At 39.2% G+C, this 250146-nt stretch overlaps 2 protein-coding genes and 2 long non-coding RNA genes across 10 annotated transcripts; 2 read left to right on the forward strand and 2 right to left on the reverse strand.

Annotated features, from left to right (window-relative positions):
* Positions 1–16657: 16657 nt before the first annotated feature.
* Positions 16658–109340, reverse strand: LOC120300442 (CD2 associated protein). Of its 2 annotated transcripts, none has more exons than XM_039326454.1 (18): positions 109077–109340; positions 89869–90029; positions 66617–66764; positions 56808–56908; positions 54634–54754; positions 49104–49285; positions 47256–47364; positions 46230–46324; positions 43617–43721; positions 41462–41498; positions 40358–40420; positions 39278–39437; positions 38655–38797; positions 25116–25231; positions 23594–23683; positions 22209–22390; positions 21498–21561; positions 16658–19855 (listed from the first exon to the last, which is right to left on the reverse strand). In XM_039326454.1, exons 1-18 carry the CDS (start codon positions 109078–109080, stop codon positions 19814–19816), a joined length of 1923 nt encoding a protein of 640 aa, XP_039182388.1. In that variant the 5' UTR covers positions 109081–109340; the 3' UTR covers positions 16658–19813. The 2 variants fall into 2 exon arrangements, with proteins under 2 accessions (XP_039182388.1, XP_039182387.1); XM_039326453.1 differs by lacking the exon at positions 109077–109340 and adding an exon at positions 108613–108931.
* On the reverse strand, positions 30069–34933 carry LOC120300444. Its single transcript, XR_005554662.1, has 2 exons — positions 33024–34933; positions 30069–31340 (listed from the first exon to the last, which is right to left on the reverse strand). It is a non-coding gene; the product is annotated as an uncharacterized LOC120300444 (long non-coding RNA).
* A 152-nt stretch (positions 109341–109492) lies between the features above and the next one.
* Positions 109493–139245, forward strand: LOC120300443. Of its 3 annotated transcripts, XR_005554661.1 has the most exons (7): positions 109493–109899; positions 115299–116146; positions 119205–119313; positions 125807–125863; positions 135128–135290; positions 135873–136296; positions 137171–137977. It is a non-coding gene; the product is annotated as an uncharacterized LOC120300443 (long non-coding RNA). The 3 variants fall into 3 exon arrangements; XR_005554659.1 differs by having other exon boundaries at positions 135873–137977; XR_005554660.1 differs by lacking the exon at positions 115299–116146 and having other exon boundaries at positions 135873–139245.
* A 3210-nt stretch (positions 139246–142455) lies between these two features.
* Positions 142456–190080, forward strand: TNFRSF21 (TNF receptor superfamily member 21). 4 transcript variants are annotated; one of them, XM_039326334.1, is made up of 6 exons: positions 142459–143006; positions 150400–151042; positions 152554–153048; positions 160005–160270; positions 186351–186570; positions 188723–190080. In XM_039326334.1, the coding sequence occupies exons 1-6, from the start codon at positions 142932–142934 to the stop codon at positions 188950–188952; spliced, it is 1929 nt and encodes a 642-aa protein (XP_039182268.1). In that variant the 5' UTR covers positions 142459–142931; the 3' UTR covers positions 188953–190080. The 4 variants fall into 4 exon arrangements, with proteins under 4 accessions (XP_039182270.1, XP_039182268.1, XP_039182271.1 ...); XM_039326337.1 differs by having other exon boundaries at positions 142950–143077; XM_039326335.1 differs by lacking the exon at positions 142459–143006 and adding an exon at positions 149945–150090.
* Positions 190081–250146: the final 60066 nt, after the last annotated feature.

The following is a 250146-nucleotide window of genomic DNA, read 5'->3' on the forward strand; positions in this document are numbered from 1 at the left end:
ATTGATTAATTGCATAAATACTGCGGGGCTCCCTTGTAATCCAAATGGCAAGACTTTGAATTGGCAGCACCCCATGGGGCAGTTAAATGCGGTCTTCCATTCATCCCCTTCCTTAATTCTCACACGATAGTAAGGTTCCCTTAGGCCTAGTTTAGAAAATATTTTCCCTTTTGAGAGGTGTGACAGCATGTCTTTCATGAGGGGTAGAGGGTATAGGTTGCTTTCACTGATTGTATTCAGGGCCCTATAATCCACACATAAGCGTAACGAGCCGTCCTTCTTCTCTCTAAAGAGGACTGGGGCAGCCACTTTAGGCTTGGCTGGCTCAATGAAACCTCTCTCTAGGGTTTTTCTTTATGAATCGTTCCATTTCCTCCTTCTCCTTTGGGCTCATGGAATATAATCTGGGCTTCGGGAGTTTTGCCCCAGGCTTGAATTCAATGGCACAGTCTGTGGGTCGGTGGGGGGGGGGAGCTCATCCACCCTCTCCTCACTGAAAACCTCAGCAAGGTCTCTGTATTCCTCTGGTATTTCTGGTAGTCCCTTTTCCTTTCCCATGGATGCTTTTTCTGTTCTTGATTCTGGTAGCCCCCTTGGGATTTTAAGTCCATAGGGTCCCCCTTCAGGAATTTGATTTCTGCCATCCTCCAATTCACCCAGGGGTTCCATTTTTTTTAACCATTCCATCCCTAGGATCATTGGGCATTCCATGCTTGGGGTCACCACAAATGTTATGTCTTCCTCATGTTTGCCCAGGGAGAGGTGTATTGGTAAAGTGGCTAGGGTAGCTAGCACCCCCCCCCCTGCATGGACCCATGTAACTGGCCAAATGAGATTGGTTGTTCCAGTCTCAACGGAATGCTCAGATTCCCCACTAGCATCGGGCTAATGAGGCAGCGGGTGCAGCCAGAGTCTATTAAGGCTTTCACCTTCACAGCTTCGGGCATGGGGGGAATTAATATAGTCACTGTCTTGAGGATGGGTGCGATGCATCCACTTACCAGGGGTTCGCCCTCTGAACTGTCGTCTGAGGCATCCACCGGCTCTGCAGTGTAGGCTGGAGTTCTTTCCCCCTGATGAGCAGAGGTGGGGGATTCCACAGTCTCCATCATTCTCATGGCAGGTTCTTTTGGCTTAGCTGGAGACTTTCCGATTTGCTGGCCGGTGATCTGTCTGCGTTGTGCTGGGGGGTTTTGAGCAGCATTCTACAGCCCGATGCCCTTCTCTCCCACACTTGAAACACCCCATTTGCTTCTTGGCCATAGCCTATGGTTTCACTGGTTCGTGTGTCAACTCAGGCGGTGAGCGGCTCCATTGTTTTTCTCGGTAGTGCCTCTTCAATATGTCAATCTCTGCTTCCTCTGCCAAGATGTACCATTCCTCAAGTTGGTGTGGGTCCCAAGTGTCATATAGTTCATAATTTAGTCTGTCTTTGAAATGGCTAAGGAGGATGTCTTCCGGCCAGTTCAGTTTGCTGGCAATAGCCCGGAATTCTTGAGTATATTCGGCTACCAGGTGTCTGCCTTGCCTCATCGTTTTTATCCTTTCACGGGCTTTGCGATCATCCAGGGGGTCCTCAAATCGCCTTCTCAGAGAGGACATGAAATGGTTGAAGTTGTTGAGCTCTGGGGCATTGGAGTCGTGCAAGTTCACCACCCAATCTGCGGCTGGCCCATCCAGGGCAGATTGCATGATCCGGATATGGGCTTTGTTGCTGGGGATGTCCCGTCCGTATTCCTCCATGTAGCTGAGGACTTGGGTTAGGAAAAACTCCAAGCGTATTGGCTCCCCCTTGAATTTCACATCCAGTGGCGGGAGTCTTTGAATGGAACGGTGCTTTCGTTGTCGGTGGTAGTGTCTTCCATCCAGATCGCCATCTGTGGGTTGGTGGGGAATGCGGACTACTGGATCAGCAGATGTCCCCGGGGCTGCAGGTTCCATTTCCCCCTCAGTGTCTCTCCCTTTGCAGCTCCAGGAGCTGGGGCGGCCATAGGGCTCAGAATTCTCCTCTCCTAGGGAGCTGAGAGTTCTCTTCATCAGGTCGATAGCTTTCTCTAGGATCCAGCCCGAGTATGGTGCCCAGCTCCCTTCCTCTTCACTTGCGTGCAGGGATTTCTCCATCTCCTGCTTCCATTCTGGTTGGTTGCCCCCCCCTGTCTCAGGGTCACCTTTCTTGATTTCTTTTCCCACTCGCCTTTCTTTCCAATGCCCATTGACCACTGAGGTTTGTGGTCCCGTGTCTCCACCATCTCTTCTCCTGAGGAATCTGACCTCTCAGATCTCGACATCTGGCAGGGTTTCAGTTAGGGCAGCGGCTCCCCTTCTGGGGAGTTTTCTCCCTTCCTTGCTCCACCGTCTGACATGGTAATTTTTGCAAAGTCCCCCGGCAAGATTCTCCCTTCCAGGTGGACTAATTCTGCAGGTCCTGTCTAATGTAAGGACCCACCCCACTTTGCATCTTAAGAAGATAGAACTCTTGGAATATTTCTTCCAACAGGCATCCTTTATTAAGAGAAAATGGTTGCAGGCATTCTAGACAGGACCTGGGGCCCAAGCCTACAGTTCAAGGTTTTAAGGGGTCCCCAGAAGCCCCACCCCACCACACCATCTTTCCAGCGACAATCCCAGGCATTACATTTTCACCCCCTTTTCACTCACTGCTGGTGGAAGGGAGACTTCAGAGAGGAGTAGATGAAAGCTGATGGCCCCATTGTTATGATTTAGTCCTTTTGATGGTATCCACATTCAATCCCTTTGAAGTTGTACTGAAGGAAGTGAGGGCCATAAAACCCCTTTGTTCACCCCCCTTCCCCTTCATCGTATGACAGAATCCAGAGAGGGCAGAAATGGGATTTTCCATTATATTTCATCTCTAGTTATTTTCGATAACTAGAGATGAAATATAATTGGATTCTGACAGAAACACTTGTTCATATTTTTAGCTTTAAGAGAATTGTCTTTGTATACTGAGACACTTCACATTTTAACACCTATTACTTGCATTGGTAAAGTGCAAACTAAATTTACACAAGAAGAAATCTGTGAAGAATTATATTAATCATTTAACCTTCTCTCTAAATAGCCCATCTCTCCTTTGCTTCTGTAATTCTGATTCTTGTTGCTTAATTCTCAAAAGCTGCTAACATGTAACAGCTTAGATAATGTATTTGATTATTAAAACTGCTGACTGGGAATATAGACCCATAAAATTGAATCCCTAACAGATAAATGTGCTCCTTTAACATACAGAGAAATCTGGAAGTACATCATAAGCCATATGCTGTATTTGCAGGAGACAATTGTTCCTGAGTCATCACTAAAGCAGATGGATGGGACTGCTTTAGTTTGCAGAATGAAACACTGTTTAAAAAGAGCAGCTATTGAAACATTGCTTTATTGTGGAAAGGAAAAAAATCTTTGGAACCTATGCATTAAATTTTGCTTCTTCAAGTTTAAATTCTTTACTGTTAGAAAGGCTAATTTTATTTACTTATTTCTAATAATTTCTGCACTGTTCAATTGTAGACTAGTTCTGAGAAGCATAGTAGCAGCTACTCTCTGCTTCTCCTACCCCATTATAGACCATCGGTCTCTCCCCCAAGGAAGGCAACTTCTCTTTTTTTCCCCTAACTTTTTCCTCCTCATCTCATTCTTGCTTCATTCCTCTCTTCTGTTTAGGTTAACCCGCCCCCTTCTTTTTTCTTCTTTTGCAGTTTCTGCGGGAAGGAGATGAGGGAGGGGGTGAGTCCTCCTGTAACTCGTGCAACCCCTTGCTTTGAGGGGAGAAGGAAAAGGCCACTGTGGCAAAGGCATGCTGGATAAATGCCCAGGTCTACAGCTGCAGCATCCTCGTAAGCAAGCAGAGGTGCAGACCTTGGAGAGAGAAAAAGACAAGATTTCCTGCAAAAGGTGGCTGCTGGGTTAAGGTTAATTAACTCCCATAGGCCAGGCAATGGGATAGATGGTGGAAGGAGAACCACTTTGGAAGAAAGCAGAGAGAGCACGCCCTATCTTGGAAACGTGTAAAAGAACCTGATTCTGGGTGGGGCAGAGTCCAGAGACAGAGTTGAGATAGGAGAGAAAGAAGAGTGCTTGCAACTAAGCTGCCCTTCCTGCACTGCGCAGCATAAAAGGTGCTCTGGGGCAGCCATGAAGGAGGCCCGGTGGGAAGTGTTGGCTGAGGAAAAGCAGGGCGAGGATAGGCAGTTGCTTCCTCTTGGTGGGAAGGGCTAGGATACAGGTCGGCAACCTGCGGCTCTGGAGCCGCATGCGGCTCTTTGAGCCTTCCCCTGTGACTCCCAGCCTCCTCTGCCTTTGCAGAGAGAGACAGAGACAGAGAGAGGCAATTGCGCTTCCCTGCTTCTCCCGCCCTCCCTCTCTCTCTCTTTGTGTTTGTGTGTGTGTGTGTGTGTGTGTGTGTGTGTTTGTGTAAAAGAGAGTGCACTCACAGTGTTCTCCGAGGAGCTGAAAAGCTTATTGGGCGGAGCTCCTCCCTTTGCTGTGTCTCTGCAGGAAGCAGGAAGGGCAGGAGAGAGCTAGCTAGCCCAGCTAGGCTGACTCAGGAATTCTGGGAGTTGAAGTCCATGAGTCATAAAAGAGACAAGGTTGCTTGAAGCTTGCCAGGTGAGCAGCAGATAGGAGGGGGGGGAGAAAGAGGGAGAGAGAAAGAGAGAGAGGGGGGAGGGAGGGAGGGAGAGAGAGAGAGAGAGAGAGAGAGAGGAAAGAGAGAGAGAAAGAAAGAGAGTGGGGGAAGAGGAGTGGCAGACCAAGGGCAGATAGAGAGGGAGGGAGAGAGAGAGAGACAGAGAGAGAGAGAGAGACCCTTTTGACATCTAAAATGAAGATAACACTGCACATATATATGTTTTCTGAGGTTTTCGCGGGTGTTTGTATGTAGGTCTTTGGTTGTTCGGGTTTTCTCCCGTGTAAAATTGGAAGTGTCTTGGCGACGTGTCGACGAAGTCCCATTCGTCATCTTCAGGCTGATGTTTTCAACTTCGTGCTTCAAGGAGCAAGCATTGCTCCTAGAAGCACGAAGCCGAAAACACCAGCCTGAAGATGACGAATGGGACTTTGTCGAAACGTCGCCAAGACACTTCCAATTTTACACGGGAGAAAACTCGAACAACCAAAGATATATATATATATATATATATATATATATATATATATATATATATATGTGTGTGTGTGTGTGTGTGTGTGTGTGTGTGTGTGTGTGTGTGTGTAGGTGTTTGGTTATTCGGGTTTTCTCCCACGTAAAATTGGAAGTGTCTTGGCGATGTTTCGACGAAGTCTCATTCGTCATCTTCAGGCTGGTATTTCGGCTTCGTGTTTCTAGGAGCAATGCTCCTAGAAGCACGAAGCCGAAAGCACCACCCTGAAGATGATGAATGAGACTTCGTCGAAACGTCACCAAGACACTTCCAATTTTACGTGGGAGAAAACCCGAATAACCAAAGACCTACATACAAACACCCACGAAAACCTCAGAATATATATATATACATACATACACACACACACACACACACATACATACACACACAAACACACACACACACAAACACACACACACACCTATAATAAAGGTAAAAAAGGATATATGCAGCGTTATCTTCATTTTAGATATCAAAAGGGTTTTGCGGCTCCCGGTGTTTTGTTTTTGGTGGGAAACGGGTCCAAGGGGCTCTTTGAGTGTTTTGGGTTGCCTACCCCTGGGCTAGGAGGAGACGCTGGGCAGCAGTTTGGAGAGGAAGCTTTTGGAACCAGAGACAGAAGCTGACAGAAGCCCTGCAGCCAAGGAGCAGCTACAGGAAGCTATAGCAGAAGCCAGGAGAGCCCATTTGGAGAGTGGACCGGAAAGTTGAGTGTTCCCCAGGCTGCCCCTCGAATACCTTACCATATAGTTCCTGCTGTACCTCTTGTGGTACCTGCACGTCCTGTCTAAGGAGAAAAATAAACACTGTAATAAATCCACAATTAGGGATGAGATATTCCTTTTCTTACTAGATGGCCCACGGGAAAGAGAAATCACCTGGAAGAGAGGCAGGATTCATGAGAATAAGGCCATTAGTCCCAAAGGTCTGTTAAATCTAAATATGTTAATATGCATGCATAAAATGTCAACGTGCCTGTGTATTTTATACATTTTATATAACAGTCTCCAAGATGATACAACATTGCTGCAGAAAGCAAGGATGGCTAATCCCAAGAGTCAAAGATGAAAGTGAAAAAATTGGACTTGCACCTTAACATCAAGAAAACAAAGATAATGACTGCTGCAGAGAAGATACAGGGCAGAGTGCAGCTGGACAATAAGAAATAGTAAAGGACTTCATCTTCCTGGGCTCTAAAATTGATGGACGTGGTAACTGCATCCCTGAGATGAGAAAGTGTATGGCACTCGGAAGAATTCTAACGTCTGCATGAATAACATCAGGAAGATAAAGAACAAGTGTATTATTTTGCTGCCTCCTTAAAACTCTAAGAGGAAGGCTTCCACGAACCTCAATTTCTTATTCCCCCCCCCCAACTTGATCCCTTTGGGGCAGGGATGATATCCACTTCAAGCTTCTGAGGAAGACAGGAAATTATGGGGGACTCCAAATGGGAAAAGGTAATTTTTCAACCATCCTAGCTGCAGATGGTTTGGAATTTTATAATTAAAATGTGTGGTCTTTAAGAGACATCACAAACCACAGCTTGTAGCTTTTCAGGAGTAATTTGACCATTTTACTCAACCCAGCTGATTCCCCGTATGCAGAGAAGTACCGTATGTAGTTGGCCAATTTGGGAAGTGGTAAAGGCCCTTTACGTTAGGGCAGAGGTGTCAAACTGGCGGCCCACGGGCCGGATGCGTCATGTGCAGGCCATGCCCACCCCCAGCTCTGCAATGGCAAAAAGCATTGCGATGTCATGATACGTCATGTGACATGATCGAATTTGACACCCATGTGCTAGGGGAACCTCCGTAGTCACTAGGATCCTCTTCAAAAGAGTGGTCATTGGGCCTGACTACATTGCCTGTAGTCAGACTTTTTAACTTTTAACAGAAGTACTTGAACTGGGATAGGATCTTTAGGGCCTGTCCTGGGTGGTAATGCAGCAATTTGCAATTGCTTGCTTGTAAGCTGGGAATTCAGTTAAGGACTCCTGTTGCTGAGATAACTGTGCAAAACAGCATTCCCTCTCTCTTTGTATGGATAGTGTTAATGATATTATTCAAGACTGAGGAAAGTGGTAATTGGGTCAAGCATTTTCAAAATCCCTGCTTTAACCTATCTTCTCACCCAGAAACAGTTATACAACTAATCAGTGTCACCATTTTTCCTAGTTTGGTATTTACTCTCTAAGAATAAGATATGGAAGTAATCCATCTCTAGCTACACTCTTTTTGATAATCAGCAGGAAGAGCATTAAAAAAATTCTTTCCTTCCCACTCAATAGAGGATTTGAAAGTATTTTTTTCTCCTTCAAAGTGAGTAAGAAAAATTGTAAAAATGGTAATTGAGCACAAATGGGTTGGATCAAACCCTGAAATCCCATTTCACTACAAATACACTGTAGGGAAATGCCATTCAATACTGTACAGAGTTTGCATCTAAAAGGTGCTCCAGACAAGTTCTTAGTCTATAGATAAGGTGAATCACTAGAATTCTACTTGATATAAAAATAGGATTGCTGGTGTCTGGTAGGAATTTTTTTGATACCTGAATAGTTTTATATTTGAAATAGCTTTTTAATGTGGCTTAGTTGATTTTGGAGTTTTGCCCTTATCAAAATGCTTCCACTCCTACATAGCAGTTAAACCATTCTTGCAAAACTACAAATGTTCTCTGGGAATCTATGCTTATTTTTCTGAGAAGTTGACTTTCCATAACTGGACTGCTAATGCAGAATTCCAATCCATATATTTACATTCTGATATCTCAATAGGAAAAGGAAAGATTAAAATTTGGCAGGGGTTCAAGTTTAAGTTGGGACTATGAGAGGAGAAGGTAAGGGCAAAAGTGTAAAAAATAGACTATAAAGCCACTAAGGGCAAAAATATATAAAAAAATCTTCTATATAGGAAGAGGAGATAGGAGGCCAAACTGAGAGGAGAGTTTTAACAGCTCTGAAAATACAGTAGGTTGGAGAAGGTAGGGTTTGGGGGCTAAAATGTGAAGTAATGTGTCTTCAGATTTGATCCAATATTGGAGTTTAACTTCCTGATTCCAGTTGAATTGTCGGCTCACTAAAAATGGTAACAGACACAGCTGTTACATTTTAAGGCTCTGTTCCTAGTATCTATCAGAGAAAAGGCCTGTATAAAAGGTTAAATGGAGACATACTATAATGTAGGAAGTGTTGTTCATCCATCGATTTCGATGAAGACCTTGACATCTTGTGGGTTATGGGCCATCAACGATGTGTCCGTAGGTGGCTAATAAGACCGATGTTAGCACTGAATGTTCTGCCACATACTGAACAAAGAAATGTAGACACTGTTACTTCTGCATTTACAGCTCTGGGTTTGCGGAGTGCTCACTTCTCTTGTGCCAAGATTGTCCTTCTGTGTTCATATGTCTGGCAACCCTGGTACACCAAGGTGCGCCATGTCAGTCGATCATGCGCCAGAAGTTCCCAAGAGATGGTGTTAATATCCAGGGACTTAAGAGAGGCTTTCAACATGTCTTTGTATCGCTTCTTTTGTCCCCCGTGCTATCACTTTCCTTGAGACAGCTCACTATAGAAGAGCTGTTTAGGGATACAATGATCTGACATCCTTACAACATGGCCTGCCCATCGCATCTGGGCTTTCATCAACAGAGTGTAATCTGATGATAGGCCTGCTCTGGAGAGGACATCTGTGTCTGGTATCTTATCCTGCCACCAGATCCTCAGAATTCTATGAAGGCAAGTCATATGGAAGTAGTTCAGTTGCCTAACGTGCCTCCTGTACACTGTCCAGGTCTCACTAGCATACAATAGGGTAGTTAGCACTGCTGCCTGGTAAACTTTAAGCTTGGTAGCAAGGCTTATTCCATGGCGGTCCCATACGTTAGTCCGCAATCTGCCAAATTCAGAACTTGCCTTGGCAATTCTACAGTTGACCTCGATGTCAATTGTCACTGCACAGGAGAGGGTACTACCTAGATATAGGAAGTACACAATTTTAGAATCCCTAATATAAGAAGAGGAAAGATATTTGTAACTGGAAACTGTTACAATGTTTCAATATATTGGTATGATTTAATAGCAAGTTTTGGTTTGAGCAAATGTATGAAAACAACAATGTACTGTGGCGTTTATTGCATTGGTAACCTCCAGATTAAATGGAAAGGGACGCAAGGACAACGTTTCTGGGTGTTGTTAGGGAATATGACAGACTAAAAAGCATTCATAATGCATTAATAATGTTTTGAGCATTTTACAATTTACAACCCATTCTTTTTGTTAAAATTATCTCCAGCTTCCTGACTGATGGGATCTTGAGATTTGTGTGATGCTGCGTAACATGTTCCTAATATTGCCTGGAAAGTGATATACAGTATATATAGACATTTAGAATAGAATAGAATAGAATAGAATAGAATAGAATAGAATAGAATAGAATAGAATAGAATAGAATAGAAGCTGGAAGGGACCTTGGAGGCCTTCTAGTCCAGCCCCCTGCTCAAACATCGATACCATCTCAGACAAGTGAATGTTTAGCCTCTTTTTAAAAATCTCCAGTGATGGAGCGCCCACAGTTTCTAGAGGCAAGCTATTCCACTGGTTAATTGTCCTCACTGTCAGGAAGTTTCTTCTTAATTCCAGGTTTCTTCTCTCTTTGATCAGTTTCCAACCACTGTTTCTTGTCCTGTCCTCTGGTGCTTTGGTGAATAATGTGACCCCCCTCTTCTTTGTGGCAGCCCTTCAAATATTGGAATACTGCTATCATGTCTCCCTTATCTCTTCTTTCCTTTAGACTAGCCAAACTCAAGTCCTGCAGTCATTCTTTGTATGTTTTAGTCTCCAGGCCTTTGATCATCTTAGTTGCTCTTCTCTGAATTTTTTCCAGACTCTCAACATCTTTTTTGTGATATGGTGACCAAAATTGGCTGCAGTATTCCAGGTGTGGTCTTACTAGTGGGATTTTATAAAACAGTACTAATACTTTGTGTGATCTTGATTTTATGCCTCTATTTATACAACCCAGGATTATATTAGCTTTTTTGGCTGCTGCTGCATGCTGCTGGCTCATGGTTAAATGATCGTCCATTAGGACTCCAAGATCCCTCTCACAGTTACTGTTTTTGATCCAGGTCTTGCCCAATCTGTACTTGTACCTTTAATTTTTCCTGCCTAAATGACATATGTGATCATTTTACTAGACTTTCTTCCCCATGTATAACTGTTAGGTTTTGTTGCAGGGAAGAAAAAAAATAATTCTTTTTTAGCTGAATCCGAGAAGACCATTGCAACAGTCACATTTTAAATGATATCTTGAGACCAGTTTGTCCCTCTAAGTATCTCACTATAGGTAATCCTCAACTTAACAACCATACATTTAGTGACCATTCAAAGTTAAATTGGCCTTGAAAAAAGTGACTTATGACCAGTCCTCGCACTTATAACCATCGCAGCAGCTCCATGCTCATGTGATCAGAAGTTGGGAGCTCGGCAGCCAGCATTTACAATGGTTGCAGCATCCCTGGGTCACATGAAACCATTTGCAACCTTCCCAGTCAGTTTCTGCCAAGCAAAGTCAATGGGGAAGCTGAATTTGTTTAGCAATTGTGTGATTCATTTAACATCTGCAGTAATTCGCTTAACAACTGTGGCAAAGTTGAAGAGTACCTGTAGTGAAAAATCACAAAACATATCTGGAATTAAGTAGCAGTGGTTTTGCCAAAGTTGGCCAAGGATAAAGTCTAGATCATGAACATAGGTGGTATGTTCCGGCCTCCATGAGGTCAGATCTGTCCCTGGATTCTGCCCCATAGTTGCTAAGGCTGATGTATATCACAGATTGCTCTATTTCAGGAATTTCCAACTATTTTGCTGGGGAGACATATCTCAAAGCAAAATATCAAATGGGGTATAGCAGTTGGAGGGTGCCAAGGGATAGATTGGTCCCAGTAAGATCACACTGTGGACTCCAGCATTAAGCACTATTGAAATTTGTTTGATTTAGCTTACCGTATATGCTGGCGTATAAGGCGACTTCCGCAAGCGTTAAAATCGGCGCCAAAGACAGGGGTCGTCTTATATGCCGAGTCGTCTTATACGCCGGAAATACTGGTAGTTTCCGGCGTATAAGACGACGTTCTAGGCATGCAACTCAGCGCCAAAGACGGGGGTCATCTTATACGCCGGGTCACCTTAAACGCCGGCATATACGGTATACTATTATGTGGACTCAGCAACTATAGACTGTAAACCTGGTTTATGATTCAAAATTATTGTAAAACACAACCATTTTAGTTTATTCAACAGAACCTAGATAAAACAAACCATGGCTTCATGCAGTGCATGAATTACTGTCAGATGGAGTGGCATAGCATCAGAATAATGAAGTTGGAAAGGACCTTGGAGATCTTCTAGTCCTCCATTATAATGACCTGCTATTCTGCTAATTAATTTGCAATAATCCTAGAAAATTTTACACTTGCAATTAGATGCAGCAAAAGGTAGAAGATGTAGGCATAACACCAGAATGCCTTCTGCCACTCCTTTAGCTCCTCTTCTGCCCCTGTAGGATGCTTCCTACTACCCCTACTTACCTTTGTTCATTTTCTGGGCAAATAAACCCCATGTCCAGGACTAGGCTACAGCACCTCATCATTATTTTCTGTGGGCACCATTTGGGACTCAGAGGCATTCTTGAAAATGCCTACCATCAACATTTAACAGACAAGGAATGGAAATGATGGTGGTGGCCAGTATATTCTCTGCCCCAGTATTTGATATATTGGGAACTCTATATCCAGTGAGATGTGATTCTTAATTGAGCATGTTTTAAATGTAATGTGTATTTGCACTTGAAAAGCATTCCAGTGATTTAGGGAAAATTATCGTTAACACCCTGGCATTCTGGCTTTCAACCAGATTTGACATGATTAGACACTCATAACGTGTACTTTTTCTGCAAAGCTAGAAGTTAAATAGACAAAATTAGAAAAGTTATGTTTATGCCTTAAGCACAGCATTTTGGAAGTGCTAAGAAAATTGCAGAATATTTTTTTCTTATCAGCACTCTTCATAGTTAAGTTAGGCTCTTGCTTTATGGTGTGCTTATTCAATTGGATGTATTGATGCCTGAGGATCTTCACAGCCAGCTGAAACTATGGTAACTTTTTATGGAAGAGATAACATCCTTTGTGCTTTTGTCCTCAGAGAGCCAATCTTAATCAACCTCAAATGATAAAGGAGGATTGCAAAGAGGAATTATGTGAAAGTTGCTATTTCCAAAAATAGATAACTGACAGATTTATTTAAGATTATAATTTGGGGTAAGTTTCCAGTGCTTGACTAAAGAACATCAGAATGAGGCTGAAGATTGATTTCAATTTCCTCAAAACAGATAAAGGAAAGATGTAATTGGTCTGTTCCAAGTAAGTAATACTGAGATGCCATTCATCCACAGTTTGTACCACAGGACCCAATTTCCCATTGATTATCATTGATTTGTAGAAAACATTGTCACAAACAATTTTATTTGCATTGCACTACTTAATATCCATATAGAAATAGGATTATTGTATTCACATGTAAGATTACATTATGAAGTTAACTGAACTGGGTAAAAAATAAATCTAGAAATCTTTTTTTTTAATGTTCTATACATTAAAGTTCCATACAGCTACACAGATTGGTTTTTGATGCTCTGAAGAAGAAATGTGGGACAGTGATAGAATCTAGATTAAAGTCTAGATCAAATGAACCAAAGAAGCTCCAGTGTGCTATGAAAGGAGGATCAGATATAATAGAAGATGAAAACCAGAATCAAATTAAGCCTGAATTCTCTAAATTTAAATCTAGGCAAGACTGCTTAGAGACATAGTTTGTATAAAATATTATTTAAATAAGCCTGAAAGTCTTGCTTGGAGGAAATATGATCTGGTAGATCATAGGATGTAATCAACAGTTAATGAAAATCCAAAGAAATTGTGTCTTGTGAAATTTGGGTGTGACATCAGAAACATAGTGGCTAGATGACTTCTGAAGAATGGAGGACTGAAGACAGATCCATGTAAGTGGAATTGACAATTGCAACTAAAAACAGGCAGGTGAATGAACAGATCGCGTTCTTCGACCCACTCTGGGTGAAGAGAGGATGCAGGTTCACACAAGCTGTGTTCCCCATAGTGGCTTTTCATGAAACTTCAAGGCAGCAGACCAGGAACCAAGGGAATATAAATTGACACTTCCTCTGCCTATTAAAAATTGGTTATTAGCTACTTTAAAAAGATTAAAGACCTTCAAAATAACAAGGCTGGAAAGACCAAACGAGTGCTTTCATTCCTTAATTTTTCTTAAATTACTTCAAAAGCTTTAAGAATATAAACAGCAAAAAACAAGATGTTTAGAAAGTTTTAAACATATTAAGAGTTCTGAAAAGTTGGAATATTTGATTTTGAATATTAATATTTTGAAATAAATTCTAAAGAATAATTGTATTTTTGTGGGAAAGGGAAGCTATTTTCAATATTGGAGACACTACAAGAGAAATAACAAGATAAGCAACTTGGTGTTCAGAGACATTTTTGAGGAATTGCACTGGGACCCTGAATCATTGATGTCAGCTATGTTGTTTGTTCTTAGCAATATTCTATTCCCAGATGAAACTGTTACAGAAAAGGAGTTGCAACAAAATCTATCTGAGAATGTGAACAAGAATTTGTCATTAGACATAAAAAAATATCAGATGAGGCTTAAAAAAAGGAAATAAGAATGCCAATCTGAGAGAGTAATTGGTATATTTTTTTGCTGAACTTAGAAAAGAGGCTTTTTAAATTTTTGAAGAAAGTTGAGATAAGAAACAACAATAATCTGAATGGATTAAAGAGCAAGATTGTTTTATGCAAAAAGTAAGAACACAAAGTTAGTTTATTCAATCAGGGTTAAATTAATTGGGGCATATTATTTTGGGTGGTTCTTTTGGGACTTGCTGACATCTGAACTGGAAACATGTTGGGTATTGGATTTGCTTATGGTTAATATGGTACTTGGAGAGCCAGTTTTGTGTAGTGGTTAAGGCATTAGGCTAGAAACAGGGAGGTCATGAGCTAAAGTCCTGCACAAAGCCAACTGGGCAATTGTGAAATTCTGAAAAACTGCCCCTAAAATTGCAGTTAACTTGTTCAAGCAGACCCTGAGAATTAGGCACAATTGAATGGAAGCAAAAAAAAATGTTTTAAGCCTTTAAACATGTTCATGTTATGTATCCTAACTTGACAGCATCTAAATTGGCTTGTTTTTTTCATTTAAATTAAGAAACTTTTATGAGGTTGCTCTCTTTAAAGGAGATATTGTCCCCCTTGTCACGTTCAATTTCAGCATTCGGTTTACACTAGGACAGTGATGGCAAACCTTTTAGAGACCGAGTGCCCAAACTGCAATCCAAAACCCACTTATTTATCGCTGGGTGCTGGGTGGGTGTGGCCCACTGGATGGGCGTGGCTGTGATCATGGCAGATTGGGTGGGTGTGGACAAGGTGGGCGTGATCACCTCAATGTTGCTCATGGGGAGGGACGCCTGTGGGGGCCAGGCAGGGTTGGGGGAGATCCAGGGGGTCTCTGGCAGGTGAGCAGGAGGTTCGTCCTGCAGGGTGAGGCGAAGCAAGGCAAGGCAGGGCGGGGGTGCCATTGTCACAGGGCAAGGTGAGGCAGGGGCTGGGGCAGCTGCTGCCTGACACCATCGGCCCCTGCACACAGAGGCCAGCGAGCGAAGGGTGCTGGGATGCATCCAGCCATGTGGGACCTCAGCGAGTTAGTGGGCGGCTGGTTGAAGAGGGATGGTTGCCATCTCCGGGGCATGGTGAGCGTGCCCACAGAGATGGCTCTGAGTGCCGCCTCTGGCACGTGTGCCATAGGTTCGCCACCACTGTACTGAGATTGGGACTACTTTATACCTTTTAAATGTGGATATTCTTAGTTAAGTGTTGAGATATAAAATTATGATTATTTTAGGTTTGTTAGGTAATGTTATTATTTTAGAGCTCTGTTTGGATTTTTTGCTGACAGCTGGATTGGAAAAGATATTTCCTGAATTATAGTTGAATTATGGGATGAAGAGTTTTGTATGTGTTAATTAAGAGGTGAAAAGAGAGAGTAATTGTTTACACTTATGAGAATGGAAAGTTGCTTTCTTACAAGAGTTTTTTCTTTCTTTTGCATCTTTTATTTGCTCTATTTTTTCTTTTCTTTTTTAGTTTGTATTACCTTTTACTATTGTAGTACTATTTCTTCATTTACTATTTTCATTCAGAAAAAGGTTTAGGAAGTAATGGAAGTAATGGAATATTTTTCCTTGCAAAAAGCAGCCTCTAAAGGAAAACTAAGAAATTGTATTTGGCTAAATTGGGATTGGGGATATACTAACCACAAATTTGCTTTTTCAACTGTGATCAATAACCAGCCCATAAAATATATTACATGCGTGTAGTTAATGCTAATTAGTTCACTAGGTAGAGTGCCAACCAGACTGCTGGCATCTTACATGGTGAAATTTAGCCACACTTAAGGATACAGAATTGTTTGAATATCAAAAAATGTTTTAAATAAAACTGATCAGAGTAACCAGGATATTTAACTTGGTGTAGAGTTAACAGAACTGAAAATGAATGTAATTGCTAATTTTGATGGCTCCTTCGGATTGATGTTATCTTTTAAGTGAAAATAAGGGCAACGAGAAAGGCATTGTGAACATTGTGAATTATTAGCAATTCTGAAACTTTTTTGTCATAACTTTTAATTATTCCTAATTGGATTTTAAGCTTGATCAGAGAGACAGACTTAGCCAAACTCTCAAGGCTAAGAGAATTACAGTTTGTTTAGTACCTCATTATATGTTGATCAGGCTAAACTGATTTAGAGTATCAGTTAATATACTTTCTGTATCACCCTTCTACTTATTTACTATAATTAATGAAGTTTTCTCTTAAAACTTTACATATTCCATTGAAGAAAAAAAAAAAGGCCCAAACACTGTTTTGGGCACAGGCTGCCAACTCCTATGCCACTTGGTTCTAGAGAGGAAGTGCTTTCATTAACTGGATCATTTAGTGTTTTGGAAGGAAATAATTCTATCTTCCAAGTTGTCTAATTCCTATTTTGTTTCACAATGAACAAGAACATCCAAGTATTCACCTTTTGTCTCATCAATTTTATATGAATCAGATTTCCAGATTTCACTAATATTTCCATTCATCTCCCCAAAGATGGTTTTGAATTGAAGAACATGTTATCATTAAATAATGTTATCTTAATCCACCCAATTAAAAATTGATTGTGCTATATTGTATTGGCATCTTAAAAATACTGAAAATCAGTGGTGACAATAGACATTTTTTCTCACCTCTCACATGTAAGTTGAATTATTTTTTGTAATCACACGAAAGTCCTTTTCTCTTTACACAAATAACAAATGAATCACATAAAATGAATGCTTTTGAACAAAAATACGTTTCATATTAACAGCATATAATTTTATTTGTGGCATTTTGATAGCATATATAATTTTGCAGCACCTGTAAACAAGTCAGTAAATATACCTGCTTGAAATAAATTTTATTCTTTGGAATGTCTGTATCCAGTCCCATTTCCCATTACAGAGCGTAAAGAAGACATTAGAAAAAATAGCCATCATTTAAAAAAAAAAACCCTTCATAGTGGCAATCTCTAGGATTTGTTATTACATTAGTCATTGCACTTGTTTCTTTATTGCTACAGGAAAAAAGACAATTTAATAATTAACACTTCTGAGTTCCATGATTGTCCTATTTATCTGCTATAAGCTTCAAGGTAGAAAAAAACTGTTTTACAGCGATCTATTCTGCCTCACATTCAGGATCTCAGTAAGGAGCATATAAATGACTTTTCTTTAATTAAAATCAATTCTTGTTTGCATAATCACTGTAGAGTGTAAAAGAATTGGATTCAGCAAAAAAATAAAAAAAATAAAACCCCTCTCGAATTTCAACACTCAAAGCCATTGTTTAATTTGGGATGGATCTGATCAATTAAGAGATGTCAGTACGTACATCTGTCTCCTCTTATTGAGTGTGCCGTTCCACTCTGTCCAGTTCTGGTACTGCACCAAAACCTCGACTTGTGGAACAATACAATACAGCTCTAGGGAGGAATGGAAATGTATTTTGACTAGTGCAAGTAAGGCTTTTCTTTTTAAGGCACCATTTCTACTTATTATTTTTGCTTCTGCAAAAATATGAAGGGAAGAGGAAACCCATTCCCTTTCCTTTCCTAGGAAGAATAAAGAAGTAATTTCCCCTTCAAGTTCAGTTACCAGAAGGAAGAGGTGGATCTTTGGTGAAAAAAATCCTTGCAGCTTTTAAAAAAAAATCCCCTTGCAAGAGGAAAAAAAATATTTTCCTTCTGTGGAGGTATGGAATAAAGAAAAGATGGCTTTGCTCTATGCTGGAATGTTCCCAAGAAAGTATGAACTCTCTCTCATTGCTGGTGCTTGTTTGTTGTTGTTTTTTGGGGGAGGGAGGGAAACCCAAAGTCACATTTTAAAATTCCCCATGCTTTCTCAATTTTGTAATGTGAAGTGAGGGGTGGAGGTTAAAGATAATAGAAAGTCAGGGCTGTAGCTGCTTTCAAAAAGCTATCGTGTACTGAAAAAAAGAATACTTTAATGAGCATTGGGAGAGAAAAGGCAGATGGCTTCTAAGCTTCTATTCTGCAAAATTATGGTTTTGAAAGGACACCTAGAATTTGTAACTGCTGCTATTCAAGGAAATAAAAAAGCTTGTTTTTCCTATGACAAAGAAAAAGGGTGGAAGCTTTTCTGACTACTTTTTAGATAGGACAGTAGCAACAAAATAAAATGGTACTTTAGGTACCTTGGAGGATGGGCAAATTTTTTGTCTGTCAGTCCACCATGCTTGTTGAAGAAGGTGGCTAGTTTCTCTTTCTCCCAACTGAGTTTTGCAGGGGATTACTTGCAAAAGATCTGTTCAAGACAAAACATCCCTCCCAGCTTTGAATTCTCTGCAAAATGAGGAGCCCAATAAACACACAAATGAATATTTTATCTATTAAGCCAAGAATTATTAAATCTCTTTATAAATTAGTATAAAACAAATCTTGAGCTAGAAGTTAATAATCTGAGAACATTATTTATTACTATGATTATTAAGGAAAACTGGCAACAGAGGATGATCATTAAGTGATATATTAGATATGTTATTAGCTCTGTATCCATATAGTAAGCAAACAGTCATCATGATTTTATATACCTATGTTTTCATTTCCAATTTTCATCCACTGATTTATATTTGGAATTAGAAATCTTATTCTTTTATGTTAAGAACACCAACATGGTTTGCTCACATCCAAATAAGATGAAATATTAATGCCATATAAAACAGGACATAGGCATTAAAACTTTCCACTCTCTTAAAACAAAGCTAAAATCATTCACTAAACAGTTCCCCCTTTCTATAAAATTTTAGGATAGCAATGCTAGAAGAAAAAAGGGCTGAATTATATTTTTATCTTTGGCTTGAACAGAGCACTGAAGAAGTTCACTTTTTCTTTACAGAAAAAAACCTGGATTTTAGGCTGTAGAAATAACTTAAAACAAGATGACTCAAAGAAATATTGTTCAACATATACAATAATTCAATTTGAATTCTAAAGCATAAGCCAAATATTGATTTAAAAATTCATTATTGATTTACTGAATACTTTAACAAATATGTAGATGATATACCCTTATTTTAAGACTGCATTTAGAAAACTGGCAGCTTTAAACATTTTGTTATAAGTTTTAGGTTATAGATTTTTAATATGTTACAATTATTAGTGCAAAGCATTTTAAAGCTGATAAAATTGTAGTGTTAAGATTATAATTTGTAAAAAGAAATGAAACACTCAAGAGAATATTTAACATGTCACATTCCGTAATTAGAAAAAATGTCATACTATAGGATTGTCTCAATTTTATGCCTTGATTTTTTTATTTTAAGTATCCATGTGTTTGTATGTGTCCATGTGTCCTAATTATAGATCCCTTCCACAAATTCTATAGTGCAAGAATCACAGTACTGTACTCTGAATTCTCAGGTAAGGAAATATTACAATATCATAGTGCTAGGGTTTGGTAATCCTTCTGCTTCATAGTGAGAACAAACTCAAAAGACCTGAACAATAAAACAGCATATGATTAACATCATAGTCCCTTTAGCATGGTGAAAAGAGTAGTAACTGTACAAAACTATACCATTTTCCTCTCTCCTATACTATATATTTTACAGTTTATTTTCAAAGTTATATTGCCTTATTTATAATACAGATCTCTTAAAATTAGGGTATATTCAATAAAAATATACTAAGAACCCCTCTTTTATACAGATTCAGTAGTATTCTCAAGCAAACCCTGCCATACTGCACAGTAAGAAATAAGGCCTCTCCTATATTGGCAAGAAACAAATGAAAAAGCTATCCATTTTTTTCTCATAGCTCACAAAATATAAATAAGATTATATTCAGATTTTTTTAATGGAATGCTATCATCCGTTGGCTTGAGGTTTAAAAAAGTCAATTTCATTTCTGATTCTGAAATCCTGGCACATTAAGGATCCACAGTATGCGTCTTTCATGTAGTCATGACAACTTTCTTGAGCTTTTCTATTTCCATCTGTGAATGATATAACAGTAAACATTAATCAAATAAGGAATGTTTCATATTTCATACACATTTACAACCCATCAAATATATTTTAAATTTAGGACTACTCTTCCTTCTATTATATTCTAGAAATCTATCACTGGGATAAGTCATTTTCTGCCATGACAGTCTCATGCCACAACAGCTTCTACCATTTAACTTATTTATGGCTGCCCATCTCACATAAAACAACTCTGGCCAGTTAATGCAATAAAAGCATAAATACAATATAAGGATGAAATAAATAAAACACAACAGAAAACAAGCAAAAATGGATACCAAGAACAAATACATTCAAGGAATTTCAAGAAACTGAATCCCAGTTTGTATGGTTATGAAGTGATTCAAGGCTTTGCTGCTAATCTCACCGGCTCAAGGTTGACTCAGCCTTCCATCCTTCCGAGGTAGGTAAAATGAGGATCCAGATTGTTGGGGGCAATGTAATATATATATATATATATATATATATATATATATATATATATATATATATATATATATATATATACACACACACACACACACACACACACACACACACACACACACACACACACACATTGCTTACTGGTGTACACCGCTTAGAAAGTGCTTGCACTTAAAGCAGTATATAAGTCTCATAAATAAATAAATAAATGAGTGTTTTGCAAAGTGTCTCATGACTCTACTCTCTCCCTCCCCCTTTTAATATCTACATGATTATACATTGGTACAGAATAAAGTATCAATAAGTGATAATACTCAGGTGTATATTCTTGTATACTCAACTGCATAACGTGCACCAGTTGTACCTGTTCCTACATCAACAGGCTTTGCTTATAGTCACTGATGCCTTACTAATCTCTTAACTGCAACGAGAATGCCTCTGAAGACTATCTGAAGTCTTAATTAAGTCCAAATAGTACAGCCCAGAAAGTTAGGGTGGAGCTCATTATGCCCATGTGATACCACCACATTGTTAGCTCTGATATGCAGGTTCTGAGGTTTTGCTGGTTAAAGAAATACAAGAAACCAGAAAGTGCCTTTTAAGTTTTACATGTTTATTCAGCTGAACAGAGATGGACTCCTCTAAATGAGGGGAGCAACAAATGACAAGAAATCCTTGTATTTATTCTGTATAATTACATAAGCAACCCATCCAGAAAAGTTGACACACATAAGATAAAGATTGCACCCAGTAAGTCTGGCATACTGTCAACTGTCAACTTTTCCTAATAAAAGTTCCTTTTGGAATGAAGCTGTTCCAGGAGTTCTGCTTTCTTGGGAAGAGGGATTGAGGCACGTCCTTACACTACCTGTAGATCATTGTTTCACAGAGCCACTCAGTTCAGTTCACTGTGCCTCTGATTTTGTGTTTACCAGCTACTTTTCATAATACTTCAGAGGAGCTCCCATCCCATGGCTGAAATCTCCCCAGAAAATCTCAGGGAATAGGAGGAAAATTAGCAAAAATACATCCTTTCCCTGAAATTAGAAGCTTAAAGAAGTCAAAATGCAGTACTTGACTATGGCTGTTTTGTTATGTTCTTGCTAAGAATTTGCATCACTTTATTGAAAGTAATGGGGACTATAGAAAATAAAGTTTCCTTGGGCTTCTATTTAAATATTTTACCTCTAGGTTGCTTCGCATCTGCTTTTCTTCTTCCAAGTCTTTTTTCAGTTTTTCCAGTTGTTTCCTTTAAAATTTGCACACACAAAAAATTGCAGTGAAAAAACATCCTTGCATAGCTAGCTAGGTTTTGATTTAAAGGATAAGCAGCTTCCAAATAGAATAGGTATGATCTATACTGAGAGCAGAAGTATGAGCGAGTGTTAACCACCTTAAACTTCCTCTATGAACCAAAAGGACCATATTTATCTGAGTGCAGAATCTCCTCATCCAATGAGGAGATTGAAATGAGTATCTGAGTATCTTATCAAATTCTGGCATATACTCATATATTACCAATAAAACATGAAACTAGCAATCAAAAATAAAGTCTCAGCTATTCCTGTTGCAGTACTTATATATATAGTTTTCAGCTAGTTGTTTCAGCTAGCCCTTTATCAAGAAACATATTATAAAGTACTTCGGAACTAATCCTGGAAATGTATAAAAACATTGAATTAATATGACAACTATAGTAGGTTTTTTTCTATCCATCTATATAGTAGGAATTGAAATACATGATTCTCCAGCTATTGAATTCCTGTCAACCCTAGCCAACAAGACCAGTGGTATGTGATGATGGGAACTATAGTACAACAATACCAGAAGAACTTCATGGTGCCTACATCACTTTAAAAAGCTGTTGTGAAAAAAAAAAAAATGAAAAGCTCTTACCCATGTTCTTTTCTCAAGTTTTCTACAGCCAACAAGAGATCAAAGATCTGAGACCTTAGCTCTTCCAGTGAATGTTTTTCCCGTTCATCTGTTTCCTGGCTGAGCTTCACTTCTCCAGCATTTATTACAATAGAACCTGGTCGTGGTAATGAAGTCAGAACTGGCGAAATAAGTTTTGATGGCTGAAACAGAAGAACAGTGGTCTAAATGAGGATGGCGAGAATACAGTCAAATCTATTCACTGAAGCAACAGTAATAGCACATTTAAAATCGCTTCACAGTGCTTTACAGCCCTCTCTAAGTGGTTTACAAGTCAGCATATTGTCCCCTGGGTCCTCATTTCACCAATCTCAGAAGAATGGAAGGCTGAGTCAACCTTGAACCAGTCAGGATCAAACTCCTGGCTGTGAACAGAGTCAATCTGCTATAATGCATTCTAACCACTGTGCCACCACAGCTATTTACTGAAGAACAAGCAAAGTCTATATTCTTAGAATAATGGCTTAAAACATTGGCTGGTGATACTTGACTGATACTTTGATGATTAATAAAACTAGGGATAGACTATCAGAGGAAGCCAAAATTATTTTGCAATATGCTGCATGAATAAAGGATTCTAATAAAAATGTGGCCTCTTTTATTCTAGAAAAAGTGATATATTATAATCAGAAGAGAGGCATATGGCAATCTGTGGGCTGTGTATCTCAAGGAGTACCCAAGTACCTCATTTATACTGCCCAGCATCCTGAGACCATATCCCGAAATTCAGCAGCAAAATTTGTGCAGTGTATTTTTCATAACTTTGATAAAGATGTGAAATTTGAAGAAAGATGTTCTCGTTTTCTTCTTTCATTTCTTTCCCTTCAAATGGCATGAAACTGTACTGCAGTTTTGCATCATTTACTCCTAAATTTTAGTAATATCATCATCACATAATCAAAAAGTGGTTGTTCCAACATTACTCACAACTGAACTAGATAATAGGTAATATTTTATTTATTCAATAACAAAATTTGTGCATTTTTGTTTCATCAGGCTGACATAAAAATATCTAACTTTAATCTCCCATCCCATAATTACTCAAGCTAAATCTGTACCAATGCATTAGAACAGTGGTTCTCAACCTGTGTCTGCAGACCCCTGGGGGAGCCTGATGTCATCAAAGGGGGTCCGCAAAAGTTTGAAGAAATGTTATGATTTAAACCTTGAGCTAAGTCTTGGTGATCTGTGGTCCTGTTCGGTGGCCACCCAAGGTATTTAAAGGGGGTCCAGGGTGAAGAAAAAGTTGAGAACTACTGCATTAGTATATTATTTTTCTAAATGATTAGGATACTCTAATCATTTTGATTTCTTAGTACATATAAACACAAGCAATGTCAACATACCTTTTTACCCTCAGATAATTTTAATTTGGCACTTTCTTCTTCCTCTTTATGCACCTTCACATTTTTTTCTATGTTTTGAGTCTGAGCAGGCTTCAACCAAGAAAGGAAATATAAAATAGAAATCAGCCTTTTTTGTGTATTTACTCTAAAAGCTTTTTAGTATATCCATTTATAAAATCATCTAGTAGATTTTATTTTATTCCTAAATAAAATTCAGGATGCTAGTTAGCAATTGTTTCTTTACAAAATGGCTAGCTATGCTTTAGTAACCATCTTTTTCATTTTGGGATTCATGATCTGAGATCAAATGAGGGTTGCTGCTTCAGGGAACTTACAATCTGCGATGATCACTAAAATTTATGCTATTACTGTTTTACCCAAGTGAAAACTACTAGGCATTGTGTCCTGGAATGTGGTGAGTGAAGTCCCCAGCCCATTAGTGTTTTGGAAGGCAGAAGACACTATCTTATTTCAGCAGGCATTTGGTGGATAATATTCTCTTTTCACTGGATTTGATTTGATGCAATGATTAGGAGAGGGAGGATTTTCATGTGGGAGTTCTTTAATATGTTTTGGCTATTTATTGCAAACTGACTTAAGTTTCACAAGCAAAACTTGTATATAGATGACTGTTTCTCTGCCTATCTATTTATATGACTTCTAAACACGTTACTTATGGAGTTTTTATTTCTTAATGTCTTAAGTAGCTATTGAATAATTTAAATCATTTTAGTATAAATTGCATATCTGTCAACTGGTTTAGCAATTGAAGGTTGCAACTTGTATTTTTTATTCCATTAGGGGGTGCCATTCCTTAGATACAGACCAAAAGATGCATTCAGAAGCAAACCTATCACTATTATTAGGTCTCTTAGGGACACTTTTATAACAACATCTTCAAACAGGAACAAATATGTAAGCAATAAGTGGCAAAGGTCTTTATTTAGGATTACCCATGGCCCATGATTTGATTTTTCTGCACTGTGCAGAAAATAAATTAATTGAAACTGATGAAACAACTGAACAGTGCAACATTAAAACCAGCTGAACTGTGAAAAATCAATATATATTTTTTAAAAAGATAATGAATTGACAGTACATGAATATCAAACAACCTGCCAGAGTTCTAAGGCATTATATTTTAAATTGCCACTGGTAAATATGTTTGGTCTTTACAAGAAAATGATATTCAGTGCAAACAGAAATACCACTCTGGATATTTTTTATTTTACAGTTGCCAGCCCAATCGCCAGCCTTCTGTGCCAAAAGGTTCTTACCTGTCCAATCCAGTCAGGCAGAATGGGGCCTGTCAACTAAGGAATGCCAATTGGTGGGGCCTAGAGGACACGCCTTTTCTGCCATAGCACTCACCTTCTAGAACATTCTCTCTTTGGAGATCAGAATGGTCCCAATGCTGCTAGCTTTGGGCTGGGCTTGGGCTCCAAAGTGTGCAGAGACCTGTTTTGTGGTTAGTTCAATCATTATGATGGGTAATTCACATATAAGTGATTCATGTACTCACAGGATTCTTGCCATTGAAGCGAGTAGGAAGTCTTCTGCCGGGCATCTTTGGTCTATTTGCAGTGGGATGTGATAAATTATCTGAGGTAGGTGTTAGATCATCAAAACTTAAAAGTTCTAGAAAAAATTAAAAGCAGAGAACATAATGAAAAGTTAGGAGATTTCAACATCTCATATCTATTTTGAGATGTTGCTACAAAGAATACTCCACACTCTAGCATGGAAAAGAAATGGAGAGAGTATTAAATGGGTTAAAAAATATTCCATCTTTAAAATGTTGAAGAGGCAAGGCACAGGAGAGAAACTCACAAATTTGTATTGCAAGGATAGATCTTTCTTAAAATGCTAAAACAGCATGCCATTCAAATGGAGAAGTTACTGAACCAGCTTCCATGCTCCAGGTTTGTGACATGTCTCCCACAGGACATGACCCTGAAATATCTTTTTTATGCCAATTGATCTCATGCACATACCCTGCTTATACATCTCTATCAAGCATATCAAAATTACGCCCACCCAAGTCAATTATACACATTCTTTATTTCACATTACAGGTAGTCTTTGGCTTATGACAGCAATTGGGCCAAAAGTGCCATTGCTAAGGAATGCAGTTGTATTGCAAAGTGTGATGTCACATGACTGTGTCACTTCACAGTGGCATTTCCAGCAATCTTGGTTGGTCTAATTAAGTGAAGATCTCACATGATTGCTATTTCTGACTTTCTGCTGGCTTCTCCTCTGAATTTGTTTGTGGGCAGCTGGCAGAGAACTTCGGAAATTGTGATCATGTGACTGCAGCTTGCTTCAACAATCACGAGGCAGGTGGAGCACCCAGATCACAATCATGTGACCATGTGAACTCTTGTTGAATGAATGGATGTAACCTAAGTACCACCTACAATATCTCCTCTTACTCTCAGATAAAGAGTATACATTCATACAGAATTTATAGATAGTTTTCCATCTAACAGATTTTTCATAGTACTACTTCCCTCATACATTCTTTCCTAGCAGCAGCAAGAAAACAGTAGAGATATCCTAGAGTACAGATAATCCTCATTTAGCAACTGGGATAAATAACTCAGTTGTTAAGCAAAGTGGTTCCTAAGTGAAAAATCATGTGACCACAACTGTACTTACAATTTTGTACAGGACAATGCATACTAACTGAATGGCAAACAGATGATGGAAAGAGAGGAAGTTGTAACGGTTAGAAATGCAGGTATTGATTGCTAATTATTTCCTTAGTACCAGTGTAACTGTGAACAGTCACTGTCCAGGGCAGGCACTAGTGTACTTCCTGTACTGATTATTTCTTTAAATGTCTATTTCACGGTTGTACAAATGGCTAACAGGGCTCAAGCTAAATTCTCATTTCGTGATACTTGATTTATCAAAAGTGGTTTTCATTAATTGAAATGAGGATACTCATAATTATGGAAAAGGAAATGAAACACCTACTAAAAGATCATCTTTCTTTGCACAAATACAATGAAGGCTATTTACTAAGATCATTAACCATATAAAACAAAATCCCATGAGAGATTAATATAGATCTCATATCAAGACTACCAGAACAAAGCAGGAAATGAGTTCTAGAATCTTAAAAGAGCCAGAAAAAAGTATCTAACAAGGCAGATCATTAGGATGCTCCAATAAGGAAATTCCAATAAGGAAATTCCACAAGAAAAGCATCAGCACCTCCTCCTTAAATAACATTCATCAGAAATCTTCATGCACAGGAATGTTTGAAGGAAGGCTTAAAACAAAGAGTTTATAGTTCAAGTAAATTCAGTCTACTGCAGGCACAGAAATAAACCGGCAGCCAGCCACAATATTCTTTTAAATACAGGAGAGATATTCCCAGAAAACTACTCAGGTTAATTTTGCATTTGTATTCTACAATAATTTCAAGAATATTTTTAAATGGAGCCCCATGTTCAACATTCTGCAAAAATCTAAACAAAAGGTTACAAAAGTGTGGATAATTAAGGCAGGGCTAGAGTTGGAAGATTATGTTTAGCTGATAAACAGTCCTGATATCTAACGGTCTTCAGTTAATGTACCCATCAACAGCAGTAGAAAAGGGAGGCAAGGACCACAGTAATCAGCAATAATCTATCTTCAAGACTGGTTGTGATTCAAGGCACCAAATCAAGTTCCATTGCTACTTAATTTATTGAGGATATGGAGATGCTGAGAGGATATTAAGTACTCTATGTCAGGAAGTGAAACCCTTTGGAGTACTAGGTAAAAACCCTTACTCTTGCTGTTTGGAGTACTAGGCAGTCTAAGCCAGAGGTAGAAGGATCTGGCTATGGTTGCCTGGGAACATCTGTTGAGATGGTATTCAGGAGGACAATTAATATTCAACAGCCGATCACATATTGGCACCAAAATTGGTTCAGGAATTACTCTTAAAATTATTTTTTTTAAACTGGACATGTAAGACAATATTTTGTGCAGACTGTGATTGGCACTGAGCATGCTTCAACTTCATTCAACTTTCTTAATTTGGATATAATGTTTAACCTAATTAAGCAGTTTTATGCCAATGTTATTCTTTCTGGCCAGTTCAATACTTTCTGCCCTCTGAATATGAACTCAAAGTTCAACAGTATAGTTTTTTTCTGTGTTATTTTTGCTTGGAGCATGTTTTAATCACCATACTGAGTAAATAGGCATAAAACTAAGAACAGAGCTGGCCCTGACTTTAAGAACAGCAAGGCTAACAGTTTAACAAATGTTAATAAACATTTATTGTCTTTAAGTTAAGAAAGCGCTTTAGCTTATAAATTTTAGAGGTCTGCCACCCAGATGAGTTTTACTTACTATCTAATAATGCATATGCATGGATCATTTACAGTTCCTCCTTTGCATGTCAGTCTACTGTACAACTGCTTCACTTGAACAGTTCTATAATAATATAAGCCTGCTATCAAACCAATTTTCTCTGCCTGGTTTAATCACTTAACTGGGATTACTACAGCAGGGCTTTTCAACCAGTGGTACGGGTACCACCTGTGGTACATTGGCACCTGGCAGGTGGTACATGACCATCCTAGAAAAGTGGTAGCAGGGGAGGGGAATGAGCTGAACCAGTGGCAGCACCGCAAAAGCCTGAGCGAGAGATGGCTGCAGCTGCAAGGCTGTCAGGGCTCAGCAGAAGCACCAGGATCAGTGCCGCTTTTCAACTGATCGGTGCTTTTTCGGGGCTGTTAGGGCTCAGTGGAAGCGCCAGGATTAGAAACAGGCTGAAGCTGGAAAGCAGCACTGATCCTGATGCTTCTGCTGAGCCCAGAAGAAGCACCGATCAGCTGGAATGTTGCAGCATCTCCAGGGTCTTGTGATTTACATTCAGATGCTTGGCAACTGATTCATATTTATGACAGTCACAGTGTCCCAGGGTCATGTGAAGTGACCAAAACCTGCTGCAACCACCCAGCAGATGGGAGGAATAAAAACCAAACACCCCCCACCCCACCTCCACTGCCAATCCTCAACAGAAATGCTCACAACAATGAAAACCTCAGACAGGAGGAAGAGTGCCGCCGGGTGGGCAGGCAGGTGTCTTGCTCGGCTGTGCCTTGGGGGGCACTTTTTTCAGTGCCATTGTAACTTCGAACAGTCACTAAGCAAACTGTTGTAAGTCAAATACTATCTGTACTTTACCACTTTTTTCCTTTTTGGGGGGAGGGGTCATCAAATTTTTGACACCTGGCTAGGCGACTGGTGGTATCAGATGTTGCCATATCCTAAAAGTGGTACAATGGGTGAAAAGGTTGAAAAGCCCTGTACTACAGGACTACACCTGCTAGCCTACCATCACCGGCATCTGCTTCTTCTACTAAAACAGCCATTTAACTTTGAGAGCCCCATTTTTCCTGATGCCAGCCTGCTTCTGTGCTACTCTAGTGCCAAGGCCTGCCACTCTGACACCGAATAATGCACTACTTGGGCTTCCTTTATACTTCTTTGTACTCAGCAGTCTTTTTTATATTTCAGATGACCCAACTACACTACCTACAATGGTGCAATAAAAGGCTGAGTGTTTTGCTCCTGGGTATACCAGCCTGCTCTTCCAAAGCCTGCCTCCTCCATCTGTTGCAGTCACTCAACTCTGAGAGCTTCTGAAATCACACACTAACCATTTTGTTAGCAATTCTGATCTCGTGCTATAATAAAGTTAGGTAGGATTAAGCCATCTCCAAAAGGCAATCCATCTCATCCAGTGATAGTAAACCTGTGATATGCCACAACATTTTGAGTGACATGCCACTTTTCATCAACGCCTGAAAACAACAATTCTCAAAAGCACGCCCCATTTCTGCACAATTTTTGGAGGTTGCACGAGATTAGAATGTGCTTTTGCTTAGCCTCCAGAAATCACATGGCCTCTGGAGCCTCTGAACGTTGTGCAAGAATGGGGTGTGCTTTCACACGGTTTCAGAGATTGCATGGAAGAGCATTCTTCAAAGCCACTTCAAGAACAAACAGTTTGTATGACCTGAGCTATCTCGGGTAGCCTGCAGGGGCCTGTCAAGAGAAAATTAACATTGCCTCAAGGTAAGTCATGTGTGGCAGATACTGTGAATCACACACATGACTGGACTGTATTTTTTTAAAAAAATAAATGAATGTGGAAAGAATTATTTCTCTTTTGTTTCGATGTGTGTGTGCATGATACACCAGCAGTCAAGTTAGGCATTTTTAGAATTTTTGACAAGCCAAGCCCAAAAGGTTCACCATCACTGGTCTAATCTCTAGCATAGCGTACTGACAGAAAGTTACAGCTGGAATTTGTGCCACACTAAGATTATTGACCTTCCTACATCATTCCTCAAAATTAGTATACTTGCCAAGTCAAAAGAAGGCACCCCATGCCTGATGGTAAAGGAAACCTGGAAGTTACAACATGCACAAACTTGCAAAATACTATTTATCAAGATAATGAATTCTGCTAAAAAAAAAAAAAAAAAGCATGTCCCATCTGCTAGTCCAGAAAGTTTGTATTTTTAAAATAGAATTTTTTTTCAGTACAATCTTGTACAAGCTTACGACCACAAAGACTCGAGGCCGCTGAGCTGTCCTTTCCATATCTTCACTACCTGTGTCTTAAAGCAAACACAAGAAGAACATTAAAAATATATATTGCAGTGAAACTCTTGAGTCAGAGTGAGCTGTCATTTTAAGAATATTATCTCTGCTAGTTTCATCTCATTCTGCCATTTTAATATTTTCCAAATATAGCCTAATAAAAAATGTCTTTAAAACAGAATCTAGAATTAGGTTGAATTCAATTGTCCTTGAATCTGGAAGCCAGAAAATCAAATCAGATTGTGACAAAAGCTGAATTTCCAACCTGGGGTAGACTGGTGGGGTTTAAATTGTGGATTTTACAACTGTTATTTTTAATGATTTATGCCACCCGGAGTCACTGTGTGAGCTGGGCAGCTATATACATTTGTTTAATAAAATAAATAAATACATTCAAATCAACTCAAGTGCCAGGTTTCAAACCAGCGTTCAGTAGTATATTTCAGCTTTCCAGTCATTTTAGTCCCTTATTAGAAAACCCATGTTCCCTTGGATGATCCTTTTAGAGAATTTTTTTTATCAGATTCCTTAATGCTTTTAACAATGACAGAACTCCTAATGTACTGCCTTCCAAGATACATGCTTTCAGAGATGCATCTGCCTTGAACATCGCCCATTGTCAAACATCACACAGGAAATGTTTCTGACATTTTATATTATGTCATAAACTGTTTTATGATAGTTTTTATGTCATAAGTTGTTTTATAAAATTTTCTGAATATCAATTCCATGGGAGTTATGGGTCCAGGAATTTGGACACATTCTGTAAGTTAACTCATTTGAGGTATCTTGGTTCAAACAAACACACCATTTTGCTTAGTGAAAGGTTACGGGAACAAGATTTGGCATTAACTGATTGAAGATTGTCAAATACGATTAGATTATACTATTACCTCATCTATACTATTAAAATATATTATTAGTATTAGAGAAAGATAAAATAATACAATAGTTTATTTGTCTACTATAGAGTAAAACCATCAAAGCCTTTACCTGTGTCTACGTTCCATAATTTAAACTCTAGGCCTTTTTCTTGTTGCTTTTCCAAATTAATGGATCTTGATGGCCTTGGGAAGCAACTGAATCATATATTATTTTCTTTAGCTTGGGCTTCACTGGTTTCTGCCATCTAGTCACAAACACATCCTTTATGTATTTTTTCTTTATCACACAACCAAATGAATAGTTGCACAATAAATTCTATATAGCTAGTCCTCCACTTACAACCTCAGCTGAAATCTTGGTCATTGAGCGAAGTAGTTAACTGAACTACCACAATCCCAGCTCTCCCAGTTGTGGTAGTTAAGTGACCAAATGGGTTGTTAAATGGAGTGCCCGGGCAGAGGGCATAGGCCTTCCACCATGTCCTGGAGGCCCAGGCTCTCTCCCTGGCCTATCAGGGAGATAAATAACAAAAAAGCTGGCATTTGCTAGCACTTTTGCCAGATTAAATTGTGATCCATTCTTCCAGCATGCCAAGGGATTTCCTCTCTAGAAGGGAAATTCCTCAGCATGCTAGAAGAATGGAACTCAAATCTGGTAAAACACTAGAAAATGTCAGCATTCTGAAAGGCTCAGAATAGTATTTGTCTGATAGTACTTCCCTTCTCTAAGGGCGGAAACATTGGCATTCACTAGCATTTTCCCTTCCAGAGGTGAAAAACACTAGCAAAAGCTGACATACTCACTTGTATTTTCCCCTCCAGAGGGGTGGAAACACTGGTGTTTTCTAGCTTTTTCCCCTCTGGAGGAGCAGAAATAATGATGTCCCTTCCAGAGGAGAAAACGCAAGTGAAAGCAAGCATTCTGAGAGGCTCAGAATGCTTGCGATCATAGTTTTTCACCAGATTTGAGGTCTGTTCCTCTACCGCATGGAAGGATTTCCTCTTCCTGTGTGAAGGGGAGGGGAAATACCTCAGCATTCTGGGGGAATAGATCTCAAATCCAAAGTCCCTTCTGTTTGCACTGATTTTCTGGACTTTCTTCCCCAATGACTTTCTGAGTAAACTGGCAGAGAAGGTTTCAAATGGCGATCACATGATCACCGGGCATTTGGTAACTGGCCATAAATGCAACAGGCTGCAAACACCCAAAATGCGGTCATGTGACTGTGAGGGGCGCACATGGCAGGATATTTTACAACAGTCAAAAAATGCTTTGTGTCTGTAAAGCATTTGCTCCAAGGCCATCGTGAGTGTGAACAGTCATTGAACAGCTAGTTATAAGTCAACAACTACCTTTATCTTACCTTGACACAATACAAATTTATTTAATGGGGCAAGTTATATTACGAAATAACAGATGCAAAAAACTGAACCATTAATAGCAATTACACAGTAGGCAGATGTTCACAAACTTACTGTATGAATTTGCCCCAATAACAGTATAACTTATCTCCTCTTCCTGCTAGAACTTGTGGTCCTTTGCCAGTTACCCATTTTCAAAATCAGAGCACTTACATATCTTATTTTGCACTTTCATGAAGTAATTGCCTAGCAACTATACCAAGTAACCATATGCTGGAGAGCTAAAGAATGCCTTACTCACAATGGCCCTCTTTGGCTCTTAACCATGCAAAGAAACTCAAAACAGGAAAAGAGAGGGATTCTACTATTACCAAAATTTATTTTTTATATAGTAATGTTACAAAACCATCAAAATATAACATTTTTCACTTGATATAGTTCAGCGTAAATTTTTGAAAACATAAACACATTTTTAATTTTTTTTAATAATATCCAAGAATAGAAATTTTGGTTCAAGAATTGATATGGAACAAAAGATGTGGATTGCTATATAGAAAGTTTCTTACCAAAATGAAGAAGGGGAGGGTAATTTCCTGACACGTAAGAAGGGAAACATGGCAAACAGGATAGGAAACAAAATCTGGAAAGAAAAGTCAAGGAGACGAATAGCTAGAAAAGATTTTGAACAAAAAAAAGTATTTTGCAGGAAAAATATGGCAGCATTATCTTCAATACATAATCAGGACATTTTTATTTTAGCCACATCCATTCAATTTCATTCAGGGGAAGAATCTATGCTATCTTTTAAAATATGCAAAATTGGTTCTGGGTGCATTTCTAACCACAATAGCTGTCTGGATCCATGACACTCTTTTTTCAGAAGTATTGAAATTCAGTTATCTCTGAATAAAGAGGTAGATGACAGGGATTCTTGATTTCTACTTATTAAAGTATTACATATATCTTCTAAAAACATATCAAAGCTTTTCTGCTAGCATATGGATCCTTGATTCCTCACAAATAGAAAATTTCATTATGCAAATTGAAGTCCTGTCCCATAGTGCTGAACAAATCTCCATGCATATACACAACATCAAAAGTTTACAGAAATAAAGAACTAAAGTATAAGTATTTTTTACATTTATCTCAACTCAAAGTTGGAGTTAACTAAAATGAATGCAACAGTACTCTAGCATGGCTCATTTATAATTTATTAATTGGAATGCCTTGAAGACTGAATTAGTAGGGGTTAAAAACAGTTAAAATGTTAACAATACCAACAAAATGTTTACAAAAGTTACAAAGATATATTGTAGACTACAGAGCAAGATTATATAACAGTTTAAGAATGAAAAGGAAATAGCATATTGTAATACACAATGGGAAAATAGCAGGAAAGAAACTACTGAATGACGTTTGATAGCAATCCATTATTAAAAACTATTCTATTGCATGACCCAAGTACTGATACCTCTACCCTGAGAATAATTAAAGTATTTAAATGTGGTATCTATATACTACTAATATTCTCATGTCTGTTTGCAACTTTGTAACCTTCAATTGGACAAAATTGGAGAATATACGGCAACAATTATTGAACCAAGGAACTGACATGGTATAACTTACAGAATGCTGAGAGCCATAACTCCTATGGAAATGAAATCTGGGAAAGTTGGGGCCGCTTCAGTGCCACAATATCAACGACAGTTCCCCAGAAACCCATAGGTTGTGTGGCACAAGGAAAGATTGTATTCCAACCCTTTTTCCTGTGTTCCTCTGGCCCCTATGCCCAATTGGCTGGTAGGAAGGCCCAATGAGTAAGTGGCTATTTGGCTATGTTAAAAGTAAGCCCAAAATCTGAAATCTCTTAACAGCGGTGGCAGAAAGGGAAGAATGAAGGATTGACTCTTGAATGGCTGCTGACAAGGTAGGACCGGCTGGAGATTTCCCCAAGCCTATATTCTGGAAAGAGGAAGGACGAGGGAGGGACTGATGTGCCTGCTGGTAAGGTAGGACTGGCTGGGGGGGGGGCACTGGCATTGATGTATGAGCCCTCTTCCTCCCTGTAGGGAGGGGATCCTTGGGCACGCACCAGAATGGGGAGCAGGGGTTCAGTTTACCTTGTGGTCTGCAACTTTCTTGGTTTCCCCTTCCCTCAGCAGTGGCAAGCAATTCATTGGATCAGCTGAGGAGGAGGAGGCGGCTTAACCGGAGCTCTCCTAAGGGTTGTGAGATGAAGGGAAACTGTGCAAGCCTATATTATACTGTGTGTGGAAAGACTGACCCAATGGATCATGGGTTGTCTAGTATTCTTTACATATAGATGTTGTATGGGAATGAGGCCTGTTGCTGTATTCCTCTGAAGGAGGAATCTCTCTCCAAAAAACATGCCCACTACAGGTGCCGTGGCACATCTACAGGTAGTCCTCGACTTATGACCATGATTGAGCCCCAAATTTATGTTGCTAAGCATCTTTGTCCCATTTTACAACCCTTCTTTCCACTTGTTAAGTGAATCACTGCAGTTGTTAACTTAGTAACATGGTTGTTAAGTGAATCTGGTTTCCCCATTGACTTTGCTTGTCAGAAAGTCACAAAAGATGATCACGTGACCCCGGGACGCTGCAACCATCATAAATACGAGTCAGTTGCCAAGCATTTTAATTCTGATTGTGTGACTATGAAGATGCTGCAATGGTCATAAGTTTGAAAAATGGTTATAAGTCACTTCTTTCAGTGCTACTGTAACTTTGAATGGTCACTAAATCAACTGTTATAAGTTGAGGACTACCTGTACATTTCACCTTAAGATCAGTTGGAAAGGACATTATTGGGGTTCAGAATGGAAGAGAACAATCCAGTCGGGTGTAGAGAAAGTCAGAAACCAGAAATATTTAGTGGAAAAAATTAATAAATATTTACACTACCGCTCTATCATGTCCTTTGTACATATTCAAATTCAATTAATAAATGCATATATCAATATAAATATACCATATAAAATATAATATAAAAATGGGTATATATACCAAAATTATTTATTTTTTCCAAATATTAAATCAGATTAAAAATATACTGCAAATATGTACAAATCAAAAGGTATCAGCTCTATTGCTAAAGTAGTAAAGGATGTGTGCCACTGACACCACAGAATGCATGCACATAATCTAAGTTAAATGGCAGTTTTATAGGATTGTCTTGTAGAAAAATTGTTTCACTAGGATAAACTATATATGCAGTACATGGGAGAGGGGGAAAGGAGGTTAAAAAGGCAAATCAATGTCGGTTTATAAACTGAGCAAAAAAATTTATATCCCTATATCCCATTTAGAAATATAAATGCAGAGATATATAGAGAGATATATTATGTACCACATCTCTTTAAGATAACAGATGATTTATGGCCCTGTAATTACTGGAAGCTCTGTCTCATGAAGTGATGAAAGAAGTTGTTCGCATGATTCTCTACAAACCCTTTTTATGCTTGCCTAGGCGAATAGGGTTTTTTGAATCCAACGATATACAGAGACAAAACTGTTGCTTACATCTCCCTGGATCGCTCTGGGAGATTCAGGTGACCTCTCTAAACAAGCATCCCCAACCAGGCTGACAGTCACTTGAACTGCAATGGTCAGAAATATCCCATAATTTCAACCCTGAATGAAATCCTCTATGCTCTGGAAGTTCGGAGATTTTCAGTCCCTGTTCTTTACCCAACCAAGCATAAAAGGGATAGCTTAGCTTTGATACATCAAGAACATTTGCATGCCCAAATAACAAATTTATCTTTTTTATACTGGACAGTTCCCTTTTGTAATTTTAAAATTTCAACTATTAAAATACCACAATCTTAGAGTTGTATAAAAAACACCTTTTCATTGCTTTCGGCTCAGTGCTACAAAATATTTTTATTTTTATCTGGTATTAAAATTTACTGCACTTTTAGTAATAGTATCCTATATCCAAAAAGAAGAGTAATTATGCTTTTCTATTTGATTAAGTTGCTATAAATACTTACATTTTTCTTTATTTGGTTTAAGGCATAAACTCTGATGGAATTTACGACTGATGGCTAGCTGTGAATGTCCCTCCAACCTTTAGAGTCATTTGTTATGTTCAAATAAGTAAAGGCCTCTAAAAGAGCTCATTTCTTCCTGTTCTATTTTCTGAATGTACAGATAGTCCTCAACTTATACTAGTCACTTAGTGACCTTTCAAAGTTCTAATGTCCCTATCGGGGGGGGGGGTACTCATGGCCCAGATTTGAAATTCTGACAGTTGGGGCCCCTTCACAGTCATAGCTAAAACCTGGTGTTTACTTCCAGTTTTCAGCAAAACTGTGCCCAAAGCAAACCACTGGTTCATTTAATGACATTATTTGCTTAACAACTGCAGCATTCACTTTACAACTGCCACAAAAAAGGTCATAAAATTGGGTTGATTATATGACCAATTTGCTTTACAACCACCCCAAAGTTACAACCATGATGGGCAGGTTCAAAGACTAACTGTAACTCAAAGGCTAACTATTGAACATGAAATATGGACCTCTACATTAAAGTGGATTATGCCATTTCTGACTGTTTGAAGGGAGAACATCTGAAACCGAAAACCCTTTTCTACTGGCCCATGGTAAAGCAAGAGTCTCCAGAATTTGAAAGGAAATTGTATACGGTCTTTCCAGTTGTGCATGCCAGAATTCTAAAAGCTCTTCCTATTAATATGCAAGAATATAAATAAAAAAGGGAGAAGAGTATATTTGTGTGTGATGTACTTGTATGACCTCCTTGACCAAATTTGGGTGCATTCTGTTCTTGCAAAAAAATCAGTATGTTGCTTGTTTAATGATTTTAGAGACCTGCCTGATTTACAATTACAAATAAAATGCTGAAGTATAACAGAAATTATCTTTAAAAATAAGACATGTTAATTGTAATTGAAGAACATACATGCCTCATCTTGATCACTAAGGCTCAAAAGCTATTTCCTCAGATATCATAGACAAATGAAAATATCAAAAGGCCCTAAGGGAAAAAGAACTTACAACAGTGATGATAAAGAAATCAGGCTTACACTAGTATATAGTAACTATGAAAGAAGCTTTGTGATTTGCTTCGGTATTCTGATTTTGCTGTCCTAATACGAATGAGACCTCAGTTTGCTTCTCAGATACCAATTTATTCTGCTCATTTCTGCAGACCCTGATACTAGCACAAATTATTGTAATACAAAACCTTTGAATTATTTAAAAAAAACCATAAGATATTGTAAATTGATACATTTTATATGTACTGAACTTTAACAAAATAGATGCTTGAGACCTTCTTTTGAAGCATAATAAAATAACAGGAGAATGAGTTCTATACTGTGAAAGAGCTTATGTTAAGGATTCTCTCTTTTTAAAAAAATGCATTATAAGTAAACATTATTTTTCCCATTATCAGTTTGAAACTTGTAATGGGCATAAGCATTCTCAACAGTATACAGTGCACCTCATTTCAGCTTTCCAAGTATTGGAATAATTCCAAAATAAATTAATAAACAAACAAACAAATTCCAGAAACCTGTAGAATCTAGCTGAATAATTATTTTTAAATAGTTCCAGAAGTCTGAGATAGGGAAAATCTTCCAGTATTTAAAAAAATGAATATTTATTATGCCGTAAGCAAGACACAGACTACATTTGGAGATGGTGGACATATCTAGAATTTTGAATGGTCAGAAATATCTGCATCGAGAACGGAAGGAATGGTGGATAGAAGATACCATTTATCAGAAGGCAAACTTCAGGGTACTCTCTTCAAAGCAAGAGAGCATGTCTCCAAGTAGTATGTCTTCCATTTTCTAACAATGCCTAAAGGATCCTAAAAGGTACTCACAAGCATTCTTAGGATTAAAGAATAATGCTAAAGGTAAGTACTCTGCTTTGCTGCAAGACAGCTTTCTCTTTGAATTTCCCACTAAAAGTAGAGGAAAAAAGTATGAAGGGATTCTGAGGGCCATCAAGGACAGTAGTTTCAGATAACTGATACCTATAGGTCCTCTGCTACCAACCCTTACCACAGAGCTTTCCTACCACAGAATCCACTGATAATAAAGTATTCCCTGCTGAAGATGTTGTTTATTCTTTGTTGTGGCTTATTCTAATACTGTGGAGCGGAAAATTGAGATTCATTATGTACACTTTTCAAACTTACCTGTTTCTTTCAAGTTCCGTAGTGCGGCTGAGTCTACCTCTACTGATTTTGATTTCAATGGTAACTGTTCAGAGTCTGTCTTTGGTTTCACTGCTGGCTCAATTTCAGACTTTGGCCTCCAGGATGCAATTTCCCCATTTATCCTATGTTCAAAAGTTAAGTGATTTTATCAGCAATTAAGGTAAAATGAAACATGTAACAAAAACTTTATATATACTTTTACAAAAATTACAAGCGTTCTTCAAGAATCCAATTCCTCAAATTGTGGGTTAGAAGCTGAGATATAGGCAGAGATGCACAGAATTTTTGCTCCCTTCTTCAATGCAGGTTGCCTCCTTCAGTTCTCTTTTATCTGTTACTACAACTCATGACTTGCATAGTTTCAACATAAACTTGGGAAGCGAAGTAAGGACATTATCTGTCACTGCTCTGCGTGTCTGAGCAAATAATAAGGAAAACAAATTGAGATGGGAGAAACATGTGTGAATGTAAAAACCTACAGCATGTTCTCCCAATTTCAAAAGCATCCTTTGGAAGGACGGGGTTATAAAAGGTAAATAAGGATGTAATAATACTTTGCAATATAGTTACAAAGAATTTCAAGCACAAAATAAGATACTTACTTAGAAACGGGTGGTTGCAAAACTGTCTTATCTGGCCATTTTGAAAGCAATATCCCGGCTTTTAATAGGCTGTTAGTCTTGTTTGGAGGGACAGGCTTTTTTGGTGGTACTCGGGGAGCCACTGGTTTAGATGTCTTCTGATCCAACACTGGTTTTTCATCTGGCAACAGAGTGAGTAAATAACATTTACCATAAAAATAATGCAGAAATAATTTATGAAAGTTTCTTGCATGGACATAGGCAGTTCTGGACAAATACCCCAATTTGCATTTTGGAAGCAATTTCAAATAAAACTAAGACAAAAACAGTGCATAGTTGAATCAAAACCAAGAAATCTTCCTTCCTTCCTTCCTTCCTTCCTTTACTTTAGTTTCTCAGGTTCCGACATTTGCAACGGACTCTTTTTAAATGGATACAAGTGGAATCCAGCATATTATTCATAAATTCTGTAAAATGTTGAATTCCCTGGGCCACAGGATTCATTAGCAAAGTTTTTTGCAGAAAACATGAATTTTGTATTCTTTAAAATGTATGAGAGCCAGTCTGATCTAATGGTTAAGGCACCAGGAAACTGTGAGTTCTAATCCTATCTTTGGCATGAAAGCTGGCTGAGTGGCTCTGGGCCAGTCACTTTCTCCCAGCTCAACCAACATCATAGGCTTGTTATGGGGGACAATAGGAGGAACAGGGAATATTAGGTATATTCACCATCTTCAGTTATTTATAATAATAATAAAAATAGGGAAAAAAACCTAACAAGTCTATTTTGGATGGAGTTTAATTTTTTTTACCGCCAACAAAATAAATTTTACATAGCATCTATATCTCTTGTCTGCTTTAAAAAACTAGTTATTTTTAATCTACATATGCCTGTAATATTACACTGAATGATATTTATAGTTAGTGCTTGCTACTTCAGGGATACACACTGTAGAATTTGTAAAAATCCAAAAAATATTATTTAGCTCTTTTCTAATCACCTGAATCATATGCGTATATTCATACTAAAGCTGCTCTGTTTTAAACTACAGTCCTGAAAATTTATGTTTTTAGTATCATTTTACCTTTTTCTGATCTTACCTTTTTCTTCGTTCCTGAGATGAGGAAACTTCTTCTCCACAGGTAGAAGATCAGCCTTAGAACCTGCAGATAGAGCCAAAATTTAAAAATCACACTGCTTTAGTAGAGAAATTACTGTATGATAATTAATAACTAAAATGTATTTTACATCTATCAAATATGTGGCAGAAATAGAAATCTATTTAGAAGTGCTGACCAGCATAAGAATTTTAAAAACAAGAATTGTTTCATGGCGTAGCTTTTTAAAACTTGTACAACTGAATATATCGTTAAAAAGATATAGAAAAAAAAATAGTTACACACTATTACATGGAAGTATGCTTAGGATTATCTCATCTGTATTCGTAGAAGTCATGAATTTATAAATAAATAATATAAATAAATAATAAAAACAATAAATAAATAATTATAAATAAATAAATAAATAATAGGTCATAATTAATACGAGTCTGAATACTGCACAATTTGATTGTGATTCATAAAATACTAGGCTACATTTAGTGTGAACCAAATTTAGCTAGTATAAGGCTAGCGCACATACAGTTGTGACTGGCATGTGAGCAGTTACCATCGAGATTATAGGTGTGAATCTTTGTGTGTGAAAAACAGAGAAAAGAAAATGCTCATTGTGAAGAACTACAGCAGAATACAACAGATACCATATATACTTTGGGTATGGGTTTATCCTCTTTTAGTGTTATATGGTTTTTCATTAATAAACATATAAAAATATATTTAGAATTTTTAATTGTCAATTTCTGTTGAACTGGAACCAACTATCTTATTTTCCATGCAACTATTACTTTGAATACTATAGTGGAATCCCATTTCATGGGCTTTGTTAAGTGCACTAATCGAGACCTAAGTATCTATATGTATAGCAGAAAGTGATGGCTCACAAGATGCCACATCATTGTTTCCAATAATAAAAACTGTCCATATTTCAAGACACTTTGCGTACGAATGGATTTCATCTCATAGGCAACATGTTAAAAAGGAATAATTCTGATTGAGATTTTTTTTTCACTCAGAATATATTAATAATTTCCAATCAACTACACTCTCTTTTGCAATTATGGTCTAATAAAAGCCTATCAGACATACCTTGACCTTTTGCAGGAGGTGGTGGTTTCTTTGGCTTCTGCAAAGAGGACAAAATATAAATGAATAATATTCATGCCAAGTATTTTCCTGAATTAAGACCCAGAAGACCACAGGTATTCTCAATAGCTCCATTGTACTGTCTATAGCAGTGGTTCTCAACCTGTGGGTCGGGACCCCATTTGGGGTCGAACGACGATTTCACGGGGGTCGCCAAACAAGGCTGTCCGCCATTTTTTCCCCCTTTTCTTTGGCCACGCCCCTGGCACCCAGTGATGTATAAGTGGTTGGGGGTCACCACAACATGGGGAACTGTATTATGGGGTCGCGGCATTAGAAAGGTTGAAAACCACTGGTCTATAGGGTTACTGGTGCAAGGATTACAAATAGCTCCTTAGGCAGAACCAAGGTTTTTGAAAATGATCAGGAAAATGATTGCCGAGAAAGCAGAGGAGGCAGAGAATAAACAACTAGTTCTCTTTCTCCTCTATTTTATTTGCTTATCTATCAAAATTGTGTGCTATCCATCTTGCCAAAGGAGACTCTTCTTTCTCAGAAATCTCTCATTCTCCATAAGCAGAAGTTTTATTACTAACCACTTAGAAATAAGAGAGCAGGGCTTTTTTTGTCACAGAATGCCGAGAATGGAGTTCCGGCACCTTTTTTGGATGGAACCTTGTAGGGTAGGCAAGTCCGGGTTGTATGATGTGTGTGAGTTCGGGCACCTTTTTTTTTTTTAACAAAAAAAGCACTGTAAGAGAGTATCTGTGAAGGTAAGATTAACGTACAGGTGACTATTGTTAGCTACACTTCTTCAGAAAAAGGTGCAACTGACATAGAAAGTTAATTGAAAAAATTTGTAGCCATCCAGGAACAAAACAACAATGAACCCAATTTTTCAGGTTCATTGAATTGTATCTACAATAACAACTAGAGACCTGACTGAATTTAAAAAAACAAAACTTGTAATACAACATTCAGAACATTTCCTGGGCCTTGTCTACAATTTGCTGGTGAAATACAATTAAGAAATTAAGTAAATTAGACTGATCAAAAGAGCAAGAATTTGAAGACAACATTTTGCCCTTAGCAATTTTTTTTTACTACCATTCGATATTATTAAGGCCATTTCACCTCTAACTTCAAATTGCTTTTAAACCCTTAATTAGTATTATTCTTGATACCAGATCCTGGACGAGATTACCCTGAACTTCTCTGATTTAATTATTTTTCATTTATTTTTTTATTCCTACTCTACCACCTGTCTCTGGGGTACCTGTCAAAATTTGCTCAGGAATCTGTTCTGTAAGTTTGTTAAAGTCATTTATAGAATTCCAAGTATACAATGTGTTTTGTAACACCTTTCTCAAATGCTCCTTGTCACTACTGCAAGTTGCATTTACTTATTCTTTACATATATACATTATTCTGTATGCTTTAGAAAGATTTCCGTAATCCCCAGTCACCACACCTTCTGATAACCCAAACACACAGTTCAAGAGTAACTCATGGTCAGGAAGAAAAATTAGATTATTATGAGTTTAATTTTGCTGAGGGTTTTAAGGATTTTAAAGATCCAAGCCAGGATCTTTTTTTGAATTAAAAATATTTCAGAGCCAAAAACGAAAGTGCTAACATTATTATAGGCACGCATCACTTTGGGTTCACATTTCCAAAAGAAGCTTCAGAGTGATGGCGGTGCAAATGAGGCATTTGTCTGCATGACCTTAAAGCAGTGCAGAGCATTTGTTTTAAGATGCTGAAGACAGGGGTTGCATCCATGGCCCTGCATATTTTGAAGCACTTTTTGGAGACTGAACTTGGAAGTGCTGAACAGGGCTAGTGTTTGTCTCAATCCCATCTTCCAAGATCACTTCATTGCTCTTCATAGCAGATCTATGAGAAAGGTTAGGTCACATGATAATGACTGGACCAATGTCACCCAGATAAGATTTCTCCAAAAAGCTCATTTTTATGGCAATGTTATATTAACAGAACAATTGCAAGGCCCAAAAAATTAAATGAGGAAAATGGAATTGAATTATGAAAAAAAAATCTGAACAGCATATTTATGGATCTACAAAACACACCACTTGGTTATTAAATCAGCTTTTTAAAGAAGAGCTATAACTTTTTAAAAACTGCAATAAGTACTTACAGGGAAATCTTTATCAGATTCATGAATCTGAACTGCAAAGTTATCTGGAAAAACTCCTTCTTTACCATTAAGAAAGCCTCTCCACCATCCTTCCTCCCCAGTGTCCTAAAAAAAAATTACTAAATGTATATTCGTTTTACACCACACATAAATTTTCAGACTTCATCATCTAACCACCCAGCTTACATTAAATTGCAGTTTTTTAGAAATTGAGCCACATATTGCACTAAGCCATTACATATGTGCTAGTTTTTAAGACTTAATATGGGGCATGCACATGATCACTGAATAAACAAGAATTTACTCTTGGACCATAAACCAGCTTGGAACACGGTTTGATGTCAACTTATTGGCTGCAAATGTTACTTTGCAAGAAGTACAAATGATTATGCAAACTTTGTACTTCCTGGTTTCATTTTTTTCCCATGAGTATATCCTTGCAGAAATTCATCTAAAACATATGCATAGAATGAAGGGATAAACAAGGAATAGGTGAAATATACAATGAATACTTTTGCCTGCCTACAAATCTAAGGCCTGATATGTGTTGGTTTCTTTGCTTTTGACTTGAGTGATGTGTGAATCAGCCCATCATGGCTTGATCAAAAACCATGATTTAAAACTATCCCCTTTGTATTGGTATGTTTAGCTATAAAATGTTCATCACCGATGTGGCAAATATTATGTCGGAAGGCATCCCATGATAATTAATGCCAAGCCAATGCTTTACTTCCTTGTTACTTGATCCTTTCCTTCTCAAATGTTAAAATGAAACAGCTGACCAAAAGTTTCCTTTGATAACCATTTCTAATTCAATAAAGTATTGTGCTGGAACTCTTTCACTACGTGTGGAATCATAAGTTAGAAGAGATCTCAAAGGTCATGTAGTCAAATCTCCTGCTCAGCATAGAACTGCTAAAACAATTTGTTTTAGCCTGTATGAAGACTCCATTGAACATATCATACCACTTCATGAGGTAATGATATGTGTACACATGCTGAATAACTACATAAGTTTATTTGCACATATAGATAGCCCTTGTTTAAGAACTGTTCACAGTTATGACAACAATGAAAAGGTATTAATGTTCACATTTATGACCTCTGTAAAGCAAAGGAAAGTGCACTTGCACTTAGTGACTGCTTTGATTAACTGCCTTGTCAGTCCCAGTTGTGATCACTAAACAAGGACTACCTGTAATGCCCTAGCTCACTGATGGCAAACCTTTTAGAGACTGAGTGCCCAAAAATCACCCCGTCCGCCCCTGCCTGCTCCGCCCCTGCCCTGCCCACTCTGCCCCTGCTCCACCCACCCCTTGCCCACCCACAGGGCCACCCACCGCCTCCACGGCCTGCCGCAAATCGCCCAGGTGGCCCAGCAGCCCCATGGTAGCCACGCCCTCTGCCCGTGCCCCGCAGCATCAACTGAGTGCGACAGGGCATAAGGGTGAAATCTTGTCCTGGCTGCCATGTCCTTGGCTGCACTACTCTGCATGGGTCACGCTCCGGGGTGACTCTCCTCTGGAGGGGTTGCTGGTGAGGAGGGGGCTGCGGTGGGAGGTGGGGTTGGAGTGACAGCATGCGTGCCCACAGAGAGGGCTCTGAGTGCCGCCTGTGGCACGCCTGCCATAGGTTCGCCACCACTGCCCTAGCTTTTTAAACATTTTTTCAACTCAACTCTTGTTATTGAGAGTATAACTATATTACCAGTGTGGGATATAATGGAAACTTTCTAGAGAAGCTGACATATGAGAAGGAATGAAATGTGTATAAGTAATAAACAATATTGGTGTGAGGATTGAGCCTTGCTTTGCTCCTTATTTTGTTGATATTGCTTAAGAGAGCAATCTACATAAATCTATTTCATTCTGGTAAATATAATCGAAGAGAACTGCTGCAAAAGATTCAGTAGATTGTTATCTGTGCTAGTGTTAACTAATTTCATCAATAACCTACTTCTATTGAGTCAAAGTATGCAGACAAATTTGTAGTTGCTACATTCAAATGTTTTGTAGTACTGCTCTCATATGTAGAAGATAAAAAGAAAACCTGACAATTGTCAAACATGCTCTGACCCTTCCTGAAATCTACTTGTTCATTATAAATAATTTTGTTAGTCTCCATTCCGTCTTCCAGTCTGTCTAATACTATCTTGACATAAAATTTAACAGGAATATTTAAAAGGCTGATTGGTCACTAATTCTTGGGATTTTCCTTGCCTCTTTTTTATGATATAGGTATTAATATATCTAGGCTACAGTCCTCTAGATAGGTTCTGGCCACAGAAAACGTGCTTCATGACCTGTACTTGAAATTACGACCCTTGCACTACTTCTATGGTCACGTGATCACAATGCTGGCACTTACCACCAGTTGCAACATCATGCAGTCATGTGATTATGATCTGTGACCTTTTTTGCTAGTTTCTGGCAAAAAACAGCAAAAATCCATTAGGGAAGCTGGATTCACTTAATGACCATAGTAAACATGGACATAAAATTGGATCCAATCATGCCATAACTCATTTTTATGACCACCATGACTTACAAGAGAAATTCTGGACCCAACTGTGGTTGTAGGTCGAGGACTGATATTTAAATATAAATAACTTACCTTATTTATTATTTGGATAATATCCCCTTCTTTAAAATTAAGTTCATCCTCATGGGTACCTTCATAGGGAAACAAGGCTTTGCAGTATTCTTTAGCTTAAAGGAAGGAATGAAAGTTGTGAACACTGAGCACATTCCAATGGTTGTTGTTTGAATACAAATATTTAAATTTTATAATAAGTAATTAATGGGGAGATCAGATGTCACTTAAAGTGGAATGTTTATTAAATCTGAATGGGATCTTGCACATGCATATGGGAATTGAATGTTGTGCATATGTATTTTATGCATGCATATTTTACACATGCACAAAATCACTGATAGAATTATGGTAATACATATACAGATATGAATCACAGAAAGATTCTGCTCATTGTATTCACAGTCCACTAAACCAATATTACTTCAGTCCAAGGTTTACTATATTTTATGTATTTAATCTGTATTGGTTTACCATGAAGTATGGCACATTGCTATTAATAATTTAAAAGCTATGCTAGTAAAGGATACAAAATCACTCCACAAAATCATTAGGATGGAATAGGAGGATATTTGACCTTCCCCTTGTTTATGAGCAATTGAAATAAGACAAGGAATCGGCTGAGAAATAATAGCAACTAAGTTATTGAAATTATTTACTGAAGTCCTCAGTTCAGAAAAGATAAAGGAGAGCAAAGTCAAGGGAAAATCTAACATTCTACTAGATAAACCAAGATTTATAATGGAAAATTATGATCACGTTTTTGCTACACAAACTATCTGACAAGTTGCTTTGATGCCTTGTCATGCTTAAGATATTCTAGCTGTGAAGGTAAGATTCTAGCTGTGTGGCAGGATTACACTACTCAAACACACTGAACTCAAATGAAAATTACTATTAGGATATATATTCCTCGCCCAGGTTGTGAGAATATTTTCTTCAAAAAGCCAGGAATAAATTATCTGCCTTTTGACAAATAGTTTTTTTTATCATACAGTTTATATTTAAAGATTTTAAAATTAAAATAAAGTAGATATAAAACCATACGTTTTTGTTTGCTTTCCATTTCTACTTTTGCTATTTCTGTTGCCATTTCTGATTTTGTTGTGCCAGGGAGTGAGGTTACTTTTGGTCCAGATGGAAGATTAGGTAATGGCTACACAAGAACATGGAGATAAAAACAAGAATTAGGCAATTGCCAAATGTATTTTAATATGTGATCTCTGAATCAGCTCAGAAGAATAAACTGTAAGTTATAAATCTTACAGAACAAGAAGTTAATAGAAGATTTTTTTCAATGCATTTAAATGCAATGAAATAAATACTGCTTCTAAATGAAAATATTATCAATCTATTAGAAAGACTAATAATAGGCTGCAAGTCAAAGCATATTTTATTAAGATATAATCTATTTTCTGAGCCAGCCTTCTGATTTCTGTCGATATCAGCTCATCTTCTCCAAATTTAGCACTTTGACGTGTTTCATCTTTATTAGCATTCCATGTTTTGTCATTAGAAGTTATTAATGGCTATTAAAGTTTCAACACTACTGGAATAACAACAGCTTCATCTAATGACAGATGGCAACATTAAATATAAGAAATCATATAAAATACACAAGGCAGGACAAACCTTTGAATAACTGGAAGGAAATTACACACGACAATAAAACAAAGCTCTACTACCTGCAAAAGACTTCTAAAGTCTGTTTTGCAAATGTTTTTATATTAGAAACTACAATTACTCCTGCCAAAATATATATACACAAACATGTAGGTGTAAAGTGTTTATATATAATAAATCCCAATAATACACATGAAGACTTAACATATTTTTTAAAAATAAAGAGATTGCATAAAAGAAGAAAGTATAGATCAAATGTCTATACATGGTTGGCCATAAAGTTTAAAAAGGTCAAGTATCCTTTAAAAATTTGCTTGGCTTGTGGTAAAAGGTACAACTACAACATAAACTATAACTTTTTCCCAAATGGATTTTGAGCAATGGAAGCACAACTACACAAGGGTTATTTTTCCTGGGACTTAAAAGCAAAAAGCCTTGACATACTTTTATCATCAGCTGACCCAATGATGCAATTAAGTCCATCATTTACAGAACAGCAATCTGCACTGCTTGATGTACCCAACAAATAGTCAGACTAAGTGAGTGTTTTCATATTTTTCCTTCAAATTTTCAAAAATCTAGTCATCCTATGGAAGATTCCCACCCATCCCCTGCCATTTCTACTGACATCTCATGTACTATTTTACTGGTATAAACATGAAAAGGCATTTGGAAGCTTTTGTTTCCTTTTAGTGACTTATCCATTCAATTTGCCTGACTCCCAATGAGTTCTTTGCTGCAGTTTGCCCTACTCCTGAAACCCCATAATCTCTTTTCAAGTATGATAGTTTTCAAATGATAGTTTATGCAGGATTTTTTTTACTGTAGCCCACCTTTAACTCAGGGGGAAAAGTAGGCATCCACAGCGATCTCTCACTTTATTCCATAACAACTTGAAAGGCGGTTTGGGCTAAGAGTGATTGTGACAAAATTAGTGAGCTTTTGTGGCTAAGGATGGACTAGAACATACATTTTCCAACTCCTTGTCAAACAGACCATACTGGCTTTCAAAGTTTCCCAAATTATACCTAAGAATAGAATTTTAAACATCTGGAGAATACAATAAACTGCTTAAGGTAAAAAGGTATCAATGAGATGGTGCATTGCACCCATTACTGAAGAATAATGTTACTGTGAAACTTAAGAAGAGGCAGAATAACCTTCGTCAAAAAGTAAACAACTTTGTTTTTACAAGTGCACAAGGTACCAAGCTTTTTATCACAACATATACAATTGCTCCATTTTGAAATGTGTATCATTTAGGCCCATTACCTTATCTTGTTTTTTTTCTTCTGAATCATTACTAGACAATCTCGGCTTAAGTTTTACTGAGCCTTCTTTGAAAATATCTCCAAACCCAACTCCTCTGATTTTCTTTGGTTGTGCTATTTGTGGAGACTCACTACCATTCCCTGGTGAGGTTGCAGGAGACTGTGGTCCATGAAAAACAGATTCTAAAAATGGAAAAACTAGGTTAGCACTTAATTTAAACTGGACCCCCCTAAGTATGTGTTAACATTGGGATTTTCAATGCAGGATCTCTTGAACTGTAAATTCTATAGGAATATTAGGTCCACTTACACTCTGTCCTTAATAATATGTACATTCCAAAAAGAGTCAGAGGATTTAATAATAATAATAAAGTTGGAAGGGACCTTGGAGGTCATCTAGTCCAGTGGTTCTTAACCTTTTTGAATGAATCGCCCCCTCGAGCCAATGAGGAAGTTGTCATCACCCCCCTCCCCCAACATAAGCTCTCAATCACAACATGGGAAATAATTTTTCGATTTATGCAAACATTTTGTTTTGTTTTCTTTAAAATTGTCATCAGGACATATCGATGCAAATAATTTATTTCCAGTCTTTTCCCCATATCTCCCATATTCTGGCTAATAGTGCGCCACTGTATGAGTAGAGGCTGCTGCGCAACGTGCATGAAGATAAGCGATGCGTATTCACATTTCAGAAGGGTTTGCCATTGTCTCTTTCCTAGGGCTCAAAGTTAGTGACTGGCCCACGGTCATCCAGATTGCTTCATGCCTAAAACAGGACTAGAACTCACAGTCTCCCAGTTTCTAGCCCACCGCATTAACCACTGTGGGTCTCATTTTGGTAGTTTATGTTATACTTTTTATTATAGAGACTCTTTGTTATGTTGATGTTTTAGCTCAACCATTTGTGTTGTATATAGTAGTCACGTTACGATGGCAATACGGACTGGGATTTTGTTAAATGATGTGGTTGTAAAGCACCTCAGGTGACAGCATCACTTAGTAGCAATCCTGGCAGTGCCAATTGTCATTGTAAGCCCAAGAAGTGCAGGTTGTTAAATGGGGAGCAGGTATGGAGGCAAGGAAGACCCAGTGCAGGCCATGCACAACCACAAGGAGGCAAGAAAGTGCAGCACTGTGCGAATGCAGGGTGGCCAAAGAAAGCAGGGTGTGCCACCATTCGAGTGTAAGGAGGCTGAGAGAAATGCAGGGAGGCTGGGGGAATGATTGGTGAGGATGATTGGTGAGGGCACAGAGGCCAGGGGAATCTAGCAGAATGACATGTGACCTTCTCTACCAGCTGTTCCATTGACTTTGCTTGTGGGAAGCGAGTTGGTAGGTGGTGTAATGGCCGGAAGGTGGTACAATGGCTAGAACTTCAAGGACCAGTTGTAGGTAGCACTCATTCAGCTTCATTGCAATTTCAAATGGTCACTGATGTGATCAGCAAGTGAGGACTGCCTGGATTTTTAAATTTGGCTGGGTCACTGACCCAAATAAACATTGGGTCATGTGGATAAAATGTGCTTTAGGAAACATCTCTTGTTTTCTGCCAGGGTCCCAGATTATTGTAACATTATTGAACCTCGCAGGGGAACCAGCCTCCAGAAGTTTGAAGCCAAAGCTTCCACAAGGCATAAATATGAAAAATCATCTATTCTGAGACAATCAAGGGTGTTTTCACAAGGATGCCCTTGATTTCAACTCTGTCTCAGATCTAATGATCAGGTTCCATTACATGGTGATTTTATGTTACCCCAGTGCAAGGGAGGGAGGGAGGGAGGGAGGAAGGAAGGAATCGAGAAAACTTAAAAATTAAGTTTTTAATTTATTTTAAAAATCACAGTATAAAGCCATAACATTGTTATCAACAGGAACCATTCTCCCTATTACTTGTGAACAGATAAAGAGGACAGGAAGAGAAAACTTCACCATAACTTATATTTTTCTACTCTTTGGTTGAAGATACTTTCAATCTGAGTATTAATAGTTTACATCTATTAAGACAAATTTAGGGATACAATTCAAATATCATAAGATTACAGATGTGGAAGCACTAAAATTGTTTCTATAAATGTATAAGTAAATTCTTAACATTCAAAATTTTACAAGACACAAAAATACTTATTTGACAATAACTGTAATACATCATGCGTGTACTTTTCATTAGGGCCACTTAATCAGAGATATATAATTTAATTAAAATTTCATTATCATGGTTAAATCTGATGGCAGACCATATTTTTATATGTGGGTACAGCGCCCAAAGTGAATGAAGTGATAGCCCTAACTTCAATGTGATTCTCTTCTCCAAGTGTGATTCTCCTCCCTTCTCAAGGCTGTACGTGATATGAAAGAAGCAAGTATTAATAACTGGAATTAACCTATTCAGGAATATGGCTTGAAGACAATTCAGGTATAGGCTAACCACAGATGAGTCTATCCTTGGCATATGCAATCAAATGTAGCAATACTTAATGACAATCACACTGTCATGACTGGGCTGCTGGTCAAAACAAATTTGGATCTCACTAAAACTATACAGTAACATGTAATGAGGAACCTCATATCAATTCGAATTCTTCAAATACTTCCACACTTTTAGCTTTGAGCAAACAGTATCTCTAAATAGACTTATAAGAGTGCTTGAGGTTAAGCATTGCATACAATTAACTAAAATTAATCTTCAATTGCACTCCATAGAAATGATACTATTACTAATTTAGAGTAATAGCAATTTAGAACTGCCAATTCCAGAATGATTGTGAAGCATACACTTAAAAATAGAAAACAATTTTTAAAATTATATGCTTCTGAACAAGCCATATTCTATATCTATAACTATGAAATACAACTAGCAGGAGCTCCACAAACACCCTGCTCCAAGGCCATGCTTTTAAAGACATCCAGAACATCATCCAAATGGAAACTATGTGGATCACTGGGGGAACAGTATTTCAGAAGGCAGGTGTTGCAACAAAGAAGGTCTGAGTCCTAATAGATGGAGTTGAGTGAGGAGATCAATCCAACCAGGCAGAGAAAACAAGGGAAGATAGGTAGCCTCTCAAATAACTTGGTCCTATGCCATGGAGATATAGGTGATCACTAGCCTCTTGGCTCTTTGAGCAAAAGATGTGAGTCCAAGACGACCCCAAGTTGTTCACTAGTGCAAGTCTATTTAAGACTAAGGAGGAAAGTCTCCAGGTTTGGGAAAATAAAAAAATCCACAACTACTCAGTCTTGAGATGAGTGAGCCTGGATATCTTCCTCCCCATCCAGACCTGCATAAGGAATTCAGACACAGACACGGGGACAGGACACTGAAGCCAAGCATCACTTGGCTGGCTAGAAATGTACACCTGAATATCATTCACATATTGATGATGGGTGTGATTGCGGTAAATTGTAGGGGTGCACAGAAAAATGCAGCTCATAAAGCAATAAAACCCCATAATCATAAAATATAACCATAAGTCCAAAAAATAGTCAAACAAAAATAACAACCTTAAGCAGGCTTCTGGTTTTGCGCAGTAGTGCAGCAGCCAATGGATCTACACCCTATGGCTTCGCACCCTACGGCTGATTTTCTGCCTGTTAGGGGACGCTAAATGAGCCAGAAGTCGCCCCGAAGAGGCGGCAAAGAAGGAAGTCCTGTGGACCATGGAGAGACGCATTCGACCCGATCATAAAATGAACAGAAAAACTTTGGAGATAAATGTATATTAGTTTAAGAGGGATATGTATTTTAAGTAGTATATTATTTTCTTATTCTTTTCTCTATTTTTTTCTCTCTTTTTTGTCTTTTTTTTTTTTTTTTTACTTTTTAAGACATGAGAAATGTAAAAGTGTGGAATGGCCTGTACGAGGAAAATAGATTTAAATACTTAGATGTAATTAACCTTGAGAAAATCTTAACCAGTAAGAATGTTTGAACATTGTAGGGAAAACAAATTTAAATAAGAATTGTAAGCAGGATTTATGACGAAGCAACCAAGATGACCAGATAAAAAAGAAGCATGATATTGATGCGATTATTATTTGTAGAAATTTTAGAAAAATCTTTATTTAATTGTTACCTATCAAACTAATAAGGATTGTATCAATTCAACGTTGGCAAAGAGAATACTACTGGAAGAAGAGAAAATCAAGCAAAGCTATTATGTGGACTCTGGAATATAGAAACTGATTGTTAGTGATTACTTTGCAAATATAAGCCCAGACAACACACTGTCTACCAAATATTAAGGTTTATGTTAAAACATCAGTAAAATATTTTTTTTTAAAAAATAACAACCTTAACCTAACAATCCCTTAGGATGCTCTGCAGCCAGTTCCAATTACTCTTATTCTATTCTATGTACTCCATTCCAAGGGTCCCCACCTCCCGGTCCGTGGACTAGTACTGGGCTGCAGCATGCCAGCAACCGGTCCGCACAAACAAGGAAAGCCCCATCCACAGAATGCAGGCAGCACACAAAACCACACCCCCTCCACTCTGCGGAAAAATCTCTCTCCACGTAACCGGTTCCTGGTGCCCAAAAGGTTGGGGGCCTCTGCTCTATTCTATTCTAATTTAGCACCTGGGTAAAAGGCCATATTTTGATAAGTCTTCCAAAAATTTAAAAGGGTGGGGGCTGTCAAATCATCAGGGGAGAGTGTTCCATAAGGTCAGGGCAGCCATGGAAAAGGCACATTTCTGAGAAACCACTAAGTGGCAGGATTTCAGAGAAGGAATCTGGAGCGTACCTATCCTACCTAATCTGGAGATATAGGCAGATATTCTTAAGGGGAGACTGTCCTGCAAACAATCAGATCCCATGCCATTTAAAAGTGAAATCCAACATGCTGAATTGAAATGCAATACAGATGCAATGTGGGCAAATCTACCAACACCCAATTCTATGTGCACCTCTGCATTTGGGACCAATTGTAATTTTTGAGTGATCTTCAAGGGCAGAAACACATTGCAGTACTTATGTCTTTTATTCTATTTTTTAAACACATGATCTTATTACTATTCTGTATCTTGTATTGCCTAATGGCCTATTGGCTAACCAGTAAAGTATTACACATACCAGACTCCAAAACTGATGGATGACGTCTCCCTGCAGCTTCATATAAATGGTAAACAAAAGGAGAAAGCATCGATTCTTAAGGTATCCCACAGTTAAGGGGCAGAGGGCACAATCTTGGTTGGACTAGAAAGCCACCAAGGTCCCTTTCAGCCCTATGATTCTATGATTCCAGTCAATGCCACCTGGAACTGACTGCTGAGAAAAGGTGGAGAATCACCACATTACAGAGCCTTCACCTTTTAAGCCCTACAGTTGGTCCAGAAGGACACCATGATCAACAGAATCAAAAGATACTAATAGACCAGGGAGAGCAAAGATGCATACAGCACTCCATCCTGGCTCCACCAAATCATCAGCAAGCATGACCAAAGCTGTCCTTGTTTTGAATCCCAGCCTGAAACCGACAGAAAGAAATCCAGATAATTAGTCTATCTTCTGATTGCCTGCCTTTATTACCTGTGTCTTCTAAGCTTTCTTGTATTTCTCCATCATCTGTTATCTCTAGTTCTTTTACAAAGTTAGAAGGAAAAAGGCCTGTCTTGCCATTTAAAGTCCCACTCCACCAGCCTTCTTCCACCTGTGGAGAAAAATGTGGTTGGATTACCTCTAACCTGAAAAGAAAAGATGCTCACTGTTCTTACCATTGGAGCAAAAATACTATCAGAGATATACAGGAATTCAGGAGTACATTAAATATGCAGGACTAGTACATATACTTAAACGGTTAGAGCAGGGGTGTCAAACTGGCAGCCCAAGGGCCGGTTGCATCATGCAGAGGCCGTGCCTATCCCTGCTCCAGCAATGTGAAAAAAAGTCATAATAGGTTGCAACACATCACGTGACAGTGAGTTGGACACCCATGGGTTAGAGCATGTGAGGCAAGGAATAGTGATGTTGGACAAGGGATAAGTCACTCACAAATGGATAGAAATTGCTCTACATAACCGTATCTTAGTATCATAAAGAAAACAGAGCAGTGGGTAATACCACTCTATTCAACTTTATACTGAACATAAAGTATAACCAAACTCCTTTTTTACAAATAACAAAGCAAAGACATTCTGGACCAATGTCTTGCAATCAGTTTTTTATGAAGAGAGAAAATACGATGGCAGCATAAATTGGAGGAAAAAAGAACAACCTTTAGGTTTCTTTTCCCTTAGTCACTGACTGTTAAGTTCTAAGGAGTCTGAAAACTACTGTAAGCAGGCAGTTTAGAAGGTAAGCTTGATGAAAATTCTAAGAAGGCTGAGAAAAGAACTGTTTCAATGGCTTGTAAGATCTGTAGCATATTTCTTTTTCCTGAGGATGTACAAGTGGAGTTTTTGAAAAATCTGCAATACAAGTACTCCTCATTTAGTGAACATAATTGGCACTGACAACTCAGTGGCTAAGTAATGCGGTCACTAAGAAGAAAATTACATGACTGCTTTTATGCTTACAATTTTACTTCAGTGTGCCTTTAGCATTACTTCCCTGCCTTCGGAATGTTCAAACCAGCACTGGGATAATTACCAAGATGAGATTTAATGTTGGTATTTACATTCACTGGAGAGGAAGGGATTACAAGAGAGTAAACAGGCACACAATGGGGAATACACATGGAAAGGAATGTGCTAGCAGCAGCTGTCTGCCTAATGCATCTGTGACTCTAAGTACCCATGGTTAGGAGGCAAACAAAAGCCCAAGGTGTGAAAATGTATTGTCAGTTGTAGGCAGCAGCTGGGAGCAAGATAATTAAGATAACAAAACTGAGCTTGTTAACTTGCAGTTAGCATCTTTTCGGGAAGCACTGCAGAGAAAAACAGCTCAGGAAGAGATCACTTGTTTAAGCAATCTCTTCACTCTGTCAGAGGGGAAAAAAGAAAAAAAAATGGGTCAGGCACAGGACAATGTGTACCAATTATAATAGCAAACATGTGACCAAGACAAACACATTGAAGATCGTCAGTGCATGCCTTGGTCACAGAGTTATTTTTTCAGCACCATTGTAACTTTGAAGTCACACAAGGCAGTTGGTAAACAAGATATTTATAGAGTCAATTGTAGTCTTTATCTTTTTCACAGTGAAAACAATACAGAAATGAAAATATCTAAAATAATTTTCTATTCCATTTATACTAATGCATGAACTAGAATTGGTTTATATGGTTCTTATTTGCCCTCAGTTTTATTCTTAGAACAAACCTGCAAGGTTAATTAAATTGGAGATACTTCTAGATCAGAATAGATTTTTGGGTCTCCCTAGTCTTAACAGACATTGTAGAAGGAGAACTATATTAGTCAACGGCAGACAAAAATCAGAAGCGTGATTAGCATCTTTTGAGACTAACATATTTTTATTAAAATTTTTTAATGAGCTTCTCATTTCTACTATTTTAATTACTACAGTAAATCTCTATATAATAACATTATCAGACCTAACTTTCCTATTTCAATTTTTCAGTCCTTCAAGCATATATCATAAATAAGAACTATAATAACTGTCTAGTTAATTGTAAGATAGAAATCTTCAGTCATTGTCTTTTTGATAGTTTGGAATTATAATAGCAAAACAGAAGTTTCTAGAGTTCAATTCAATTATGACTTTCAGATTTAATTTTTCACAAAAAATATTTAAAAAACCTTACCTCTTCATTCATGTCTATAATGTCGCCTACTTTCAGTTCTAATTCATCCTCATTCTGAGGAGTATATTCAAATAGAACTTTACATGGACGCTTTTTTGACCCTGTTGATAATAAGAAAACTTATTCAAAATAAAGTTTCATTAAAGCATGAAGATTATATCGGTATGAAAGATATTTAATGATAAGAGTAAATGTAGAACGTTCATTGCTCTATAAGAGAAATAAACTGATTTGTAATTCCTTTAAAATTATACATTTATTTTGGCATAAAATTTGTAGCACACTATCCTTCCAAATTGAACACAGGAATTTAGAATCTTTGGCAGAAAGCTGGATATGAAGTACTGTAAAAAGGCTTCTGCTCCTGGCCTAAAGAAGTATCACTCTCTCTCCTGTGGAAGAATATTTTGGGAAATATTAAAAAGGCAGAATATATTTCCACAAAGAGATAATGGAGACGATCTTAAAAAAAGACAGAAAACAGCTCTCAGAAATCAGCCCAGCCCCTAGGCAGAAGCCAGCTTTTAGAAATGCAAATTCAATAATCCTTTCAGCAAGGTTGGAGCCTTCAGGATAGAAACTGAAGAAATTAGGAAGACAAAGACCCTTAAAATCTACATACCCCACCCAAACTCTAAAATAGGACTTAATAGGATTAACCCACCAATACCAAAAGGGCACACTCAGACTCAGGTCAAAGTACATGACACAGGAAATGCAACGCCTCAAACAGGAACAGGAAACAATCTCAAGAGCTCCAGAACGTATAAAAGCCCACCGCTCTGTTCCACGTGGTCAGTTTTTTCCAGAGCCATCTTTCTGTCTGGCTCTCCTCTTCAATAAACTACAACCTTCTTTCTGAAGCAATCTCCATTTTGATTATTCCCGCCTTGGACTGGACCCTGATGAAGAGTTTTCTTTCAACACTCCCCAACACCATGCTCTGTGTTTGTTGACAGAATTGTGGGTGATTATTTCCTTTTCCTTCAGAGAAGTAACTCCATGCATGATATATTCAGGAGCTTATCACTCCCAAATATTCAGTTATGAAGAAAGGCGCAATATACAGAATGAAGGGAGGAACAACCTCATGCACATGGAAAGAATTCCTTTTTCATTCTGCAAGGAAAAAAGACTGAAGTAGAGTAGTACTTTAGGGAATCGCTTTCCCTTTTTGAAATCCCATCAGAGATATCAGCTAGTTAATCGGAAATGAATGGAGAGAATTTGGACTCTGGATCATATTCAATTTACCTCAGCAGCATTGAATCAGCTGGAAGGATGACCAACTTGCTGCAAGTCACCGCTTTCTTATTTTTCATCTGTAAACAACCTCACACAAAAGGTCTGTATGCATTCAAAAATACTTAACACTGTATCATGCAAAGATTGTGTTAGCATCATTTCACTTAGGGGATTCATCGAAATCTACAATTTGAAGGCCAAATACCTAAAGTTTTACATGCTGGAAAATAAACTCTGGGAAATGGGGTTTCCTTCTTTAAAAAAAAAATGTTAGGACATGAACACAAATTTTGAAAAGGGTCATGATTAATTAATTTGAATTATTAAAGCTAATTTTCTTTCATATCTTAAAGAGAGCTGCCAATTGCCACTCAGGGAATGAATTTTGGAATGTTTTTCCTCTTATATATGTGTTCCTTTCTCAGAAAGTAGCCTAAGAAGAAAAACCAGGAATCATCTACAACATACAGTGGAAGGATTGTAGGAGCTACTATAATTAGTCCTTACATAGTTCAGAGTTATAACAGCTTTTGGAAAAAGTGACTTGCAACCCATCCTCAAAGCTACAATTCTTACATCATCCCTGAGATGATGTGATTGCAATTTGGGTGCACGGCAACCAGTGTGCATTTCTGACACTTGCAGTGTCTGGAGGGGTATCACGTGACTGGAATTTGCAACCTGCCCAGCCGACTTCCAACAAGACAAGTCAAATGAGAAGGGGCGTTGTCTTACCTGAACGCCTTTTCTCAGCAGGATGATGTAGAGTCCAAATGGATGGGTTCTATGACGGCCTTCCTGCCTGGCAGACTGGGTAAAAACTTCGGCCACACCCCTTCCTTTGGGCGTGACCCCAGTTTTGACTTAGGCGAGAAACTTTGTTGGAATTAACATTGCAGCTCTTTATTATATCATTATTATCTCCCTGCCTAGACCTATCCTCTGGGTGGGCTTGGACTCTACATCATCCTGCTGAGAAAAGGCGTTCAGGTAAGACAACGCCCCTTCTCCAGCAGGATGGCTGTAGAGTCCAAATGGATGGGACATACCAAAGCCCTCATGTCCCCCTGGGAGGGAATGTCTAGGCTACCGAACTCTGAGCAGATACGACTTGTTGAAGAACTCTTCTGCCAAAAGCCGCGTCTGCTGCTGCTAGGGAGTCTAAACGGTAATGTCGAATGAAAACCGAAGGTGAGGACCAGGTTGCGGCCCTGCAAATCTCTTCCACCGGAGCTTGCGTTAGCCACGCCGCAGATGTGGCTGCGCTCCGAGTTGAGTGGGCAGTCACCTGAGTGGGTGCTGGCAAATCCTGTGAGACGTATGCCTGTGCTATGCAGGCTCTGATCCACCTGCCTATGGTGGAAGGAGATACCTTCTTTCCCATAGTTGATGGTTGAAAGGACACAAATAATGCTTCAGTCTTTCGGAACGCCGAGGTGCGTTTCACGTAGAAACACAGCGCTCTCCGCACGTCTAGCTTGTGCCATCTGTGTTCTAGCCTATGTTTGGGTCTTGGACAGAAATCAGGAAGCGTAAGTTCCTGAGATCTGTGAAAGATGCTATTTACCTTCGGGATGAAGGTCGGGTCTGGTCTAAGAACGACCCTGTCTTTGAAAAAGGTACACAGATCCTTCCTTACTGACAGTGCTGCTAGTTCTGAGATTCTCCTTGCTGAAGTAATTGCCACAAGGAAAGCTACCTTCAGTGATAGGTGATGGAGTGAGCATGTTTCAAGAGGTTCGAAGGGTGCTGATGTCAAGGCTAGAAGGACCTTAGGCAGGTTCCAGGACGGGTACCTGTGTATGACTGGGGGCTTTGTGTTAGATGCCCCTTTTAAAAAGGCACTAATCGCTGGATGTTGTGCTAGGGAAGTTAAGTTGTCGCAGGAGAGTACAGTTGAGAGGGCCGATATCTGTCTGCGGATAGTATTGACTGACAGGCCCTTATTAAGACCCTCCAATAGGTAATCTAGGATGTTAGGGATAGATACTGCGGTCGGGTCTAGGTGAAGCGAAGCGCACCACCTACAAAATCCCTTCCATGTAGCATCGTAAATTCTATTAGTGGACGCTCTTCGTGATGCCTGTATGATCGATATCACCCCTGCCGAATAAGATTGTTTAGTTAAGCTTTGCCGCTCAAATGCCAAGCGGCTAGATGTAGCCACTGGGGATCTGGGTGTACAAGCTTGCCCTGACTGAGTTTTACTCTGTCCGGGGGGATCCTCCACGGAGGTGATATCGACAGGTCCATGAGGTCGGCAAACCACGGGCGCCGTGGCCAGTGAGGGGCAATGCAGACCATCTCTGCGCCCTCCAGGATCATCTTGCGTATGGTCGCCGGTATTAATGGCAGCGGTGGGAAGGCGTACAGGAGTTGCGCCGGCCACCGGCACCTGAGAGCATCCGTTCCCTCCGATCCCGGGGACGGGAATCTGGAGAAGAACCTGGGGAGTTGTGTGTTCTTGTGGTTGGCAAACAGATCTAGTTGCGGTTGTCCGAAACTCCGGGAGATCTCCTCGAAGAGAACCGGGTCCAGACGCCGATCCGACTGGTCCACCTTGGCTCTGCTCAGGGAGTCTGCCTGGGTGTTTGTCTCCCCTGAGATGTGTTCCGCTCTGATGGAACTCACATTGGTTTCTGCCCACCGAGCCAGAGCCAATGCTTCCTTCATTAGTTCCACTGATCTCGTTCCTCCCTCCTTGTTTACATGTGCCTTGGCTGCTACATTGTCTGTTAGCACGAGGACGTGCCTCCTCGTTACTAGGTGAGAGAAATGACGGAGGGCCAGGTGTATGGCCCGGAGCTCTAGCCAGTTGATGCTGTGTGACAGGTCCTCCTGTCCCCACTGGCCCTGTGCTATCTGGGTTCCCAGGTGGGCTCCCCATCCGAACAGGCTCGCGTCTGTCGTGAGTGTGACCCTGTTCGGTTCCCTGAATATGCTCCCCTTGAGTGTCGTGGGGGATAGCCACCATTTTAGTGATTTCATCACCTGTGCTGGTACCAGCACACTCCTGTTGGAGGTGCTGAGGTTCCTCCTCTGGTAGGGTAGGAGGAACCACTGCAACTCCCTCGAGTGGAGCCTTGCCCATGGGATGATGCCCATGCAAGATATCATCTTCCCCAGGAGCTTCGAGAGTTGTAGCAAGGGCACTCTCCTGATCTTTGAATTTGGTGAATTAGCTTGGATATGCTGATCAGTCGCTCCTGGGAAAGGTATACCCTGCACTGTGACGTGTCTATCACCGCGCCCAGGTGTTGCAGTCTCCTTGAGGGAATGAGGTGGCTCTTGTTTAGATTGACCGAGAATCTGTGCCCCTGTAGGGTTCGGATTGTGGTTTCGAGATCTGCCCTTGCTTGTTCCCAAGATCTGGACTGAATCAAGATGTCGTCCAGATAAAACTGAACGCGCACCGGGATCAACCTGAGATGGGCCGCTATTACAGCTAGGATCTTGGTGAATACCCTTGGTGCTGATGATAGTCCGAAGGGTAATGCCCTGTATTGGTAATGCCGACCCGCGTAGGTAAATCTGAGGAATTTCCGGTAGCTGGGATGTATGGGGATGTGTAGGTACGCCTCTGTGAGATCTATTGAGGATAATAGATCGTCTTCCCTGACGCTGGCTAGGATGGATTTCAAGGAGTGCATCTTGAACCTCCTGTACTTTATGAAATAGTTCAGGCCCTTCAGGTCCAAGATTGCTCTCCACCCTCCTGATGTCTTTGGGATAACGAAGAGGATAGAATAAAATCCTCTTCCCTCCTCTTCCTTTGGTACCCTCTCTATGGCCTGAATTGACAGGAGGTGGGCTATGGCCGAAGTTATCAGCCTTGTCTTGTGTACTCTTCTGGAGATGGGACATCTGATTAACCGGTTTGGTGGGGGAGAACAGAAGTCTAAGGTCAGGCCATGCCTGATCGTTTCCAGAACCCAGGCGTCGGTCATGGTCTGCTCCCAGACCTCGATGAAATCTCCTAACCGACCCCCAATGGGAGTATCCTGTTTGGCGTCACTTGGTACGCTTAAAGGATCTGCCTCCCGCTCCCCTATATGGGCGTCTGGACTGGAACTGGCCCCTGGCTCCCGGGCTTTGGCGATCCTGGGTTCGATCCTGTCTCGGGTAGAAGGATCGTGAGCCTCTGGGCCAGTCCCAGGACTGCCCTGATCGAAAGGGCTGTCTCCATTCCCAGGGGCTCCCTGGGCGGGAGCCCTGTCTCCGGAAGTCCTGACTGCCTCTCCTGTCTAACTTCTTTGATGGATGTACTAGGATTTTTTTCTTGTCTCTGCCTTCGCTGACATGTGGGTCCAGAATGGGACCAAATAGGGCTACTCCACTGTATTTGGACGTCGAAAGACGCCATTTAGACCTCAGATCTGTCTTCCAATTTTTGAGCCACAGTAGCCTACGCGAGGCCACTGTGGCCGCAATGGATTTTGCCGCATACTTTGTTGCGTACAGTGAAGCGTCAGACACGAATTGAGAGGCCGCGAGGAGCTTGGCCAATGTTTGGTGTACTCTGACCTGGTCTGGAGGCACCGTGCCTTGCAGTTCCCTCAGCCACATGATACTGGCCCTCGCGAAGAATGATGATGAAGTGGCTGCTCTGGCCGCCCAGGCTGCAGCCATATGGGAACGCCGGAGGGAGTGTTCAAATTTCTTCTCCTCAGGTCTCAAGACCTCCGCCATGTCTCCTGGAATCGCGGAGGTAGAAAATAATGAAATCAAGGGGTTATCTACAGTAGGAACCTCTAACATGTTAGAGAAGGAGGGAGATAGGTTGAAAAGCTTTCTTTCCGCGCTGTTAGGTGCCGGTGGGCTTGCAAGTGAGGACCATTGTTCCTCCAGCGTGGTCATAAAGACCTCCGCACATGGAATGTACTTATCTTGTGGAACCTTTTTGGCAAATAGAGGATTGGCCTCCTTGCTTGTTGAGGGCTTCTCATCCTGTACTGATGTTAGGTTGACTGTGGAAACTGCCTTTATCAGGAGTGATTTTAGGAGCGCTGGGTTAAAGAGGCCAGAGCTCATCGCCTGCTCAGGTGCAGTCTCCTCGTCCTCCGAGAGGGGCATGTCTGACATGTCAAGGTCTACTGAGTCACCCTCTCCCAGTTGAGAGGAAGTTTCAGAGATGCTGGTAGGGGGTGGCCTAGCCCATCCCTTACGGAGTGTGTGAAAGGCCACTTGCCCCTTAGAAGCCATGAACTGGGAGAATGCATCCTGCATGAATGCATGAAATTGTGCCGACCATATGTTCTCCTGCGCCTTGTCGTTGGGGTGAGGCGCTGGAGTGTGGTCAGGTGAAGAAGCTGGTGAGGAGGGATTGGAGGAATCTAACTGTTCTGTTTCCCCAGGAGGAGACCAAGTCTTGAGCACTTCCTCGGCAGTAGGTTCTGTGCTGGGTGCCACCACTGGGACAGGGGAAACCAAATTTGTCCCATTGGCATTGGTTCTCTGTGCCCTGCTAATTTGCCTTTCTAAAGCCAAATGTCTCCTCAAAGCCTCTCGCTCAGCCGTTTTAGACTGTCCCTTCTGAGAAAGGTGCTTTGTTTTAGCTTTCTTCTTCCCCCCCACCTCTGATTCAGAAGATCTGCGTTTTTGTTGTTGCTGTGGGGGGGACAGTTGAGGGACCTGTGTGACTGAATACGAGACATTGTCTGCCATTGTGCCAGACACCCCGAGTAGGCAATGCCTGGAATGGGGGAATGAGATACGCAGATCAGATGCAGATGCTTGGGGCTGAGCCCTCCTCTGCCTATACAAACAATGGCCGGACAGACAGGAGTCTTTGGACAGAAGATCCTGCAAGGCAGTGACTAAAGGCCACTATAGGAACAGTCAGGGAAAAATGCTCTTCCTCACCTCCTCACCTAGTCCAGACAAAGTGCAGTTTATATCTCTCTCTCCCCCAGTCTGTGGCTGTGGCAACAGACCACGATCAGAACGGTTCTCTTTCTTTTCCCTCTTCCTTCCTCCTGTCTCAATTTCTTGAGATAACCTCAGATCATAGCATAAGGGGTCCCCCTTTGTCTGCAGGGAAATGGAATCCGGGTGGTGGCCCCACCCCCAAGGGAAGAAACGGCGGGTAGATCCGCTCGTTCAAAATGGCGAATGGGGAAGAAGCCACGCCTCCCAATGGTAGCCCGGGAATCCACGAGGTTCAAAACAATGGCGGATCTTTGAATTTAGCAATCAGTAAGACTCCTTTAGTCTTAAGGGCGCTGCACCTCTCCTCTGAGGAGAAAGAAATTTTAGCGCTAGTTCTGCTCTTGTCGGGCTGCTTCTCGCGCCGCTCAGCTGATCTATGCCGAGCGGCGCCGCGGTTTGCCGCTTCCCGCGCGGCTCAGCTGTTTCGCGCTGAGCGGCGCCTCGTTCTGTCGGCCAAACCACTCAGCTGTTGGGCGGACCCGGAGGGCGACGAGCAACCCGGTGTGAGGTCCCCGCGCCAAACAGCTGCTCGGCGGGCCGGAAATCGGCGAGCGATCCGTTCCCGCTCCAAGCCTCCCGTTAGTCCCTGACGCCCCACTCACGAGTCCGCCGATCCTGGCTGCATCTCTCAAGTCTTATCAGCTGCCAGGAAACTTTTCTTTCAACTGGAGGAAGAGGGGATTCCTTTTCTCTCTCTTTTTTTTTTTTTTGAGTTAAATTAGTTTTGTTCTGAGAGCTGCCTCTCGCACTTCTACCAGGCTTCGAGACTGAGTCAAAACTGGGGTCACGCCCAAAGGAAGGGGTGTGGCCGAAGTTTTTACCCAGTCTGCCAGGCAGGAAGGCCGTCATAGAACCCATCCATTTGGACTCTACAGCCATCCTGCTGGAGAAAGCCGGAATCACATAACTATGTGATTTATTTAAAGACCACATAATTCATGTAATGACCATAGTGTTTTGCTTAACAACTGTAGTAAAAATTGGTCATAAAATCGGGTTTTGTCATGTAATGATTATATTGTTTAGTGACCAAAATTCTGATCCCAACTGTAATAGTAAATCAAGGACTGTGTGTAGAACAGATAGGCAGAGTGCTTCCATGAATACAAAGTAGCAAAAAGAAGACACAATGAAAACTCCTGAATCTCACAACACATAGACAGGCACAACCACAATTTAGTAACTACAGGCATCTTAGACCAAGCCAAATCTCCAAATGCTACGGAATTACTGGAAGCTTGGCATTCAGACAAATGAGCCATCAATAGACATCTACTACTGTAGAGATAAACCATATTTATACACTATTCAAAAGAGCAATTAAAAAAATCAAAAAGAAAACAAACAAAAAAACAGAACATATCCTCTCGAGCAGCCAACACCCAGATAAACAAGCAGGGATTAACAACAGACAAGCAATACTTGAAGAAAGGAATTACCAAGAAGAAAGGCATACTCCCACCAAAACTGGCAAGGTGTGATGGAGAGAATCAGTAGATAAGAGTTTTAGTAAACAAAGCCTTCCCAGGGAGAGGCCCAGATTACAAGAGTGCTGGATGAGGTGGGGGTGGGGGAGGGAATAGGGTACCCATATCTTAGAACAGTGGTTCTCAACCTGTGGGTCGGAACCCCATTTGGGGTCGAACGACTATTTCACGGGGGTCGCCAAACAATGCAGTCCACCATTTTTTCCCCCTTTGCCTTAGCTGTGCTACTCCCTTTTATTCGATTGGCTTTTGAAAGCCAATAGAATAGACTCTCTTGAATAAAGTCTAATTGTATTGGCTTTCAAAAGCCAATAGGAATTCTCCAGGCTGTCTCTGCCCTGCTGAGCCCGCCAAAAGTCCCATTCTGCAAACGGTGCTGCACCAGTTGAGTAGTCCTCGACTTACGACCGGTTGAGTAGTCCTCAACTTATGACCGGTTGGGGGTCGCGGCATTAAAAAGGTTGAGAACCACTGTCTTAGAATCTCTCTCAAGATATGTCTATATTAAAAGATTGTAGTTTTAGTTTAGCAAGATTCTGCCCATTAGATCTAAGCAAATAAAGGTTTAGACTCAACTAGATCTCACTGCATAATCTTTGGGCTTGGGCTTTAGGCAAGTTACTGTAGTTAACAGGGGAGCAAACTCCACACTCACTCGTACTGATGATGTTACCTAGCTGGATAATAAAAATTCTGCAAGCAAACAACTGCACATTTCTTAGAATAATCTGAAAAATCATTTCAATGGATTGGCAGACACACAGACTGACTGGAATGTTTAATATTACACTGCTATAGCTACCTCAGAACCCTTAACAAAGGATAGTGCAAGTTCAGAATACTATGAAAGAAGGGACATCCCTTTTTGTTTTGGTTAGAAGGCTTGAAAGAAACAGATAGGTCACTCTGGCTTGTTTATTTTTCAACTTCTGGATACTTAAAGGGTTTCTGTAAATAGAGCTTTCAAATTTCCTACTTTATGAATAAAGAGATCAATTCAAAAATACTATAGTACTTTCTCTAACCTAATAAAGATCAAAGTCCTTTGTGTCTTCAGGAATGTGTGTGTGTGTGTGTGTATGTGTACACATACATATATACATACATATATAAAAGTACCATATGGCAGAAATCAAATACCATACATACGTCTTCTGAAGCCTTTGCCCTGAGGCTGGAATGCTCCAGTTGGAAAACCATAAGTACTCATACGCTGAACAAGGTTGGCCACATTTCCATGCCTTTCTCTTTTGACTGGCAAACCATCTTCTTTAGATTCAGTTTCTCTCTTAACTTCCTGGTAAATACAAAATGGGAAATGAATTGCCCATGTTAACAACCATTGGGTTCACAGTAAAATATATGTAATATGGTTAGTGGCTAGGCACAACTTTCCTGCCATGCAAATATAAATTGCAAAAATGAGCCCATTTAATAGACACAGATCTAGAAAGCAGGTTGAGCAGAAGCAACTTAGCCAAGGATTTTAAGTTCACATGCCTCTACTCTCCAAAATCAGTTTCAGATTCCTTTATATAATACTTATACATAATACAGACAATCCCCTTTGAAAGGAGTATTTTTGCATGACATACTTTAGAATATTATTTCCCCCCAAAAAGATATTAATATTTTGTTTATGGATATATTTTATTTTATTTGTTTAAAACACTATTATAGCTTAACTTTTATACAACAATGCCGGGCAATTCACAACAACAATAAAGCAGAAAAAGAGGCAATATGTTTTTTCTTTTTATGACTCTATAATCCTTTTTATCAGGGTGGAGTCAGGACAACTGAATGAAGCTGAGCATTTACTGGCCAGATGCCCTTCCTGACGCCTACACGGAGTCCATAGTAGATATTTTCTCTTTGCGCCCCGATAGGGAAACATCTGTTGCTGCCTAGGATTGAATTTGCAACCTTCCGGGTGGGACAGAAATGTCTTCACCTCTAGGCCACCACACCACTCAAAAAAAGGGGCAATAATATTAGCAGCAAAAAAACAACACCTTGCCTTCCCCAAAGCATTCTGCCATATATTTGCTGGGCTCCAACTTTACCTTAGCAAATAGTGTTGCTGAGAGATCCAACAAGGCCAGGATGGATGTACCAGCCCTAGTCTGAGCTTTCCAGAAGTCATCTACAAACACCAACAATACTATCTCAACTTGGCCTGAATTGTGATTACAGATAGTCCTCAACTTAAGACATTGGCACTGGAATTTCCATCATTAAGTGATGCAATCATAAAGTGTGACCACATCGCTTAGTGATGGCAATCCCTGCCATCATTAATTGAATCCCAGTTGTTAGGCAAGGAAACTTCCTGCTGGTTTCCCAGAAAATAGAACACTGGAGACTTGACAAAGATTTCTATTGATCTAGGTTCTAGGATGGTGTCTTAAGAAAGGGGTGCACCATTACCCTTATCCAAATATGAGGCATTAACTACTTCCTGGACCCATTCCCATGCCATCTCCTTGGAATCCTTAACCAGCCAGGAGGAGCATGGATCTAGAACACAGCTGGCAGAGCAAGGACCCTGTCTACTTCCTCAGGATTCCCTGGCTCAAACTCTTTCCAAATAATCAAAATAAGATATATCCCTATCACTTCCACAAGATATGTTATCTGGAGCGAGTTTGAGCCTGTGACCCCTGATGAAGTGGACAAGGCCGTGAGGGCAATGAATGCTGCCACCTGTTTATTGGACCCGTGCCCCTCCTGGCTGGTTTCTGCCAGTAGGGAGGTGACACGAGGCTGGCTCCAGGCGATAATCAACGCCTCCTTGATGGTGGGGTCTTTCCCGCAACTTTTGAAGGAAGCGGTGGTGAGGCCCCTCCTCAAGAAGCCTTCCCTGGACCAGCTGTTTTGAAGAACTTTCATCCGGTCTCCAACCTCCCCTTTGTGGGGAAGGTTGTAGAGAAGGTGGTGGTGTCCCAACTCTTGCGATCCTTGGATGAAACTAATTATCTGGACCCTTTTCAATCTGGTTTCAGGCCCGGCTACAGCACTGAGACTGCTTTGGTCACACTGACCGATGACCTCTGGCGAGCCCGGGATAGGGGTCATTCCTCTATCCTGGTGCTTCTTGACCTCTCAGCGGCTTTCAATACCATCGACCATGGTATCCTTCTGCGTCATCTCGGAGAGGTAGGGGTGGGCGGCACCGTATTGTGGTGGTTCTCCTCCTACCTCTCTGACAGGTCGCAGTCGGTGTTGGCGGGCGGACAGAGATCGACCCCTAGGCGCCTCGATCATGGGGTGCCTCAGGGCTCGGTCCTGTCCCCCCTCCTTTTTAATATCTACATGAAACCGCTGGGTGAGATCATTCGGCGACACGGGGTGAGGTAACATCAGTACGCGGATGATACCCAATTATATATCTCCACCCCGTGTCCTTTCAGTGAAGCAGTCGATGTGATGTGCCAGTGCCTGGAAGATGTGAGGGTCTGGATGGGGGTGAGCAGGCTTAGACTCAACCCTGACAAGACCGAGTGGCTCTGGGTCTTGCCTCCCAAAGGCCAACTGGATGGTCCATCTTTAGTCCTGGGGGGGCAAATTTACCTCCCTCAGTGCAGGCACGCAACTTGGGTGTCCTCCTGGACTCACAGCTAAATCTGGAACAACATCTATCAGCTGTGGCCAGGGGGACCTTTGCACAGGTTCGCCTAGTGCACCAGTTGCGGCCTTATTTGGACCGAGAGGCTTTACTCACAGTCACTCATGCCGTTGTCACCTCAAGACTGGATTACTGCAATGCACTCTACATGGGGCTACCCTTGAAGAGCGTTCGGAGGCTGCAGTTGGTTCAGAACGCAGCCGCGAGAGCGATTGTGGGCGTGCCAAGGTACGCCACATGTCACCTATCCTCCGCGAGCTGCACTGGCTTCCTGTGGGTCTCCGGACGCAATTCAAGGTGTTGGTTATCACCTTTAAAGCCCTTCATGGCATAGGGCCAGGTTACTTACAGGACCGCATACTGCCGCACAGTTCTCAGAGACCGGTGAGGTCCCATAGATTGGGCCTCCTTCAGGTCCCGTCGGCCAGACAATGTCGGCTGGCGGGCCCTCGGGGAAGAGCCTTTTCTGTGGTGGCTCCGACCTGGTGGAATCAACTTCCCCCCGAGGTTCGAACTACTCCCACCCTGCCGGCCTTTAAGAAAGCCGTTAAAACTCTCCTGTTCCGGCAGGCCTGGGGCTGATGTCCCCGGGGGGGGGGCGGGATATGATCACTCGCGGTATGATTGTATTATTTTATTGTTTTATTGTTGATGATTGTTTTAATTTTGTACGCCGCCCTGAGTCCTTTGGGATTGGGCAGCATATAAATAAAATTAAATAAATAAATAAGCCTATCATGGCCCATGACTCACTCTGCTCTAGCTAAATCCTTGAAATGTCAGCCTTAGGAGATTCCAAGCCAGAATTAAGACTGATCAAATACAGGCACCATCAGAACAGCTGGATCAGATGATAATGTACAGTCTCCAAGTTCTCAGATTTGCAAAGTAAAGTAGAAGCAGAGCAAAGATGCTCAATGAGACTCCTTGCCAAGCAAGGAAGTAACTGTCTTGACCAAAAATAGGTGATTACATCCTAATTTATGAGGCAGCTTTGACCTATATTATTTGTTGGAAAAAACTGTCTGATTTCCTGCTTTGGCATGTTATTCTTGTGAATCTTGCTCATGAAACTCTGACCTTGCATTGTCTGACAAACCTGCATGATTCTGAACTTTAGAATGGATTTTGACTATTCTTCTGCATGTTCCTGTTGTGAAATCACTCAGGCAAGCTTTCTTTTCCAGAAACTATGTTTTGATTTATATTCCTTTTCTTGACTGTTATTATCTATTCAGTCTCGAGTAAATTGCTATTTTCACCTGTAACTGAGCATTTGTGAGTTTAAAACCTGAAACTCCTAGGACACTGCCTAACTACAGTCCAATCCAGAGTAAAGTCAAGCGATTTTATCCACCAGATGATAAGAATTGTCCTTACAGCGAACCTACAAGGACTCCTCCTGTCCCACTTTACCCAGAAAGGACCAGATCGCCCAAAACAGGGCAACTGGGTGACCTATATTAACATCTCTCAACTCAGATCATAATGCTGTTGCTCCAAGACAAAAAGCAGACCTAATGTGTGACCTCTATTGTGAGTTGTGAGCAATAGTTTCAAATAATTTCTAAGGCCAATTTCACAAACAGAATCTCACATCCAATTATGGCTGAAGCAGTGCTCCTAAAAGCCACTCTTGGATGACAATAGCCACACCTTTATCTCTGCCCTGGAATTATAGGTAGTGCCACACACCGAAAGAGCACATTTCTAGGGGAGATCTCCTCCCTCTGTGCCCAATCAGGCTTCAGGAATATATGCCATACGACTCAGTGTACCTTTAAAAATGGGAATATAATATTCTGATGAATTCTTTAAAATAATTTTAAAAATTGAGCTATATTGCAGTGCTTTTAGGAAGCAGTGCAATACTTTGATTATTCTGACTGAGAAATACAATATTAGCACATGATTTGTTGAATTATATTCTGATAAATTTGATTTATTTGGGAAAACCTCAGGAGACAGTGGAGAGCAACTGAACCAAAAAAAATATGGTTTCATTTCCATTTTTCATTCTTTAGGGCTGTCTTGTTTGCTTTCACTGTGCTATGGCAGGATATAACGGGTGTTGAAAATATGCTAAGGGGATCAACAGTCACCTTTGCTACATCTTTGGGAGGACAGAACTGATAGGAGCAGATGGTAGCAGAGTTTGGGAGGACAACCAGAGCTTCTTCAATCCCAATATTCTGGTAAAAACTGCAGTAGTATGGTATGCCACAATTTATACAGAGCTCCTTTTTCCGTTTTTATGCTACAAGCCTGTGAGATGGCCTGGGCTAATGTAAATCAGTGTGATTGAAGGTAGACTAGAATTGTAAGTATCCCAATATCAATCGTTTGTCTTCATCACAATACCCTTCTGCATGATGTAGAATGGGTAAATTGCAAGGCATTAAAAAAAAAACTCTTCAATAGTCCCAGGAAAGAGTAGAACTCAGAGAAATAATTTCCAGGTGAATGTTGGTTTCAGCTCTCTATATAAAGAAAAGGTGGGGGGGGGGTTGATACTCATGCAACTATAGTAGCTTATGTGCTTTTCTGCAGTATACTTTTTTGCATTAGTTGACATAATCATCATAGTTTACTTAAAAAGTAGGTAAAATATTAATTAAGCTCTTAAAAATTAATTAATTTTATATTAACTATATTTAAGCATATTAAGAAAATAATCCAGAGTTCTTGATTTCTATTTGACCAAAACTTTTACTCTGCCCCCAAATATGGAAACCTTGCAGCAGGCTGAATAACATTTGACCTCTGGAGGAAAGTAATTTCTATGCCAGCAGGAAAAAAAATATGATTCCTAGAATTTCTCTCATTTCCATTCTCCAACAAATGTAGGTAAGGAATCCTTGTGGTTTTATTTCAAAGACTGTCTTGAAATACCTTTCAATACATATAACTATACCAGGGGTAGGCAACCCAAAACACTCAACGAGCCACTTGGACCCGTTTCCCACCAAAAACAAAACACCGGGAGCCACAAAACCCTTTTGATATATAAAATGAAGATAACACTGCATATATCCTTTTTTACCTTTATTATAGGTGTGTGTGTGTGTGTGTGTGTGTGTGTGTGTGTACACACACACACACACACACACACATTAAAAATAAAAGTAAAAATATGACTCTTGGGAATATCCATACTATTAAAACAATGATCACCAAAAGAATGCTTTAAGAGAATAAAATTACATACACACATAGGTAAAAAAAGGATATATGCAGTGTTATCTTCATTTTAGATGTCAAAAGGGTCTCTCTCTCTCTGTCTCTCTCCCTCCCTCCTTCTCTATCTGCCCTTGGTCTACCACTCCTCTTCCCCCCCCCCACACACACTCTCTCTCTCTCCCTCCCTCCCTCTCTCTCTCCCTCCCTCTCTCTTTCTCTCTCTTTCTCCCCCCTCTCCTATCTGCTGCTCACCTGGCAAGCTTCAAGCTGTTGTCCAACAAGCTCAGGGGTAGAAAACCTTGTCTCTTTTATGACTCATGGACTTCAACTCCCAGAATTCCTGAGTCAGCCTAGCTGGGCTAGCTAGCTCTCTCCTGCCCCTTCCTGCCTCCTGCTTCCTGCAGAGAGGCAGCAAAGGGAGGAGCTCCGCCCAGTAAGCTTTTCAGCTCCTCATAGAACACTGTGAGTGCACTCTCTTTCACACACACACAGAGAGAGAGAGAGAGAGAGAGAGAGAGAGAGAGAGAGAGAGAGAGAGAGAGAGAGAGAGAAGCAGGGAAATTGCCTCTCTCTGTCTCTGTCTCTCTCTGCAAAGGCAGAGGAGGCTGGGAACCACAGGGGAAGGCTCAAAGAGCCGCATGCGGCTCCGGAGCCGCAGGTTGCCGACCTGTGAACTATACCATCAGGAGTTGCCAATTCTTGCCACATAAAAAGAATACCACACATGTATATATAAAGCTACGCAATAACAGCCTACTACAATAAATATGTTGAAATACTGTCAAAGCACAAATCACAATGCACTCTTTTAATTTCTTTATGCTATTGTCTCTTAGCAAGAGTAAGGCCAAGTTATCTCCCATCGCTAAGTGGAGAGAGGTGACTTGAGCCAGGGAAGGGGCGTTGGTCTTACCTGAACGCCTTTTCTCAGTACGGAGATGGATAATCCACGGATGGGTTTTCTCTGTCTGCCTGCTCTTGAGACCAAGTAGCCAAAGCTTGACACGCCCCCACTTCCTGTGGAGTCCATTCTTAACGAGGGCGAATTGGCTGATGATTGACGAGGTATTGGCTCTCAGCTCCCTACTAGCGGCCTGCTGGCCTTGGGGTGGGTGTGGATTATCCATCTCCGTACTGAGAAAAGGCGTTCAGGTAAGACCAACGCCCCTTCTCCAGTACAGGAGATGGATAATCCACGGATGGGACGTACCAAAGCCTCACTGTCCCAAGGGGTGGGAAACAGATAAGGCCGGTAGATTGATCTCTGAGACAACTTGCTGGAGGACCCTCCTACCAAAGGAGGCGTCCGCCGATGCAAAGCGGTCTATCTTGTAGTGTCGTATAAACGGGGAAGGCGAGGACCATGTCGCGGCCCTGCAAACTTCGATTGACGCCTGGGTAGCCCATGCTGCCGAAGTTGCAGCGCTTCGGGTGGAATGGGCTGTGAGATGACTTGGGGGCGGCAGGGATGATACATTGTAAGCTTCTGCGATACAGCTTCGGATCCACCTTCCAATGGTGCCCGCGGAAACTTTCCGCCCCAAGGTGCCCGCTTGGAAGGACACAAATAGGGCCTCCGATTTGCGGAAGGGTTCTGTACGCTTTATATAACGCCGCAAGGCTCTGCGGACGTCCAATGTATGCCACTGCCGCTCCCGGTCATGTGTTGGATTTGGACAGAAGTTTGGGAGAATTACTTCCTGTGTCCTGTGAAAGAGTGAATTCACCTTCGGTATGAAGGCAGGATCTAACCTAAGGACCACCCTGTCCTTGTGGAAAATGCATAGGTCGTTTCTGACTGACAGTGCGGCCAGTTCCGAAATTCGTCTGGCCGATGTGATGGCAATCAGGAACGCCACCTTTAGCGACAGGTGTCGCAAGGAAACGGTCGCCAATGGTTCAAATGGTGACCGAGTGAGTGCGTGAAGGACTCGCGGTAGTTCCCAGGACGGGTACCTGTGAATTACTGGAGGTCTGGTGTTATAGGCGCCCTTGATAAAGGCGCGGATCCTGGGGTGGTGAGCTAAGGGAACCGAATCCGTGCAGGTGAGGAGGGTGGACAAGGCCGCCACTTGCCTGCGGATGGTCGCGGGGGCGAGGCCTCTGTCTAGTCCCTCCAAGAGGTAATCTACTATCTGAGGGATGTAGAGTTTGTGTAAGTCAAACTGCCGTTCCCTGCACCAAAGGCAAAAATTTTTCCAAGTGGAGTCATAAATGCGGTTTGTTGCCGGACGGCGTGAAGCTTGAATTATGGTAATGGCCCCGGGAGAGAATAGTTCCTGTGCCATTATCTGGCGCTCAAGTGCCAGGCGGTCAGTTGTAACCATTGGGGTTCCGGGTGACTGATGGTTCCCTGGTGTAGGGACACTTGATGAGGGGGAATGTTCCATGGGGGCGACTGAGACAGGTTCATCAGGTCGGCGAACCACGGTCTCTGTGGCCAATATGGTGCTACTAGGATCACTTCTGCCCGCTCCTGAATCAGCTTTCGGATGACCGCCGGTATGAGTGGTAGTGGGGGAAAGGCATAAAGCAGACCCTGAGGCCACTGAGTTCTCAGAGCGTCCGTCCCCTCTGCTCGCGGGTTGAAGTAACGAGAGTAAAATCTGGGGAGCTGGGCATTGTCTGATGATGCGAACAGATCGAGGATCGGGTACCCGAACTTGCGGGAGATGTCTAGGAACAAGTTCGGGTGTAGCCCCCACTCCGAAGGGTCCACTGTGGTGTGGCTTAGGAAGTCCGCTTGCTGGTTGTTGACCCCCGATATGTGTTCCGCTTTTAGTGACTTCAGATTGGGCTCTACCCAGCTGAATAGGAGTCGTGACTCTGTCATCAGGGTTTTTGATCTGGTCCCCCCCTGCCGATTGATGTGCGCCTTGGCTGCTACGTTGTCTGTTAGGACTAGAACGTGGTGGCCTCTGATTCTGTCTTTGAATTGTTGCAAGGCTAGGTGGATAGCCCTGAGTTCTAGCCAGTTGATGTTGTTTCTCAGATCCGTGGCGGACCAACGTCCCTGTACAAACCGGGAGTCCAGATGGGCTCCCCAACCATACAGACTGGCGTCTGTAGTGATGGTAACTCTGACTGGTTCCTTGAAGGGTGACCCCTTGGTCACGGCCCGAGAGCACCACCAGCGTAGCGCCCTGCGGATTTGTGCCGTGACCCTGACTAGGTGGTTGGATGCGCTGGTGTTCTGCCGTTGGTACGGGAGCAGAAACCACTGTAGTTCCCGTAGGTGGAGCCTGGCCCAGGGTACAATGGCTATGGCCGATACCATCTTGCCCAATAATTGGGAAAGTGTTAGTATCGGAACTGAACGTTGCCTGTGAACCCAGCGAGCCAGTTCCCTGATGCCGGCCACCCGGTCTTGGGAGAGATAGACCATACAGTTGGTTGTGTCTATCATGGCCCCCAGATGCAGCAGCCTGGACGAGGGAACTGTCTGGCTCTTCTGAAAGTTTACTGAGAATCCGTGTAATTGGAGGACGCGAATGACGGTCCTTACGTCCGCCTGAGCTGTCTGTAGGGATGTTGCTTGGATTAGTATGTCGTCTAGGTAACATTGGACGCGTATTGGGATTTTTCTCAGTTTGGCGGCTACCGCTGCTAGTATCTTGGTAAATACCCTGGGTGCCGAAGATAGACCGAAGGGGAGAGCTCTGTATTGGAAGTGTTTTCCCCCGTAACAGAAACGTAGGAACCGGCGGTGGTTTGGGTGGATGGGGATGTGAAGGTAGGCTTCCGTGAGGTCTATCGATGCCAGGAAGTCTCCTTCTCTGATGCTTCCCAGGATGGACTGAAGGGATTGCATCTTGAATTTTTTGTATGTGATGTAGCGGTTGAGGTTTTTTAGGTCCAGGATTGCCCTCCATCCTCCTGAAGTCTTTGGAACCACGAAGAGGATGGAGTAAAATCCTCTGCCTCTGTATTCCGCTGGGACCGGTTCTATTGCTTGAATGTCCAACAGGTGTTGGATGGCCTCCTGCATGAGTTTGCATTTGGTGGGGTTCCTGGAGACCGAGCAGTTGATGAGTCGGTCTGGGGGTGTGACCAGGAACTCCAGGGACAGCCCGGACTGGATGGTTTGTAGTACCCAGTTGTCCGTGGAGGTCTGCTCCCACTGGTGGAAGAAGTGAGCTAGTCTTCCTCCAATGGGTAGGTCTATGTAGGAGTCATTTTGTCTTCCGGTACGGACGACCCGTTCCACGAAAGGGTCGTCTCGACTGGTTTTGTTGTCTGGGCTGGAACCCCGGTCTGTCGTAGGGGCGGCCGTACGGTTTGTTCTGCCTGGGAGTGAATGGCTTGGGTGCCTGACTGATAGGCGTGGTTGTCGGTTGACGAAAGGACTGCCTACGAAAGTAAGGTGTGGTACGTTTGTCTGACCTTTTGTTCAAGTGTGCCATGACCTTCCGCTTGTCTTTGTTCTCTACAAGATAGGGGTCCAAGGCCTCCCCAAACAGACCGTTGCTTGAGTAAGGGGCGGTCGCTAGCCGCCACTTAGCCTTGGTGTCAGCTTGCCAGTGTTTTAGCCATAGCATTCTCCTGGCAATTATGTTGGATGCTATGGATCTGGATGAAAAAATGGCCGATTGGAACGTTGCGTCTGCAGCGTATTCCGTGGCTGCTACCATCTTAGCCAGGTCCTGGTGTGTTCGTATGTCCTCCATAGGAACTATGGTTTGTAGTTGTTGCAACCAGATGAGGGTGGCCCGGACAAAAAAGGAGGCCGAGGTGGCTGCTTTGATGGCCCATGCCGCTGTCTGGTGGGTTTTGCGAAAGGCTTGTTCCCACTTTTTGTCATCTGCCTTAAGGGCCTCCACTAGGTCCCCAGCCATGGCTGTCTGGGAGACCAAGGGGGTCCAGGCTTCATCTACTTTAGGAATTTCTAAGGCCTCATTGAGGTCTGTGGCAGTGCTGTATAATTTTTTGTCCGTACCACTCACTGATGGGAAGGAAGCGGGAGAGTCCCATGGCTTCTTGATCCCTTTCAGGAAAATGGCGGGGCAAGGTATATGGTGTTGCGTTGTCACCTTTTCTACGAATACGGGTCTGGATGTGGTGGCCGGTGTCGCTTGCGGCTGAGAAAACTGATCCGTCCCCATGTCCGCAATGGCTGTGGCCTTGCGTAGTATCGTGAGGAAGCGGTTGGGATTAAATAATCCCCCTGAGGGGGGCTCAGGGGGAAGTTCCTCATCCTCTGACATAGAGATCCCAGGTTGATCCTCCTCTTGTGGTGAAGAATAACCACTCATGGAGGACTGGGCCGGGGAGACGGGTTCCTGAATGCCTGAGGACTCTGAGGGGAGTTCCGAGTGTGGCATGGCTGAGATGGAGGGCCCCTGGTCGTGGTGGGCGGAGCGCTGTGCTAGGGCTCGGTCCACCACTTTGGTTAATAGGGCCTCTAGCCGTCCATCTGCCCAGATGTCCCCTATGTCATTACCTTTGGGTGTGGTGACCGCAGGTGGAGAGTTGGACTCAGTGGTTGTGCCTGCCGCCGTGGTTGTTTGTTGGGCTGATGTAGATGGCGGATCCAGTGGTTGCGGTGTTCCTGGAATGGACCACGCGCTCTGGGTTGATGTGGATGGACCCAATGGTAATTCCATCTCGGTGGCCGCTATTTGAACCAATTCCAATTGGGCCTGCCTCTGCGCTCTGGAGAACTCCTTCTCCAGGGCCTGGTGCCTACGGCTGGCTTGCTTTTCCGCCAACTTGGAGGGCCTCTTGAGCGAGTGTTTTGTCTTCGCTTTGCACTTGCCTGCCGCCTTCTGGTCAGAAGGTGTGTTGCAGCCGTAATTGGGAGGTGGAGGGGTCGTGCTCATGGATTGAGGCAACGAGGGTCCCTCCATTCCGCTTGAGCAGTCCCAGAAAAACTGAGAAGACGCTCAGGCAGGCAAGTATTGGCGGGAGCGAAATTGGAACAAGTACCAGGACTGTTCCCCTGATCACCCGACCACAACAAAAATATTCTCTCTGGGCTAAGGTCACGGTAGCTGAGGGAGGTACCGAAGGCACGTTTGGAACCACTCTTTGGGTTCCGCCCGGAGGCCTTAGGTGACCAGGCAACGTGCACCAGTAGAAAAAGGAAAAGGGAGGCAAAAAATATCAGTGGCGACCTCAAAAGGGTCTGTAGGCCTGACTTAATACACAGCAGGTATCAAATGGTGGTCACCTAGAGCGGAATTTATTCTTATTAATACTATTACTATTATACTAATAATAGGAACAACAATAATAATAAAATAATAATAATAATAACAACAACAATAATGGTGATGATGATAATATTGTGTGTTCTGTCTTTAGGCCTGTTGGCCCTGCAGTCGCTTAATTTTTAGCTTTAAAAAAAAATTTTTTTTTAATTATTATTATTATTATTATTTTTAAAATTTATGTATCTATTTTTATTATTATTATATTTTGTCCTATTATTATATGTGTGTATCGGGGGTGGAGCGCTGGTTGTGTGCTCCTATTCCGCCTCTATCAGTGATTCCAGATATGATGTAGAGCTTCCTTAAGCTCGGTTTGCCTTTCTCTGGCAAGAGATGGCAGCCACAGCTCGTTTCTCCCTGAAAAAGGGCTTTGCAGATCCCAGGAGGGTTCTCTAGCCTCCGTTTCTTGGTTGGGGCTTACTCCCTTCCTGTGCTTCGTTTCCCTCTGAAGATAAGCTCCGCAGCCTCCCAGAAGCTGCTTGTGCCCGGGGATTTAAATTTGGCGCGCTGTGACGTTTTAAGGGAATCCCAGCCAGGGATTGCCTTTGTTGTCTGAAAACGGCAACTAAAATGGCACCCGCGGTTGCCCTGGGCTGCTAGGGAATCTCCGGACCTGGAGATTGTTATTTTTTCCCCCAATTTGAGGAAAAAATCCCTTGGAAGGTTGGGGAGAAAAGCTCAGCAAGTGGTCTCTGCTGATGCCTTTGTTCCCCCCCCCTTTTTCACCTCCAGAGCCCTGGGGCTGACTGGGATCCGTGGGGAGTTTTCCCCCCCCCACACCCTCTTTTTCAATTTTAATATAGGATCAGGGATGATCCCAAGGAAAACTTAGTGGCTGGGGAAAAGGTTCAGCAAGTAGTCTCTGCTGATGCCTTCTTCCCCCCCTTTTCACCCCCCAGAGCCCTGGGGCTGGCTGATATCTGTGGGGAAATTTCCCTCCCCACCAATCCCCTTTTTAATTTTAGGTTTGAGATCAGGACTGATCCCCAGAAAATTTTGTGGTTAAATTCCTATAGGTGGAAATTTTTTGGGAAGGGGAAGCCAATTATCAAGGGATAATCAATCAATGGATTTCTTGTCTAACCTGATAAGCTGAGAGCCACGCCAAAACGAGTCTTCTCCGAGCAGAGACCAAGTTAAGAATGGACTCCACAGGAAGTGGGGGCGTGTCAAGCTTTGGCTACTTGGTCTCAAGAGCAGGCAGACAGAGAAAACCCATCCGTGGATTATCCATCTCCTATACTGGAGAAGCCCAAGCTCTCACCCACAATGTGTAGATAACAAATAAAAGACTAACAGAATTGCAAGGGATCTTGAAGGTCTTCTAGTCCAACCCTCTGCTCAAGCCGGGGACCCTGTACCATTCTGGACAACGGCTGTCCAATCTCTTCTTAGAAACCTCCAGTGATGGAGCACTCACAACTTCTGAAGACAAGCAGTTCCACTGGTAAATTGTTCTCACTGTTAGGAAATTTCTCTTTAGTTCTAGGTGGCTTCTCTCCTTGGTTATTTTCCATTTTTCTTGTCCTGCCTTCTGGTGCTTTGGAAAATAAGCTGACACCCTCTTCTTTGTGGCAGCCTTTCAACTACTACAACACTCCTATCATGTCACCCCTACTACTCCTTTTCATTAGACTACACATATCCAATTCCTGCAACCATCTTCATATGTTGTAGCCTCCAGCCCCTAATCATCTTTGTTGCTCTTCTCTGCACTCTTTCTAAAGTCTCAACATCTTTTTTATATTGTGACCAAAACTGGATGCAGTATTCCAGGTGTGGTCTTATCATGGCAATTATGAAGTGATTCTAACACTTCATATGATCTTGATTCTATCCATCTGTTAATGTATTGTAGCATTGGCTTTTTTGGCAGCTGTAGCATACTACTGGCTCATATTTAAGTGGCTGTCTCCTAGGACTCCTAGATCCCTCTCACAAATGATGCTATTAAGCCAGGTTCCACCGAATCTATACCTGTACATTTGGTTTTTCTTGCCTAAGTGTAAAACCTTATTTTTCTCACCACAGAATTTCATTTTGCTAGATAAGGCCCAGTATTCAAATCTGTCAAGATCCTTCTGGATCTTGAGTCTATCTTCTGGGGTGTTGGCCATTCCTGTCAGCTTGGTTTCATCTGCAAATTTGATGAGCTCCCCATCTATCCCCTCATCCAAATCATTTATGAAGATTTTTTTTTTCATGTCAATCCTTTTTATTAGTTTAGAATATAAAGTACAAAAAACCAAAAACAAAGAATAAAAATATGGGAGGGAAAAGAGAAGAGAAAAGTATAGAAATAAGAGAAAAAGAAAGAAAAGGCATCAACTTCCAACTCCCTTTGGTGCAGTAGAATACGAAGTAACATTGAACCTCAACTTTTTACTTTTATATAATAGTATAAACTAGCCTTTTTTTTTAACAACAGATCTATTTAATCCGTAAAACCCAAAATCAAAGTTTCATTTTTTTTCACCTCAAGCACAAACTCCAGAAGCGATTTCCAAGTAGAAACAAAAGTACTTGTATTTTTTTTCTTTTATCAAAGCAGCCAATTTAGTCATCTCTGCTAACTCCATCAACTTTTGCAACCATTCATTGAAATGTTCTTCCATTTTTGTGTATAAAGTAATCTTGCTGCTGTCAACCTATACAACATCAAAGTTCCAATTTTTTCCCCCAAGTCTTTTCCCATTAAACCCAAAAGAAAAGTTTCTGGTTTTATCTTTATATTCGCTTTAAGAATCTTCTGTATTAGAATATGAATTCTGTTCCAATATTTCTTTGCTTTATCAAATGTCCACCATAAAAGTTAAAAAGTCCCTTCTTTACATTTGGATTTCCAACATTCATTTGAAATACCTTTATACTTTCTTGATAACTTATCTGGTGTTAAATACCAACAATACATCATCTTATAAATTTTTTCTTTTAAACTGTAATTTAATGTAAATTTTAAACCTTTTCTCTACATATTCTCCCATTGTTCAAGCTTCACATTATATCCAAAGTTCCTTGCCCACTGAATATACAATGCTTTACATATTCACTTTCCAAATTCAAATTCTATGTTTTATAGACCTTAGCAATGATATGTTCATCACTACCACGCAGTAGGATTTCCAATTCATTTTTAACAGAGTCAAACCTATGGCTCTTTTTGTCTAATTTAAACTTTCTTTCAGCTGAAAGCATGTAAACCAGCGGCAAACATGTCCTTCTGATTCTAGTTCTTCCTTAAGACTTGAGGATAGGATCACCAAAATTAAAAGATATTATTTTACCATAAGTCCACCAGTCTGGCTTCACCACCATTTATTTTCTAAAGAAAGCTTCCTGGGGGGGACACCTAAGAGGCATCCTTGTAGAAAATCTTATTTTATATTCCAAACTCTAATCTGTTTATGAAGATATTGATGAGTACTGAGCCTAAGACAAAACCTTGGGGAACCACACTGCTTATTTCCCTCCATGTAGATGTAGTTCTATTAAGGACTACATGTTGCGTGCGGTTTGTCAGCCAGTCACGAATCCATCTGGTGGTAATGTCTGTGTATTTTATGGCAACCTCAAAGGCCTATTCAGAGAGTACAGGTAGTCCTCGACTTACAACCACAATTGAGTCCAAAATTTCAGCTGCTAGGCAAGAACGTTGTTCAGTAACTTTTGCCCCATTTTATGACCTGTCTTGTCACAATTGTTAAGTGAATCACTGAGGGTGTTAAGTTAATAACACGGTTCTTAAGTGATTATGGATTCCCCGTTGACTTGCTTGTCAGAAGGTTGCAAAAATCACATGACTCCAGGATACTGCAGCCATCATAAATATGAACCAGTTGCCAAGCAGCTGAATTTTGATCATGCTGACCATGATCAATAGTCATAAGTTGAAAAACGGTCATAAGTCACTTTTTTCAAATACAAATAACTTCATTAGTTTTTAAAAGTTCAGAACTTTCAGTAATAAATAAGAAGGAGTGATCGGTTCTCATCTTTTTGGCTCAGATCAAGTTAGCATCACTTTTTTCAGTACTGTTGTGACACTGAATGGTCACTAAACAAATGGTTGTAAGTTGAGGATTACCTGTAAAATCAGAGGGGGGGGGAACCCTCTCCTCTTTTCATTTCTTTTTTTACAGTATTATTTTTTTTCAGATCAATAACAACCTAACTCCAGCAAAACAACACAATCCCTGTTTGAACACAAAGTTAAATCTGCAGCCTCTGGAGTGCTTCTTCTTAGAATTCCAGGTACTATATTCCAATCTACTCCATTCCTTTCCATTGCATTCTGTTCTACTTCCTACTAATTTACCATTTTTTTGCCCCATCATTCAATATTCCTTAGTCACTGAACATGCTCAGTTCTGATTGTAGCATTTGCAGGTACTTTCCGAAATGTTTTTGCATTATTCTTTTGGCTGCATAAACAATCTGGGTTTCCTGATAGGAAATGCTTCCTCCCATTTCAAGTTATACTCTATGCACAATTATTAGGCAACTGAGTATTTTGACCATATCATCATTTTTATGTATATTTTCTACCTCCAAGCTGTAGAAACTTGAATGCTTAGTGGATATAAGCATATCAGGTGATGTGTATTTGTGTAATGAGGGAGGGTGTGGCCTAAGTAGATCAACACCCTATATCAAGGTATGCATAATTATTAAGCAGCTTCTTTTCCTCAGGCAAAATGGGCCAAAAAGAGATTTACTGACTCTGAAAAGTCAAAAATTGCAAAAGTCTTTCAGAGGGATGCAGCACTCTTGAAATTGCTAAGATATTGGGGCGTCATCATAGAACCATCAAACATTTTGTTGCAAATAGTCAAAAGGGTCACAAGAAACATGTTGAGAAAAAAAGATGCACATTAACTGCCAGTGATTTGAGAAGAATCAGACATGAAGCTATCAGGAACCCATTATCCTCCAGTGTTGTTACAGTATATTCCAGAACTGCACCTCCCTGGAGTGCCCAGAAGAACAAGGTGTTCAGTGCTCAGAGACATGGCAAAGGTAAGGAAGGCTGAAACCCGACCATCACTGAACAAGACTCATAAGTTGAAATGGCAAGACTGGGCCAATAAAGGCCTTAAAGATGAAACAATAAATGACATGGCCCCCTTCCTCACCTGACCTAAACCCTATTGAGAACTTGTAGGTCCTTCTTAAAATGGAGATTTCCAATGAAGGAAAACAGTACACCTCTCTGAACAGTGTCTGGGATGCTGTGGTTGTTGCTGTACAAAACCTTGATCGTCAACAAATCAAGAAACTGACAGACTCCATGAATAGAAGGCTTATAAGTGTTATTGAAAAGAAGGATAGCTATATTGGTCATTGATTTTTTTTGGGGGGAGGGAAATATCAGAAATGTTTATTAGTACATTTTGAGTTGTTTATTATTTTCATTTTAACAGATGCAAATAAATGAGTGAGGTGGGCAAATTTTCATTTTTCATTTAGTTGCATGATAATTCTGCACACTAATAGTTTCCCCTATAATTGTGCACACATATTCTCCTAATAAAGCCAAAATCTCACTTTTACTTTCCTAAATATTCAGGTTTGAGGTTTATTAGCATTTTGGATTGACCGAGAACACTATAGTTGTTCAGTAAGAAAATTAATCCTCCAATATACAACTTACCTAATAATTGTGCCCAGTGTACACATTTCTGTGTATTATTTATATTGTTACATGACATCTAAGTCAGATTATAAAAATTAGCAATGTAACAAATAACAAACAGCAGGTTATCCTGTGCAAGCATGTAAGCAGAGAACGTTTGAGCTCTTCCTCTGTATTATTTAAAGTAATATTGGTACCTACAGACTGCATCACACTTGCCAGTATCACCTACATAAAATGCTGATTCACAGTATGGATTCTATTACTTTGTGTATTAGATACCAGCAAACCCATCATCAATGCCTTTATCCATTAGAACTCAGGAGGAGATAAAAAAAATCTCTAATATAAGAATAAAAATAATTTAGAAATTCCAACATTAATTATTGTTTGAGTTACCAACAATACAATTATAAATTCCTTACCAAAAATAACAGTTTCCCAGCATACCGCAAGGAAGCTGATTTAAATAACTGGATGCAAAAGAAAATAAAGCATTCCAAGTTCAACAACAGTTAGAACTGGTCAGGTTTTTTTTCAAAAGAGCTTTTATTTGAAAACATTTTAAAAATTGCCTTTGCGTTTAATTCAAACCAAATTTAAAAATTTTAAATGGGTGGGAGGATTACTCCGTATACAATACAGTAAGTACAGTTCTGTAGGGGCACAAGAGCTGAGAAAACTACAAATAGGCATGCTCTATTTTGTTTTCTCCTTTCAGCAAGGCTAAAAAAGAAGTAAATACACAGTATAATCAATAAGTCAATTCTGCAGCTTAATTTTACCTTGCCAAATTCATTAAAGCCCATAAAAAATGAAGCAATATCTAAATCCATATCCCAATTGAAATATTATCTAAATCCAAATAAATAAAGTTTATGAAAAATAAACAGCTGTCTGAGCCTGAAAAAATATATTATTTGCAAATGGTCTTTCAGACAATGCCATGATACATAATTACCTAAATTATTTTAAAAATCAAAACATCATGATTTAATTATTTAACTCAGTTTAGGTAGTAACTTCTAAGCAAGGAAATTTTTTAAAAGAACTTACTGGCTCTAAAGACATATTTGCTTCAACACACCCAGGTGTATGTGTTGCAGAAATTTTTACCTACTTGTTGCAGTGGCCAAAGTTCAACTATTAACTAGAGCAAACGTTTCCTGGTTTGCCTAGGCTTGTAGCAATACCTACTTATATCTGTGAAGGCAGATCAACAATTCTCCACCCCACATGTTATTACCCCTTTGTACTCAGTGGTACAGTTCTCCTAAGAGAGGATCAGTCTGCAGCTTTATGGTACTGGCCATTACTCTTTTCCCAAAATATTTTTTTACATAATTTCTTTTACAGAAGTTGGAACGCCATATAAGAACTTTAACAACGAAATAAAAATTTTATTTATCCAGTAAAGCCTTAAGTCAAAATTAATAACGTCGATCATCAGGGAGGAACCTCTATTTATATTTCTCAGATCTTTTCCCATCTCTTTTCATGTAATGCAAAGATATGCTTTGTATTTCTTGCTTTTTATGTCTGTGAATTTAGGATCTGTGAATATAAAAGGATTATTAAAAATATTTTTTTTAAAAAAAAAGTTAATTTAAACAAAACGCTTGCCTAGTTTTTTTTGGTCCTGCTATTTAACCTGTACTAGTATAAAAGGAATTATATATGCTGTCCTTCCTATGGGTGCTGTGTGAGCCAGTCACTGCAGTTGCTAAATCATGGCTCCTCTTATATGCAAACACAGGCAAAGTTGTGGCCTGCAGAGTATGCTAAAGGCACCTTCCTATACAGCACGATCAAGTGCTCCAGAGTTTTGCCATGTGCTACAAATGCACTCTATTGCCTCAAGGGTGGAAAAGGACAAAAAACAGTTTCTGTGCAGCCCTGAGGATTTGCCTCCACAGTTAATAGAGGTTGCACTGCAATAACATAAATACAGATTCACAAATGCATGCTAACTTCAAATTGGACAGATAGAAATTTGGAAGGAGTTGCAATGCTCTATTTTGGTTAAATTACTTGGTTTCATCAAGGATGTATTAGGTACAAAACGGCGACAAGGCTCATGCTTTGTCCAAAGCATCTTTCAAAACCCAATAGAGACTGCAGACATCATCTGCTAAAGACTTTATGTCCTGGCCATGAATATCATTTGATCTAACAATGGAATATTTCATGGGGAAAATACTGGAATACTGAATTATTCACCTGTTTTATATTGCTGCTAACCACCCAGAGTCATTGGGAGTTGGATGGCATATACATTTAATAAATTATTATTTTTAATAATGTGCTCTTGATTCCCCCAAGTTTCCCTCATCTAATTAAATCCAGATTAGAATAGTCTGAGGATTTTTTGGGGAAAAAAGATATAATTACTATTAATTTAGTAATTAATAGTAATTAATTTTATTTTAAAACCAGTAATAAAAGCAGAATGTTGAATTTAAATGCAGTTTTATTTTATGGTTCTTCCTGTTAGAATTTGGAAGATAGGGAGGATTCTTTGGCTAGATAAGATTGATAAATTCTGGACTGTACAGGGAAGAAGCATAGTTTTGCTTGTGAAACTTAATATTGTAATATGAAGAATTTATTTGATGTGAATTAACACCTCTAACTCAAAAGCTGCACTATTATTGGTTGGTTTCTGGGTATATTAAATGTATTGTTTATCACTTTTAAAGCTACCTGGACATTTTTGGGTTGACCTGATCTTAGTGGTGTCTGCCCATCTAATAAGTGTCAATGCTGCTAACGTTGGATGTTCTTGCTTTGACAAAATATGCAGACCTGTGTGGTATTTTTAGAGTTAACTTAGATGATGCTGGGAGGGGAGGAGAAAGAATGTGTGGGGATTAGTTAAGATAAGAAACCCCTGCTACAGAAATGGAAGGGAACCTTCTCGACTGGAGAACGTGATTTATGACAGCAAATTAAGGGAGGGAAAAATGCTGGCAAAATATGTGCTCAGGGGAGGGGAATTCAGATCTTGGCATCCTTCAGTGCCATGCTGACACTTTGTTACATGATTAAAGAGTTTTTAGGATAAACAATGCCTGGAAGTTCTTTGAAGTGTTCCATTAGTCGGAACCATGACAATAAGATTAGGAACTGAGGGCTCAGTTTTGGTCCCCCCACTCTGGAAAAAGGGCCTTTTCTGCTTCCACTTTTCTACTATGGAACAGCATTCCTCCTGGAATCAGGTCAGTGCCAAAACTGTTGGCAGTTAGAAAGGATATTACGACATGGTTTTCTTCAAAAGCTGTAAATGATCATTATTTTGCATGAGTTTTCCTTGCTGTGATATTACTGATTTTTAAATTATACATTACATTACTTTTAGGTAATGTAATGAATAATTACATTGTTACGCAGTAGGTTGCTCCTGGTTTCTCTTATTTCAATATTTTCAATATTTATGTGAACAGGGTAACTGTATCCATATTTTGAATGCTGTATATGCATCTAAGCCTGAATCATAAGCCACGTTTCCTAGCTTAAAACTGTGGAAGCACTAGACTTTTGAATGTTTATGAAAAGATAAATAACATTTGGAGTTATATTTCCAGTTATATTTCTGGAACTGCATCTACGTGGAGGGAAGTGTATAGTGGGGTGCCCCTGGGCTCGGTTCTGGGCCCAATGCTCTTCAACATCTTCAACAATGATTTGGATGAGGGGATAGATGGGGAACTCATCAAATTTGCAGATGACACCAAGCTGGCAGGAATAGCCAAGACACCAGAAGATAGGCTTAAGATACAGAAGGATCTTGACAGACTTGAACATTGGGCGCTATCTAACAAAATGAAATTCAATGGTGAAAAAAGTAAGGTTCTACATTTAGGCAAGAAAACTCAAATGCACAGGTATGGTATAGATGGTACCTTGCTCAATAGTAGCACCTGTGAGAGGGATCTTGTAGTCCTAGTGGACAATCACTCAACTATGAGCCAGCAATATGCTGCAGCTGCCAAAAAAGCCAACTCAGTGCTAGGCTGCATTAACAGAGGGACAGAATCAAGATCATGTGAAGTGTTAATACCACTTTACAATGCCTTAGTAAGGCCACACTTGGAATATCTGCATCCAGTTTTGGTCACCATGATGTAAAAAAGATGTTGAGACTCTAGAAAGAGTACAAAGAAGAGCAAAAAAGATGATTATACCCTGGAATTGGGTATGTCTAGTTTAATGAAAAGAAGGACGAGGGGTGACATGATAGCAGTGTTCCAATATCTCAGGGGCTGCCACAGAGAAGACGGAGTCAAGCTATTCTCCAAAGCACCTGAAGGCAGGACAAAAAGCAATGGATGGAAACTAACCAAAGAATGAAGCAACCTAGAACTAAGGAGAAATTTCCTGACAGTTAGAACAATTAAAATCAGTGGAACAACCTCCAGAAGCTGTGAATGCTCCAACACTGGAAGCTTTTAAGAAGAGTCTGGACAGCCATTTTCTGAAATGATATAGGGCAGTGATGGAGAACCTTTTAGAGACCGAGTGCCCAAACTGCAACCCAAAACCCACTTATTTATTGCCAGGTGCCAGGTGGGCGTGGCTGTGGTGGTCATGGCAGACTGGGTGGGTGTGGCCAAGGTGAGCGTGGACACCTCGATGTTGCTCATGGGGAGGGACGCCTGTGGGGGCTGGGCAGGGGGAGATCCAGGGGGTCTCTGGCAGGTGGAGTGGTGGGTAGGAGGCTCATCCTGTGGGGTGAGGCAAGGCAGGGTGGGGGTGCCATTATCTCAGGGCTAGGCAAGGCAGAGGCCGGGGCAGCTGCTGCCTGACATCATTGGCCCCCGCACACAGAGGCCAGCAAATGCATGGGGGCTGACAGTGTCCGTCAGCAGCCACAGCCTGCCGGCCCATCGACCGGTGCACTCTGGGGCTCCGCAGACTGCCACCAGCAATTCAGAGAAGTGCCCACAGAGAGGGCTCTGAGTGCCACCTCTGGCACACGTGCCATAGGTTCGCCACTACTGATATAGTTTCCTGCCTGAGCAGATGACCTCCAAGGTCCCTTCCAACTTTTTTACTACTACTACTACTACTACTACTACTACTACTACTACTACTACTATTCCAGAAAATCAATTTTAAAAAAGATGTTTGCCTATCAGTGAACTAATATCTACTAGTAAAACATATTACTTTTTTTTAATACCTATCAGGGCATACTGATGTCACAAATTCCTGTTAACTCTATTATACTCTATTGTTTGCAATAGGAAGGACATGACTAGACGTGTAAGACCACTGAAGGCAAGCACATATTTTTATCATGACCAAGCTGGCATGAATTGAATAACTATTATTCTACTTGTAGTTCAACACAACACACAACTAGCATCTACATATAGAAGGGATGAAGTCATTATTCACTAAAGAAACATTAACAAAAGGAAATGCCACCAGTCCCACATTAGGCATGAAAGCCGGCTAGGTGACTTTGAGTTCGTTACTCAGTCTCAGTCCAGCCTACCTGACAAGGCTTTGCTCCAGGAAAAATAGGAGGAGAAAGGAATATTAGTTATGTTCAGCATTGAGTTATTTATAAAAATAATAAAGGCAGGATAAAAAGTACACTGAAATATCTTATGTAAATATGCTATGTCACATCACTCTTCAAATACAGTTTTTTGATTCTTTCTGATCTCTAAGCTAAATTCCCACCAATATAGATATAATAAATAAAGGTATTCAACAGCTTTAATGAAAAATGAATGCTTACCTTAACAAAGTTATCAGGGAACATGCCCCTTTTTCCATTTAGTTCTCCTTCTAGCCATCCTTCTTCTTCAAGCTTTTTCACATTCCTTATGATTTCACCAACTCGAATGGTTAGCTCATCATCATGTACAGCATCATAATTATATTCCACAACATATTCAACTGGGATAAGAAAAGAAAAAGAATCAGTTTAGTTCAATAAAACCTATAAAAATGATTTTTTAAAAAATGTAAGCTATAAAGTGAAAATGAACACAGGGCTTTTACATAGAGCATTCAATAAGGTTGCTTTGCAAAGCATATTAGCACAAGCAAAACACTCCTTGAAGTTAAAGCAACCTTATCTTCTGGGAGTCAACTGACTGCTTCAAAAACTGAATATGCATATACAGGCACCAGATATAAAGATCATCCATAAAATGAAGTGGCTGTGTGTACACACAGAGCAACCTGGGGAAAGCTGCAAACTTCCCAAAGAACTTGGTTACCCTAACATTTCAAGATGGGACTGTTTAAGTTATGCTACTGTACTTTGTGAAATCCCTCTTACAAATTACCCTGCTCTTAGATTATGGTTGCAACTGTAAATTTAGTTCTTAAGAAACAAATAAAAGTATGATTTCCTGGTTAGAATCAGACTACAACTTATTTCTAAATAAATTACCCAACACAACACACATTCAGTTGCATCTTTTTGGAACTTCAATCTATTCAAGAGGGAAAGGCCACATACTCATCTTTTCTGTTCTAAGGGATTTACTCCACAATCATAAAACTAAATCACAATGAAGGCAGTAATTCTTCTCTTCTCGGATATCTCAAATTTTAAAAGAGCATCAGGAGACAACATAACCACTGTTGCAAAGATTGCAATGAAGCATATATAAGCAAAAGAAGTTTTCCAAATCCTTTCAATTTTGGGGGGGATGACTGAAAATTTTCATCTCAGCCCTATCATAGCTTTTTAAAATTAAAAATATAAAAAGAAATGTTACTGTATTAATTCCTTAATGTATCCCCATATAAACTGCTTGTTAATTTGCTGGCAAACCAACTGAAGTTAGGTACAATCTGAAAATATTTTCTGGCTGTCTTGAACAAGTTACTATTATTGTTATGGTTTGTCACGCAGTCAGTCAGGTGGATTTGGCATTTTTATCCCACCTATCAAGTCTTTCCCAAGGACCTAAGGTAGATAGATGTTGTTGCCTGATGGTGTTAAAGGTATTATTGCAGGATGGAAGTTGTTCCAAGTAAAGCTACTTTTTACAATTAAGTGATCGTGGTTTTGCTAATACCGCAACAGTGTTTATATGGTGCTCCAGTTATTTTGGAACCGGACACTACTTATATGGACAAGCTTGGATCAAGTATGTAATTGGAAGTAAAAGATGGAAAAATGTGATCAAGTCAGCCAGGGTGTTGTCCAGTGTAGATTGCAGAACAGACCACAAATTATTGGTGTCAGATAACTTAGAAAATTGAAAAAGTAGATATGCCAGGAAGATTTGACTTAGAAGGGTCAGACCATAAGATCAACACAAGGAACAGATTTGGTACTTTTAATTTACATGAAAGAGAACATGAGGAAGAAGGGAAGACACAAGAAACACTATGAAGGCTGGAGACAAAAAAAAAAAAATCCCAAAATCGAAAAAAGATTAATGTGTTTTTTATACCAAGTTATTATAACAGCACAGGAAAGATGGAGGATAAATGATTTCAACAGCAAAATGGATGTACAATGATGGAACATAATTTTCAAAATTATGTAAGAAATAGGGAAAACTATCTCAATCAAGAATGTACTGTACTTATACTGTAACACCTTATAATGTAAATAACAGACCATTTATCAAATATCAAAGCACCAGGTGCAGATAAAATGTCCCTTCATCAACTTAAATCTGCAGAAGGGAATACAGATATTAACAGTTCTGGGCAAACAAATATGGAACAAAACTATGAGATCTAGAGATTGAGAACGAGGCAAAAATGAATATTGTCCTTATATTATGTAGCAAATATAAATTATGTAGCAAATATAAAAATTGCAGGATTGAATAATAAACAAAACTGGAGGTTGAAAATTTTATAGACAACTCTTTGTTAGCTAAAATAGAAAAGTCTTAGAAGAGTTCATTATGGAAATAAAAATAAAAGTGAAAAAACAAAGTTAATATTTCAATTAAAAATTAAAATGAACATTTAACATTATTAAAATTAACACTGGTATATTAAAATTAATGTGTTAAATATTAAGTTGAAGATGAAGAAATGAATATAGTTTTGTTTTCTTAGACTCAAGTATAAAAATGGGCAATATGCTGTTACAGGAATATAAAAGAGATTGAAATGGAATTATAGAAATACAGAAATACTTCTCTTTCATTGAAAGGATACTTCAATAACAACAAAGTTCAGGATAATTAATGCAATGGTTTACCTGTGCTAAGGTACATCTGTGAAAAGTAGCATTGAAAAAAAAAATGAGAGAAAGGATATAGAAGACTAATAGATTTGCTGAAACCATCAGTCCTTGACCAAGGTTGACTATGCCACTTGAGTGATGAGCAGAAACCCATATAATTTTACAAAGTGCTGAGAAAATATGACAGATTGAAAAAAATGACTATGATTGTCAATGTTGTTGGGAGTAAGGGAAGGGGAAGACAATAAATATGCTTTTGGCCACGAATATTCTTGGAAGAGCTATAAACTGACAGTGGAATTTTCTTATATAATCATCAGGGATCACAAGCAACTCAACAGCCCCAACTATTCACCAAATTTTCATACTGAATATATTAAAAAGGGGAGTTTTTCTGTCATCTATTTTAAGAAATTTTAATTTTAGGGAAAGGTATATATTTTAAAGTAAATATTGGCTTATCTTCTTTTAAGCATTTGTTTATCAAGATAGCCACTGCCAAAACCCAACACACCTTTCCAAGATGCTTCATCAGAAAACACTTGTATTAAGGAGCATCTAATGTTGCTATTTCTGGGTGAAAAAACACCAATCATGATGTTTACAGTGTAGGCATGTCTTCCTGATACGAATGAATGAGGTAATAACTCATTAAACCTTCTTTGAGCCTATTAATTACATTTCTAACAGAATAATTCAAGTTCAAACCAAGGGAGATTACAGGAAACCAAACTGATCACTTTACAAAAGAATGAATACTGTAAGATAGCTTTATAAGGATACCCTCAAGACAGACTATATAAAAGGCAAATCTTGACTTTCTTAAAGAATATATCCTGGCAACTTTGAAAGGAAAACCAGAATCACGTTATGTGAGATGGGGGCCCTATAAATTTACTAAATAAATAAATTCAATTTCAGTTTTAACTATTTAAGACTTCTAAACTTATTGAGAAGGTTTACACATCAGAAATGAGAGATTAGGAAAACAATTCAGCAATGTTTGTATTACTTTCCTCAATTATTTGGATAATCTAAAGTCGTGGTAGCGAACCTATGGCACGTGTGCCACAGGCGTCATGCGGAGCTGTATCTGCTGGCACGTGAGCCATTGCTGGGCTGAGCTGTTCCCTCCTCCTCTCCGTGCATGCGCAGTCTGGGAATAGGTGAGAGGCTATAAAAGGAGCAACTTTCTGTGGAAGCAGCATTTGCTGCAGACAGCTTGAGAGTGAGCACGAGTCAAGTGGACAGCGAGCGAGTGAGCGAGCAGGAGCCGACAGCTTGGTGGCCACACCCAGCCGGCACCCGGCGATGCATAAGTGGGTTTTGAGTTGCAGTTTGGGCACTCGGTCTCTAAAAGGTTCGCCACCACTGCTCTAAAGGATGAATTATAACTGTTTAAATAGAGCTAATTTGGTGTTGTAGTTAAAGCATCAAACTAAAAACCCAGAGACCATCAGTTCTAATCTCATTTTGGGCACATCAAAGTGACATCAGACCCAGTCACTCTCTCTCTCATCCCTAGGACAGAGGCAATGGCAAACTCCTTCCAAAAACTTTGCCAAGAAAACTGCAGGGACTTCTCCAGGCAGTTTCCAGGAGCCAACAAAGACTCGAAGGTGCACACTCACAGATACATACCAGCAAAACTCCTCTGCAACAGTATTTATATTTCAATTTAAAACATAAAATTCCTATTTCAAATAGCTGAATAAATTTAATGTATCTCATAGATTAAAGCTAATCACTGAATTGAGTGAAGTTTCCTCCTTGGGGTTGTATGCATAGAATTGCACTATTAGAATAATTGAAATCAGAAATAATTAACAGTAAGAAAAGAAACAGTCTTTTATAATTAGAACATAGATAGCAACTGTTTGAAGTTATGACAATACTGATAGGGGAGACTTACAACCAGTCCTCAAATCTGCGGTCATTGCAGCATCCTTGTGGTCACATCCCTGCAATTTAGGTACTCTGCATCCAGAGTACATTTACAATTATAAATATCTAGTGATTGGCTATTGTAACCTTCAGAGCCTGCTTCCAACAAGCATAGTCAATAGGGAAGTTGGCAGGAAGTTTTAGTCACATCATTTAATCCTTAACACCATGGGCAATTGGCTTCATGACTGCAGCTGGAACTGATGGAATACCTTAGGTGTGCTCAGGTGATTTTTACTTTATGGCTGCATTGCCTAGGAATTGCTGTTGTGATTGGTAAGTCGAAAACTACCTGTATATGGTACAGATAGTGCTCAACTTACAGCAGTTTATTTAGTGACTGTTCAAAATTACAGCGGCAAAAAAAGTGACTTATGACCATTTTTCACACTTAACGACCATTGTAACATCCCCATGATCACACAATTAAAATTCAGATGTTTGTCAACTGACTCATGTTTATGCCAGTTGCAGTGTTCTGGGGTCGTGTCAGTGGTGGGATTCAAATATGTGAACAACCGGTTCTCTGTGTGGATGCCGCTTCCGGAAGTCCATTCTGGGCCTGGGCAACAAAAAATGAGCTACCGGTTCTGCTGAAGTGGTGCGAACCGGCTGAATCCCACCAATGGGTCATGTGATTCCCTTTTGTGACTTTCAGAAAAGCAAAGTCAATAAGGAAGCCAGATTCGCTTAACAACCGGGTTACTAACAACTGTGGCAAGAAAGGTCATAAAAAATGGAGCAAAACTCACTTTAAAAATGTCTCACTTGGCAACATAAATTTTGGGCTCAATTGTGGTGATAAGTTGAGGACTACCTATATAGTGAAATGGACTGAAAATGAAAGAAAAATATCTAAAGTCCTGATTTATCATAAGAATTTAAATAGGCAATTTTTAAATTGATAAATGCATATAACAATGTAGCACAATCATGGTGGGTTTCAATGATATCACTAGCAAAAATAATCACTTTGCTATCAAATTGAATTATAACTTGTAGATCCCTGATTATAGTAATGGTGGAGACCTAGTTAAGCTTGTTATTTTCACCAATGGAATCTTTCATACAAATCAACTTTTTTTCATTGTGAATATGCCAAGCTAAATTGTGGGGCAATTCTCTTCAAGAACTTATATCACAGGTCTAAACTCTTTGGGCCAAGCTGGAAGCTGAGATTCTACTTTTTGGAATGCATCTCTGACAGCATGCATTTTTTTTCTTGATAATTAAGATCCCAGCACTGCAATAGCATTGTCCTGCAAATATCCAGAGAAAATAATTTCTTGTTAAATGAAGATAAACAGGGGAATAGGAAAAAAATATTTCTCCTATACAACGGAAGATGCCACTTTGAATAATAACTTAATTGTATCTTTTCTCCCAACTTTCTTTCCAAAATTCTCCTGTCAGTGGAAAAAGTCCAAATGTTCTCTTTTGAGTTGGGCATCCCTAATAGCAATTATATTTCAATTGCTTCAAGTTTATCAACAAACCAATATCAGCTAGAATTTACAAATTCTATGAGCAAATTTTGTAACTCTATTTCTACAGCCATAAACATTCACCAGAAATACCACTAGATGGCACTAAGTACTTGTGGGAAGTCATCCCCCCCACACAAACAGAAGGAAATATTAAAAGGGCAGAATATATTTTCTCATAGGATCTTAAAGAGGCAGAAAAGCATGCCCAGTTTTTCTTAATAGCCCCAAATCTCCCTCCCCCAAGCAGAAACCAGCTCTGTAGAAATGCAGATGTAATAATCTATTCAGAAAGGTTGGAGCCCTCCAGCTAGAAGCTTAGAAAGACAAAGACACCTAAAATCTACATACACCCAAACTCTAGGACAGGACATAATAGGATTAACCCACAGATGCCAAAGGGGCACACTCAGACTCAGGTCAAAGTACATGACACAGGAAATACAAAGCCTCAAACACGAACAGGAGCCTCAAACAGGAACAAAAGCCCAAGAGGATATAAAACCCACTCCCTACTACATGTACACTCTCTTTTCTTCCAGAGCCATCTTTCTGTCTGGCTCTTCTCTTCAATAAACTACAACCTTCTTTCTAAAGCAGTCTCCATGTTGTTTATTCCCGGCTTGGACTGGACCTTGATGAAGACTTTTCCTTCAACATTCTCATTTACCTAATTTTTGAAAACAGATTTTTAAGTACCAAATTTTTGCAATATTTCTGTTGTGTGAATTCTTGTAAGATTTCAGCCAAATTAATTCTTTGTCTAAAATAATATTTTTTAAAAAAATAGTATTTCAGACGAAAGTATTTTGGGCTATTTCTCCTATTCAAAATTATCAAAGGTACCTGTTTGAAAAGCTTGCTAATCCCTGCTAAAAATCCCTCAAATATTAACAAGTACTTGAAAAGTCAAGCCTCTCTCTCCACTCTTCACTCACTATCTGCTATTGAAGAAGACATGCAAAGAAGAATTAGTTGTTAATAATTTTTGCACATTCCTACCTTTATGGAAATCTGTTAAGTGTAAATTATTGTACAAAACTGATCCCTTCTTCTCCTTCATAGGCAAAGGCTTCTTATTTCTGAACTGCTCTGGGAAACTATTTTAAACTGAAAAACTGAGGAAAAAGGTGTACTATTGTAATATATTTAATTGCATTAAAATATATCTAGAGGGAATTTACCAAAATATTTTAAAAGACATATTTGAATGTTGGAAAGGTTCTGAGAGTCACGATATGACTACTTCCTTTATATGATACTGGTGCTGAATATCACATCACAAAGTATCTTTTAGGTTAACTCCTGTGCTGTTAACACATCCAAATGATCTTAAAGTTATCTATTCTAGCTGCTGATCTCTGTGTTTCTAGTACTGCTTTTCTACTGTGCTCAAAATTGATCAGTGCATAGAAAAACTGCTATTTTTTTCAGTTATGAGATATACTGGATATAATTTCTTAGGAAAGGAAGAAACCACAGCACTGGTATAAGCTTATTGACTGATATAACTTTTGCCACTAGGAAAATATTGCCCTGTGGAAGTTTGTAGCCCAACACTGTGCTTGCAGAGAGAGCCTAAGACGAAAGCTACAACTCTTATCATATAAACATGAGATTTCACTTCTCAATTCTATAGATTGGTAGATCAGTAAAATAAAAGTTATCATTGGTAGCTACTTCTGTTCCAAATCATATTCTTAGAACTATCCTGTTTATGTCCCAAAGGTGCTTTTTCAAGAGGCAACTAGACTTTCTTGTTTTTCTTTGAAGATGTTTTGCATCAGAGCTGAAGAAGCTGAAGAAGCTTCTTGAATGAGAAGCAAAACATCTTTAAAGAAAAACAAGAAAGTCCAGTTGCCTCTTGAAAAATCATCTTTGGGACACCATGGCCTGGATGACTGATGACTGCGAATATTCCTAGACATTTCCTGTCTATGGAAGTCAATAATCAAAGAGTTAATTTTAGTTGTCTTTGAGCATCTGCTATTTTTTCTACCACATAAAAGGCCACAAACATTTATGCATAGGCCACTGTTTCCTGTTCAAGTAACAAGCAATGTTTAAAAAGAAAAAAGGAGGTGTCCAAGAATTTTATATAAATATGGATTTTTCCTACTTAAAAGACAGAAACACAATTTTTAAAAAAGCAACCAAAGTTTATTCCTAAAACGTGCATGGTAATACAGAACACTAATCCTATCGTAGTCAACATCTGGCATAAGGATGATCAAGCAGAAATACTGGTATTCAAGTGTTCTTATTTATTTAATATGCACTATGTTATACTATTTTGCAAAATGTTGTCAGAATAAAACTAACTCTACTTGAGTTATCTAATAGAAAAGCCATCAATAGAGCTAAAATCCCTCTACACTGAATTTGAATTATTCATAAAAGTATGCCATTGGAACAATCTAGAATAAACCAAAGTTTGGGATATCATGGATAGGAAGCAGCAGCAAATAATCATTTAAAAGGGGCGTTGTCTTACCTGAACGCCTTTTCTCAGCATGATGATGGAGAATCCACGAATGGGTTTAGACTGTCTTCCTGCCCAATTAGACTAAGTCTGACAAAGTAGCCATGCCTCCTACTTGGCCCTGGTGCCCCCCAGACACAACAAAGGCGAAGCTATTGACGATAGTCTGATGTGTTGGCTCCCCTACCCCTAACACAGGCCTGACAGACCAAAAGGGATGGGTGTGGATTCTCCATCATCGTGCTGAGAAAAGGCATTCAGGTAAGACAACGCCCCTTCTCTAGCATGAGGATGGAGAATCCACGAATGGGACATACCAAAGTTACCCTGTCCCTATGGGAGGGATTCGGTCTGGGCCTGTGTCCCACTTGATGGCACCACCTGCTGGAGTACTCTCCGGCCAAATGAAGCATCCGCAGAGGCAAATCTATCCATCCTGTAATGCCTCACGAATGGGGAAGGCGAGGACCAGGTCACTGCCCTACAGATATCCCCAATGAATGCTTGTGATGCCCATGCTGCTGATGTTGCAGCGCTGCGGGTGGAGTGAGCAGTGATATGGCTTGGAACTGACAGGAATGCGACTGGTATGCTCTTGCGATGCACGCCTTGATCCACCTGCCAATTATTGAAGACAAGACCTTCTGTCCCATGGAAGAAGGTTGAAAGAAAATTAAGAGTGCTTGCAACTTGTGAAAGGCTGAAGTTCGCTTGAGTAATGGCGCAACACCCTTCGAACGTCCAAGGTGTGCCATTGGCGCTCTAACGCGTGAGATGGTCGAGGGCAAAAATTTGGGAGAATCACCTCCTGTGATCTGTGGAACAAAGAATTTACTTTCAGTATTAAGGATGGATCCAGTCTGAGGACCACCCTATCATTGTGAAAAACGGCACATGCGCCCCTTTGTTAGTGGCAGCAAATCACCCTAGTGATAAGTGCCTGCATACTTTGATGTTGTGAAGTTTAGCTATGGCTAAAGGCCTAACTGCAGTGATCTGTGGGATCACTGGCTAAGATCCTCTTGATCCCCTGATAGCTATCTCAAAGGAAGATAAATAGGAAGATTCAGGGATAGATACTACCTGCAGGAACTCTGCACTGATTAAGCTTTTATTGCTAGTGGAGGAGGGCCCCTGGCCTAATTCATGGCCAGGCCAGCCTGAGGCTGATCAAAAAATGGCGGCCACCGGGAAGGGAGCTCCCTGAGTCTGCTGGGTTTGAGCACCAGATCAGGGCCGAACTTAATATTCCCACTGCCTGGAGTCTCGCCGATCAGCTGGCCTCCAGCTGAAGCAACAATTTTTTAAAAGGCAAGGTTGTGCTGGCCACGTGGTCCCCAAAATGGCGGACACGCGCCAAAGGCGAGAGCGCAGAGGAAGCCTTGGGACCGAGGCTCAGCTGGTTGGCCCTCTGCTGGCCTAGCAATGTTGCCGCTTCTCCTCGCTGATCCCCTGCGCGTTGGGCGCGAAGGAGGCTGACCGCGCGGTCCAAAAATGGTAGCCGCAATTGGCGCGCCAAAAAGGGGACCGCAGTGGCGGCTTGAGGCCGGCATTCAGCTGACCGACTCTCAGCTGGCTTGAGACCGGCATTCAGCTGTCCGGCCCTCAGCTGGCCTAGTGAAGGCCCTCCATTCCCTGCTGGGAACACTGAGCCCACCGCTTTAATTTAAATTTAAAATTAAATCAGATGGGAAGGAATAAGGTCGCTGGGCATTTGGGGCAGTGCTGATCCCAGCGCTGTAAATTAAGGAAGAGAATCCATAAAGGGGGAAAAGGAAAATTATAACCTGTCCAGAAGTCTGATAAGGGAGCCAACCACAATTGTGTCCTGCAGGGCTGAAGACTAAGTCGTGTCTGGGAGGCACCAGGGCCCAGCAGGAGGCGTGGCTACTTTGTCAGACTTATCTAATTGGGCAGGAAGACAGTCTAAACCCATTCGTGGATTCTCCATCATCATACTGGAGAACCAAGAGCCAGAATGAATCCATGATCCTTGAAAGAGAGAAAAATATACAAATAAAAGTTTGATGGATGAAAATTCCTCCCACTTACATTAATTGAAGTAATTATTTATTCACTGGCAGTAGTACAACAGTGTAAGGTATTTCTGCCATGGAGTTAGTGCCACATCTTGAGATTACATGAAATAATATTGCCCAAGAAACTTGACAAAGTGCCTGACAATCTGTAGATCTCTTTTTCAAGCTCCACTCTACTCTATTCCAAAATTACTGTTAATACTGCAATGCATGCTATTTGTATTTACTCAGAAGCAATTTCCACTGTTCCCTATGTGAACTGCCCTGTAGATAATATGTGAGCCTTTTACATTTCTAATGTGTATCCCAAGGCTGAAATGTTTATTTAATTGTGAATTAGCTAGTAAATTTCCACAATATGAATTGAAGTGTATAATTTGCTTGTTGAAAGTATTACCGATAATAGCCTGAAATATGCATTGTAAGATAGCCAAGTAACATTCCTGGTTGGAATGTGCTTACCTACTACTCCCAAAAGGATTCCAGACTCCCTGCTACTTCAACACATCAACATTTATAGCACCCAGACAGACAATAACACAATTTGGCTATCTTTGGCCAGAGAGACTGGCCCTGCTTAGAATGACAACAGCATTCATTATAAGGAGAATTATCATCAATTTTTCAAAACCTTACCTACAATATAGCATGTCAGATTTCTCCAGAAAAAGAATTAAGACATGAATTCAAATATCAATATTAGGAGGACGAGGAAATGGCTTTTGCTACATCCAGTGTACAAACTGTACTTAGTTTTTCTGCAGTAAATTAGTAATTTCAAAAAACACAGCTTCAAATTTTTCATTTTTAAGATTTATCACTGTACAAAAACATCAATATTATAAATAAGAGATTTAGTAATATATAAGACGTAGCAGTGTATTGGAAAAGCAGATATAGTTTATAGTTTGAAACAACGGTCAATCAGTTGACCGCAGACAGGACTGTATATGATTTGTTCTGTTGGGTATAAAATTTATGTGAGAACTGTAACATTCTACCTCTTGAGGAAGCAAAAGATGTGCTTGAAAATGTGCAGCCAATGCTTCAAATACAACAGAATCTAGCAGGACTTCAATGCATCATAATCACTCTTCTTCGATATCCAAATAAATAATAAAATGAAATAGCATGAGATCTTGCGCAAGAGTATGAAAATATTATGGTTTCTTCATCCTTATATATAAACTATAGACTTCTTCTGAGATTTCTGCCATTAAAAAATTTAATGTTCATATATTTAATGTTGGAATGCCATGGATACCATCTAGGATTTTATATTGCTGACCCTTGCAGTAACATAAATGTCAAGTAAGTTGTTATATTCTATTCATTCAGTAATTGAAGCCATACATTTTCTATTTTGAAGAATTAGTTTCATAACAATAAGAAGAGAACACAGAACCCATTTCCATTGTCCAGTCATGTAACAGGTACATAGTTAAAAAAAATCTGTACATCTGTAAGTATTTAACCTTGTCAATATCATATATTATTGTGCATATATATCCTTAGAACAAAATTCCTTAGGACACAGCAAGAACTTATGCTTTAATAAAGCATTATTCTCATTGTATCTCCAAAGACATGATTTATTCTTCTTTTATATAAATATAATGGCCCAATAAATGTGAAATTTTTGTTATGATATTAAGTTTCCTACTATGTAAAATAAATGGCATCTCCTGTTCTATTCCATTCTTTAAAATTTGCTTATCAAATTTATGTAAATTGCCTGTCAGTCAGTCAAAAAATTATTTTGGGCAGTGTACAACAATAAATAAAAACAAGAAATATAAACTCTGCTCTTTTTTATCTCAAGAGAATCTAGTGATCACTTCTAATAAATTAGGTGTCTTTAAAATTTAAAATGCTACTGGTCCAAACTGTAACGTTACAGTACAATGTTAAAATGCAGTAGAGTATTATCATTGGGTTGTAACAAAAGTTATTTTTTCATTAACACAGAAAATGGTACCATTAGCATCCAACAGTTCTCCTAAAGTAAAACCCACATCTACATTTGAACAAAAATGCTATCTATTTTATGCTACATCACATAAAGAGACAGGAATAATTGTGGTAGTAATTACTGGACAATTTAAACCTAACATTCTATTGATTTGTTTGAAAGTATCAAGGACTAAGACTGATACAGCCCATATTAATGTTTCCAGAAACCAATTGTCCAGACTTTATTACATCCAATTTATGGATTTTTTATACCTTTATATAGGTAGTCCTTGACTTAGAATAGTTCATTTAGAGATCGTTCAAAGTTACAACAGCACTGAAAAAAGTGACTTATGACCATTTTTCAAAGTTACGACCTTAGCAGCATCCCCATGAATATGGGATCAAAATTCAGATGCTTGGTAGCTGGTTCATATTTATGACCGTTGCTGTACTCTAAGGTCATGTGACCTCCTTTTGCAACCTTCTGACAAGCAAAGTCAATGAGGAAGCCAGATTCACTTAACAACCGGGTTACTAACTTACCAACTATAGTGATTCACTTAACAACTATGGCAAGAAAGGTTGTAAAATGGGGCAAAACTCATAACAAATGTCTCACTTAACAACAGAAATTTTGGGCTCAATTGTGGCCATAAGTTGAGAACTACCTGTATAATAAACATCTAAGCGTCTATTAAGAAAGGTTCTGGTTTCAAGTCAATAATTTTCCATTTGGATATCTCCTGGATAAGCCTGATTTAATACTAAATATGGCCAAATCCAACTCACACACCTTCCTCTTTCCTCTGTTCTCCTACTGAAATCAATGAATCCATTCATTTTTATACTAATTTCCTCCACACAAAATACAGTTATTAAGTACTTGCAAATGTATTTCTATTAAAACCAGTTAATATTACCAACCCACCCAAAGGTTTTGTATCAACTATCTAGAAACTCCAGAAACTAAATAAAGAGTAATTTTTGATATTATTTTTGTGATGCTATTTAATTTTTTTTAAAAATTCAAACCTTCAATCTTTGAAAGAGAATATTCAAAATAAGGTTCTAAAATTCTGGCATCTCACTATTCTATTCTTATTTTCATTATTACTAATGTATATTATTATATTTTGCATTTCCTGATGAAAATAGCACACCACTGAATGTTTAACTCAGTAGCTTTAAAAGGGAGCTTAACCCTGATAAAGAAACAAGGGAACGTAGATAAAAGCATGCACAGAAACAGGAAAAGCAGGAAATGAACGTAGATAGGGAAGAGATGTAAAAAGGTTTTTAAAACTTCCCTCTAAACTATAAGATGGCAGGGGAAAATGTGACAAGATTGCAACAAGTCTAGACTATAGGAAAAATCCTGATATCTGATTATTGGCCAAATATTGAAGCTCTTACATTTACTTCTGATCCTTTTGCTGTTTCTGAGCTGCAATATAGTTCACCCTCTTGATTCAGGCAGTGGAAACTGGATCTCACTTATGCCCAACACCAAATATTGTCCAGACGGGGAAGGAAAATAACTGCACAGTAGCAATATGAATTTTATATTCCTCTAGTACAGACTTTTTATTATTCTGGTTTTTAGTATCTATTATGGCTATAGTCTTGATTCCTCCCTCTTCATTATGTGAAGTTTTTTAAAATACGTTCTATGCTATATTTGGATATAATAAAGTTAAGTTTCAAATTTCACTGCCAATGAATATGAAACGGGTGACTGATGTTATCCAATATAAGCGCATCTCTGAAATCTAAAACTGGCATGGCCTTATACCTTTTGTTTCTATACTGTGTTCTATGAAATACTAAGAATCCATGAAAACTTGAAAGATTAGGGACAAAATAAATAATTAAAATGTAAACAATTTTCTATCATCAGAACTTTATAATATTGTATAAACATGGTCAACATGGTTGCAGAACTTGCTAGATTAAAAAAATCTCAGAACTCTTGATGATTACTCATATTTGAGGACTGGAATTGTTCAATGCTAATGATGATATAAGTAGTCCTCGACTTACAACAGTTCATTCAGTGACCAAAGTGACAACAGCACTGAAAAAAGTGACGTATGATCATTTTTCACACTTATGACTATTGCAGCATCCCCATGGTCACATGATCAAAATTCAAATGCCTGGCAACTGATTCATATTTATGACAGTTGCAATGTCCTAGGGTCATGTGATCACCTTCTGCAACCTTCTTACAAGCAAAATAAATGGGAAAAGCAGATTCACTGAACAACTAGGCTATTAATTGAACAACTGTAATGATTCACTTAACAACTGTGGCAAAAAAAGTAGTAGAATGGGGCAAAAGTCACCTAACAACTATCTCGCTTAACAATAGAAATTTGGAGTTCAATTGTGATTGTAAGTCAAGGACTATCTGTACATGAAACTGATTATAAAAATAATTCAGGAACTGCAGTTAACATTTTAGTGACCTACACTGCATTGGGACTGCCTATAATGTCCTATTAAGCCAATGTCTATATACACTTGTCTGTATTTTGGGGATTAGAAACCCATTCTGATATTCTCTGTATAGATAGCAAAAAACAAGTCTAAACACTGGTGGTGATACAACAGTTCTTGAACATTCTCCTGTATACCTTTCTTCAGGCATTCCTTTTGGCATATTTATAGAGGAGGTTAACCTATTTTGCAAATCCAGTGTTTTCTCTCTTAATGTTCTAAATCTAAACTTTAAAAATTTTATTTCATTATCACTGTATCTTCTGTTTATTCTAAATATATATCCCTTGATTTATTAGCTGCTTTTAGCTTATTACTGTATTTGTACAGTAGAAAACTTTACTGTAAACCAACCTGAAACCTTGACTGAACTTTGGTATACATGTTAATAAAGATAGTTATTAGCATTGATAATGTAGACTGCTAGCCAGACTCTCATGACTGGATTCCCAATCCATATCCCCACAAGGGAGGGATACTATTGGTCATTTACAACAGTAAAATATTTAAGTCCGTCCTTCTGACAGAAATAAAACAAGGTTTGATCCCTTTCAAATATGAAAGGCATAGGACTACTATTGCTTCCCATATCCTCTAATTAAAGTTCAGAATTTCAAGGAATCTGGAGGACATCCAGGTAAATAAAGGAGAGGAACGTTTTCTTCAGAAAATCACTAGCTGCTACCACAAAGAAGGTGTTGGCTACAATGTGAAAGGCCCAAAAGCTTCTGGAAGAGAATGTTTGAGACCTCCATCCTTCTACCTTGTGGGCAAAACCATTTGGAACAATGGGGGACCAATTTCTTTTGTAACTGAAAGTTTCCCACAGAAACTCATTTATCAAATGTCAATGGTTTTATTAAAAAGTAAAAATCAGCATTATTACTTAGCATAGATTTAGAGGTCTGAATTAATATCAATGCATTAAAAAAGCCCAACACATTCATTAAAAATTCTAAAAAATTAACATGCTTTTAAACTACTCCCAAACAAAAACTGGCAGGGGGGAGGGGCTAATACCTTAGAGAAGAGAGAAAAAACATCCAAAAAGATTTAAACAGGCTTAAGTAGTAGGTTGGATTCAGTAGAATGGAATTTATCATTATTTGATCGACATTAAGGATAAGCAAGGGGGTTTTAGCAGTGGAAGAAAGAGTGAACTGAATGGCCATCTGAAAGGTTCCAGTTAAAATTCATGAAAATAGTAGACATGTATCCCACTAGGGTTAATTTTCTAGGAGTGGTTTTGCATAAGAACTGTGACATAGAGCAATCTTATGGTAGTAAACATATCTTGCTTCCTTAAAATCAGTAACAGAGAATTGTAAAAATGTATATACACATAACACTTGAAAGAAGAAAGATCACCACTATCCCTCACTACCTATCCTATCCTTTGTCCCAGAAGGCAAAGGATTTACCTTGTTATTTCCTCAACTTTTACGTTAAGTGTACTGATAACTTTCTTATCAAATTTATCAATTCATGCTGCTAAGAGTAAGCAGGAGCCCTTTCAAGATATTATAGTCTATGTAAAGTGAACAGTGTTTTTCATTTTATGTTCTATCAAAATAATGATCATGTTCAAGATACTGAAGAAGGTGTAATAGCAAGTTGTTACTCAGTTTCAATTAAGACAGGATAAGTTAATTTTCAGACCCAATAAGCTTACATGCATTTTGAAAGCACTTCCACATCAGTATATATTTACAGAATGTTTTCCTTTGGATGTACGCAAGCATATGTATTGAATTCCATCTAATTATATAGAATATTATCACAAGAATGATCTCAATGGAGGATTTGGCTTGTCTGAACCAGGTTTCTTAGCTATAAATGGATTGTAATGCCAGACAGTCCTACAGTAGTGGCCAAAATTGTGGAAACCTCTTGGGAAAAGTGTACAGTAGAAATGCCACTTTTGGTTAAATTTCCACCAATTTTTCTTCTAATTTCTTTATAACTGTAGCCTTGTTCACTTAATAATACTATTTTACATCGCTTTCTGGGCAACCAGTCAACTCTTGCACCATTACTTTAATTTTATTACGTTTTACAAGTCCACTAAATGAAAGAGAAAAAAAACCCAACCAACTTGATAGCAATCACATAACACATTGACAAATGTCCTCCTCTCAGCTTCAATACATGACATCAATAACTGAATCCTACTGTGATCTGGCTGGCTCATTGCCAAAACAAGATGACATCTGATTGGCTCTCCAAACACTCATGCTCATTGGCTACAATCAGATGAAGGAAAGCTACGTGATATCAACCTAAGCAAGCTGTGCTTCCTTTTTCTGGTTATTTGGCTATAACTTTTCATAGAATACAGTACAGATAATTGAACAAACTATGTTGCATTACATTCTTGATAAAATTATATATCAATGGAAAGATAATTTAATAGTACTACTTCAAAAAAGTGGTGTTATTAGCCATCAAACCTCAAAAATACACTTTTCCCAAAAGGTTTCCATAATTTTGGCCACTACTGTATGTATGAATACTTTTGGATTAGAACTTCTCTGTCTTTGCAAGCAATGCATACAATAGGCATCAAGAAGTACACTGAATATTTATATGAGAAACTAGCTAAAATATATGTGTGCACTATTAAATAGAGAATATATCTGCATGCAAAGAAAAAACTTCAAGAAACAGCATATACACATTTAACAGTACATTTGTTGCACCAAACAAATATCTATAGCATTTATAATAAAAAAATTGGTTTTGCTTCACCAATAACAATTTATAAGCAGTCACATTTAAAGTAAAATCTATAGGAAACCTCATGTCATTCCTAACTGGGAATTAAAAAAAGCCTTATTAAAAAAAAAAAAAAAAAAAGAAATATTATCAAGCAACATTACATAATTTTTCCAGAGAAAACTTTTGAAGTAGACCTGAAGCAATTACTAATTAATAACCAAAGCAGGATTTAGGTTTTAGCAGCCACTACCACTTCCTCCAATTATAACACTGTCAGTTTTTGTTATATAGCAATAAACCAAGTACTTTGTTTTCAAAAAATATTCAGATTCTCCTTTAAATGTACTGTATCTTCCATTCTTCATTAAGTAAAAATATCTACATAGAATTTTATTTGCTACAAATAAAAATCAAGTTACAAATCCATTTGGTCCGATACAGATCTACCTAGAGATCCAACATTCTTGTTTCAGACGTGTATCCTTTTTGTTTTTATCAACTTTGAAATGCATGCACTACGGTACTTAGCAACTATAGTGTATATTCCTCACCATGGAGAGGGGAGGTGCTATATTTCTTGCAATGGATTTATTTATTTCCACAACTAATACACCAAATACTCAGGAATAGTCACACTGGATAAATTAGATTTATTGTAGAGTATTTCTGAAGAAGCATATATATTTTCAGGCTTTATATGCCTTGCAGAAAAAAATTAGCAATCTCTTTTCACTTTATTTTAAAGAAACTGACACAAAAAAAACCAATACATAAAAGCATTATCAGACTTTTAATATACTCAGCCATACAACCTATCATAACACTTACCTGCGTAGCACAGAAGTAAGGCAAATGTACATAATGTCTCAACTGTAATCCAACAAAAATCTACAGCGACTCTCAATCATAGTGCCTTGCAAACAGCAACAGATTTTCACTAGTCCAAACATGCTTCCACATGAAACAAAAAGCAGGCCATAATATTACAGCACGTTCATCTGAATAAATGAGAGTTCCTTCCTCATCACTTTCCAAGGTAAAAAAAAAAAAGTCAATAGCAATCAGTAGGATACAAAAGTTCCTACTTATTTTCTAAATATAGGACAAAGTTTAGAAGAACCAGTAAGTCAACTACATTTTCAAGCCTTAAATTGGGAGGAAGCCCATTCAAGCTTCCTGTCCGGTATCCTACCTGTTCGCGTAATCATGACTAATTGGATACTCTGGAGTCTTCTAGGATGAAAAATATGCGACTGAGCCAGCCTTAGCGCCCAAGGACTAGTTGCAACCTTTGATGCCGGAGAAGGGGTGAACCGCAAAAAAATCTACTTTCCCCCATCCTATTTGGGTCTGGCTCGGGGGAAGAGAGCGAAACCAGCCAAGAATGCCCAACCGAGAGAGGGAGGGGGGAGACCACCCTAAGATTTTACGGAGCGCCGGGAGGGGTTCCTGCCCCCCCCCCCTCCGCCGCCAGTCCTGAGTGAGGGCTGCGGAGATAGAGGAGCGGAGGGACGAACCGTCTTGCGAGACGTTTGTTCTCCGCTCCCAGCAGGAAACGAGGCAGAGTTCTGGGGCGGCCCCCGCCCCAAAGGCCAGGAAGGAAAGGTCATTCCATCGGAGTAATTCGGGTGAAGGCTCCCTCCTCTCCCGCCTTACCCATGCTGTGCGAGCCCGGCTGGGCTGCAGCCCCGCCACCGCCGCCGCTCCTTCCTCAGCCTCCCGGGCCTCACGCTCTAGCAGCCGCCACGCTCAGGCCGGACTCGGCAGCTCCCCATCGGCGCTCGCACGACGCGACTTGGGCAGGAGGAGTCGGGCTCGCTCCGTGGTGGTGGCGGCGGCAGCAGCAGTAGCCCGCCAAATCTGCGCCGTCCTCAGAGCTCACTGGCGGTCTGGTCCGGGTCTGCTCGTGCTTCCTCTTCCTTGCGTCCCGCCCGCCAGACACGGGAATGGGGGCCGGCCTGGGGGCGACAAATCCCGCGAGACCTCGGCTGGCCCGCTCCCCGTCCCTCCCGTAGCGCCGGGCAGCGCTGCCAGCCGCCTGCGGTTGCCAGGTGCGGGCGGTTCCGGCTGTTCCTCCAGCTCTGGTGAAGCCGTGCCGCCTCCGCGAGGAGGGACCAGGAGGCAGTTCTTGGCGCACTTCGTGTGTCCCGGCCTTTCCATTGGAATCTATTCAGTATTAAATGGAAAACAACACGAGGAAGCGGACGCGCAAGGGTGAATCGCCGCTAATCCTGGGCCCGGGGTCAACTTTGTACCCAGACTTTCAGCACATTAAGCTCAACATAACTTTATAAAGAGTAGCCCTGACAGGCAGAAGGAGTCTGGTGTGAGGAATGTTTTTGAGAGGCTACAGACATCCTCCGGTGAAACGGTCAGCGTGGAAAAAAACGTGGAGCTCCCATACGGGTTTTATGAGACAGCCCCATGTGCGTGGGAGGATTCCTGTTAAAAGGAAGATGTAGCCCACGATGGAAAAAAAGTGAGTCTCTGGAGACCATGGTGGGTTGGGTTGGAACTAAAACTCCGACCTGTTACCAGCCGTTTCCTACTTGCTTAGAAAACAGCACTTAAGCTTGCTTAGTAGACAAAATGGAACAACCCTTTTATGAGGTCCTTTAGTGTGGATTGATAGATAGAGGAAGTTAATGTTTTGGGCAGGCATGATAAATAACAGGATCCCTGCCTACTCTGTCATTCTTCACTTTGTGATTTTCGAGGCCATCCATTTTAAGACTTAACAAGGAGGGTAGGTAGGGCCTATCATTACACAAAGTAAGGCAGGAGCAAGCTTAGAGCAGGAAGTGACAGACAGCCATTCAAGAAGAAAACATATACTGCACACCAGATCCTCTATTCTAAACCCTTCAAGATAGCTAAGAGGAATAAAGAAGCTCAACCTACTGCTAAGGCGTTGAACTGAAATGCATCTGCCAATCCACGTACCTTTTCTAAATTGAATATAAGGAAGCCTTTGTCCTTTGCTGTAGGGACCAAAACGTCCTGGGACTGTGACTCCCCCCATTTGCCCCCAAATGAAAATTTTGAACAGAAATATTTACTAAATCCAAACTATAACTTGATAGGGCAATTTCATTCATTTTGCTCAGGAGATCCAATTATTTTCTAATAGTCTTATAGAACCAAGCATTAGGCCAGTCTTTTCTGTAATTTTAAAAACAACCTATAGAGGAACTGAGACTGAAAGCAGACAGTGAACCGCCTTTACAGCAAATATTATGAGGTTAATGGTTTAAAAAAGGAGATGCAGAACCAGAAACTATTGGAATATTAAAATTGCCAATCCTCAGACTGTTTGAGCTATATGATTACATACGTACGGTTTATATTATAGAATTGCCATCAAATGTTGGTGACTTCTTTACAAGGAAACACAAGCTCAATAATTTCTGATGCCCCTCACATTTTCACTTAATAAAAGTTGGATTTGCATATAATATTTATTTGGATGAAAGTGAGAGATCAGAATTTTTTCTGTAAGTTTTCAAAATATAAAATTTAACTGTTTTATGCTCCAATATATACTACATGCAGAGCCCTGGTTCATGCCATAAAGAGATATTTTGTGACAGTCATTTTGGACTGTAAACTATGATTTATAGTTTAGTGTGAAAATCTGATCCATAAATCATCTTTAGCATGGTGTACAAACCATGGCACTGACCAAATAAACAATATGTAAAATAATGGGGATGGTGGTTAAACCAAATCCCTGGAGTGCCTTTAGCAAAGTTATTTTCTTTTAATCAGCAAAAGGTGTCTTTGTTCTAATCCTTGATTGATGAGCATCACTGATCCCACTATTTCTCTCTACAGTTAAACTGGCAATTATTTAGTTATTTAAATATGCATAAATGAGCTTGGTCATTGTACTCTTCCCCCAAGTGGTGAACTCTCCAATTTGCAAAGGATCAAGAGGGCTGTGGAGAGGGCAGAGAGAGGGCAGCCATGCTCTCTTCATCACTAATTCACTCTCTTAGCCTTATCCGCCCACCCTTCCACCCATATTTGTAACTATGGAACTGCTCTCTCTCCCACATACATCTCAAGGAATAAGCAGAGAAACACTAGGTCCAGCTCATGGCTCTCCAGGTGTTTTTCTTCACAGTCTTCAGGTGGTCATGAAATTGCAGATGCAGAGCAATTCGTGGGGCCTGGAGCAAGATCTTACCAGCAACATGACATGGTTCACTAGCTCTTTCAGTGAAGGAAAAACAACCATCATGAGAACAGTAGAGGAGCCATGCCAGCATGAGGATACAACCATAGGAAAAGCAATCAGTAAATCAAATGACTTGATTTGCAGATAAAGCCTGCAAAAACCAGTTTCACTAGTTCTAAGGCAGTCCTAGTTTTTTCTGAGGGCTCCCCAAACCAACTGAATGAGGCATGTTTGGTTTTGAATCAGGAGAGGATAAGGTGTTTATTCTCCTCCAGAGAGTTTATATCAAATACAAATTAAGAACCATTTATTTTCCCAAAATGAATAGATAACAAGCTGGCTTTTTGTAAATCCCTAAGCTTTGCTTGCTCAGCCAATCTCTCCCTTGCTCACTTTTCAAGCTAAATGAAAAGGCTGGAGCTCAGGTACAAAGGAAACAGTAAGGACATGCCCAGCTTTGTCTGTGTTGTCCTGCCATTGTCAGATATGTACCTGACCAAAAATAGGTCCTTCCGAGAAGCAGCAATTGAGATGTTCCCTTTCTCTGGGAACCTTTATAGATCCATGCTGTAGGTCTTTCTTGATTAATAAGCTTAATTAGTTGGCCCTTGCTTTAATGTTATTAATACTTTCCCTCATTACTGTATTGTACATATTTTTAAAAAAATGCTCATTAGACTTTAAAAATGTGTACTATATTATATGTGGATGGATGGATGGATGGATGGATAGATACTCTGAAGACTTTTCTGGGGGAAAAGTCCTCATGGCTAAATATTTAAATATAAAGTATAAAGCCTGGGGTTTTTTGTACTATATTTGATATTTTGGGAGTACAATCATTATTTATAATAGTTTCTTAGAATATTGGAGTGTATGGTGTATCCAGGGAAAGATAGTGCCTCTGGTGGAGTGGGCCTGCCATCTCCATCTGCTATCTTTAGTGTTGCTTGTTCAACTTTGGTCCCCCATCTGCCGTTCAGCTCTCACCTGTGGCCACACCCCAGTAAACCATCTCACAGACAGGCCAAACCAGGTGAGGACAGTTGACAGGACTTTGACCCTTAGTGAGGTACGGGACTTGTCTATCCCAGAATGTGTAATTTATCCTAATAGATTGAGCAGAAGAGACCAATCAACAGTCCAATGATCAAGAAGGCAAGCTGAGCAGATGTAAAGTGCTAAAAACACAAGATGGTTAGACATCCTGGTCACCTACTCTAAGAGAAGAGGTCTCTAGCCATAACATCTTTTCATGCCACTGAAGTAAGGTCTCTTCTGCCAAGAGAGTGGGATTATGCAATGGCTATTCCACTTAAAACTCCATTACTCAACGGTTTTTGTTGTGTGATTCATCTCAGCTCAAACTTAATTCAACAGGTGCAGATGACCACTGGCAGTTGTAATAACAAACTTTCAGGCAGGTGGTTTTTTGACCAAAGGTCATTTACTGTATCTCTGTACCTAGGGTCAATAGAGATGTCTATCTCCAGGGAGATTGGGCAGTTCTTTGTAGGATGGTACTGCCGACGTATGAGAGAGCAGGTTAGAAAGGTACATTAAACATTTCCTGTCCGACATCATCTGGCTAACTACCAAATGGCGGATCATCTTCCTAGAATACTACCAACCAAGCCATACAGGTAATTTTTGACATATGACCATAATGGAGCCTGACCATTACGGTCACGTGTCATGACAGCTGTTAAATGAAATGGCCTAGCTTAACTATCTCTACTTTTTGCTCTCACTGATGTGGCCATTAAATGAATGTGTGGGCCATTAAGTGGAACAAGGGATGCCTTGGATGGGAGAGGCCCTGGGAGGCCTAGTGTATGCCCGCTCTTCAAAAGGTGAGGAAGGTATGGGCCCTGGTGGGGTGGGAATCAGGCCTAAGGCCTGTGTGGGCATAGTGGGGGGTGGGGAAGAAGGGTCTATTGGGACTCAGTGTGAAGGGGAAACACCTGTGGGGAACCCAATGAAGGAGTGAAAGGCCTGCAGGAACCTAGTGGGGGGAGATGGGGGGGAGATAGACTAGTGTCCCTGCAATCATTCATAATGTGCTGCACTGGTTGTACCTTCGATATTATGTCATTAGTAGTTTTTGGAGGGAGATATACCATAACTTTGAATGATGTTAAGAAACTGGTCATAAGTTGAGGAATACCGATATTGTGGAAGACACTGGAATTCTTTTTGTGAAATTTGATGATAACACTGCACTCTTATCTCAAGAGATGCTCATTTAGAGAATTCTAGTCACAAAAATGAAAGAGAAGGAAATTCTGGCGCATTACTTAGTGCACCAGTTATGTTATGTTATAGTGCCATGAGGGAATTGCTCAAAAGTCACAGATCAGGCAAATTTTCAATGTAGTTATTACTTCTGAAATATTTCCAGCCCACATTTGTGATGTCATTTTTTTTTTTTTACTAAAGTTTCAAGTCTCCTGAAACTTATTATCTAGTAGACAATCCGTGACCCCCTTGGGTCATCCTCTATCAATTCCTCAGTGCCTTCAACAGTGTCAGAGTTTCTAATATACTGCTTCACAGGAAAAACTGGGATACTTTCAGAGATGTATCTGTTTTGAAAAACTATAGCACAGTTGAACGTCTGCATGGGAAATATTTTTATCACATTTTGGATTATGTGATTCACTATTTTATAATAATTTGATGTCATAAAATATTTTATAAAATTTGCCAAATTTCAAGTCCATGGGAATCATGGGTCCTGGATTTTGGATACATTTATTGTTTCTCTAATTTTGTTATTCTTTATAAATTATTGTTGATTATTATTATTTAGTTAATCTGTAATTAAATTACTATTTGTTAGCTGCCCCATCAAATATTTATGATAAAAGAATAAAGAATAAAAAGTTAGTGGTTGTGGGAAATAACTATATATAGCCATAAATCTCAGAAAATAGGGGCATAACTTTCAGATCAGAAAGTTTAGCATAATTTATTCTTAAAATTAAATTCCACTGTTATACAAAACCTATGGTAGCTATGAGAACTGTTTACCAGCTTGAATTAAAATAGTGATAAATAAATCTTCATTAAAAGTTATTTTTCTTCTAAATGAAGAAAAATATTCTAAATGAATATTTTCATTTTAAATGTAATAATTCAAAACAGCTGGATATTTTGTGTGCAAACAAAAGGCACATTCAAGTACAGGTTTATAGAATAAAATTCTGAAGCTTCTGTGATGCAAGGCATTTCAATTAACAGAGTGTTTTTCTAGACTTTAAAAATAAATCGTTTGTGAGTTTACAGTGAAACATTTCCAAACTGTAATTATAGAATCTTTTATTAGAAGGGAGAAAAATGTGACTGTCCCAACAGGAAGACAAGAGAAGGCAAAGTCTTACTCTGTAATTATGCTTCAGGAATGCCAAGTATCTACCTTTCTTTCTCTGTTTTAATATTGACATCAACCAGCACTAGGCTTTGCTAAATACATTCAAAAGCATGAGCAGATTTTCTGAAAGATGAATTTCTGATAGCAAAAATAGGTACTGTTTTACTACAAACATTCTGGCTATTACTGCTGATAACAAGTAACCACAAAGATAGTGACTGGATTGTTTGTTTAATTTTTTGTGCCATGTTTAGTGCACATGGGATTCAGTCAAGCTTTGGTTATAGATTCTTGCAACATTCAATGTTCTCTACTTTGTGTCCAGGAAAAAAAAATACTACAGAAAATGTATTTCAAACTTATTGGAGAGGATTTTTTAAGATGACTGGAAGATTTCCAGGAACTTATTAAGAATGACCACTGCCTCTGATGAGCAAATCTTTTCCCCCTTCAGACTGGTCATCCATTTTGAACAAACAGGTTTTTCAGAGAAATCTACCAGTTCAAAAGCTTGTGAAACTGCTTTGATCAAACTATAGTTGAAGAAAAGATGCCTGCATATCAAAAGCTCTTATATAGCTGCTATGATGTATTCAATTACCTTTTGTTTTTGCATCTGATATATTATGCATTATATAATGCATAGATTCCCAGAGAGAGAATGAAGACAATGTCTTACATTGAAATACAACTCAGCATTATTTCCATTAAAAATATTGTTCAACACAACGATTCATCTATTTCTTACTAAAATATTTGTATTGCAAGCAGTACTCCAGCATAAAACTTATTCTAGATATCAAGCAAGAAGAGCATCAGATAAAATGCTTTTGACAGCAGAAAGATAATTGAGAGCTGACCATAAGGCATTCCAGGGCCCGAGACCTGTGCCGGGAAAGCCTCTCTTGCATTTCCTCTGAAGGTGTGACAAGACAAGAAGGGATTTTCCCAAGATCTTAAAACGAATGGGAGAACAGACATTTACAAATTGCCTAGTTCCAAACCACATGGAATTTGAAAAGCCATAGCTACAACTTTACATTATTTCCAGATACTGAGTGATAACAGTGAAGTGGCTATAACGAGAGAGAAGAAGGCTGTTGGAAGATTCAAGCTTGTATTCACAGATTCATGAGCCATCTAGGTCAATTGATGGAGAGATTATTAGAAAAGGTAATCTGCTCTTTGTCTAGGAATGCTTACTTTACATGTTTTTATATAATATGTCTCCAATTGATGTCTCACGTTCTCACCAATTACAGTCCCTGGTTCTTCTTGATACACTCTGCCCACTTTCTTTGCAGATACTCCTTGCTACTTTTAACCGAGTACTTTTTTTGTAAAAAAAAAAAAAAAAAAAAGCTGCTGGAACTCATATGTTATACAACCCGCCTTGCCTACCCTACAAGGTTCCAGCCAAAAAAGGTGCCAGAACTCTGTTCTGGGCGTTCTATGACAAAAAAAGCCCTGCTTTAACCTATAGGTAGGCTAGGTAACTTAGGCTTTCTTATCCCAATGTTACTTTCAGAACTTTTTTGTCCAGAGGTTTCTACAAATATAATACTCATAACTTTGTTTCTATACATTTTTCTTATTGTACAAAGCTATCTGCCCCAACAATTAAATGTTTCTTGTGATACCTGAATAGTAACTGGAATAGTATTGCCCCCTAGTGGTGCAGTGGGGAATAAAACAAGAATTCCAAAATTTAGCCTTGAGTGAATTTCCACATACAGTATCATTTTCCCTAGTGACAACTATATTAACCTTTTTAGTATGATTTGTGTGTTTAAATTGCTTACAAAAATACACAAAAATATTTAAAAATCTAAACTTCCTAAAAACACTATCAAATTAAAAACTAGGGTCACACTAAACAAGGTATTTGCAGGATGTTTGCTACACTTTTCAGGGGTACTGCCTGTGTGATCAACAAGAAAATGCAGGAATCTGATTATAACTGATTTCGGTAGAAAATAATACAATACTTTTCTGAAGCTTTACAAAGAAAAATCATAAAAATCAGATCCACATGAATTTTTACTGAGTAAACAAGCTCATCCTCAGGAAGGCAAAAAAGCTGAAACAGCTGTCTATTCAGCCACCAAGAAGTCCCTTGTTTTTAAAATAAAACAAAATGTAGAATTAGCTATCCTGTGTCTTTTTCTTAGATTTTTTTTTAAAGACAGATTCCAGATTAAGTTGTAACCTATAATCTTTTATTACATAAAATGTTTCATGCTGTTCTCTATTTTCTCCATCTCTCAACCTTCATCTTGCTTTTTCTCTGTGCTGCAATGGCTCCTGGAACTTAAAACACTATGCTGCATGATTATCATCAGGTTTCAGGGTGTTTCAGCTGAACATGCTAAACTAAAGGTGGGGCTTTCTGCAAGTGATGTCAATACTTTCCCACTAAGCTACCAGCTATCTTTGACAGTTGTGAGATGGCCTGATTTAGATACCACCAATGATCCCTGTTCCTAATCAAATAAAAGGCTGGTTCATAATGGGGAAATGGCCATAGATGTGTCCCAAAATGTTATCTGAATGAACAGATATTTTTGTCAGGAACGGAGAAACTAGACTCTGCAAAACAATTTATAACCCAAATGGTACTACATCCCCACTAAAGCTAAAACAGGAACAGATATGTTAAGCATGCAAAATGCAAAGTATAATACAAAGTGTACAAGTTTGGGTATGTTGCTGAAAGCTATGTAGTCTTATCTTTTCCAAAACAAAATGTTACAATTGAATTTCTTCCTCACAAACTTCCAGAAGTATGCTGCCAAGATGACTTCTTGTCAATGAAAGGATATTGACTTAAGAAATTTAAATGTGGTTTACTTCAGACAAGTGCTAAGGATATTATTTAGATGTTTGACCAGCACTGTAAACTAGTTTCTTTATGCTCTTTTTTTTCCTTCAGGGGATGCCATATGTGTGTTGTCCAGCTAAACATAATAGATGGGAAGCAATAAATGGACAGCTTCGTATTAAAAACACTGTCTCTGTTTTTGTTCCCATGAGGACCAGTATTCTATTCATAAATCTATTTGTCAACTTCTTAGTTTTCTCATTACTGCTCACTCAGTAATAATCCTCCACATTCAGGAGAACCCCAGATCATCACTATGCAGGGCAACACTACCACGAGGAAATTATGACTCTGGTCTATCCTTTGCTGTGTTGGAAGAAAAATCTTCATCGTGGTTCAGTCCAAGCCAGGGATAAACAATATGGCAACTGCTTTAGAAAGATGGTTGCAGTTTATTGAAGACAAGAGCCAGACAGAAAGATGGTTCTGGCAGAAAAGAGGAAAAAAGGGCCCAGCACATGTGGGGAGTGGGTTTTTATACCCTCTGGAGCCCTTTGTTTGAAGGTTATTTCCTGTTTCTGTTTGAGGCTTTGTATTTCCTGTGTCATGTATTCTGACCTGTGTCCCTTTGTCATCTGTGAGTTAATCGTATTATGTCCTGTCTTAGACTTTGGGTGGGCTATGTAGACTTCAGGTGTCTTTGTCTTCCTAAACTTTTAGCTACACTTTCCTGGATGGTCTGCTTCTACATTTCTAGAGCTGGTTTCTGCTTGGGGGAGGCAGACTTTGGGCTATTAAGTAAAACTGGGCATACTTTCCTGCCTTTCAGGAAATATATTTTCCTGTCCTTTTAATATTTCCTTCTCTGGGGGGGTTGACTTCCCACAGCTGCAAGCTTAAGCTGCTGGAGTGTCAGGTATAAACCAGTTAAGAAATTCTTTTCTGCATATCATCCCCTTTGTCTGCTTTTCAAACAAATGTGTAGACCTCTGTCTTCAAAGTGGAGCAGTTTGAAACATATCTAGCAAAGTACATTGTGTAACTATAAAATTATGAACATGGGAAATCTTGAAATATTAAATATGTAAGACTTCTTATGGATTCTATAGATTAATATTCTAAAATCCTGGACATCAAGTTTTAATTATCAGCTACTTGGCAGGGTAGTTTATAAGTATATTCTTTCATTAGTAAAAACAGCAGTAACAACTCCAGTGAAAATGCATTGTTAATAAATACTTAAGAATAATTTATGACTATGAAGAAGAAATATGAACAATTACAATTACAAGGAGACTGCATCTAGGTATAATTTTACAAATCAACAGCTTTCATGTGAAGAGTACATCTTGTGAATCTTTGCTAATTGCAGAAAATAATTATGCTGATAGCTGATGATTCCATTTTTAGGCATATCGTTGGTTAATGGTGTATGACGATTGCTGCTTTTTCCTAAATGGTACCAACTGTAAGGAGACCCATTAGTGCTTTGAAAGCCAGCCATCAGAGTTTGGAGAAGGTAAGACAGCTCCAGCTGATTGGAGGAAACTATATAACCTTAGGAGTCTATAGACGATACAGAAGTGGCATCATAATTTTGGTAATAATTTTAACCCTTTCCCTCCATGTTTTTTTTTCAATTCCTTGCTTCAAAGACCACGTTGACCAAAGCCTGTATGTGTTAATGCAAGGGACCAAATAGCTGCTCCAGGAGAGTGGTGTGCCATGGTTGGCTTTGGGACAACATGGTAGGCAGACACATTAGTTTAAGATGTGTATGTCAAATGTTCTTTGCTGCTGCCGACAAACTCCAGACACAAAAGGAACAGGTGACTAGCAAACTTTAATGCAAAGAAAAAGTCAGCACTGAGAGTGAACTGCTCTCAGTGCTTTACATTGACGTGCCCCTCCGACCAACCCCACCCCAATCAGCAAGCCAGCATCCGGTTCGTACAGATAAAAGACGCAGTTCAATGTCCGCATTCCCCCCCCCTCCAGATGCACCCATGGAGCCTCTGCCATTCCAGCTGCTCTCTCAGGCAACAAAGCAGCGCTCTGCCTCCTCCCCCCACATCCAGCTGGAGGGGAAGGCAGCCAAGTCCATATGTCCAGCCAGCGGTGGGAATGCCTCTTGTGTCCAGCTCATTGGAGGGAGGCACCTTCATCGTCAAGTGGCCAAGCCGACTCCCAGTTGCTGGCAGGGAGCCAGGCCGACTCCCAGCTGTCTCCCAGGAGCCAAGCCAACACATGGAAGCTGGGCCGGCTCCCAGCTGTTCTTCCAGAGTCGGGCGGCGTGCGGCGCGTCCACTGACCCCCAGCTGACACGCGCATGCAGGCCTGACTCTCAGCTGGTTGCCGGGGACCGGGCGGTGCATAGCAGTCCCGCCGGTTCCGTGCCAACCTCCGGAGGCTGGCCTGACTCCCAACTGACTGTCGGGAGTCAGGCAGTGCTCACTGGCCTCATATGGATGCCATTCAGTTGCTGGCTGCGTGCTCCCCATCACCCGGTTCATGTCAAGCCCAGGGGCTTGACAGTGTAATTAAGATGATCAACAGCCTGGAGACTAAAACATACGAAAAACAGCTGCAGGTCTTGGGTTTGGCTAGCCTAAAGAAAATAAGAAATAGGGGTGACATGATAGCAGTATTCCAGTATTTGAGGGGCTGCCACAAAGAAGAGGGGGTCAAATTATTCTCCAAAGCACCAGAGGGCAGGACAAGAAACAATGGTTGGAAACTGATCAAAGGAGCAACCTGGAATTAAAGAGAAACTTCCTAACAGCAAGGACAATTAACCAATGGAACAGCTTGCCTTCAGAAATCATGGGTGCTCCATCACTGGAGGTTTTTAAGAAGAGATTGCATAGTCATTTATCTGAGATAATAGGTTCACTGCTTGAGCAGAGGGCTCGACTAAAAGACCTCCAAAGTCCCTTCCTGCTCTATTCTATTCAAGCATTTGGACTGAGTTAGCAAGCTAAGATTAAGTTAACTATGGAGGAGTATGTTGTGGGAACATAGCCTGTGGGAAGAAAAAAGGTAATGTAGTGGGGTTTGGCTGAAAGGCTTTGCAAGAGCCTGCCCAGGGAGAGGGAAGCTCAGACAGCTGATGCCGGTTTTGGGTGCAGTGGGCATGGATCAGGCGGAAGGAAAGAAAAAGAGGAAAGAAAGGGGGTGGGGGTGGTTGGTGTTGTTGGAGAGAGACCAGGTGAAGTCAAAGAGGGATTTGAGGTTTTAGCTGATCCCTTTCTGTGAAGGAGAGGGAAGGAGAGAGTGAGAAGGTGGAATTTTACTGCTTTCTTTCGCAGGGGGGATATCCTGAGCGGAGACAAGAGAGAGAGTGAGGAGAGAGAAAATTGCTGGGGTTGCTAAATTCAGATTTTAACAATAAAGAAAAGGGGGGAAGGGTTTTGACACTGACGAGACCTGAGACTGCAAGCAACGGCAGAAGAGAAGGAGAGGCTGGTTGTTACTGCTTCGGAGACTAATGGCCATCCAAACTTTGATCATTGTTACTTGTACAAGTTATAGACATTGTGGGGAGTTGCCCTTGTGGGGCAAGCTGTTGTTGCAGAATGCTGACTACCTTCGTTCGTGTTCCTATCGCTGCCTGGAGCTGGGGGTTTTCCCCACCCCACTTGTTTCCAAACGGTCGCTGTGAAATTGACTATTGCTGCTATGATTGCCTGGGACTGTTAAACGCCATCACACATTGACTATCAGGGCTAGGGACTGGTTATCTTTGTTCCTGAAAGCCCCCCTTTGATGACAAGAGTCTGCCATTTCCTCACTTTGCATGAACTTCTGCTAGAAAAGACACTTTACTAACACCTTGAGAGTGCAGATGCAGAGCGCAACGGAGGGGAGCGGGGCTGGGAGGCCTGGGCTTTGGTGGCCTCTGAGGGGGTAATACTACGGGAAGAAAAGAGACTGCTATCAGAAAAATTGCATTACATAAAAAGTTTGATAGTCCATTCTATACTGACATGAACTAAACTGTCACTGCTGTTGTATTTACTCTTTGAAAAACACAAAGCAAAAATAAAAGGGGCAGATTTTGTAATGGTGAATCCAACTCCGGACATCTCTTCAGGATGCAGAATATTTTTCTGCAGAAAGATTTGAGAGAGTAGTCGTGTTTCATTACCTAACAGAAGGATTTGCTGTTTATTTCTATTTAGTCCATTTGATAGATATAAGAAATCTGAACTCAAAAGAGTTTTAAATGATTATGAATTGAAGCTCCCAAAGCATTTCTAGTTTCCCATCCTTCTTCAGTGTGATGACCTATAGAAGTCTTGAATGGTGTCTCCCAACTGGGCATTCATAAAGTTATAGTTTCAACTCATCCCTATGCACTAAGCATCCATCTTCTAAATTCTGTAAATCATAAAACAATTAAAACGCAGACAGAAACATTTATCCAACAATAATATAGAACCAGAGGATTATAAGGGACCTCTAGTTCAAACCACTTGCACAAGATAGGAGATCTCATACCATCTTGGACAAATCTCCTATGATGGAGCACTCACAACTTCGGGAAGCAAGCTGTTCTATTGCTTGATAATTCTCGGTGTCAGGAATTTTTTCTTATTTACAGATTGGATCTCCCTTTGACAAGCTTCCTCCCATTTCCTCTTGTCCTACTGTACGGATCTACCTCAGTTAGGTCTCCCAAGAAAGCAGAACTCTTGAAACAGGCATTGTTTCAAAAGGAACTTTGATTGAGAATTAGTGATAGCAGTAGAGCAAAGATTTCATGCGTGAAAGGTTACATCATAATGCCCATTCAAAACTCCTCCCCCCAATGTCCAACAGTCAGTTTGAATTCCAGCCAATCCATAGGTGCTAAGATGTTTTGAGAACCTGGCAATTTAATGAACATCTCAAGGTCTCTCTCAGTTTCGTTTCCCAACGGTCCCAGGCTCCGCTATCTGGAAATAAGGCAGTTGTCTTTAGGCCACATTCCTTTCTCATGGAGAGAGGGTGACTCAAAAAGTAATCAAAGTGAATACATCCCCCAGCAAGCAGCCCCCCTCCCACCAGAATGGCAAACCTCAAAAATGATTAAACAAGAAAATGATTAAACAAGCAATCAAAGCAGTAATAAAATGCCAGCAGGTAAAATAGAGAGGTCTGACACCTACTCTCAGGTATGATGGTGAATAAATCAATGTATCTTCCTTGTGTCAGCCATTCAAGTATTGGAAGACTGCTATCAAAGCTCCCCTGAGTCTTCTGTTCATTAACCTAAACATACCCGATTGCTTTAGTTGTTCATCGTATGATTTAGTCTCCAGTCCCCCAATCATCTTTTTTGCTCTTCTCTGCACTCTTTCTAGAGCAGTGGTTCTCAACCTTTTTAATGCCGTGACCCCCAACCAGTCATAAGTCGAGGACTACTCAACCGGTCGTAAGTCGAGGACTACTCAACTGGTGCAGCACCGTTTGCAGAATGGGACTTTTGGCGGGCAGAGACAGCCTGGACAATTCCTATTGGCTTTTGAAAGCCAATAGAATTAGACTCTATTCAACAGCTAAGGAAAAGGGGGAAAAAATGGCGAACTGCATTGTTTGGCGACCCCTGTGAAATGGTCGTTCAACCCCAAATGGAGTCCTGACCCACAGGTTGAGAACCACTGTTCTAGAGCTTCAGCATCATGTTTGTATTATGGTGATCAGAACTGGATGCTGTATTCCAAATGTGGTCTCACCAGTGTGGTATAGAACAGTACTCTATCATTTCTCTTGGTCTTGATGCTGTCCTTTTGTTGATATAGCCTGGGACTGCATTGGCTTTTTTGGCACCTGCAGCACACTGCTGACTTATTGCTGGTCCACTGGGATATCTAGATCCCACTCAGAAGCAATACTATTGAATTAGTTATTGCCTATCAGATCCCCGTGTAGCTGATTTTCCTGCCTAAGTATAGGACCTTACTTTTCTTTCCATTGAACTCCATCTTGTTGGATAGGGCCCAATGCTCAAGTTTGTCAAGCCCTCTGAATCTTGAGTCTGTTTTCCAAAGTGGACTATACCAAAGTGGACTAGTCCTCTTATAATCTTGGAGGTAACTGGCACTGATTGGATACAGAGGCAACAAAATAAGGGCAAGAAATAGAATACATAATTTTCTAGCATTCACACATACATTTTTAGTTCATATTTTATGAAGATGTGTCTAGTCCAATGTTTCTCAACCTTGGTAATTTTAAGAAAAATGGACTAAAATTCTCAGAATTCCCCAGCCAGCATGGGAATTGAAGTTCACACATCTTAAAGTTGCTAAAGTTGACAAACGTTAGCAAACATAGTCACTATGTTGACAAACATAGTCACTTTCCCAAACCCATTGTGTTTTCAATGTCTTATATATCTTAATTTTTACATTAAATTCATTTTCACTAGTAGTTTTATTCCCATCTCCGCTTACTAGGTGCTCCACTCCATTAAAGTAGTGTAGCCACTAGAGGTCACTATGCTGATAGTCATATTTTGAAAAAGCAAATTGGATGCTGTAATATATTTTTATGTTGCAATATTTTATTATTAAGGTATAAACAGATTAAAAATGAAAGATGAGATATGGGGGAAGTTGAAAGGTCTGTTTCTTCAAAAGAACAAATTCATGGCATGTGGTAATTAATTAATTGGGGCAGTCAGCTATTAAAACTTTAAATAATACATTTTAAAAGGGCAATATTCTCAAATATTGTTAAGGAAAAAGAAAAAAAGCAACTAGCAGTAATTTTAATACTTTCTTGTTTTTTAACAATATGAGAAAGATATTTTGTATCTAAATGGCAGTTTGGGAAATAAGTGCTTATAAATTACCCCTGAGGCCTTTATATTAAAATGATTTGATTTGAATTGGTATTATTTCACATAATGATTAACAAAATGTTCCCATGGAATGTTTCATTGAAAAGTTCAGTTCTTGAAGAACTTGGAAAAGAAATTACTTCAGAAAAATTTAGAGAATTTATTTTAATATAACATTAAATAGCACAATTTTTAAAAAGTTACTTTTTGACTTAATCATTACATTATGCATATTAAATAAAAATTGGGATTTTATAGTTTCTTAAATTTACTGTATTCACGAAGAACTGAATTTCCCTGGCACTTTCATAGAATTCACTCCTGAAAATGGGGAAAGTGGAAGTATAGATATATCAAGGTGAGACCTTAAAAAGTGACACATATAATGAAATAATTTAAACTGCTTTAACACAATTATCCTTTATATTTATAAAATCTAGATAATTTAAACAGGCCACTGAAATGTTTTTCTTGGTCACATTTCTGTTAAAAATGATAGGTAGATAATTAGAAAAGCTGTAATATTCTAATCACTATGTAAAATATTTTCTTCTCTCCTTTGATTTACAAATATTTATAGTAGAACTTTCATTTAGCCAACATAGATAATAGGAAATATTGAAGATATCAGCTATCAGTAAATATGCAATGATCTTATTTTGGTACTTATTACACATTAATAAAGAATGGAATTGCTCCCTCTTTCATTCATTCATCCTATGTTTCAACACTGGCCTCCACTCCCTTCCCCACTTTCCTCTTTTTGCTATTGCCTTTCTTCTGATTCCCTACTGCACACATCTCACAATAGCTTGAAAGAGAGTTTTGCACACCTTGTGAAATGAGAAGGAACAACTGATTACATGGAGGAATGCTAATTTCTAACAGAACCAGATCTACATTTCTTAAAGAGAACTCTTCACTATTGATGTTTCTTAGCCTTTTGTATTCATTTTCTCCTATGCATCTGTAGCTGGCCTCCATCTTTTATGAGAACTAATCAGATAGAGAAGCCAGTTGTTTTTTAGGCTTTGATAATCTGAGATGGCATATTATGAGCATAAATATTCCACAGTTAAAATCCAGCTTTCGTCATTAAAAATTCTGTTTAATTATGAGAACCTGAATAGAACTGAGAAAAATATGTTCATATAACACTAATTAGTTTTTTTTTTCTCCCCCCAAGGTGGATCTTTTCAAGACCAGAGCTCCTACCACAGGAAACTACCATCTTAAAGCTGAGGTAAACATGGATTTTTTAACAGTATCTCCACTGTTTCAGGAACCCAGTTAAAGACTGGTTTTCATCATACATCCTCTAACAGGTTTTTGGATTGAGATTTGCATCTTATCAAATTATTTATTCATTACGTTTCAATACTAAGTAAGAGGATGGAATGGAATAAACAAGCAGCAAATAACTATTTGTTATGTGTAGCAGAAATTATTGTTTGTCTTCATATATAAAGCACAGTGAATTTTGTCACTAGTATCAGTTCATACTCCTACAGACCTTCTGAAACACAAACATTTCTTTCTATCTACTTTTTTCTTCTTTTCATGACCCTGTAATCGCTTAACTGGGGTAGAGTCAGGGGATCTGAATGGAGCTGTTTACTGCCTATATGGAATTTACAGCAGATATTTTCTCTTTGTGCCCTGAGGATTAAACTCTCAATCTTCTGTGTGGGAGGCGGGCATCTATACCTCTAAGCCACCACACCTTCTGAAACACAAACATTTGTTTCTATCTACTATAGTGCCAAAACAATGAGATGTGTGTTGTAATGTCATGAAAGAAACTCCAGCTTTTTAAAACTTATTTTATGATGTCACTTACAGTAATGTAGAAAACAGAGACTGTGTCACGATGTTGAAAATGCACATTTTGTTAGGTTCCCCCCTTTTCCTGTAGGCCAAAGAGAAAAAAAAAACCTTAAAAAAAAATCCTTAGATATTTGTGAGGTATCTAAAACAATGACACATTTTCCTTGCAGTCACCTTCTGGAAGGTTATTCTGAAATGGTGCTAATTCTTAGGGATGTGCACAATGTGTAGGGATGTGTATTCCGTTTCTACCTCAAAATAGATCAACTCCATTTAGAATGTTGTACTAGGGACACATAGAGATAGACTACAGAACAAACCTCACATTAGCTCTGCCTTCTGTTGGAACAGGGGAGGGGGCAGGTCACAAACTCTGTCTTTATCCTGAAGCACTGAACCCAATACGTAATGCATTTACCCAACAGGATTCCTAGAACCAATGCCCTAAGTACCAATCAATAGCCAAACCAATGCATATAATCATTTGTAGTTTCTAAAATGTACCTTGAGCTGAACATCAACATGGCAAAAAAAAAAAAAAATGCATTCATACCAACAATTTGCCAATCAACATAACCAAAAGTTTACTTTGTATTTTAAAGCCCAGTCTGAAAACTTTGCACCAGCAGGCAAAGAACCAAAGCTTGACCAATCAACATAAAATAATACAGAAAAGTTTGTTTAAAAAATGATTTTGCTTTTTTGAGCTAATGTAGAGGTCTGCTGTTCATGCTCTTTTGTCCTCCTATGGAGCTTTCAAGATGCTTTAAAAATGAAAGGAAATTTTGAACATTGAATGTTCCTTGGCCTCTGATTTTGAGCTTTAATTGTATTTTGGTTATAACAAATCATTTTTATGAAAAAATATATCTATTGAAAAAATATATCTAGTTTTATCATTTTGAATTCTTGATTATGCTATTAAACCAGTTTTCCCAAACTTTTTGGCTTTGTAGTCGGGGGATGGAGGGGATGGTTCCACACGAGTGGTGGGCAAGCATGTACATGCATGCAGCTCTATTTGTACAAGTGGTGAGCACATGCACTCACTGCTCACACAGATGGAGCTTCGTGTGCATGAGTGCTTGTTCCCTGCTCACGCAAGTGCTCATGAAAGTGCAGCTCTGCGCCCATGCTCCCCCACTGTTTCTGTAGCCTGGTTCTGAATGGGTTGGGGAATCCTGTATTAAACAACTCAAAAATCATATATATATATATAATGGATCTTATGGATTCTATTTAAGAAAATAGCTTAGGATTTATTCCTGTTATATCTAATTGAAAAACAAAACAGGTGTATTAATTACATGAATAAAACAAATATGCATATTTGTGTCATGTAAATCAAAAATTACAGGGAAGCGGGCACTTCTGAACCAGAAAGAGGGAATTTTGAGAAATGGGTAGGATTAATGGGCACATTTGGAATTTTGAGAACACACTGAGGGCTTCCTTACAAAAAGTATGCCATGGGGCACAGCATTCACACAACACCATTTTCTGTATGATAAATTGGTGAGGTTGCAGCTCAGATCCTTGCTATCCCTTTATCGGTCTTCTTTGGGAACAGATGGGACTGTTCCAAATCAAGCTTAGAGGCAGAGGCATACGTCATTTTTATTCTCTTAAATATCAATGGAACATATTCAGTTATATGTATTTTTGATAGGCTGCTTTACAAATGCCAGATTCCAATGTGTTTCTTTTAAAAACAATATTAATATAATGTGGGATGGAGCCTCCTAAACAGCAAAGGTAAGGGAGGTGTGAACAAATATATAGTATCTTATACTTTAAGTTATACGATGGATGTTTATGTTTTATATTACCCTGTGAATACTTTAATGGTTATTCTATAAGGTGCCATTGGTCTATTTGGATCTGGCAGCATTCCTATCCAATAAATAAAGAGGCCTAATACAAGTATTGAGAATCAGGTTGGTGTAGTGGTTAAAGTAGCAGGCTAGAAACTGTAAGACTGTGAGTTACAGCCCTGCCTGCTGGGTGACCTTGGACCAGTCACTTTCTCTCAGTTCTAGGAAGCAGATAATGGCAACATTTCCCAAAAGCCTTGCCAAAAAACCTGCAAGGATATGTTCTGGCAGTTGCCAGGAGTCAACACTGAGTTGAAGGCAGAAAAACAAAAATAAAACAAAAGATTGTATTATCTTAATGTGGATTTCTGATTTTCCCTTCCCTTCTATGGTTATCATGGCTGCTTCTGTTCTTTAAGTTTAAATAAAAATAAAATAAAAAATAAAAAAAACTTTCTTACAACTGTAATGAACCTGGGACAAACTCTTTTCATTTTATGGTATGGTCTTCTGGATAAGAATCTCCAGTATCTAACTAAAACATAAACCTTAGAGTCATAGGGCTGGGACCTTGGAGGTCTTCTAGTCCATCCCACTGTCCAAGGCAGGAGTCTTATACCATTCTGGACAAATGGCTACTCAACCTTTTCTTGAACCTCCAGCAATGGAGCACCCATAACTCTGGAAGGCAAGCTGTTCCATTGATAAATTGTTCTCACTGTCAGAAAGTTTCTCCTTAGTTCTGGGCTGGATCTCTCTTTGATGGATTGCCACCCATTGCTTTTAGTCCTGCCCTCAGGTACTATGGTGAATAAATTGCCTCTCTCTTGTCTGTGACAGCCCTTAAACAATTACATCTTACACAATGAAAAGGTACTAGTTTGATGTGAAATTTCAAGAAGCTTTTAGAAGCAAAACAGAAATGTCTGGCCCAGTAAATCATATCAAGATAATAAACTGATCCTTACTCCTCAATTTCTTTGTAGGCTATATTCTTACAACATGTCAAGCCATAGTTTAAAAACATGAGTTACTGTTGTAACCCAATTGATTTTGTTTGCACTACACACAGAACCATACATTAACCGTAAAGGCTCAGTTTACACAGCAGTATACATCTTCTACTGTCACCTTCCATCATCCAGTATTTATAGCACACTGCCTATGATTCAGGAAGCAGAAAACTGACTTCAGAATTAGGAATTATTAATGATTTATTCTAAATATCCCATTATCTTGCTTATTATCTGACTGCCCTATAAAACACTAGACTCAAATATTGTTGTAATGATTAACTGATAATTGATGATTATTTGTCATCAAGTCAGTATCAATTCTTAGTGAATGCACAGTTAAGGTTTTCTTCATAACAATCAATTGTTAATTCAATCAATAGAATTAATAACTAATACAATTTAAAGGTTTAATAGAACTGACACAGAAAAGACATGATCGAGGTATATAAAATCACATGTGATGTAATGCAGAAAAACAGTGTTCAAATATTGATGTCTGTTTTAATTAAATGCAGGCAGAATCAGAACCAACAGAAGGAAACATTTTTTAAAAGGATGGACAGTTAAACTGGAATTTGCTACTGGTAGTTGCAGTAAGGGGAGCCAATGTGGATTTTTAAAAAGGAAACTAGACAGACTGACCAGAGGGTCACACTGGTTGGGTTTGAGCAGTGCATGAAGGGGGAGGGGGGAATCTTGGAGCTCAAATCGATCATAGAAGTTTTTCTCTGGCCAAAGCAAAATGTTAGGAAATAGTAAGGAAGGTCAGCATGAGGTACTGATGATAATCTTTTCAAGTTATTTTGACTATCAGAAGGAATTCCCCTGGAAAAAGCTAGCTAGGTTTAAAGTTGCAGAGTATAAGGACTTTTATTATAAGAACAAATGGTACAAAAATCTCTTGCAATTAACTTATATGATTGAAACTACACCATCTATCTGGCCAGAAAGGTTGAAAATAGTGATCATGTGATCAGAAGACACTACAGCCATCATAAGTATGAGCCAATTGCCAAGCACTCAAAATATGACTCAGGGGTATTGTGTTAATCGTAACTTTGAGGATGGGCCATAAATCACACTTTTGAGGTTGTCATAGCTTCAAGCCATCATTAAATGAACAGTGGCACGTAGATTATGGGCCCTCTATTTCTTTTTCATACAGACTTTAGGAGAGGATCCCTAAGCGAGATGGTCTCCTGAAGATAGATAATAGCAGAGAAAATACCACGCTGGTACACCAAGGCCAAAAGTGGTGCAAAGTTGCATAAATTCTGAGGGCTTTGGGGAGACCTTCTGCCTTTCACTCACAGCCACATTGGTCTGGTTATTCTGCTTTGCTGTCTAAATGGGGCTGTATGTAGAAGTGGTAGTCTTAAAAAGTTACCTTTATGACTCTAGATTTTAACCTCCTACGCCACACGTAAAATTTGGTTTCTGGGGCCACTACTACTTTCCTTCCTTCATTTATGCTGGCTCTTCCCAAACACTACTTAACAGTCTGTCTACCTGGAGCATTAAGTCTCCAACCTTCACATAGAGGGCAACTCATTGTCTGATTGGTATGCCAAGAGGTGAGGGTAGGAGTCCTTATTTGTTTGTTTATTTATTGGATTTCTTTTTTTAAAAAATATTTTTTTGGTTTTTTAATTTTTAAGAAAAAGTACTCAGGACACACCGTAGTGTTTGGGTAATCAGAAATTCAAAAGTAAAAACATAAATAAACAACTCAACTTAATACATTCACTGTCCCCTCTCTTAATACATTCACTGTCCCTCTAATAACATGCTACGTTTAAAATATTCCATTTCTAAATTAGATTTCTATTACTACTAAACCTGTTAAAAAACTTTATCAGTTTACAATTACCATAATCAAATTTAACTTTAAATCAAGAAGTGATCAATTCAGGTATCCCTTCCAGATGTACTCTAGTTCTTAGTCTCTCTCATCCCTCCTTTTATCACCAATCTCATTTATTTCTTCTTCCACTACACAATAACTATCTTAGTTAAAAAAAAAGTTAAACCTTAATTCATTTCAATTCATTACACAGACTTCAAATTTCATCCAGTTGATTATCATACCTTATCACATCTATGTTATTATATAAAAAGATAATCTAACTAATTTAACCCCTTTATGGATTACTGCCTTGTCGTGGCGAAGGGGCTTGCGTAACTCAATGAAGCTATAAGCTATGCCGTGCAGGGCCACCCAAGATGGACAGGTTATAGCAGAGAGTTGTGACAAAATGTGATCCACTGGAGAAGGAAATGGCAAACCACTCCAGTATCTTTGCCATGAAAACCCCATGGACAGTACTAAAAGGCAAAAAGATATGACGCTGGAAGATGAGCCCCTCAGGTCGGAAGGTGTCCAATATGCTACTGGGGAAGAGCAGCGGGCTAGTACTAGTAGCGCCAGAAAGAATGAAGTGACTGGGCCAAAGCCGAAAGGACGCTCAGCTGTGGATATATCTGGTGGTGAAAGGAAAGTCCGATGCTGTAAAGATTTTTTCTCCATAGGAACCTGGAATGTAAGATCCATGAATCAAGGCAAGCTAGACATAGTCAGAAAAGAGATGACAAGACTGAACATCGACATTTTAGGAATCAGTGAACTAAAATGGACAGGAATGGGTGAATTTAACTCAGATGACCATCAGATATACTACTGTGGGCAAGAATCCCTCAGAAGAAATGGAGTAGCCTTCATAGTCAATAAAAGAATAGGAAAAGCAATACTGGGATACAATCCCCAAAATGACAGAATGATCTCAATTTGAATCCAAGGCAAACCATTCAATATTACAATAATCCAAATCTATGCCCCAACCACTGGTGCTAAAGAGGATGAAATTGACCGGTTCTATGAAGCCCTACAGCACCTTATAGAATTAACACCAAAAAATGATGTCCTTATCATCATGGGGGATTGGAATGCTAAGGTAGGAAGCCAAAAGATAACCGGAATAACAGGCAAGTTTGGCCTTGGAGTACAAAATGACGCAGGGCACAGGCTAATAGAATTTTGTCAAGAGAATACGATGGTCATAACAAACACTCTTTTCCAACAACCCAAGAGACGGCTCTACACATGGACATCACCAGACGGTCAACATAGAAATCAGATTGACTATGTGCTCTGCAGCCAAAGATGTAGAAGCTCTATACAGTCAGTAAAAACAAGACCAGGAGCTGACTGTGGCTCAGATCATGAGCTTCTCGTTGCAAAATTTAGGCTTAAATTAAAAAAAGTAGGGAAAAGCACTAGGCCACTCAGGTATGAACTAAATCATAGTCCTAATGAATATACAGTAGAGGTGACAAATAGATTTAAGGAATTAGATCTGATAGACAGAGTGCCTGAAGAACTATGGATGGAAGTTCGCAACATTGTACAAGAGGTAGCAACTAAACCATCCCAAAGAAAAAGAAATGCAAGAAAGCAAAATGGCTGTCTGAGGAAGCTTTGCAAATAGCTGAGGAAAGAAGGAAGCGAAAGGCAAAGGAGAAAGAGAAAGATACACCCAATTGAATACAGAATTCCAGAGAATAGCTAGAAGAGATAAGAATACCTTCTTAAATGAACAGTGCAAAGAAATAGAAGAAAACAACAGAATAGAGAGGACCAGAGATCTCTTCAAGAAAATTGGAGATATGAAGGGAACGTTTCATGCAAAGATGGGCATGATAAAGGACCAAAATGGCAGAGACCTAACAGAGGCAGAAGAGATTAAGAAGAGATGGCAAAACTACACAGAAGAACTATACAAGAATGAGCTTAACATCCCAGATAACAACAATGAGATGGTCATTGACCTCGAACCAGACATCCTAGAATGTGAAGTGAAATGGGCCTTAGAAAATCTGAGCAACAACAAAGCTAGTGGAAGTGACAGTATTCCAGCTGAGCTATTCAAAATCTTAAAAGACGATGCAGTAAAAGTGCTACATTCAATTTGCCAGCAAATTTGGAAAACTCACCAGTGGCCACAGGATTGGAAAAGGTCAGTTTACATTCCAATTCCAAAGAAAGGCAATGCCAAAGAATGTTCAAACTATCGCACCATTGCACTCATTTCACATGCTAGTAAAGTTATGCTTAACATCCTACAAGCTAGACTCCAGCAGTATGTGGATCGAGAACTACCAGAAGTACAGGCAGGATTTCGAAGAGGCAGAGGAACTAGAGATCAAATTGCCAACATACGCTGGATCATGGAGAAAGCTAGGGAGTTCCAGAAAAATATCGACTTCTGCTTCATTGACTATGCAAAAGCCTTTGATTGTGTGGATCACAACAAATTGTGGCAAGTTCTTAAAGAGATGGGAGTACCAGACCATCTCATTTGTCTCTTGAGAAACTTATATGCGGGTCAAGAAGAAACAGTGAGAACTGGACACGGAACCACTGATTGGTTCAAAATTGGAAAAGGAGTCCGGCAAGGCTGTATACTGTCGCCCTGCCTATTTAACTTATATGCAGAGCACATCATGAGAAAAGCAGGGCTAGATGAATCAAAAGTTGGAATTAAGATTGCCGGGAGAAATATCAACAACCTAATATATGCAGATGATACCACTCTAATGGCAGAAAGTGAAGAGGAACTAAAGAGCCTCTTGATGCGGGTGAAGAAGGAGAGTGCAAAAGTTGGCTTGAAACTCAACATTAAGAAAACCAAAATCATGGCATCCGGCCCTCTCAATTCCTGGCAAATAGATGGGGAATAAATGGAGGTAGTGACAGATTTTATTTTTCTGGGCTCCAAGATCACCTCAGATGGGTACTGCAGCCAAGAAATTAAAAGATGCTTGCTCCTGGGGAGGAAAGCTATGGCAAATCTAGACAGCATACTAAAAAGCAGAGACATCACCCTGCCAACAAAAGTGCGTATAGTCCAGGCCATGGTTTTCCCAGTTGCAAGGTATGGCTGTGAAAGTTGGACCATAAGAAAGGCTGAGCGCCAAAGAATTGAGGCCTTTGAACTATGGTGCTGGAGAAGACTCCTGCGAGTCCCTTGGACTGCAAGGCGTTCAAACCGGTCAGTCCTAGAAGAGATCAACCCCGACTTCTCTTTAGAAGGCCAGATCCTGAAGTTGAAACTCAAATACTTTGGCCACCTAATGAGAAGGAAGGACTCACTGGAAAAGGGCCTAATGCTGGGAAAGATTGAGGGCAATAGAAGAAGGAGACGACAGAGAATGAGATGGCTGGATGGAGTCACTGAAGCAGTAGGTGAGAACTTAAATGGACTCCAGAAGATGGTAGAGGACAGGAAGACCTGGAGGAACGTTGTCCATGGGGTCGCGATGGGTCGGACACGACTTCGCAATTAACAACAACAACAACAAACTAATTTAAAACACTCCATTAATTATTAAAACCATCCCAATCTAAAAAATCAACATTTTTTCAATTCCAATACATAATTTTCATCAAAATAAATCTATTATTCCAAAAAGTACATTCTTAATCTATTTAAAATATCTGTTCTAAAAATCACCCTCATATATATATATATATTTATATTTTTTCTTGCTTCTAACTCTAAATCATAATCCTTAAAACAATCCATAAATCCAACATTGCCTTTTAATCCATTACACAATTTTAAATTTCTCTTTTCAGTCTAATTCTGGCTTTTTTTCCTGTGCCAGGCAGGTTTCCATATTTATTGGATTTCTATACTGCTAGAATCATAATAGTTTTTTTTGGTGGGGGTGCAATACTGTGATCATCCATAAAAAAAATCAATTAAAACAGTATAATGCCTAAATACACAACTTTATTAACCTCAAGTGCCAAAGGTCACGTAGAACAGCTTTGTTTTTACTGTTTTGCAGAATGATTTTAAAGTGCATCAGTTGAACCCCGACGAAAAAGCTATTCAATGAAGTGGAGGTCATAATCAAGAAGATCTTTCTGAGGCCCCACTGATCTAACTTCTCTCATCTTGAGTATGTTTCCTATGCTGAATGTCTCTATCTGGAGCCGGTGGTCCTAAAGGTACTTGGAATTCAAATCATATAAGATTTTTTAGCCATGTAGGTCATAAACAATTCTTTGAATTCTACTTGGAAATTTAGTGATAACTGGTGCAGAGCAACACCACTTTAGTATGGCTGAACCAAATCTCCCCAGTCAGTTGCATTTTGCATCAAAATCTTCAAAGCTGGCCCCATGAATTTATTTATTTATGCAGTACTGACACTGACCAGCAAAAATGTAGGCTATTGTATTCTGGACCAGCTGAAGTTTCTGGGTTATCTTGAAGAAAGTATTTGGTTGAGTGATTTACAGTAATCTAATTAAAAGATCACAAGGGCATGAGCAAGCACCATCTGTGCATTATGATTCAGATAAAACCACAATTTGGGTAGAAGTTCTCCCAGCAACAGTTTTTACACAGTTCTCAAGCTCAAGTTGGTAAAACCAGGAGGATGCCCAGATTGTGGCCTGCTCTTTTTTTGGGGGGGGGGGAAACACAACCAGTGTCATAGAAATTGCAATCTTGAAGTAAGTAGGTTTCTGAATTAACAGACATCCCATCTTATTTAGGTTGACATTAAGCTTTTTTTCCTCATCTAGGTTGCGATAGTTCCCAGACACTGTTGGACTTCTGCTGCATCTCCCATTCAGCCTGAGTTGTGTGAGTGCAGGTAACAGAACTCATGCTGGAGAGTTCACAAATCAAAAGGAATCCCAGATGACATACTGCCCCAGTCTTCTCTTCAGAACCTGTCCACAAGGCATCTAAATCTCATGAATTTGAGAAGCAAAGTATTACACAAAAACATTATAGAGGCCAGGGTTGTAGCTGATTCTGCTTGTCCTTCTCAGGAAGAGTCTGAGTAATCTTAAACAGGACATCTGGATGACGATGGCTGATAGAAAAGCATAAGCACTTCTTAATCTAATAATGCTATCATTGTTGCTGTGGTGCAGGTTCATATAAGAACTCTTCCTTTGCTTTGGCAAGTTCATTTTTTTGTGATTTTTAGATATATTCCAGGTTGGTTTTTCTTCATCATTTCCAGACACTTTTCAATAATATCAGCAATAAAGAAGTATTAAATAGTTATATACAAGATAGGAAATTAAAGAAGAATTGGCAGCTTTTTAGAGTAATTATATTCCACCAATAATGTTGATGAAAAGGTCACAAATAAAAATACTGAAAAGTCTGTCCTTAAGGAATGATCAGCTTAGACAAATATTATGTAAACCTATAATTACATAAAAAACAAAAAAGGCAATAAACCAAAGTTGGAAGCCACAGGCCCAGGTGTTCTGACAGTTCAATATTAAAAGAGCTTGAGGGGGAATAGTTGGAGCGATTGGCAAATACAATAAATGCTATTAAAGAACCAATCTATGGAAATACAACCAACATGGAAAGAAGCCTAGATAACTTTAATTTACAAAGAAAGTAATGATCTGGAGAAGCCAATCATGCAGACCAATTTCTTACAGCAATATTAGTTGAATGACTAACAAAATGTGTTTTAGATATAATACATATCAATCAAAAAGGTTATGTTCTGAAGAGAAATATCAAGAACATCAGGTTTATAATCAATACAATAGAAAAGGAAGAAGCACTCATCTATCATGGTTCCGATAGATGAAACCTTTTAAAAGAACTTTAAGGCAAAGATTTATTCCTCAAAGAACATTTTATTCAGAAACAAAATATCGGCACTTACATAGTTGAACCCAAGACTAAAGTTTCCTTCCCCCCCCCCGATACAAAGTAACAAGTTGCAATGCCCACCCCAGGAAGGCTGTCATAAATCACATTCACCAATTATTCTAAAATGTGGGCTCTCTTCCCAACTTTTCAACCTGCCAAAACTTTATCTAACAAATTTTTAGATATATTCCAGGTTGGTTTTTCTTCATCATTTCCAGACACTTTTCAATAATATCAGCAATAAAGAAGTATTAAATAGTTATATACAAGATAGGAAATTAAAGAAGAATTGGCAGCTTTTTAGAGTAATTATATTCCACCAATAATGTTGATGAAAAGGTCACAAATAAAAATACTGAAAAGTCTGTCCTTAAGGAATGATCAGCTTAGACAAATATTATGTAAACCTATAATTACATAAAAAACAAAAAAGGCAATAAACCAAAGTTGGAAGCCACAGGCCCAGGTGTTCTGACAGTTCAATATTAAAAGAGCTTGAGGGGGAATAGTTGGAGCGATTGGCAAATACAATAAATGCTATTAAAGAACCAATCTATGGAAATACAACCAACATGGGAAGAAGCCTAGATAACTTTAATTTACAAAGAAAGTAATGATCTGGAGAAGCCAATCATGCAGACCAATTTCTTACAGCAATATTAGTTGAATGACTAACAAAATGTGTTTTAGATATAATACATATCAATCAAAAAGGTTATGTTCTGAAGAGAAATATCAAGAACATCAGGTTTATAATCAATACAATAGAAAAGGAAGAAGCACTCATCTATCATGGTTCCGATAGATGAAACCTTTTAAAAGAACTTTAAGGCAAAGATTTATTCCTCAAAGAACATTTTATTCAGAAACAAAATATCGGCACTTACATAGTTGAACCCAAGACTAAAGTTTCCTTCCCCCCCCCCGATACAAAGTAACAAGTTGCAATGCCCACCCCAGGAAGGCTGTCATAAATCACATTCACCAATTATTCTAAAATGCGGGCTCTCTTCCCAACTTTTCAACCTGCCAAAACTTTATCTAACAAATGTTATGGCTAACAGAAACCGCTCAAGCATTCCCCCTTTTCCCTCTTCTACATCTGAGAATCCCAAATAACAGAAAAAAGCACAAGGAAAGCAAAAGGTAAAATGGCTATAATTTCTCAACTGTCGCAGCGCTGCCTATGACAACTTGAAGTTTGTTGAAATGAAGTGGTGTGAAGATTTTAACGGATAACTAGACAACTTGTGACCTGTTGGGCCATCCTTTCTGGGATATTTCCTTACCTAAGCAGAGAAACAGAAAGACCGTTGGTTGATAGTTATTGTTTTGATTTTAAAATTAAAGAAAAAACATTTTATTAAAAAAGGTTTGTATCAAGACAAATATAAATGCTTTTTGTTTAATAAAAATGCTTCTGATAGCAACATTTGTGGTGACATTCTTTAAGAAAACTTTTCACTTCTTTTTCCTCAATTTAAAGCAACATGCAGCTGATCATGCTGGATTATCAGTTTCTTCAGATAAATCAGCACAATCTCCATGGTTTATCTTTTCATTGTGAGAGCAAAGCATGACTATATTGGGAACTGTGCCCACTGAAGAGAGGTACCTTCATCTTCTGATAAATTGAGCTTAATTCTTGGAATCATGACAATGTCGTTTTTGAGTGTATCAGTTTTTATCTTTGTTACAATAAGATTCTTGTGGAGTTTTTCCACTATCATCTGTGTTCCATTGCAAGCCTTGGAAGATTCAAGTTCCTCATTCAAATAATGGGAGAGCCTATCTTCAATTCAGTTTATGTGATGGTGATGCAGAGAGTTCAGTTAAGTAATTGTGTTGGGAAATGAATAGTGTTAACTCTTTCACTGACAGCATTGAAGGAACAATATTCTTTCATCATCCCAGTGAAGTATCTAAACCACTTGGAATTGATGAGAGAGAAGTTCCCTGAAGATGGGCTCCAGCAAGAATCTGAAAGCTTGGAAGACTTAAACTCTGGTCCTGGTGACCAATCCAGATTGGATCTTACAACATTATCCTGGGACACGTATATTTGCCTTCATTCGTGAGTACTGGAACAGCACAACTTCTCCAAATTTCATTCCCCCAGGAGTCATTGGTCTTGGGTTTCAGACACATTTTGTAAGTTAGGTCGTTTGGTTCAAAAATTGTTGTTATCCAGATAACAACATTATATTATATAGATGGAAATCAGTTTCACTGCCTGGGTATACAGTTTTGGTTTCTTCTGAGTGGTCACAGAAGGATGATTAGAGAATAAGCTCTGAATGGTTCTCCATCTGTGGGTGGATATGAAATTATTAGTTTATTTTACTCTTATAATTTTGATGATGATGAAAATACTAAGGAATTAAATTCTGATTTTCCAATCCAGTGGTTCTCAAACATTGTGGTCTGAGGACCCTTTTACATTCTTAAAAATGATTGAGGACCACAAAGCTCTTTGCTGTATGCAGTATGTGTTTATTTTTTATTAAAAAGTTTTTATTTTCCATTTATTCATACAAAATACAATTCAATTAAAATAAATTCCTAACCATTGGTACCGCCTGCCCATTCCCCCCAGGCTGAGTCCACCCTCTCTAATCCTTCCCTACTTCCCTCCTCTTTCTCTCCTCCCCTCCTACTCTCTTCCCCTCCCCTTCTCCTCTAACCATCCTACTTCCTCCCTGCTCCTTCCTCCCCTCTCATCCCTCTCACACACATGAACGCAGCATAGGGGAAATGCCCAAACATTTACCATGACTATATTATCATTACCCACCCACTCACCCACCCACCCACCCTCAACCCTCCCCCCTCGCTTCCCAGAGCAGAGTACAGGGTTATTAATAAGAAAGTTAACAATAATAAAAAAAAGAAAAGAAGAAAGAAAAAAGAAAAAAAAAAGAAAAAAATCATACTTAACCTTTAACTCCCCTTAAATTAAGTCATATAAACAAATCTCTACAACAGTTACTATAAAATTTACTCATAAAATAAATAAAACTTTATAGTCCCATATTTTTCTGAATATAATCTATCAATCTTCTCCATATAATAATATATCTTTCTTGTGTATGATCCTTCAAATAAGCAGAAATTTTTGCCATTTCTGCAAAGTTAGAAACTTTAAATATCCATTCTTCTAAAGTAGGCAACGAGTCCTTCTTCCAATACGAGCCTACTAATAACCTTGCTGCAGTTAATAAATTCAACATTAAAGTAGTTTCTTTGTCATTTAAATCCACAAGGATACCCAATAGGAATAATTGAGGGGTGAACTTTATCTTCTTTTTAAAAATCTTTTGAATGTTCCACCAAATCATAATCCAAAAAGCCTTTACCTTTTTACAATTCCACCAAACATGAAAATATGTCGCATCCATATTACCACATCTCCAACATTTGGGTTGTAAATTTGGATACATACAAGATAATTTTTTAGGATCTAAATGCCATCTGTAAAACATTTTATAAAAATTTTCCCTCAAATTTTGAGCTTGTGTAAATCTAACATTTCTAATCCAAATTGTCTCCCATAAGTCCAATGGGATCGGATCCTGGATATTCTGAGCCCATTTAATCATACAGTCTTTAACCAATTCTGTTTCAGAGTCTAATTCTATTAAAGCATTGTAAATTCTTTTTATATGGGCCTGACTCTGATCTTTAATCTGAATAACCAGATTTCCATCTTCTAGTGTTATTCCTTCTTTCTTATCTACAGTCCACCTGTCCACTATTTGTAAATATTGAAACCATGACTGTAGAATATTTTCTTGCCTTAATACATCTAGAGATTTTAAATGCCAATCCGAACCTGACCAAGTTAATAATTCTTTATACGAAATTTTATCAAAGTTCATCCCCTTAGAAATCCCCTCAGCATGTCTAGGAATCCCCCAGATAGGTATTTTATAGTTTAACCTATAATAATACTTTTTCCAAACTCGAAGTAAGGCACTCCTCAAAATATGTGATTTGAAAGCCCGGTCCACTTTCTTATTAAAAATTAAATATGCATGCCAACCATACATTCAAGAACAAGAATATCCTTATTTGTTAAATTAAGCCAATCACTTATCCAAGTTAAGGCGGCTGCATCATAGTATAATTTCAAGTTAGATGCTTTAAGTCCTCCTCTTTCTCAGGCATCTTGCAAAATCTTAAACTTAACCCTTGGTTTTTTCCCAGTTTATTGATATTCACTGCATTAGAAATTAAAATTGCAAAAATAATTTTAAAATACTAAAATATTTGACATTGCTGACCTGCTGAAAGGATTTGGAGAATCCCAGACCACATTTTGAAAACCACTAGTAAAAGCTCCCATTTTATGATCCAGTAATTCCTTAATTCAGGGTAAAGTTGGAGCTATTGGATGATGGAGCTAAGCACTTACTGGTTGGATGTCCTTCCTGATGCCATGCAAAGTTCATAGATATTTTTTTGTTGCAACCTAGGAGATAAACCTCTGCCACTTTTAGGATTGAACTCTCAAGCTTCCAAGTGTTTTCACCACTAGCCACCACACCGTTCACACTTTGAAAACCACTACTTTAATCTATATATTGCTGAAAGAGCCATAATTGGCTGAGCCACACAATATCAAAAGCCAAATGGGCCACCATACAGATCAGTGAAATAGATCTTTTAAGTAAATTTTTTATTTGGTTCCTGAAGATGTGTTTTTATTAATCACAGAAAGGAGTACACATGGATTAAGTGGATGGGTTTATATCTTGACATTCACATTGGGAGTGCCTGATGTTGATACAATGGTGGATGAAACCTATTAATATAGCTTCTGTGAGTAGTGGCAGTTCAGCTACAATGCCTATATACACCTTTGCACAAATAAGATATAGATGCTAATGCAAAGTGGCAATTTTAATTATAATTATAAGAACAGAATTCAAGGAAACAAAAACTTATTGGAGTGGATAACATATAATCTGATTCTCTCTCTCTCTCTCTGAGAAAGAGAGAAAGATGGGACTGTCCATGGTTCTGGAACAGTCGTGGGTTCTCTCTAGAGATTGTTCAGTTGTGATCAACTCCAGCCAGTTTAGATCACTATCAAGGAAGATGGAAACGGTAGTCTAACATATAGCCTGTTTTGCTGCCAAAAATTAAGATGATGCCCCTCCTTACCACATAAGGCTGATTTATAGGGTCTCCCCCAAATCTAATGCACCAGGGAGAGCCCGGGTGCCCGATTCTTGTTCCTGTAGAATCGAGTTAATCGCATCTGACCCAACGGCCCTTTGGGAATGAGCTCAGGCACTTACAAGACTCTAGTTTCGGAAAGGAGATGAAGTACATTGCTCTTCTTACAGGAGTTTCGAGTCCGACGAAAGATTTCTCGGCTGGACTGGGCTGGGCGGGACGGGGCGGGGCTGTCTTTCTGAAAAGATGATGTAACAAAAGAAAGCCCCGCCTCTCCTTCTCGGCCCATGTGCGCTCTCGCCGCCTCTCTTCCCGCCCACCGGCTGCCTTGGGCACAGACATTTCCCCGCCCTTCTAGTCATTTGAAACAGGCTGGGGAGCGAGGTAGGTGGGAGTGGAGTCTCCCGCCACCCCCAGTCGCTATGGGAAGCCGGCCGCTTCTCCTGCTGAGCGCAGTCCTCCTTCTGTGTCGTTTGGCTCCTAACGCTGAATTGCCGCACGGCTGGCCCCGGAGCCCGGTGCGGCCAGCGGTCCCTGGTGCCCGGGGGACTGCCCTTTGCTAAACCCCCGCCAGCCCCCTTTCCTTCCCCGGCCTGCCCTTTCCCGACTCGTCCCTTGCCCATCCCCTGCCCGGCACTGGGGCAGCGGGGCTGCTAGATGGACAGCTCTTCCGGCGGTGGGCAAGGCGCGCCCTTCTCAGCTCTCGGCCTCCATGGCTTCGTAACGGCCTCCGCCCGCTCAGAAAGCATCTTCCCCCGTACCCAGCGCCGGCCATGGGGGCTTCCGCCGCCGCCGCCGCCTTCCGCAAGGCCACGCGAGGAGCCGCGTTGGTCTCCAGCCTTCTCCTGGTGAGTCACCGTGTCAAGGATGCGGGCGAGAGAAAGGGAGAACCGAGCGCCTCGGGAGCTTCCCTATTGCGGTAGAGGGGTAGAGGATTTGGGGGGGGGGGGGCGGGAAGGAGCCGGGGAACGAGTCCCTCCGCAGTGCTGCTGCTCGGGAAGCTGCGCCCGGAGCCACCGAACCATCTCTGACTCGTGCTCCGAAGAAGAAACGCGCCGGCTCTCCCTGGTACGGAGAAGCGAGCCCCCTTTGCTTCGGAAGCCTTGAGCCTTCTATCCAGACCTGAGGCGAATCAAGTCACAACCTGCCTATGAGAGAGGCGTTTTTGCCGGTTAACCTCAAGTGGCCTTCAAAAGAGAGTGATCGTTTATCCAAGGTGAAGGCTCGCGTGGGGCAGCCTCACAAAGCCGGTGCTCATCCCACATGTTCAGAAGCTAGGAAAAGGCAGTGGGTTAGCCCGGGCTGGGCTTCCTTCCAAAGTTCGTGGGCGAAGATATCTCCAGGATCTAATTTCTTCCTCTGCCAAAGGATTCCTGCAACCAGAATAGTAGGGAGAGATGTTTCAATTTGCTAAGTCATGGACCAGTGCCACTGCAGCAGGAAAACCTATGAATCACCCTTTTCCCAACTAGGAACTGCTCATCTCCTCCCTCAGGCTGTGTGTGTGTGGGGGGGGGGGGGATCCAGGAGCCTAGGATAGACAGTGTCTCCCTATCCTGGCTGATAGGGAGAAGTTTCCATAGGCTGCCTTTACACCTTTATGGAAAACATCCCCATTCTTGGATTAGAGAGAGGTAGTTAATGGGAGAACTGGAGAAGAGGAAGATTGCCACGGAAGAGTTCTGGTGTCAAACGTAGGATGCCCCTATGTATCTTTGACCCAAACTGTAGTCCTAAATCAGAGATTAGTTAATGCTTTCCACATAACATGGATTATAACAGTGGCTTTGTAAAATGTGCTCTTCAGGTATGCCTTGGGGCATACACCCAGAGAAAAAGAGTGAAAATCTGAGGTTATGAAAGGAATGGTTCTGCCACAGCCACTTTGCTTTGTTGCCACCAGGAGACCAGAGGTGGACAAGCATATTGTTCAGTTTTTGGCCTATTTTTTTTTTGGGGGGGGGGGAGATATTAAGGGACTGAACTTCTGTTCTTTAGTTTCTCTTTGGTTCCAATGCTGCTTTTCATTAAAAATAAATTATTAGCAGGGTTCTAGATCATACCATCAAATACATGATAATCAAAGCATTGAAAATTTGAATGTATTCTTGCTACACCAATACATTGCTTTTCTTGAATTTATTTATTACATTTATATTTGCTGTCTTCAAGGGAGGCAAAAGTGTAATTTGCCTGTTCCTCACTTTTATTCTTGAGTAATCCTCTGAAATGGGGTATAGTAAGGCACTTAATGACCTTCATGGCTGTGAGGATTTGCTGTCATGCTGAGGAATATTAAGTGGGGGTGCCAATACAAAAGTGCCATATAAGAGTCACACAGATATTTACCTGCAATTTTCTATCCATCATCTTTAAGTCATTGTGTCGGTATGCAAATAATCTTCCTCAGATCTCTCAGTAGATTCCCTGATGCAAGATATACTATGTTGCCTTCAGTTTTTCATCTTGCATGTCATAATAACATTGGGTTAATTTAAATTGAAGTATTTGGAAGAGGGTTACAAAACATTTGTTGAAGTCTTACTTAGCCCTTTTTATCAGCATTGATTCTGTTGCAACATCTGGAACGTAGGAAATTGTCTTTTTATTTACTAGGCTTGTTAGAGGCCATTTAGAATCTGGGCATTTTGTTGTTTGCAAGATGCAGGAATGTTCTCCCAATACTGGTCTAAAATGCCAAAACTTATTTCAAACATAATGCAAAGCCGTAATGAGTTCTTTAGGAAGATAAGGATTAATTTAGCAAATTCATTTATTTTTTTTTGTAAACCACCGTTTGATTTCTTGATATGATTCTTATATAACACTTGAGGCTGGAGGGAGACAATTTTTGAATAACTGGCAGAAAAACCCACTTCAAAATATGGGAAAGGCCTGGGCAGATTTATGTATATCAGTGAAATATAATCGTTCAAGAGCCAGATAATTTGATTGCTTAATATTGTATTAGTTTCATCTTTCTCTCATATTCAATATCACAGTTTAGTAGCAAATCCAAACGAGGATCTGAAACTATAGCCAAGGCTGGGACCAGATGTGTACTGGGACCAGAGGTTTTGCATTTGGAAGCTGAAATAAAAGTGGACAAACCAGATTATAGATTAACAAAATGTTTCGGTCTGGTCCATGCCTGCACAAGGATTGTTTAGAGTTAACAATGACATAATGGGAGAAAAGAGTAGGATTCTTTGGCTCATTTCTTATCTCTGAACAATGGTAAAGTGATCATCATATTGCCTGTAGGAAAACTATATGATTAAGGTGATAATGACATGTTTCTCCTCTTCTATGTTGTCAAAGTGGGAATTTTTCTACTGGACCTCAGGAGTCCACAGAGATTGGTATAGTTGCATAGCTACTTGGATGCGAACTGTACTGTTGCTATGGTGCTGTACATTCAGCATTTTTCAAGGACAACATGAAGTTTGTTTTTCATTTGGAGGCCTTGTGAATTTGATTCCCTTTATAACAGCTGAATTTGGCTAATATTTGGAGTTTGGTGCAGTGTTAATCCTTTGAGATTATTTTTATAGCCAACGGTACTTCAAGAACCTCAATTGAAAGCTTAATTCTTTGCTTCTTCAAGGAGTGTTTAGTGCTTTGAGAATAATGATTTTTTTAAAAAATGATAGCAATTCAGTTAAAGGGAGCCACTTTCTTTTGTAGACATAATTCCTGTGGGTTCCAGCAGAAAGACTTCCAGGAAGGCCCATCAGATTGGGCCTATTTTGACCCAGATTAGATTATTACATTCTCAAATTAGGTTTAGGATTCACTTATTGCCTTTTATAAATAATAATTTTTTACATACTAATACATCCTTCTCCAACCTTTACTGCCTGTAGTCAGAATTACATTTGCATTTTCTGTTACATCTTGCAGGTGTTTTTATAATACAGATAACATTCATTTAGTGACCATAATTAGAGCTGGCCACTTGGTTATTAAATGTAGTGCTCACTAAATGAAATCATGACTGTACTTATGATCATACTTTAACTTTCCTTTGCTGTACAGATCTTAAGATTGTAAATGTGAGGATTGGTCATAGTTATTTTTTCATTACCGTCATAATTGCCAACAGTCACAAAATTTGGCAGTTACTAAACAAGGCCTACCTATACTTCAGTGCTTCCTTCAATCTGTATATGTGTCAGATTAGAAGGAGAGGTTTTTAAGGCCTGCATCACTTGAAACAGTTCCAGTTTAGAGAATATAGAATAACAGAGTTGGAAGGGACCTAGGTCATCTAGTCCAACTCCTTGCTCAAGCAGGAGACCCTATACTATTTTTGGCAAGTGGCTATCTTCTTGAAAGCCTCCAGTGCTGAAGCCCCCACAACGTCCGAAGGCAAGCCTTTCCACTGGTTGATTGTTCTCATTGTCAGAAAATCTCTCACAAATGAAGGTGAAAATAAGGAAAATCTCTCCTTATTTCTAGGTCGAATCTCTTCTTAATAAGTTTCCATCCATTATTCCTTGTCTGGCCTTCTGGTGTTTTGGAAAATAGGTTGTCCCCCTCCTCTCTGTGACAGCCCTTCAAATACTGGAACATTGCTATCGTGTCACCCCTGGTCCTTCTCTTCACTAGACTAGCCATGCCCAGTTCTTGCAACCGTTCTTCAGGTTTTAGCCTCCCTACCCCTAATCATCTTCGTTGCTCTTCTTTGCACTTTTTCCTAGAGTCTCAACATCTTTTTTATAGTATGGTGACCAAAACTGGATGCAGTATTTTAGATGTGGCCTTACTAAGGCTTTATAGAGTAGTACTAGTACCTCATAGGATCTTGATTCAACCCCTCTGTTAATGCAATTTAGGATTGCATTGACTTTTTTGGCTGCTGCTACACACTGTGGCTCATATTTAATTGATTAGGACTCCAGGATTCCTCTCACAGTTACTGCTATTAAGCCAGGTTTCCCTTAATCTGTATATGTACTTTTGGTACACATGTGTGTGTACAGTTGATGGAAGAGGGTCAATAGAATATTCTACTTAGTTTTTGAAGATAAAACCTCTAATCAGATAAGTGGAAAAGCAACTAATTATTAGCTTGAAAAATGTAACTTCCCCGTTTATAATAACCAGAATCTACAGCCTAGAAATCTGATCTGCAAGCATCTCCATGAAAAAGCAGGAAGGAGAAGGCCCATGACATCTGCTAATTCTCTACTTGTTTACTACCTCAGCTTCATTTTTTTATAAAATCTGGATGGTGTAGCTATTTGACATCATAACATAAAAAGGCAACCCCAAGGGAGTAAATAAATAACAAAACAAATTTTAAGAAAAATAGTACTGTAATTTATGTGGCTGTTATATATTTAGATGCATACATAATATTAAACAGCATAAACCATTAATACTTCTAATGGAAGTTATATTCCTCGCTTCCCAGTAAGTGGATGAACTAGTTAAGAGAGTGTTAAATATTTGAAGAGACCAGACCTAGTACTCAGTAGAATCCATTGGTCCCATTTGTAATTCCACTGATCCCTGTGAATCGAAGTGTCCTGCAAGTACTTGTTGCCTCAGTGTTAAACACAAGAATGTTAAACTATCATTTCTGAATATAATACACCTTCTGTGCTTTTTATACTAACACAAAGCTAATAGTTTCATTCAGATCTGAACTGAATTAATTTAATTAATTTACTGCCCCAGTAATAAAGGGTGCCAGCTGCCCTTAATTTTCATTCCTATGTGTTGACCGGTTGACCTAGTTATTGGTTAGCAACTCATCTACCCAACCAGCTTCCCCCCTTTTGTCTTTAATGTCTTTACCTTCCTGATTTAATAACTCACCACTGATACATTACTTTTTTTTATTAACATAGTAGTTTATTTTGAGCTATTTCAAGGGCTTTCTTAAAAATCTAAGCAATGGAAAGGAAAGGAGCATTCAATCCTTTGAATCATATGTAAGCAGTCCAGCTAGTATTAGCAAATATAAAGCTTCCTTAAAACTTAAGCAGCACTAATAGGTGTTCACTGATTTTAAAGCTTATTTTTCAAGACAATTTCAAGTATCAAAAATGTTTAAATGTTAAGAAATTAACAATTGGAAAATACTGGCATTTTCAGTTTTTTGCATGTTTCTCACTAGCCCTGAGCATAATATAAAAATTATTCTATTAAAAATTAAGTTATTACCCATTGTTTATTTGGTATGTGTACTTGCTCTATCTTTTTATATTGCCAATGATGGCATGGATTTTTAGGAATCTTGTGACCTTGTGATCTACCCAGTCAAGGTCCTTGTTCTTATAGTGAAGAGTTGATTTGCACTGGCTTGGTTCATGCTTTACATTTCATCCAAATTATGATTTATTTTAACCTGATGTGCAAATTCATTCCATGAAAAAACTTAATTTACCTTTTGCCAACAAATGTAATGTGAAGTTATGATTTGTTGGTTATAAATCCTATCTTGTTATGCCTGAAACATGATAAACTGATTTGCTCAACAGATACTTGTCAGAGCAGTTCTTGGCATTGCATAGTGTGCAAATACTGCCATTGTATGCTAAGCCATTGTTTTAATTATGCTTTGATGAACATGCCAGAGTCCTACAGATACACAGATTAATGATTGCCTGGTTGTATAATTCCTGCTTTGTTTTTCCTCTGTCTTAACCAGTTGTTTGTCTTTAGGTTGCTGTAGATTAGAAAGTTTAAGTAGGGTACAGAGGAAACCAGGACTACACCAGAAAATGATGGCTGTTCACACATCATGCTCATCCTTGCAATAAATAAGCCAGCAACCAATCAATTATTAAAAAGAAATAAACCATAATGTGTTCATATTTACATATCATGCTCTCACTACAAGTAAACTGTTTTGGGCTTAACACAATGCAGAGTGTCCTCATTTAGCAACTGCCTCAGATAGTGACCATTTATGGTTACAATGGTAATGAAACAGTAACTTTGAGACCAATCCTTGCATTTCAGCAAAGATGAAGTTAGATCCTAAGCACAGTTGTGGTTTGATTTAGCAATAGCTTTACTTAATGAGGGAATTGACACCAGCTATGGTTGCTAAATGATGTTTATGTGTGTGTAAATCCAGTAGGTTTTTGTTGTTGTTCCTTAAGGTTCTTGATAAAACCAGTAAAACTATTGTGTGCATGTGATATTTACTTCTGCAAGAGAAGAAAGAAAAGACAGGTTGAGGGAAATACATAGTTTGCAACTTTGAACATGTCAATTTCTGACATACCAACTAGTGGGAATATCTCACTGGGAATAGAAGAAACGGACTGAGGAGGTAATAGAAGCACCCATGAGTAGGTTGTGACCAAACATTTGTTCTCTTACAAAGTTTGTAGCTGAGCCAAAGTTTTTGGGTGGACTTAGTATTTGGGATTAGAAAGGATTCTTATTAAACAGCAGTTTGGTTGACACTATGAGAAGTAGTTCTAATACAGTCAGAAAAACAACAACATGCTAGCAGATCTTACTGTTGCAAAAAGTAACAGTAACAGTTTCTGTATAGGATGAGAAAGAGAATTTGAATACTGATCAAATTGATTTGAAAACAGGCAGAGCTGCCCGAGAGCTAGATTAAACCATCTCTCATGTCAATCATAGTCTTCTGTTGCAACAGAAAATTCCTTTCTTAAAAAGTCAAATGGGTGAATTGAGAACTTAAAAAGAGAAATAAATTGGTCATCCACGCTACATCAAGCTTTCTTGTTTTTTTTTACTGAAATGTGCTCTTCTGTTGTCAGTACTGGATGGTAACTTTGTAAAGGTGTCAAGTGGAAAAGAGCTATCTGGACTGCAAGTTAGATTCTGAATCTCCTCCAACAATGCCAATTTTGAAACCTGGATTCTTAAGAAATGTCCCTTCCTATATTATCCTGCTTTGTGAGAAGAGGAGTGGCTTGAGGTTCTGTCATCTGAAATGTATGTTTATCTCTCATAACTAGTAAATCTGTAAACTGTTATGTTATTTTATAAACATGAATATATGTGTCAGATTTCAGCACTGAAATCCATTCTGTATGCCACATTTTAATTTGGTTTACCATCACTTGGTGAGATCAAGAGAAAGGCAAAAAGATTTCCAAGAATCCAAGAGATAAGTGTTCAAATAGCCTCTGCAAAACCACGAGTATGTACAGTATTTGGATTATACTTACAGTAAAGCTGATAACATTTGCTGTAATTTGCCTTGCAAGTTGTATTTGACTTCCATTTATGTATATGTTTCAGGGATTTATGTTCCTGGGCACTGTGGATGCTCAGTCCGAGTTGTCATCTGAACAGAATACCATCAGTACATACACCCATCATGATCGTGCCACTAACACACATCTGACTTGCCACAAGTGTCCTGCAGGAACTTACGTATCTAAGCACTGTACCAAGACGACCTTAAGAGAATGCAGCTCTTGTCCTAATGGGACCTTCACAAAGCACGAAAATGGTATAGAAGAATGCCATTCATGTAGAAAGTCCTGCGAGCGATCAATGATTGAGAAGACACCTTGCACTGCTCAGACTGACCGTGAATGCTCCTGCCCACCTGGTAAATTTTTACATGGAGACACTTGTATCCCTTATAAAGTATGCCCCATTGGATGGGGATTAAAGAAAAAAGGAACTGAAACTGAAGACATCAGGTGCAAACCATGCCCTCGTGACACTTTCTCTGCTGTGCCTTCTAGTGTGCTGAAATGCAAATCCTTTACTAACTGTTCACAACTAAACATGGTGGTGATAAAACCAGGGACAAAAATGACAGACAACATCTGTGGATTTCAATCAATTTCCCAGAATGCAGCTGGGCTTTTGTCAAGTCCAGAAGAAGATGAAAAGCACTACAAAGTTCCTTCTGCTACTTTTCTTACCAAAGGTAGGTGCAAAGCACTGAGAAGCATTTTCTGCTGGAACATGGGAAACAATGATGAATATGAAACTTTCTTTTGAAATAATAAGCTGGTAATGCTCCATTTTGGAGTTCCCTTCCTGTCTGTAAAATATCTGTTGGGCTTCTACTTTATATTATGTTAGATCCCTTTTCTACAGCTCTGTAATAGTTAGCCTGATTCAGCCTCAGCATAATTCCTCTGCAAGTACAGTACATTATGACAGCAATTATTTGACCAGCATGTGGTTAATGGGGACATGGGGGGGGCAACTATGCTGTAGGGAGAGAGAGATATAAAAGAGTTTTAAGTTGTATCACTTTATTGACCTGATACAAAATTATATTTTTTAATCCTGATAGATCTTAAGTAGATATGTATAAGAATGCACAGTAAGATACCAAGCGAGTTCTTCTTCCAACAATTAAACTGATTAATTTGTATAGTGTTTTGTCCTTCTTTTGCTTATTTAAAATGTGTAATAAATAGTAACAATTGCATCCTAGCCCTCTAGCTTTACTAAATCATTGTTAGTATTTTTTCATTTGAAACTGTAGTATTAAACTTGGTTTAAAATGAGCATCTATTACAAAATGTTTTTCATCAATTGAGAATTTGCAGCTTAAGAACTATGCTCAGCAACTATGTGTCATGGTTCTGATAGATGAAACCCTTCAAAAGAACTTTGAGGCATTGTTTTCCTTAAAGAATCTTTTTATTCAGGAAACACAGTATCGACACTACATAGTTGAATCTAAAAACTAAATTCCCTTCCCCCATACAAAGTAACAAAGTGCAATTCCCACCCCCAATAAACTGTCATAAATCACATTCCCCAAAAAGCACGGACTTTCTCCTTAACTCCACAGCCCACCAAAAACTTGTTATCAGCTTGTCCTTGGGTTCCCACCACAGTGTTATGTTATGGCTAGCTGAGCTTACATTCCACCACCCCCCTCTGCTGCACCTGATTTCTAAAGTAAGAAAAAGCATATTAAAGGAATAGAGAAAATGTCTGCATTTTCATTAGTTGTCAAAGCAGGAACATCCAATGTTAGCAGCGTTGACACTATGTTTTGCAAGAACTGCATGTACACTTCATGACTACTTCACAGCATGAGCTACATTGTGGTAAACAATCTGGTGCCTTCTAGATGTTTGGAATTTCATCAGCTATCAGCATTTTTTTCGTCATGGGATTATGGGATGTGGAGTCCCCACCAAATAGGGAGGTCACTTCATTGTATACTGTTGAGCCAGTTACTTCTTTCTAAATTAAGTGCTCTTAGAGGTCATTCTCAGTCAGAGCTGTATTAATAGCTCCTAGCAGACTTTCCCAACAAGGGCTTTCCAGACAGGTTGGATTTCAGCTCTTATAATTCCCAGTCTTTTAGATCACTTCGACTTCTAAACTTAACTGGTAGCACCAGTCATGAAAAGACTGGCTGATAGGTTCTATCCTTGCTGATTAATTTTTAATATTGTATGTCTTTTTCAGGTGTGAACGCTTCCTCTTCCAACTTCACAACCACTCCTCCCCCAAGCACATATGCTGACATGATGGAGCCAACAGACATTTACAATGAAACCTCGAAGAATGAGACTTCGACAGCTTTGAACTATTCTAAATCTATAAATCACCAGCAGCTATATTATCACAAACAAACCCCTTCCAACCTTAACTTACAGCCAGCACTGGAAATGAGTGGCAGTGTGAAATCCAGCATTCCAAATAAACCCCCTAAAAGAGGACCCCCGAGACAGGCTATGCATAAGCATTTTGATATCAATGAACATTTGCCATGGATGATTGTCCTGCTCTTGCTGCTTGTGCTTGTGGTTATTGTTGTTTGCAGTGTCCGCAAAAGTTCACGAACTCTAAAAAAAGGACCAAGGCAAGATCCCAGTGCAATTGTGGAAAAGTCTATTTTGAAGAAATCTTCTACCCCAACCCAACATCGGGAGAAATGGATCTACTATTGTAATGGGCATGGTGAGTAGTTGTAATTCTATAAACAGAAGTACCGTACATTCACAGGTAAAATAGATTTCCATTCCACTTTAAAACACTCAAATCTCATAGCTTCTTAAAAATAACTATTCTGACATAAAAGCTTATATCTCAGGAGCCACAGGTCTTCTTTTTCATATTTATTTATTTATTATATTTATATGCTGCCCATCTCACTCACAAAGCAACTCTGGTTAGCTTACAAAATAGTGATATAGACTAACATAGAATGTATTATTTTATATTTACGCTAGAGATCATAACAGATATTCCATATTCTGCACAAAACTGTTAGAAATTACCTCCTCAAAGTGTCCCAAACTGTGTAACTTGGCAATTAGGCAGATTGTAGCAATCATTTAGGGAGATGTATGCTGCATAGGAATTGTGTTGGTATGTACCTATTTATTTATTTATCAATTTCTATGATGCTCAATGAGTACAGTAATTCTAGGTGGCTTATGTATTAGGGTTAAAATAAAAATGATTAATAGCAAAAGAAAGACAAAATGAGGTCAAAATGAGTGCAACTCTTGAAAAGTTTGACTATCTTAGACCTATAGTATTGGACTTCCTCAGAGCTATGTATTGTGGGCCTGCCTATATACTAGTCTCCATAGGTGTCTGTCCAGAGGGTGAATAGCATCACTAAGAAGGGACATATAGAAGATGTCCTTGGGTCTTCCTCCTGTCTCAGGTAGCAGATCCTCTTATGCTGCCTTAATAACAGATCAGTTTCCCAAAGAACTTACTACAGCACTGAAGTTGTTTCTCTCAATAGGTTTTCCTGTCTGTCTGATACAGAGAGGAATTATTTAAAGAAAAGTGGTCCTCTTAAATCAGTACCTCTGAATGTGCCTCCCGCTATGTGTTTTTGCCTGTTTTAATGATCAGAATTTGCATTCTGATTGACACTTGCTCTCTCTCTTCAGAAAATGCAACCATGGGGATCCTCAACATTGTGCTATGGATAAACTAAAACCTTTCTACAGGGGGCAGGATTTTTTTACTATATGCATTTCCCCCCCCCTAAAACTATTCCCCCTAACTTTATTTGATTTTCAATAAACAATTTAGAATAACACCAGGCAACTTTTTCCAATTAGCAAAATAAAGTTAAGCAGAAATCCACCTTCCAAAGATGAAGTGTTATTTTTGGTGAAAGTATTTTTGCTTAGAAGACAAAAATCGAGCACAAATTGGATTGCTGACAATGTGATCAGAAGTGCTTTGCAAGCTGGTGGACTCCATGCAGCTGATGGGTTTTTCCATCTGAAAATAAGGCATTTGAAAGCACATCTGGGTCATTCCTAGAGAGCCTAAGAATTGGTTCCCTTAGACTATTGTTTAGTGAAAAGTTTGTCAGAATGGAAGTTGTGAATGTAAGTTCTGTTTTTCAATTTAAGCCTCTTCTATGCTGATGCTTTTCATGATCTCATAGAATCTTGGATCAATTACAAACTAAATCTGTTCTGCCCTCATGTCGACAATTCATGATCTCAAGGACACTGGAATCTTTTATGACCTCATATGTACTTGGATCAATTCAAGCGTCAGTCTGTTCCATTCTGCTATCATTTCATAGGCTTTTTAAAGCATATTATTAAAAAAGAAGAAATCTTTTAGATTCAGTTTTTTGAACTTGGGTTCAGCTCAGTTCATAATTCAGTTCAAGTATTTTATTTGCTTCATTTTTCCTATATTCTCTTTTTTTCTTTTTCTTTCTTTCTTTCCAGTTCATCTTTTATGCTACCCTGAGCTATTTTCCTTGACATTCCCTTTCCATATTTCCATAGCACATGTTTGATATGATCATGTTTATTTAAATTGTATCTGTTTTCACTGTTGTTTTTATCAATAAAATCATTTCAAGTCTGGGGAGATCTGATTGTAGCCGGTGTTCTTGAACAGACTTTTCTTGGCTTATTGAAAGGAACTTTGTGATCTTTCACATAGACTATCATGCCTTGATCCTCCTATTTTAAGAAATGTAAATGTACATTTAGAAAAATGGACGTCACAAAGATACTCATGACATGTATAGTAAACCTTCACACAGTGGACTTCCTTTGTATTTATGGTCTGTCTAGATTCTGTATACCTTGAGGTTTACATGTTGGGTAACTGCAAGTGACCCCAAGGCCTATACTTTACTATATAAGATCTGAACAACAGGAGGGTTCAATTTTCAATTTAGTTAAATGCTGTATTGTACATCAGCCTCATACCTTTGAAGTTGAACACTTGCTGTCTTGTTTAGGGAAATGGAGGCTGTATGAAGTGAGAAAATAAGTCCTCGGATATCCCCCAAAGTCTGCTACTTTAAAGTGTTTTTTAATATAGCCTTCCTGGCATTTATTTCTAGCTATCTCAATCCTGCCTGTAAGCGTCTGGCTCAGGCTGTGTTTACCAGACGTGGCTCTTGGCATCAGAGCCCTGATAGATCACAGGGAGAAACTTACTTCTTTCCTCTACCTTAGCAAGTAGCTTCTTGGGGTCTATGCTGACCATACTCTTGATATTGGTTGTGTAAATGTATTAATGTGTAATCATTATTCTGTCACTGTATTTTAATAATCAAAGTTTTGATAGTATTCTGATCTACGAGAATGGAAAGAAAACACAACCAAGTTCTCACTTTGCACTTGGGAGATTGTTGATGAGGAGGTGTGAAGAAAGGGAGAAACCTGTTTTTCTTCCTGAGCTGAGGGGAAGCAGCAGCAGAAAGAAATTCTTTAGCATAATTAGTTTCTGTCAGTGATGGGCAGGATTTCGTGATGACTAAGAGCTTCAGGAAAGAAAACAGATAAATGTAAACGTTAGGATTATGGATTACTTGTGTTTCTGGAGATTCATTCTATTTCTTTCATATCCAGTTATTGGGAAAAAAGAAAGAAAAAAACTGTTCCTGTATACTTTTATTTTCTTCCATGAAATCATGTCCAGTTCTTGGAGACTGCCTGGATCAGTCCTGCAGTTTTTTTGACAATTTTTCCCCCAAAAGTGGTTTGCCATTGTCTCCTCCCGAGGGCTGAGAAAAAGTAACTGACCCAAGGTCACCTAGCTGGCTCTGTGCCTATGGAAAGACTAGAACTCCCAGTCTCCAGTTTTTAGTCTGATGCCTTAACCGCTATACTAAAATGCCGACCTTAAACATGCACATATAAAGAGTAAAACCTATAATCTACCTTTCCTTTTGGCTTGAGGAATAATATCCTAGATATTATTTTAGTGACTACTTCTATGGCTTGCTTTTAGGCAATATCAGTGGAAAATAATCTTTCAACTGCAAGCTATTTTTTAATAAAATATGTGAAGCTTTCTAACATTCTGTAAGTATAGCAGAAAGAACAATAATCAGCAGCCTTTACCAATATGAGTATTTTTCTTTGGAGTCAGTTTAGGGTGGCACAAATTGAAAAAATATATATTCACAACATTTTTAAAGGTTGATTTCTCACTTCATATAATTTCTTTATATACGCATACTGGTTAGATGCAAGAGCACCTCAAATGATTTATATTTTTAGTCCTGAATTGTTAAGGAACAAAATCCAAAGTTGTGGCATCTCCAGCACTGCCTTTTGCATTCTGATTTACATCTGGAACATGTAACAGGACAGCAAACTTACTTGACTGAAATTAAGTAAGCTGAAGAACTTATCAAGAAAGAGCTGATAAAGCTTTGGGCTTTAATGCACTAGAATTTCTGCATGGGGCCAAAAGTAAATATCAAGATTGTTCACTCCTCATTATTCACTCCTTGAAATTATTGCAAAAATCAGGAACAAAACTGAACTTTAAGATCACCTTACAGAAACCGAGGCAATCTGTACTTCATAAGTAATAAGCAGGTTCTGTATGAGAGAAGGATTGCTGAATGGAAGGGATATACCATCCGTGTTGCAAGAGGCTGCTGAGAAGGGCTTAGGTATATATTCACAAAAGTATGATCCAAAGGAGAGTTTGGAAGGATTGAGCTAGTAGCTGTCACAACATTTTGGAAAACCACAGGGGCAGCCAAAACTTGTGGATTCTTAGTGTACATAGAATATTGTTTTAGAAATGAATGGAAATCTCATTTTCAGTTTGATCCTGCATCTTCAGCGCTTCATTGAAATGTAATAAACCTTGTACATTGACTATTATATCATAGGAGTGAACACACCACATACTATTCATCCTGCTTAATATGAACAACATAGATTCATGGCAATTTTATCAAACTCATCTTGGATGAGAGAGATACAAAAATTATCTGTTCAGAGCACTAAAGTTTCCTTGTGCTCTCCTATTGAATTCCAAGTACTGCTCCACTCTGGCTACCACTTCAGAAAATGCCCTTCTTTTTCTCCAAAGAATTTTAGTCCTTTCTGATAGTTTGGCTGCAATTCCAAATGAATGGCATTCTGCTGGTTTAATTCTGGGTAATTTTACTAACGATGAGATAAGCCTGCTTGATTTAAATCTGCCCTTAGTTGGGTAAGTTTCATTGAAAACTAAAGATGTAAACAAGGAAAAAATAAACCTCACTGAATAAGATAATCTGACAGCTTTTTAGAGAGATGTTGGCTACCAAATCTAGGCTAGGATAGTCCAAATAATTGCTGGATGACAACAACATAGAGTGAGATTTTTCTAACTCTTTTCGCTGCCATGTAGTGGTTATCTGGATATCTGTAACCCAGATAAAGTTCCCCTAGGTCGACTCACACAACAGTGGTCTTCAACTGAGTACAGGGGTTAATGGATTTTATTTTGTTTCATGTTTGCCTTTGAGTCAGTGTAGATTCTTGGCAACTGCCGGTATAAGTGTCTGCAGTTTTCCTGGCAAGATTTCAGAAGTTGTTTGCCATTGCCTCCTTCCTAGGGCTGAGAGAGAAAATGACTGGCCCAAGGTCACCCAGCTGGATCTGAGCATAAGGTGCAACTAGATCTCACAGTTAAACTTTTCTAGATTTGCACCCTAACCACTACAACAAACTAGTTCTTTAATAGGGGAATGAAAAATAGAAATAAGAAATGCAATTCTTATTTTCATAGAAATTGCAAGATATGATTTCAAAATCTTTTCTGTAGAATAGTCATTATGTAACTCTAATGGCAGGTGATGAATGTAGTTTTCTTTAATGATAAAGGGAATTAAAAGTTTAATTTTTTTTTTATCATCTTGCCTAGAATTGAGGGTTTACTCAATTCAGTCTTAGAGTCTTATGGACATACAGTATTTAAGATTCCTTTCTGCGAATGAAACAAAAAGAGGTATAAATAGTACCATTGCCTGTACCAAAGTCCACGTGGAAGTAACATCTAATACTATACAAGTGGAATTTTTACTCATTTCTCCCCAATCTTAGACAGCTCCAGTGGTCTAAAGCAAAATTTGGGCCAGAGAACACAATGCTATAAAGTAGACTGAGAAGTAAAGAAAAATAAATCCCCAAAGAAGGAAATGGCAAACCATTTCCATATTGCTGGCAAGAAAACTTCATTTACATGTCTATTAAGTAATTAGGTTTTGAGTTCAACTTGGGTGAGGCTTGACTTTATGTTGAGAAGAAATCTGTTGCACTGATGCCAATCATTTAGTGGAAAAACTTCACTTGGATACAACACTGTTATTATCCATTGCTTCCACCATTGTTTTTTTATTTGGTATCATAAGCAGTTTCTTCTTGGCACAATGAAGCATTATATACTGCTTGCTTTGCATGATAAAACACAATAATGGAGCAGATCATTTTAATCTGCTTTTTATTAAGGGAGATAATGTGCAAAATCCATGAAATTTGTTCAGCACAAGTCATATTAAACCTCTTGAAACTAGAATGCTGCAAATTTGACTTGCACATTGTTATAATTTAAAATAAATCTGCAAGAATTTTGAACATTGGTTGCTGAACCACACTGTGCCATTTTAATTTTATTACAACAATTTTATCTCAGTTTTAAATGTTGCACGATATGAATAGCCTCCTTCTAAAATAAATTAGTTGAATTTTTTACAATCTAAATAACAATCCTGTAAATTAGGTTGGGCTAAGACATGAGTGATTGAGATTTGTTATCTAACCACTTAGGAATTTGAATATCTTTGTCTTACTCCATCATATTCAATTCCATTGTTTTTATTTCTCTTATCGTTAGATTCCAGGATGGAACTTAATTATTTTGTTTTTAGATCTCATTGGCTTGTTGAGAGTTCAGCTTTTCTGTATGCTAGCATTACCAGACAATTATCCAAAGAACACAAAAACTGTTTCTTGAAAATGCTCTGGAATCTTTAAGTAACATAAAATTCATGCAGTTTATTACATCACTTCTTAACTTGCATGAAATAAGCTGTTTTTATGTATACAGACATTTTAATTTTTTTTTCAAAAATCTGTTCTTTGATATAGTTTAAGTCTCTCAATTTTGCTATTTTATTATATTTTATATTTACTTACATTGCTCTTTTCAAGGTACTAGACTAAATAATTATATAAATTTATTTACAAATAAATGAAAACATGGGCATCTCTTTCTTCTCAACTAGCACGTATTTTATGGGTATATATAATTCAGATGTAACCTTCAAAATCACGATAGTTGAATGAGGATTTCCAGAGAAGGGAAACCACAATGGAAATTGCTTTGGAAAAAGCAACTTCCAAGTTCCATTTTTACAAATTGCCTTTGAAAATTATCATCTGTATTCAATGTAGCAAGACTACCAATAAGATCCAGAACATTGCATGCATTTTTAGATGAGTAACTATCCTGGGGAGGGGGGTTTGGATAAGAAATGAAAAGTGTCAGTGAATCTTCTAATTCAGAGCAGGGTTAGTGTGTAATTTGCAACATTTTCTTTGAACAAGCATTCTTACCCTAAGGTAAAGATAACTTGTTGATAAGCTTGTATTCAGTATTTTACCCGAAGTTCTTCTCTTAAACAGGCATTGATATTCTGAAATTGGTAGCTGCCCAACTTGGAAGTCAGTGGAAGGATATCTACCAGTTCCTGTGCAATGCCAGTGAGCGGGAGGTGGCAGCTTTTGCCAATGGATACTCCGCAGATCATGAAAGGGCTTATGCCGCTTTACAGCACTGGACTATCAGGGGCTCTGAGGCTAGCCTTGCCCAGCTGATCAGCGCTCTCCGCCAGCACAGACGCACAGATGTGGTGGAGAAGATCAGGGGTTTGATGGAAGATGCAACGCAGGTAATACCTATATTACTAGCTACATACATTAAAATTCAATGCTAACCTGGAGGCCGGGGTACAGAACAGCCTTTTGTAACACAATTGTAGTTCCTTTTTCTGGTGTGTATCCCCTCTCTCTTATTAAAGAATAAATGGGGGGGGGGACAGCAATACAGCTACTTGCTGGCAATTTTGTTTTTCTTGAAATAACTTTGTTATTCTTGAAATTAAGCAACTTCTCCAAACGTCTTAGTACTGATTCCAGGTGTCAGCCAAAGTGCAAGGAATCTGAAGAAGTGAAAAGGCAACACTGTAGGCTATTTTTTTTAAGCAGCAAGGCTTCCTTCTCCCACCTTTCCATCTCTGGTGTTGCTTCACCATGCTATGTATACGGTATGTGAAATGGGAAGAGCTGAAATAATGCCAGCAGTCATCAGTGGAACCTTAATGCACTTAAGCAGCAGGTTAATTGCTCGGAAATCACTGGCAAGTCAATGGTTAAGTGGAGCTTCTTCATGTTTATTGTTCTTCCCCAAATTATGAAGGTATGCTTTATAGCATATCCTGGTTATTTTTCTGCAGTTCCGGAGGAGAGTAAGATATTGCCTAACCTAATGCCTTCGACAAGTCCTTTCCAGCACTGCACTACCTGATTTATACCCTTATTTGCTGATACATAAAGTGAGCTTTTTTATGTTTTAAAACTCATTCTATTCAAGACAGTTTCTGTTTACTGAAAATTTGTTGTTACCAAGAAGAAGTTGGCTAATATGGAAATGTTCTATCATTTGTCCAAATGACAGAGGCGTCAACACTTTTTCAATACTGTGGCAGAGTTTTAATTTCTCTTCCGCTTTCCTTTTTCTTCCTCTTTCCTCTTCTCTATATCAAAGAAGTTTGATGTTTTGTTTTATCATTGTCTGTTATCTGGAATTTGTTTTAGAAGAGCTTGAAAGTGCACAATTTTCAGCTGTAACCTTATCATCATCTACACACTAAGAATGGTTTCTGGTTTCTTGTTTTAAATAATGAATGGCTTTGCCTCACCATGTTATGCCCTGTAAACATATTTCTAGGCTCATGCAAATCATGCAAAATACTGTGGACTCTGTACATAAAAGTAGCTAAACTGCGTGCTCTGTTGGAGAGGCTAGCCTTAACTGAGGGCTACAACAGGTCCTATCACAAGCATTGCATTCATAAAATAGTCACCACTGATAATTATACTACCAGTAATAGTAATAATTATATCATATTATATACCCGTGTAGACATTGGCCCTCTCCAGAATGTAGCAGCTTATAATCACAATTTGTACATTAAGAATCTCCCATTTCATTACCCAAAAGTTGCAAATTCCTAATTGTTCTGCTTAAATGATGTACTATCAGTTTGCCAGCAACATGAACTTTGTAGAAGTCAGAGGACTAAAATAAGACAAATGCTCAGCCGCCTATATAAAACACCTTTGTAACCAGCAAAAGTAGAATATTCTGCAAAATAATAGGACAAATCTATGTAATTACATTGATAGCAGAATTCAAGTGATTTTAATACAAAGCTAAAAGGAGAATGCAAGATTTGACAGAGATACAACATTAACTCTTCTACTGATTATATAAAAGGAGCATTTTTTTTCTTCCATAAGAAATAATACTGACTATGGATGTTTTGACAGGAACCTATCTGCACTAATGGGACTGTACTGGTGAGAATAGTACCCCAGCAAACACACCTTGGTTGCTAACATTTCAATTCTCATAGTTTGATTTAAAAATGAGTGCGCTTTAAGCTTCTTTTACAGTAGGAATGGATTTATCAGAGTCTTTGCCAAAGGCGTTAGCAGTTGAAAGTCAGCTGTTTTTCATCACTGGACTCTAATGTTTTGCTTTCAGCAGCTGTACAGTCAGGTGTATAAGTGACTGGTTTTGATGTTACTGAGCTTCTGAAAACTCATGCTGCACATAAGCAATAATGAAGGAAGGCATGTGGCTGTCTGATATTTTGCAGAGTTACAGAAGGTTATTCCCTTCTTGGCAAGAAATAAGATATCCAAGATGAAAACAATTCACTTTCATCTCTAAAATAAACACTTTTATCAGGACAGTTTACAAATACTTCAGTTAAAATGAAGTAGTTTGATATCCTTGCTTGTAAAATAGTAACATGAACAATAATTTTAGTGAAAGCACAAACCTTTACATAAAACGAATGAAAGAACAATCTGTAACAGTTACGGTGCCAAAAATGTTATCAGAATGCCCAGCCAATTCAACTGTCTTTCAAAATGAGGCACTTTAATCATATTCTTAATAGCCAAAAAGAGGGATAGTTCACTGTTTTGTACAAAATACAAGTGGGTTATAAGTTTCAGACAATATATTCCATTATATCCCATCATGTGTTGTTGGGCTATTCTGTTCATGTTACAACCAGTTAGAAAAAGGAGCTGGGCATTTTTGAGCACTAACCCAAAATGTAGAGAAACACATACTTTTGATCATAATCCTGATATCCAAACTCTGCAAACTAATAGGGAATCATGCAGCCTTGTATATTTATCCATGTCAATGGAAACATTCAATATTCTTAGCTCAGTGCTGTTACCTATGATTTTCATAATATATTTTTGCTTTGTTTGATTTAAGTACTCATCAATGTGTCATTTCAACTGAATTTTTTAAAGAAATTCTCAGAGCAGAAAGAAATGAAATAGCAGAAATAAAAAAAGATAGAAATTCAAGATGATAGATTCAGCCCAGTTTCTTGCCTTAAAAAAAATAGAACTTTATTGAAAGGATGTATTAATGAAAACACAAGTCACTGTTGAAATCATGAGTGAGTCAATAATGGCTTGTGTTCAACTGTATCCCTTCCTGTTGAATTACTGCAGTTCAGTAGTATATCGCTGCCACCACCTCTGCAGCCCTCAAACACCAGAACTAGAAGAGAAATTGAATGTCACCTTGCATGCAAAAGAATTGTCTCATATTTTCCTCAAATTTATGAAGAACCAAAACTTGGCAAAGAAATTTTCAGAAAAGTAGTTCTTAGTTGAGATAATTTTGTAATCTCATAGTTTATTTTTAAATCAAAATGAGGAACTGGACTAACCCAGAAGGCCATTAAATATCCATATAAATCAAATGTAATCTTAATTATATCCATATAATTATATAATAGGTACTAGTTGGCCTGAAAACAATATTGTTCCTTTTAAAAAGAGAGATATTTAAGAGGTTAATGAGCAAGCTTTTTCTACTGCATTGCTTAGAAATTCTACTTCCCTGTTTATCCAAGAAGAATGAAATCAAGTTTTAAGTCTGTCCCCCCTGTAGAATATTTATCCAATAGTTTCATATTTGGTTAATCTTGAAGAGAACAGAAGTCCTAGCAGTTCTTATATTTCCATTAGATTGAGGTGGGAGTGAATGAGCACCATATAGGATACACCCACACTCATACTACTTGTCAAGGACTTCTATTTACATCAGAGGTAGTTAAATTAAAATAAAAGACAAAAATGTTAATAGAACATTTGGAAATAATAAGAACAATCTAAAGACTGACTGATTCATGGGAACTGGGAGCAACTTTTGGTATGACTGGGCTTTACTGAAATTATTGCAAAGAACAAGTAATTTTATTAAAGTCAAAGACTAAAATATAGGATTGTCATATATGGTGCATTGTCATCAGTAGTGTACTTCTTCCAAAAGTATGTGCAAAAAAGGCTGAAGAAATTCTGACAAATACCATTTTTGTCTGTATGGTAAAATGAAGGTACATTTCTTGTACATGCAAAGAAGTATTTTATAGCTTAATCTTCCTTAATCTCCCTTGCAGTTGATTTGAGATCTGTAATAAAAATTGGTAGATCTAATGATAACAATTATCATTCTCAAGTGTTTGTCAGGGCACCAGCATTGCACATTTTGTGTCCCTCAGATAATACTGTTTGTTTTTGGTTATGCTTAGCACCTAAATAGCAAGCATTTTAGTGTTTCACAATAGAACAATGGTTCCCCACAGTCTTCTGATGCTTACATAGCCTCTTTGCTAGGTTAAACTAATTGTGGAATAAAAAAGGAAGTGACTCACAAATAGTATGATCAGGATTTGCTGAAGCTGCAGCTGGGTCTTGAAGTCTAGCCATAGTGAACCAAAACATTTATCTGTGTGTTTGCTCTATTTTACTTCCTTGGAGCTGTTCGTATGATACAGTATGGTGTCTTATTCTGAAAATGAATTATTAATTAATTATTCCAGTGATCCTAGTTATATTAGCTAATATTTGTTCATGTATATACTTGGAATACATGCCCATTGCTCTCAGTGCAGAGATATGTCCTTAAATCTCCCCATTTATATTTCCTGAAAAGAGTATTAAATCTAGTCAGTTTTGGCTGGATTATGCTCTTAATTCCTTTTTTTGTTGTTGTTTATATTCTATCACAACATTCTGGAATACTGTGTAGCATACTTTCTACTGTGTAGAAAGAAGTTTGGACAGCATACTGCTTGCTTAACAAAAGAGTGTAAGGAAATATAAATTATTTTGTGGGATAGCATAATTTCATCATAATCATTTAAGCTCCCCTCCTTTTGAGAGGCGTTTTCATTTATCAGTTAGAAAATTGTACAGTTTTTACAGAACTACACTTGCCTCTTCCCAGCAAAGCTAATTGGGTATTATGCTAGAAAATAGAGGAACTAGGTCACTAATCTCTACAGTACTGTCTTTAAAGTCTCACCAACCTCTTCCCCCCCCCCATCATAATAATTTCAGTAGAATACAGACAGTTCTGTTCCATGATTTCATTGTCTTCTAGTTCCCCAGGAAATGCCACCCTTGGTTGGAACCTGCTTCATCTACCCATTGTCTAAGATGTTCAGAATTCAGTGCAAATATTTCTTTACCAATATTTCTCAAGGATAAATGACATGCAATGCATATTGTCCTCATCATGCAAATGCTTTTTGGAACAAGTATAAGGTGTGGTCCCCAGCTATGTCTTTTGAAGTTATTAAAAGCCCTTTATGATCGCAGCTGCCAGAATGCTCACATAGTTTTCAAACATTTTAAGGGGAAATAAACAAGAACAGTGGGCTTGGCAAAGTTTTAAAACACATTCATAGCATGACACAAACCAGAAAGAACCCTGCCACAAAGCTCTGCCTATTTTGTATTTTGGCCAATGTAGTGTAGCCTTGCCTCTCCGAAGAAATATTAAGTGCAGACCCCTGGCCACAAAAGGTCTGCGGATCCCTGTCTTACCCCTTGTTCTGAAATGTTCATTTTGGGGGATTAATTTCAGTAAATTAATCTACTTTTAAATTAATTGAATTAAAATTTACAAGAGCCAGTTTGGTCTATAGTTTGGAATATATATATATATATATATATATATATATATATATATATATATATATATATATATATCCCGGAGAGCGGCGTTACGGAAGACTGAAAGAGAGGCAACCGGATTGAGAGTTGCACCGGATGGCACGAAGGAGGAGCACGGAGGATGCGATATGCTGGGAACAGTGGGGGGAAATAAAAGTGTGGATGAGATTGGTGGCAAGGATTGTGGGGGGATTGAAGGAGTGACAGGATTGAAGAATGCAAATGAGTGTGATGCGTGCTGGAGGAGTGGAGGAGAGAAACGTCCTGAGGAACACAGGAAGAAGAATCAACTCAATAGTGCAGAGGACCCTTTAATTTTGAGAAACACACGTTGCCTATATGACTCAGGAACTAAAGGGAGGGAGGAAGTGGGTGGTTGTGTGGATGTAAGTAAGAGCTATAAGAAAGAATCACTGAAGGCTGTAAGTGAAGCAAGGATTAGTCTGCTTGGATCTGTTACAAGGTCCATGCGTCGAGTTTAGGCGTGGCTATGCTTATAAGCAGGTTTCCTCACTAGCTAGCTTGTATTCTGACAATGATGGCAGGTACTAGCCATTGAAAGCTAGGTGGATGTAATTAAGAGGTATAAGAAAGAATCACTGAAGACTGTAAGTGAAGCAAGGATTAGTCGGCTTGGACCTGTTACAAGGTCCATGCGTAGAGTTTAGGTGTGGCTATGCTTATAAACAGGTTTCCTCACTAGCTGGCTTGTATCCTGATGATGATGGCAGATGTTAGCCATCGAAAGCTTGATTTTATTTATTAAAACCTTGGTGTTTTATTTCCTGGTGATCGCTTCCTTTTTTACTGATATATATATATATATATATATATATATATATATATATATATATATATATATATATATATATTTTCTGAGGTTTTCGCGGGTATGGTTTGTATGGACACAAAATGGTTTCCAGCCATTTGGAAACCCGCCCTTATTGACAAACGACTCCCTAACACAAAAAATGATACCAGACCCACACTCACAAAAACCACACAGGATGTCACCACCACACATCCACGCAAAAAACAAACCCAAAGCCACACCGATGACGAGACACAACCACAAACCAGAAGCCAGACCACAGCTGCATCATTAGCCACTTTAAACCCCTCCAATCCATTCATGAAGCAAACTGACACCCCCCATGAAGAGGAGACACGACCACGAACGCGAAGCCAAAAAATAGCAAGGCAGCCCAAATCTTAAACCCCTCTGCAACTCAGACTAACCTGAGCACAACCAAACAGAACACTCCCCCAGCCAATCAGAGCACAGCCAAGCCCCTAACCATTCAGAACACACCTCCACCCAATCAGAACACAGCCAAGCTCCCACCCAATCAGTTCATACCCCACTGGCAGTTAAAAGGAATAAACAGCTAAGACCACACATTGCTGCTCAAGCACGAAGCTGAAAGCACCAGCCTGAAGATGACGAATGGGACTTCGTCGAAACGTCGCCAAGACACTTCCAATTTTACGCGGGAGAAAACCCGAACAACCAAAGACCTATATATATATATGTGTGTGTGTGTGTGTGTGTGTGTGTGTGTGTGTGTGTGTGTGTTTGGTTATTCAGGTTTTCTCCCACATAAAATTGGAAGTGTCTTGGCGACGTTTCGACGAAGTCTCATTCGTCATATATATGTATGTATGTATGCATGTATGTATGTATATATTCCTGCTTTCTAGCCTGGCGTCTTAACCAATATATAACAGGAATCTTGAAAGGAAGCTGATAAAAGTGAATAAAATTCTTTGAAATCTTAGTTTGTGGACTCTGTGATGTGTATGTGTGTGAGTCATTCATATTCACAGAGGAAAGCTTGTTACAACTTCTGTAAATAAGTCTGCTCCGGTTGAGAAAAACAACTATTATACTTATTCCAAAAGTTCAAGTAACAGCATCTTGACCTTATTTTATTTTCCATCTAGCAGTTTCCCACATCTTGCTCATCATCTGAATTTAAAATTTTTACTGTCTAAGTGGCTGAGATAGGAAGCTGACAGGACCACACATTGCCTTTTTGCCCTGCTTCAGAGCCTGAAGAGACATGACCAATGATTTACAAGAATGGGCTGGGCTGAATTTTGGGGGAAATTAAGTGATGAAAATTGATAGTTTGCCCCTTAACCTTTCCAAAGTGGGAATGATTGACTGGTGGGAGAGAGTTTAGGAAATGAAATAGTGCTTAAGCCTCTGTCAAAAACAAAAAAATATTACCACAATGTTTAAATTGGTCTACTCAGTGGCGGCAATGGGATACTGAAGAATACTGGAGCTGAATATGGTGGCAGGTGGTTCCCCTTATGCCACCATTTTTTAAATTTAGTTCAGAATACCAAATTGGCTATTATTGTTACTTGCATTTTCCCAGTGATAATTTTCTCTCACTTCTCCCCCAATTTTATTTTTATATTTTAGAACACAGGTAATACACTATAAAATGTGGGATTGGGTCCAAGGAATCCTGTAGGAAAGAAGATTATAGGAACTGAATTTCCCTTTCTTCCTGCTTTATCTACCAAATTCAAGCAAGGGTCCTAAAATCTTTGCCCTGTAATCAGGGAACCCAGATGAATGAGTGGGCTGTAACACAGCAGGGGAAAGCAAGAAATTCCAAATATGGTTTGTGATACTTAGTTTTTGCCTTATTTGGAATCTATCTGAGACTTTGAGGGAATGACAGGGAAAGAGAACTGGATATCAAAGTCATTTTTAAGGTCTGTATTGCCATGTTTTTCTAGACCCAGCTTCATCATTATCCAATGTCTACAGGTACAAATGAAGCAAATACATCCTGAAGTTGATTTCAATTCCTGGTGACTAAATTCCTTGGTCCAGCTCAGTGCTTTTTTTGTAAAAAAAAAAAAAAGGTGCCAGAACTCACACATGTCATACAACCTGCCTTGCCTACCCTACAAGGTTCCATCCAAAAAAGGTGCTGGAACTCCGTTCTGGGCATTCTATGACAAGCCCTGGTACAGCTGCAGAATAATTTGCTTTTATGAAATATGATTTTGGTTTCTCAATTTTTGCCAACAGTCCTAGAATTCCCAGGTAGTTGACCACCCCAAACCTATCAGAAGTAACCTCACACAAGGTCAGCTAACTGACTTTGGCTGAAATTTAATCCAAATAAAGCAGTATATATGACATAGACATGGAAAAATCCATCTGCTTCTTGGACCATGCATTCTTAGGTTTTACTGTTGATATGATTTTGTGCTGATTTTCAAATGTACCCTTTCTGCAATATAGGTTGAAGCAGAATTAGTCTTCTAAAAAACTTTATCACGAGAGCTGTATCATTGACAGTAGTCCAAGTGTAAGTGAGGAGATAGCAGTTGTTAATTTTTTTTGTCTTATGGGTAAAAAAAGGCATAAACTATTTAAATTCAGTAATATTTTCTCCAAATATATTTGTAAGTGAGGATAAGAAATAAAAGGTATAATCCAAAACAGAGCAAATGGACTTTGCAACCTTATCTGGTAAAAGATCCATTAGTTGTGCAGGTAAGCAGTTCAGAAGAAAGAACTTCAGACAATTCATAAAGACCCAGTCTTAATGATTTCACTAATAAAGGAAGCTGAATGTTTGCTTATTTTGCTTGCAGAATTCTGTATCCTCACCTCCATTTTTCTGGCTTAAACTTGATTAATGAAATTGTAGATAAATATTGCTTCCTTGGTTCAAAGTTGCTTTTTAAATTTACAGTTGACTTTTTTCTTTAAAAAATTAACTATGCAAGATTAAAAAGTACATATATGCTACTGAGTTACATATATATATTTAAAAATAGTTTGAGTTTGTAGTAGGTCAGATTTGAATGGAAATGGGTATTTCAGAATTTATGTTAGCAATAGCATATCCTGCTCTATGGAGTAGACAGTTGGTCTCTGACAGAAGGTCACCTGAAGAGTCTAGAAGCATTTGAAATGTGGATTTACAGGCGGCTGTTACGTATAAACTGGGTTGACAAGATCAGAAATGAGGTGATAAGCTGTTTGGGAAAGCCAAGGGAAATCATCAAAACAATTAAAAACTGTAAATTAGAATATTTTGGACATGTGATGTGACACCCAGAAAAATACGGCATACTCCATTTAATCCTCCAGGGAAAGATTGAAGGCAAACGAGGTCCAGGCAGAAGAAGAACATTGTGGCTTCAAAATCAAAGGGATTGGTTTGGACAAAACTCAGCAGCACTTTTTCGTGCGGCTGCTGATAAAAACAGGATCGCCAACATGATCGCCAACGTCTGATAACGGATATGGCACAAGAAGAAGAAGTTAGCAATCCTTAAAACAAATCATATCTTCTTGGGAATTACTGCGCAACTGTGGAAGACAGCTGCAGAATTCTAGAAAAAGACACTTTTGCCTTAAGAAGATGCTGAGAGGGTCCCTGTGATAATTTCAGTAAAAAAAATTTTTTTTAAGTAAATGTGTTTATTCTTAACTGTAATCAAAGCTTTATTATTCAACTGAGTTATTTCAGAATATCCATTTTTTTCCTTAAGTCTGAATAAAGCTAGATCAGATTTCTTTCAATCAAAAGAACTGCAATATTTATTGCAAAATCTGTATCACTGACCTTAGGATTCCCCAGTTTTACAATTTTTTCTGTATTATTTCATAGAAGTGGCAGAATAAGAATTTCAAAAATATGTCAACCTGCTCACTTTATTTGAACAAAATATTCTGCCACAAGAGGTAGCTTTTATGAGGACTTCAGAGTATTTGTGTTCATAAAGTTATGACTTTGTGCATTCTTTTATACAGAAAGAGATCTTGTTCAGAGTTTCTGGAAATCTTCATTGCTTTCTTTCTGTCTCAGGGCTACTGGATCCTATCTTCTTCTTAGCTCACAGTTCTTAACCTCATTTTCCTCTGTCATTGCTCTTTGTGCCAAAATATATTGAATAGTTATTATAGGTAATTTTGTAGAATCCTCTCTTTGGGAAAAACATGTTCAAATGAAGACAAAATTCTAGACTATATTTGTAATTCTCATTCTGGTTATTGTAAATTTAAAGACTAGTTATTTCTCCAGCAGGATGACTGTAGAGTCCAAATGGATGGGTTCTATGACGGCCTTCCTGCCTGGCAGACTGGGTAAAAACTTCGGCCACACCCCTTCCTTTGGGCGTGACCCCAGTTTTGACTCAGTCTCGAAGCCTGGTACAAGTGCGAGAGGCAGCTCTCAGAAACAAACGAATTTAAACTCAAAAAAAAAAAAAAAAAAAAAAAGGAATCCCCTCTTCTTCCCTTGACAAGAGAAACTTCCCGGCAGCGATTAGAACAGGATCGGCGGACTCGTGAGTGGGGCTAGCCGGGGAGGCTCGGAACGGGCCGGATCGCTCGCTTTCTTCCGGCCCGCCGGGCAGCTGTTCGGCGCGGGGGGGGGTTTTCACCGGGTTGCGCGTAGCCCTCCGGGCCCTCCCAACAGCTGAGCAGCCTGGCCGAGGGAGCTGAGCGCCACGGCGCGAAACAGCTGAGCCGCGCGGGAAGCGGCAAACCAGGTCGCCGCTCGGCTGCGATCAGCTGAGCGGCGCGATAAACAGCGCGGCAAGAGCAAAGCCGGCGCTGAATTCCCCTATACCCAGAGGAAAGGCGCAGCCCCTCATGACTAGAGGAGTCTTCCTGATTGCAAAAATCAGGATCCGCCATTACTCTTGAACCTCGTGGATTCCCGGGCTTCCATTGGGAGGCGTGGCTTCTTCCCCATTCACCATTTTGGAACTTGATCTTCCCGCCGTTTCCCCTTGGGGGCGGGGCCTTCACCCGGACTCCATTTTCCGGCAAACAAAGGGCTTTTTCCCTTGCAAGGATCTGAGGTTACCCAAGGAAACTGAGACAGAGGAAGGAAGAGGGAAAGTAAAATAACCGTTTTCCTATCGTGGTCTGTTGCCACAGCCACAGACTGGGGGAGAGAGAGAGACATATGAACTGCACCTTGTCTGGACTAGGTGAGGAGGTGAGGAGGAACATTCTTCCCTAACTGTTCCCATAGTGGCCTTTAGTCACTGCCTTGCAGGATCTTCGGTCCAAAGAATCCTGTCTGTCCGGCCATTGTTTGTATAGGCAGAGGAGGGCACAGTCCCAAGCATCTGCCTCTGATCTGCGTACCTCATTCCCCCATCCCAGGCATTTCCTACTCGGGGTGTCTGGCACAATGGCAGACAATGTCTCGTATTCAGTCACACAGGTCCCTCAATTGTCCCCCCCACAACAGCAGCGAAAACGCAGATCCTCTGAATCAGAGGTGGGGGGGAAGAAGAAAGCTAAAACAAAGCACCTTACTCAGAAGGGACAGTCTAAAACGGCTGAGCGAGAGGCTCTGAGGAGACATTTGGCTTTAGAAAGACAAATTAGCAGGGCACAGAGATCCAATGCCAATGGGACAAATTTGGTTTCCCCTGTCCCAGTGGCGACCAGCACAGAACCTACTGCCGAGGAAGTGCTCAAGACTTGGTCTCCTCCTGGGGAAACTGAACAGTTAGATTCCTCCAATCCCTCCTCACCAGCTTCTTCTCCCTCACCCGACCACACTCCAGCGCCTCACCCCAGCGACAAAGCGCAGGAGAACATATGGTCGGCACGATTTCAGGCATTCATGCAGGATGCATTCTCCCAATTCATGGCCTCCAAAGGGCAAGTGGCCTTTCACACACCCCGTAAGGGACGAGCTAGGCCACCCCCTACCAACATCTCTGAATCTTCCTCTCAACTAGGAGAGGGTGACTCAGTAGATCTTGACATGTCAGACATGCCCCTATCGGAGGACGAGGAAACCGCACCTGAGCAGGAGACGAGCTCTGGCCTCTTTAACCCAGCGCTCCTAAAATCACTCCTGATTAAGGCAGTTTCCACAGTCAGCCTAACATCAGTACAGGATGAGAGGCCATCGACTAGCAAGGAGGCCAACCCTCTGTTTGCCAAAAAGGTCCCACAGGACAAGTACATTCCATGTGCGGAGGTCTTCATGACCACGCTGGAGGAACAATGGTCCTCACTTGCAAGCCCACCGGCTCCTAACAGCGCGGAAAGAAAGCTTTTCAACCTATCTCCCTCCTTCTCTAACATGTTAGAGGTTCCCACTGTAGATAACCCCTTGATCTCATTATTCTCTACCTCCGCGATTCCAGGAGACATGGCGGAGGTCTTGAAACCTGAGGAGAAGAAATTTGAACACTCCTTCCGGCGTTCCCACATGGCTGCAGCCTGGGCGGCCAGAGCAGCCACCTCATCATCATTCTTCGCGAGGGCCTGCATCATGTGGCTGAGGGAACTGCAGGGCACGGTCCCTCCAGACCAGGTCAGAGTACACCAGACATTGGCCAAACTCCTCGCGGCCTCTCAGTTCATGTCTGACGCTTCACTGTACGCAACAAAGTATGCGGCAAGATCCATTGCGGCCACAGTGGCCTCGCGTAGGCTACTGTGGCTCAAAAACTGGAAGACAGACCTGAGGTCCAAATGGCGTCTCTCGACGTCCAAATACAGTGGAGAGGCCCTATTTGGTTCCATTCTGGATCCACATGTCAGCGAAGGCAGAGACAAGAAAAAAATCCTAGTACATCCATCAAAGAAGTTAGACAGGAGAGGCAGTCAGGACTTCCGGAGGCAGGGCTCCCGCCCAGGAAGCCCCTGGGACTGGAGGCAGCCCTTTCGATCAGGGCAATCCTGGGACTGGCCCAGAGGCTCACGATCCTTCTACCCGAGACAGGATCGAACCCAGGATCGCCAAAGCCCGGGAGCCAGGGGCCAGTTCCAGTCCAGACGCCCATATAGAGGAGCGGGAGGCAGATCCTTTAAGCGTACCAAGTGACGCCAAACAGGATACACCCATCGGGGGTCGGTTAGGAAATTTCACCGAGGTCTGGGAACAGACCACTACCGACGCCGGGGTCCTGGAAACGATCAGGCATGGCCTGACCTTAGACTTCTGTTCTCCCCCTCCAAACCGGTTCATCAGATGTCCCATCTCCAGAAGAGCACACAAGACAAGGCTGATAACTTCGGCCATAGATCACCTCCTGTCAATTCAAGCAATAGAGAAGGTACCAAAGGAAGAGGAAGGAAGAGGATTTTATTCTATCCTCTTCGTTATCCCAAAGACATCAGGAGGGTGGAGAGCAATCTTGGACCTGAAGGGCCTGAACTATTTCATAAAGTACAGGAGGTTCAAGATGCACTCCTTAAAGTCCATACTAGCCAGCGTCAGGGAAGACGATCTACTATCCTCAATAGACCTCACAGAGGCGTACCTACACATTGCCATCCACTCCAGCTACCGGAAATTCCTCAGATTTACCTACGCGGGGCGACATTACCAATACAGGGCATTACCCTTCGGACTGTCGTCAGCACCAAGGGTATTCACAAAGATCTTAGCTGTACTAGCGGCCCATCTCAGGTTGATTCCGGTTCGCGTCCAGTTTTATCTGGACGACATCTTGATTCAGTCCAGATCTCGGGAACAAGCAAGGACAGACCTCAGGACCACAATCCGAACCCTACAGGGGCACGGATTCTCGGTCAATCTAAACAAGAGCCACCTCATTCCCTCAAGGAGACTGCAACACCTGGGCGCGGTGATAGACACGTCACAGTGCAGGGTATTCCTTTCCCAGGAGCGACTGATCAACATATCCAAGCTAATCCACCAAATTCAAGAGATCAGGAGAGTGCCCTTGCTACAACTCTCGAAGCTCCTGGGAAAGATGATATCTTGCATGGGCATCATCCCATGGGCAAGGCTCCACTCGAGGGAGTTGCAGTGGTTCCTCCTACCCTACCAGAGGAGGAACCTCAGCACCTCCAACAGGAGTGTGCTGGTACCAGCACAGGTGATGAAATCACTAAAATGGTGGCTATCCCCCATGACACTCAAGGGGAGCATATTCAGGGAACCGAACAGGGTCACGCTCACGACAGATGCGAGCCTGTTCGGATGGGGAGCCCATCTGGGGACCCAGATAGCACAGGGCCAGTGGGGTCAGAAGGACCTGTCACACAGCATCAACTGGCTAGAGCTCCGGGCCATACACCTGGCCCTCCGTCATTTCTCACACCTAGTAACGAGGAGGCACGTCCTCGTGCTTACAGACAATGTAGCAGCCAAGGCACATGTAAACAAGGAGGGAGGAACGAGATCAGTGGAACTAATGAAAGAAGCATTGGCTCTGGCTCGGTGGGCAGAAGCCAATGTGAGTTCCATCAGAGCGGAACACATCTCAGGGGAAACAAACACCCAGGCAGACTCCCTGAGCAGAGCCAAGGTGGACCAGTCGGAATGGCGTCTGGACCCGGCTCTCTTCGAGGAGATCTCCCGGAGGTTCGGACAACCGCACCTAGATCTATTTGCCAACCACAAGAATACACAACTCCCCAGGTTCTTCTCCAGATTCCCGTCCCCGGGATCGGAGGGAACGGATGCTCTCAGGTGCCGGTGGCCGGCGCAACTCCTGTACGCCTTCCCACCGCTGCCATAATACCGGCAACCATACGCAAGATGATCCTGGAGGGCGCAGAAATGGTCTGCATTGCCCCTCACTGGCCACGGCGCCCGTGGTTTGCCGACCTCGTGGACCTCTCGATATCACCTCCGTGGAGGATTCCCCCGGACAGGGTAAAACTCAGTCAGGGCAAGCTTGTACACCCAGATCCCCAGTGGCTACAACTAGCCGCTTGGCATTTGAGCGGCAAAGCTTAACTAAACAATCTTATTCTGCAGGGGTGATATCGATCATACAGGCATCACGAAGGGCGTCCACCAATAGGATTTACGACGCTACATGGAAGGGATTCTGTAGGTGGTGCGCTTCGCTTCACCTAGACCCGACCGCAGTATCTATCCCCAATATCCTAGACTACCTATTGGAGGGTCTTAATAGGGGCCTATCAGTCAATACCATCCGCAGACAGATATCGGCCCTCTCAACCGTACTCTCCTGCGACAACTTAACTTCCCTAGCACAACATCCAGCGATTAATGCCTTTTTAAAAGGGGCGTCTAACACAAAGCCCCCAGTCATACACAGGTACCCGTCCTGGAACCTGCCTAGGGTCCTTCTAGCCTTGACATCTGCACCCTTCGAACCTCTTGAAACATGCTCACTCCATCACCTATCACTGAAGGTAGCTTTCCTTGTGGCAATTACTTCGGCAAGGAGAATTTCAGAACTAGCAGCTCTGTCAGTAAGGAAGGATCTGTGTACCTTTTTCAAAGACAGGGTCGTTCTTAGACCAGACCCGACCTTCATCCCGAAGGTAAATAGCACCTTTCACAGATCTCAGGAACTTACGCTTCCTGATTTCTGTCCAAGACCCAAACATAAGCTAGAACACAGATGGCACAAGCTAGACGTACGGAGAGCACTGTGTTTCTACGTGAAACGCACCTCGGCTTTCCGAAAGACTGAAGCATTATTTGTGTCCTTTCAACCATCAACTATGGGAAAGAAGGTATCTTCTTCCACCATAGGCAGGTGGATCAGAGCCTGCATAGCGCAGGCCTACGTCTCACAGGATTTGCCAGCACCCAATCAGGTGACTGCCCACTCAACTCGGAGCGCAGCCACATCTGCGGCGTGGCTAACGCAAGCTCCGGTGGAGGAGATTTGCAGGGCCGCAACCTGGTCCTCACCTTCGGTTTTCATTCGACATTACCGTTTAGACTCCCTAGCAGCAGCAGACGCGGCTTTTGGCAGAAGAGTTCTTCAACAGGTCGTATCTGCTCAGAGTTCGGTAGCCTAGACATTCCCTCCCAGGGGGACATGAGGGCTTTGGTATGTCCCATCCATTTGGACTCTACAGTCATCCTGCTGGAGAAGGGGCGTTGTCTTACCTGAACGCCTTTTCTCAGCAGGATGATGTAGAGTCCAAGCCCACCCAGAGGATAGGTCTAGGCAGGGATATAATAAAGATATAATAAAGAGCTGCAAGGTTAATTCCAACAAAGTTTCTCGCCTAAGTCAAAACTGGGGTCACGCCCAAAGGAAGGGGTGTGGCCGAAGTTTTTACCCAGTCTGCCAGGCAGGAAGGCCGTCATAGAACCCATCCATTTGGACTCTACATCATCCTGCTGAGAAAAGGCGTTCAGGTAAGACAACGCCCCTTTTACCCATATTGGAGATATTTTCAAATGTTAGGAAACATTTTTTCAGATTTTAGGTTTCATTGGATACTTAAAGATCATGCCATTAAGTCCATTCCCTTTTTCATTGTTTTTTCAAAAACAACCCTCGAAGTGGATTAGAATTGGATATGGTAGGATTAGTTTTTGCATAAATGTTAATTGATTGGGTAATTAATTAATAAATTTGGAATTAAACTGAGATTTTGATTCTGAATTCAGTGGACATTAGAAAGTAGCAAACTAGGTCTGTTTGAGAATTAATTAAGACCTTCTGTATTCTTAGTACAGAACGAAGTAGTAGAAAAACTGTTAAGGGACCACATCTGTGACCTTTTATATGCAAAATAGGTACTGTCCTGATAAGCCTAATTTTTTTGTTTAAAACCTGGGGGAATGGGTTGAATTAGCATCACATTTTCCTGCTGAATCCAGATTTCTGCACAATCCTAATATTTATATATTTTGCTATCTACTGTGTCCCACAGTGTAGACATAAATATTAGCAGGCCCTATTTTATTGCTTTAAAGCAGCCAAATATGCTGCATGACCAACCTCCTACCTTCAGTGTGCAGTGAAATCCATTGCATCTCCATTAGACTGACATAGTCCTCTGTAAACAAAAACTGCCATTTGTTCAACTATTCATTTTAAAAATGGATTAAATCATATTTTGATATTCTTATTTTTTTAATAAGTCACAATTTATACATGATAGGACCAAAGACCTATCAGATCCATAGTGGTCAGCCTGAAATAAAATGAATCCCACTGAAACTGAAAGGCATTAATGGTTTGAGAGATCAACTTGATACCAGCTTTTTAGAACATAAAAGTATCTTCCCAGGTCTGCTTACATTTCCTGAGTTATCACTCTCATGACACACATTTTCAAGATTCAGGTACAGGAAAGCTGTTACTGTAATATCAATTTGGGATACTGGATAGGCTCTATCATTTAAGTAGTTGGTCTGTGCCTTCTATCTGTCTCCCTCCCCTTCATTCAAGAGCAGATATTTAGGCTCCATGTCCAGTACTGTATGTCTGGGGAAAAATATAACCACTGAGGCACCAAAATAAGGTTTCATGTTGGAGTATCATGAAAGGTAGAGGTGCGGGCAGGATCCAGTGCGCTCATCGAAAGTTGCATCACAGTGCAAGATCCACCCCTTTTGTATGTGCATACTAATGTCACAACACCTACAGAAAATTGGCAAAGCTTATGTTGCCTTAATATGACACTACTTTTGTCATTTGCCCCTCCTGATCTGCATCCCATAAGTGCCACTGAATACCGGTAGTAGTGTTTTCGAGAACATTGTATTCATTGCAATGTTTCAATTTCCCAAGCCATCACTACTGACTGTGTTTTTTCTTCTGGTGAGTACTGTATATGTGGTAACCTTGAATTATGCACATTCCAAACATAATCTTTTTAAATTGGCTAAAAGATTAAGTTAGAACTAGTTCTTATTGTACACATACTGTTTCAAGTTGGTTATAAATTAGTGATGATGACATTTGATGGAAGAGTTGGAATATTTGTTGCTGCCATTAGTAGTTTAATGTACTTTGGAAATATTGTACTTAGTATTATTTCTCCTATGTTATTTAATCAACTTTCAACTTTCAGAGTGACCAGTAGGGTCAGCATTGAGGGCCTTGGAAATTATAATCTAAAGCAGCTAGCAGTTGCTAGGTTGCCTACCCCTACATTAGTGTTTTAGGGAGACAAAAAATTGTCTTATGTAGAAATAATTAAATTGCAAGATCATTTTTATTTTTGATAATGCTACTTTGGGAACCTTTGCTTGAAACTAATGTAATGATAACCACATCAAATGCATGTATGATCACTCGATTGTCTTCTGTTGCAACTTCTTGTATCTTATTGGAGGCAGCTGTATATTAGCTCTGGTATTCAGAATTAGGCATTTTTTATGGTTGTTTCAAGGAAAGAACCACCAGTGTGCTTCTATGGGTCCTGGGAAAGTGTCTTTTTATAAAGAGCTGGCAATGACTTAGCATAAATTACTGTCTAGAAGAGACAACAACAATTAGATGAGGTAGTTTGTGTGGGTTCAGGGAAAGGTTTTATTAGTACTAATGTAAGTAATTGCTTTGAGTGTCTCTAAGTAATACTATCTGTTATCCTTTCTGTCCCTGCCCTTCCTCTTCTGGCCTCCCATGACCTCATCTAGCTTTCCCCCAACCCCCACCCTTGTCCTGCTTCAATCTCCACCTTCATCTAACACCCATCTTCGGTCTTCCTGTACAGAATGCTTGTTGTTTTCTCAGTAGAGGAAAATTTTGATACTTCAGAATTGCTGCAACTATGTTTCTCTGCACAGAGAAAAAAGGGACTGACTTTTGAATCAAATAGCTCTTCTTTAAAAAAAAAAAAAGATGCAACCCAGCCTTGCTTATGGTAGCAGGAATTATTTTTCTTTATCAGTAAGAATTGTTGCTGATTAAGAAACCTTTATTGCTTTTGGATTTATCTCTGTGTTTTCAGTTTAGGTTTAGAATTTTGATTTATATTGTCATGTGACAAGGGATTTTCTGCACGTTTATGGTACGCAAAAGATCCTGAGCTTAAATGTCTTTTTTGCCTTCACTTATCAGGAATGCTGCAATGCTGCAGCTAAGAATGTTGTACTGATCAAGAGCATGAAGCCTTTCCTGAATTTTGGCAAACAGGATGGAAAGAAGCAAGAGCTGGATTAGCCTTGATTCTGTTCATGCCAGTATTGCCTCCTTACTCTAGAGTCTAGACTAAAACTCATATTGCATAATAATAATAATAATAATAATAATAATAATAATAATAATAATAATAAAACAGTGGACCACCTGGTAAGCTGTTGCAAGAAGATTGCACAGACTGACTACAAGCAGCAGCATGACAAAGTAGCCACAATGGTGCATTGGAAGATCTGCAAAAAATATCATTTGCCTGTAAGCAAAAACTGGTGGGATCATAAAATAGAGAAAGTCATAGAAAATGATAAAATTAAACTGCTCTGGGACTTCAGAATTCAAACAGACAAGCACCTGCAACATAACACCCCAGACTTAACAATTGTCGATAAGAAAGACAAAAAAGTCTGGATAGTGGATGTGGCAGTGCCTGGAGACAGAAGAATAGAAGAGAAAGAACTGGAGAAGATAACAAAATACAAAGACCTACAAATAGAAATAGAAAGACTGTGGCAAAAGCAAGCAAGGGTAGTACCAATAGTCATAGGCTCCTTGGGTGCAATCCCAAAACAACTGGAGCACCACTTGAACACCATTGGCATTGACAAATTCGCTATTAGTCAATTGCAAAAGGCGGTCTTATTAGGAACTGCTTCCATCCTGCGACGATACCTGTAATACCATCAAACATTCACATCTGCCTATCCCAGGTCCTGGGTAAGGACTCAATAGGTAGACAAAATGCCAAATCCAGTTTGAACATCTGGCTGACTGTGCGATGATCCATAATAATAATAATAATAATAATAATAATATCCTTCAAGCTGACAACATCAAGCACACTGAAGTCAAGAAAAAGATTAGAGGTGAATACATCAAGAGAGTGAAGAAGATCTTAAAATCCAAACTCAATGGAGGAAATACCATAAAGGCAATCAACACCTGGGCAATCCCAGTCATTAGGTACACAGCTGGAATAGTGGACTGGACTCAAGCAGAACTAAAAGCAATGGATAGGCAGACCAGAAAAATAATGACAATGAATCATGCCCTTCATCCACGCAGTGACATTGATAGACTTTATCTACCAAGGCAAATAGGTGGGCGTGGAATGCTACAAGTACATCAGATGGTTGAAGAAGAAAAAATGGCTTTGGAAGAATATCTGAAGAACAATGATGAAGATGCACTGAAATTAGTATATCAGGAAGGCTTACTAACTACTGGAGAGACCAAACTGGCCTACAAGAAAGACCAAATGAAGAACAGAATAGAGGCATGGGAAGACAAAGCACTACATGGCCAATACATGAAAAAAATAGCTGGGAAAGCAGATAATAATAAAACCTGGCAATGGCTAAGAGCAGGAAAATTGAAGAAAGAGACCGAGGGACTAATTCTGGCTGCACAAGACCAAGCCTTAAGGACAAATGCATACAAAGTCAAAATTGAGAAGACAGCAACAGACAGTAAGTGCCGCCTATGCAAAGAAGCTGAAGAAACAGTGGACCACTTGGTAAGCTGTTGCAAGAAGATTGCACAAACTGATTACAAGCAGCGGCATGACAAAGTAGCAACAGTGGTGCATTGGAAGATCTGCAAAAAATATCATTTGCCTGTAAGCAAAAACTGGTGGGATCATAAAATAGAGAAAGTCATAGAAAATGATAAAATTAAACTGCTCTGGGACTTCAGAATTCAAACAGACAAGCACCTGCAACATAACACCCCAGACTTAACAATTGTCGATAAGAAAGACAAAAAAGTCTGGATAGTGGACGTGGCAGTGCCTGGAGATAGCAGAATAGAAGAGAAAGAACTGGAGAAGATAACAAAATACAAAGACCTACAAATAGAAATAGAAAGACTGTGGCAAAAGCAAGCAAGGGTAGTACCAATAGTCATAGGCTCCTTGGGTGCAATCCCAAAACAACTGGAGCACCACTTGAACACCATTGGCATTGACAAATTCGCTATTAGTCAATTGCAAAAGGCGGCCTTACTAGGAACTGCTTCCATCCTGCGACGATATCTGTAATACCATCAAACATCCACATCTGCCTATCCCAGGTCCTGGGTAAGGACTCGATAGGTAGACAAAATGCCAAATCCAGTCTGAACATCTGGCTGACTGTGCGATGATTGATGATGATAATAATAATAATAATAATATATAATAATAATAATGGATGTGGCAGTGCCTGGAGATAGCAGAATAGAAGAGAAAGAACTGGAGAAGATAACAAAATACAAAGACCTACAAATAGAAATAGAAAGACTGTGGCAAAAGCAAGCAAGGGTAGTACCAATAGTCATAGGCTCCTTGGGTGCAATCCCAAAACAACTGGAGCACCACTTGAACACCATTGGCATTGACAAATTCGCTATTAGTCAATTGCAAAAGGCGGCCTTATTAGGAACTGCTTCCATCCTGCGACGATATCTGTAATACCATCAAACATCCACATCTGCCTATCCCAGGTCCTGGGTAAGGACTCGATAGGTAGACAAAATGCCAAATCCAGTCTGAACATCTGGCTGACTGTGCGATGATCCATAATAATAATAATAATACAAAAAAGCTGGGGAACTCTAGGGCCTGAAAAGAAGTTTCTCCTTGAAGCTGGGTAGGGTAGTATGTCCTTCCAATGCTTTTTGTTGCATTCATTTTCATCTGAGGAGGTTCAGAAACAGGCCCACCCTAGGAAGAAAAAGTGCCATCACAGATATGGGGAATGCCTACTATTGGCAATAGAAGACCTAAATTTGCATATGGAGCATTCCTGAGAAAAGGTTACTCCCTATTTAGTGGTATTATAGATCTAAGAATCTTCCCCCAGACCCTCTGAGTATCTGTCCACATACTGTATAGATTTCTCTGTAAAATGGGGATGAGAGGAGGAACAGGCTAGATGTAGCTACGTCTGTTCCTGAAACAGTGATATTTAGAGAAAAATTACAGTGGGAATAGATAGAACTCTCCGAAAATCACATCAACATACTAGCAAAACAAGGGAGGGTCTTTGCCCTTAACAAAATCTCCCCTGTTCTTATTGCCATAACCAGTGGCTGTTCAAGACTGTTGTCAGAATGAATGGTAGAAAGGGTTGGTAGTAGATATGCATCAATTATGAAGAACTCCTCAAAAGGTAAAGAAAACAGAATAAATCCCTGTGTCCGAGACAGCTCTTTGTAGTCATCTGCAGATAGGTAGAATTTTTAAAGAAGACAAATCCTTTCAGTCTAAAGTTCATTCCCTCACCATATTTTATGGTATTTGTAAACCAAGTTGTTATCGTCTTATCCAAGAACAAAGGGTGCATAAGAGTCCACTCCCCAAAAGGAGATCATGGGCTTATCGAACGTCTCAGTTCAAACAGTTATTGTGTAGTAAATCAGTTCTTGCTTTTCTCTTTTTTCATGTGGGAGATTCATGTGCTCTGTTGAGTTCATCTGAGTTTTCAGACATTCTTATATGAATGCTGCTTTGTGCAAATTGTGAATTGAATTAGATGGACGAAAGCTGTGTGTGTGTGTGTGTGTGTGTGTGTGTGTGTGTGTCCTCTTGCTTTTCCTAGCCCTTCTCTCTCTCTCTCTCTCTCTCTCTCTCTCTCTCCTCCTCCTCCTCCTGAAAACAAGGCACAGAGTGAATCAGCATCCTACTCTGAGGATCATAGGATGATTGTTGATGTCATAGCACTGAGCAATTTGGCTGATAGGAACAGAAGATTCCAAAGACATTGTTGGATCTAAGCAACCTTTGCAGCTCCAGGAACAGCAAATCAGTCACAGCTCATATTTTGTTCCTCATCACCCCTCTCTTCTCCCTCTACATATATAAAACATGGCATTCTTTGGTAGATAATATTTCTTTCAAAACTCTGGTGAAGAATTACATTAAATATTTGTTTGAGAGTGGATCTGTGAATGCCAGAGCCTGTGCTCTTTCAGAGTGCTCTTTCAGTGATGTACTAGAATTCTATTGTCCTTTTATTATTATTCCTGTTATTCATGAGTTGGCTTATAATGTTTATAAAAACAAAACAAGAAAAGCATTCTTTTTAGATACTTTTAGGACTTGAAGATTCCCCCCCCACACTCACACAAACACTTTCAAATTTGCAAAGGGGTTTCATTAGAAAAACACAAATAGATTAATATCATGTTTCAGTGGAGTAGGCAGCATTTTATTTGGCAAAGTGTTGTAAGGTTTTCCACTTAGCCTCACAATTGCCCCAGCATTACTCAGGAATTTAAAAGAGCCAAAGAAACTCCTGAGTTGAGGTTTCAGCAAGCAAACAACTTTTATTTTGATCAAAATAGAGTTGGGTGACCCCATCTCTCCTCGTGGCTAGTAGAGAGATGAAGGCAACAACCAGAAAAGATGTCTTCCACCTTTTATACCTTTTCAGAACAAAAAGATCAGGTCTTAGTACCAGGCATAAGGTGGCACAAAAAAACAATTCTTAGATGATGACTCATACACAGCAACCCATCCGTAACTCCTTTCCCCCCTCCCCTTACTGTGCTCTTTTCATATAAGCAATCACCTATACCTAAAGCATGAAGCCCTTACTTTTTCAATATACACATAAAGCATCTGATCAAGCAATTAACTACAAAATAATGATTACAAAATAACAAAACAATGATTACATGATAACACTATAAGTATCAATATAAAATTGTTACTAGATATAAAATAAATGCTAATGTCAAACTTAAACATACTAAAATCATAAGCACAATAAAATCCCTTCAGTGTGATTAGACACCGAAGGAATTTGCCTCCAGTGCGTATGCTCTCAATGTACATGCAAAACAACAGAGTAATAATAATCATAATAATGATACCAATAAGAGAAGATAGAATAGATGAGAAGTCCCAAAGGTGCTTTTTCAGGAGGCAACTGGACTTTCTTGTTTTTCTTTGAAGATGTTTCATTTCTCATCCAAGAAGCTTCTTCAGCTCCAACTGGATGGTGGGGAATGGAAGGATTTATATTCCTTGCAGATAGCTGGTCATTTGCATTCTTTTAAAGAGTCTGATTGAGAATCTCCATAGACATTTAGTGCAAAAATAGGAAAGGGGTGAGGTAAATGTGTGCATGGGAAATGGTCATTTTAAAGCAGCTACTTGCTATTCTTCTCTCTTTTCTTGGGTATTAATTAATTATAATTGAATCCAAAGAAACCCTGCTATGTGTTTCAGGACACTTAGCATTGTGAATAATCATAAAAATAAGCAGAAAGCTATAATACAATGGCTTATTTAGTCATTTGCTCAATAGAATTTTGTGTAAAGATATTGGTGGGACTGGTACAGCACATTAGTGCAACACATTTCTGACTACTCCCTGTTTATGAACTACTTGAAAGAAAGGGGAAAAACATTTAATTTCTAAAAAATAAAATTCAGGGATTCAGCTGTAGGAGAACAGTCTTGCTTGTTGTATAGTATATGAGATGACATAACCATTTTTTTTTTCTGTTTTCCCTCAACCTGGCTTTTGGCATTGTGACTGGGAAGGGCTCACAGGGCCTCAAAATAGGGAGCAGTCTGTCTTTAATTTTGATCAGGCATGGCATTGGTCAAACTTCAGTGGTGTGAAATTTCTTCTCTTTCAAATGAAATAAAGACATTTAGAAAAGAGAAGTTGATAATAAACAGGAAGTTGTTGTGACCCATTTATGGACTTGGGCTTTAGCTCCGAAGCATGCTTAGGTTGCTCCTCACTGACCTTTTAGGAGCACTGGCAACAGCTGCCTGTACTTCTCAGGAGGCAGAGCAACTCCTTCCATCAGAACCTGGTGCTGCTACCTCCATCCACCAGGACAGAGACTTGGACCGCCATTGGGCTGTCTTCTGTCCCCAGCAGATTTCATGCAGGAGATTAATCAGTTGTCTATCTGTGCATATCTGAGGAAGTATAGAATGAATTCTAGGAATTCATATAGGAAGTAGTAGACATGAATTCAGAATGGGTGCTTTTGTGAAAGTAAAATAACAATTATATAAAGACCTTAGTGAAATTTAACTGTGCATATTATGTTGATATAATCTGAGGAACTCCTTTGTCAAAGTTTAAATAAGAACCTAAGACAAGTTTTATTGGTCCAGGTCAAATGTCTCTATTTGTCCAGACAAAAGCATTCTGCTTCATTTGTGGCAACCTAGTTGCTTCAGTAACCCCATAAATTGGGTATAAAATCAGTAGCTGTCTCTTCTTTAGCTCTTCAGCAATTGGCAAAGAGAGGCCTACTGTCTCCACTACCAGACACACCATAACTACTAGTTATATTCCTCTTCTTTATTGGAGGTCATGATAGTTTGCTTTCCATTTGTTTATCCCTATAGAAACAACTCTGGGAAATGGGTTGGGTTGACAATGACTGGTCAGAATCACCCAGGGGATTTCCATAGCTACAGGGAGACATAAACCAGGTCTCCACAGTTCAACAACTTAACTACTACATCACACTGTCTTTCCTTATCTAACTATGAATTTATTTACGCTCCCTTCAAAGTTTTCCAGGCAGTGTTTGTCACTACATTTTTTTAGCGTTGAATTTCAATTTTTTATGGCATGGTTTATGGAGCAATACTTCTCTTTGTCCATAATTTTAATTTCATAATTTCAAACCATTCAGCTTTACTGTTTGCAAACCTGTCTGTTTGGATAATGAAGAGGTAAGTTTCTTGGCCTGACAAAACCATCCTGTTGTCATCTCATACTTTTCTGAAGGGACCTGCATGTTCTCATGAAAGTGGATTGGCCCAACTTGTCTCAGAACACTAGTATGTAATTCTTCTCATATTATGTCTTCCTGTTTCAGCTTGAAGCTGACAAGTTGGATCTTCCTGTAAATTCTGGACTACTCAGCCCCACTCCCAGCCCAAATCCAAAGCCAGAGGCAACCATAATCCCTGTGGAACCATCTCCCTTGGAGAAGAACAAGTGCTTCTTTGTGGATGAGTCTGAACCTCTTCTTCGTTGCGATTCCACCTCCAGCGGTTCTTCTGCTCTTAGCCGAACAGGTTCTTTCATTACCAAAGGTACTGATCTTTGCTAGCCTGAAACCTCAGTTGTTCACAGGGCCATTGTTTAATTTCATTCAGAATCAGATGTAAAAGGAACAGATGGGCATATTCAGAATGCAGAGTTCAGTTTTGTCCTGCAAACTACAACACAGATATTTCAAAAACTTAGACTGTACATATGGCAAATTATTTAGAAATTGCTTTTGGCTTAAATTACTTTTTGCCCAAGTCTGCTTTGTATATTTGGTCACAACAATATATAAAAAAAGATGTTGAGATGCTTGAAAGAGTGCAGAGAAGAGCAACAAAGATTATTAGGGGACTGGAGATTAAAACATATGAAGAATGGTTACAGGAATTGGGTATGTCTAATCTAGTGAAAAGAAGGACTAGGGGTGACGTCATAGCAATATCTAAGGGGCTGCCACAAAGAAGATGGGTCAACCTATTTTCCAGGATTAGAAGCAATGGATGGAAGCCAATCAAGGAAAGAACCAACCTAGAACTAAGGAGAAATTTCCTGACAGAACACTCAGTGGAAGGGCTTGCCTTCAGAAGTTGTGGATGCTCCATCACTGGAGGTTCTTAAGAAGAGATTGGACAGCCATTTGTCTGAAATGATATCGGATCTCCTGTTTGGGCAGAGAGTTGGAGTAGAAGACCTCCAAGGTCTCTTCCAACTCTGTTGTTCTGTGATGCTATGGCTTCTTCAACAATCCCTTATTTAAAAACGTGGTTTATTACAGATGGTCCTCACTTAATGGTAATTGGGACCAAAAATTCCATCACTAAGAGACATAGTGACATTATAGGACCATATAGACGACAGTTGTAGCTGTCCCAGTTGCTGTCATTAGCCAAATCCCATATGAGTGCAGCATCTTCCATGGTCATGTAATTGCCATTTGTAACATCCTACCAGCTCACTCATTGACTTTGCTTGTCAGGCATCAGATCGCAACAATCACCAGTAATGATCACATGGAACACTGCAACTAACATAACTGCAAGCTGGTTGCTTAGTGTTCAAATTGTGATCATCCAACTGATTGGACACTACGAGGGCTGCAACTTCAAGGAATAGTCATAAATAAAACAGTGCCGTTGTAATTTTGAATGGTTGCTGAATGAGTAATTATTCAACAAGGAGTACCTGCATGCACAGACGTAGCCATTGTGCTCTTATTTTCAAGTGATACTGATCACACTTAGGACATAAGCTGTATCTGAGACTCCTGAGCCCAACTCATCTATTATTATACAACTGATTCCTTCTGGCTTAAACTATACTAGAGGGAGAAGGAGGAGGGCTGTTACTGCTGATTTGGCAACCATACATGCACAGTGTGAACACAATCACCATTCATCTGCTGTGTAAGTTTGAGGATCAAGTCATATTGTGCTTGGATCACAATGGTAGGGTATTATTATTTTCTCACTGGGCAACAGATTCATAGGCTCAAGCAGTGAAAGAGTAAACTGCAGGTTTATTCTATGACAAAAGGAAAATAACAGAATGAAAAAATCAATTGTGTCATAGCTTTTGAATATAGAGGAAAGCAGACTTCAGTGACCCAGATTCTTTCATTTCATTACCCCATATTTAGGCTTTCTTCTGTTAGGAGACAGTTGGGGCACCCAGAATCTTATGAGTTGGTAGTCGCTCAACTCATGGTGAGTTGAGAGCCATTGATCCATCCTCCCTCCCACAAATTTTAATGATTCTGAGCAGCTTGCAAAATGTCACAAAAATTATAGTTCTACTAAAAGCTATCAAAATAAGAAAATATAAAATGCTATAAAAGACAAGGATAAAGATTTTATGCTGAACAAGGTGGAGGGGGGAGTTGTTCAATCCTGGTGGCATAAGTTTGTTCCATAATGCAGACCCTGCCATGGAGAAACTAGTGTTAATTATTGATGTTCAATGTTTTTGTGGCAGGACCTGTCCCCAAAGTTGCCCCACTGATGGTCTCAGACTGTGGCGTGAACCACGGAAACAGGCTGGTCTGTAAGCAGACTAGGGAAAGAGGCCAGTTTAAATTTAGCATCTGAGACAGAAAGCAGCATTGAAAAGACTGCCAAGCCTAGTGAATGGAAACACAGCTTGGGGCAATTCATTCCTTGCAAGTCGGTGATTAACAGCCAATTTATCTTCTTTTCTTAGAAAAGAAAGATACGGTGCTGCGCCAGGTGCGCCTGGATCCTTGTGACCTGCAGCCCATCTTTGACGACATGCTTCACCTTCTAAACCCCGAAGAACTGCATGCTATTGAGGAGATTCCACAGGCAGAGGACAAGCTGGACAGACTTTTTGAAATTGCAGGTGTCAAGAGCCAGGAAGCGAGCCAGACTCTTCTGGATTCAGTCTATAGCCACCTACCTGATCTGCTTTAGATGTGGGCCACCAGAGGCCCTTTGCACCTACACACTGGCTGCTGCTTGTATGCGCTTGGCACATGTTAAAGATAAGACATGGACAGGATATTTTGTAAAAGTCGTGGCCAGTATTTTCCTCTTAAGTTTTCTTTTTCTTTTTTGTCTTCTGAGAGTAGTTTGCTCTCATGGTTATGGTTTGAATTAAAAGATGTTGTTTTCCCCTCTTCTATTACATTTTAATTTTCATTCAGAGCTGTAATTGTAGCCACTTAAAAACCATGGATTATACATTCATAATTTACTTATTGGATTTGGACTTGCATTTTAATCCTTTTAACTTTTCAGAAGACTTTTGGATTTTTCTTTAATTTCAATTTGATTTTTCTTGCCCTCTCATTACAAATACTTTGAATTCTTCTTCTCTGCTCTTTTCCTGGTTAGTTAGATTTGCTTTTCCTCAAGGTGACTTTAAGAAAAACTACTGCTGAATGATGCACATTCACTGATATTTTACTAGCACAGCTATTTATTGTATGGTTTTCACGTGGACAAACAGATAACGATAAGTGACTTGTGCTTCTCTGGAACTAGAATGCTGAAACATTTCAATTGTAACTTCTTCAGCCTTCCAGACAATGAGATCTTGGCCTGCAGCTGAATGTAATTCTGTTTGCTTGACTTAAGGGAGAGATGTTGCCTTGCCCCTGTAGGATCTCAGCAGGCTTGATCACTTGGGAGTAGCACCTAGAGCTGGACTCTGGAAAGTAAAGGAGAACCCTGGTGGTGCCACATTTCTCATTCTATAAAATTTATTGATATGTGCTTCAAAATTGTCCTTTTGTGGGTTTTTATACAGATGTGGCCAATAAGTATATTTCAAGGCCTTCATGTGGTCTTTGAAATTCTTCCCCATCCCCACTTCACTTTTTTATTAAAAATGCTGCATTGTGAAAAATCCTGGCTCTGCTATATTTGCATCTACTGTGCTCCAGGAATAAATCAATCCACCATCATGCTTATTTAGGAGACGATATTGCAAGATTGAAACATGATGGAAGGAGAGAATTTTTTTTTTTTTTTGAGGGGGGAAAACCGATTGCCTTCTGGTGTACTAATTTATTAATAAATACTAGGTGTTTGCTATGTGATAATGTTTCTGTTTATCCTCCATAACAGGGGCTGTAAAAGCAGTTCTTGCTGTCTGAGGCAGGGATTTAAGTGAAATCATAACCTGAGTCCAAGTGCATGTGTATGTATAAGAAAGGAGCAGTCATGGGAATGATCATGGATTAAAATCTGATGCACCAGTTTGATATAGTGGTTAAAGCATCAGGCACAAACTGGGAGACCACAAGTTTTAGTTTCACCTTAAGTACAAAGGCCTGACACTCTCAGCCTTTGGAAAGAGATAAGGCCAAGCCACTTCTTGCCAAGAAAACTGCAGGGACTAATCCAGGAAGCTGCCAGGAGTCGACACTGACTCAAAGGCACCCCTCTACCACCACCATCACCAAAGAGAGAGAGAGAGAGAGAGAGAGAGAGAAAGAGTGAGTAATGGAAGGATCATATAGTTACTCACCTTGAGTCAAAAGGCTCACTGTTTTTAACTCCTTTAGATATACTGCTGCTGTGCAGAGTTTTCATGGTATGCTATTGCACTTTTAGGGTGGACACTTTCATATGTACTTGCACAGACATTCAGGTAGCTCAGATTTTTTTTTTTTTAAAACGCACGTTTTTCATGTGGTCCTTTGCATTCACCAAATGTACAATTAAACTGACTTCACAGAGGAGGAGAATTGCAAATTGGCTTACCATGTGTTGCAATCCTCTGGATTTGGCACAAAGGGCAGAGTCAGTACAATTGGTAGGTATGCAGTTGAACAGTTTCAGTCCTGTGGCCTGTAGCTGAGTAACAATGATTAAGGGCATACTGTCCTTGGCACACTCTCTTTGCATTCAGGGCTTTTTTTGTAGAAAACATAACTTTTACTGCCTCTTTGTAAAATAATAGCATTCCTTGATTCACTCCAGACATACAACTTACAGTAAGTAGACCTTAAATCTCTTCTGGTAGAGTCATGCATGCAGCTTAGGGTTGCAAATTGTTTTATTGCTTGGAGGATTAGAGCCTGTCTCGCACCTTGAGTAATGCTTTTTTTCTGCCCATTTGGCTGAGGCCGTCTCTCAGCAAGTTCTCAGACTCAAACCTTTGTAAGGGATTCTCAGAAGTGAGGGAGCTGCAGTTAATCTACCTCTGATGTAGACTCATTAGGGCGAGTCTTAAGACATCAACAGAAGGGAGATTAGTGAGATCTTTAGTGCTAAAAGCGCAGCACTAAAATTTCAAAGCCAAAAAATTTGGAGCATGTGGGACATCTGTGTGTGCTCACAGAGCAGCTGTCTGTAATTCCTTAAAGCAACCGCAGAAGGATCCCAGGGGAAAAAAGGTAAAGTGTGTATGTGTGCACTGAAGCAAATTTTTTGTTTTCAGATCCAAAGTGCTGCATTGCCTTTATACTTTATAGTCTCAAACTTTTTTCTTCCTAGGATTTTCTGCATTCTGTATAAGATTCAACCTATTGACAGGAGGACTTATTTGATCGTAGCCCTGTTCCACTCACTAAAAAGTTAATCTGGCTTTTTGCAGTTTGAATGTTGACAGTCTGCACCTAACTGATAGGCAAGTAAAAGAAGAAGATGCCAGTTAGAGTGATCGGAAATTAAGTCCTAATTTCTAGGGGGCAGCAAAGGGATGCTGGTGGGGATGAGCATGTTCCTTTTCGGAAATAAATTTTTCTAGAACTTGAAAATTTATCACTGTTCACCAAGTATTCATTTTTTATAAATTCATTTACAGTAGGCCAGACACTGTCAGTTAATTTAAAGGTGAAAAGCCTAAGAATAGGCACTAGTGTACTAGTGGAAGACGCATAATGTAAATTTGGTAAATTCAGAAGTTGAGATAGAAAAAATGGAGGGGGCTCCTTTAAAACTGCATGTCACTTTAAAAACACTTTAAAAACACTTTATTTTCGGTAGTCCTACTTCTTGCGATGTGGAAATTCATATCAGGTAAAAATGGCTTGCTTGACATTTCTGCAAAGATCAAGTAACAGCAATGAGACCTAACCTTCCAAGAATGTTGGCCTTTACTCCGGAAATGTTTCCCCATTTAAGTTTGGCACACAATTAGCTGTTCTTGAGTTTTACATAGTGATGTCACTATAATTGCCTTGCCCTCGTTTCCTCTTGGTGTTCTAGTTCAGGGTTTTTCAACCTTTTCACCCATTGTACCACTTTTAGGATATGGCAATATCCGAGTGCCACCAGTCGCTTAGCAAGATGTCAAAAACATGATGACCAAAAAAAAAGGAAAAAAGCGATAAAGTACAGGTAGTCTTCGAATTACGTTTGCTTAGTGACTGTTCGAAGTTACAATGGCACTGAAAAAAAGTGGCCCCCAAGGCACAGCTGAGCAAGACACCTGCCTGCCCACCCAGCGGTGCTCTTCCTCCTGTCCAAGGTTTTCATTGTTGTGAGCGTTTCTGTTGAGGATTGGCAGTGGGGGTGGGGTGGGGGGTGTTTGGTTTTTATTCCCCCGTCTGCTGGGTGGTTGCAGCAGGTTTTGGTCACTTCACATGACCCTGGGACACTGTGACCATCATAAATATGAATCAGTTGCCAAGCATCTGAATGTAAATCACAAGACCCTGGAGATGCTGCAACATTCCAGCTGATTGGCGCTTCTTCTGGGCCCAGCAGAAGGGCGAGGATCAGTGCTGAGCTCCAGCTGGAGCCTGGAGCTGATCCTAGCACTTCCACTGAGCCCTGACAGCCTTGCAGCTCCAGCCATCTCTCGCTCAGGCTTATGTGGTGCTGCCACCGGTTCAGCTCATTCCCCTCCCCCACTACCACTTTTCTAAGATGATCGCATACCACCTGCCAGGTGACCACCTGCCAGGTGGTACCCATACCACTGGTTGAAAAGCCCTGTTCTAGTTGCTTGCCTTTAACAGTAAGGTTCAAGACATTGATAAAAGAAGCAGCAATTAGCTACAGAGGTTATTTCTGAGAAGAGTATTGGGGGAAAATGGAAGAGTCTGAGAAAAACACACACTCCTCATTTTTGATTTTGTTGCAGAAATCACATGGATGGTCCTAAATGACCTTAAGAGCTGAATTATGTTTGGCTTTTGGTGTCTGAACAGAAAGGAAGGCTACAAGCTGTGGCCATATTTAAAAAGGGAGCAATCTATTTGGCTGGGTAGAAACTACATCTGCAGAATTCACTGCACTTTGGAAACAGGATTGCATTCACCATAGCATACTTTACTGCAGTCGTTTGAATTATAGTCTACTTTCTATAGCAGATATGGCTGTTTTCTTAATGGATAGGCCAGCCTTCACAAGATTCTTAACTCTTTTATCCAAAAATTTGTGCTACATTTTTTTCCTACCAGTTCTGCTAATTATTCCTTACTTCTTGACATGGAAACTGGAATGTGCCAGTGTCCACTTGCAATACTTTATATTTTAGCCTGATTGCATTAAACGTTATTCTAAAGCAGGGTTCAATAGAAGAAACAACTGGAATTATATATAAAAAAAAATAGCAGCTGATCACTGGTGGACAAAAAACTAATCCGCCTAATGGGTGGAGAGAGTACTTCCACATTAGAGAGCTTCTCAAATTGTCAACAGTATACATGACCAAGGTATTCCAAGATGAGGAACCTCAGGCTCAGAAGCTGTGAACGCATTGGTAGGTGTGCAAACACCTTCCCTTTATAAGTGTTTCTATGTGGTGCTTGTGAGATAGGATTTACAGAATGCAGAATAACAGAATTGGAAGGGGCCTTGGAGGTCTTCTAGTCCAACCCACTGCTTAAGCAGGAGACCCTATACCATTCTGGAGAAATGGCTATCCAATCTCTTCTTGAAAACCTCCGGTGATGGAGGTTAACAGAAGTTCATTGGTAATACACTTACAGATTTAAATGTTATTTTCTGTTTGGGGGATGGATACCAATATTGTTTATCTTCCAAACAATGCAACTTCTATTATGTTGCCCACGTGGCCTTAAAGCTATCCCTTCTATCAGGTCACGGGTGTCAAAATCGAGCACATCGTGTGATGTATCATGACGCATCTTGATGTTTTTTGCCTTTGCGGAACCAGGAGAGCGTGGCTGGCACAGAACGCATCCAGCCCATAGGCCACCAGTTTGACACCCCTGTATTAGGTGCTGCCTAGTTTACAGAAAGTGTTTGCCTTCTTAATTTAAGAAAATTCTTTGCCACCTGCATTTATTCATTGAGGCCATTTATGAAAGGAAGTTTGTTAAACACTGATGGAAAGCTGATAGAAGTTTAAGGTGTGACATCATGGCTTGAGTCTAATCACTCACTAGCTTTTGACAATCAAATGGAATGAAGTGATTTCCCTGCTTCCATGTTTTCCACCATAGAAATTATGCTTACATTTTTTTCAAACAAAAGCCATCAGCACATCCCTCAATAGAACGTTTTGCATTGTCTCAGAATGACTCTGTTAAAATACTGGCCCTTTGTTCTTAGAAATGTTGAATATTCCTGAGAGAGTGATGGGGCCTTTCTGACCCTGCAATCTTTGCTCTATGTAGGAGAAAAGCCTAGAACACACTTATTCCAGATTTGATTGTCTGCATCTCAAGGGCACCTGCTGCACATATGTCAACACCAAATTGCAGTGTCCCAACTGTCAGCAATATTAGATCTGTGCCTTGCCCTGTAGTGTCTCTGCCTACACTTTGACTTCTTCTTGGAAGACTTGTCAGGTCAAAGTGTCCCAAAATCATCAGACTTCACTCTGCCCGAAATAGAAAATGGCAGTTTTGCCTACTGTAGTGAAGGTATTAAAACAATTGTATTGAATTTAGTCCTCAATAACTAGCCACACTTCTTAAAAGCACATGTTCTTCAAGAATTTAGTAAAGAGCTATTTTTTTTAAAAAAAAAGGAAATTAATTTCGGACATGTGATATGACACCCAGAAAAATATGGCATACTCCATTTAATCCTCCAGGGAAAGATTGAAGGCAAACGAGGTCCAGGCAGAAGAAGAACATCGTGGCTTCAAAATCTAAGGGACTGATTTGGACAAAACTCAGCAGCACTTTTTCGTGTGGCTTCTGATAAAAACATGATCGCCAACATGATCGTCAATGTCTGATAACGGATTATGGCACAAGAAGAAGAAGAAGTGGTTGTGACTTTCAAAGTGACCTGCACATCTTGTTGTTCCTGTTGTTATCTGGATCGGGACGGGTCAATGCAGTTGACACAGGCTATTGACAAAATATTTGGAATGCTGCAATCAAGCATGAGTCATTTGGTTGCTGCTGTCTCAAAATGACAAATACATTCATGTTTTATACCTAGAGATGGCAAGAATGCATTAGGGCTGTGCAGGGTTTGAAAAAAAGATTTGAGGACATGCCTCAGACCTTGCATGAAGGCAGAAAGAACGCCAGAGGGATTTTTCATCTTCAATAGTAACTTCTAGTTATAGTAAAGGGTTAAAAAGTTCAAGCACTGAACAGTCCCATAAATCAAATATTTCCTTTAAAGTAACCATCTTGTGTTCTGCTAATCAACTTTCAAGGATGTGTTTTACAATTGATAAGTATAATAAAATTTGCAGATGTTTCTGAATATTACAATGAAAATAACCAAAGAGCAATACAGTACTTATTTGAATCTGAAGAAAATATCTTTTTAACTAAAAAAAAATATAATCCAAAAATGCATTAGAAATGAGGAAGGTCAGTTTTCATATCCATAAATTTTGGCTGTGACTCAGCTCTGAACTTGATGGAAGACCTCTCCTTCCCATCACTCAGCTCACTGGCTGATCAGAGAAACCTCTGTTTCCATGACTTGTTCATTAAAGCAACAGTCTAGAGAACAGATGAGTTGATTTCACGTTTAGTCCTTAAATCTATAGGAAAAGCAGATAAGAGTAACTGAGGATGAAACAAGCAGTGACACTGTCTCCCTTTGAAGATGGTTTAACTGACATTTTCCCCACTGGAAGTTGGAACCAAGCAACCCCACTTCCTCCAGGCTTCAATGCAAACTTGAAAAGAACTAATGCTTTCAGTAGTTTACTGATTAACATTAATGCAGTTCTTACAGCAGCTACATTTTTTATCCAGCCTGATAATAAAGCCTGGAAAAAGACAGGCTATTTTAAAGAATAAGCCTGCTTTAAAATGATTCAGAAGAAGCCCCTTTCACCCCCAAACAGCATAACACTTTTTTCACTAATGTATACATTAAAGTGGGTATGTTATTTTTCCAATTTCTGCATGCAATGTGTATGGGAAAAGGTGCACCTGTTTCAATAAGTGAGATCATTAAGCAATGACTTGTTTCAAGCTCAAGTGGAAGAACTGTTTGCTTTCAGAAACAGAAGGCAGCTGGTGTGCTTGCTAGGGGGTTGCCAAAAATTAACAGATAAATGAATCAAAGCACCTAAGATTTTAGATGTCGTGGCAAGTGTTTAATGTCAAATTTTGGAATATCATTCAGTGGGTTTACAATTCAAGCTTCTCTTTGATTTGTCCATGTATTTATAATTAAAGGACACCAATGAAGGAAAAGTGACAGGGCTTGAGAGAGTGCAGGATTCCTGGCCTAAACTTCCTGCCCAGGCCTCCACGGAGGGGACAGGATACCTGGCTTTCTTTCACTTGCTTTCTTTCCTCATTTCCTGACACCCGGCTGAGTTTCAAAGAAACTATTCCTTGGTTTCCCCCTGTTTTAAACAGTTTTTTGTGAGCCACACCTTGTTACCTCATTTTCTATTTTCCAACACCAGCAATAGGTGTTTGTCAAAAGGAATTTGTTTGTTGTTATAAGTAGCCTATGTGATGAAAATTGTGTTAAATCATAATTAATGCCTTTTTTTTAAAAAAAAATCCCTTTTCATCACCATTTTTCCTTAGATGAAAAGCCTCCAAAATGGTGAACGTTCCTCAAGTGTATCTAACTCATTCCCTTGCTTTTATCTATTATACTGTGATATATTTATTGTATTTCAGGGAAGACCAAACCACAAAATTCATAAATACTGTATATACCAAACTGGAGGTTTTATTGTGTTCCAATTTACCTTTCTATCTAATAACCTCAAGATACCAGATGGTAAATATAAGTTCATACTGACTGAGGAGAATGGAAGGTGGAAGCCAATATCTCTCTTACTATACATATTTAGTTTAAACTGCATTTTCATCTATTCCAGGAACTGGAAAGATGCCTCTCAAGCTCTTTGCAGAGCATTTGTTTACATCTAAATAAATTGGTGTCATTTTCAACCCAGCCCCTTAATTGGTCTCCATAACTCCAGATAAGCTTCCTAGAAGAATGTGCTTGCTTAAGATGCTAAGTTCATAAACTGAAATCCAAGCATGTACAATATGGAATGCCTGGATTAGTGGATGAATCATAATTGGTCCACTAAATTCATCAGTATCTACATTCTGATTAACTGGCCTTCTGCCTTTTTTTTTTTTTAATTAAAATTTTTTATAAATTTTTACAAACAGACAAAAAAATAACAATGCAATACAATACAAAAACAAAGCAAAACAAAACAAAGCAAAACAAAACAACCCTTCCCCAACCCTCCCCAACCCCCCCCCCCTTCCCCCCCCTGGAGCTTCCCAGAGCAGAATATAGGTTTAATTAAAAAAAGTTAAAAAAATTATATGAAAAAAAGAATATAACACTAAAATATATGTGTATATATAAAAATAAAAGTTATAAAAAAGCTAGATGATATTTTTTTATATCCAATTTAAATTGTATAAACTTTATCCATTTATCCCAAACAGCAAGAAATTTCTCTTGCGATTGTTCTTTTAAGAAAGCCGAAATCTTTGCCATTTCCACCAAATAAGACACTTTAAGAAACCATTCCTGCAAAGTAGGCAAAGATTCCTTCTTCCAATATTGTCCTACTAACAGCCTTGCGGCTGTGATCAAGTTCAGCATCAATATAACCTCCTTTGTATCACAATCAGTAACTATGCCTAATAAAAATAATTGTGGAGTAAATTTTACCCTCCTTCTAAAGATTCTCTGAATATTCCACCATATCTTAATCCAAAAGGCTTTTATATTTCTGCACGACCACCTGGCCTTCTGCCTTTTCAAGCATTAAAAGTACTAACAAGATATTTTTTTTTTCAAGGACAGCTGCAATCTGAATAAAATAGACAAGAAAATTAAGGAATGTTGCAGCAGACCAAAATGTTTATAGGAAATATTGCAGTAATCAATAATGGTATGATTGGAAATAACATACTAGAAGTAAAGATTGAAAGAAAAATAATAAAAAAGAGAACATTATATCTTGGAGGAGTTCTATTATTTCTATTCATCTAATGGCATTTGCTAGGCATATTAAAGGAATTTTATTTCATAACTGAGTTCCATAATATGTGACTTCCTATAATCTTCTTACAAGTGATTTCATACATTAAAGAAAAGCATCAGCATATTGTGATTCCATGCAACAAATAAAAGCAGTAAGGTTCACCATTATGCACTTTTTGCTGAAAAAAACCCTTTAGTTTATGATTTTGATGATTAGAAAAGGTAGTTTATGGACTTCTTGTTTTGTGCAGTAGTGACCGGTCATGGGCTTGCAGATTCTCTGCAACCCCACAGCTAATTTCGCCTTGCCAAGGGGACCCTAAATGGGTCTAAGTTGCCCCGGAGAGGCAATGAAGAAAGAAGAGTGCTCCAGCGATTCTGGAATGGCAGCAGCCATTCCGTTCGACTTGGGGAAAGCCTTCTAACCCGACAGGAGATAGGCTGGCCATATGGCATCGACCAGCCCAAGCTACTAGCAATTGAAGTCCAAAAGTACTTGAAACTGGGTGAGGAATTCGATCTTCTCTTTTCTATTTTACATTTAATTTCCTGGAAACGTTCCCCAATAAGCAAAATACCTCCAAAAGAGAAGGAGGGGGATTTCTGCCCCACCCTTATACTAACAGAAGCGGCGAATTAATCTTTTTATGGAGGATCAAAATATATGGAAGTGAAATAAATATAAAACCTGAAACTTAAAACTTAAATCTGGATAAATCTAAAATTGTTTGAATGGTTAAGACTCTCATTTTATAGATAATTGTTCATTTTGGAAATTGAAAAAGAAATAGTTGCTGGCACCTAATGGCAGATGAAGACTATGACAGCTATGATTTTAATATAAGACTTGGCAAAATCTGGGAAAAGCTAATCTGTGTTTGTGACCTTCAAAGCTTTAACAACAAAGAACAGCTGTGACAAAAAAAGACAATAATCTGGGCTGTAGACAAAGAGAGAATTATAAATTTCAGAAAAAAATATTTTTTTGAATTATTTGGATTACAAATATCTATCTAATTGAGACTCTAAAGCTATTTGCAGAGAAAAGGAAGGAAGAGGAAAACTCAAATTCTTGGCTATAATGGATTAGAGACAAGTAGAAAGAACATATCAAGAAAACATAAATACCTCACAGGAGGAGATATATAGTATACTGCAACTAATTCAAACAACGATGAGTTTAAATCACAAAGAAATCCAAAATAACTTTGAAAATATAAACCAATTTATTTCCAAGTTAACTCTATAACAAAAAAATTCCCAGAAAACAACAACAGAGAAGGAACAGATAAAACAGATAAATGGATATAAAATTGAGAATAGAGACTTAAAGATAAAACTTAACAAACAAGGAAACATGATTTAATCTTAGTGGAAAAAAATTCACAAGAATTGGAAAAAACAACTTATCCCTTAAGAGTACAAAACAAATCTGAAGACAAAAAACAGATTGGATAAAATGGACTGTAGAGATGTCAGGAACATCGGAGAGAAAGGAAATGATAAGAGAAGTAGAGAGAAAAAAAAAGGAAAAGATTTTCAACAAACATGGAAAGGCAGAAGTCCCGTAAAAGACACTTCTCCTGATTTACTTTTTATATCTACATCAACATATACGAACATACGGAAAAACTTTTTGATTCAGCAAAATACATTGATTAAGAAAGATATTGGGCAAAAGAAAAAGACTAAAGTGGAAACTAAGAAAATAGATGATGGGACTTACCAGAAATACTTTAAAAAGAAACATTTATTTGAATATGGTTAAAGAAATAGAAAAGTTTTGGAATATATATGTCACTCTAAGAGGGATGAATTCTCTAAATATAATATAGTATGTTTTTTCCCTTTTTTGTTCTCTTTCTTGATATGAGTAATATAAAAAAGTTGAAATGACTTAGATAAAGGAAATGTTTTAGATATTTAAATGTGATTGTATTTAAGAAAATTATAATGGCTAAAATGTTTTGAATAAGAGTTAAAGGACTAGATGACTAGATGTATTAAATGGAATGTTTAAAGATGAAACATATTTTTAATTATGGTTAAAAGAATAAGAAATTTAGGAAATAAATATATATTAGCTTAGGTGGGATATATATTTTAAGTAGTATGTTATTTTTATGCTTCTTTACTCTTGATTTTTATCTTTTTTTCTACTGTTTTATCTATTTCTTAAGAAATGTAAAAGTGTGAGATGGTTCATATGGAAAAATAGAGTTAAATTCTTAAATGTAATTAATTTTTGAAAAAATCTTAACCAGTAAGAATATCTACAATTTGGTGGGAGAAACAAATTAAAATAAGGAGTATAACAGGATCTATGATAAGGCAACCAGAATGATTGGATAGAAAAGAAATCTTGTATTGATGTGATTATTATTTTTAGGACTATTGGGAAAAATATATATTTAATTATTATCTATCAAAACAATAAGAATTGTATTAACAATTTTTGCAAAAGAGGATATTTTGGGAAAAGAGGAAATCAACTAAAACTACTATTTGGATTATGGATTATAGAAATCAATTGTTAGTGATTGTTTTACAAATGTAACCCAGACAACACACTGTTCACCAATTATTAAGTGATTTATGTTTTAAAAAAATCAATAAAAGCTAGTTTATGAAAATTATGATGCAACCTTAGAGACCTAGAATAAAATTATGATGCAACCTTAGAGACATAGAATAAAATATAAATGCACTTATACCACTGTCAGAAAGATAGGAAGCCTTTTCTTTTTCTATTTTCTTTCTTATTTATTTAATATTCTTTATTTTGTTTTTTTCTAATATTGCTAATATTGTTTTTATCTTGTTAGATAGATAGATAGATAGATAGATAGATAGATAGATAGATAGATAGATAGAATTGGAGAAATGTACATGACATTGGAAACTAGGTCTTCTTTTGATAAAGTTAGTAAGGATCTCCACTTAGCCAAAAAAATTACCCAAGTACTAGAAAAAATACCCCACTTTCAACTCATGTAAAATACTTATTGTGGACAAATGTGAATTTTGTTAATGCTGTGGCTTAAAATAATTTATGGATCCCTTGACTCTACCGAGCAGCTGCTCATACCTTGCAACTTATCATCAATACTGGTCATCCATCTTCTAGCCTTCTAGATCTAGAATTCTCCATTAGAACATCTCTAATGTTAGGTTCCCAATTTCCACAATTTGTGCCCCATAAGGCCAGCCATGTCAACTGCAGAGTCTCTGAGAATTATGGTACGGAGCTATCTACCCCAAACAATGGTCAGAAGTATCTCATCAGAGAATACTAGCAGATTGAATAGATAGAAATAGTGCATGCTTATTTTTCTGGTTTCCTGACTCTATTTTTGTCCTTATGGTCCAGAGGGCTACCTCTAGGAATGGAGCTGGGCTTTTTCCTTTTGACCATTCAGACTTTGTCCTAATTCTGAAGTCTGCCAGTAAATGCTAATATTTGTCAAGGCTGCTGAGCATGTGAAGCCTTATAATTATAATAATTATTACTAGCTGCTTGCTAGTAAAAAGCTGTTTGGAGGAATAAGACACATAACTGCCTGATTGAGGAAGAAACTGTTTTGCTTTCCATAAATGAGACAGTGCTTGGAAAGTGAAAACTCTCGTTTGCGGGACCCAGCAGGTGCCAAGTAATAAGGTTGCTTTCACCTGCCAACAAGTTTTTTCCATGGTTGTTACTCCACAAAAAGCTTTTTGTTTGCTTCAGCTGGAGACAGCCCAACCAAGTGATCCAAAATGCAATCCTGCTGACACATCAATGAGAATTTGAAGTAAAGATGGCTGATGGCTCAGTATTCTTTGTTCATGTTCAGTTATGGGAGGTGGGATTCTATGGACCAAAAACTGACATTTACTATATTTTCTAAATATTTATGTTATCGCTCATGTAGCATCATACTGTAGAGCATGTGAAATAAGATGTAAAACACTGGACAGGATTGCTTATCCTGAAGGTTAATATGAAAAGAAGAGTAGGTCTCTTGCCTGATCTCACACTGGACAAAGAATGCATAAAAATAAATATTAGTCTGGAAACCAGATGAATGACAAAAATATTTGGGTACATACCAAATGGGATATATTGGGTAAATACATATATTTATCCATAGGATTGACTCTAATTATGATTGACTCTAGTTTTCTTCTAAAAAATAAGATTGATATCAGATATACTGTAGATATTCTCTAAATATTTGTGCAGATCAAATAGTCCATGAATATTCAATACTCTTTCTGAATTTTGGATTTTCAGTTGTATGAAGAAATGGGGATTTTATATGGAAACATGAGTTATATTAAAAAATCCAAATCCCATAATTAAGTAGTTAGGCCATGAAAAAACCAAAATACCACAAGAAGTGTGCAAAGGGTTAAAATCTCCAGAATATACCAGTTAGAGTCATGCAAAAAAAGAAGGAATGGTGGGAGTAGTCCCCCAAATTAGGCCAGATTGCCTAATGGTAGAATCAAAATAAATATGGACATTACAAATGAAATTACTGGGAGGTGTTGCAGATATTAAATTATACCTGGCATTATACCATAATGAAACAGCGGTCATCAATTCTCACTCCAGGATTTTAATTCACACCCATCTTTCATTTTATATTCAAAACATTTGGGAAGGAGCTAGTGATATTCACTCTTGATATGGATGGAGATGAACCTTTTTCAGAATTAGATGATGATGATGAGGAGGAGGAGGAGGAGGATGATTATTATTATTATTATGACATTTTGACAATGCTCTTTTAGCTGTGCCTCTATTCTATATTCCTCTCCATTCAGGGTGTCCCTTCCTAATTCAAGATCGATTAAAAAAATTGCTGTCCCTCTAGATAGGCTCACTAAGGCAATCACTTTAGTGAATTGGAATCCAAGGTTGACGAGCAATGTGTAGATACCTAAACTGGCCTACATTTTTGTGTGCATCTAATCGAAATAGTGTTTAACAAAAGAAAAAACATGTTATCATGTTATTCTTTTTTTCTTGTAAAACAGCCTTAATGTAGAAAGCATTTCAAGGGCATGTAAATGAACTGAAACACTGGCATCACCTCAGAAAAATTATACTCAAAGAAGAAACTGGTTGCAATTCTGAAACAACTTCAGAAAAGTTTCCTATATATATAAAATTCTCCTTATCAGGGGTCAAGCAATAGCATACCTGATAGACTTCTCCTTGCAAACTACCAGAACTTTCATCAATATTTCAAATGTGATCTACAAATATTCAACATATAAAACAAAGACCTATCTTAAAAATGGATTTTGAAAGCAGCTTTTCTGTCATTCAAATGGTGAAGTGAATATTAAATAAGCTGAATTTAAATACTCAACAGTCCCTGTAGTAGGGCTCACTTTACATTTATTTTCTTCTGGAAGGTGATACAATATGTGGAAACAAAATGAGAGCAGTTCACTACACGAAGCTGCAGTCATAAGGCTGAATTGTTCCCCATCTCCATCCCGCATTTCCTCTTACACAGACTTTTATTCAAGGATCTCAAACCAGCACAGTTCTAGTTGACGGATTATAATATTCTTGGATAACTACAGTTGTTTTCACCCAACTGCATATTTTAGATAATTTTGGAACTCTGGAAATTGAAAAAGAGCAAAGCTACAAAAAGAATCTAGTATGTATTTTCATATACAGTAATATTCATGGCAACACCAAAAGGGAATACTGTAAATATTTCTTAATACGAGTACAAGAATTTTGGTGGAATTTTGGTCAAATGTGTTTTTAAAGAGTGGTTTAGCAAAACAGTGTATCCTTGTTTCTAAGTTTTCCATAGGAATTACAAATTTTAATACTTCCAGACTTTGCCAACAAAACAAACTGGTTCACATTAATTTTCCATCTTTGTCGTTTTTATTTATAGCCAGAGGCAGAAATGAGTATCTTCACATCCATCAATATATGGACCCAGAATTTAAACTAGATATTTTGTGCATTTCTTCTGAAATCTTTTGCTCTTCAGTTTGGCTTCAACTTAATGTTAATTGTATACATTTGACAGGATTCCTTTGTTATAGCCAGAAAGAGAGAGGACTTTTGAAAGTTAATTTATTTCTTCCCCCCTCCCCACATAAGTACATAAGAAATATTTACCATAAGACATTAAAGTAATATTGGTATTCACAGACTAAAACACTTGCAATATTAATGATATCTACTTTTACATCTACATTTTTTGTATTTAGTTTCTAAGGCTACCCACTAACCAATGCATTTCAGCTTACAGAAGGTTAAAGTAATGGAACAACAATGTGAAAAGAGCAGTAATGTACCACAGTTGGTAGGGTCACACATTATCATCAACTCTGTCCCTGTGCAAAAACGTAGGTTTTTAATGCTATCTGAAAGGCCAACAGGGTCAAGATTGTGTGACCTCTCAGGGACTGTTTTTCAAAGATGACCAAGAGCAGGCCTCCTGGGTTCCATTAGATCAGGGGTCCCCATCCCCCGGTCCATGGACCGGCATCGGTCTGCAGCATGCCAACAAACAAGCACAAACAAGCAAAGCTCCATCCTTGGGATGCAGGCAGTATTCAAAACCACACCCCCTCTCGTCCATGGAAAAACCTTTCTCCATGGCACCGGTCCCTGGTGTCCAAAAGGTTGGGGATCTCTGCATTAGATGACATTGCTTTATGGATGGGATGTGGGACAGGACAGTCCTGTCCAATCTTATATGTTCACAGATATACTGACATTTTTTAAAGTAGCTGGGCATGTCATATCATGACACTCAAGGTAAATTTTGTCTATAGAATGTGATTGGGTCCACTGATCACTTCAAAAACCTGACCTTAAAGTGTAGGAGGGGAGATATATATGTGCAATCATTTGCTGTATTAGAGTCTGACCCTTACTTCTGAGGTAATTATTGACCAGGCTATTAATGGCATGAAAAAGGAACTGCCAGAAATGGCTTTCCAAACACCTGGCAAATCATTCCCCTAAAGGTTTATTTTGATTTGATTAAACAGGCAGGGCTGGCCTATTTTAAGGTTGTACACTCATCAAAAGCTATTAAAGCTTTAAGGCTGCAGACGATTTGAGCAGATGTGCATTTCATCAGGGTTTGGTTTCTTTTCTTTTTAATCAGGTAGGGATTGATTTCAAGAGCTCAGTCTATTTTGTAACACGAATCCTAAAGCAAATTATCCCACTTGAGCATTTTAAACTCCAACAGGAACATTTCAGGATACTTTGAGATATTGCCGTGTACAACACCCTCTTCCTTTTCTAATCCTCTGGGGAATTTTGTTGGCTTTGCTGTTGAGAAAGGAGAGAAAGGTGACACACTCGGCTCTTTTAAAGACAGCAAGGCTGTTCATGAGCAATGGAGCCATTAATCCACATCAGACTCTTCTCTGTCCAGTTCTCTGTGGAGCAGAGTGATGGCATCTGGACCAGATTTTCAGCATGACAAAGCAATCACTACAGATTTGATTAGTAGACCATCCACTCTCAACTGCTAGTTAAGATGTCACCTAACTGTCTTGGTCTCTTACCATTGCACTGAGGCCAAGGGGTTTATAATATATTTTGCTGCCAGTCCAAAAAAAACAAATAACTCTCCCTCCCAACACAAATGGACTAAACTGGTCAATGAATCTGTTGCGACTGTCCTGCATCCTTCATCCACTCAAGGGTGGCAGGCTTGCAGAAAAGAGGTGGAGCAAGTTGTTTGGAATCAATGATTTAGGAAGAAGAATGTGTGCTAGTGGTACAACACATGGTTTATTTATAAAAGGTGCCATGGTTGAATTCTTGCCATTTTCTCATAAGATTATTGGAAAAGAATTAAAAACCCAGAAGACCATTGCCAATTCTAGATAAGAATACTGGCCTAGAGAGATAGTATGATTGTGTAGCCCATGATGAAAATGTCTCAAGCCCTTTGATGAAGTTGTTGGATAAACAGCTAAATCCTTTTGACCTGTATCCCCCTCTAGTGTCTGGAACTGGAACAGCAAAAACAAGAGGAGGAAAAGTAACAGACAAAGGGCCTTAGCTGGTTGCATTTTGCAGATCTGCACATACAGTAAAGTTATTCTACCAACCTTATATATAGCCTAATGTTTTGGCATGTGATTTTTAAAATAATTTCATTTTCACTGAAATTAAATTCTTGTTGTTCTTTGAGTTACTTGGAATTCATTCAAAACTCTCTCAATAGCATGACAGGCCTCTGGATTATTTCAAATACGTTTCTCAGAATTAATGTCAGCTGCAAGAACTATCCTAATTCCAAAGAGAATACAAAGAGATATGGCCATATGGGGGGTCCTGCAAGGCAGCCTCTGGGCCAAATTCAAGCAATAAGGCAGAACCAGGACAACCTAAACTGAACGTAATTCTGAACCAGAAATCAAATACAGAAATACGAATGTTCTGCAGATATCGATTTCTCTCTGTCACGCTGGCCGACAAACATTGTTTTGAGGAGCAAACTGCACTATTAACCAATGGCAGCATTTACAAAGAGAAGAGGATTTTTTAAAATATAAGTATAAATAATCTATTAAATTTGTAAGGTTTTCCACTCAGCCTCACAAACGTCTCTGCACTACTCAGAAATTTCAAAGAGCCAAAAGAAACTCCTGAGCCGAGGTTTCAGCAAAGAAAACAACTTTATTTTGGTCAAGACATTGTTGGGTCACCTTCTCTCTCTTTGTGGCTGCTTAGAGGGACGAAGGCACACCCAGTAGAGATTTCTTCTACCTTTTATACCTTTTCAGAACAAAGAGATCCAAGTCTCTGTACCAGGAGCAAGGAAGCACAGAAAAACAAATTCTAGGATGATGACTCATACACATCAATCCAGGCTAACTCACCTTCCCCCTCCCTGTCTCCTGGACCACTGAACACCACCTTGCTCCTTTCATGTAAGCAATCTCCTGTATATTTGACATGGGACATTTGACATGTGACATTTGATTTTTCAATATACATGAAACACTTGCTTCTATCTATAAGGCTGCTCGCATGTAAGAAAATGTATATAAAATAGCTACAAACTAACATTACTAATATTATTATAAAATAATTACTTTATATAAAATGGCTACAAAATAACACTACTAGTATCAAGCTTAAGCATAATAAAATCATAAGCACAATAAGGTCCCTTCAATTTAATACTCCCTACCCTGTTTCCCACAACAATCTCTAACTGCAGTTCTCCATAATCAAAGCACAACCTTAGACTGACTCCCACCAAGAGTGCATGGCTGAGAATTCAGAAGCCATTTGAGTCCAGAGCTTGCATGATCTTTTACCTATGTACGTAACAGAGTAGGTAGCAGGAATGTATGCACGTTTCTTAATTTTGAAGTTCCTTTTAAAAGAATCTGGTTTAAAAGGAGCATAAAAGAGGAGGAGCAAACACAGCTTTCAAGGTAACAAAATAAATGATTAGATGAGTAAAAAGCCACAGAGCTGCTGCTCTGCCTCACTTTAAAAATTCTGCTGCCATCTAATGGCAAGCTTAATCTCAAATCATTTACTAAAATGAGTAAACTAACTTGCACCAGTAGGTGGTAGGCATGTAACAGACATAAACCATTAGTTGGCCTCAATTTGAGCAAGTTCTGGTTTTAGCTGATGGTTACCTAGTAATGAGATGGGATGAGTCAATTTTGGTAATGTCTAATTAACATAGGGAATGGATTGTTGATTGTTAATTTCTGCTTTGAGTCCTTGCCCTGCTTCTTACTATGGCAGTCTTTCATTTCATTTCATTTAACTTCATTTAACAGTGGCCCCAACCCTTTTGGCATGAATGTGGGGGGGAAGGAGAGGGAAGGTTTTTTGCCTGCCACTCACCCCCAGCTGTGTGGCCCAGGGATTAGGGATCTCTGATTTAACCCCTTTCCCACCCACCCCAATTTGAAGGATATAGCTTTTCAACAAATTAAACTATTTCTGGACCTCCATGATCCCTTCCAGCTCTATTCTATTCTAAAATTCTACTCTAATTAAGAAAGAAGGTGTTGCTCAAATTGCTTGGCTGAGTTGGGACATGTTTCTTACTGCAATAATTCAGCACATGCTTTGAGCACACTGGATGCTCCTCATAAGTACTGCAGCATTATCAGGGATGGAGATGGAAAAAGATAAGAGCAGACAGTCTTTGGGCCAGTCACTCTTTTTCACAGGGTTTTGTTGTGGGGAAAAATAGGAAGAGGAAGGCGAAAGAGTATTCAGTATATCTGAGTTATTTATAAAAGTAACAAATGAAGGATAAAAAAAGTTCTAATCTTATCTAAATCTAAGAAGCATGAGGAACTCGCACACTGGATGCTCCTCATAAGCACTGCAGTATTATCAGAGATGGAGATGGAAAAAGATAAGAGCAGACAGTGTGCCATCTCAAAGGTATCTGCAGGTACTGGGCACCCTGTCTGACATTTTTGTCTAAATTCTTGCATTATTTTGAATTCTTTCCTCAAGTTTATTTCATAGATTTCATAGAACGCCTAACCCCTGGGACATATAGCGTAAACTCATGCAATTTTACTGTCTTTACTATTTCTTTATTTAATTTCCAAACTTTGCAATCTGTGACTGGTATGTGTGCACGGGTATTCATTTACACCATGCTGCCAGCTGCTGCCTAGTGTGATATAAATGCATACTGAGTGGTGAGAAGAATGTCTGAGAGCCAATTTAGTCTAGAGGCAAAGGCATCAGGCGATAAACAAGGTAGCTGCGTCTCCCCTTAAGCAAGAAAGCTGGCTGGGAGTCTTTGGGCCAGTCACTCTCTTTCAGCCCAAGTCACGTCACAGGGTTTTGTTGTGGGGAAAAATAGGAAGAGGAAGGCGAAGGAGTATTCAGTATATCTGAGTTATTTATAAAAGTAACAAATGAGGGATAAAAAAAAGTTCTAATCTTATCTAAATCTAAGAAGCATGAGGAAGTAGACTCGCCCACCTTTTACAGAAAGACCGCTCAGAAAAAATTAATATTGAATGTTGATCTCAGATTGAGTGCATACCTGGAATGTGGCTGAAACATATGATTGGTATAAATAACAAGTTTTTTTCCCCTGTATTCCAGCTGTGATGATTGCACAATGACTTGAGAACATCACTGATTTTTTTTCTCTTTTAAATAGAGATTCCCTTAATTGCAATCAGAGAATTTTATAGATTTTTTTCCAGAAGGCAACACAAGACAACTATGACCAGAGAAGGTTTGGATTCACACCTGACTTAGCATGATGTAAGGAAGTTTGTAAACAACACAATCATTCCCCAGCATCTAGTAGACAAACTGGGCCTTTTAGGCTTAAACACTCCCCTGTGCAACTGGATTCTTGATTCTTGATTTTCTTACTAACAGGCCCCGATATGTGCCAGTTGGAACAAATACCTCTAATACCATTTTCTTGAGCACAGGTTCTCCTCAGGGCTGTGTCTTAAGTCCGCTGCTGTTCACCCTGTTGACCCATGACTGTTGTGCTAGGTTTGCCACCAACCATATTGTAAAGTTTGCAGATGATACAACAGTAGTGGGCCTTATTCAGGATGACAAGGTGGAAGCTTACCACAAGGAGGTTGAAGGGTTGGTGAACTGGTGTAAGGTAAACAGCCTAGTTTTAAATACCGGAAAAACCAAAGAGATCATTGTTGATTCCAGAAAAAGCAGGCACAGCCACACCTCTCTGTGTATAAATGATTCACCTGTGGAGATGGTTACCAGCATCAAATTCCTGGGTGTGCACCTAACAAGTAGGCTGACTTGGTCGCTCAACAGTGAGAAAATGGTGAAGCAGGCACAGCAGCGCCTGCATTTTCTGCGCCACATGAGAAAAGCACATCTTCCTTCCCCTGTCCTGACCACCTTCTACAGGGGGACAATCAAGAGCATCCTATCTTACAGCATCATAGTCTGGTTTGGAGGCATCACTGCTTCAGACAGGAAGGCGGTGCAGAGAGTGGTGAGAATGGCCGAAAAGATCATTGGCAGTTCTCTCTCTCCAGGACATAGCACAGAAGCGCCGCTTGAGCAGGGTCAGTAAGATTATCTGGGACACTACACAACCTCTTCACAACCTGTTTTCCTTGTTACCTTCTGGGAGGAGGCTTCGTGGTATCTGAAGCAGAACATTCAGATTCAGCCAGAGTTTCATTCCATACAGCATTTACCTTGCGAACTCTCAAGCTTCCTCCTTCCATTATATATTCAAGATGGACAATATTTAATATTTATTTGCTACATACATGTAGAGATGTGGGTCTATGCATATGTTGTTCATAGTATGTTTAGGTGTGTGTCATGTATGTGTTTCACTTTGAGAGCGGGCAACTAAATTTCATTTTTGAGTGTGCCATTGTACCCACAGTATAAAAATGACAATAAAGGTTATCTTATCTTATCTTAAACAAATGATGCCTTACTGCAGTTTATTACTCCGCTGAGGACCTGTGTTTGTTCTCCCCCCCCAACCCCCCAGCCCCGCATCAATCTGGTTACTTAAAAAAACCTAATCCCAAGGAAAACCTCTCCATGCATCTGAAATTAAGCATGTAGTTTTATATACATTTAAACTTTCATTGAATTGTTAGAAATTATACTTGTGTTTTTGTGAAAATTCAACTCCATCTCTTCAGCCAATGGACATTTTGTTATCACTAGGATCCCACAAGATTTCACAGTACTGTACTTTATGACAACAAGCCAGAGCAGCTGCTCTGGGGATTTTTTTTGAAGAAGACAGTTATATTCATTTCTTATTTATTACATTCTGATTGTTGTTCTGGACTGTTTATATTGCATTACATTTTTATTGTTAGCAATTAGTGTTAGATTTTTTTTTCTGTCTAGCATTTTTCTTGCAAGTACAGAATCTGCTCCCCCCCCCCAAATCAACAGAATATTGATTCACTGGTTGTGACAGGAATTGACTTACCAGTCTGTCAATAAATAAAGAATATAAACTTATCAGAACAGGAACAACCAAAACAAAGAATGCAGAGAAAGCATATAGATCATGACACTTGCGGCTCCATGTGAATGATCTTAGTGATCAAGGATTTTTGGTTTGTAGTTTTACATGTTGCATCCAAGATTGTAGCATAGCTATTTCAAGCTATTTGGCTCTCATCAGCTAGTCATACCCTTCTGAGATTCGAACCTGGGCTTGCACGTTAGGCAGCTGTATTAACCTCTAGGCCACAGGCTCTCCTCACTTCTGTCAGCTGAAACCGGAAAGACTACATAATAAGTATCTAATAGAGTACCTGGTCTACTGTTATGATTACTTTTGCCTTTCAGCCCCAATCTAGGAGCGTTTCATAAATAATCTTCCTTTTACTGGTAGCCACAAAGTAATTTATGCCTTTATTTATAATTGGATAGTTATAGTGTGCCTGAAAAATGTATAAGTGGAAGAAGATCAAAAGATAATAAAATTGGAAGCTTTTTGTCATCCTTTTTGTCTCATATGAATATGTGGAATTTGTCTCCAACTCACTTCTGGTTTATCAACCAATATTATGAAAGTTAAAAAAGAAAGGGACAAGACAGATTTAAGTTACACATTGATATATGCCAGACACATTTTATTAAATGAGGGCACAATCTTCCAACTGGTTTGTGCCTGAAAATAAGATGTTCAGAAAGACAATTTCCAGAAAAGACAAAAGTGCCATAGAATGAAAGGAACACAAAACTCAAAACTTTTTCTCTCTTTGAGGACACCATAGCAGTTTCTTGGGGTCTTGCTGTGGTCTTAAACTACCATGTCCAATGTATATTGAAGAACTAGAATTAGAAATTACAACAGGTGTGAACTATACTCTCAACCTTTAGCACTTTAGCACTTTCTCTGTATTCCCAGAAACATCTAATCTAACACAAAGGTAAAGCCAAAATGTGTATGTGTTTTGGGGTATAATATGTGATAGAAAGAAAGACCAATGTTATCTGGGATGAAATAGCTATTATCAGCCAATGGGGGAAAAATATAGTGGTATCAGGTCTTCCCTAATGAAAAATTTAAAGATATAATTATGTATGTGTCTTTATTTTCTTTCGGTGATGCATCTAAAGAAACTGGAGCAAGAGAATATGATGGACACCAAAATAACCATTCCACAGTTTAACTTACTATTTTGGCTGCTTTTCATTCTGCATAATAATAGTCACCTTCAAATAAGCCATGATATCACCAGATAATTGTTCTACAATGTTTAGCTGTTTAGTCTTTTTGTAAACATATCTAATATGAGTTTAACAGAGTAGTTTTGTAATGTCTTGTTTGAATTTGAGGCGTGGGAAATTCCTTAAGCAAGGCAGAGCTTCCTCCGATTGTTAAGCACAAAGGGACACACTGAAACCAAACTAAAATTCCTCTTTCTTTAACCCATTCACCCAGTCTGAAAGGACAGTTTCTCAGATCACTGCTTGTGGCACACACATACTGCCATTATTGAACTCTCACATTGGCTAATATTTATAAACATAATTACAACATAGGTCTTTTCCATTGGATAAGCATAATTTGGACACATCTTACATTTAAACCTCCCTGACTTAGTAAGAGTAATTTTGAATTGATAAATCTATGATATTAGGAGATTGCTTACACTTAGGCAATCAAGATGTATACTTCTGTTTTTCTATCTGAATTTCTGCATCTCTTTTTATAATGGCTATTGTAAATAAAGCACAAGATTTTAAATTTTATGTGTTACATGTTGCATGCCATCTGTAGTAGTAGTATTCCATTATTATTTGAGGAAATGCATTGCCTCTTATTTAATTTGTTAGTATTTCATTAGTCAAATCAAATCAATTTTTATTACAGTGGAAGACCAGAATAAACAGGATGTAATACAAGAAATTTAAAAGCATAAACATACAAGATACAAAAATAAAATTACATAAAAAGCTAAAAGATATTAATTTAAAAATAAAATAAAAAGGAGGAGTAAAAACAATACAATACATCTAAAACAAAACACCCTGCAATAACAATCTAGGTGCTTCTTAAAGCTAATTTGCAGCACAGGTTATCATCTAACGAATTTTAAGTGTTGCTGCACAGAACCAGGCAACTCTGTATGTGATAGCAGGGTTGGTATCTGAGAAGTGTAGAATTGTTTTGTGTGCTCTGGGTATTTATGCAATAATAGTGAAGTGAGGTTCATACGAGTGACTTGGTAGTATAGGCACTAGAGAATCATATGTTCCATTGTTTCTACATGTCCAGAGATGCAGGGACAGTGTCTCTCAGCCATATAATATTGCTATATCGGTTTTCAAGAACCACTGAGGAGAGGGCATGACATCATGCCAAAGTAAAAGTCCTTCCATGATTAGGCACTTTAAGATTTGGTAAGTAGGCCATAAAAGAGGCAGAGTATTGTGTTTCATTAGAATCATGGGGATTAGAAGAAGTAATTTAGGAATCAAGTCCAACTGCCTCCTCAGTGTGAGAATCCAAATTAAAACTTCCCAGAGGCATGGGGTCCTAACCTCTGTTTGGGCACATCAAGTGAAGGGTACCCCCACCATCTCCCAGATACTTGGTTTCACTGTTGAAACATTATTAGTGTTAGGATTACATTCCATCAGAAACTTTTTTCTATAAATCTGTATCCTGCACTGAGACCAAAAAGAACAGGAATTGACCTTATTCTTTGTGGCATTTTTCAGTCATCTGAAGATGCCGTCATGTTCTCCCTGTTGTCATTTTTCTCAAGGTTCAACATTGTGTATGGGAGCGTGATTGCTCAGTGATTAAAGATGCTGAGGTGTCAGCTGGAAAGCTGATAATCTGGGTTTGAGACCCAAGTGCTGCCCAAAGGGATGGACTTCCATTATTTGCCTCAGCTCCTGCCCATACAGCAGTTCAAAAGCATGCAAATGCGAGTGGATAAATAGATACCACCAATGCAAAGGTAACAGCGTTCGGTGCGCCCTGGCGTATTAGTTACGTTGACCATATGACCTCAGAAACATCTTCAGACAATTCTGGCTCCCTCAGCTAAGAAACAGAGATTAACACTACCCCCTAGAGTCAGACAGAACTGGACAGGGAAAACCTTTACTTTTTCAACATTCTGAACTCAGTGAAACTCTTTTTATAGGACAATTTTTAGTTCTTTGATCATCTTGTGCTCCAATTTCTCTGAATCCTTTCTAAATTGTGGTGTCTACATTGCTGTTGCATGACTATCTCTTTACTCATTTTTCAATTATTTGCTATCCAAGTTGTAATGAATTGTGGCCAGTCCTGTTGGAACTAGGTTATTAAACTGGCTTATGTTTTCCAGAAGGCCCTAAATTAAACTATAAATAGTTGATCAAAATAATTTAATAAATAATATTTGAAGCTAGTGGCATATATGACAATCATTCAACAATTGGTAATTATAATTAACAATTTGCAGGCTGACCCAGAGATCTTGAACAGTCAATAATCAATGGGCTATGTCACACATTCAGCTAAATGACAGAAGGATTAGAAAACAGCAAATGCAAGAAAAGGTGAAGGACGCATGGACTGACATCAAGGTTTTATGCCAGAGCAAAGAAAATAAGAGCTCTTTGGAATGGCATGATAAAACACAGATGTGAAAAGAGAAGAAAGAACATAGAATAGAAAAATGGAGAATGAAAAATGAGAAGATTGCATTTTGGTATGCGGAGAAAGTATGAGCAGAAAGAAAAAAAGATGTGTTTGCTGCTTGGAGGCTGCTTTAGCTTCTTTTGGATCAAGAAAAGGGTAGGGGAAAAAGAGAGAAAAAAGGGAAGAGCCCAGTTAAGCAGGATAAAGTGAGGACCACTTTTCTTTCTTTCTTTGGAAAACTTAACAGGTTAAAACCAAACTAAACTAGGTTTTCACTTCAGAATTCAGGGAAGTCAAATTCAAATGAGGAATTTCTTTACTATAATGATCATTCAAGCAGAAATTCTCAATCACTATCTCACCCATGGATTCGCCAATATTTATTGAGTATATTTTAATGAATTCAGTAACCAAAGTTATCAGGATTACATTTAAAAGACAATGATCAAATTCTTACTAAAAACATTACTAAGACCATTCCTGAAACAGTCATTAATAAGGAACATAGGATATTGATAATTCAAATGAAAATATATTTAAAGTGCACTACTCCATTCCAATGTAACTTCTTAAAAATGTTTTTATATTTTACTTTTGTTTTAAATGCATGAGAGAAGAGGAATGCTTAGCTGGAAAAAAAAACTCATTGAGAGGAAGTTCTTTTTCTTTGTAACAATAAATATGACTGTTTTGTTTTAGGGCAAACCTAGACGTGAGACCAAGTTCCTTTATAACTCCATTTGTTTCTCTATTTTGAATGGGCTAGTATCAGAAGCAGAAGCTTGACCCTTTCATTTCATCTGTTGCCATTTGTTAGCTAAAATGTCTCTACCGCCAGCAGCTGTTAAAACAACTCGTGAATGTTTTAATCCATGTTGGGCTTTGTTTTCATTGGTGTGCAAATGAATTTCCTTGGGATTTTCTCAGGCAGGGCAAAGTTTCCTTTGATTGTTAAAAAAAGAAAAAAGCTATCTTGAAATATTTGTAAAGATTTTGCTTCAGCTTGCTTCAATTGTCATAACAATAGTATTCATTGGAAAGTACATTTTTTATTTTTTTTCCTTCTGCTTTTCCTCTTTCAAGGAACCAAGAACTTACTATATCAGTTGTTTTGAAGAAAAGAACAACAGAAATCTCTGGTTCAAAGTCCTGCAACATTTTCTCTTCCCTAGTGATCTGCTCCACTATCATTAGAAAAGTAATTCAGGAGACTATTTTCAATAGGAAATTAAGTCAGCATTATTTTATTTATTTATGAGACTTATATACCGCTTTAAGTGCGAGCACTCTCTAAGCGGTGTACACCAGTAAGCAATGTATATATATATTTACATTGCCCCCAACAATCTGGGTCCTCATTTTACCTACCCCGGAAGGATGGAAGGCTGAGTCAACCTTGAGCCGGTGAGATTTGAACCACTGACCTGCTGAACACAGTCAGCTAAAGTGGCCTGCAGTACTGCACTCTAACTGCTGCGCCACCTCGGCTCCAGTTTCCTATTATCTCTTCAAATAAAGAACATGCCCAATTTAAACACATTTCTTTAGAAAACTGAAAATTGATTAGAGATCTAAAGAGATCTAAAGATTGATTTATTGCATCTGGGGTGATTTTTTTTAAGTATGAAAAGGATTCAATTGTTTCTCTGGGGGTTATGATTTTTGCACACACAAAAAGCTTGGCATGGGTATATGTTACCATACTACTAAAACTATTTTGATAATTATTAATCATTTGATTTGTTTTGCTAAAATGTAACAACCTACCAATAGATGAGAATGGGGCATCTTTGTGGAGTACAGATTTCCATCCCTCCTCTAAGATGTATACATCAGATGTGTGTAGTTCAAATGTGTGATGAAAATGGGCATGGACCAAGTGGGGAAAACAGTATGATTATGTATGAGTTCTGAATCTTTTGCTGCATTAGAATCATGCATCTGAGTGGTGCATCAGTTGGAATGGATCTTTCTCCACATACACTGCAGGATTAGGGAATTCTGGGAATTCTGGGAGGTGAAGTCCATGCATCTTAAAAGATGGCAAGGTTGAGAAACTGATTTAGGCCTTGACTGCCCAAGTGGAATGCCTTCAGTTGCAGCAGCAAACCCTGGTCGTCCAAGATCCAACTAGACTGAGTCTCTCTCCTAATATGTTAGTTTATATCTTTGATTTGGAAAAAGATCATGATATCAAAATGTCAAATGTGCAAAATGAAACTACAGGTAGCAATTTTAGTTAAGCCAAATGCTGATTTTGGAGCACTTTTGTAACTACAGGTTTTCTTCAATTTAGGACTGTAATTGAGCACAAAATTAATATAGTCTTTGTTATCATTAAGCAGGTCACCATGTGATTTGGCCCTATCTATGTCATTTTTTTCAGTGGTCATTAAGTGAAGGACACAGTCACTAAGCAAATCAAATTTACCTTATGATTGTTTTTGTGCTGAAAACTGGAAGTAAACATCGGAAACTAGCAAAAATTTTTGAAAATTGCAGTTGTGTGACCATAAAGACATTGCAAATGGCCATAAAAGTGAGCTGTTTGCCAAGCACCCAATATGCGATCACATGACCAAATAGGTGTGCATGTAGACATCATAACTTTGAAATCCAGTAGTAATAGTTTTTGTGGTTCCATCATTACTTCAAATGTCCACTAAGCAACCGGTCATAAATCAAGGACTACCTTTATAGTTTTATTTGCTATAAAGGTAATCAGAAGCTGCTTCTTTCTTGTTATTTTTATTGTCTGCATCTTTTTATATATATATTTCCTTCTTTTTTCTGTATTAGCTTGTGTTAGTTTTTATATTATTTTTAAATATAAAACATAAACATAAAATAATCCTGCAACGCTCGCTATTGTTATTTAGTGTTCTCCTGAACACTGACGTGGGCAATGCAAGACAGGCCTTTAGCTCTTTATACATGATCCTGTGGTTCTTTGAGACTTCCCAGAGTATTAACATATGTTACTCTTGGTGTCATTTTGGTTGATTAATCACTCCTGAGAAAGGTAACAATGGTGTTGAATTGTTTCCATTTATATGCAACCTGCCTGACAATAGACTGGTGGAGTTCACACTCTTTGGAAATCAGTTTTTATCCTTTTCCAGCCTGGTGAACATCAATAACGGGTGGTTTTTTTTAGATCCTCAAAAATCTTCTTTCTTTGAGTCATGATACACTTCCACATATCTGTCTGGTGAAGATCAGTCTTTGGTAGCAAATAACCAGAATGCTGTTCTTTAAATAAGATGGAGTTCCCACACCCCAGCCTGAAATATCTGACTAATTTCCGCTTCAAATGAACTGATCCTAATGGTTCACATACAAATATGTAGCTTTGCATTATTTTCCTCAAAAAAACAGTGAATAAGTATGATGTTTTTGACTCATTTGTTTAATTGGGTTCCTTTGTTCTAATTTTGTTCTAATTTTAAGACTTGTGTGGAGAACAGACAACATTATGCAGAAATTTGTAACATTCAAAATGGTTCACAAACTTGTAAGCAATACTGTGCTTGGAAGAGAACTAATGCCTACACTACTTCAATTGTAGTTCTGGAAATCAAACATTTCAATAGTTAAGCGTTGACTGTTGATGTGTGGCAGATATAATTTTAAATTCTATAATCATAATACTTACATAATAGCTTAACCTTGTCCTAAACTGGGATTTAGGTTTTTTTAAAAGAATCTGTTATGTGTCAGTCACTACATACCATTTTGTACTTGGAAATGTGGTTGCTAGGTGTAGCAGTGTTAATATTCCATTCAGGAAACTGTTTCAGCCTCCTCTACTAAATTCTATAAATGTGGAATAGTAACACCTGCCTGCCTGACCTCTCTGACAAGGCTGGTCAGGCATGGCTGCCTTGATGTCTTTTCAGCAACTTTGCTGACAATAACAGGAAAAGGGCTTTTAGAAAAGTTTAATGAGCTGCATTAAACAGGAAGTATCCTATCACTAGACTTTCTAGGACTTCACTGCTTTTCTAAGCACTCAGCCATCATTCTCCAAAGCCTCATTCATTCTGGATGAATGTGTCTTCTAAGGGGGCACCTGCTTCCTCAGGGGAGTGACCTAGCACTTTTTCTGGGACACAGACATTGTCCAGCTCCTCTGCTGTATTTACAGAGTGTATGGAATGGAAGTACTGCCTTAATCCTGCCAAAGAAGAAAGCTGAAGTCCTTCTGAAATCTTTCCTTTCCTCCATCTTACATCACTATCCCAGAAGGGGGGCAAAGAGTACCCTTGGAAGCAGGTAGGGTTATGAAATTCTTCTAATTAGTAGCATGTTCACTGACTGTATGCATTCAAAATGAAGTTACCTCAAAGTAGTGTTGAGTATTCATTCATGTTTGTTTAGCATAATTATCAGATATATGAATTATGCTGATGGTAATAAGTGCACCATTCGTACTGGCCATTACCATTTGGGAACTTATAGGAAGAAAGTTGAAAAACCTAGCCCCAATTATGTTCCTGATAGAAATTATACAGGACATTTTTCTATTCAATATAAGTACATTCTTCAAAATATAGGAAATATATATTTATTTCCTCTTCTGTTTCTCTTTTTACTATGTGTATGTGCTGCAGGAATCTAAAACGGCTGCAAAAACATTCTTAATGGAAAGCTTGGAGAGAAGCTTCAGAAGGACCCTGTCCATTTCAGTGGAATGGGAAGTATTGTGTAATGGGAACAGTAAGGCATTGAAGACAGGGAGTAGAATTAACAGTTCTTTATTAGGTTCTCACAGAAGCAAGCTCTAACAGCTGCCTGACTTATATTTATACGGACCACCACTAGGCGGTGGCCAATCAGTTTAAAGTACTCATTCCCGCCTAAAACAACAGGCTTAAAGTTATACAGACAGTCTATCATTCAAATAAAGCAATCATTTAACCGTTTCTTTATAACAGACCCTTTGAATTGCTTAATATATAACAGGAAGGATGATACTCAGTCTTGTCTGCTATTTCTATAAACTGTGAAATATCCCCCAAACACTTTTTGTTCAAGTAATATGGCATAAATGATACATCTATGTATAATTTTCTAATTAACTTCCTATTGTACCAAGAGTGTCTGCAGCAAGTAATTATTATATCCCGTTATTTCCTATCAACAAATAAAACCACAACAGAATCAATTAAAAATGGAGAGGGTGGAGGAGTTGCATTGTATGTAATGAATTACTACACCTCTACAGAAATACATAATAGTGGGGATGAGAGTCTTCTTGAAAGTATTTGGGTGAATATCAGAGGAAAAAGAAATAACATTGCCATAGGTATGTTACTGCAGGCCACCCAACCAAGAAGAAGAAATAGATGAACTTGGAATTCAACATAATGTAGGCACAAGTAATAAAATAAAGTCAAACTAGTCTCTTAGACTTTAAGAGAGCTGATTTCACCAAATTAGAGAGCGCTTGGGAAAGATTTGATAGATGGAAATCCTAGATGGAAAAACAATTCAGGATGCATGGGAAACTGAAGAATGAAATACTAAGGGCCTAAACAAAATACACAGAGAAATGAAAACAAAGGATACCAGGCAAGATGTCAACCATCCTGTTGGCATGTACAGCAAAAGAAACTCCTGGAACATTTTACCAAGCGTATAACTATACTGGTAGATCTATAGAGGCACAGAAGAAGCAAAACTAGCACTCAGCTTTTTGTGCAAAAAACAGCATAGTTAATTTTCCCTTTTCCCCATTTGGGCTGCCATTGTCCATTGTCTAACACATTCTTTTGGTTTTGGGAAAACAGTGTGCACCTTTGTGAGGTCCCCATCGCACGGCCTTGAAGTATCAGGATCTTCTCAGGCTGCAAACAGCTCACATAAATTCCTCACTTCCCTCCCAGCTCTCAATACATTTCAAGCATTCTGCTCCCCCCTCCATTCATTTCTGTTGTCAGCCTTGACACAAGAGTTATTTGACAAACTGAGAGTTATATGACAAACTGGGGAACAAGGAAAACAAGTATAAAAAAATGGAAACAGAGGCATTACCTAAAACAGAATATCAGCAAATAGCCCTACTCTGCAGAAATGGAATTAGGAAAGCTAAGTCTCAGAAAGAACTAAGACTTGCAACAACAAAAAAATCAATATGTAAGAAACAAGAAAAAAGTCAAAGAAATGATGGGTCCACTAATGGGAAAAGATGGCAAGAAGGTGATGAGCAGGAGAGAGAAAGTGGAGTTGCTTAATTCCTTCTTTGTACCTGTCTTTAAGCAAAAGGAAAAAATAGCCCAGCCTATGAAAACCTATGAAAAGGTTCTGTGGGAGACAGAACAGGAATACAAGTCAAAATAGGTAAGAAACTGGTAAAAAAAAACCTATCCACTTTAGATGAATTCAAATCACAGGATCAGTTGATTTATATCCCAGGGTACTGAAAGACTTGGCAGATGTGATCTTGGAACCACTGAACAAAACTTTTCAAAGATCCTGGAGTACTGGGGAAATGCCAGAGGACTAGAAAAGAGCTGACGTGATTCCATTATTTAAATAGGGAAAAATGGATCTAGGAAACTATAGACCAATCAGCTTGACATCAATATCTGCAAAAATCCCAGAAAAGACAACCAAGCACCAGATATGTAAGAACATAGAAATGAACAAAGTGGTCACTAGAAAGCAGCAGGGATTTGTTAAAAACAGATCGTGCCAGACAAACCTTATTGCTCTTCTTTGATTCTTCTTTACTTCCTTTTTTACTACTTCGTGTGTCAAGGAGCCTTTCTTTGACAAAGTGACTAAATTAGTGGATCAGAGAAATGGTGTGGATATAGTTACTTGGACTTCAATAAGGCACTTGACAAAGTAAACCATAGCCTATTTTGAACAATGTGGGATAAATAGTATTACCACAAGATGGATTCTCAGTAGCTGGCCAATTGTACTTGGTATGTAATCCTTAATGGAACTACATCTACACAGAGGGAAGTGGGGTACCGCAATGTTCTGATTTGGGCTTAGTGCTCTTCAACATCTGCATAAAAGGGGAAGTCATCTAATTTGCAGATAACACCAAACTGCGGACAATGGAAGATAGACTGAAGATTCAGAAGGATCTTGACAGACTTGAGCATTGGGCCCTATCCAACAAGACACAGTTCAGTGCTCAGAAAAGCACTTGGGCAGGAAAAATCAAATGCATAGGTACAGAACAGGTGATACTTGGCTCAACAGTAGTAACTGTGAGAGGGATCTTGGTGTCCTAGGGGACGTTCACTTAAATATGAGCCAGTAGTGTGCTGCAGCTTCCAACAACAAAACAATGCATTTCTAGGCTGCACTAACAGAGGGATAATATCAAAAAAATAAGTGGTAGTACTGCTCTGTACTCCACTAGTGAGGCCACACTTGGAAAACTGCATCCAGTTCTGGTTGTCATGATGCAAAAAGGATCCTGAGTTCCTAGAAAGAATGCAAAGAAGAGCAAGAAGATGATGATGACTCTAAGAGGCTAAATTGTATGATGAATAGTTAAAGGAACTAGCCTAATGAAGAGAAGGACTAGAAGGGAAATGATAGTTATCATCTAGTACTTGAGGGGCTGTCAGAGAGAAGACAAGGTCAACTTATTTTCCAAAGCACCTGAGGGCAGGACAAGAAGCAATGGGTAAAAGCTCATTAAAGAAAGACCCAGCCTGGAACTAAAGGAAACTTCCTGACCTGGAACAGCTTGCCTCCCTGAATTATAGGTGCTCCATCATTGGAGGTTCAAGAAAAAATTGAACAGCCATTTGTCCAGGATGCAGTAAAGTCCCCTGCCTTGGGCAAGGGTTTGGACTAGAAGACCTCCAAGGTTCCTGTTCTGTTCTGTGCGTTGGTAAGGCATTGAGACAAGGCAGGTGTAACAATAGTTGCTTCTTTATTCAAGCTTCAACAGAACCAACACAAAATGGTGCGGACCCCTTTTATACCCTTTTGCAGGAAACAGCGTCAGCCAATAAATGCAACGTATTTTCCCACTTTGCGCGTGCGCATTAGGCTGGAGACAGGCTGCCTGGCCCGGGCAGCCACGTGGTCTGCCCGGGTCTCTCTGCAGCTTCGTGAATCTGCTCTGTCAATCACAGACCCAGGACATAACAATTTCTTCCAGCCCTATGATTCTATGATTCAAAACCTTCGGAGCCAAAAGTTGTTTTGTAAAACACAAGGAAGTAAAAAACATACGTGACAAACTGATACCTTCAATCTTGGTAGTCAAATATGATGAAAATGGATGAAAGAGATTAAAGTTGAAAACCATGCCAAGCACACCCAAGATCAAATGGTATGATAACTGCATAAACATTTGTACATTTAATCATATTATCTATGCTGGATTTATAATTTAGCCTTGTGATCCAGCTATTTTTTATTGTTTGAAAGAAACTAATTAAAATAATGCAGCCAATGTTGGAATCTGTAAAACTCAGTTTAAGCCCCTAATACATTTTGTTTCTTTTGTTTATTGCTGAAGGACCCATTAAAATTACCAATGATTTGTTATTTAGGAACCAAAACCTTTTGCCCTTTCTCTCAATTCTGGTCTCTCATAATGTTCTGTACACATGGGTTTATTATCTTGGTTTTCAAAATCATACACTGACATGAATTTACCACAACATTTAAGCAAGTAAATGCATGAATTCTGTGCAAAACGAGCTAAATCCTTAGCCTACAGGTAGGCTGGATCTGTGGGGGTTATTATTTTAACTAGGCCTCATGGGGTTTTATTGTTATATAGGTTTTAAGCTTGTATGAGACCCAGAGTCACTGCTATGAGATTGGTGGTTCTATAAAATGTTTAAATAAATAAACAAAATGTAAATTGCATATATGGGTTACATAACAACTAGCTGGTGCTGTTTTGCTTACAGTGACCCATTGGTGACTCTTTTCCCCACCCCAGCAGGATATACGTCAATGTTTCTTTTCAGCTCCTAAATCTTTGTCATGACAAGCTGGCACTTCAGGTCTTAATAATTCTTACTCTTACTGTTTTTCACTACATGGCTTTATCTCAAAGGGTCTCATTCTCACAAACTCTCCTCTTTAAATATTATTTGGGTTAGGCTTTTGTTTTATAAAGGTCACTTTAGGCTCTATGGCTGGAAACACCAATTACGTGTGAGACATGTTGTGGCTGTTACACAAAGTCATTTTGTGAAGAAATAATAACAAAACAATGAAAGAGCACAGATTTTCTAAGGAAATATTCAGGAGAGGGGGAGAAACTCTTTGGACCCAGGAGCTCATTAGGAAACCTGAAAAATAGACATCACTACAAAATGGCTACTGTGGAATCATTTTATTCATAGTTCACTAAGTATGGAATTGAGCCTCCAAAAAGAAAATCAAATATTTAATCTCTAAATGATTTGGGACCCTAGAACCAAACTATGCACTTACCATTATTAAAGTACCCACTTCTGAATGTGATGGTACTCTGAAACAAATCTTTTCCCTAAGCAACCCACATCTACAATTCAAGGCAGTGGCTCCCCACAAAGAAACCTACATTTACATCCCACTCAATCCTCATTTCAACAATCATATTTAGCACTAATACAACTGTGCTGCCTTGCTTTGAAAACTATGGCTCCTATGGAGAGCCTTTCTCCAACTCTATCAGGTTTACCAACCAATTGCTTGTCACTTTTTCTTCTAATTTTAAGGCAATTTGTCTGGAAAGAAAGCCTGCTGCTCTCCTTCTCTTTTCTTGCCATCATTGTGAACTTCTCGGAATCAATAGATTGGGATCTAAGAAACATGCTGGAGAAAAAAGAGATGATTGGTGGTTAGAAGCCAGGGTCTGTCTTTCAAGTAAGAAAGGACAAGAGGCTTCTGATCTGACGAGGGAAGTGCTGAGGGGGGGGGGCTAGGGTGGCCATGTAGGCTTGTCATGGCAGGTCAGGCAAAGCAAACAGAGAGACTGCCCAACTTTGCGATAATCTCGAATTTTCAGGACAGGACACAACTTTGCTAGAGATGGGGCAGCAAATGTGTGCATCATTGGCCAGGGTGTTTGTTAAAGGTCGGCTAAAGACATGTTGCTCCTGAATGCAACAAACTCTTATTTAGGATATACAGTATATTGGTAGTACCCAAGCTATCCTAAATTTTTAGAGAGCTCAGGCAGAAAGTGCCACAAATGTCTCTTCCCTTCTTTTGCTAAAAACATCAATAAGAATGAGATCCTTGAAGAGCTGCCTTTTTGTGGCACCACAGCCTAGGCAGCCATCTTATTCTGCCCAGTCAGCAAGTCAGCTGTGCAACCCTAGTAAAGCATCTGTCCTCAGGTTGTGGATTTGCAAACATCTGGTATTAAACGGTAGCTATCAAGCAAAATACTGCAAAGTAGCCTAAGAAGGAGAAATATGACTTTTTTAGTCTTCTGCTTCCCATATGACCATTGTTAATGTTCAGGTTGAAGCTTATGACAAGACTGAGCGTTTAAACATATCACTGGAAATGGCATGCAACCAGAACTGCATGATTCTTCTTTTACCATTATGAAATAACAGTGTATTACTAGAAAATTGCTTTACTTCAAGCAAGTGGAAGTGCATTAATAATTGTCTTGTCATAATAATTATTGGTGCTTAATTTCCCCTTACAATCAGAGATGATTCCTCAAACTTAAGTCCCATTAGTACCAATACCACTTCAGAAAGTATATTCAGGATTGCTGCTTTCAGCAACTAAAATTATTCCAGCAGACTCCTGGGATTATGAAAATAGTGACCTTTTCATACTTTCCTGAATTAGTTTCCTCCTGGCTACCAGCATCCTGTAACTTAATTACTTTTAGTTCCTCACAGTTTCCTTCTGAGTCCTTTACATAATTTATTTCTGCACATCCAGAGAACTGGAAATAAAAATTATTAAAAACATAATAAATCAAGTCCCTGTTGCCAATTCTTCTGCTTAGACCTGTGATGGGAAAAAGTGCCTTCTACTTTTTAGACTGATACTTGAAGGACACCTTCTTCTTATTATTCATTAAAAGTATTTCTGCTATCATGACCTCATATAAGCATGATTGTCTAAAATTGTTCCATGCTTTTACTATTGACAATAAGAATAATAATATTCATAATTATGGTCAGCAATTATGATGGGCCAGCATAAGAAATTCTTCTGTGAATAGCTACCTCCTATTTAGAATGCCAATACTGAGCTTTATAACTCATTAGGGAAAATGAATTTACTGTATTGATCAGCTGGTAATGACTGACGGTATTCTTCAAGTCTTCCAAAATAGCCACATATTGGTTCTTTAGTTTGCCTTCTGACCAAGAGCTTGCGCCTATTCAAACTTACAAACCAATTTTCAACCCCACCTTGTTCTTACATCACAATACAGGAAACACATTTCTTGCCCTGTGTATGATTTTCACTAATTGGTGATGCCAATTATTTTTGCAGTAGGTTTTCAAATTGCCCAGGTTTCATTGTGGCATTCATGGGATACCAAATCCCCTCCATCCCCCCAAATCACATCCCTAAAGTGACTGGCATAACAGGTGAGCATGCATCCTTCTTGTTGGGTCCAGCCTGGTTCTAAGTTCTTGAACTCAGATTCAGTCTCTGGACAATTCCCCCTCACCACCTTCTTCCTCCACTGCTAACATCTCAGGGAGAGGGTCTCTTTCCTCCATTGCTTTTTTTTTAAACTGCTTTTCCCTCTTCAGTTTTCCTTTACCATTCTTCTTCTTAACTGCACTTCAGGACTTGCAGCAGAGGCAGATCCAATGAAAGGATGGAGAGAGGAATTTCCAGATGAATGGCACCAAATGCTGCCAAAGAATGCTGCCATTTCTTATTTTTCTCCTTAGCAGGTTTTCCCCAGTAAAAAAAAAAAAAAGGGGGGGGAATCAAAGACAAAACAGGAAAATTAGAATAAATACAATTGGAAGATGAAATTGTCTAGGGTCCCTCTCATGAATCACACAGAAAAAAAACCTCATCTGGAAACACACAAGAAGGAAAGGAAGTTTCCAAATAAAAGGTTATAATAGTTTCACAGTTAGATGTCTCAAACTAAATTCCATGTTCTAAGTCAGTGGTTCCCAACCTTTTCTATACCCTGCACCCCTAGAACACTTCTGCTATATTCTCGCACCCCTTACAAAAGTTCAAAATAACAACAACGAATTATGCATATACACTATAATTTTTGAAAACCCAAGTTTTCACATCCCCTGGAATATCGTCTCCCCCCCCCCCCGGTTAGGATCCCCTGTTCCATCTCTTAATAGATTATTTAAGCATATTGCATCCAGGACTATTAGCAGACACACCAATGAACAAAGATATTAGGAAGTATTTCACATTGGTACAAGTTTCTGTTAATGCAAATAAGCGATTTATGGCAATGATCAGGGAATGATAAAAAGATAAGAGATATAGTTCTATACTATGTCAAAATTTTGAAATAAGAGAGAAATGGAAAATATGTTACAACAGAACAATAATGAGTGTTACTTTGGGGAAATGGTTAGACATATGGCAATGAAGAAAAATACCAAATACCACCTCATTAATATTTTATAGAAGGTTTATAATATGAGTTCTGATCAATGTCAATTATATAGCAGGAGCTGGAAGTGAAACACTTTCTTTATTTGTTTAGGCAATGTCCAGTTATTCGAACTGGTTGAGGGAAGAAAAATGTTAGATAAGATCAAGGAAATAGCAGGGATAAGAAGGATTTCTCTTAGGCAATGAAGGTTGTCACACATGTTTATTTTGGCTTTGTTTGGAATTGCTCTAAGTATGTCTTGCAAATCAACAACTATAGCATCCTTGACAGACTGGAACAGCAACTCTGAGCAAAGTTTTATTTAACAAATGGAGAAACCACTGGACAGAAATTGGTGCTTTCCCTGGTATATTGTTTTCTGCTGTTAATTAATATTCTCTGTTGCCATAGTCTTTATGGAGTTGGGCAGCCTTATACATTTGACTAATAAATACAATAAAAAAGATGACAATAGATAAGTATTTATTTACAAAAATCTAACATATGAATTTCTAAGATTATGAACACCTTTATTAGGAATTCTACACTGTTACAATATATAATAATCTATTTTCTTTTTTAATTGCCACAAAACAGATCTGAAAAGCCTGGAAGACACTTTCGGACAAACTGAATGCACAGTTTGGAAAATTATGTTGTTGAATACTCCATGTAAAAATGACTATTTTGGGTAGCAGATATAAAGGAATACCTGTGGCACTTAGGCAATGCCCTTGTACCTCTGATGAATTTGAAGGCCTACAACATGTTTTCCTTTCTATGCAGAGCTGTGCTGTCAGTGAATTTGCTCTCTAATGACAAGACTACCTGGTTACAATAATACCTAGGTATTTTCTGACAGTATCCTAAAACCACCTTTTTACTTACTGAGCTTTTTGTCATAGGCCTACTGCTATGTGGCATCCAGATTTATTCATAAAGGAATCCCCTTTTAAACAGTTATAATGCTATGATATTTTTGGATTGTGCTTGAATTGTGCTTTAACTAGAGAAAATCGTTCATGGAAGAACAGCTACTCCTAAGCCACAGTTCTTACCTACATGCTCACTGTCACCTACCTTCCCATCACTATTGGTTACTATTGACCTTAACAATCTAATCACAGATTTTAGTCACTGCTTAATGGCAATCACAGTAATCCATCCTTTAAATGGGATAGAGCTTATTTCCTTTTCATGATCTTGCCTAATACATTCTTGACAGTCCCAAGGCACATATAGAAGGCTGGCAGGAAAAAACATAACTCTGTCCTGAGTTTCCCCTCCCCCCCTCACAGAAACACACATATTTGTGAGCCTTCTTTTGTGACCTCAAGAAACTATCACACAGAAAGTGTCAAAATCTTGTTTCCGGTTTGCTTGAAGTCCAAATTAAGTTCCACTGCATAAGCTTTGTTTTTGATCCAGATTGCATGTCTGTCTGCAGATACTCACACATGGATGTCCCTGGCCATTTCTTCCCTCCTCTTTTGTTTACCCACTGGATGAAAAAAAAAAGAATGGAGACTGAATGTGAAATTCTAGCATTGCTGCATTTTTAGTATTATTAGTCTTATATTCCACCATTATCTTTTACAGCTCCAGACTGCATATATAATGCTCCTGCCTCCTTCTTTTGCCACAACAAAAGTCCTGCAGGATGGGTTGGGCTGAAAGACTGTGACTTGCCCACAGCCATCCCGCTGGCTTTCATTCCTAAGAGAGGATTAAAATTTGTACAATAGTCTCCCAGTTTTTAGTTCAGCACCTTAACCATCATGCTAAACTTATTTATAATTTAGTTATTTATTAAACTGGGCTCACTGAATGGGATTCACAATTCTGCAGAACTGGGGAATCACAGACTACAAAATTGTGCTGCTGTTCTTCCATGAATCTTCTCCATAGCAGTCTGGACAGATGGAATTAGACATTTCTTATCAGCATTATCAGCCCAATCTTATATCTCTAGAGCCATCATATAGATATGCAGGAATGCAGGCACATGTACAGATAAAGGTAAAAGGGAATTGCTTTTTGAATCTTTTGGTCCTCGTACGTCAGAATGCCTTTTCTCTGCTTATAGTTAGCATAAAGCATGCCAGTTTTGAAAAAAATACTTATTAAAATCAAGTTGGAACATTTTAAACCTTACTTCTAATCCCTAATCAAAATGAAGTACATTTGAGATGTGTTTTTTCCTCCCTCCTTCATGGTTCTTCTTTCTCAATTAAAATGCTTCCTTTTGTAAAAAACAGTATCTCATTTTAAAACATTTGATTAATAAAAGGTGAATAATTTGTTGTCTGTGAAATGAAATGTGGCTTATCATTGCAATAAGAGTGCAATCACCTGTGTGTTAATTGAGATTTACTTCCATGGAAAACAAGATTGTTGTCGGGGAAGCAAAGGAGGAAGGAGTATTATGTATGTTTGCCACCTTGAGTTGTTTATAAAAAAAATAATAAAGACAGGATAAAAATAAATACATTAATTAATTAATAAGCTATTCCCTATCAGAGGCAAGTGAGCAGCACTCTTCCAGAGTTTGCAAAGATTGACAGGCTCAGCTGTTGGACATGAGCCAGTCTATTATTATTATTTTTTACAGAAAAACAATGCTCACTAACATTACAAATCTATAATAAAGTTACTTGCCATTCTTCCTTCTACTTCTTTCTACTTCCTTCAACCTAGCGTTTGTCTTGCTGGAATGACCCTGACTGGAAACTTTATCAACCAAAGCCAGTTATGTAAATTAAGTATTTGTCATATGATTTGACTTATGCTTTACTTTTAGTTACATTAATCATAAGAAGGCAGGCACCATATCACCAGTTTCATCCTTGGGGTACGATATATTTAGAATAACCATATTTTTTGGGAAAAAATAAAGGACAAAGCTGAAAAGGAAGCAAATCTGAAAAAGGTTCATATGAATACAAAAACACAGTTGTTTATGTTTATAACTTTGCCTTACAAAGCAAAACTCAAGAACAAAATCAAGAAAATCTTGACAAAAATGCATATTTTAATAAAAATATTTAAAATCAAGCATTGCATATTAATATATTTTAAAAGGACAATCCAACCATCATATTTTTCATATGAATGTGAAATATTGTGCATTAAATGGTACCATTTGCATGGTAAAAGTTAAATGATTAAAAGAAAAAATGAAAAAATTAAAGAATAAATAAATCTAAAGAACAGCTTTCTGAAAAAAGGAGTGTTCTCTATAATAAAGGAGGTATAGTCACTGTAGACCAGTGTTTCTCAACCTTGGCAACATGAAAATGTGTGGACTTCAATTCCCAGAACTCTCTGGCCAGCAGTTGCCTGGAAAATTCTGGAAGTTGAAGTCTACACATCTTCAGGTTGTCAAGGTTAAGAAACACTGCTGTAGACACAATACAACATCTGTATTTCTATGGTCTGAGAGTTTAATAGGTGAACTATATAATAATAACAACAACAACAACAACAATAATAATAATAGAAAGACTGTGGCAAAAGCAAGCAAGGGTAGTACCAATAGTAATAGGCTCCTTGGGTGCAATCCCAAAACAACTGGAGCACCACTTGAACACCATTGGCATTGACAAATTCGCTATTAGTCAATTGCAAAAGGCGGCCTTACTAGGAACTGCTTCCATCCTGCGACGATATCTGTAATTCCATCAAACATCCACATCTGCCTATCCCAGGTCCTGGGTAAGGACTTGATAGGTAGACAAAATGCCAAATCCAGTCTGAACATCTGGCTGACTGTGCGATGATCAATCAAATAATAATAATAATAAAGTTGGAAGGGACATTGGAGATCATCGAGTCCAACCCCCTGCTCAGGCAGGAAACCCTATACCATTTTGGACAAATGGCTGTCCAGTCTCTTCTTAAAACTTCCAGTGTTGGCGCATTCACTGCTTTCGGAGGCAGGTTGTTCCATTGGTTAATTGTTCTAACTGTCAGTTAGTTCTAGGTTGCTTCTCTCCTTGATTAGTTTCCATCCGTTGCTTCTTGTCCTGCCTTCAGGTGCATTGGAGAATAGCTTGACTCCCTCTTCTTGTGGCAACACCTGAGATATTGGAACACTGCTATCATGTCATCCCTCTTCCTTCTCTTCATTAGACTAGACATACCCAATTCCAGCAACCGTTCCGTATATGTTTTAGCCTCCAGTCCCCTTATCATCTTTGTTGCTCTTCTCTGTACTCATTCTAGAGTCTCAGCATCTTTTTTACATCGTGATGACCAAAACTGGATGCAGTATTCCAAGTGTGACCTTACCAAGTCATTGTAAAATGGTATTAATATTTCATGTGATCTTGATTCTATCCCTCTGTTAATGCAGCCTAGCACTGTGTTGGCTTTTTTGGCAGCTGCAGCATGCTGCTGGCTCATATTTAAGTGATTGTCCACTAGGACTCTGAGATCCCTCTCACAGTTACTACTATTGAGCAAGGTACCCCCTATACTATACCTGTACATTTGGTTTTTCTTGCCTAAATGTAGAACCTTACTTTTTTCACCATTGAATTTCATTTTGTTAGATAGTGCCCAGTGTTCAAGTTTGTCTGGGTCCTCCTGTATCTTAAGCCTCTCTTCTGGAGTGTTGGCTATTCCTGCCAGCTTGGTGTCATCTGCAAATTTGATGAGTTCCCCATCTATCCCCTCACCCAGATCGTTGATGAAGATGTTGAAGAGCACTGGGTCCAGAACAGAGCCCTGGGGCACCCCACTACACACCTCCCTCCATGTAGATGCAGTTCCATTGAGGACCACAGGCTGAGTACGGCCGGTCAGCCAGCTACGAATCCATCTGGTGGTGATACTGTTTAACCCACATTTTTCTATCTTATCGAGTAGTAGGTTGTGATCTACTTTATCAAATGCCTTACTGAAGTCCAAGTAAATTATATCCACAGCATTCCTCTGATCCACTAATTTTGTCACTTGATCAAAGAATGCAATAAGGTTTGTCTGGCGTGATCTGTTTTTGACACACCCATGTTGGCTTTTAGTAGTGATTTTGTTTGCCTCTAGGTGTTCGCTGATTCGTTGTTTGATTATCTTTTCCAGAATCTTCCCAGGTATTGAGGTCAGGCTGATAGGTCTGTAATTTCCTGGATCCATTTTTTTCCCTTTTTTGAAGATGGGAACTACATTCTCTGGTAGTTCCCCAGTGCTCCAAGATCTTTGAAAAATATAGTTCAGTGGTTCTGAGATCACATCTGCCAGTTCCTTGAGAACCCTGGGGTGTAATCCATCTGGTCCTGATGATTTGAACTCATCTAGGCTGGACAGGTGCTCACTTACATTTTCTTGCCTTGCTTAACTTGTGTTTCTATACTGTTTTTTATGGCACTATTTTTGATATGTTGGTCTGTTTTTTCCCTTTGTATAAAGAAAGATGCAAAAAAACAAGTTAAATATTCAGCTTTCTCTCTATTGCTTGTCACCTTCTTGCCACTTTCACCCACTAATGGACCAATCATTTCCTTCACTTTTTTCTTGTTTTTTTACATGTAACATTCTGATAGATTCTATATATTTCTTTCTGCAGCCATTGAACACCAGGATCTGGATAGCTCATAAAACTATTGTGCTGTATATAATACAGAAGTCATCTAAAGTACAAAGTTCTGTGATAGAGGGTTTCAACCCTATTGAATAACATTTGGCCCCCTCCTTTAAGAAGTCCCAATAAGTCTGCTTCTAAAAGGGATGTTGGTGGAAGAAATATGTTTAATTTTAACATTACTGTTGTCAGGGATATTGACATTTCAGACACTATCAGTGTATTGACTACTTCCAATTAACATCTATAATCTCCTTTTAATGTGAAGCAAGCCTCTCAACGGAGTTGAAATTCCTAAAAAAAGATCAAAAGCAGAGCAATTAATTTTATATCCTATGCTACTTTATGGCTTCTATTCTACTTCTAAAGTAAGAACAATACAAAACATGATAATTGTCTTTACTCCATTTATACATTCTAGCGGCAATGCCAGTGGTTAGGATCCCTAATCACTTCAGATGAACTGAAAGATTTTGATCTGCTGCTGGGAAGGGCAGATTCTTGCTGGTGCGAATGGCATCAGGAAACTCAGTGTTCTTGCTTTAGGGACAGTGATATTCAGTTTCTTCCATTGTTTAGATTGTTGTCTAAGCAGCAACGCCCCATTCAGTTTCACGAACAGGCTATATTTGATGTAACTTCCTTTCAATCTGCAGCAAAACAAGAAGTACCAGAGAGAACAGAAGGAATATACAACCGCTCCAGCTTTGTTTAGAAGAACTGTCCAGGACAAGCTGGCAGGTAAGAAGTGCAGAATTTGTGTATGTACTTAATTTAATTTGTAAAGAAATGAAATTTAAAATAGAGAGAGTTTTTTTCTTGTACCTTTGCTCAGGTTAATAAAGACAAGAATGTGATAAGTCTGAGCAGAAAATACGAATGGATTAGGGATTTGTAGGACGTATACACTAAGAGCCTTCGCTCAGGAAATCAAGTTTGTAGGTAGCTAAGTGGCTGACATTTGAGGACAAATCAATAGAGCATATCTCTTCAAAGACATCCAAAAATCTAAAGTTACATTAGAAGTCAGCCATTTAATATAGATACTTTAGAAAAAGAGCTGGATTAGGAACAAAGTAATATTTTTGAGCCTTTCTTTGAATTTGAAATTTGATTGCAACTGTTGATTTTTTTTTAACAAAGGACTTTGTTATTCTATCTGTGTGCATGGGTTTTAAGAGTCCAAAATATTTGCAAGTTTTACTGTATTTGATACTGCCTTTGAAATTATTGCTTTGATTGCTTTGATCTCTAAAAATATTCTTATCTGTAGTTCTTGTAGAATGTTGCAACCTAATTTACTCATAGGTAAAAGTGGAATTTCCACCAATTAATAGTGACGTTTTATAGAACGTTACTCAGATATAAGCTTCTTTGGTTTTAATGGGCCTTACAATGATTAACTATGCTTCAAAATGCAGCTGGAGTAATGCATACAACTGTAGAATAAATAACTAGAATTTACTTGTTCTACATTACATTTATACTTACAACAAAGATCATTGTGACTGGAAAAAAAGTTCCTCCTAAACAGCAAAATATACCTGAGGATTTAGATATTTTTATAGAAATCCAGATGCTTTGCACAGAGTATGTTGACTGACAGACAGACAGATAGACAGCATGTTTCTTGTCTCTGTGAGTCAAGAATAGACTTTGTTGATGTTGAATGACCAACAATTCTAATCATATTTTGATGGCCACATGTTGCCCTCCCTCCATCCATGTAAAATAATTCAGTTGCACAGGCCTGAATTCTAGATTATCTGTGTTTGTATTGCAGAAAAAAAATGAGAACAATGACTGGGAAGGGAAACCCAGTTATTACTTTCATAATTCACTGACCATCCATTTAGTTGCATAATTGTTTAGCAACTTGGTAAAGATATATGACTGTTTAGATTAGAAGGTTAACATTGTGTGAGACACTGGGAAGTTTGCCAGGTGAAACCAGAGGAATTATGACTTATCACAAAAATTTCTATTTCCTTTTGAGAAGCATATCTTTCATTTTAGATGCGTAAAGCCTATAATTAATAGCTTTACCGTTCTCAGTCTGCTTCCTGAGGATTTGAGGGCAATAGCTTTTTGCTATTCTGGATACTAAACTGAGGTACTTCTCAGTACAAGATGTGATGTAAAAAATCATGGAAACAGGAATAAATATCAGACTCTGAGGTGGTAACTTTTGACAATATCAGAGACGGAACAGTGTTAAGCGTATCCCTGAATTAGTTTTGTGTTTCCAAAATGGCACATCAGATGCCTATGTGAAGGCTACAAAACCAATGGCTCTCTCCTATTCCTGAATTAATGGAAACTGGAAACTTAATATATTTAGTACTGGTGTTCATAGCTGAAACATTCATGAATTTGTATTTGAAAACTACTTAGTAAAGTCCCAGGTTCTGTAAACACCTATGAATGAACAAGTATGTGACCTTACTCTTTTCCTGCCTTCACCTCACTCATCTGAGGAGCAAGGAACCTTGGCAGCCCGCTAGGCATCATGCTGCATCATATTGCAATTAGTTTGTCAGCTGCATACCTTTCCTGAACAGGGTGGCCTGGCCGTGATAGTTGTGCTCTGTCAATGTCTTGCATATATTTCTGCAGGGAAATCTAGATCTGTTCCTGAAAATGATATAGAGACTGAAATTGATAATTGAAGGATCCTTTAGATGGTTTTGGACTTTCATATGTAAGTAACACTTTTTCTGCCCCAATATTAAGATCTATGATGTGGGCAGGAAACTCACTTTAAGGCCTCATGACTGGGCAAAATGCATTATCTGGAAAGGGGGACAAAGCTTTGTCTTTTGTAATACAATGGTTTGAGAAAGCCCGTCCACCCAGCACTAGACTGGCTCCACACTATTGTTCAGCAGTCCCAGCTGAATACTTGGTTTTCTATTTGAGCATTTGTTGCTCCTGGGGAGGAAAGCTATGGCAAATCTAAACAGCATTCTAAAAAGCAGAGACATCACCCTGCCAACAAAAGTGCGTATAGTCCAGGCCATGGTTTTCCCAGTTGCAATGTATGGCTGTGAAAGTTGGACCATAAGAAAGGCTGAACGCAAAAGAATTGAGGCCTTTGAACTATGGTGCTGGAGAGGACTCCTGCGAGTCCCTTGGACTGCAAGGCGTTCAAACCGGTCAGTCCTAGAAGAGATCAACCCCGACTGCTCTTGAGAAGGCCAGATCCTGAAGTTGAAACTCAAGTACTTTGGCCACCTAATGAGAAGGAAGGATTCACTGGAGAAGAGCCTAATGCTGGGAAAGATTGAGGGCAATCGAAGAAGGGGACGACAGAAAATGAGATGGCTGGATGGAGTCACTGAAGCAGTAGGTGTGAATTTAAATGGACTCCAGAAGATGGTAGAGGACAGGAAGACCTGGAGGAACATTGTCCATGGGGTCGCAACGGGTCGGACACGACTTCGCAATTAACAACAACAATTTGTTGAAAGTCTCTTGGGAAAATCTTTGCATTTCTATTGTACTAGCTGTTTTATTCCTGAACGGTTTTCCACCCAATTTTTATTCTGTTTGTAAGTACACAAATCGCACCCCATTCCCCCAAACCTCCCATGCTTTGATCACTACGGTTCTCCTTTTTTGCAATAATAACAACAACAACAACAACAACAACAGCAACAACAACTATTATTATTATTATTAATTATTAATTAATAATTAATAATAATAATAATAAAATTGGAAGGGACTTTGGAGGTCATCTAGTCCAACTATATATCATTTCGGACAAATGGCTGTCCAGTTTCTTCTTAAAAACTTCCAGTGTTGGAGCATTCATCACTTCTGGAGGCAGGTTGTTCCACTGGTTAATTGTTCTAACTGTCAGGAAATTTCTCCTTAGTTCTATGTTGCTTCTCTCTTTGGTTAGTTTCCATCCATTGCTTCTTGTCCTGCCTTCAGGCACTTTGGAGAATAGCTTGACTCCCTCTTCTTTGTGGCAGCCCCTGAGATATTGGAACACTGCTATCATGTCCCCCCTTGTCCTTCTCTTCATTAAACTAGACATACCAATTCCAGCAACCGTTCCGTATATGTTTTAGCCTCCAGTCCCCTAATCATCTTTGTTGCTCTTCTCTGTACTCTTTCTAGAGTCTCAGCATCTTTTTTACATCGTGATGACCAAAACTGGATGCAGTATTCCAAGTGTGGCCTTACCAAGGCATTGTAAAATGGTATTAACACTTCACATGTCTTGATTCTATCCCTCTGTTAATGCAGCCCAGCACTCTGTTGGCCTTTTTGGCAGCTGTAGCACACTGCTGGCTCATATTAAAGTGATTGTCCACTAGGACTCCGAGATCCCTCTCACAGTTGCTACTATTGACCTATACTATACATGTGCATTTGGTTTTTCTTGCCTAAATGTAGAACCTTACTTTTTTTCAGTTTCATACTGTTGTTTCCAACAGGACAGGACATACACAAAGATCAGGTTGCATCTAACTTACCTAAGATCCCAGCATGTGAGAAGATACAAGAGGGTGAGGGTCTATGGCAGGTATCTCCAATTTTTCTGGGTTGGCAGCCCTGGATGGGGTGGGGGTTGGATGTGCCTTTACACATGCATGCCAGAGCACAGGACCACAAGTGTGCAGGCATGAATGGAGCTGCAATTGCACATGTGACGCCGTGATGTTAGCATGAATGGGGGGAGTGTGAGCTCGCAATGATACTAGCGCCCACATGACTTTCATGGTATCACTAGCACTGGCACAAAGCCATGATGCTAGCGCAAGTGGGTGTGTGTACTCATGGCAGTGCTAGCTCCCATCTGTTCCTGCATGGACAAAGGCAGTCTAATCAAAATCAAGTAGAAAGCCATTGCTTCCTGACGTGCTCTATGGGGATTTGCCACCCTGCTTTTTTCCTTACTGTGATTGAAAAAAAGTTAGGATAATTGAACAGGTTGAATATTACTCTCTGAGAGAACACATTTTATATCAAAGTATTTCCCAGCCCCAAATAAGTCCAAATAGGTCTTCTGTATCTTGTGTCTTGCCAATTCATTGCTTGATCTTCATCTTTATCTGACTACCTCTGCATTTGGAGCAGATACCATTGAACAAAAAACTATATCTGTCATCCACTTCTTCACAATTACATCTTCTCATATCACTATGTTTACTTACGTTAAATCATCACTATTTTGTAAGTGAACTAAACACCTATTCAGTATTTTTTTATATATATAAATATTTTATTAATTTTCTAGTTTTACAATCATAAGTACTTAATAAACAATATGTTGTCTGGGTCCATTAGTAATTCAGTGGTACATATTAACTTCTTCAATCTAGGCCCAATATTACACCATCCAATGCTTTCTCTCTTCTTCCGATAGTACACATTTTCCACACTAGGCATTGTTGTTAATACATATACAATTGAATATCAACATCTTTGTTACATTTTCCTGATAATATCAATAATGTCAGTTTAAAATATCTTTTCTAACCAAAATATATCTTAATTGTATTTGCACTTAATATCTTTTTGTTCAATTAATATCCTGTTTTTTCCACTTTTTAAAAAAATAATAATTTCCCATCAGTATTCAAAATGTCTCTATCACTTATAATTTCTAATAATGTTATATTTGAATAACCAAAAGCTTCCCTTATTCAAATCTTCTTAGCATTTTCATATTTCCCTTCTCATACCAAAATATAATATTCTAGTTACAAATCCTATCTTTCTAGTTATAATAATACTTCTATTTCTAATAATTATCTATTCTCACCCATGTTCAAACATCTGATTAATAGTATAATATCCCATCTAATGGGTTAAAACCTCTCTTTTCTTCAGTCTTATTCTAGCTTTCTTCCATTGCCAACTAACTTTCCAAGTCAATGCATTTGAATCATCAAATAATTCTTCCTCTATCTTTGTGTATATTGTTTGGAATAAGAAAGACAATTTGATTAAAATATTTTTGGAAGGACGCTCAGCCCATTGATATTCATTAAACAGCCTCTCTCCTTCTCCAATTTCCCATAATTCTCCTAACAGCTCTATCTTCCATTCAATCAGCTCTTCTTTCTTATCCTCAAGTGTGTTCTGAGATCTTGACAGGTAAGATATCTTTTCCATTTCCGATATTATTGCTACATCTTCTAATTCTTCATTTGTCTGAGTCTGTCTGTTAGTTCCTTTGTTTAGGTCCTCCATCTTTGGATCTGATTCCTCTGATTTTCCTTCTATTTTCTGGGTTGCTAGTTCCTTCTTTGTAGTCATTTTCTGAGTTTGTAGATTTAGATTAAAAAATTGTTCTTTTATACCTGTTCAGTATTTCTGTAGCATCCTTGAGATTATTGTTGTAAGCCACCCTGAGTTATGATCTAAGGTGGGCAGCCATACACATTTATAAACAAACAAGCAAACAAACAAACAAAATCCCCCTGGGAGTATGCTACGTATCATTTGTCCCCTTGAAGATGGAAATGAAAAGAGGCGCAGACATCAACTGCATTTTATTTTAAAGCTCTGGATGGCTTTTTCTAGGAGTCTATCTTAATAAGCATGAGAATAGGATGGAATGCTTAAGCATCCAACATGGCCACAAAGCAACTTTCTGTTTCAAGTCCTTAAGCACCACGTCCTTCCAGGAAGAAGACAAACCATGAAAAACATCCTTCTAAGGCTTATCCAGCCAAAACTGCTTATTAATCCTCCGTGACTTGTAAGCCATAGTGTAGTAGTCAAGCCATGGGGTGACTTATTTCAGGGCTTTTCAACCAGTGGTATGGGTACCACCTGTGGTACATTGGCACCTGGCAGGTGGTACGCGACCATCTTAGAAAAGTGGTAGTGGGGGAGGAGAATGAGCTGAACCGGTGGCAGCACTGCACAAGCCTGAACGAGAGATGGCTGGAGCTGCAGGGCTCAATGGAAGCGCCAGGATCAGTGCCGCTTTCCAGCTGATCGGCACTTCTTTGGGGATGTCAGAGCTCAGTGGAACCGCCAGGATCAGCACCAGTTCCAGCTGGAGCTCGGCGCTGATCCTGGTGCTTCTGCTGAACCCTGAAGAAGCACCAATCAGCTGGAAAGCAGCATTGATCCTGGCCCTTCTGCTGAGCCCAGAAGAAGCGCTGATCAGCTGGAATGTTGCAGCATCTCCAAGGTCTTGTGATTTACATTCAGATGCTTGGCAACTGATTCATATTTATGACGGTCACAGTGTCCCAGGGTCATGGGAAGTGACCAAAACCTGCTGCAACCACCCAGCAGACGGGGGGAATAAAAACCAAACACCCCCACCCCACCCCTACTGCCAATCCTCAACAGAAATGCTCACAACAATGAAAACCTTGGACAGGAGGAAGAGCGCTGCCGGGTGGGCAGGCAGGTGTCTTGCTCAGCTGTGTCTTGGGGGGGCACTTTTTTCAGTGCCATTATAACTTCAAACAGTCACTAAGCGAACTGTTGTAAGTCGAGGACTACCTGTACTTTATCACATTTTTCCTTTTTTTTTTTTTTGGTCATCAAATTTTTGATACCTTGCTAGGTGACTGGTGGTTCTCAGATATTGCCATATCCTAAAAGTGGTACAATGGGTGAAAAGGTTGAAAAGCTCTGACTTATTTGATCTCTGAGCAACTGTCTGAAAGGCAGAAATTTGTACCAATTTAAAAGATTAAAGAAGCAATTAAGGAACAGATTAAAAGAGAAAATTATAATTGATAGGGTAACTGACACAGATGGGCTGTCAGCTCTATATTTAAAAAAAAATACATAGAAGAGAAAGTATCAGAACCATTACTGATGATGAAAGAAATTAAAACAACAAAAACAATATCAAATATAGGACAGGAGGTATACAAAAAGGGAATGACCTGAAGAAATCGCAAACATATAAATCAATTTCTTTTTTAATATTGATTAAAACAGGTGCACTATTGTATTAGCTGAATATATGAGAAAGTACATTCCCAAAATTATACATAGGGATCAGGTAGTTTACAAAAATGAAAACAGCACCTTTTTCATAAATGCACTAGAGTTTATCAACATTGAGAGAAAAAACTCTACAGTACTATTTCTGTAGAAAAAGCTTTTGACAATTTGGAATGGTCTTTTTTTTTAATTGGAGGTCTTAAACAAACTATATCCCAGAAAAGAGTTCAAAACTTGAAGGGAGAGTACATACCAACAATAAACTTCAAAGATTACAGTGAACAGAACCTTCTCTGAAAACTTTTCAGTTAGCAGAATCACAAAGCAAAAGTCTCCACTCTCCCCCTTAGGATTTGTAATTTTTCTGGAAATCTTGGTGAGCAAGATCTGAAAAGATAAATATGCAATTTGGATCAAAATTCAAGGAGAGGAATACAGGATGAAATGTTATACAGATGATGTGGTATTAACAATTGTAAAACCGCAAAGCTCTATACAATAAAACTACTCAAAATTTTGTTTGCTTTTCCAGATGCAAAATCAATGAAAAAAAAAAGCCTACAACAAAATAATAAAGCATGTAACTTCCAAAGGAAAAAAGTATGAAAAAAAGAGACCAGTTGTGGGAGAACAAAAATAAATAAATAAATGGTGAAATATGTAGAACTTTACATAACAGGATGCAGTAAAGATGTATTTCAAAACAATAACAAACAACAAATTGTGGAAGGAAATAAAGCAAGATCTTGAAAGGTAGAAAAGCTTAGAACTTTACTGGTTAGGGCTTTATAATAAAAATGAATGTATTACCCAATATAAACTTTTCAATTCAAATATCACTAGTTCAAGTCCTAGATAAAAAATTCTAAGTTTAGCAAAGAACAATTAATATATTTACATGGAGTGGGGGGAAAAAGAACCAGGAGTAAATTTCAAAATTTTGCAAGACTTAAAAAAGAGATGGTATAGCTTTTCCTAATCTCAGATTATATAGTACTGTTTATCATCGATAACAGAATGGATAAATTAAATAGAATTGATAGATATCAATTATAGAAGGAGCAGGTTTTGCCAATGTATGTTATGTATAAGAAAGTTTCGTAAAATGTGAATTCCTTAAAAGTTAGGATACATACACATTTCACCAGTAGCATCACTATCAAATCCTTTTTATTTCAAAGATAATTACAATAAGAAAGATCTGGTAACATATACCAATATGACTCATCTTCTAATTCAGGGCTTTTCAATCTTTTCACCCATTGTACCACTTTTAAGATATGGCAATATCTGACAACCACCAGTCGCCTAGCAAGGTATCAAAAACTTGATGACCCCCCCAAAAAAGGAAAAAAGTGATAAAGTACAGGTAGCCCTCGACTTACAACAGTTCGCTTAGTGGCTGTTTGAAGTTACAATGGCACTGAAAAAAGTGCCCCCCAAGCCACAGCTGAGCAAGACACCTGCCTGCCCACCCGGCAGCACTCTTCCTCCTGTCCAAGGTTTTCATTGTTGTGAGCATTTCTGTTGAGGATTGGCAGTGGGGGTTGGGTGGGGGTGTTTGGTTTTTATTCCCCCCGTATGCTGGGTGGTTGCAGCAGGTTTTGGTCACTTCACATGACCCTGGGACACTGTGACCGTCATAAATATGAATCAGTTACCAAGCATCTGAATGTAAATCACAAGACCTTGGAGATGCTGCAACATTCCAGCTGATCGGCGCTTCTTCTGGGCTCAGCAGATGGGCCAGGATCAATGCTGCTTTCCAGCTGATTGGTGCTTCTTCAGGGTTCAGCAGAAGCATCAGGATCAGCCCCGAGCTCCAGCTAGAACTGATGCTGATCCTGGTGGTTCCACTGAGCCCTGGCAGCCCCGAAGAAGTGCCAATCAGCTGGAAAGCGGCACTGATCCTGGCGCTTCCGCTGAGCCCTGCAGCTCCAGCCATCTCTCGCTCAGGCTTGTGGGGTGCTGCCACCAGTTCAGCTCATTCCCCTCCCCCGCTACCACTTTTTTAAGATGGTCACATACCACCTGCCAGGTGCCAATGTACCACAGGTGGTACCCATACCACTGGTTGAAAAGCCCTGTTCTAATTTATCTTATAGCACTCTGCAAACTTTCTATCTGATATTTGTGTTTATAATTTCTACATATCTTTCTTTTTTATCTTTTTTTAATGAATACTATTTTAAAAAAAGAAATGGGAATAGGCAAATAATGAAATCTCAGTCTCGGGCAGAAATTTACAGGTAGTCCTTGACTTACAACCATTCATTTACAGTAGTAATATTCCAAGTTATAACAGCACTGAAAAAAGTGACGTGATTGTAAGATTTTCATACTTACCACGATTGCAGTATTCCCATGGTCATGTGATCAAAATTCAGACGCTTGGCAGCTGACATGTATTTATGATGTTGCAATGTTCTAAGGTCATGTGATCACTTTTGACAAGCAAAATCAATGGGGAAGCCAGATTCGCTTAATAATCATGTTACTAACTTCACAACTGCAACAATTCACTTAATGAGTGTGGCAAGAAAAGTTGTAAAATGGGGAAAACTCACTTAACAACTGTTGCTTAGCAACAGAAATTTTGGGCATTATTGTGGTTGTAAATCGAGGACTATCTGTAATTTGAGTAAGCCTCTCTCCCTTCTTCAGTAATATGATAGTAGAAATAGTATTAGCATTCATAATTCTGGCATACTAGTCTGGTCTGCCTTGAAGAGCTGATATCAATCATGCAAGTTTGAAGCTGTTTTCCCCTTCAGCCTCCAAACATCAAGCCAGGACCTCCACAGCTTCACTTAGTAGGCCAGGGGCAGAGATATAAAGCTAGGTATCATCAGCATACTTGCACATTATCTCACCCAGCAGCTTTATCTGGATGTTAAACCGGAGAGGAAAAAAAATAACAAAATGTATGGCACTCTACAAAATAAAGGCCCAGTGTAGACCTCTCCCAGCCAATCAACAGTGCATGGAAGTGTCCCAGCTGAAGAGAGAGAACCAGCACAATAAAGTGTCACCCACATCCTATCCCTGAAGGGGTTCCGTTTCAGGACTCAAACTCACATAGTTGCTAGGGGAAGAAAGCAATTTACTAAAGTCTGAGCAGATCACAACAGACAAAGAAGAAACTGTAATCAGCAAAGTCTATTGGAAAGAAAGCTTGTCTGAGTGGTTTTGCTTTCAAAAGAAGCACATTGAAAAGTAGTCAAATCCAGTCCAAAGTTCAGAGAACCACGTCAGATTTGTCTGCCAGGCCACAAGGTCAGAGATTCACAAGAATGACAAACCAGAGCAGGACAGACAGTTGTTTCCAATGGAGAAAGGTATTAGTGTTGTGTCTGAAATCAGACTGCAGCCAGCTGTCTTTAATTCAGAGAATTACTCCCTTGGTTGTCAAGGACCCTCATTGAGCTTCTTTGCTCTGCTGTCTGCTCTACTTGCCAATTCTGAAGGTTTGCAGCCGATACATCATCAACTGACTGCTCCAGCTGTTCTGATGGTGCCCAAGTAAGATCAACTTCAGGTGATTCCTGGCTTAAGGTCTCCTGAGGATAACATTCCACGGGTTCAACTGAAATAGCTTCTTCAGAGTCTGAGTCCTGGGTCATGACAAGAACTGATCCAGAAGAATACCATGGTTGGTGGAATTGAAAGCCACTAGGATATCAAGGATGTACACACTACTTTAAATTCTGCTCTACCATCCCAAAATTTGTCAAGGCCGTTCCTTCGCATACTTAGGCTTGGATCCAGACAGAAGAGTTCAGAAAATTTCTTTATCCAGAATCCTCTGAAGTTGCTGTGCAACCAACTTCTCAACAACCTTTCCTAAAAGGAAAGGAAAGGGAAGGAGGACAAAATTTTCCAAAACTGTCTAGCTTTGGTATCTTAAGGGCTGAATTACTGCCTGTTTAAAAGGAGGAGGAATGAGCTCCCTCACTCATGGAACAATTCACCCGTGCCCACCCTCAATCACATATCACATCCCAAGTGGCCTCATCAAGGCAGGTTGGGCATGGATCCCAGGCATGAGGACCCCGTCTGCTTCCTCAGCTTCAAAAGGACCCAATTCCTCCTGGATAACTAAGCAAAACTGTGTCCAAGGTAGCTCCACAGAACCTACTCCAAGACGGAAATCTAACTGGGAGCAGATCTGAGTAATTTTGTCCAATAGATGCCCAGCATATTCCTAGCCATGAAAGCCACTAACTGACCTTTGTTACCATATTCTCTTCAAATAATTGTTTAATGGAGAAAAAAAGAGGATCAAAATATTGTGCATTGAGCTCTGCTGGCAAAAGTAGGCAATAGTAAACAATAATATATAGTAAATACAAGGCATTTCAAAAGGACAAGGACAGTTCCCCACCTTGTAGAAAGCAGGGACTGGTGCTGATTCTTAGGAATTTACTTAGGGACTTGAGCCAGTAGTTTATTAATTAACCTTCCCAGCTGGGTTGTTCTGAGGATAAAAATATATAAGTTGGACAATTGCCCTAAACTTGAAAGGTTTGGGTAAAACGAGTTAATAAAAAGTGATTATGTTCATGTTGTTATCTAAGCCAGGTTTCGCTTTATTTCGTTTTGCCTTATTGTGTTGCATGCAAGATATTAATAGCTGAAATATAGATGTTCTTGCATTTTAATAATCATAGAAAATGTTTAACTATTGAATAAATCTGAAATATGCATGTAGATGGTGCTATGAAAGGCAACTGAGGATTTTTTTCTGTGAATAAAATATTTGTCAGGAATGTAGTAGTACTTTTCAAGATTAATACATTTTATTGTAAGGTACAAGCTTTCAAGAGCTGCAGCTCAGTTCATCACATTCATGGAGTGGCTTAAGTGATATAGAATTTAAATATATTGGGATGAAGCGGAGAGGGAAGAGAGAATAGTTATGCAGATGAAAGTTTCATGGAGGACAGACCTCATGTACCTTATCAATTAACAAATATAATGTGCTACAAATCTTATGTGTATAATTTGTTGGGGCCCATAATGGTGCTGTACAGTAGATGTGGAGGCAGAATAGGCATTTGGGTTTTTGGCAGGATCTGGTTCCCATGTTGCTAGAGTTGTCCTGTTGTTTCTTGTTGCATATGACAATCTGCTTCAAACTGGGGTATTGACTGTATGCAAATATGGGCCTGTCAGCCAGTGCCTGAGAAAATGCAATAGAGCTTAAAATATATTAATAATGCATTTAAATGACTTGACCTATAGATGATAACCAATGATGTTCTATTGTTCCATGTTGGCGGTCTGTCTTCTAATACAGTGTTTCCCAAACTTGACAATTTTAAGGCATGAGGACTTCAACTCCCAGAATTCCACAGCCAGCGTTGCTGGCTGTGGAATTCTGGGCGTTGAAGTCCACATGCCTTAAAATTGTCAAGTTTGGGAAACACTGTTCTAATAAGTCATTCCTGAGACTCAGTCTGTCTTTACTGATACTCAGGAAGAGTAGTCCTGGTTTGCTTTTAAAACTGGATTTAATTAAATAAAATAGTTCATGTCTAAAAACTCTTACGTGTTTCTGGATACCTAAGCAGTTAGTCAGTTTATTTTGATTACTGACTAACAAAGCAGACCTAATCTGTATACCTGGCAGTTAGCATGAGTTTATTAAAAGATATTTGGGCACAAGATTATTAAACTAGCAAAAGGAACTAAATTTTAAGCAGAAAAAGCTTTTTTAAAAAGGCACTCAGATACCAATGGGATCATCAGCTGAACAAGATATGTATATTTGAGGGATTGGTTTCTGATCTGGTCAGTTTCCAGGCCACCTTCAGTTAGGAATTCAGAAAAGTGCTAGATTGGATACAGGAGGCAAAAGAGGATTTAATATTTAGCTATGTTGAAAGGAATACCAGAGGATGAAAAGTGCTGCTGATGTTCTCTGGGATCAGAGGGAATTTACTTGCAGACCAATACTTGCTATGCATTGTGAACTGAACATCTTGTACAAGTAATCCTCAATTTACAACCACAATTATGCCCAAAATTTCTATTGCTAAGCAACAGTTGTTAAGTGAGTTTCCCCCACTTTACAACTTTTCTTGCAACAGTTGTTAAGTGAATGACTGCAGTTGTTAAGTTAGTAATCTGGCTTCCTCATTGACATTGCTTGTCAGAAGATTGGTCACATGACCTCGGGACATTGCAGCCATCATAAATACATGCCGGTTGCCAAGCATCCAAATTCTGACAATGTGACTTACTTTTAAAAAGTAAGCTTAATTTCTCTAGATTGACTTTGAGTAAAGAACAAAGTGTTTCTTTTTTATGAACATAAATAAAACTTGTTTTCCTTTGATGCAGCAACAAAACACAGGAAATAATGTTCTTTTGGAGGATAGCCATGTTCAGTGCTCTCATGAGGGTGCACACCTCTTCCCAGATTTCATGGGACTTCAGCTTGGACACCTTCATCTATTCAGTTGTGAGTACCTACAACATTCATACTTCCTCTCGCTGAGGATCAGATTTTACACATGACATAGTAACTTGGAATTCTGAGAATTTGTAGTTCTGAATATCTAGAGGCTACAATAAAAGATGATGGTGTGTGTTACCAAGTCTCCGAGGAGCAGTCCTGGATATCGCAGTTCAGCAGCATCTTGGTTTTAGATCTTTCCAAACTGTGTGAGGATCGCACAGTCAATAGCTTCTCCTGCATGATAGGGAATGCTAGAAGCTCTAATTGCTGGAGGAAGCAAACTCTCAAAAGAATGTGACATTCTTTTGAGAGTTTGCTGCCTTCAACAACGATAATTTTGCATGATCCAATCTGAGTCAATCACTGACTCATGCAGTAGCCCATCTTCAGGGAACTTCTCTATAGCCTGGGGGGAGAGAGAGAGAGAGAGAGAGGAGTTCCCTGAGGGATGGGGGCTCCAGAACGAGTCCGAAAGCTCAGAAGACAAAACCTCTGTTCCTGGTGACCAACCCAGACCAACATTATCCTGGGACACGTTAATATAATATAATATAATATAATATAATATTAATTATTATATTAATTAATAATAATATTAATATAATAATATAATTAATATAATATAAGGATAATGTCCCATTATCCTGGGACATTATCCTTCATTCATGGACTATAGTTTTATGTAAGTGTTATCTCCAGACAGCTGACTCATTAGATGGTTGAAATTCCTGATGGTTGACTCACCAGGAATGAATGTTTATGGTTCTTCTTGAAAACCCTACCCCCAATGTATAATTCTTTTCTTATAAAGAGAAAAATGCCTGTCTTTCAGATTCACAGCAAGTGGGGCAAAATAGAGGACAACACCACACATAGGCAAAAGCGTCATGGTAGGTGCATATTTTTTCATGTCTTTTGCTTCATCTTCAATTTGTACAGTCATTTTTTTGGGGGGTAGATGATCTGATTTCTGCCTTGCTTGCCAACTGCAACTGGGCCTGACAACTCTGCTGTTAATCAGTGTGATCATAAAGTAAAATGTCACTTGACCATGCCTGACTTATGACATCAGTTCCAGCTGCACTTGTGAAGCAAATAAGATGCAATTGTTAAGCATGATGTTATATACCAATAGAGGAGAGTATTTGTATCTCAGGATTGAAATGAGGAGTCCCTGGTGCTTTCTAAGCTTGGTTGCTTTCATGCGGACGTTTCATGACCCAAACTAGGTAACATCATCAATGCAGAGCAACTACCAAGCTCAGAAGCACCAAGGACCCCTCACAATGTTATTTGACCACAAATTATAACTTCCTACTGGCTGCCCCATTGACTTTGTTGGTAACCTGCTGTGAAGGTCACAAACAGCAAGTGACTGATGGACACTGAAATGGCTATAAATGCATGCTAGTTGCCACATGCCTGAATCACATCACGTGACTGTGGGATGCTATGATGGCTACTATTTTAAGGACCAGTCATGAGTCTCTTTTTTCAGTGCCATTTTAATTTTGAATGGTGTCTGAACAAGTGGTCAGTAAGCAAAAACTATCTGTTCTTCACCTCTGGTAAAGAAAGAGACCAAATGTGAATGTCTTCACAACAACTTATGAAAGTGCCATTTCCCTTTCTCACCCTTTAATTTTCTTAATAGGTAGAGATGGGATGTCAAGTTTGAAGGCCAAATCAACATATGAAAGCTTGTCCATTCACAAAAAGATGGCAATAGAGGGTGGTCAGTCTCAAGCAAACTGGGCAGAGCATCCCAAAGTCATCAAGGAAAATATCATTGGGATCATTACTGCTTGGTCTTCACACTGGGGGATGCAGTGATAGGACACAGGGCAGCTCAAATTCACCAGTGCTTGTTGTGGTAAACACATAACATGTTAAATGAGGTGCAGGTAGTCCTCAAATTACAGCTGCAGTTGGGACCAGGACTAAGTGATGCAATCATAAAGTGCATGACCAGTGATGTAATCATAAGTGATGCAATCATAAAGTGCATGACCAGATCCCTTAGCAATAGCAATCCAGGTAGTCCTGGTTATTGCTGCAACTCAAGATGTGTAAGTCATTAAGTGGAGAGTGGAGGGAGTCCCAGGTAAGAATGTGGGGGTAGGTAGTGAGGTCCTGGGAGATGATGCAGTGTGAGGTCAGGAAGGCTGAGAAAGGAGGGAGCTGATGTGTGTGTACATGTTTGTGATTATAGGGAAGCTGTTGAAAGAGGACCTGGAGTGCTTGTGATTGCAGGGAGGCCATAGAAAAGGTGCTGAGTGAATGCATGTATGCAATTGCAGAGGGACCAGGGAAAGAGGGTGCAGAGTACATGTGTGTGTGTGTGTGTGCTAGCACAATCATGGAAAGACCGAGAAAAGAGGGCACAAGTAAAGTTTGGAGCGAGGATGATGTTCTAAAGGATAGGAGCCATGATAGAAAAGGCTCTCTTCTTGTGTCTTGGACAAGACCCATAACATGTCAGTCTTGATGGATGGGTAGATGTAACCATTGAGGGGAGGTCTCTCAAATAATCCAGCCCCATGCCATGAATGGCTTTATAGGTCATTACCAGCACCTTGAATTGAACCTGGAAGCATATTGGCAACCAATGCAGCTCCTGGAGCAGACATAGAACATGCAC

The sequence above is a fragment of the Crotalus tigris genome, unplaced genomic scaffold (genome assembly GCF_016545835.1).
Source record: "Crotalus tigris isolate CLP2741 ecotype Arizona unplaced genomic scaffold, ASM1654583v1 scf7180000024340.7048381, whole genome shotgun sequence".
Taxonomy (NCBI): domain Eukaryota; kingdom Metazoa; phylum Chordata; class Lepidosauria; order Squamata; family Viperidae; genus Crotalus; species Crotalus tigris.

Coding starts and splice junctions, on each gene's coding strand:
- LOC120300442 (XM_039326453.1), bottom strand. Junction 40,421..41,461: donor ACCTCCTGCAAAAGGTCAAG/GTATGTCTGATA, acceptor CTCTATCTGCAG/GTTCTAAGGCTGATCTTCTA. Junction 22,391..23,593: donor AATTATCTGAGGGTAAAAAG/GTATGTTGACAT, acceptor CTTCTGTTTCAG/CCATCAAAACTTATTTCGCC.
- TNFRSF21 (XM_039326334.1), top strand. CDS start 142,932: ATGGGGGCTTCCGCCGCCGCCGCCGCCTTCCGCAAGGCCACGCGAGGA. Junction 153,049..160,004: donor CTACTATTGTAATGGGCATG/GTGAGTAGTTGT, acceptor TCTCTTAAACAG/GCATTGATATTCTGAAATTG. Junction 186,571..188,722: donor AGGTTCTTTCATTACCAAAG/GTACTGATCTTT, acceptor TTCTTTTCTTAG/AAAAGAAAGATACGGTGCTG.